Genomic DNA, 288358 nt, shown 5'->3' with positions numbered 1-288358 from the left:
ATGATGCTACACCTCTACAAATTGTTGGTCAGACCACTGAAACTACTGTGGATGCTATAAATCAGAAACAAAAACAGAAGTTGCTGGAAAAGCTCAGCTGGCCTGACAGCGTCTATGCAGAGAAATCAGAGTTAACGTTTCAGGTCTGGTAATCCTAGTTCTGAGGAAGGGTCACTGGACCTGAAAGGTTAACTCTGATTTCTCTGCACAGATGCTGCCACAGCTGCTGAGCTTTCCCAGCAACTTCGGTTTTGTTATTGGTCAAACCACATTGGGAGTATTATGTTCAGTTCTGGGCACCTTATTTAAGGAAGGATGTTAAAGCCCTGGAGAGAATGCAAAGGAGAACTCCTTTGTAGATATTTACTCAATTCCCTTTCAGTCAGAACATACCAGATCACAACAACTCATTGTGTAAACAAAATTCTCCTCATGCCACCTCTCATTTTTTACCAAACAATCGAAATCCATATCCGTCTGGTTGCTGACTCTTCTTCCAGTAGAAACAGTTTCTCCTGATTTACTCAAACAAAACCCATCAATGTTATAATTTTATTGACTTCTGTAGTCTTGGATCCTTTCTGTAAACCATCCTTGCACTCTGGATTTCTATGGTTCATGAGTCAGTTTATTATGGAAATCCCCTTTCCAGTTTTGTGATAATTATTAATCTGCTGTGTGCAAATTTCACCTAAACATACGCTTAACTCCCAAGAAATATTAAATAAACAAGTGAATTATTGAATAGATTCTAGCTCTCGCTGAGGAGTGCTCAGAGTTGTCACGAGTTTTATTGTCTTTGGAATTTATTTGAAATGATTCTGCGATATCATGCCTGAGGTAAAAACAATGACTGCAGATGCTCGAAACCAGATTCTGGATCAGTGGTGCTGGAAGAGCACAGCAGTTCAGGCAGCATCCGACGAGCAGCAAAATCGACGTTTCGGGCAAAAGCCCTTCCTGATGAAGGGCTTTTGTCCGAAATGTCGATATCATGCCTGAGTCTATTTAATCCATTTTCAAAAAAGACTGGGAAAGATTGCTGCCCAAGATGCACCTGTCTCAAAAGCAAACAAATAGACCACTCCAGACTGATGTGAATCAATGCCCTTTCTTGAAACTAATCCAGAATGGCATCATCAAATTAAACAGAGCATTTAAAAGCACAGACACTGACTTTCTCAATCACACATGGTGTTAAATGACAACACAGGATGTTGGAATCAACACAAACACCAGCTTTTTTCTGGAAAATGAATGTGACCTTGTTAAAATCATGTGATGAGGGAGCTACACTGTTCTCATCTTTTAAGATCAGAGAATCATAGAAACCCTATGGCCATTTGTCCCATCGAATCCACGCTGACCCTACAAAGAGCATCCCAGCTAGGCCCCCTACCCAATCCCTGTAACCATGATCAATTCCAGGTAGAAACTATTTGTAAGTAGAGTTCCATAAAAAAAACAACTACAAGCAATCCAAGCAGCTGAGTGACTAACAGCAATCTCTTGAAAAGCAGGAGATTCCAGCAAAAAGAGGGATTACCCAACTTGTTCCAGTTAAAGTTCACCTGCGAACCACCATCCTAGAAATTCAATGACAAGAAGCCTGGCAGTCTGCTGAGAATCCTGTGCTTTACAAGACCCTGACTCTGAGCCTGGGAAAGTGCACAGTATTAATGTAAATGTTTTACTCAGTTACCAATTTGGCCAATTAGATATTTTATCTAGTTTATAATAAAAAGATCCACCAACCAGGTTTCTTTAACAAACAATAAAATTATTGATTTATTGTTCAGAAAAAGACCATAAGAGAAAGCAACAGAATTAGGCCAATCGGCCCATTGGTCTGCTCCGCTGTTCGATCATGGCTGATATGTTTCTCAAACTTGTTCTCCTGCCTTCTCCCTGTAACCCTTGATCCCCTTACTCATCAAGAATCTATCCATTTCTGTCTTAAAGACACTCAATGACTTGGCTCCACACCCCACAGCAGCAATGTGTTCCACAGATTTATCACCCTCTGGCTGAGAAGGGAGGCAGAAAGCAAGAAACAATTGGCGAGTTTGCTTCACATCAGTCTCTGGGAAATTGCTAGAGTGCATTATTATGAAAGAAATAGCAGAGAATTTAGAAAAGCTTAACCTAATCAAACAGAATTGAGAAGGGAAATCAGGTTTGACTTATCGAGAATGACTAAAGAGATTAGCTTTTTGTTCATTAGAGTTTAGAAGGATGAGGGGTGACCTTATTGAAACATGCAATTTTCTGAGGGAGCTTGACAGGGGAGATGTTGAGAAGATATTTCCACTTGTGATGGAATCGTGAACGAGGGGACATAGTTACAGAATAGGGGATACTCATTTAAAACTGAGATACAAAGGAATTTTGTCTGTCAGGGGATAATGAACTTCAGGACTTCTCTACCCCAGAGACCTGTGGAGGCTATATCACTGAGTATTTAATGAGGAGGTAAATACATTTTTGAAAAATCAGGAAGTTGAGGGCTATGAGGAACTGACAGAAAAGAGCCTGGAGCAGATTATCCATAATCTTGTTGAATGGGGAGGAGGAAGGGAGGACTGCAGATGCTGGAGATCAGAGTTGAAAAGTGTGGCGCTGGGAAAGCACAGCCATTCAAGCAGCATCCGAGAAGCAGGAGAGTCGACATTTCGAGCATAAGTCTCACTTTTCAACATTGTTGAAGGGGGAGACAGGCTTGAGGGATGGATTGACCTACTCCTGTTCCTATTTCTTATGTTCTTATGAGTTGTAACTTCAAAACCCAAAGCATACTCTCATATGGTATATTCTCATTTCTGAATTATTTGATTGCAACTCATCATTCATCTTTATACCTGAACAGAACAAAAAGCACCAAATGCTGTGATGCCGAAATGACTTGATCAGTTTACTTATTTAACAGATCTAATATTCAGATGACAACATGCAATCCATTCCATGGGACAACATCACACCTCCTCCCTCACCTCCATCCAAGGCCCCAAAGGAGCCTTCCACATCCATCAAAGTTTTACCTGCACATCCACCAATATCATTTATTGTATCCGTTGCTCCTGATGCGGTCTCCTCTATATTGGGGAGACTGGATGCCTCCTAGCAGAGCGCTTTAGGAAACATCTCCGGGTCACCCGCACCAATCAACCCCACCGCCCAGTGGCCCAACATTTCAACTCCCCCTCCCACTCTGCTGAGGACATGCAGGTCCTGGCCTCCTCCACCACTGCTCCCTCACCACCTGACGCCTGGTGGAAGAATGCCTCATCTTCTGCCTCGGAACACTTCAACCCCAGGGCATCAATGTGGATTTCACCAGTTTTCTCATTTCCCCTTCCCCCATCTCACCCCAGCTCCAATCTTCCAGCTCAGCACTGTCCCCATGACCTGTCCTACCTGTCTATCTTCCTTCCCACCTATCCACTCCACTTTCCACTCTGACCTATCACCTCCATTCCCACCCCCACTCACCTATTGTACTCTATGCTACTTTCTCCCCATCCCCTCTCATTTATCTCTCCACTCTGCAGGCACCCTGCCTCTATTCCTGATGAAAGGCTTTTGCCCGAAACATCGATTTTCCTGTGCCTTGGATGCTGCCTGACCTGCTGTGCTTTTCCAGCACCACTCTAATCTAGATTCTGGTTTCCTGCATCTGCAGTCCTTGTTTTTACCTATCACAATTATAGGGTTTGTTCATATTGAGCAGCCCTTGCAGGCACAACAATGGAGCTTTCCTGGAACAGCATGCCTGTGGCAATGAACTCTGACCTGAGTGTTCACCCACACATTGAATCACAATCCTGGGGGGTGACAGAAGAGCCCATTAATTACAGAATAATCAGTTTTGTGGTCTTGGAACTGAAGGAGATAATTCAAGAATCATTAATTCCAACATAATAAAAATGGCAGTATAGACTCAGGGGGCCAAAGGGCCTCTTCAGTGCTTTATGATTCTATGCCAGAGAGCAGGAAAGAATTTCTGCTGAATATCATTCTCGGAATGTCAGCAAGGTTGGCAATAAGGCTGATCCCTAATTGCCCGAGACCATTTTGGCAATTGAATGTTACAGAGCGTTTTCCCGAGTTATTTCGGAAAACTGTTAAATGTCAGCCACATTGGCATGGGCCTGGAGTTACCTATAGACCCTGACTGGATATGGGCAGTAAGTTTCCTTCTATAAAGTGAACCTTTTTGGGTATTGCAAGAATCTGACAGCTTTGTGACCACTTTTCATGAGATGCATTTTCTAATTTTCATTTTTAATTGAATTCAAATTCTCAAACATGTTCTCAATTATTAAACCAAACCTCTGGAGTACAAGACAGTAACACAGCTACAATATCACTACATCCAATCTGTATTTGGAGCTTAGGAGAAGCAGTTTCACAGGAGGATTAGTTATAGTATGTCAGGGATAGAAGCTGGTCATGGAATGGGGTTGGAGGAGAAAAAGATGAGTGGGATGATCAAACAACAGAGTTCCACCAGCAGTAAAACTTCTTTCTATCTGATTTGGCAAATGTCTTTTACTGTCACAGTGATCTTGCTGACAGCTTTGAACAGAGGTTTATAACTAAAGTGGAATCAATTGTTGTGTAAAGTTTTTCCACATCACAGGGCAGCTGAAATTGAAAGTGCACCAACCGTCAGTGTAGTTAATGATTGAGCTCCTGTTTGTTAAACATTGTAAGAATGGCCAGAAAAATCTTTATTTCTCTGTACCCTAGATGGTATTTGATCTTCAGACTTTGCACACACCACTCCCAACCCCGCTCCCCAGAATATCTTTCAACTGAGCACATCAAATCCCCTGGCCTCTTGTTTTGTGAATTTTGTGTCATGGTGATGGGATGTTGGTGTTGGCAACAGGAACATTTTCACCTGTTACAATGTTCAATGCAATAAATGCAGGGCGCAGTCTTAAGCAACAACATACAAAGGCAGGGCAACACACTTTTAATTGGTTAGTGGGATGTGAGCATCATTAACAAGACCAGTGTTTATTACTTGTCTTTAATTGCCTTTCAAAAGGGAGTGGTGGTCCATATCTTTAAACGACAGCAGTCCTTGTCATGCAAGTACACTCACTGTGCAATGAGGAAGCGAATTCCTTGATTCTGATTCCACAGTAGTGAACAGCAATAAATCTATCAGTCGAGGTAGTGAGTAGCTTGAAGGAGAACTTGCAGGTGGTGCTGTTCCACATATATACTGCCCTTATCCTTCCAGATTGTAGTGATTGTAGATTTGGAAGATGCTGTCAAAGAGGTCTTTGTGAGTTCCTGCAGTGCATCTTGGTACACACTACTGCGTTTGAGCATCAGTGCTGGAGGGAGTGGATAGAGTTGTAGAGTTGGACAACATGGAAACAGACCCTTTAGAGCAACTTGTCCATGCCAACTAAATATCCTAAATTAATCTAGTCCCATTTGCCAGCATTTGGCCCATATCCCTCTAAACCCTTCCAGATGAGTTTTAGGTGTTATAATTCTACCCACCTCCACCACTTCCCCTGGCAGTTCATTCCATAAATACACTGGAACAGTTGCCCCTTAGATTCCTTTGAAATCTTTCTCCTCTCACCTGTGTTTGTACAGACTTTCTCATTCTCCCTTACACCTGTAACTCCAATGCTAGGAGGACATACTCCTGGAGATATTGCTCCATGACCTTTCAGGACCATCTGTCTCACTCTCAAGCCTCCTGCCAATAGTCTCACAGTTTGTTTATTAGCGAGATATCCGAAGCAGAAGGCAAACACCATTTTCTTTACACTATTGTACAGCCTTTGAGTGTTCCCCAAACAGCATTTCCACCCCATTACTAATGTTTCTATAACTAATGAATCAACATATTTAAAAATGGACAAACTGGATATTCTTAAGGTCTTTTTTTACATCTGGGATATGCAGATTGTGGTACTGTAAAGATCAATACCCTAATTCTGGAGATTGATGGCAACTACAGGGACTTAGCAACTCTACAGTGATCACATATTGACAGCAAACCACACCCAGTGGGAGCAGAGATAAGATAAATCAAAGCTCAAATGACTTATAAAGGTTTACAAAATGATGAGGGGCATGGATAGGATAAATAGACAAAGTCTTTTCCCTAGGGTCAGGGAGTCCAGAACTAGAGGGCATAGGTTTAGGGTGAGAGGGGAAAGATATAAAAGAGACCTAAGGGGCAACTTTTTCACGCACAGGGTAGTACGTGTATGGAATAAGCTGCCAGAGGATGTGGTGGAGGCTGGTACAATTGCAATGTTTAAGAGGCTTTTGGATGGGTATGTGAATAGGAAAGATTTGGAGGGATATGGGCCAGGTGCTGGCAGGTGGGACTAGATTGGGTTGGGATATCTGGTCGGCATGAACTGGTTGGACCGAAGGGTCTGTTTCCATGCTGCACATCTCTATGACTCTATGTCAAACTTGATTTTCAAAAGCCTGTTGGAGGGAAGAGTGTGGGGAAAGTCGAAATCTCTGAAGGCTGAGTTCAGAACCACAGGGGCACAAGTATAACTGTAGTTCCATTTGTTACATTATTGTTACATTATGTATAATGTAACCATTTTAACTGAAATCATCAAGAGGGCGACGAAACAGACTACAGACGGCAGGTGGAAGACCTGAAAAATGGTGCACTGAGAACAACCCAGTTCTCAATGCCGGCAAAACCAAGGAACTCAATATTGACTTTTGGCGGGATGTTACTCATGCCCCCCTACAATTAACAGCACAGAGGGGGAATGAGTGGAGAGTTTCAAGCTCCTAGGAGTGGTCATCCGCAACAAGCTTTCTTGGACTCTTCATGTGGATGCACTGGTTACAACAACATCTCTTCTTCCTCAGGCAGCTGATGAAATTTGGCATGACAGGAAATCCCCTTGCCAACTTTTATTGGTGCGCCATCGAGGGCATTCTGTCTGGATGTATCACTACCTGGTATGGCAACTGTACCACTCAAGATCGGAGACGGTTACAGAGAGTGGTGAACTCGGCCCGGACAATCACAAAGGCCAACCTCCCATCTACAGAATCCATCTACCAGGCCCGCTGTTAAGGAAAGGCCCCAGCATTCTCAAAGATCCATCCCACCCTGGCAATGTTTTTCTACAATACCGAATGGACTCACAAACTCTTAACATTCACCTGTACCTGTGTTTTTGTTTTTGCTGCTGTTTATCTATTATTTACTTTTCTATGCTACTTAATTCCACATCGACCCTCCGAAGAGCAACCCACCCAGACCCATTCCCCTACACCTAACACTACAGGCCATTTAGCATGGCCAATTCACCTGACCTGCACATCTTTGGACTATGGGAGGAAACCGGAGCACCCGGAGGAAACCCATGCAGACACAGAGAGAATGTGCAAACTCCACACAGGCAGTTGTCCGAGGCGGGAATTGAACCCGGGTCTCTGGCACTGTGAGGCAGCAGTGCTAACCACTGTGCCACCGTATTTGTACAACTTTCCATATGAAAGTTGTACAAATGTGGAACTCTAACCCCATATAGGACATGGATGCTGAAGAAATTAATGAAATCTGCATCACTGTGATCTTTGTTGGGTATGGGGATTAAGGAACAGTACAATGGCAGCTGTGTAACTAGGACGTTATTTAATCAAATGGAAACAGAAATTGCTGGAGAAATGTCTGGCAGCATCTGTGAAGAGAGAAACAGAGTTAACGTTTCTGTTTTATTTCAGATTTTCAGCAGCCTCAGTTAATTGCTTTTAATTGAGCGCGATTTATTCACTTCACTGAGGCTTGAGGTTGATAACCTCAAGTTTGTAACTTTGATAACATGTAAATCAAATAGTTCTGAATTGTTATTTGGAGAGCTGAGTAATCTCCGACTGGGGCTTGCCTCTCTGTGAGATCATTTGGCCAGGCACAGCCGACCTTATCAGATTCCCTGTGTACAGAAAGTGACTCACTGCCAATTGAAACTCTGACTCTATGTTTAGACCTGATATTGCACATACACACTCCAAACACCTGAGCATATGATTCAGATGGACCTTGCTTTTAGAGAAGCCCAGTGCTCTGCTGTTTGTTTTTCCCACAAACTGACTGGACTCTTACTGCAATCAAAGTCCCACTGAGAAGAAGCTGCATTAATTATGAATCCAGAACTCAGTATGAGCATTACATTTGAAAACAGGGTAATATCTGCCCCCTCAGGGCATTGTATTGAACTGAAACCTGGAACCCGTTCTAAAAGATGAAAGACTTAACATCCATCTAGGTTTGATCATTATAGCGTATCAGTTGCATGACACTGTTATCTTTTGCTATAAATTCTGTGTCGTATGATCCTGTTCCACAGCTACCTGATGAAGGAAGTGCACTCTGAAAGCTAGTACTTCCAAAATAAATCTGTTGGACTATAACGTGGTAATTTTAACTTTGTCCACCCCAGTCCAATGCTGGTACCTCCACATTGAAGAAGAGCAAGTGAGCTCATCCTGATGTATTGTACCTCAGTTAACACAACTAAAAATTGATTTTTATGACATTATCACATTGCTATTTGTGGGATCTTGCTGTGCATGAACTGATTGTCAGATTGCCTACGTTACAACAGTGACTTCATTTCAAATAAAGCACTTAATTGATTGTAATATGGCTGGGGAATGGACTGAGTTTTTTTTTAATGGTGCTATATAGATTCAAGTGTTTGTTTTTGTTACCAATTCCAACAACCTCCCTGGTCCTCGCCTTTCATCCTCTGCCATTTCCGCCACCTATAAACAGATCCCACTACCAGGGATATATTTTCCTTCCCACCCCTATCTGCATTTTGGAGAGATCATTTCCCCCATGACTCCCTTTTCTGGTCCACACCCCCCACCAACCCACCCTATCCTCCTAGCACCTTCCCCACCACTGCAGGAATTGTAAAACCTGCGCCCGCACCTCCCCCCTCACCTCCATCCAAGCCCCAAAGGATCCTTCCACATCCGACTGAGATTTACCTGCACTTCCACACACATCATCTACTGTATCCATTGCACCCCATGTGGTCTCCTATATACTGGGAGACAGGATGCCAACTTGCTGAAGGTTTCAGAGAACATCTCCGGGACACCCCCACTAATCAACCCCACCGCCCCGTGGCTGAATACTTTAACTCCCCCTCCCACTCTGCCAAGGACATGCAGATCCTGGGCCTCCTCCATCGCCACATGCTAACCACCTGTTGCCTGGAGGAAGAACACTTCATTCTCTGTCTTGGGACCTTCCAAACCACGCGGGATCAATGTGGATTTCACCAGTTTCCCCATTTCCCCTCCCCACATCTTATCCCGGTCCCAACCTTCCAACTCACCACCGCCCTCTTGAACGATCCTACCTGTCCATCTTCCTTCCTACCTATGTGCTCCACCCTCCTCTCCGACCTATCACTTTCACCCCCACCTTCATCTACCTATAGCACTCTCAGTTACCTTCCCCGCAGCCCCACCCCCCTCCCATTTATCTCTCCACTCCCCCCCTGGCCTCATAAGCCTCATTCCTCATGAAGGGCTTATGCCCACAACGTTGATTCTCCTCTCCTCGGATGTTGCCTGACCTGCTGTGCTTTTCCAGCACCACAGATTCGACTCTGATCTTCAGCATCTGCAGTCCTCACTTTCTCCTTACCAATTAAGATTTACAAGGATGTTGCCAGGGTTGGAGGATCTGAGCTACAGGGAGAGGCTGAACAGGCTGGGGCTGTTTTCCCTGGAGCGTCGGAGGCTGAGGGGTGACCTTATAGAGGTTTACAAAATTATGAGGGGCATGGATGGGATATATAGACAAAGTCTTTTCCCTGGGGTGAGGGAGTCCAGAACTAGAGGGCATAGGTTTAGGGTGAGAGGGGAAAGATATAAAAGAGACCTAAGGGGCAACTTTTTCACACAGAGGGTGGTGTGTGTATGGGATGAGCTGCCAGAGGATGTGGTGGAGGCTGGTACAATTGCAACATTTAAGAGGCATTTGGATGGGTATATGAATAGGAAGGGTTTGGAGGGATATGGGCTGGGTGCTGGCAGGTGGGACAAGATTGGTTTGGGATACCTGGTTGGCATGGACGGGTTGGACTGAAGGGTCTGTTTCCATGCTGTCCATCTCTATGACTCGATGACTCTAATTATTCTGCTCCGCCAGAAGCATGTGTGAAGATATTGCCTTACATTCTTTAATTAGGAAAAGCAAACTTCAAAAAGATCATTCAAACAAGAATACTAAGCAATTTTCAAACTATGAACCCTCCCAGGGGGTGTGAAACACACTTTGTGTTACTATGCTGTTCTGTTTCCAGCTGATAGTTGTGGAGTGTAACTTTTTTTTAGAATTAGAATCCATGCAGTGTAGAAACTGGCCCTTTGGTCTAACAAATCCATACAGACCCTCCGAAGAGTAACCCACCCAGAACCATTCCCCTACCCTATTACTCTACATTTACCCCTGACTAATGCAACTAACCTGTGCATCCCTGAACACTATGGGCAATTTCGCATTGCCAATTCACCTGACCTGCACATCTTTGGACTGTGGGAGGAAACCGGAGCACCCGGAGGAAACCCACGCAGACACGGGGAGAGTGTGCAAACTCCACACAAACAATCACCCGAGGCAGGAATCAAACCCGGGTGCTGTGAAGCAGCAGTGCTATCCACTGAGCCAGTGGCATCTCTTAGTTTCAATGATTGCTCTGTTGAAGCCAACCATTCTAGAGGAAACAGGCAGCTCGTGTCTTTTTCAGAGCAGAGTTTCACTTTATGGAAGTTATTATTTGCCAATTTCTTTTGGCATTGTGCATTGAGAGTAGTCTAACCTGTCCCATTAGCCATATTTCATCTATAGCTGCTGGAGTCAGTCCAGGATAAAAATAAACACATCCAATTATTGAGGAAGTCTTGTGCCCTTGAGGCACAATCAACCAGACAAGACTTCGGTGTGAGGAGGGTTCGAAATCAGCAAGGGGGCGGATGTTGTGTGTTGAACACCAGCGGGCCCTAAATCTTTAAAGTCATCAATTTGGAGGTTTAATGGTCTTAAGTCAATGAAGGAGAACACAAAGTATATAACATCAGAAATCTCAACCTATCACACGCTGTCGGTATCTTCTGTTATATTTTAATTTTCTATTTTTGTCAGCAGAAGACCAGAATAACAAAGGCCTGAGACTGATACTGGGCGTGAAACTGGTTTGGCACAATCGCTCACAGTCAGTGACAGGTATAAATGCAGGGGGAAAACACAAGCATTTTGTTCATCTCTGCGACTCACCCTGGGGCCACATGTGGGGGGGGGGAAGACATCAAAGTGTCAGTGGCAACCCCGAATGTTTGGGAAACATCCTCGCCCAGCACAGCTGAAGGCAATCCGGGAGGTGGGGTGGGAAAGTTCCCACAGACATACGGTGAGAGGAGAGTTGGTTCGGTTTCGGGGTGGGACCAGCAGAGGGCTCAGTGCACAGTCTCAGGTTACACTGGCGATCAGACACTCTGCTGGTGATGATCACTGGGTGACAAAAGCAGGTAACCAGGCGACTGACACAAACAAACACTGCAGAGACAGAAGATACAAGTATCACCCCGGCAACATGAGAATCAGAATTTAAATGTTCCATTTGTAATAAAATGTATGAAGATCAATCTTAAATTATATGCGATCTGCTCCTCATTATTTCACAGACATGTTTATTTCAAGGTCAGCGATATAAATATTTTGGAAATTTGATAATTTATTTTTGCTTCTTTCTTTCATTCCCAGGACAAGTGCATTCTTTTTAAAATATATTTTCATGAAACAAAGGGTGTTGCTGCACTTGTTGCCCATCCCTAACTGTTATTGAAGTTAAGAGTCAACCATATTGCTGTTGTTTAGCTATAAAGGAAAGCTCCCTTTACATCGTCCCCATCAAATACTCCCAGGACAGGGTTAGGTACAGAGTAAAGCTCCCTCTACATTGTCCCCCACCAAACGCTCCCAGGACAGGGTCAGCACAGGGTTGGATACAGAGTAAAGCTCTTCCTACACTGTCCCCCATCAAACACTCCCAGGACAGGGTCAGCACAGGGTTGGATACAGAGTAAAGCTCTTCCTACACTGTCCCCCATCAAACACTCCCAGGACAGGGACAGCACAGGGTTGGATACAGAGTAAAGATCTCCCTACACTGTCCCCCATCAAACACTCCCAGGACAGGGACAGCACAGGGTTAGATACAGAGTAAAGCCCACTCTACACTGTCCCCCATCAACCACTCCCAGGACAGGAACAGCTCGGGTATGCTACTGAACAAAGCTTCCTTTACCCTATCAAACCCTCTCAGGACAGGTGTAGGACAGTGTTCGATACAGAATAAAGCTTTCTCTACTCTTAAAATGAAAGTAAAACTCACTCAATACTTTTTCCATCAAATACTCCGAGGACAGGGATAGCAGAGGGTTAGATATAGAGTAAATTGTCTGTACATGGTCCCCGTCAAACACTCCAAATGCCAACATGGGTGCAACAGGATGCCCAAGATAGTGAATATAAAGATTATTCTTGGTGTACCCATGGCTGGTTTTACCTCCTGTCTATTTTCTCAGACAGCAAGTTCCCAGGTGCAACAATCAACAAGTGTCAGTGGAGAATGCAGCTTTTATTAACATGACTAACCCTGGAAATATTAGTTTAATTGGCCTCAGGGGACTTGTTTAGCAAAACACCTTCTTGCTGAGTCACCTGGTGAAATGTTACCTTGTTGTGAAGGTCAGTACATGGCTGCACTGATCTGGGTGGTGCCCAGCTCAACTCCCAGTGTCAGAGCTACAACACTCACTCATGATCAGTGATACAGAGTAACTCAAACTCACTACAAAACCTGACTGGGTTTGTTGGGTTCTGAGTAATTGAAGAATAGTATGTAGATATCAAGCTACCTTCCTATCTTCAATCTCTTCCCTTTTCAGAGATATTGAACACATTGCTGACTTCCAGATTTTCTGCAACTCCTTTTTGAATGTCTCTAAACTGTTTTCCACAGCTGCCACCGCATCGAAGCGGCCCTTACCAAAGTCACAAATCACACCCCATGTGACTGTGACAAAGCCAAACCCTTCCTTTTTATCATTGTTTACCTGTGTGCCACCTGTGACATGGCTGAACAAAGCTTTTGCATTTATATAGTGCCCTTCACGATCTCAGTTTGTTCTAAATCACTTTATAGCTATTGTTGTACCTTTGAGGTTTAGCCATGGAGCAATCTACCACCGCACAGCAAGATCCCAAATATAACGCTGGGATGATGGCCAGACAATCGGTGACGTCAGCTGAGGGATAAATGCTAGCCAAGGTACCGTGCAGGATTCCCTTCTCTTCAAAATGGGATTTTTTTTTAGGCTAAGTGGGACCTTAGTGGTGCAAGCAGACACCTTGAGGCTGGCATCTCGCCAAACCAGAGACACCCACATCCCATGAACGAATTAAAACAAAGCATCGACTGACTACGTAAGGAGTGTCAGCCAGGAGAACGGGTCCGAATCTCTCAAGTGGAAATGTAAACACACACAACATTTTGACTGAGAGTTCAGTGTGTTCCCCCCTTGAAGTTTTGTTGACTAACTGAACGATTACCGTCCCTGCCATAGTGGACGCTGCCACTGAAGGTGGGGACAGGTCGGAGACTGGCCTCAGATTTTTGTTTGATTAACCTGTTTGAATGCGTTAGGACAAATTCTCATAGACATCCTGAGGCAGGACTTGAACCTGCACCTTCATGGCCTGGGACAGAACCACTATACCATGGGATCCTCTCAGCCCTTGGAACGTGGTGAGCACAAACGACAGGCAAAAATGCACGTGGAGTCAGTTGCAGAGCCACGTCACAGAATCCCCCACAGCATGGAAACAAGCCATTCGGCCCATTGAGTCCACATCAACTCACCACCTCCTCCCCCCCGCGGGAGAGCATCCCACCCCGGACCCAATCCTCTTCCTGTAACCCTGCATTTCCCGTGGCTAATCCACCTAGTCTGCACATTCCTGGACACTATGGACAATTTATTGGGCCATCTGGCCCATCGTGCTTGCACTTCTCTTCAACTAAGGATCATTACCAATGTCCTACTCTCCCCCCACCTCGCCCGCCCTCCATTAGCCTTGCATATCATTTCTATCCAAATAATTATCCAATGCCGTCTTGAATGCTTCATTTGAACTTGCCTCCACCACATTGCCAGGACTACATTCCATACTCTAACCACCTGCTGGGTGAAAAATTCTTTTCTTGCATCACCCTTGCTTCTTGTGGACGACACTTTAAATCCACAACAGTCCCAAACAGTGAGGCAACCTGAAACCCACAGACACTTGAGAAGCAGTTAATGTAGTCGAGTGGCTTTCTGAAACACCTCAGCAGGAAGCCAGTCTTTGTTCATAAAGCAGACTGATCTCATTAGACTGAATGAGATACGGAACACCACAGATCAATGACGGAGAGTTAAATTGGCAGCTTCTGTGCTCAGTGTCTGTACATTTCATGATGCCAGGAGCTACGGAGGGCTACGCTGGGTCCCTTATCACATAACACCAGGTTATAGGAGAAAGTGAGGTCTGCAGATGCTGGAGATCAGAGCTGAAAATGTGTTGCTGGAACAGCGCAGCAGGTCAGGCAGCATCCAGGGAACAGGAGAATCGACGTTTCGGGCATAAGCCCTTCTTCAGGAACAAGGGCTTATGCCCGAAACGTCGATTCTCCTGTTCCCTGGATGCTGCCTGACCTGCTGCGCTGTTCCAGCAACACACTTTCAGCTAACACCAGGTTATAGTCCAACAGATTTATTTGGAAGCATTAGCTTTCAGAGCACTGCTCCTTCATCAGGTGCTTGTGGAACATGACCAAACGACACAGAATTGAGAGCAAAAGGGTTACAGTATCCCTTATGGTTTATGATCTATCTAAACCATGTAGATGAAAACGTGGGAGGTGATAAGTAGGTTTGTCATGACACACAAAGATTGCCTGGGTGATTGACACTGAGAAAGAAGATTTTAAGAAGGGAGTACTCAATTAATGGCGGGAGACTAGGAAACTCAGAGGGATCTTGGAATGTTTATCAATAATGAAGAGTGACAATTTTAAAGTAAAGGTTTAGAGGGGATTTGAGGAAAAATCTTTTCACCCAGAGGGCGGTAGGGATCTGGAATGCACTGCCACGGAGGGTAGTTCAGGTGGGATTTCCAAGCCTTTAGAAAGTACTTGGATGAACACTTGAAATATCATAACATTCATGACTGTAGGCCTATGATAGGAAGGTGGAACTAGTGTAGATTTATTGTAGATTTGATGGGCCAAAAAGTCTCCTTCCTCTATAATCTTAAGTGGAATTCAGAGTGATCCCCTTGGAAACGCTAAAAGCTGGTCAGATCCCAAAGTTACCTTATGGGATCTTTCTGTGCACAAACTTGCTGCACCGTTTGTCTGAAATGACGATTAGTGTACTTTGAGAAACACCTCCATGGATGCAGGATGTGCAGAAAGAAAGAGAGGCCTTTCGGCCCATTGTTAGAAGAGCTTCCTGCCACAGCTTGCTGGGAGAGAGAAGGCCTCAGAATATTCCGCACAAACTTCACCGCCCACCCGCCATGCACACCCCATGCGCTGCGCCACACACCTGAGCCCCCAACATCCTCCCCCCATGTCCCCAGTCACCTCCCCACAACTACCCCCATAACTCCCCACCCACACCGCCAAACCCTCCTCACCCCCATCCACACTCCCCCATACCCACATGTCCCCATATCCCCATACACCCCCCCCCCGACCTATGTTCCACATTTCCCTCCTCAGTCAGGGACAGAGGGTGGAGTTCAGGAAGTTTCAGTAACTTAGTGACTGAGTCTCGCTTTCCCAAATATGTAAAATACTCCCCATTGGCCAATGAGCCACAGCTCTCTCTCGGCCACGTGACAGAAGGGGTTGAGCTCAGGTGGATTTATACCTGGGCAGGTGAGCTCCTATTTACCTGCCGGAGGTATACAGACACTCACACGGACCTAGACCGAGACACAGAGTGAGACAGTCACTGTCACTGACAAGGGGGACGGGAGATTGGAGCCTGGCCAAGATTGGGGGGAGTTAGTTGAGGTTTTGTGTGTTCACACAGAAAGGCGATGATCTTCGCTGAGGTGGGAGCTCGTAGACCTCTCTAAGACAGTGCAGTCAGCCCGCTGTGTGTGTTTGCCAAGTCAGTGAGAGGGATGGGTGAGTCTGCTCCGCCGAGCTGGTGGAAATTTACTTTCCTGCGCAAGAAGAAGAACAGCGCGAAGGTTCTGTACGAGGTCCCGGGGGAGAGGAGCAACCCCGACAGTAAGGAGGGCGGCGGCAGCCCCGAGAACGGGGAGGACTCGGAGCTGGAAGCGCGTCTGGAGAAAATCGTGGACAAAAGCACTAAAGGCAGACACGTGAGAGTGTCCAACTCTGGCAGGTTCAAGGAGAAAAAGAAAGTACGGACCAGTCTGTCAGAAAGCCCCGGCTTCTACAACGATTCAGGCAACGGCGAGGGAGCGCAGTCCTGAACCTCCCACAGGGACCGATGACCCCCTTCCCGGGGAGGGCTATAGCCCCGGGACCGTGTAGAAACCAGAGGCTTCTCCTGCACAGAATGAAATAAATCGTCCGTCAGTAACCACGGCCGGGTCAAGCCGGACCTTCCGTTTAAAGGGTTAATACCTGCGACCTGTCTAAGGGGTAAATACCGGCAATCTCCTCGCTCACTCCCCCACGCACTTTAAAGATGAACAGGCTTGGAATCCTTTCCAACTTCAGAAGCATCATCGTTTTTGCTCTGAACAGTTTACCTGGAAGAGAGGAGGTTGTGGGTTTTCAGTTTGGTTCTTGGAGTCAGTTATTTGAACTAAGACTCATCTTCGTGGGATGAATATTCCACTCGGGGTTCTTGGAGTGTGGAAACCAGTTGGAGAAAATGGCTGGGGGTTGATGGGGCTCAAGGACAGGAGGACACTCCATCCCACTGGGGTGGGAAGGTTGTAACTGAATGTTTCAACCATTGTACTGTATTGTGTGTGCGTGAGAGTTCCCCGTTTCTTTTTGAGACAATATAAAGGAGGACGATGGGGCTGAATCACAGTAAAAAGGAATTAGGAGAAGCCTTACATGTGCAAAAAAAAACGACACTGGATTGTATTTGGTCACCAGTGAATGCTCGATAAACTGGCTCCCACTTTAGTGTGGAAGCCGATGAGTGTAAAGTGTAACCAGAGGATTTCAAGGAGAATTCAGTGGCAGAGTATAATTGGGGGGGGGGGGGGGGGGAAGGTTCAGAAACGCCTTTTTCAAAGCTGATTTTTTTAAAAATGACCTAACTCGACTATGATTGTGTCAGCTTTTGTTTAACACTCGTGTGATATGCCTCGAGGCAAGCTATTATGTTAAAAGTGCTATCTAAATGCAAGTTATTATTCAGTCATAGACTGCTGGCCTTGAGGGATCTAACAGAAATTCATAGGTTTGCGTGTTTGTAGGTGAGAGAGAGTAAGTATTCAATCATGACCTGAGTGGTGAAGGAGACTGATGGGCTGAATGGCCTACTGCCCGCAGTTCCGCTTCCCACCGCCCCCCCGCCCCCGGCTCCCCAACACACACACTGTAGGGATTTTACGGCTAATACAACCACGTCATCTAGGAAGTTCCAAATGGTTTAGAAACAGATTTTAATAAATAAATAGCAAAATACTGGGTGCGAGAAATCGATGATAAAAACAAAGTGCTGGAGAAACCGAGCAGCTCTGGCAGAATCTATGGAGATAGGGAACTGTTAACGTTTTGAGTCTGGTATGATTCTTCAGAACTAGAAAGTTTTATAAAAAAAACATTCCTGGGTCTGCCTGAACACTAAATGATGTCAAGATTGGACAGATTATCGGAATAAAATGCACAAGAAAACTGACCAGGTTTAGACATTTTGGCAACAGAACTGGAGCAGGTCTGACTCAGACGGTTCAGTTAATATCCACATTTACCTCGACTACATGCAAGGTGTTTCCTACTATAAATATTGCATGTTGTTCATAACGTGTTACAATAACCACACCTGGGTCTCGTCAACAAGTATGGTTGGGCAACACTGGGTTGGCAGATCGGCTCAGAACGCAGCAGCTTAGTCAAGCTGTTTCTTCCGCCTCCTAGCCCCGGCCGTGACCATTTAACACTTACCTGTGTAGTCTCGAAGAGACACACTTCCCATAATTTTGTGAAAACTAACATCCGACATATACGCAAAATTGTGAGGAAACACATTTACTTTATAAATTAAAATGAAAATTCCGAGATGGAAGTGTCAGTTTGTGACTCAGGCCAACATCTCGAAAGGAGGCTCAATATTGGAATCCTACCTTAAGTCAGATGGTATCATTGCATTTCACAGAGTTGATCTTTCTCTACTGCTACCTGAGTGCAAAGGCCAGCCAAGGGCAATAGACAGTTCTGTATTTTGGGTGCAATAGCAATAGGGTAAACTTGCATCTATATAGCACCTTTCATGACCGTGGGACCAAAATGTTTTATAGGCAAAAATGTTCAAAATGTTTTTGAGGTTCCTATTCATTTATTTATGTTTTGAATTGACTATTAAAGTGATAATGGTTTAATGGTCGCACTCAAAGACTAGCTTTATTTTAATTTAAATTGGAGATTCTCTTAATTGAATTTAAATTCCAGTTAGTTGCCATGGTGGAATTTGAACCCATTGAGATTCCATTGAAGTTGGTTGTTGTACTTCTGATTTGAAAAATGAATAATATACACCACTGACCATGTCGATATTAATATTTACCACCATGGTATGTTTGTGAACTATACTAGGTCTCTTGCTTTATCATTTTATGAAATATCAGAGTTTGTGCAATGTCTCTCTCTCTCTATAATAATTGCCATGGCTCTTTTTCCGTCCTCTTGAAAGAGCAGATGGCATCTTTCTAGTACTTCCAGTATCTCTAAACGTTATTTGTGGGGTGAGTATTACTGGCAAAGCCAGAATTTATTGACTGTCCCTAACTGTCCTTCAATTGAGTGACTTCTCAGACTTTGCAGAGGGCAGTTGAGATTCAACCACATTGCTGTGGGTCTGGAGTCACACGTAGGCCAGACCAGGTGAGGACGGCAGATTTCTTTCCCTGAAGTACATTAATGAACCAATTGGGTTTTAACAATAAACAATGATCATTTCTGGGTCACCGTTTCTGAGATTTATTAATTGAATTTAAATTCCACCAAGTGCTGTGATGATTGGGTGGCACAGTGGCTCAGTGATTAGCACTGTTGCCTCACAACACCAGGGTCCCAGGTTCAATTTCAGGCTCGGTTGATTGTCTGTGTGGAGTTTGCACATTCTCCTTGTGTCTGCGTGGGTTTCCTCCGGGTGCTCTGGTTTCCTCCCACAATCCAAAGATGTGCAGGGCAGGTGAATTGGCCGTGCTAAATTGCCCATTGTGTTAGGTACATTAGTCAGAGGGAAATGGGTCTGGGTGGGTTACTCTTTGGAGGGTCGGTGTGGACTGGGTGGGCCGAAGGGCCTGCTTCCACACTGTAGGGAATCTAATCTTTGAACCTATGTTCCCAAATCAATAAGTGGGTCCTCTTGATTCTTGCCAATCCAGTGACAATGCCACCACATCATATTCTTCCAGTTTCTCTTAAGGGCACAGCACAATTCTGCAATGAAACGTCAGCCTACAGAATGTCATAGATGCCTTGTGATCATTTAGAGTCATGGAGATGTACAGCACAGAACCAGACACTTTGATCCAACCCGTCCATGCCGACCAGATATCCCAACACAATCTAGTCCCACCTGCCAGCACCCGGCCCATATCCCTCCAAACCCTTCCTATTCATATACCCATCCAGGTGCCTTTTAAATGTTGCAATTGTACCAGCCTCCACCACTTCCTTTGGCAGCTCATTCCACACACATACCACCCTCTGCGTGAAAAAGTTGCCCCTTAGGTCTCTTTTATATCTTCCTCTCTCATCCTAAACCTATGCCCCACTGGACTCCCCACCACAGGGGAAAGACCTTGTCTATTTACCCTATCCATGCCCCTCATGATTTTATAAACGTCTATAAGGTCACCCCTCAGCCTCCGATGCTCCAGGGAAAACAGCCCCAGCCTATTCAGCCTCTCCCTATAGCTCAAATCGTCCAACCTTGGCAACATTCTTATAAATCTTTTCTGAACCCTTTCAAGTTTCACAACATCCTTCCAATAGGAAGGAGACCAGAATTGCATGCAATATTCCAAAAGAGGCCTAACCAATGTCCTGTACAGCCACAACATGACCTCACAACTCCTGTACTCAATCCTGTGTTTAAATATCTGGAGCAAAACCTTGATCCACCACCTTCTGTCTCTGATGGCTAAGTCAATATCGATAAACCACAGTCATTCAACTCATTGAGCCCCTCCTTCCCCCATTCAATGAGATTACAGCTGGTTTAATAATCCTCATCTCCATTTTCCTGCCTTGTCCCATAATGCTTGATTACTGTTTAAATATGTCTGTTCCAGCCTTGATTTACTTAATAACCCATCCTCAAATTATTGCATGCAAGGTATTTTCTAAGTAGGGCTCTGTAGCACAGTGGTACTGTCTCTATCACTGAGCCAGGGCACCTAGGTTTGAGTCCCACCTGCTCCCGAGGTGTATCATAACAACTCTGAACAGGTTGGTTCAAAAATTTAAATAAAGTGAGTTACTTTCTACTTTAAATATTCATGTTGTTCATAAAGTGTCACAATAACCACACCTGTGTCTAGTCAGCGAGTTCTGTTGGGCAACACTGGGTTAGCAGATCAGCACAAAGCCTAGTGGCATCATCAAGGTATTTCCCCCCCCCCACCCCTTGCCATAATCATTGGACATTTTCACCTGTAGGGTGGTTGTGTGGTCTCTGAAAGACTCATATCCCATAAAAAACTGACATCCAATCTGTATGCAAACTTGAGAGGAAATGTATTCACATTATAAATGAAAATGAAAATTCCTAGATGGAAGTGTCAGTTTGTGACTCACACCAACATCTGGTTTGAATAGATGTTCAATATTGAACTTTTACACAAAGGCGAATGGTACCATGGCCTTTCACAGAGTTGACCTTTTTAGGAGTAATGGTCAGCCAAGGGCAAGCAGCAATTTTGTAATTTGGGTTTAACAGAAACAGGAGCAGCTCTCAAACCACAGGATGAAAGTGTTTTTATAGTAAATGAATCTGAGGCTGTTTATCATTTATATTTTGTGTGAATTATTAAAGTGACGTAAGGAGTCTTCAGAAAGTAGTGTTACACAGGCCACATACGCTCTAATTCATATTTCAGTGTAACCATTCTTAAAGTGGATTATTGACTGCTGAGGTCTGTATATGAAATTCCTTAGATACACAACAGCTTATTTGATTTATGCAAATATAATGGGAGGTAAGATAATGGGGGAGGACTGATTTTGCAAGAGATGTCATGTGATAATACTGTAGTTTTGAGATTCTAACCCATATTACCTGCAAAATACAATAACTCCTCACTGGAAATATGTGGTAATGGAATTATCATTTATATCATTATCAGTTTTTTTAATCACCATGGTCTGCAATGTTTTGTCAGACAATGTAGAACAAGGTTCTGATGTTTGCGGATGTCCACTCAGGCACCACAATAGCTAGTGTTCATCATTCAGATCACTGTCCCTTTTGTCAGTGAGGCTACTTGGGCTGAGGTGAAGTTGATAGCTGGTTTGTTTGTAAGTTTAATTGTTGCCAGGAAACAGCCCATCAACACATTCAAGTTGTTTCCACTGTCCATTGCTGGGTCCTTCATCAATATTGCAACCTCCAAAGTCAATTTCCCTTTTCATTCTGAAGATCCTATAACTTGTCCAAGTTCATTCTAACTGCTCAATTTCTAGCCAGGTCTGTCATTAAACCCTTTTAAGTTGAACTTTATGCCTAACCCATTGCTTTTACTTATCATAGAAAGGGTATTCTTAACCCTTTAATCCTTCTTTCAGACTACAACAGACTCCAGTTTCTTTGTTTAAATTTTATTCAATGCAGATATGGGAAGTGTACGAATCAAAGATGGCTCACAACTCAAACTTTATTAAATGAATCTACGTATTGAATGCCTATCTGATACCTATCCCCTCCTCCCCAGTACCTTGCCCACTTGTCTTAACAGTCTTTCTTATACTGTTTGACTTATCTCCTCAAAACCCTAAATAGTTTAAATATTACTCCACAGCTTAACTAACCCTTTCCACAAAAATACTTTTAGAATATAGATCATTACAGCGCAGTACAAGGCCTTTGCCCCTCGATATTGCGCCGACCTGTGAAATTAATCTGATGTCCATATCAGCTGGGGCTGATCCATATGTATGTCAATGCCCAATTAAATGCCCTTAACGTCAGCGAGTCTACTACTGTTGCAGATAGGCTGTTCCATGCCCCCTACGACTCTGAATGATGAAACTACCCCGATATCTGTGCTAAATCTATCACCTCTCATTTTAAAGCTATGTCCCCTTGTGAGAGCCTTCACTATCTGAGGAAAAAGGCTCTCACTGTCCACCCGATCTAACCCTCTGATTATCTTATATGTCTCAATTAAATCTCCTCTCAACCTCCTTCTCTCCCAACGAAAACAGCCTCAGTTCCCTCAGCCTTTCCTCGTAAGACCTCCCTTTCATACCAGGCAACATCCTAGTAAACCTTTCTGAACCCTGTCAAAGCTTCCACATTCTTCTTGTAATGCAGTGACCAGAACTGCACACAATACTCCAGGTGTAGCCTTACCAGTGTCTCGTACAGCTGAAGCATGACCTCATGGCTCCAAAACTCAATCCCCCTACCAATAAACACTAACACACCATATGCCTTCTTAACAATCCTATCAACCTGAGTGGCAACTTTCAGGGATTTATGCACCTGGACACTGAGATCGCTCTGTTCATCTACACTACCAATAATTTTATCATTAGCTCAGTACTCTGCATTCCTGTTATTTCTGCTAAAGTGAACTACCTCACACTTTTCCACATTAAACTCCATTTGCCATTTCTCCACCCAGTTCTGTACCTTATCCATGTCCCTCTGTAACCCACAACTTCCTTCGGCACAATCTGTCACAACTCTGCCTACCTTAGTGTCATCTACAAATTTACTAACCCATCCTACTATGCCCACATCCAGATCATTTATAAAAATGACAAACAGCAAAACAGATCCTTGCGGCACACCACTAGTAACTGAGCTTCAGGATGAAAATTTCCCATCAAGCACTACCCTCTGTCCTCTTTCAGCGAGCCAATTTCTGATCCGATTCACTAAACCACTTTTAACCCTGAAACTCCGTATTTTGTGCAATAGCCTTACTGAAGTCCATATACACCATATCAACCGCTTTTACCGTCATCACCTGTTTTGTCACCTTCTCAAAGAACTCAATAAGGTTAGTTAGGCATGACCTACCCTTCACAAAACCATTTTGACTATCCATAATCAAATTATTCCTTTCCGGATGATTATAAAACCTATCTCTTATAACCTTTCCCAACACCTTACCCACAATCAAAGTAAGGCTTACTGGCCTATAGTTACCAGGGTTGTCTCAACTCCCCTTCTTGAACAAGGGGACAACATTTGGTATCCTCCAGTCTTCTGGCACTATTCCTGTACACAATGATGACATAAAGATCAAAGTCAAAGATTCTGCAATCTCCTCCCTGGCTTCCCAGAGAATCCAAGGATAAATCCCATCCGGCCCAGGAGGCTTATCTATTTTCAGATCTTCCAAAATTGCTAAAACCTCCTCATTGTCAACCTCAATCCCATCTAATCTAGTTCCAGTTTCTGAAGAAATGGCAATGCATTTCCAAGTCCAGATGCCGTGTGATGTGGAGGGAAGTTTGCAGATGCTGGTGTTTCCAGGTATCTGCTACTCTGGGGTCCTTCATAGTGGTAGAAATTGCAAGTTGAAAAGGTGGTGCTGGAGGATCCTTATGAATTGTTGCAATGCCCTTTTTGAAGGTACACATTGTTGCCAGTGTGCATCAGTAATGGAGGAGGTGAATGGGTTCCAATCAAGTGACTTTGGAACAATGTGTGGCTTCTTGAGTGTTGTTGGGTCTGCACCCATCCAGGTAAGTGGGGAATATTGCATCACACCCCTGACTTGTGCCTTGTCGATGGTGGACAGGCTTTGGGGAGTCAGGAGGTGAGTTACTGACTGCAGGATTCCAAACCTCTGATCTGCTATTGTGGTCACTGCATTTCTATGGCTGATCCATTTCAGTTTCAGTTTATCTGGGAAATTAAACAAAAAGGTTTGAGAAATAGAAGTACAACATTTCAATGTTATCCAGCTTCGCTTTAAGCAAGGTTTCTGTTTATTCTCACAGATAGTGCATTTCTGGAGCAGGAACAGAGACAACAAGTATTTTAATTAATAATTATTCATGAGCGATGAGGCTGTGGATTGGAGACAGATTAACAATATTACTTGAATATTTTTCTGGAAAGGCTGTGCAGGTGGATTGTGTGGAGGTAAATTATCTGAGTAATAGCAGCTCCTGTTTCTTAATTTTCCCATCAACAGCCCCATCAGCTTCATGTTATCCAGATTTACAGGATATTTGTCACTGTTAATTTTACTTTGGCCCTGACCTCTGACATTCTCTCCTTAACTCTCTCCACTTCTCTCTTCCCATTAAAAATGCTCCTTTTAAAACTTATCCTTTTGACCAATACAGTTTTATGTAGCTCAGTGTTATTTGTCATTTAATCTCTCATATGTGTTACCTTAGAAGACTTTCATAACTTAAGCTTTGTAAATGCAAGTTGTTGTTTTATTGTGGAGGGATTTCAGCTTAGAGTTACCTCATTATTGGTAGAAAATTAATTTGCTAAAATCAGATTTCTTTTGTAATATAGAGATTGTGGATTGTTTCTGACCATTCTCTGAAATCACATGGGAAGTGGCAAACATTGAGCAAGAATGGGAGGCAGAAGTAGTTAAAGCAAGGAACAGAGAGTGAATCCCAGAAAGAGAATATACCTTTCAAACTTCTATCTGAACAATGTTACAGAAATTCATTTACTGGTTAATTATCACAATAGAGGTTTATTAAAAACATGGGCATAGATAACATGGATAGCCAAAGTCTTTTCTCCAGGTGGACAAGTCCAAAACTAGACAGCATAGGTTTAAGGTATGGGGGGGGGGAAAAGGTTTAAAAGGGACCTAAGGGCAACCTTTACACAAGGTGGTGCATATTTGGAACAAGCTGCCAGAGGAAGTAGTAGAGGCAGGTACATTAGAGGGATATAGGACAAGTTCAGTTTAGGAAACCTGGTCGGCACAGATGCGTTGGGCCGAAGGTCCTGTTTCTCTGCTGTATGACTCTGATTCTGAGCTGATTGGAAGGTTAATGTTTCACCCATATCATTATGCTATAAAAATTTAAACCTTGTTACATGAGCTTCTTAATGTTCTGGGGAGTAACTGTAGATGGTTCAGTAAAGAGAGTGAATTGATACAATTCATTTATATCAGAGAGCCACATTACCAAAAGGAGGTGGATGCTTTGGAGAGGGTGCAGAGGAGGTTCACCAGGATGTTGCCTGGTATGGAGAGTACTAGCTATGAGGAGAGGTTGAGTAGATTAGGATTATTTTTATTAGAAAGACGGAGATTGTGGGGGGACCTGATTGAGGCTTTTATAAAATCATGAAAGATATAGACAGCGTACATAGCAAGAAGCTTTTTCCCAGAGTGGATGACTCAATTACTTGGGGTCACAAGTCTAAAGTGAGAGGTGAAAAGTTTAGGGGAGATATATGTGGAAAGTTCTTCACGCAGGGGGTAATGGGTGTCTGGAACGCATTGCCAGCAGAGGTGGTAGGGGCAGGAACGATCGCATCATTGAAGATGTATCTAGACAGATACATGACCGGGCAGGGAGCAGAGGGATACAGATCCTGAGAAAATAGGTGACAGAAAATAGGTGCTCAGCACAGGCTTGGAGGGCCGAAGAGCCTGTTCCTGTGCTATAATTTTCTTTGTTCTTTCTTTGTTCTATCATAGCCTAGGCTAAAGCTTCATAAAACCAACACTCATTGGGAATCATTTCTGAGATCTCTGAAACACAGAGATTGGTTTTAAACCACTGAACTATACTATTGTGCTCGTCAAACATTTCAACTCAACATGTTGGAAAGAATTGTTCTGCTGCTTATGAATCTCCTACTTGTTAATTGTTCTGTTAGTCACCTGAGTCCCTTCACTGATCCTTTGCCTTAAGTTTTCCCTTGGACTTGTGGTGATGTTCCTTTGTAATCATAGGGTTGCTCCCAGTCACACCATCATGCCTTAGAGCTATATCATATTTGTCAACTATATGTACATATTTGCTGGGTCAAAATTCTGGAATGACCTCCTTAATGGTATTTTGGGTGTATCTACCCATGAAACTGCAGTGGGTTCAACCATCTGAGCCCTTCAATTAGATTCTGTTCTATAACTTGTGCTTGGGTATATTACTGCTGTGTATACTAACCATCCCTCTCCAATCTGCAGTTTCTAAAGAAATTAATCAATTTACCATTCATTTACATATTATTAAAATACAGAAACATATCAAGCTACATGGGAAGGCAGTTTCCGAGATCTAGGATTAACATGAATTTTGTGTAAATAGGACAGGAGATTTTCAGTTAATAGCGCAGCGATAGCTGCTGTAATGGATGTTATTTCCTCAGCCCAGATCCTGATATTACTGCAGTGAACTTCTGATGCTTCCTTCACAACTGAACAGGGGTCTACTGACTGGTAAGGCACAAACGAATGGGGAATCTCAGGCTATAATAGAATTTAGAAATTCTCAGTGAGCTAGAACTCTACAGATGCTGTAGACAGTGGAAATGTGAAATAAAAACAGAGAATGCTGGAGAATCTGAGCAAGTCTGCTCCTCTATGTTCAGTGGTAAAGCCATCACTGAATACCCAACGAGGAATAACCCTGAGAGTTACCATTGTACTGAAACTGAACTCGATAGACAATATAAACACTGGCTGAGAATCCTGTAGTGAGTAACTCACATCCTATCTTCTAAAGCCTCTCGACCATCTACAAGGCAAATACAAGTGTGATGGAACACTCTCAACACTGACTAACCTCAATACTGTTCACCACCTTCACCCTTAATTCCTTTCCTCACTGATTTACAATAGCAGCAATGTACCATCCACAAGATACGTTGCATTAACTCTCAAAGGTTTATTTAATAACACCTTGCAAATCCATCACCACTAGAAGGTCAAGGACAGTAGATACACTATACTCTGCAAGTTACCCACCAAGCCATTCACTGTCCTGACTTGGAAATGTATCAATGACTCAAAATCTTGAAATTCCTTTTCTCAGGGCATTTTGGGTCTACCCAAGCATACTGACTGCAGTGGTTCAAATGGCAGTTTACAAACATCTTCTTAAGGGCGACTAGGGATGGTTAATAAATATTGGCCAAGTGAGATACACTCACTTCACTTGAAAATATTAAAGAAAAATCTATTAAGGCTGGTTACTGTTGCAACGGAGCAAGATTCAATCTTACTGCTTGTCATGGCTCATAGAGTCATACAGCGTGGAAACAGACCCTTCGGCCCAACCAGTCCATGCTGAACATAATTCCAAACTGAACTAGTCCCACCAGCCTGCTCCTGGCCTATATCCCTCCAAACTATTCCTATTCGTGTACTCACCCAAATGTCTTTTAAATGTTGTAATTGTACCCGCATCCACCACTTCCTCAGGATTTTCATTCCACTCAAGAAGCAACCTCTGTGTAAAAAAAAAGCACTCTTGTTTTTTAAATCTCTTTCCTCACTCACCTTAAAAAATGTCACATTGTCTTGAAATCCCCCATCCTAGGAAAAAGACAATGACCATTTACCCTATGCATACCCCTCATTATTCTAAAAGAAGTTTCAGTCTGGAGGCATGTAATCAGTGGAGTGCCACAAGGATTGGTGCTGGGTCCACTACTTTACATCATTTATATAAATAATTTGGATGTGAGCATAAGAGGTATAGTTAGTAACTTTGCAGATGACACCAAAATTGGAGGTGTTGTGGGCAGCGAAGAAGCTCACCTCAGATTATAACAGGATCTTGATCAGATGAGCCGATGGCAGATAGCGTTTAATTTAGATAAATGCAAGGTGCTGCATTTTGGGAACGTAAATCTTAGCAGAACTTATACACTTAATGGGAAGGTCCTAGGGTGTGTTGCTGAATAAAGGGAACTTGGAGTGCAGGTTCATAGCTCACTGAAAGTAGAGTTGCAGGTAGATAGGATAGTGAAGAAGGCGTTTAGTATGCTTTCCTTTATTGATCAGAGTATTGAGTACAGGACATTGGTTCGGCCACTTTTGGAATATTGCATGCAATTCTGGTCTCCTTCCTATTGGAAGGATGTTTTGAAATCTGAAAGGGTTCAGAAAAGATTTCCAAGAACGTGGCCAGGATTGGAGGATTTGAGCTACGGGGAGAGGCTGAACAGGCTGGGGCTGTTTTCCCTGGAGCGTCGGAGGCTGAGGGGTGACCTTATAGAGGTTTATAAAATCATGAGGGACATGGATAGGGTAAATAGACAAAGTCTTTTCCCTGGGATGGGGGAGTCCAGAACTAGAGAGCTTAGGGTTAGGGTGAGAGGGGAAAGATATAAAAGAAACCTAAGGGGCAACTTTTTCACACAGAGGGTAGTGCACATTTGAAATGAGCTGCCAAAGAAAGTGGTGGAGGCTGGTACAATTGCAACATTTAAAAGGCATCTGGATGGATATATGAATAGGAAGGATTTAGAGGGATATGGGCCGGGTGTTGGCAGGTGGGACTAGATTGGGTTGGGATATTTGGTCGGCATAGATGAGTTGGACTGAAGGGTCTGTTTTCGTGCTGTACATCTCTACGACGCTTAGTGAGCAATGAAGGCCAGTGTGCCAAATGTTTTTTAACCATCGTTTCTATATATGATGCAAACATCAAGAATTATGTCCCTTAGGTGAGCAAGTTCTGTGGAGAAATGCAGAGAGGAGAAGGTAGGAATCACATGTTCCCATCTATCCTGTTCAAATCCTTCCTAATTTTGAATGTTTTCCTCAAGATCTCGGAGCAGGCACTTCACTCAGCCACCTTCAACTGCACTTCCCTGCAGCTTAGGCAGTTCCAATGCCCACCTCTGCTGACCAGGGGAAGAGCGGCCCAGCCCCGCCACCAATAACCAAGCAGCAGCACCAGCCCCATTCCCCTCAATCTGCACATCCTTCTGCAGGACACGGGGGGATAGACCCTGAGGTCCAACTGGAAGCAGGAGAGAGCCCTAACCGAGGGTCTCAAGTCGTGGTGGAGGTCAGCTCTCCCAGTACATCTGAGCCACCAGTACCTCACTTGGCAGATCACTGCTGATCGCTGTAGTCTCCTGAACAAGAACACTTTCCCAGTGAAGTTGGAATGAGCCCATTGCCAGCTGCCTGTCGCCGGAGGGCACACACATGCGAATAAGGAACAAGAATAGGCCACTTGGCCCCTTTAAGCCCTGCTCCACCATTCAATAAGATCATATCCCCCGATAATCTTCCATCTTTTTGTCATCAAGAATCTAGCTATCTCTGCCTTAAAACTGTTTGAAGATTCTACCCACTACCCTCAAGCCTCTGCCTCTGATCTGTGCTGTTCTCTCTTTGAGAGAGTTACATCAAATTCTATACAGAACCACTTACAAACTGAGGCTGCTGCCATTAAATCCCCACATTAAAGCCTCACTCATGTTATTTGACCAAGCCAAAAATCTCACAACACCAGGTTACAGTCCAACAGGTTTATTTGGAAGCACGAGCTTTTGGAGTGCAGCCCCTTCATCAAGTAGCTGTGAGCACTTCCAAATAAAGCTGTTGGACTATAACCTGGCGTCGTGTGATTTTTAACTTTGTCCACCCCAGTCCAACATCAGCACCTCCACATCATGGTTATTTGACAGGGTTGGCTGAGAATTTTGCATTTGCAATCAGATGGTGTTAGCTAGCTGAGTCAGCTGAGAGAGCTGCCTATTTCCTGTACTAGTTTAATTAACAGAACACCTTATAGAATCAGCTTGTGAACCAAACCAGAAATTCAAGACAGACTTGACATGCAGCAAGCAAATCAAACACAAGCCCCTTTCATTCTTTCACCACAAAGGAACTGAATCCCAGTTTCTTTCCAATCTTCTATTTTGGTTTCTGTTGAAACCTTTTCATCACCCAACTGAGTTAAAGGGCATCATTGGGCTGGAGTATAATGATGTTATGGAAATGAGTCTTCCACTCATTAAATGCTGCAGAAAAAAATGCAGATGTGTCGATCAGTGTCGCTCAGTGATTGGTGCCTGTGCATCTGAATCATGTTGGATCAATTCCCTCTCCAGTTTGAAGAACACAGTGTGACTGGATTAATCAAATTAGCAAAGGTAGCCTCGAGGGAGACTTCATTGAATATATTAGAGATAATTTATTTGCGTAGTATGTTGTGGATCTAATCTAGGAACAGGCTATTCTGGATTTGGTAATGTGTAATAAAGTGGAATTAATTCATACACTCCTAGTAAAGAATCCTCTAAGGAACAATGATCACAGCATGCTGGATTATCAAATTCAATTGGAGGATGAGAAACTGGAGTCCCACACTAGTGTTCTGGAGTTGAACAAAGATTCTTACACAGGCATGAGGCCAAATCTGGGGCTAGTGGACGGGGGAGGAAGTCTAAAACACAAGACAGTTGATGAGCAGTGGCAGATGTTTAAGGAGATGCTAAATTTCTCCCAATTAAAGTATATTCTTGAAAGGAAGCAAAATCATAAGAGGGTATAAATACATCCATGACTAAGCAAGGAAGTGAAAGATATTATAAAGACAAAAATTAAGGCATACCATGTTGCAAAGGTGAGTGGCAGACTGGAAGATTGGGAAACTTTTAAAGACCAACAAAAGGGTTACTCAAAATAGTATTAAAAAAGGAAAAGGTAAATTATGAAAGAAAACTAGTGCAAAATATAAAAACAATAACAAAAGCTTCTGTAAGTACACAAAGAGAAGAGAGTAGCTAAAGTGAAAGTGGTCCCTTGGAGGGTCAGACTGGGGAGTTATTAATGGGGAACACAGAAACGGCAGGGTCACTAAACCAATATTTTGCCTCAGTGTTCACAGTGAAGGATACTTGTACTGTCCCAGTAGTAACAGGTAATACAGAGATTATAGAAAGGGCTGAACTTAAAACAATCATCATTACTAAGGAAAAAGTACTGAGCAAACTATTGAGATTGAAGGAAGACAAGTCTCCTGGACCCAATGGCCTACATCCTCCCCTAAAGGAAGTGGCAGCACAGATAGTAGATACATTGGTTGTAATGTACCACAAATTCCCTGGATGCTGGAAAGGTTCCAAACGTTTGGTAACAATCTAATATAACACCTATGTTCAAAAAGGGAGGGAGGCAGAAAACAGGAAACTAGAGACCAGTTAGTTTAGCATGTGTCATTGGGAAACTGTTAGAATTGAATCCATTATTAAGGTAATAATTATGAGATATTTGGAAAGTCAAAACAGAATCCGTTAGACTCAGCATAGTTTTATGAAGTTAAGTCAATTTGACTAATTTTCTGGAGTTCTTGCCAGTTGTCAAGAAAAACCCATCTGGTTCACTAATGCCCTTTGGGGAAGGAAACTGCCATCCTTACCTGGTCTGGTCTACATGTGACTCCAGACCCACAGCAATGTGGCAACTCTTAACTGCACTCTGGACAATTAGAGATAGGCAATAAATACTGACATGGTGACTCAGTGGTTAGCACTGCTGCCTCACAGTGCCAGGGACCCAGGTTCAATTCCAGTCTCAGGCAACTGTCTGTGTGGAGTTTGCACATTCTCCCTGTGTCTGCATGGGTTTCCACTGGGTGCAGTGCTCTGGTTTCCTCCCACAATCCAAAGATGTGCAGGTTAGGTGAATTGGCTGCACTAAATTGCCCATAGTGTTCAGGGATATACAGGTTAGGGGTAAATATAGTGGAATGGGTTTGACTGGGATATTCTTCAGATGATCAGTGTGGACTTGTAGGGCTGTCCACACTGTAGGGATTCTATGATAAAAACAAAACAAAAAAAGTATGTCAATTATGGACTAATTTCTCATTTTCCTTGTTTAAGAAAAAATGTAAATGTGTTAGAAGAAGTACAAGGGCCTGTGCAGCTATCCATCAGGCTTTAGACGGAGGTGATCTTTCGAAGGATTTGACAGGGTGGATGCTGAAAGGATATTCCCTGTCCTTTGAGAGACTGGAGCTGTGGGACACAGTTTAAAAATAATGGGGCAGCAGTAACACACTATTTAATTATCAATGGCCTCCTCCTGGTCAGTGTATTTACTGGGACAATCACACAATCTCTTACAACTAACTGATCTGACTTCTTCATCTGTTGTCTGTTTGGTGTTAAATTGCTCATTGTCCTTCTCGTGTAACAGTTGATGAATAAATGAGTAAAGAACAAATGAAACCAAACAGAAATGTGGGAGAATCTGCTATTGTGGATCAGATGTACGAAGAACACAGGAGGACCTTTTTGTGAGATTAGAGTCTTTATTAACAGCAGGTTTAGAATTAACACAGTTACCAAAAAGTTTGTACTGATTTTCTGAATGACAGAATGACTAGAAACTAAATACAAACATACATTGTAATTTTACAATATCCCCACCACATAAACGATGGTTAAAAGAGCAAGGTCTTATCACAATATCCAGACACTGATCAAAAGCAAATGCCGGAAATCACCATTAAAGACAGAAGGTACAGGGACTACTCAGCAGGTCAGACAGCATCTGTCAGAGAGAGAGAAAAAGTGAATGTTTCAAGTCAATGATCTTTCAATGGAATGTGTCCTGAATGATTACAGAATTTTCTGTTTTATTTGAGAATAATCAGCCACGCCTTTAACTGAATTTCTTTTCTTAAGAATTGGGCGTCCCTCGCAAGACTGGCATTCAATGCACATTCCAAGATGCCCAGTTCCTTCAAACGGCATTTAAGAGTCAACGACATTGCTGTGGGTCTGGAGTCACATGTAGGCCAGGCCAGGTAGGGACAGCAGATTTCCTTCCCTAAAGAACATTAATGAATTAGATGGGTCTATATAACAATCAACATGGTTACATGGTCACCATTAAGCTAACTTTTCTTTCAATTCTTTTAAATCAAATTCAAATTGAATTCATACAGATGGAGTAAGCAGATAGATGGAGATGGATCCCAGAGAGAGAGAAAGAAAATTAGATAGACAAAGGTCTAGTTGATAGTAAGCCAGGGAAAAAGAGGGATCTGGATGTCCTCGTTCATGAGTCACAGAAAACTAGCATGCAGGTGCAGCAGGTAATAAAGAAGGCAAATGGAATGTTAGCTTTTAAAGCTAAAGGAATAGAATATAAAGGTAAGGAAGTATTGTTGCAATTATGCAAGGTATTGGTGAGACCGCATCTGGAGCATTGTGCACAGTTTTGGTCTCCTTATTTGAAGAACAATTAAGTGGCATTGGAGGCAGTTGAGAGGAGGTTCATTTAATTGAACCCAGAGATGTGAGGTTTGTTGTATGAAGAGAGAATGAACAGTTTAGGCCTATACTGTCTGGAATTTCGAAGAATGAGCGGAGATCACATTGAGGTATTCAAGATGATAAAAGGTGTGGATAAAATAGATGTGGAGCAGATGCTTCCTCTTGTTCTAGGATGAAAGGTTCTTAGGATAAGGGGTAGCAAATTTAAAACAGAGTTGAGGAGAAACTACATCTCCTAAAGGGTTGTGAATCTGTGAAATTCGCTATCCCAAAGTACGGTGGATGCTAGGACAGTGATTAAATTTAAAGAGGCGTTGGACAGATTTTGAATTGGTGAAGGGTTGAAGGGTTATGGAGAGAAGGCAGGAAAATGGGGGTGAGAAGCATGTCAGCCATGATTGAATGGTGGAGCAGACTTAATGGGCTGAATGGCCTAATTCTGCTCCTATATCTTCTGAACCTGTAAATGCTAATAATGGAGCTATGATTGACTGTGCTGAAAGCAGCCCTTATCATGACAGGGCCAGGCAAGTGGAGATTGGGGAAAAGGATATGGAAGGAGATGTTCAGGCCTTAAAATCATTGAACTGGATATTGAGTCCCAAAGGCTGCAGGGTCCCCAAGGGGAAAATGAGGTACTGTTCTTCCAGCTTGTGCTGAGCTTCCCTGGAGCACTGCAGCAAGTCTGGGGCAGGTGTGTTGGCTCAGGGTCATTTTTACAGATCGAAGATAGGTGTTCCACAGATCAGCTACCCAGTCTGCATTTCATCTCTCCAGTGTCGTGGACACCTTGTTATGAGTATTGTCTTTTATATAATATGGGTTACCTGTTTGCATCCCATTGATCTATGTAAACAAATACCTATTTCCTTAAAAGTGTTATTGAAGCATTATTTAAAGGCATTTCCAGCAGTTTCATATGATAGTATTCATGAAATAGCATTATAATGTATGTGGAGAACATGATACTAACCCATCTGAATTGGCATCCTTTGAACACAAAAACTTGAGAACCACTACTCTGGGATTTATTAATCCAGAATCACAATTCCAGCAATATACCACAACACTACCCATAGCCGGTTCAAGTGGAATAGCTCACAATAGAGAAACTAATTGGGTCTTGTAAAAGCCCATACAAAGAGCAGAGAATAAGAACAGAGCATTGATCAGGATAATGGGGGTTGACCTAGATCAGAAACTCACTGGTAGAAGCAGACAACACAGGAGTGCATCGTCTTTATCTGACTGATTCAAACACAGATCGTTGTGTCACTCACTCATTGTGATTCTCAGAAATCTTTTGCAATTTCCCAAATTCAACTATTTATTGGAAGTGTGCCAATCCATAGAGAGAAAAAAAATCAATCTTTAAAGAATAGGCCAGGGATAACTGGAATGGACCCTAATACAGCCAGAGGGTGTATACATCTGTATCTCTAGCTTACACGTCACAGCTAATGAGGTGGCACAGGGCAGTAGATGTAATTAACCCAATAGCACTCATATCAGCACCCAGCCCTAACAACAAAGGTAATGCTTCTGTGGGAGTGCAAGTATTAGTTGCATCTTCACCCAAATTGTCTTCTTTCAGGTCCAAACTCCAGGAGTAAGTGCGCCTCCAATCCAACTAAGTCTTTGTTCAATGTCTGCATGTAAGTTCAGGCCAGGAAAAGACTGTGAATGGAGTCCTGCCCAATATTCCCTGTCCTTGATCCAGTGTTACCTTCTTCACCCCTTGAGGTGTCCTACCTCCAACCATCGTCTTTCCCACCTTCCTGCCACTGAGCTGCCCAGATGTTTAGATTAGATTAGATTACATTACATTAGACAATAGACAATAGGTGCAGGAGTAGGCCATTCAGCCCTTCGAGCCTGCACTGCCATTCAATATAATCATGGCTGATCATTCCTAATCAGTATCCTGTTCCTGCCTTATCTCCATAACCCTTGATTCCACTATCTTTGAGAGCTCTATCCAACTCTTTCTTAAATGAATCCAGAGAGTGGGCCTCCACTGCCCTCTGGGAAGTGTGGAAACAGGCCCTTCGGCCCAACAAGTCCACACCGACCCGCCGAAGCACAACCCACCCATACCTCTATATTTACCCCTTACCTAACACTACGGGCAATTTAGCATGGCCAAGTCACCTGACCTGCACATTTTTGGACTGTGGGAGGAAACCGGAGCACCCGGAGGAAACCCACGCAGACACGGGGAGAATGTGCAAACTCCACACAGTCAGTCGCCTGAGGCGGGAATTGAACCCGGGTCTCTGGTGCTGTGAGGCAGCAGTGCTAACCACTGTGCCACCGTGCTGCCCACAATGTTCACGGCACCTTCCTCCCAGTGGCCAATCAGAAAGTGAATAGGTGCTTCATTATCCAATTAGATGATGCTTTGCATTAACATTGCCATTTTGCTGACTCCTATACTTTCACAACTAGCACCTGAGGGATTCAATTTTCCTTTTAATTGTCCCCTCCATGATTAGTATTCCATGCTTTGCAAGCAGCATAGTCCTGGAGATTGTTTTTTATTTCCAAGAGACTGCAGGACAATCCTGGAGAGTAGGCAACCCAAAAGCACTGAGGATGAATGTTGGAGATCCACAGGAACAAATTATAAACCCATCTCTCATTTGTTAGGATATCTGTTTCCTTCCTTCCCTGCCCTGCTTATTGAACAGACCCTCACCCAGCCCCCAAACCCCCCACACAATGAGCTCTTTGAGATTAAAGTTTTAGCCAGAACGATGTCAATGTGAAACCTCACCCTGAGGACATCCTTGCTCACTTCCAATTTTAATTGTTCACATCCAGTGGCCACCCTGTCAGCTGCCAATACCCGAGCCTAAGGATTCCCTCCCTAAATCTCTCCATCTCTCTACCCTTTTTGAAATATACTGTTTTGAAATGTGGTTTAGTGGCAAGTGTTTACCTGAAGATGTTCCAAAAAACTCCTTGTGTTCCTTTAACTCGGATAAAGGTGCCTTATTAAAGCACATTGTTGGAAGAACACCATTCTTTCTTCATTAGTTGTTTCTGATAAATGACTATAAAGTTAATTTTGCACTATGAATCCGAAATGGATAAACACTCTGGGTCTCCTCCACAGTCGATGATGAAAACTGGATTCTACATCAATTGGTCAAATGAATTTAATCTTTCTCGGGCAGAGGTTAATTCTGTCAGCAAATGTAACCAACAGAGTCACAGAGTCAGAGAGATGTACAGCATGGAAACAGAACCTTCAGTCCAACCCGTCCATGCCACCCAGATATCCCAACCCAAACTAGTCCCACCTGCCAGCACCTGGCCTATTCATATACCCATCCAGATGCCTTTTAAATGTTGCAATTGTACCAGCCTCCACCACTTCCTCTGGCAGCTCATTCCATACATGTACATCCCTCTGTGTGACAAATTGCCCCTTAGGTCTCTTTTATATCTTTCCCCTCTCACCCAAAACCTATGCCCTCTAGTTCTAGACTGCCCTGCTGCAGGGTAAAAACTTTGTCTATTTATCCTATCCATGTCCCTCATGATTTTATAAACCTTTATAAGGTCACCCCTTGGCCTCCGACGCTCCAGAAAAATAGCTCAGCCTATCCAACCTCTCCCAAGAGCTCAAATCCTCCAACCCTGGCAGAATCCTTGTAAATCTTTCCTGAACCCTTTAAGTTTCACAACATCTTTCCGATAGGAAGGAGACCAGAATTGCATGCAATATTCCAACAGTGGCCTAACCAATGTCCTGTACAGCTGCAACATGACCTCCCAACTCCTGTACTCAATATTCTGACCAATAAAGGAAAGTATACCAAACGCCTTCTTCACTATCCTATCTATCTGTGACTCTACTTTCAGGGAGCTATGAACCTGCACTCCAAGGTCTCTTTGTTCAGCAACATTCCGTAGGACATTACCATTAAGTGTATAAGTCCACATAAGATTTGCTTTCCCAAAATGCAGCACCTCGTATTTATACAAATTAAACTCCATCTGCCACTTCTCAGCCATTGGCCCATCTGATCAAGATCCCATTGTAATCTGAGGTAACCTTCTTCGCTGTCCACTACACATATAATTTGTGGGCGGCACGGTGGCACAGTGGTTAGCACTGCTGCCTTACAGCGCCTGAGACCCGGGTTCACTTCCCGCCTCAGGCGACTAACTGTGTGGAGTTTGCACGTTCTCCCCGTGTCTGCGTGGGTTTCCTCCGGGTTCTCCGGTTTCCTCCCACAGTCCAAAGATATGCAGGGCCAGGTGAATGGCCATGCTAAATTGCCCGTAGTGTTAGGTAAGGGGTAAATGTAGGGGTATGGGTGGGTTTCGCTTCGGCGGGTCGGTGTGGACTTGTTGGGCCGAAGGGCCTGTTTCCACACTGTAATGTAATCTAATCTAAAAAAAACCTAATTTTGGTGTCATCTGCAAATTTACTAACTATACCTCTTATGCTCCCATCCAAATCATTTGTATAAATAATAAAAAGTAGTGGGCCCATCACCGATCCTTGTGGCACTCTACTGTCCAAGGGGCAGCATGTCAGGGTGAGGAGTAACTGGCCCTTGATCCAACTGCGAAGATTAGAAGTCAAGTTCAACACTTGGGAAAAAAGCAAATTACTGCGGATGCTGGAAACTGAAACCAAAAGAGAAAATGCTGGAAAAGAGTCAGTTAGACTCGAAATGTCAGCTCTTTTCTCTCCTTAGAGATGCTGCCAGACCTGCTGAGATTTTCTAGCATTTTCTCTTTTGGTTTCAACTCTTGGGAAGGTTTGGAGATAATGAGAATGTGTGTAGAGTATACACAGGCAAAGAAAGAGTTAAGTTCTGAGTTTTGTGAATCAAGAGGTTCAGCTGAGCATGACTCAGATCAGATAAAATGTTACAGTTAACAATGGGGTGCTGGAGGCAAGGGTAACGGGTTAACAAGGTGGAAAAGCAGTCATTACATAAAGCTATTTAACATGATGATGTAGCATTCAGTATGCAAGGTGAAAAGTATTCATTATGTGAAGCCAGTTATTCATTGTGTAACAGCAAATGGCTTAATCTTTACTATTGACACTCGCTGATTGTAATGGTCACCCAATCAATATGTATGTTGCCTTATCTGGATGCTCCTCCCTGTAAAATGGCTATGTAGCTCATTGACATACTGCTGTTCCAGAGAAGACTGTGAACTCATATGTCTGTGCACGTTGGGCAATCGTTCTCTCTCCCTCCAGGGCACTGAATAAAGATGAAGAGGTAAAACTATTCTGTGTCTCTGAGCATTTTGCTTCAACTGAGGGGGAAACGGGACGACAATAATCCTAATTGTGTAACCTTTGATTTAAAATAACAATCTGATGTGAAATGTGTCAGGACTCAATTAATTTAAAAGAAATTATTATTATTCTCTGGTTGGATGAGGAATGGTTTGAAGACTGAATTCCAAACATCTTGGCAGTTGTCAGGGTGACAGTCTTTTATACACCCAATCTCCTTCAGCCTTGTGAGTCATGGCAGCATCTGCAATGTTCCCTCCTTTTAATCGCTGGAATTGGATTCGGTCATGTAGACGGTTGGTCTGGCCTTGCCAGAACTCAATGGTGTCGGGCTCCAGAAGATATCCTCCCCTTCAAAACAATAGCACAGATAGAATTACAAGGACAGTTCAGCACAGAAACTGTCCATTTGGCCCATCTAGTCTATGCGGCTGCTTAACCTCCACACTGACCTCCTCCCATGCTCTTCTTCACCTTACTCGGTCACCGTATCCCTCTATCCCTTTCTCCTTCATGTACATGTCTAGCTTCCCCTTACATCCTTCTACACTATTCTCTTCATGTAACCACTAGTTTTACATTCTAACCACTCTTCAGAAATAAGTTACTCTTAAATTCCTTTTTAAATTAAATAGTAACTCTGATATTAATGCAAACTGCAAAAAGGTACTGAGTGACTGGTAGAACCCAGAACTAGAGTCTTGACCCTCCCCACCTCTCTAACATGTAGGTGAAGGATTGCAGAACTCATTCCCTGAAGTGAAACAGTTGGGTTTTTGCTACAAGCTGACAGGCAATATTTTTTAGGATTTTTTTTAGGATTACTGATTCAGTTTTAAACTCACATTACAATGGGAGACGATGGCGTGGTGATGATGTTACTGAACTAATTATTCCAAGGCCCTCAGGGCACACGGGTTGAACGCTGTGAGGATTTATGTTCAATTCATAGCTTGCGATTTTGGCAAAGATTTGTAGCTCAGGTTGAGGTTCTGGTTGTAAGTTTGCTCGCTGAGCTGGGAGGTTTGTTCTCAGATGTTTTGTCACCATCCTCAGTAACATCATCAGTGAGCCTCCGGTGAAGCGCTAGTGTACTGTCTCACTTTCTATTTGTGTGATTTGGTGTGTTACGGTGGGTGATGTCACTACCAGTTCTTTTCCTCAGAGGTTGGTAAATGCGGTCCAAATTGATGCGTTTATTGAAGGAGTCCCAGTTTGAATGCCAGGCCTCCAGGAATTCCCGTGCACAAAAAAGAACAACACAGACAATTCAGAGATTTGGATAAAGAACCTGTTGGACTGACCACTCTCAGACATGGAAAAAGCCGTCCTAGTACAAGTGATGAATTTCAACTACAGGGACGTGGGCAAAAAGGACATCTTAGCAGCACTAGAACCAACCCTTAAAGACAATGGACTCATGGAATAAATCCAGCTGGCCAACAGACAGACAGTAGCACCAACACTAAGCAGAAAGAAAGAAAGGAACACCCTCAACACACTGGAAAAGAAAGCTCTGGAAGGACTCAAAAAAGACAGAAATATTGAATTCCTACTGGCTGAAAAAGGGCACATGACCGTCATCCTAAACAGAACATAGTACATTTAAAAGGCAATCTCTCTTCTCACAGATACCAACACCTACCAACAGGTGGCGATGGACCCAACTCCACCGCTAGAAAACCATCTCACTGCATCACTGAAGAAACTCCATAAATCAGGCCAAATTAACGAGATAGATCTCCAAAAAAATGAAACCTGATGGATCCAACACACCCCGGTTCTACGGATTACCTAAGGTACACAAACCAGGACCCGCCCCACAGACCCATCGTCTGTCTGGCATACCGACATACAGATGAGCAAAGGAACTTCATCGTAAACTGAAATACCCAGTAGAAGACTCATGACACTCTATCCACTCCATCCAAAACTTCCTGAACATCAAAGACATCAAGATAGAAGAGGATGAAGTCGTGTTCTCCTTCGATGTAACGGCCCTATTCACATAATTAACATTAGCCTGACCAAAGAAACACTGGCCTCACTGCTGGATGAACTAAGGACACAAACACCAGACAGCACCAACTCCATCAGCAAGGACAGCATCCTCAAGCTTGTAGACCTGTGCCTCACTAACCACTTCACCTTTGACAACAAGATCTACAAACAAATCAACGGGACACCCATGGGATCAGCACTCTTAGCAGAAACAGTAATGCAGAGACTCAAACAAACAGCCCTCCCCACGATCCAACCCAAACTTTGGGTCCGCTACGCGGATGACATCTTTGTCATCACAGAACAGAGCAAATTAGAGGAAACCTACAATATCATCAACAACGTCCTTTCTGGCATAAATGTTATCAAAGAGGAAAAGAACAACAATAGACCCCCCTTTCCTAGATGTCACAGTGGAGCGAACAGTTAATGGAGGACATCAGACCAACACACACAGACCAGATACTCAACTACAGGAGCAATCATCCCAGTACCCACAAATGGAGCTGCATCAGGACATTATTTAAAAGGGCCACAACAAACCCAAACAAGCAGTCACAACACACCCAGAGACTCTAGCCACATTACCATACATCAAAGACATCCCTGAAATGACGACCAGACTACTCCAACCCCTTGGCAACATGGTAGCACATAAACCGACCAACACACTGAAACAGCTACTGATGAAGCTAAAGGACCCTGTACGAACAACCAGCAAAACAAATGTCATTTACAAAATATCCTGCAAGGACTGTAACAAACACTACATCAGTCAGACAGATAGACAGAAAACTAGCCACCAGGATACACAAACACCAACCAGCCACCAAAAGACATGACCCACTATCATTAGTATCCTTACATACAGATGAAGAAGGACACCACTTCGACTGGGGCAACACAGCCATCCTGGGACAAGCTAAACAGAGACAAGCACAGGAATTCCTAGTGGCCTGGCATTCAGACTGGAACTCCATCAACAAACACATTGATTTGGACCCCATTTACCAATCTCTGAGGAAAAGAACCAGAAATCATCCACCTTAAGAGACCAAGACACATAAATAGAAAGCAGGACAGAACACCAGTACTTCACCGGAGGCTCACTGATGATGTTACCGAGCACGGTGATGGAACATCTGAGAACAAATCTACAAACTCAGTGAGCAAACTTACAACCTCAATTCATTGTTCTGAAAACTAGTCTCAGTTATAATGCGAATGTCACAATGTTTTTTTTGTAAAAATTCATCTAGTTCACTAACATCCTTTAGGGAAAGAAATCTGCCATCTTCACCTGGTCTGACCCACATGTAACTCCAGTCCCACAGTGATGTGGTTGACCCTTAACTGTCCTCTAAAATGGCCCAGCAAGACACTCAGCTCAAGGGTAATTAGGGGTGAATACCAAAATGCTACCTTGTTGACGATGCCCACATCCCATGAAAGAATAAAATAATCCCTGGGATTAACTAATTCAGTTTTATGATCACTACATGAATCATATCCGCAGAAGTGAGGGTTCTGCTCAGTCACATGTAGCCATCACATGTAATTATGTAGTAGAGTCTAGCAGAGTTGTCTGAGACCAAATGAAGCTGGGAAACAGGTGATAGCTGTATGTAAGTAAAGGGATAAATGGGTGAGAACAGGGCGTGTACATGCAGAGTGAATAATCAGGGTGTTGGACTTGATGTGTAAATGGAATAAGACCAGAAAAGTCCATTTCTCAACTTTCTAAGCAAGCTCCCAACCCTGTGGTTTTACACATCACTCACCAGTACTCAGGCACTGGCACCTCCCTGTCTTTGTAGAGTTCCTCCAGCTGTGCATTCTTCTTCCTCAGAAACTGGCAAGAGGAGAGAATGAAACAAATGTCACACTGGAGGAATTATAACATTTTCAAGGACTGCGTTCAGATCCAATAACTACTCGTGAAGATCGATTTCTGAAATTGCAGGTCAGAAGAATGAAGATGATCTCATTGCAATAGGTAAAATTAAAAAAGGATTGATGATGAGAGAGTGGTTCTCTTGCCTCAGGTGTCTCAGAGTAAGGGGACAGCCATTTGACACTGAGATGAAGAGAAGTTTCGGAACTCAAAGAATTGCGAGTGTTTTGAATGCTCTTCTATAGAGCGTTCTGAGTATATTCAAGATAGGGCCAACAGACCTTTTAGTTATTTTGGTCATCAAATGATAGGGGAGATATTGTGGGAAAGTGTAGCCAAGGTGGGAGATCAGCCTTGATCTCGTTGATTGGCAGATCAGGATTGATAGGCCAAATGGCCCACATGCTCCTCCTTGTTTTCTTCCATAGGATTGATCAGCCTTGGATTCGCTAGTATGATACTCTGCCTAAAGCAGTTAAGTTGTAAAGACAAGCTAATAGGATATACAATATTAAAGGTTGTTCTAAACGAGGAGTTAAGGATGGATGAAAAGATTTGACAGGGTAGACACAGAGAATCAAGAACAAGAGGGACATAACAACCTCATACCAGATCATTCAGGGGCGATGTCAGGGAGCGTTGCTTCACAAAAATGTGAGTGATAATCTGTTACTTTCTCTCACAAGAACGATGCTGAGGCTAGGAGGGTGGGTGGGGGGTTAGTGCAAAATCAAAAAATGTGGCGCTGGAAAAGCACAGCCGAACTTTTCGACTCTGATCTCCAGCATCTGCTGTCCTCACTTTCTCCTAGTTAGTGCAAAATGTCAATACTGAAACTGATAGTCACTTGTCAGGCCAGACCAGGATGTGGAGGTGCCGGGGGTGTTGGACTGGGGGTGGACAAAGCCAAAAGTCACACAACACTGGGTTATATGAACAGGTTTATGTGAAATAGGCCAGGTCAGGACATTAACATTTACAGAACTAAGTGAGTAAATAGAATGAAGTTCCAGGTCAGTCATAAACTGTCTGAATGGTGTTGAATTATCTGATTTGCAGCTTTGCTTAGATATGTGATTGGGGAACCTTCTTTAGATTTAGTGAATAAGTTGTTGAATTTATAAATTACTGTTCAGATTGTTTATTCATGAATCTCACATTTTTTTTGCTCAGGATTCTAGACTGGAACAGTATAAAATACAACATTCAGTTGCAGAAAACTGTAAGATGTGAGGGAATAGTGGGAAATGTTTCTACACATTAGCTACGGTCAGTGATCGACGCTGAGGAGGGAGTGGGCTGAAGTTCTGGCGACGGGAGAAGAGGACAACATGGGTTGGAGAAGAAGCAAGCCATTTGTCACAAACTTGGAAAAGGTGAAGTGGGGAGGTGATGGTGTTTTTGCAGTCTAGCAGACCCAGGTCATGTGGTTGAGGTGTGAGGGTGACTGAGTATTCTGGGTTTTTGTACTGAAAACAAAAAATGCTGGAAATCACAGTGGGTCAGGCAGCATCTATGAAGAAAGAGCAAGGTAATGTTTCAAGTCTAGAAGTTTGCTCCTACATTGGGTTTTTGTATTACTCCTTTTGCGCATCAGAACCTCAAACCAGGAAATTAAGTCTGTGGCTAGACTTCATGATGGAACAGATAATGTATGGATTACCAATTACCAGTGTGTGATCTGCTTTTGTGTTTCCTTCTGCTACAAGCCCATAAATGAGACCCATATGGCTTCGTATACACACAAACACACACACACACCTCTCTGTCAGGGATCACTGTGCTCTGCCGGCTAACCACAGCACCGATCTGGCTACTCTTGGGCCGAGAATGGAAGTACTCCTCCGAATCTGCGACTGGCAACTTGGTCACATGACCTTCGATGCGTACCTGAGGAGAGTGAATGTTGGTGATGGTCAGGACCTGTGTTCTTATTCATCTCGTAGCAAGTGGGACAGAAGCAGAATAGAGGCAGCAAATCGATCAATGGATTTGGTAGAGAATGCTATACTGAATTAGTAATAGCAAAGACATTGTTGTAAATACTTGGCAGATCAGGCAGTATCAATACGAGAGAAACACAGTTCACGTTTCATGTTTGTAACCTTTCACCAGAACTAATCTACAGATGCTGCATTTTCTGCTTTATTTAATTAGTGATAAGGGCCACAACTCTTAGCTGATTTTTCTCCCTCTCCTCCTAACTGTGTAGTAATGCATACCAATAGTCAGCACTGGGAGGCATTCTTGCTTTGAATCAGAAAGTCATAGGTTCAAGTCCATCTCTTGCCACTGACACTGAGCTGCAGTGCAGTGCTGAGGGAGTGCTGCACTGTCAGAGGGTTTGTCTTTCACATGAAATGTTAAACTGCTTGCTCTATCAGGTTCCTGCAAAAGATGATTTAATACTTTCCAAAAAGGAATAGGGAATGTTTGCCAGTATCCTGGTCAATATCTATCCCTCACCGAGACAGTATCCCATCAGATTTTCCACTTAATGACAGTAACCATGCATTAAAGTGCTATATGAGCTGAAAGGCATTTGGAGACATCCTGAAATCCATTAAATAAATCCAAGGTCACAGGTACATAAAAAAAGAAAATGCTGGAAATGTTCAGCTAGACCGTAGAGAGCAAAACATAGTTAACTGTTCAGGTCAACAAGCTTTCACTGGAGGTGGAAATGGGAGAAAAAGTAAAGAATGCTTTTAAAAAATAACAAATATGTAAACTGAAGACGTACTTGCCTATTCAGGGCTTCCCAGTAAAATACTATTGCCGCATTTGGATTGGATTCCTAGAAAATAGATATATCAACATGTTGTTCAGTCCTGCCCTTGACTCACAACCAGGAGACTGACAATCAGAATGTTTAACACAGTATTTCTGTGAGGATATTATAAGAAGGGGAGAGGTGGTAATGAGTTGATAATGAAGGTTGGCATTTGTAATTGGTACAAAAGTGACCTGTTAAGCAGTTACTTACGAGCTCTCTCCCTTTTCTGCTCTCATGGTTTGTGTAGAATTTAAATCCCTCAGGTCCAAACCCTTTCAAAAGCAACATTCGAGCAGAGGGCTTTCCATCCCTACAGAAAGTACAGAAATGGAATTTGAGCTAACTGATCCTGCTTTCAAATCCCACCAAGTTATTTGTGAATGCTATCACCCCACGTACAAACACACAAATTCCTCCTCTCTGATCCGGTCCGGTTAGAAAACAATTCCAGTAATTATAAGACAAAGACAGCCATTCTTCTTCTCCCCAACATTCCCAATCCTCTCCCACTAACTTTCTTCCCATTTCCTTCAAGCTGTGATCCCTGCCAGCAGCTGTCCTCTGGTATAGGAAAAAGGGGCCATTTCCCATGTCCATATCATGTGACAGCAGGATATTTGATTGAGCTGGACAGTGGGGCTCAATTCCACTTGAGCCGATTTATCAGATCTCCATCAGGTTTGTGGGAACAAATCTGGACAAGGGAGGTAGATAATTTGCAGGAATTCTCATACACAGCCACAATCACTAGTAGATACTGCATGTCAGTGGAGATGAGGTGAGATTAAAGCATGCCTGTGATACACATTGTGAATGGATAGGCCTATAATTTCTGAAGTGTGGTCTCAGAGGGTAGCAGGCACCAACCCATGGAGTGAACATTGTGAGGACTAGAGGGAATATGATCAGCAGAAGAATTAAACAAATAATTGAGCACACGCAGGAATATATGATTACATCAAATAAACAGCACAGAAAAGCCATTCAGTTCAGAGTCTATGCTGGTGATCCTGTTGCATGTCAACCTCCTCCCTCACTGTTTACGTCAGCTCACTCCATCAGAATAGCCTTCTGTTCCTTTCAAATTTATGTAATTATTCAGCTTCCCGGTATAACACATTGATTCTTCAGTACTCCCTGTGGGATCATGCTGCACATTCTCACCAGTGGGTTACTCCTGAATTCCTGATTGGATTTATTCATCACTATCTTATTTTTATGTTTCCTATGTGGTCTCTCCAACAAGTGGAAAAATCTTTACATTCTTCTTCATTCATGAAGTGTCCTGATCCCCATTAACTCCAGTTTTGGTCAAATGTAGCCTAAATATCAAGGGGAATCATGCTCCCCTACGCTCTGTAGCTCAGCTGTCAGGCCCAAGTTTGGAACATCCCTGCAATGAGCTCAGGAACTGAATGGGCCTGGCCAAACTCAAATTGAGCATCACTGAACTGGCTATTTTTGAGTAATTGCCTCTTCATAGCATTGGAAGAAAGTGAGGACTGCAGATGGTGGAGATCGGAGCTGAAAATGTGTTGCTGGAAAAGTGCAGCAGGTCAGGCAGCATCCAAGGAGCAGGAGAATCGACGTTTCGGGCACGAGCCTGAAGAAGGGCTCATGCCCGAAACGTCGATTCTCCTGCTCCTTGGATTCTGCCTGACCTGCTGCGCTTTTCCAGCAACACATTTTCAGCTCTTCATAGCATTGCTAATGATCTTTTCCATCACTTTGCTGATGACTGAGAGTAGATTGATGGGGTGGTAATTGGACAGGTCAGATTGTCCTGCTCTTTGTAAGCAAGACATACTTTGAAGAAAGAAATTGTCTACGTTGTTAGGTGATGCCAGTGTTCTAACATAAATTGGAACATCTCGGCAAGGGTAACAGTTTGTTCTGGACCTTGTGGGACAGTATCGATTTAGCAGCAGAGAGTAAGCAAACAGTGATAATGAGCAAGAGGTTTCCTTGCCCATTTTTACCCTGATGTCATGAGACTTCATAAAGTCCAGCATCAATTCTGAGTACTCCTTGGGCATCTCCCTCCCAACTGTATAATGCTACCCCATCTCTGGTGATGGTGGTGTCTGGGACATTGTCTGTCAGGTATGATTCCCTAACCATGACGATGTCAGGCTGTTGCTTGATTCACCTCTGGGGCAGCTCTCCCAATTTTGGTATAAGCTTCCAGATGTTTGTAAGGGGACCTCACAGGTGCCCTTGTTGTATCCAGTGCCTTTGTCAAGATTGAGTGGTCTATCCAGTTTCATTCCTCCTATCAAACTTTGTAGCAATTTGTTACAATCACAGGACATTTCATCGTCTGGATTTACACGGCTGCCAGAATGAACAGGGCAGAATTTTCCTGCCTAAAAGAATTAGGGAACCAGATGAGTTTTTATGATAATCAATTAGGGTTTCATGGTAATTACATTAGACTAAGTTAAAAAAAATCACACAACACCAGGTTATAGTCCAACAGGTTTATTTGGAAGCACTAACGTTCAGAGCGCTGCTCCTTCAGAGGTGGTTGTGGAAGCTCCTGATGAAGGAGCAGTGCTCCGAAAGCTAGTGCTTCCAAATAAACCTGTTGGACTATAACCTGGTGTTGTGTGACTTATAATTTTGTCCACCCCAGTCCAACACCGGCTCCTCCACATCATACATTAGATTAACTTTTAATTCCAGATTTATTGACTGAATTCAAATTTCACCACCTGCTATTGAGGGATTCATGTCCCCAGAACATTAACCTGGGTCCCAGTGACAGTACAGTATACCACCACTTACTAAACTATTTCATAATTTTAAACATCCAGTCACCCCTCTTCTTGGTTTTTCCTGAAGTCTTAGGGTCTACACTTTTAATATTTGTCCATGGGATGTGCATTTTGCTGGCTGGGCCCAGTGTTTATTGCCCGTCCCTAGTAGCCCACCCTCACCCTAGGTGGGGGTGAGCTGCCTTCTTGAACCGCTGCAGACCTTGGGGATGTAAGGACATCCACAGTGCAGTCAGTCATAGAGTCATAGAGTCATAGAGATGTACAGCACAGAAACAGACCCTTCGGTCCAACCTGTCCACACCGACCAGATATCCCAACCCAATCTAGTCCCACCTGTCATTGTAAATCTTTTTATAACTTCTCAGTTGTTATGTCTTTTTCATAATGTGGAGACCAAAACTGTGCTCATTAAGTGTAGTCTCACCACGTTTTCCACACAAGTTTAAGATAAATTAAACAAACGCAACAACAGATTGTTCAGCCCAGCTGACTTATACCAGAGCCTATACTGCATAGGAACATGCTTCCATCCTCAGTGCATCTTGACTTGCTCCCACTCCACCCTTAATTGTGTCTGTTAGCATTACACCTCATTACTGAGCAGGTATAAACTTGCTCTTTGGCTTTTATTTTATCAAAGGTGTGAACCTAATTCAGTAAAATAACAGAGAACTTTCATATCAATATTGCAACACAGTTTTCATAAGTCAGTTTCAGTAAGGTCGGGAAACCCATGTAATTTGAAAAGCCAGCTCTAATTCAGGCTTTTTAGTTAACTTTTTGAGATGCCCTCTTAATTTCAGCCAGAAGATTAGCAAAGGTGGTTACTTGGTGCAGGTAGCAAGGCACATGGCATTAGCTTCTTGGATCGATGGGCATTTCGTGGCTGCTTCAAACCAGTCGGCAAACTGCTTCATAGGGTCCAGAGAAACCAGCTGGTTCTCTTCAAAAGCCTGAAGGAGCGAGAGAAACATAAACACATATATCACGGAAATGACAGAACAGCAGCTGGATACAGGGATGTACTTTTAAAGTTCATTTAGCCCTGGGCACCGGGGTCGCTTTGTTGAGGTTTTATCTAAACCCCTCCTCAAGTCTATCCAGATGTTAGTGATAAAGCTGTGTGAAGATGTGCTTCCTGATATCCCCCGGCTTCAGGTCCCACCTGTCCCCTGGACATGTTGATTAAACAAAAGGCGAGCTCCTATTTGAAGGCTATGCCCCTTGATCTGGACTTAAACTTGGAAGTTGCTTTCTCCACTTTGGTCACCTGTCCCGATTATTCCGTTGGCTCAGTGCCAAATTTGGTTTCATAACGCTCCTGCAAACAGCGATGGATGTTGTAATACGTGGAAAACACTATATAAATGCACGTTGTTGTGGTGATTATGCAGGAGGGTTTCTAAATAAACGCAGGGGTTTTGTGGTGCTTACCGTACCGACGGACGGATATAGTAGACAACCCTGAATGTCGTCTTTTGGTGACACAGCGGGGCCTAGATATCGCTGGTTCTCTCAAACTGCAATTCTTAATTTCATCGTAGACATTATCTCTTTAATGCAAAATTAAGCTAATATTTTAATTCTATATTTGTTTCTGAGTGACAAGCGAAAATGGAGCCCGAATTACACTGTTATAAAACCTGCAGGTGAACGAGCTTTCCATGGGGAGGCACTTTATGTTGTTTTAATTTAGTGAAACATGATATAAAAAGCTGAAAATATTGATTTTACTGCAGTGGAGGTCTCTAAGGGAAAGAACAGAACACGCTCCGCCCTCCCCTCGATACATTTCACCGAAACTGGATACATTCGCGGGTCAGAACTGGTTACATCGGATTGTTACATTTTGTTACTCACTTCCTGGTCGCATTTGTAACTCTTTCTCATGGCGGCCACCGCAAGGCTAGGGTCGGAGGACGAAGTGGACATGTTACCGACTGGAGATGGTGGGAATACGCTGTTGTTACCGAACCAAAGTGGGGTGGAGCGTCTGAGCAAACTAACGTTGAAACTGATCTTGCGAATGTCAATTACACGCGGCCACATCGCAGCCTGAGGGACACCATTTGCATGTGTGTGTGTCACACTGCAGTATGAATGCTCTTCGATAAAATAGTTTCCCACACACCCAGAACCAGACACACTTGTTATCTGTTCTATTATCTTTCAGACTTGGTTAATCATTACTTGCAACGTATTTATGAAACTTTAAATGACAGCTGCCTGTACTTGCTGGGTGTCAGAGCACAGGTAAGTGTGTTTTTGGCGAACATCAGTAAATTAAATAATGTGCTTATGTCACTTGGGTGATGCACATTCTCGGACATTTACGAAGAAACGCCAATCAAAGGGCTGGAGGTTTAAACAAACAAAAGTCTTCCACAAGGTAACATAGTCCTCAGGCTCGTCATCATAATTATTAGTAGTTTCTTACTGCCAGTGTTTGTATGTGAAGAGGATGTGTTTTTTTATTCTGCGATTGACCCAATTTAATTAACGAATTAAATAAATAAATACTTCTTATCATATACTTGCTTCCAAGTTTAAAAAATTGCAATATCTCACTGCACTCCCTCCTTCACTCACTATGATGCACCCAATCAAATGCAATTCGAATATACTAATGTATCAATTACTCTTTTAGAAGACCTGCAGTTTCTTAGATGAGCTCCTGCTTTGGATGAAATTAAGGTCTTATAAAGCAGTAAACTGAAGTTTCTTGTAATGAGGAAGTGAGCATGACCAGGACGTGTGGATGACTATATGCTTCAAGTTGTTCCTCCAGGCTACAAACTCTGCAGCAAGAATTAAATGAACTTGAAGTTGGAACTGATTGGGGAGAGTCCTTGTCCATTCTCAAGATGTCCTTGTTTATTACCTTGACAATTAGACGAGAGCCTTTCTGATAGAACTTTGCCTGCTAGCAGCTTCTTGCTGAAATTTAAAAGTAAACACCAACTATGGCTGTGTCACTACATGATGTCCTTTTCCAAAATCATGTGGGTTAGTCGCTTGATCCCATGTTACAATGTTCATATTTCAAGAGTTTGAGACAGCCAGGGTTTTTGTATTTGAATGATCAATTCGATTTGAAATTATTTTGTGAATGCCTGTTAGGAAACGGTATGTAGTCATCATCAGTTGGATGGTTCATTTAGTTCTTTCTGGACACAGGTATATTTCAGTCCACAAAAAAAAGTCAGGTGAACCTTAGATTGTCAGCTTTTTGCCGCTTTCAGTGGTCAGTTTTTAAAATATAAAAATTAGTTTAAAATTCAGAATATACTGGGACATGACAGCAGTTCTGTGATGAATAAACCAGAGAGAGGAGTAGAATTAAATTTCATCTGCAGACTACCAAATATTTATGTATGTGATTCACTCCAGACCTTTCCCATTAATACAAATCTTTGAAAGTGTCTGAGCAAGTTGGGAAGATTGTTTAAAACCACACAGTAAAAGAGATTGAAAGTTCCCTATCCTGTTATTATCACTGCTTAGGTCTCAGCTGGAGGGCAATGTCCAGCCCATTTTTGTAACTCAGTTTCTCCCTCCATAGATGCTGCCAGACCTGCTGAGATTTCCCAGCACTTTCTGTCTTTATGCCATAGATGAGCAACCTTAGTTAATATGGAGAGACAGGAGAAACTGGCATCACAAGACCATAAGACAAAGAAGTGCAAGTAGGCCATTCAGCCCATTGAATCTGCTGCACCATTCAATGGATCTTGGCTGATCTGATAATCCTCAAATGCACTTTCCTGCCTTTTTCCTGCCTTTTCCCCATAGTCTTTGATTTTCCTTACTCATTAAAATTCTATCTCTATCAGACTTGAATATTCTTAATGACACAGTCTGTGGTAAAAATAATTCCACACATTCATTGCCCTCTGAGAAGAAATTCCTCCTCTTCTAAATGGGTCACCCCTTATTGTGAGATTATTCCCTCTAATCCTAGACTCTCCTATAATGGAAGCACCTCTCAAGATCTACCTGTCAGGTCCCCTAATAAACTTCTATGTTTCAATAAGGTCACCTTTCATTCTTCTAAACTCCAATTAGCACAGGCCCAACCTACTCAGTCTCTCCTCATAGGACAGTACCTCCACATCTAGGTTCAACCTGGTGAACATTCCCTGGACTGACTCTAATGCCAGTGTATCTTTCCTTAGATAAGGAGCCCAAAACTGTTCATGGTATTCCAGATGTGGTTTGCCTCATGCTTTGTATAGTTTAAGAAAGAAAGGATTGTTCTGAATGTATTAGAAGTGTCCAAAATAAGGAAGCTTTTGCTGCAATAAATAGGGAGTAATCTCTGAGACAGAAGGGTCAGTAACCAGAGGATTCTGATTAAAGGTGATCACTACAAGACCAAAGGTAAAATGAGGAAACATAGAGTTATAGAGTCATAGAAATGTACAGCATGGAAACAGACCCTTCAGTCTAACTCATCCATGCTGACCAGATATCCTAAATTAATCTAGTCCCATTTGCTTGCATTTAGCCTATATCCCTCTAAACTCTTCCTATTCATACACCCATCCAGATGCCTTTTAAATGTTGTAATTGTACCAGCCTCCACCACTTCCTCTGGCAGCTCATTCCATACACGCATCACCCTTTGCACAAAAATGTTGCCCTTGGGTCCCTTTTACATCTTTCCCCTTACCGTACCTCCTTTACTCATATCCAAATCATTTATTGGATGTGCAGATTAGGTGGATTGGCCATGCTAATTTGCCCATAGTTTCCAGGGATGTGAGGAGTAGGTGGGTTAGCCATGGTAAATGCAGTGTTATGGGGATAGGGTTGGGGGTGATTTGGATGTTGGAGGGTCAGTGTGCACTCGATGGGTTGAATGGCCTGCTTCCACGCTATGATTTGCAGTTCAAAGAGGACACAGCAGGGGATTTCAGCTAATTTAGATTTCACTGACAGAAAGCCAGCACAGGAGTGATGGGCCGAGTGGCCTTTATCTGTTTTGTATGATTCCATAATTATTTAATTTGTACTTTTAAAGTTACAGCCCTCCACCTCTCAGTTTTCTCCTTCCTCTATGAAGATGCTTTCACTAGATCCCTTTCACCATGAAAATGTTGGGACCCATTTTCATAGCAAGAGGGATTGGTGTGAGTTAAACAGGCAAGTCGCTTCTTTTATTCTCATACAGGACTTGGGCAGAAGCTGGTCTTGCTGTTTTGTTGGCCATTGCAAATGGCTTGAGTTGAATGGCTTGCTCACACATTTGGCCAGACCGGATAAGAAGAACATTTGTTCTTAAAGGTCATTTGTGAACAGTGGCTCATCAGTGCAAATAATGTGAGTTTCACTGTCATCGTTACCACCTTTCAATTCCACAGTTTTATTCACTGAATTTAAGTTCCTCTCACTGGTGTTCGGGGCTCCAAAAACTGCCAAATTGGAAAGAACTGATAGTCCCATGGACTGGAGGGTGGAGGGGGGAGTAGATGTGGTGACAGAAAATGCAACAGGTAAAGCTAAAAGAAAGGGAAGGAATGGGAGTGGGTCCACAATCTGAAGGTGCTGCACTCAATATTAAGTCCAGAAGCCTATAAACTGCCTGTCTGTTGTTCCTCCAGTTTACACTGTCATTTGCTGGAGCATTGCGACATGCTGAAGATGGACAAGGAGGCATATGAGCAGGGTGCTGTATTAAAGTGACAAGCTATGGGAAGGGTGAGTGTTAGGCTGTTTTTGTGTGGAAGACAAGCAGGAGGCACAAAAAACACAGCAAGCCAGGCAGCGTCAGAAGGTGGAGAAGTCAACGCTTCAGGTATAACTCTTCTTCAGGACTGAGGTGGATGTAGGGGGAGTTGTAGACAAAGATGAGGGGGGGGTCAGCGGGGTGGTGTGGTAGGGGTAGGTGAACACAGGTAGAGGGTACGACCTGGTTGGTTGATGGGAGGAATGATTCCGTTTGGTAGCTGGGAGGAAGGGTCAGTCAGAGGACTCGAAGGGAGAGGCAGGGGCTGGGAAAGGAGGTTATTTGAAATTGGAGAACTTTTGTCTCTAATCATGTTTATGTATGGAAGCAATACAGTCGTAGAGCCATAGAGGTCTACAGCTCAGAAAAAGGCTTTTCATTCCATCAAGTTACACTGGTCAAAAACAACCACCTAACTACTGTACTCTAATCCTACTTTCCAGCACATGTCCTATAGCCTTGTCCTTGTCCTATAGCCTTATCCTATAGCTTTATCCTATAGCCTTGTCCTATAGCCTTGTCTTATCGCCTTGTTATAGCCTTGTCCTATAGCCTTTTCCTATAGCCTTGTCCTATAGCCTTTTCCTATAGCCTTGTCCTATAGCCTTATCCTATAGCCTTGTCTTATCGCCTTGTTATTGCCTTGTCCTATAGCCTTGTCCTATAGCCTTATCATATAGCCTTGTCCTATAATCTTGTTATAGCCGTATCCTTGTCATATCGCCTTGTTGTAGCCTTATCCTAGCCTTATGTGTCTTGGCACAGCTACACACTGCAATGTGATGAGGGTTTCTGTCTCTACTACCATTACAGACAGTGCAATCACCCTGCTCCCCCCCCCTCACCCCCCCACCCCCACCAATCTTTGTCACACACAACTAAAGGCAGTTATTGAACAGTGCCCCAGTCAGATTCCTCCTCATTTATACAGGACTGAAAACCCTGCATTTATGTAGTGCTTTTGACTGAGTCAAAGCTGGCAGCTCATATGAATCTTATCAAAGCGAAACGTGGAGAACTATTGTATTATGACAAAGCATAGTCAAAAAGATTGGTTTTAAGAGGTGGAGATACTTTGGTCAGGGGGTCTGGAGACTAAAATTCCAGAAACAAATACAAATTACTTAATCTGGTTTCCCCAGCTCTCCCTGCCCTCACCCCCAGTCCTGAAGAAGGGTTACACCTGGAACGTTGACTTCTCCATCTCCTGATGCTGCCGGGCTTGCTGTGTTCTTCTAGCCCCCTGCCTGTCTACCTTAGATTCCAGCAACTGCAGTTTTTTTGTCGCTTTCATTAATTTGAGGCTGACAGACAGACCTTTCGGCCCATTGTTCCCTGTGCTGGCCCTGTGAAAGAGCCAGACAAATAATTCCACTCTCCCCCCTCCACGTTGCTCTATACATTCTTCTCCCTTTGAGGAGTTTATTCGCTCATTTTTGAAAGTTACTGTTGAATCTGTTCCCATCTCCTTCTCAGGCACACATTCTGTATTTTTTTAACATACCTATTAATAATTGCAATTTTTTGGCATTGGATCCCGTTAAAACCTTTACCAAGACATACAGCCTTGCTAGACCGGGATTTAATTTTGATTAATAGCAGAGTGATGCATTAGAGAGGACAAACATTCGCTTCTCCCCCAATGTGTTTCTGTTAGAGGTCATGATTTGGAGATGCCGGTGTTGGACTGGGGTGTACAAAGTTAAAAATCACACAACACCAGGTTATAGTCCAACAGGTTTAATTGGAAGCACACTAGCTTTTGGAGCGACGCTCCTTCACAATCACCTGATGAAGGAGCGTCGCTCCAAAAGCTAGTGCTTCCAATTAAACCTGTTGGACTATAACCTGGTGTTGCGTGATTTTTAACTCTGTTCGAGGTGCAATTTGCTTTGGTGATGATTGTTCTCCCTCTGGGTTTGTGATTGGCAGCTGTCCCTTCCAAAGCAATTGTAGATTGACAAACAAGAGCCCCCTCCCTGCTCCGTGAGCGAATGGGGATGGACAATGTGTTTGACATGTCCTGACCTGTGTGTCAGAATCATGGTGAGCTGCTGGGATGTGCTAGGTGGTGGATTTGACTCTGAATGGCTCACCCTCTGCTGTCTGCGCCAGAGTCAGCTCCTGTGTACACCGAGCAGGTCACAGGCAGAGAGAAACGCCAGCATTGAGGCAGTAGGGGAGAGCAGGATCAGGAGGAAGGGGAAGGAGGAGATATGCACCGGAGAGGAGAGGCCACGTGGGCAATTTGACTTTTCCAAAGCCCCAGTGTCTGTTCCTTCCTGGCAGCAGGACAGTGAGTGCGCTTCCACCTGCAGATTATAGAGCTCAGGAACTCAGCAAGGTACCGACAAGTAAAAAGACAAGACAGGAGCATGAGTTTGTCACTGAATTTACAAACCCAATAGAAGGCAGGTTTTAGCTATGGGTCAGCAGGTTTAATTCAGTGGATTTAGTTGCACAGAGAGTTTCACTGAACTGTATCTGGAGTTAGTGCATTCAGTGTCCAGCACTGGTTCACTAGTTTGTCTGGGGTTAAGTTATAAGGACAGGTCGATAGACTAGACTTGGACTCGCTTGATGGAAAAACTGAGGACTGCAGATGCTGGAGATCAGAGTCGAAAAGTGTGGTCCTGGAAAGCTCAGCAGGTCAGGCAGCATCGGAGGAGCAGGAGAGTCGAAGTTTCGGGAATAAGCCCTTCATCAGGAATGAGAATTAGTGGGTGGAAGGTGAGAACCGAGGGGAGGTTCTATCCTTGTTGCAGTTGGAGGGGTGTGATTCAAGGGTGGAGGTGCAGGAAGTGGAGGAGATGTGCTGGAGAGCATTGTTGATCACATGGGAGGGGAAATTGTCATCCTTGCAGTAGGAGGCCACCTGGGATGTCCTGGAGTGGAATTGCTCCTCCTGGGAGCAGATACGGTGGAGGCGGAGGAATTGCAAGTAAGGGATAGCATTTTTACAGGAGGAGGAATGGGAGGAGATGTAGTCCAGGTGGCTGTGGGAGTTGGTGGGTTTGAAGTAGATGTCTGTTTTGAGTTTGCTGAAAATGAAGTCGGAGAGGTCCAGGAGGGGGTGGGAGGTGTCTAAGATCGTCCAGGTGCACTTGGGACTCAGGAGTATTTCACTGTTAACGGAGGCGCCGCAGGACGGCTTGAGGTTGAAAAAGATGCTGGAAAAATGCAAACTTTTTTTGTTTGTTCAGACACATCCAAGAAATAGCATAAATTGAATTGAATTGATTGTCACGTGTACCGAGGCACAGTGAAAAGCTTTGTCTTGCGAGCAATACAGGCAGATCACAGAGTTAAGTAGCAAAGATAAATAAATAATAGGTAAACAGCAGCAAAAACAAAAACACAGATACAGGCCAATGTTAAGAGTTTGTGAGTCCATTCAATATTCTAACAACAGTAGGGTAGAAGCTGTTACGAAACCGGCTGGTGCGTGTGTTCAGGCTTCTGTACCTTCTCCCCGATGGTAAGGGGTTGTAGAAAAACATTACCAGGCTGAGATGGATCTTTGAGAATGCTGGCGGCCTTTCCTTGACAGTGGGCCTCTTAGATGGATTCTATAGATGGGAGGTTGGCCTTTGTGATTGTCCGGGCCGAGTTCACCACTCTCTGTAACCGTCTCTGATCTTGAATGGTACAGTTGTCACACCAGGTAGTGATACACCCGGACAGAATGCTCTCGATGGCGCACCTATAAACGTTGGCAAGGGTATTCGTCGTCATGCCAAATTTCCGCAGCTGCCTGAGGGAAGAAGAGATGTTGTTGGGCCTTTGTAACCAGTGCGTCCACGTGAAGAGTCCAAGAAAGCTTGTTGTGGATGACCACTCCCAGAAGCTTGACACTCTCCACTCATTCCCCCTCTGTGATGTTAATGTGTAGGGGGAGGCATGAGTAACATCCCGCCGAAAGTCAATAATGAGTTCCTTGGTTTTGCCAGCATTGAGAGCTCGGTTGTTGTCAGTGCACCATTTTTCCAGGTCTTCCACCTGCCGTCTGTAGTCTGTTTTGTTGCAAAGTTCCTGAAGAATCTTGTTGAGCTGCTCGAGTCAAACGGAAACACAGGTAAGGGCCAGTGCTGGAAATGGGTGCAAGGAGGAAAAGGAGGCCAGTGAGATCATTGCTAATTTGGTTCTGAACTCCATGCAACCGGCTTGGATGTAAATCTTTTTACAACGAGTCATTTTTGGTAGAAAACAATGTTAGATTTAACATGATTAATTGGGTCCCCTTTGGGGGTATTTAGTGGTGTTTATCTGTGTCTTGTTTATATGCTCAAGACCGGGCCTGCTGGTTCCAGCCCTCGCTCTGTTTCCCAGTGAGTCTGTGGTGTCTGTGACTTTACAGACAATGCCAGTGTCACCACCTTGTGGAATAGGGTGGAGAAGGGGGTTTCCAATCCCCTCAGATGTCAGGAAGCTCCACCTCTGAGCCATTCCATAAAGGACAAACTACTGGATGGTTCACCAGTCTGGGCATGTGCTGTTGAGGTATGGTCAGTCAGATCCTTTTTGTTTGGTTCAGGACCCACTGTTAATGCCACCTCTTCATTTGCTCAATCAACTTTCTGTTCTTATTGTAACTCGTCCCAAATGCCCATTACCTGTTACCGTCATAGTGCTGATCTACACTCACTCCCAAAACTACAACATTAAAATTCTCATCCTTACTTTCAAATTCTTCCTTCCCTCTCTCTATCAGTGCAATATCCACCAAGGAGAAAGTGAGGACTGCAGATGCTGGAGATCAGAGTCAAGAGTGTGGTGCTGGAAAAGCACAGCAGGTCAGGCAGCATCCGAGGAGCAGGAGAGTCGAACTTTTTGAGCTCTTCCTGATTAAGAGTTTGTGCTCGAAACATTGAATCTCCACCTACCCGAACAGCCCCTGAGATCTCTGCACTCCTCCTTGTACGTGCAATTTTAACCCAAACATCAGAGAGGCTGCAGAGTCTCTGTGCTCTGAAACTCCCTTCCTAAATCTTTCAGCTTCTCCACTGCGCACTCACTTAAAAAGTTACTGAAAACTCACGTCATTACCTGAGCTTTTGGCCAGCTAGGCCTTGTATCTGTTTATATAAGAGCAAATTACTGTAGATACTGAAAACAAGAAGTGCTGGAGATCATAGTGGGTCAGACAACATCCATTGAGAGAGAGCAAGCTAACATTTGACTCTTCAACTGAGCTGACCTGAAATGTGGAGGGGGCAGCATTTATGCAATATTCTGGGGAAGGTGGAGTGCTGGAGGAGAAAGGGTATTAAGTGATCGGAATGTAAGAATGGCAGAACATGGTGTGTCTAACTGCCAAACTGGGAAGAACAGACAGTCTCACTGGGGTGGGGGAAGGGGAGAGAAGACATGGTGACAGAGAATGATCAAGCAAAACTAAAAGAAAGGGAAGGAATGCGAATGGGTTCACAACCTGAAGGTGTTCAACTCAGAAATAAGTCCAGAAGATTGTAAAGTGCCTAGTCTGAAGATGAGGTGTTGTTTCCCAAGTTTGTGCTGTGATTCACTGGAACACTGCAGCATGTTGAGGACAGACACGTGGGCATGTGAGTGGGATTAGCTGTTTATTTGGCAAAATCTCACTGTTTTAAGGGGGAGCAGAGGTCAGAGGTCAAGGCAAGTGTCAAATTTATCCAAAAAGGTTGATTCGAAATATCTATAGTTCGGTCTCACTTTTTGTTTGGTAAAGCTTCCATAAAGAGATGTTTTCCTTTGTGAGGTGTGATATAAATATAAGTTGTTGTAAAGAGGCACAATATAAATGCAAGTTGATTTTCTTGTTGACCAGGAAAATGGAAGACCCAAGTGTGAACTGACCCCTGGCTCAGGTGTGTATCTCACCAACAAACTCTCTCAGCTCCCCAGGGACAAGTCACAGCTGGTGACTCGGAAGCTCCTGGGGTATTTCTTAGTGAAACCGTTAGCTCAGGGAAAACGTCTCACCCGCAACAAGACCACCATGGAGAAACCAAACTGCCTGCCCACTGCAGTCACTTATTCCATCAAAGGTGGGGATCCCAGTGAGGAGGGGCTGAGGGGACAATGCTGCAGTTTCATTGTATTCCTGCTGGTGGGGCTGCTGAGACTCCTGACCAGCTGCTCCCCCCAGTGGGTACTTGTTGCACTGCAGCATTTTGGAGATTCTAAAATATTAAATGTATGGTGAATACACAGGGAATGGCAGCATCAGCAGAGAGGTCTCTGCATTCTTCTCAATTCTGACGACTTGAGCATCTTTGATTTGAGCCACTTGCAGCGGTGCCTTCGGCTGCCCAGGTCTGAAATTCCCTCCAGCACCTTCTCATTATCAATTTAAAGCACAAGTTCAGATGTACCTCCCTGACCAAGCCTTATTCATCTGCCATAGTCTCACCTTATGTGGCTGTGCCTAACTGTGCTTGATGATGTTCCTGTGAAGTGCCTAGTAATGGTTGGGCTCCGCTGATGCCTCAGTAGAAGAGCTGGATAGTAAATGTAGACTTGTATATAGGAAAAATAAATTTCGATGTCTGTTTGTAAAGCAATGTAATGTGTGCACAAGAAAGGCATGATCAATTGTATAGAGAGCAAAATAATTTTATGAATAAAGTATATTTTTGAAATTAAAAAAAGTTTTACATTAAAAAGCCTATTTAAATAGACCCATGGAAAAGTTACAGCACAAAAAGTAGGCCATTCAGCCCATCATGTCTGTGCAACATGAATAGAAACTCAGAGCAGGATGATGCCCTTCAAGCGTGATCATGGCCAATCCTCTATCTCTCTGCCAAATTCTCACTTTCTGTCCATTCCCCATAGATGCTTTTAAACCACACAGGATAAATGTGGATTTCAACAGCTTCTGCATTTCCCCTCCCCCCACATTACCCGGGTCCCAAGCCTCCAACTTGGTACTGCCCTCTGAACCCGTCCATCACTGCCCTGTCTGACCGATCACCCTCTTCCTCACCTTCATCCACCTATTGCATTCCCAGCTGCCTCCCCCCAACCTCACCCCCTTCCCATTTATCTCTCAGCCCTGACACACAAGCCTCATTCCTGATGAAGTGCTTATGCCTGAAACATCGATTCTCTTGCTCCTCAGATGCTGCCTGACCTGCTGTGCTTTTCCAGCACCACTCTCTCGACTCTAATCTCCGGCATCTGCAGTCTTCACATTCTCCTATGCATTTAAACTAGCCTGTTACATTGATGATTCACTCAGAACTTGGAATTATACACAAGGTAGATGAATGGTAAATCTGAACAGGAACACTTTATTAATGATGTTCACACCTCCACAGCCAGTTCTAGGCTAGAGTCATAGAGTCATTGAGATGTACAGCATGGAAACAGACCCTTTGGTCCAACCCATCCATGCTGACCAGATATCCTAACCCAATCTAGTCCCACCTGCCAGCACCCGGCTCACATTCCTCCAAACCCTTCCTATTCATATACCCATCCAGATGCCTTTTAAATGTTGCAATCGTACTAGCCACCACTTCCTCTGGTAGCTCATTCCATACACGTACCACCATCTGCATGAAAACGTTGCCCCCTCAGGTCTCTTTTATATCTTTCCCCTCTCACCCTAAACTCCCAAGCTGCAAACCCTCAGAATATTCTGGCTCGTTCTCTTAAAGGGGTAGCACCCTCAACTACATACATAACATAGCCATTCATTCTAATGCCACAGGCCTTTTAAATGAGTTTACGGTTCCTGCCTCAACCACAAAACTAGGTAGAGACTTCCAGCCAATCTCTGGGTGTTTCTCCTCATGCCCATCTAATGTTTCCACCAATCACCTTAAGCTGTTCCTCTGGTAATTGACTTCTCCACTACTGAAAACAAGGCTTCACTGTTGACTCTATCTCAGATCCTTATCATTAAACTTTTAGACTTCTCGCTGATCTAGACATGATCCCAGATATGTTCAGTGACCTTGATATTTCCCCACTGACCTGGGCTACTATCCCAAGAGTTAGTGTCCCTCTTTGTGCCTGATGGGTTTGTATTGCTGCCATTGACAGTGTTACCCAATGGTGTAATTGACATCATCCTCCAGGGGCAGAGAAAAGGGAGAGAAACTGATGGAAACTCAGTGTGAAACTGCAAAGTCAGTTTTTTTAAAGACTGAGCAACCTTATCAGCAATCAAAGGCAACCTCTGGTGGATTTTTGTTTAGTTGGTGATTTTAGATTGTGACTGAAGACCCTTGTTCATTTTCTCTGAGCCTGGTTCAGAATGGACTGTCCTGGGATAGAACTTGCTCCTTCAGTCGATTGTTGATTTGTAAAAAGAGGATTCATTCTTTTAGAAAATATTGAAATTACTTTGCTGTTGAAAAATCACAACCAGTTTCAATATCTTAGGAAATCAACCAGGATTCCTGTTTCAGATCACTGTTCAGTGATCCCTGGGTTAGAGAGAGAGGAGTGTTGGGGAGTGGGAATCAATCGGGATTCCTGTTCCTGATCACCATCCACTTACATTCTGAGTTGGACAGAGAGAGGGGAAATCAGCCAAGGTTCCTGCTACTGTTCACTGTCCAATGATCCCTGGGTTAGAGCGAGAGAGAATGTCAGTGAGAGTTTCTGATTCTGCTTCTGTCCTTTGTCTGATGTCTCCAAGCAGTGTGTGATTGTGTCTCTGGTTCTGGCCATTGAATCTCCTCTCTAGGTTCATGAGTCATTTGGAGAAGGCAGCGATCTCTTCATCACAGCAGGAGCCAGGAACGTTCAGGGAAGTTGATGGGGATGGTGGTGGAGGTGGATTCTGACATTGAGACATAGATGTTCCAGACTACATTACCTGTGTGTGGAGAAGGGGATGTGACTTTATTGCAATGATTAACAGTAAATGTGCCAGTTCCAGAAGGGCAGTGAGGAAGCTGACAGAAAAGATGGAATGAAACTCTTGCCCTGATACAGTACAACAGAGAGTGGGCAGTAAAGGTGATTTGAGATCATTCTCATCAAGCTGCCTCAAAGAAGACCATCTCCAAGAAGACTTATTCACCAAGGAGCCACTGATTTTGAACTAGCAAGCTTGTTGCTGGAAAGGGAGAGTATGTTAAATCTGCAAAGATTATTACTGACTGCAGAAACGGGGTAACTTATTGGGACTGAAATGGAGAAAGGAATGGGAGAGACTGGAGTCTGCATTCCACATTACACCACTTGAAAAATAAATGGAGAAAGCAAAATTATTGTGAACTTTAATGTTCGTACAATGCTGTTTTTCTGAAAGCTCCATTATACTTAAAATTTTTACGTTAGATACTTTGTATGTTTTGGTTGTTGAGTGAATTCTATTTCAGGGAAAAGACTGTCTTATGAGATGTATTTCAAACTATATTTTAAAATAATACTGAATAATTGTGCTTTATTATTTGTTGATTTTACTATTTCTTATAACATTTATTATTTAACCTCTTCTTATTAATTTTCCCACATAACCCTTCCCCATCCCTCAAGAGACAGTGCTTCATGTTTCACCTCTGTCAGCAACAACAATTTGAATTTACATAGCAGTTTAACAAGAGGAAATATCTGAAATTCTCTGCAATTCTAGTGCACCTGCGTGACCTCAGGATGTCTCAGAGTATTTTTCATCAATGAAGTGAGGTCTTAGAGAATCACAGGCACCATGTAGGAAAAGTGGTAGTCGATGTTCTCACAGTCAACTCTTGCCTCCAGCAGCATCGAGATAATTTTCACTCTCATCTGAACCCACCAATTTTCAAGGTTCTGTGAATTACTTGGCTTTTTATTTATATTCTGAACAGGATGAAAAGTTGGCAGTCACTAGTTTTGGTGCAAAACATTAAGAGGATGTATTAAGTAACAATAAAGCAATACTTGACAACCAAGTGATAACTTACCCAAAGACTTTACTCTCTGAAGCCTCTTGGAAACAGGTCAACACTTCTCCATCTGGTCTGACTTCTGTCTTTGGTTTGTTTGTTTTAGTTATTTAACACTGTGCCATAAGAGGGCCCAGCAGTAATGCTTAATATTTCTATATTTTCCCCCAATCACCTGTGGTTCTATAATTTTTATATAGTGAGACCAAGAAAAGAAGACACCATTGTGAAAACTCTTTATTTTACATATATTTTTATCCCTGCACCACCCATGTAGCCAATTGATACCTTCCTCAGATGCTGCCTGACCGGCTGTGCTTTCCCAGCGCTTCACGTTTTGACTCTGACCCTCCAGCATCTGCAGTCCTCACTTTCTCCTAGTTCCAAGGAAAGTCTGTTAGGAGCAATGCTAGCATCAAAAAGTAAAAAATCACACAACACTAGGTTATAGTCCAACAGGTTTATTTGGAAACACTAGCTTTCAGAGCACTGCTTCTTCATCAGATAGCTGTGGAGCAAGACCATAAGACACAGAATCTATAGCAAAAGATAACAGTGTTGTGCAACTGAAATGATATATTTAACAAACCTAGATTGTTATTAAATCTTTTATCTTTTAGAATGGGTTGCAGGTTTCAGTTCATTAATATGTAAATCTCTGAATTTTTTAAAAGTCACGTTCTTGAGATAACTTAAGGCTTTATAAAAAATGTGACAGTTCAGCTCAATGTATTAAAGGTGTGAGGTTCTGAGTCTGTCTGTATCCAAATCTTGAGTCAGACTGGTTCTATTTCCAAAGTGGAATTTACAAAATATTACATAGATTGACTGCCTGCAGATTGTGTGTGTTTTTTGAGCAAAATAGAATGTGTCTGCAAATATAATTCTGCAAATGCAAATTCACCCCCAAGACTTGTGTGTGTGTGTGTGTGTGTGTGCGCGCGCATGAGAGAGAGAGAGAGAGAGAGAGAGACAGAGAAAGAGTGAGTGTGTGAATGTGAGTGCATGTGTGAGAGTCTGTATTTGCATGTGTGCAAGCTTGGTAAAGTGTGTGTGAATGTGATGGAGTATAAGCCTGTGAGAGAGTATGTGCGTGTAGAGAGTGTGGGGGTTGTATGTGTGTGAGAGAGAGGGTCTGCATGAGTGTGTGTGTGTGTATATGGATAGTATAGAGGGGTCACGTGTAGTGTGACATGAATCCAAGGTCCCAGTTGAGGCCATCCTCATGGGTACCGAACCTGTGCAATAATCACCAGACGGGGTGTTTCCTCCCTGTCGGACAACACTTCAGTGCTCAGGGACATTCGGCTTCGGATCTTTGGTTGGATTATAACCGGTGTTGTGTGCTTTTTAACATTGTCCACCCAGGTCCAACACCGGTGTCTCCACATGGTCAAAAAGTGAGAGCCGGGGGAAGGTTTCTGCTGTGAGCCAGTACAAATTTGTATAAACACCACGTTTTCTTACATGGACAGGATTATTGGTCTGGGCACTGGGTAGACTGCCCCAGGTATTCCTTATGGTGCTGTTAAGTTTTTTTATTTCTGCCTTGGAGGCCGTTCACTGAAGCTCTGAGGTTGAATGTCCCGAACCGCTGAAGTGTTCTCTGACTGGGAGGGAACACTCCTGTCTGTTGATTGTTGTGTGGTGCCCACTCATCCGTTGCTGTAGCCTCAACTTGGTCACGCCAATGTACCATGCCTCAGGATATCATTGCCCATGGTAAATGAGATAGACGGCATTGGCCAAGTCACATGAGTACCTGCCGCGTTCATGGTGGATGGTGTCCCCACGTGTAGTGGTGGTTGAGCATTGTACCCCGTTCTTATGAGGGCATCCTTGAGTGAGGTGCCCATCCTTGCTGGAGATGCATGTGTCCAACAATGAGACAGATACTAAAGAGTAGTACACATGCATCTCCATCAAGGGTGGGTGCCTTAGCATCTCACTCGACTGCAAACCCATGGATAACCTCACAATGCTACACTTCTCCAGCTTCCACCTGAAACTTATTAAAACAGCCATCCCGTATGGACAAGCCCTACACATACACAGGATCTGTTCAGATGAGGAAGATCATGATGGGCACTTGGTACCCAAGGATGCCCTCATAGGAACAGGGTACGATACTCAACTTGTCGACCGCTATCAACCAACAGGGTACCCTTCATTGTTCAGTACTTCTCAGGAGCCGAAAAGCTATACCATGTTCTTCGCGTTCTGCAACACACTATCAATGAGGATGAGCACCTCGCCAAAACCTTCCACCACACCTCCACTTCACACCTTTAAACAACCATGGGCGGCATGGTGGCACAGTGGTTAGCACTGCTGCCTCACAGTGCCAGAGACCCGGGTTCAATTCCTGCCTCAGGCGACTGACTGTATGGAGTTTGCACGTTCTCCCCGTGTCTGCGTGGGTTTCCTCCGGGTGCTCTGGTTTCCTTCCACAGTCCAAAGATGTGCAGCTCAGGTGAATTGGCCATGCTAAATTGCCCGTAGTGTTAGGTAAGGGGTAAATGTAGGGGTATGGGTGGGTTGCGCTTCGGCGGGTCGGTGTGGACTTGTTGGGCCGAAGGGCCTGTTTCCACACTGTAATGTAATCTAATCTAATCTAAAAAAACCCACCAAATCTTAAATAGATCATTGTTCTTAGCAAACTGCTCAGCTTTCAGGACTATACCATACAACCTTGTCATGGCAGATGCTGCAAGATGTGTCACAGTGTCGACACAGATACACCATTATATGTGGGGACACCACCCACCATGTATGCGGCAGGTACTCACGTGACTTGGCCAACTTTATCTATATCATACACTGCAGGGAAGGATGCTCTGAGGCATGGTACATTGGTGAGACTGAGCAGAGGCTACAGCAACGGATGAGTGGGCACCACACAACAATCAACAGGCAGGAGTGTTCCCTCCCAGTTGGAGAGCACTTCAGCGGTCCGGGATATTCAAACTTGGACCTTCAGGTGACCATCCTCCAAGGTGGACTTCGGAACAGGCAACAACACAAAGTGGATCAGTGGTGCTGGAAGAGCACAGCAGTTCAGGCAGCATCCAAGGACAGGCCTGTCCTCGGATGCTGCCTGAATTGCTGTGCTCTTCCAGCACCACTGATCCAGAATCTGGTTTCCAGCATCTGCAGTCATTGTTTTTAACAACACAAAGTGGCTGAGCAGAGGCTGATAACCAAGCTTGGTACCCATGGGGATGGCCTCAACCAGGGCCTTGGGTTCATGTCACACTACAGGTGACTTCACTGCACTAAACACTCTCTCACACCCACACACACTCTTACATACTCACACGCTCACGCAGACCTTTTCTGATACACAAGCTCTCTCTCATGCATTCACACATACACAACCACACTCACACCCATACATGCACCTTCTCACAGACTGCTACCCCTTTACACTCACACATACACACTGTCACAGACACTTACAGCCCCCCACACATACACCCACACGCACACACACACATGAACTTTTCAGCTCAGCGAGCAAACCTACATTCAGAACCTCAACCTGAGCTACAAATCTTCTCAAAACTTGCTAACACACATGTAAGTTTGTGGGATGAATTTGTACTTGCAGAATTACATTTTATTTTGCTCAAAAACTGTATAATCCATGTAAGATTCTGGTAATCCATTTTTTAGAAATAGAATCAGTCTGAACATTGGGACACAGACAGCGCCACACAGGGCACCTCATACCTTCAATGAATTATCTGAGCTGACATGGCACCTATTGTTAAAATTCACTTGAGAATGTAACTTTAAAAAAGATTCTGGGATTTGCATATGAAAGAACTGAAACAAACATGTTAAAAATCACACAACACCAGGTTATAGTCCAACAGGTTTAATTGGAAGTACACTAGCTTTCGGAGCGACGCTCCTTCATCAGGTGATTGTGGAGGGCTCGATCGTAACACAGAATTTATAGCAAACATTTTGCTATATCGAGCCCTCCACAATCACCTGATGAAGGAGCGTCGCTCCGAAAGCTAGTGTACTTCCAATTAAACCTGTTGGACTATAACCTGGTGTTGTGTGATTTTTAACTTTGTACACCCCAGTCCAACACTGGCATCTCCGAAACAAACATGGTCATTCTAAAAGATGAAAGACATAACAAACAATCCAGGTCTTTTTCAATATATAATCTCAGTTGCATCACACTGTAAACTTTTGCTATAAATTCTGTGTCTTACGATCTATTCCTCCACAACCACCTGATGAAGGAGCAGCGCTCCGAAAGCTAGTGCTTCCAAATAAACCTGTTGGACTATAACCTGGTGTTGTGTGAATTTTAATTTTGTCCACCTTAGTCCAACACCAGCACATCCACATCATGACCAGATATCCTAAATTAATCGAGTCCCATTTGCCAGCACTTGGCCCAAACCCTTCCTATTCATATACCCATCCAGATGCCTTTTAAATGTTGTAATTGTACCAGCCTCCATCACTTCCTATGGTAGCGCTTTCCATCCATGCACCACTCTTTGCGTGAAAAAGTTTACCTTTAGATCCTTTTTAAATCTTTCCCCTCTCACCCTAAACCTATACCCTCTAGTTCTGGATTCCCCAACCCAGGGAAAAGATCTTGTCTATTTACCCTATCCATACCCCTTATGATCTTATAAACCACTATAAGGTCACCCCTCACTCCCTGATGCTCCAGGAAAACAGCCCTTGCTTATTCAACCTCTCCCTATGGCTCAAATCCTCCAAACCTGGCAACATCCTTGTAAACCTTTTCTGAACCCTTTCAGGTTTCACAACATCCTTCTTATAGGAGGGAGACCAGAATTGCATACAATATTCCAGAAGTGGCCTATCCAATGTCCTGTACAGCCACAACATGACCTCCCAACTCCTGTACTCAATACTCTGACCAATAAAGGAAAGCATACCAAATGCCGCCTTCACTATCCTATTTACCTGCGACTCTACTTTCAAGGATCTATGAACCTGCACTCCAAGGTCTCTTTGTTCAGCAACACTCAACAAGACAAATGGGCAAGAATGGTGCAACGGTAGATATTTAATCAGTAAAGGGAACCAAACATAATGGGGTTAAAGGAGGAAAGTGGAGTTGAGGATTATCAGCTCAGCCATGATCTCATTGAAAGGCATAGCAGACCTGATGGGCAGAATGGCCTATGTCTGCCTCTTGATTTACAGTCTAACAGTATTTTCTAGACTGACCTCAAGGGTGAGAATCCACCACATTTTATAAGTGGTATGAAGATGTAGATGTCTACTGTACCTTGAAGAGAGACTGGAAGCTGGCATGGACTTAGAGAGGCACGGAGTGTGCTGAAAGAATTTAAAATGTAACATTTGACTGTGAAACCAATAATGCAGCTGAGATGCCATGGTACACAACAAATTTGAATTTGGCCATAAATTATGTCCCAAGATACCAAAATCCAATCGAATTTGAATTTACTGTTTTGATGACATCAATCTAATGGAATGATCTGGTGTTTTGGGGTATAAAACCGGACATTTTGAACAGTTAGGGGGGAGAACTGCCAAGAAAACCAGCAAGTATAGACTAGTAGCCAAATAGCTCTCTGAATGGTACCTGTCCATAAGAAATGTTTAGCAAACTGTTGGGCGGCACGGTGGTTAGCATTGCTGCCTCACAGTGCCAGGGACCCGGGTTCAATTCCCGCCTCAGGCAACTGTCTGTGGAGTTTGCACATTCTCCCTGTGTCTGCGTGGGTTTCCTCTGGGTGCTCCAGTTTCCTCCCACAGTCCAAAAATGTGCAGGTTAGGTGAATTGGCCATGCTAAATTGCCCGTAGTGTTAGATGAAGGGGTAACTGTAGGGGAGTGGGTCTGGGTGGGTTGCTCTTTGGAGGGTCGGTGTGGACTTGTTGGGCCGAAGGGCCTGTTTCCACACTGTAACTAATCTAATCTAATCAAAAGACCGAAGAAGAGACGACCCAGGAAAACCCAGAGGAAAATCTACAAAGCTGACTGGTTTTGAAACGTTTCTTTTTTGGTAAATCTTAATCAGGATTTTATTATCGGACCAGTATTGTAGAGTGTGAGATATAGGTAGGTTTAAGAGAAAGGCGTTGTAAATAGTGGTTTTAATGTTCTCTGTTGGACTTAAAGAATAAAATTGTTAATTTTTACTGTAAATAGTGAAACCTGAGATAGTTCTTTGCCTCTTGAAATGTAACAGATTACGGTATGAGCTGAGCTTCTCTGTGTGTCGGGTCTAATTTAGCAGAGGGGTTAACCAGTGTTGTAACATAAGGGAGTCAAACATTGGTAACACTATCACCACATTAAACTGGCCACGGGCTTAAGAGTTGGTCTTAACTGTGATTCCCACATTCCAAAAAAAATTTAAAGAAGATTGGGCTGGATAATGTTTAAGATTCTGCTTATAGAGTCACAGAATCATACTGCATGAAAATAGACCCTTCAGTCCAACTTCTCCATGCTTACCACGTTTCCAGAAACTAAACTGGTCCCATTCAAGTTCTGAAGAAGGATCACTGGACTCAAAACATTAACTCGGATTCCTCTTCACAAATGCTGCCAGACCTGCTGAGATTTTACAGTAATTTGTGTTTTGGTTTCCCATTTGCTTGTGTTTGGCCCATATCCCTTTAAACATTTCCTACTCATGTACCTGTTTAAATGTCTTGTAAATGTTATAACTGTACCTGCATCTGCTACTTGCTTTGGCAGTTCATTCCATATTGTGGTGTTCATGGTATTTTAATTTTTGGAAGCAGTCCACAAATTTACAAGGTTCACCGAATTCCATTTTTTTACAACAGCTCAACAGTGACTACGCCTCAACAGATAACGTTATTATCTCCTAAATTTGTAGTTGTGGGTTAATAACCTCAGCCAAAAAATATCATAGAGTCATGCAGATGTACAGCATGGAAACAGACCCTTTGGTCCAACTCGTCCATGCCGACCAGATACCCCAACCCAATCGAGACCCATTTACCAGCACTCAGCCCATATTCCTCCAAACGCTTCCTATCCACGTATCCATCCAGCTGCCTTTTAAATGTTGCAATTGTACTCACCTACACCACTTCCTCTGGCAGCTCATTCCATACATGTACCACCCACTGCATGAAAACGTTGTCTCTTAGGTCTCTTTTACATATTTCCCCTCTCACTCTAAACCTATGCCCTCTAGTTCTGGACTCCCCGACCCCAGGGAAAAGACTTTGTCTATTTATCCTATCCTTGCCCCTCATGATTTTATAAACTGCTATAAGGTCACCCCTCAGCCTCTGACACTCCAGGGAAAACAGCCCTATAGCTCAAATCCTTCAACTCTGGCAAAATCCTTGTAAATCTTTTCTGAACCCTTTCAAGTTTCACAACATCCTTCCAATAGGAAGGAGACCAGAATTGCATGCAATATTCCAACAGTGGCCTAACCAATGTCCTGTACAGCTGCAACATGACCTCCCAACTCCTGTACTCAATACACTGAACAATAAAAGCATACCAAACGCCTTCTTCACCATCCTATATACCTGCAACTCTACTTTCAAGGAGCTATGAACCTGCATTCCAAGGTCTCTTTGTTCAGCAACATTCTCTAGGACCTTACCATTAAATGTATAAGTCGTGCTAAGATTTGCTTTCCCAAAATGCAGCACCTCACATTTATCTAAATTAAACTCCATCTGCCACTTCTCAGCCTATTGGCCCATCTGACCAAGATCCCGTTGTAATCTGAGGTAACCTTCTTCGCTGTCCACTACACCTCCAATTTTGATGTCATCTGCAAACTTACTATCTAAACCTCTTGTGCTCACATCCAAATAATTTATATAAATGACGTAAAGTAGTGGACCTATCACCGATCCTTGTGGCAGTCCACTGGTCACAGGCCTCCAGTCTGAAAAACAACCATCCACCACCACCCTCTGTCTTCTACCTTTGAGCCAGTTCTGTATCCAAATGGCTAGTTCTCTCTGTATTCCATGAGATCTAACCTTGCTAACCAGTCTCCCATGGGGAACCTTGTCGAACGCCTTACTGAAGTCCATATAGATCATATCCACCGCTCTGCCCTCATCAATCCTCTTTGTTACGTCTTCAGAAAACTCAATCAAGTTTGTGAGACATAATTTCCCACACATAAAGCCATGCTGACTCTCCCTAATCAGTACCAGATGTAATAACATCTCTGAATGGGTTGATTAGAAAATATGAAGCCAACCATTTCAGCATTACAATGACCTAAATCCTTAAACCATTAAACTAGATTACCTGGTTAGTTAGATCCCACTTGGTGGTGGGACCTACCTTTGTGCAAACTACCTTCGTGCAAACTACCTTCTACACTGACAGGACTCCCTGTAGTTCACCCATTTGTAAGTCTGTGTTCATGAATATTTTACAAAATGGGTAATTAGATTACATTACATTACAGTGTGGAAACAGGCCCTTCGGCCCAACAAGTCCACACCGACCCGCCGAAGCGCAACCCACCCATACCCCTACATTTAACCCTTATCTAACACTACGGGCAATTTAGCATGGCCAATTCACCTGACCTGCACATCTTTTGGACTGTGGGAGGAAACCGGAGCACCCGGAGGAAACCCACGCAGACACAGGGAGAACGTGCAAACTCCACACAGTCAGTCGCCTGAGGCGGGAATTGAACCCGGGTCTCCGGCGCTGTGAGGCAGCAGTGCCACCGTGCCGCCCACTAAAGTAGTGATTGTAACCATTTCAGCTGTGTGGATCTCACAGATTAAGAGTTCCCTGATTGGGGCTGTTAACCTTTGTTGACAGACATAACAGTTGTGTCAAGAGGTTCTGTTCACTCTGAGAGCTGGCTCTGAGGGAGCTGGATTAGAGTGGTGCTGGAAAAGCACAGCAGGTCAGGTAACATCCAAGGAGCAGGAGAATCGACGTTTCTGGCAAAAGCCCTTTATCAGGAATGAAAAGAGGGAGCTGGACCAGTATTGAGGATGGCGCACATATAAATAAAGGGGGTGACAGGATACCAACCACTGTGGAGTTATTTCAAAAGTGATGCTGAAAAGTCCCAACTTTTTATGTAAAAGCTTGCAAATTTTTTTCAAAGTAAAAAAGCAGACAAGCTTGTTCCTTTTTTTAGGTATACATCCTGTCTGTTTCAAACTACGATTGGACTTGCAAACATTGCAACTCATGTCAAGTTAAAAAGTTCATTGCAATTGGATGGTTTCACATTGAGTGCAGGGCGGTGCCTGTTTTGCAGCCTGTTAGAACATTCCTTTCCCCAGGGTGAACAATGGCTGCTAGCCGCCTCTGGTTCATTTGCATCTGCGCCAGCAATCCCCAGATTCCCCCCATCAATCATTCCGACAGTGCACCGCCCACACAGCTGTCGACCAATCAACTCCCATATGCAGATAACGCCCCCCTTCGCATTCCGCATCTCTCGTGGTCCACAGCACCATCAGTCAGAATTATGACCAATCCAACTCCACGCATACGTAGGATACGCCCACACAGTGCTGTCTGTCAAGATTGAGCGCCGGCCAATCAGAAAGCGGGAGAGTGAAAATCTCGCTCACTTGCGGCTTGGCGTCAGACGCGAACGTCGCCAATACGGCGTCCGATTGGTCGGGTCTGGTGCCGGTCTGGGTGTGGGGGGGCGGGACGTAGGAGCCGATTGGACGGCGACGGCGCGCTCCACTTTGACCCTCTTAAAGTGAATAAAACATCATGAGCGGTAGGTTCGCTTTTTAAAAAAAATTAAAATAAATAATTGGGAATTAAATCGTTTTTTTGGGGGGACGACCGGGTCCGCGAGAGGTGAGGGATATCCGGGGGAAGCGGGCTGACAGGCGGCGGCCCGGCCCCGGGGCCCAAGGGGTGGGGGATGGGGCCAGGGCCGGGACCGAGCCGCTCGCTCCCTCCCTCCGGCCGCCACCGCCGCTGCTGCCGCTGTTTTTTTTCCCTCCGACACTTAAAGGCGCACTTTGCGCAGGGGGTGGGAGGAGAAGGAGATTTGCAAAATATAATTAATCGCATGCATCCTGACGGGGAATATTTTCTTGCCAAAGCTGCATTGCAAAACCTTGCATCTGTTGCATTGCAAAATTTTGATAGTTCTTAACATTTTCTCTTTTTTTTTCGAAAAAATTAATAGGAAAATGGATAGTGTTTTGCACTTCGTTTTCCTACTGCTGTTGCAGTTTTGCACTGGCAGTGTCAAGGTGCCCATCAATGGGCAAGCAACGGGTTGGCAATAAAATCTGCAGGTTGCTGCCCTCCCTACTCCCTCCAGATGGTTGGCGGAGGGAAGGTGGTGGGTTTCGAGGGTGATGGGTTCAGAGGCTGGGGGTAGAGGGTCATGTGCCACCGGTTAGGGTCCTGCAGCAATGTCAACATTCGACCGTTGTCCCACTCCCTGTCTTGCATGCTCTTGGTCACGACGGGGCAAGCACATGCTACAAGAAGCATTGACGGGAGATTAACTATCGAGCATTACGAGTCGGCAATTCCGTGGCATAAATGGAGTCTCTAAAAGTTGTAGTTTGTGAGTTGGAGTTTGAAATTAGTGACCTCTAAACTACTATCTGACATAGAGTCTTAGAGATGTAGAGCACGGAAACAGACTCTTCGGTCCAACTCGTCCGTGCCAACCAGATATCCCAAACTAATCTGGTCCCACCTGACAGCACCCAGCCCACATCCCTCCAAACCCTTCCTATGCATATACCCATCCAAGTGCCTTTTAAATGTTGCAATTGTACCAGCCTCCACCACATCCTCTGGCAGCTCATTCCATACACGTGCCACCCTCTGCGTGAAAACGTTGTTCCTTAGGTCTCTTTTATATCTTTCCCTTCTCACCCTAAACCAATGCTGTCTAGTTCTGGATCCCCCCACCCCAGAGAAAAGACTTTGTCTATTTATCCTATCCATCACCCTCATGATTTTATAAACAGCTATAAGTTGTTGTGGTTCTGTTCGCCGAGCTGGGAATTTGTGTTGCAGACGTTTCGTCCCCTGTCTAGGTGACATCCTCAGTGCTTGGGAGCCTCCTGTGAAGTGCTTCTGTGATGTTTCCTCCGACATTTATAGTGATTTGTATCTGCCGCTTCCGGTTGTCAGTTCCAGCTGTCCGCTGCAGTGGCCGGTATATTGGGTCCAGGTGGATGTGCTTATTGATTGAAAAACACAGTAATAGAGAACACACACCGGATCATCAACGCCACACTGACAGGAATCCGATTCACTAGAGAGGAAGAAAAGGACAACCAACTCCCATTCCTAGACGTGACAGTACAGAGAACACCGAATGGAGAATTCACCACAAAGGTACACAGGAAAGCCACACACACAGACCAAGTCCTAAACTACGAAAGCAACCACCCCAACACACACAAACGAAGTTGCATGAAGACACGGTTCAAAAGGGCCACAACACACTGAAGTACACCAGAACTGCAAAAAGAGGAAGAAGAACACTTATACAATGTATTCGCCAAAAATGGATACCCCTGCAATTTCATCAACAGATGCCTAAGGGAAAGACAACGGAATGAGGACATGCCGCAACCCAAAGGACTAGCCACACTACCATACATCAAGAGCATTTCCGAACTGACAGCCAGACTACTGCGACCACTAGGACTCATAACAGCACACAAACCAACAGCCACTCTCCGACAACAACTCACCAGGACGAAGGACCCGATACCCAGCATGAGCAAAACCCATGTCGTGTAAAAAATCCCATGCAAGGACTGCACAAAACACTACATAGGACAAACAGGAAGACAGCTAACGATCCGCATCCATGAACACCAACTAGCCACGAAACGACACGACCAGCTATCCTTAGTAGCCACACACTCGGATGACAAGCAACATGAATTTGACTGGGACAACACTACTATTATAGGACAAGCGAAACAGAGAACAGCCAGGGAATTCCTAGAGGCATGGCACTCATCCACAGATTCAGTCAATAAGCACATCGACCTGGACCCAATATACCGGCCACTGCAGCGGACAGCTGGAACTGATAACCGGAAGCGGCAGAGACAAACTACTATAAATGCCGGAGGAAACATCACAGAAGCGCTTCACAGGAGGCTCCCAAGCACTGAGGATGTCACCTAGACAGGGGATGAAACGTCTGCAACACAAATTCCCAGCTTGGCAAACAGAACCACAACAACGAGCACCCGAGCTACAAATCTTCTCACAAACTTTGAAACAGCTATAAGGTCGCCCATCAGCTCTGACGCTCCAGGGAAAACAACCTAGCCTATTCAACTTCTCCTTATAGCTCAAATCCTCCAACCCTGGCAACCTCCTTGTGAATATTTTCTGATTCCTTTCAAGTTTCACAACATCTTTCTGATAGGAAGGAGACCAGAATTTCACACAATATTCCAACAGTGGCCTAACCAATGTCCTGTACAGCCACAACATGACCTCCTAACTTCTGTACTCAATACTCTGACCAATAAAGGAAAGCATACCAAATGCCTTCTTCACTATCCTATCTACCTGCGACTCCACTTTCAAGGAGCTATGAACCTGCATTCCAAGGTCTCTTTGTTCAGCAATACGCATCATGCCTCACTTTGATCTTCCAGCACCAATTGCTGTGCTCTCAGTACTGTAAAATATTAGACATTTTTGTACAGTCCTATGGGATCACAATGCACACTGCTGCAATATTGTAGAAAGGAGCAAAACTGGATGCCATCAACCTAAGATAGTTGCCAGTAAATCCAATAGGAAATGCAGAAGAAAAGTCTTTACTCAGTGAGTGCTGAGAATTAACAACATATTACCACTAGGAGTGGTTGAAGCAAATAGTCTAGATGAAAGGCAAGATTCAAAAGCACTTTAGGAACAATGACATTGAAGGAAATACAGTTTGTTTGAGATAAAGAGAGTTTAAAGGAGGTTGGCCTGGAATTTAAATGCTGATATGGACTGGATGGATGTGTTATATGCTATTTTAAAGTATGGACTGGTGTAATATGCTGTACTTCAGCACTGATTGTAATATACTATGTTTAGTGTTGGGTTGTAATAAACTTTTTTAAGAGCTATGTATTATGTACTGTATCCAGCAGACGGTGCAGTGTACTGTGTTCAATGATGTAAAATACATAAACATGGCAATTGACATAATATAATGTGTTTAGAGCTGGGTGCAATATACAGTAACCTATACATAATATACTGTATTAAGCTCAGGAAGTAGTATACGGTATCCTGCTGGGTGTAAGATACTGTGTTCAGCACTGATGCAAGATACAGTATCCTGCTGGGTGAAAAATTCTATATCTGGGCATACCTAACAATGGTGTCAACCTGGTGAACTCAATGCACAGGAGTATTAAATGCCAAAGTGTGGAAGCAACATGCAATAGACAGACCAACACCAAACAGATCAGATCTAAGCTCTGTAGCGCTGCATTTCTATATGGTTGTGGATAATTAAATAACTAACAGGAAGATGAGGCTCCACAAGTATCCCCATCCTCATGAATGGGGGAGTCCAGTGCAAAAGACAAGGCTGGAGAACAGCTTGGAAAGAGACTGTGAATGAGAGAGTATGGTTTTAAAGGAATTGACAAAAGATGCAAAAGAAACAAGAGTAAAAATTTTTCACACAGCGATGCTGAGTGTGTGATAAAGGCAGGTTCAAGCGAAGCATTCAAAAAGAAGTTGGAGAGTCATTCTAAAAAGAAGAATGTGTAGGGGTTATAGAGAGAATGCAAAAGAATGGAACTGGGTGAATTGTTCATTTGGAGAGCTGACACAGATACAGTGGGCCATATGGCCTTGTGCACTGTTAAAGTTCTGTGATTTACAACCACCTTCAGCCAGACTGCTGAGTGGATGATCCATCTCAGCCTCCTGAGGTCCCAGCATTACAGATACCAGGTTTCAGACTATTCAATTATTTGTGATATCAGGAATCAGCTGAAGAGCTATGGTCCCGTCAGTATTTTGGTAGTAGTACTGAAAGTTATGCTCCAGAACTAGCGAACCCCTAGCCAAAATGTTCCAGTATACCTACAACACTGGCATTTACACTGCAATGTGGAAAATTGCCCAGGTATATCCTGACCGACAAAAGTAGGACAAACCAGGTCACTTGTGGTTCAATCAGTTTTTTCACAATCATCAGTAAAATGATGGAAGTTGTCATTGACAGTGCTATTAAACAGCACTTGCTTAACAATAACTAGCTCACTGATGCTCAGACCAGGTTTCACCAGAGCTACTCAGTTCCTGATCTCACTACAGCTGTGGTCCAAATGAGGATTAAAGAGCTGAACTCAGGAGATGAGGTAAGAGTAACTACCCTTGACATCAAAATGGCATTTGACCAAGTGTGGTATTGAGCACTAATAGAACTGAAGACAATGGGATAAGAACAACAAATAAGTTTAGAAAAACTCAGCAGGTCAGGCTGAAGAGAAAAACAGTTAACGTTTCACGTCAATGACCCATCAGGTGCCTGAACTGCTGAGCTTTTCCAGCATTTTTAAATTCTTATTTCAGATTTCCAGCATCCACAGTATTTTCATTTGAAGTCAATAGGAATCAGGAGAAAAACTTGTTGCTGGTTGGAATCATACCTGGCACAAAGGAAGATGTCTGGTATTGAACAGTTTCTGCAATTGATTTCAAGAGTCAGGCAGGTGAGAGATGGCTGAGAGCGGTTAGGATCTGCTGAAATCAAACCCTACTGTTCACAGAAGAGGAAAGTAAAGTTTGGCAGGGATAGGGACCGCTGAAGGAAGAGTGAACTAAAATCCAAGAGTGAGGCATGCAGGTTGAAACAAACCCCTGAGGTCTCATGAAGAGATTTCCACATGCTCTTTATAAATGGCACTGTGCTTTCATTTTCAGACCAGCAGGACACTATGGCTGCCACCACCACCATTAGTCACTGTGAATACCTGCAGCCAGCAGCATCAACAATGATTGAGGTAAGGGAGATGTTTCTGCTTTGGAGCACCTACCATCAAACAACATTTCAGCTCCAGGAGTCTGTAACACCAGGAGTCAGCGAGTTGTCAGGACCAGTTTTGTTCTCTTGCAAAGATGTTGTGAAATTGAAAGGGCTCAGAAAAGATTTACAAGAATGTTGCCAGGGTTGGAGGATTTGAGTTATAGGGAGAGGATGAATAGCCTAGGGTTGTTTTCCCTGGAGTGTTGGAGCCTGAGGGGTGGCCTCATAGAGGTTTATAAAATCATGAGGGGCATGGATAGGATAAATAGACAAAGTCTTTTCCCTGGGTTCAGGGGAATCCAGAACTAGAGGGCATAGGTTTAGGGTGAGAGGGGAAAGATATAAAAGAGACCTAAGGGGCAACTTTTTCCATGCAGAGGGTGGTACGTGTATGGAATGAGCTGCTAGACGGAGTGGTGGAGGCTGGTACAATTGCAACATTTAAAAGGCACCTGGATGGGTATATGAATAGGAAGGGTTTGGAGGGAAATGGGCCAAGTGCCGGCAGGTGAGACTAGATTGGTTTGGGATATCTGGTCGGCATGGACGAGTTGGACCAAAGAGTCTGTTTCCGTGCTGTATATCTCTGTTACTCTATCATTGCTTCTGCCCACTTGCTGCGAAGCTGAGTGCCGTGCACCATGTGGGTACCTTCCCGGACACACGTAGCCACTTGATATTTTCAAATTTCCGGCCCTGTGCTGGGACTAAGTTTTGCAAATGCATCTAAATTAATTTTGTTCACCCCACTTTTTATGTTTTTTCCCCTATCGTGGCTGTGTGGGCTTTGGATCTACCTTCCTCAGTATATTGCATAAAAGATGGCACGGAAGAATTCAAAGTCAAACAGGAACGTTCTCTTCATTGTCCTAATCAATATTTATGTCTCAATCAATATTGGGGGTTTGCTGTGAACAAGTCAGCTGCCAGATTTCCTATATTATAAAAGTAGCCACGTGTGGTTGGAAACCTGAAGATTTGAAGGGCGTTATTGAAATACAAGACTCTCTAAGTTGTTTTGTTTCTTCCCCTTTTTCCTTTCTCTGGCTCTTGTTTCAGGATTCACAGCCATCTCCTCTGGCTCTTCTGGCAGCAACATGCAGCAAGATTGGACCCCCAGCCGTGGAATCCAGCTCCACACCCTCTCCAGTGGCTGTACAGATGGTCACCAAGAAACTGCCGCTGTTGAAGCCAGCTCCAGCACCTAATGGGCAAAATGGTGGCAATTTCAGTTTCATTGGAGCTAATGGAAAAGTCTTTCAGATCCAGGGATCACAGGTCACCGGTCCAGCCGTTAGCCCCTCCCTCTCTGGACAGTTAGTGCTGGCCATTCAGAGCCAAGCGATGGTCAACAAAGGCTCACGGCAGAACGTTCAGTATCAGTTAGTCCCCCAGGTCCAGACCCTGGGTGGGCAGTCCCTTCAGATTGCCAATGTTCAGCAAAATATGACAGGTCAGATCCAGATCATTCCAGGTACCAACAAGGCTTTTGTGACCACTGCAGTAGCAGCCAATACGCAGAAAGTCTCCCCTCAGGCAATGCATGTGAAACCCGCTTTATCAGTCCCTGCCCAAGTGCAGAAGACCAGGGGCACAACTGTACAAGGTCAGGGCAATGTCATTAAGCTGGCAAGTGGTGGAAACGTTGCCCTGTCTGTGCCAATTAGTAATTTGGTTGGTGCCGGTGATGGAACAGCCATACAGTTGGCCAGTGATGCTGTGTGTGGAGGAGGTGGCTCTGCGAAGCTCAGCAAAAGGTTGAGAAGGAAATCGACAAATCCTGCAGCGGTGGCGGAAACAGTCACACTTGTGGAGGCTTCATCAGGAAACGTCATCCAGCCAGGTGCCAACATACTCTTGGTGCAGAGTCCAGGCTCCAATGTTCTGCAGCAAGTACAGGTGGTGCAGCAGAAGCAGGAGCAGGCGGTCCAGACCATTCCTCAGCAGGCCATCCGCGTTGTGCAGGCAGCCTCCATGAGTGGTCACAACCTTCCCACCGTACCCCAGAAATCCCCACAGAGCCTGCAGATTCAGACCAGTGAGCACAGCTCCCCACCGGTTATCATCAGGAGTCAACCTATATCCTCCTCGGGACAGGTTAACTGGCAGGCAGTGCAGGTGAAAAGTTCCACGGCACTTCAGCAAGGCTCCAGTCCCTCTGGTAGCTTTCCCCGGATTGCTCCAGCTGCAGGTGGAAAGAGATCCTCTGCGGGCTCTTTGATCCGGAAGGGGACTGCTTTGCCGAGAATTGCACCAGCTGGGGGTGCCATTAACCTGAACAGTGCGCAGTTTGCCACTGGTCAGGCAATTCAGACCATCAGCATCAACGGCTTGCAGGTGCCCGGAGTTCCAGTGACTGTCACCAATGCTGCAGGTGAGAGGCAATTTATACAAGTGTCAATTCACCAAATTTAACATAATGAGTTGTTGCAAGTGGGAATACACTGACTAAGGCTGGTGGATACAGATTCAGTAGTAATTTTCTAAAGGGAATTGGACAGATATTTGAATGGAAACAATTTGTTGATCTGCAGGAAAAGTGCAGGAGTTTGTGGTACAAATTGGGTAGCTTTTTTAAAGAACTAGCACAGACATGGTGGTCGAATGGCCTCTTTTACTGTGCTTTGATTCTTGGACTTTGTGTAAATGAAAGGAATTTATTGGAACGATTGAAATAATGGCAGGAAACAGTAAGATGCCATTCAGCATTTCAAATCTGTTTCTTAATTAAGACAGATAGCGTGTCATTTGTAATGCCCTTGGATTAACAATCCAGAGGTCGAGGCTGATCCTGTGGAGGTATCAATGCAACTTCCACCACAGCAGCTGGTGCAAGTTAAATTCAATTAATAAATCTGGACATGCTTCTTATGCTGTGGTAGTGTCCGTACTTCTGAACCAAGAGTCCTGTGTTCAAGACTCACCTACTGTAAGGATGTATACACTTTGTGCAGAGCCCTGGTCCAGTGTTCTGCAGTGAAAGCAGGTGGTATAGCAGAGCAGGAGCAGGCAGTGCGCATTGATTGGAACAATGTGGTTAGAATAGATGGATGCTTGATGACCCAATGTGGACACGATGGGCAAAAGGGCCTATTTCTGTGCTGGAAAATCTCTTTGACGCTTCAATTTTCAAATGATTATCTTTTTGAAATTCCTTCAGTGTTCTAACCTTTCCCTGTCTGTTTCATCCCCTTCAACACCACTCAGCTCTGAGATCTCTGCACTTCTATAATTCTGGGTTCCTGCGCACCTCCATATATAATTGCTGCATCCTTGTTGGACATGGTTTCAATGCCTGGGCTCAAAACTCTGAAATTACATCCCTAAACCTCTTCATTCTACCTTAAGAACAATCCTTCAAACCTACCACTTTGTAAGGAGGTGATAACATAGTGATGCAGTTACTGGACGAGTAATCCAGATACCCATGTAATGCTGTGGGGACCTTGGTTTGAATCCCACATAGCAGATGATAGAATTTAAATTTAGTAAAAGAAATCTGGAATTAAAAGTCTAATGGTGAGCCAACTACTATCCTTTAGGGAAGAAAATCTGCCATCCTTATGTGGTCATATCCAAAAAGTGACTCCAGACCCACAGCAATGTGTTTTACTCTAAACTGACCTCTGAAGGGCCTAGCAGACCATTCAGTTGTAGTGAGTCTTAAAAAGACTCAAATGAATAAAGCTGGACAGGCCAGTGGATATTGACGGAAGCACTGGAAATGACAGGGGCAGTTTTATCCCTTTGACCTTGCTAAGTCCACTTTCCTAATACCTTTGACAAGGTTCCCCATGAGAGACTGGTTAGCAAGGTTAGATCTCATGGAATACAGGGAGAACTAGCCATTTGGATACAGAACTGGCTCGAACGTAGAAGACAGAGGGTGGTGATGGAGGTTTTGTTTTCAGACTGGAGGTCTGTGACAAGTGGAGTGCCACAAGGATCGGTGCTGGGTCCGCTACGTTTCATCATTTATATAAATTATTTGGATGTGAGCATAAGAGATACAGTTAGTATGTTTGCAGGTGACACCAAAATTGGAGGTGTTGTGGACAGCGAAGAGGGTTACCTCAGTTTACAATGGGATCTTGATCAGATGGGCCAGTGGGCTGAGGAGTGGTAGATGGAGTTTAATTTAGATAACTGTGAGGTGCTGCACTTTGGAAAAGCAAATCTTAACAGGACATACACACTTAATGGTAAGGTCCTAAGAAGTGTTGCTGAACAAAGAGACCTTAGAGTGCAGGTTCATAGCTCCTTGAAAGTGGAGTCGCAGGTAGATAGGATAGTGAAGAAGGCTTTTGGTATGCTTTCTTTTATTGTTCAGTGTATTGAGTACAGGAGTTGGGAGGTCATGTTGCAGCTGTACAGGACATTGGTTATGCCACTTTTGGAATATTGCATGCAATTCTGATCTCCTTCCTATTGGAAAGATTTTGTGAAACTTGAAAGGGTTCAGAAAAGATTCACAAGGATGTTACCAGGGTTGGAGGGCTTGAGCTATAGGGAGAGGCTGAATAGGCTGAGGCTGTTTTCCCTGGACCGTCAGAGGCTGAGGGGTAACCTTATTGGGGTTTATAAAATCAGGAGGGGCATAGATAGGATAAATAAACAAATTATTTCCCTGGGGTGGGGGAGTCCGGAACGAGAGGGCATAGGTTTAGGGTGAGAGGGGAAAGATATAAAAGAGACCTAAGGAGCAAAGCTTTCATGCAGAGGGTGGTACGTGTGTGGAATGAGCTCCCAGAGGAAGTCGCGGAGGCTAGTACAATTGCAACATTTAAAAGACATCTGGATGAATATATGAATAAGATGGGTTTGGAAGGATATGGGACAGGTGCTGGCAAGTGGGACTAGATTGGGTTGGCATGGATGAGTTGGACCGAAGGGTCTGTTTCCATGCTGTACATCTCTATGACTCTATAATGCTATCTGGGGCAAGTGCCAAAATTTGGGGAATTGTCTCGCAGACTAGTCAAGCAACAGTCTGACGTATTCATACTCACAGATTCATCCATTACAGTCAATGTTTGAGACATCACCATTATCATTCCTTGGTTTATCCTGTCCCACTAGCAGGGCAGACCTAGCAGAGGTGGGAGCACAATGGTATACAGTTTGAAGAAGGCTGCCCTAGCAGTTCTCAACATTGACTCTAGCTTCATGGCGACAGGTCAGACATTGGCAAAGAAACCTCCACCAGATTGTCACCTACAGCCTCCTAGCTTGGCTGATGAATTATTCTCCTCCACATTGAATACCTCTTCAAAGAAGCACTGACAATGGCAAAGACACAGAATGTACTTGGAATCATAGAAACAGACCCTTCGGTCCAACTCATCCATACCGACCAGATATCCCAACCCAATCTAGTCCCACCTGCCAGCACCTTGCCATATTCCCTTCAAACCCTTCCTATTCATATACCCATCCAGATGCCTTTTAAATGTTGCAATTGTACCAGCCTCCACCACTTCCTCTGGCAGCTCATTCCACACACGTACCACCCTCTGCGTGAAAACGTTGCCCCTTAGGTCTCTTTTATATCTTTCCCCTCTCACCCTAAACCTATGACTCCCCCACCCCAGGGAAGAGCCTTTGTCTATTTTTCCTGTTCATGTCCCTCATGATTTTATAAACGTCTATAAGGTCATCCCTCAGCCTGCGATACTCCAGGGAAAATAGCCCCAGCCTGTTCAGCCACTCCCTATAGCTCAAATCCTCCAACCCTTGTAAATTTTTTCTAACCTTTTCAAGTTTCACAACATCTTTCCGATAGGAAGGAGACCAGAATTGCACGCAATATTCCAACAGTGGCCTAACCAATGTCCTGTACAGCCGCAACATGACCTCCCAACTCCTGTACTCAATACTCTGACCAATAAAGGAAAGCGTACTTTTGGTGTGAGTCTTCAGTGTTCATACCAAGAGTGGCTCAACTGCTGACCTAAGCTCGTCAAGTCCATGACAGTGCTAGTACAAGCAATCACTGCACCTTCCTTGTCGAGATGAAGTCCTGTTTTCACAATGAGGGTAGACACCATGATGTTCTGTGGCACTACCAAAGTGTTGTGTGGTGCTAAATGAGATAGATTTTGAACTGATTGAGCAACTCAAGACCTGACATAAATAGTTAATCAGCTGCAATAGAATTGTACTCAACCACAATTTGCAGCCTTGTGGCCAAGCATATTCCCTCGTTCCTGATGAAGGGCTTTTGCCTGAAACATTGATTCTCCTGCTCCTGGAATACTGCCTGCACTACACTCTCCTCTCTAATCTCCAGTATCTGCACTCTTGCCTATATTCCCTAATCTACCATTGCCATGAGGATGAACCCTGGTTCAATGAAAAATGCAGGGGGCACGCCAGGGGCTACATCAGGTATACCTTATAAAGAGATATTGACCTGGTGAAGATGTAACACAGGACGGCATCCGTGCCAAACATAAACACCCAGTGATAGACAGAGCTAAATGGTCCCACAGCCAACAAATCAGATCTAAGCTCTGCAGTCCTACTATATTCAATTTTGAATGGTGGTGGACAATTAATTTACTGCAGGAGGAGACTGCACAAATATCCCCATCCTCAATGATGGGAGAGTCCAGCACATCGGGACAAAAGGTAAGGCTGAAGCACTTGCAACAATTTTCAGCCAAAAGTGCCAGCTGGATGAACTATCTCAGCCTCCTGAGGTCCCCAGCATCTGAGATGCCAGTTTTCAGCCAATTCAGTACACTCCACTTGATTTCTAAACACAGCTGTGGCACTGGATACTACATGGGCAATGAAAACTGACATTATTCTGGCAATTGTACCGAAGTCATGTGCACCCGAACTTGCTATGCCCCTAGCCAAGCTGTTCCAATACAGCTACAACACTGACATGGAAACACAGAAAATAGGAGCAGGAGTAGACTATTTGCCCTTTGAGTCTTCTCTGCCATTCAATATGATCATAGCTAATCATCGACTCATTACCCTGATTCCACTTTCTCTATCCCTTTAGTCCGAAGAACTACATATTTCTTGAAAGTCTTCAATGTTTTGGCCACACACTGTGGCAGTGAATTCCACATGATCACCACTCTCTGGATGAAGAAATTTCTCTTCAGCTCTGTCCTACTCCTTCTGCTTCGACTGTGATCCCTGGTTCTGAACTCCCAGTCATTGGGAACATTCTTCTGCAACTACCCTGTCTAATCCTGTCAGAATGTTATAGGTTTCCATGAGACTTCTATCTCTCCTGCCCATTCTCCAGTGAACTAATGAATATAGTTAACGTAGAACAGTACAGGCCCTTCAGCCCACGATGTTGTGCCGAGAATTTTTCTTAATCTAAGATCAACCTACCCTACACACCCTTCAATTTACTGCCATTCATGTGCTTGCCCAGCAGTCGCTTAAATATCCTTAATGTCTTTGACTCTACAACCACCACTGGCAGTGCATTCTGTGCACCCATCACTCTCTGCTTAAAGAACCTACCCCTGACATCTCTCCTATACCTTTCTCCAATTAACTTAAAATTATGACCCCGTGTGACAGCCACTTCCGCCTGGGGAAAACTCTCTAGTTATCTACTCTATCTATGCCTCTCATTACCTTGTACACCTCTGTCAAGTCACTTCTCTTCATTCTTCTCTCCAATGTGAAAAGCCCTAGCTCACTCATAAGACAAGCCCTCCAATCAAGGCTGCATCCTGGTAAATCTCTTCTATGCCCTCTCTAAAGCATCTACATCCGTCCTATAATGAGGTGACCAGAAGTGGACACAATATTCCAAGTGTGGTCTAACCAGGGTTTTATTGAGCTGCAGCAAAACCTCACAGCTTTTAAACTCAATCCCCCTGTTAGCAAAAAGCCAAAATACCCTACGCCTTAACAACTCTATCAACTTGGGTGGCAACTTTGAGGGATCTGTGTACATGGACCCCAAGGTCCCACTGTTCCTCCACACCACCAAGAATCTGTCTTTTACCCTGTAATCAGCATTCAAATTGGACCTTCCAAAATTAATCACTTCGCAATTATCCAAGTTGAACTCCATCTGCCATTTCTCAGCCCAGCTCTGCATCCTGTCAATGTCTTGTAGCCCGCAACAGCCCTCGACGCTGTCTACAACACTACTGACCTTTGTGTCATCGGCAAACTTTCTAACTCAACCTTCCACTTCTTCATCCAAGTCATTTATAAAAACTACAAAGAGCAGAGGCCCAACAAGAGATCCCTGCAGGACACCACTGGTCACCAAGCTCCAGGCAGAATACTTTCCATCCACTTGCTGTCTTCTTTCGGCCAGCCAATTCTGTATCCAGACAGCCAAATCTCCCTGTATCCCATACCTCCTAACTTTCTGAATGAGCCTACCATGTGGAACCTTATCAAATGCCTTACTGAAATCCATATACGCCACATCCAATGCTTGACCTTTGTCAACTTGTCTTGTAAAATCATCAAAGAACTCAATAAGACTTGTGAGGCATGACCTGCTTCTCAGAGAGCCATGCTGACCATCTTTAATCAAACTATATTTTTCCAAATAGTCATAGATCCTATATCTCAGAATCCTTTCCAGTACCTTGCTTACCACACATGTAAGACTGACTGGTCTGTAATTCCCAGGGATTTCCCTATTCCCTTTTTTGAACAGAGGAAAAACATACGCCTCCCTCCAATCATCCGGTACTACTCCCGTGGAGAGTAAGGATGCAAAGATCATTGCCAGAGGCTCAGCAATCTCATTCCTCACTTCCTGTAGTAACCTTGGATATATCTGGTCCTGCCCTGGGGACTTATCTATCTTGCTGTTTCCCAGAATTTTCAGCACATCCACTTTCTTAATATCAATCTGTTCAAACCTATTGACCTGGACCACTGTGTTCTCACTATGAACAAGGTCCCTCTCTCTAGTGAATACTGAAGCAAAAAACTCATTTAGGCCCTCCCTTATCTCTTCAGACTCCAGACACAAGTTCCCTCCACTATCCCTGATTGGCCTTACCCTCTCTCTGATCATTCTCTTATTCCTCACTTAAGTGTGGAACACCTTTGGGTTTTTCATAATCCTTTCTGCCAAGGTATTCTCATGCCCCTCCCAGCTCTCCTCAGTCCATTTTTGAGTTCTTTTCTACCTACCCTGTAATCCTGTAAAGCTGTGCCAGATCCTTGCTTCCTCAACCTTAAGTCAGCTTCCTTCTTCCTGTTGACGAGAAGCTCCTCTTGTCATCCAAGACTTCTTCACCTTCCCATTCCTTGCCTGTCTCAGTGGGACAATGTTATCCAACACTTGCAACAACTGCTCCTTAAACAGCCTCCACATTTCTGTTGTGCATTTCCCATAGAACAATTGTTCCCAATTTATACTTCATAGCTCCCGGCTAATAGCATTATAATTTCCCCTCCCCCAATTAAATACCTTCCCATACTGTCTGCTCCAATCCCTCTCCATGGCTATGGTAAAAGTGAGGCAGTTGTGTTCACTGTCACCAGAACGCTCTTCCATCGAGAGATCTGACACCTGGCCTGGCTCGGTGCCTAGCACCAAGTTCTAACCAATCTTTCCTGAAGAAGGGCTTATGCCCGAAACGTCGATTCTCCTGTTCCCTGGATGCTGCCTGACCTGCTGCGCTTTTCCAGCAACACATTTTCAGCTCTGATCTCCAGCATCTGCAGACTTCACTTTCTCCTCTAACCAATCAAGTAAGGAGACCAAAATGGCACACAATATTGCATTGCCTTGTGTAAGATATCCTTGCTATGAAGGCCAACATACCATTTGCCTACTGCACCTGCATGCTTATAGCAACAGCAGCTTTTAGCATGAGGACACGCAGGCCTCAAAGCAGCACCTTGCTTCAGCAATTTATCACCATTCAGATTCCTGGTTTTGAAACCAAAGTAAATGATTTCACATTTATCCATATTATTCTGCACTTGCCATGCATTTGCCCACTTACTTGTCCAAATTGCACTGAGGCATCTCTGCCTCCTCTTCATAATTAAAAATTTCACAATACCAGTTATAGTCCAACAGGTTTACTTGAAAGTACAAGCTTTCGGAGCGCTGCTCCTTTGTCAGGTAGCAGTGCTCCAAAAGCTTGTACTTCCAAATAAACCTGTTGGAGTATAACCTTGTGTGTGAATTTTAACTTTGTCCACCCCACTCCAACACCTCCGCATCATGGCTCCTATCCTCCTCAGAGCCCATCCTCCCACAAGCTTTGTGTCAGTTGCAAACTTGGAGATATGACATATAGTCTCCTCTAAATCTAAATCATTAATATACATTGTGAATAGCTGGGATCCAAGCACTGATCTCTATACTACCCCACTAGTCACTGTCTAACCCCTCGGAAAAAGAACTCTTTGTTACTTGTCTGCAAACCAGTTCTCCATCCATTTCAACCTCCAATTCCATGCGTTTTAGTTTTGAGTACTAATTTCTCATGTTGGACCTCATCAAAGGCCTTTTAAAACCTAAGTAAACCACATCTACTGACTCCACCCTATCCACTCTACTAGATACATCCACAGAAAATTCCAGCAGATTTGTCAAGCTTGACCTACCCTTTGTAAATCCATGCTGACTCTCTGATCTTGTCACAATCTTCCAAGTGCTCTGCTTTACATCTTTTATAATGATCTTCATCGTTTTTCCCATTAACATTACGAAGCTAACCAGTTTATAATTTGGTGTTTTCTCTCTGTCTCCCTTCTTAAATAGTGGGTTTACATTTGCTACCCTCCAACTCAAAGGAATTGTTCCAGAGTCTATAGAATTTAGAAGACCACCAATGCACCTGCTATTTCCACCGCCACTTCCTTAACTACTCTGGGATAAAGGTTATCAGGCCCTAGGAATTTATCTGCCATTAGTTTCCTCAATACCATTTCCTTACTAATACTAATTTCTTTCATTTCCTCCTTCCCATTATACATCTGTGTTTCCCATATTTTGGGATGTTATTTGTGCCTTCCTCTATGAAGACAGAACTAAAATATGTATTTAATTGTCTCAATGTTCCCCATTATAAATTCCCCTGCTTCTGACTATCAGGGACCTATATTCATCTTTATTAATCTTTTTCTCTTCAGCTATCTATAGAATCTTTTATTATCAGTTTGTATGTTCCTGCAAGCTTACTCTCAAACTCTATTTTCTCCTTCTTAATCATCTGTTTGTATTCCTTTATTGGAATCTAAACTGTTCCCAAAACCTCAGGTCTGTCGCTCTTTCTGGATAATTTGTAAGCCTCTTCCTTGGATTTAATACTGTCTTAATTTCCCTTGATAACCATGGTCTGACCATATTTCTCATCTTATTTTTATGCCAGACTGGAATGAATAATGTTTGCAGTTTGTTCGTACATCCTTTAAATGTTTGCCATTGCCTAGCTACCTTCATCCCTTAAACAACGATCCCCAATTTATCATAGCCAGTTGGCAACTCTATCATCATTTATTTTATTTAAATTCAGAACCCAAGTCACAGAAACCACCATTGACTCCCTTTCTAAAAACTGGAAACGTCTACATATTCAGTAACCATTCCTGGTCACCCTGCATCCATATCTCTGTAATGCCTACCAAATCATACCCATTTAGATCACTTTGTGCAATTAATTAATCCATTTTATTGCAAGTGCTTCACAAATGAGGGTATAAGGCCTTAAGGCTTGTCTTTTCAGCATTCTTAGTCACGTTCAGTGTGCCCCTGCTCGATTCTATCCTTTGAATTCTCTGTCTATCACCTTTCTTATTTACAATTAGTTCTTATTTTCCTGTCATTCATCTCCCTATATAGATTCCCATCCTGCTCTCATTTTAGTTTAAACCCTCTCCAACTGCACTCGCAAATTCGTCCCCAGGACATCGGGGAAGCGGTGGCATAATGGTATTATCACTGGGCTATTAATCCAGAAACTAAGGAATTAAGAATATTATCATGAAACCATTGTTAATCCATCTGGTTCACTAATGTCCTGCAGAGAAGGAAATCTGCCATCCTCATCTGGTCTAGCCCACATGTGACTCCAGACCCACAGCAATGCGGTTGACTCCCAGTTGCCCTCTGAAATGGCCTGGCAAGCTATTCAGTTGTATCAGTCATTACAAAGTCTCAAAGAATGAAACCAAATGGATCACCTGGCATTGACCTAGGCACTGCAAAGACGATGGCAGAACCGCCTTGTCAACCCAGCAAAGTCTTCATCGCTAACATCTGGGGGATAGTGCCAACATTGGGAGAACTGTCTCACAGACCAGTCAGGCAACAGCCTGATGTAGTCAAACTCACAGAATCATAACTTACAGACAATGTTCCAGACACCACTGTCACCATCCCTCCATGTATCCTGTCCCATTGTTTTCTGATCCTAACAGCTTCCCCCACTCACCCCAGATATTTTAGATGAATAGTTGAATAACTGAAGTTAGGGACATTAGTTCATTGGCAGAAAATTTAAAGGGAAGTCAGGGAGAAAGGTTTTCTCCTGAAGGATTGTTAAGATCTGGAATTGTGTTTTATTTGTTCAAGTGATGTGGGGTCTGCCAACTGGGCCACTATTTATTGTGTTGCAGGGCGATAGAAACTGAAGATTCTGGAATTCAGTACCTATCGGATGAGAAAACTTCCTTTAGGATCCCCTGTTTAGACTTCTGTTTTGAGAAGATTGTCAAGGCCATAGATTGAGTGAAGAAGAGCTTCATTAAGATAATACCAGGGATAAGGAGAGTGACAAGAAAAATAAGCCTTGCATTTATATAACACTTGGCACAACTACAGGAAATTGCGAATTATTTTCCAACTATTGAAGTAATTTTGAAGTTTGGTCAAGTTTTTGATTTGGGCATTTGTTAATAGTTCCATTGAAAGGCAGAAGTTGAGGAGATCTAGTAGGAATCCCAAATCATAAGAAATTATGGAAGCTGTCATTTGGTAGTACAGAATGTGAGGGATTGCTGAAAAATGACACATTATGTCAAAGCTTTTCATCCTATACTTACCAGGATAATTTACTAGAATGCCAATTCCAGGGGAAAACTAATGTTTAATACCACATGAGACAGGAACCGATTGGCTGGTAAATAGACATTGACTGGTAGAAGCACTGCCATGGAGAATGCACCTATTAATGATGATCGACTGATAACTGCCAGCCTTTGTTTACATTTTAAACCAAGCAGGTTGAGTTGATTGGTCAGGGCATTGCCTGCAGAATGCACAGTGAATGGCTGTCGACCGTTTTGATGAGTTGAAACAGGCATAGTCCATGTACATGTTCTTTATTTCTGCAAATTAAAGAACAGAACTAAATTTCAGTTCTGGTCTCATGCCAAGTCTGTAGATCATACACCTCAAAGACTGGAAGATAATATCGAAGAGCATGTCCCTTTGGCTGTTCACAATAAGGTACTGACCATGTCGAACCAGCCCACATTTTGAGAACTTGCAAAACCATGTCCACCATTAGATATGATTCTCTAATTGGACAATATTTGCTGTCTAATCCCAAATTTGTGAGGAATTGCACTGACAACTAAATTAGAATTATCAGTTCGGTTCTCAGTGTGGTCCACCTGTGTATAGTGGAAAACACAGCACCATGTTCCTTGCAGACTGACTCCTTTATTACAAAAGATTGCTAAACCATGGATAACCCAATGTAAACAGTAGTGAAAACATTAACAACTTTTATAAGGGAAGTGAATAATCATATGACATAGAAAAAGAATCAGGATAGGAGACTAGAATATGGATAATTGAATATATGGCTCTTTCAGGCAAGTAGCACAGGTCTGATGGTCTGAATGGTCTCCTGTTCAGCTGTAAAGTTCTCTTCCTAATTCATGAAAAATGTTGTTTTAATCCTGACAGGACAGCAACAGTTAAATGTGCAGGCAGGGGTCATGTCCCCAGTTTCTGCCAACAACATCACTATCACTGGACTGAGTTCGAGCCAGCTTAGCCAGCTACACATGGAACCAGCCTTACCAGCTGATGAGATTGCAGAGCAGCAGGTGCAACAGAACAAGAAGATGAAAAGAATGGCCTGCACTTGTCCAAATTGCAAGGATGGTGAGAAAAGGTGTGCTTTCTTTTCATTCCTGTCTTTAATTCTACCTTTGGATTTCCCTTTTCTCCTGTTCATGTATGTGATGTAAACATGAGTGATAAGAGCAACCCTTGTTGTCTCATCCCTTTATCATTCCTTGTGAAGGTGTCGCTGAGCCCACCGCAGGCCATGTAATGGAAGGTGCCTCCTGCAGTGCTGTTAGGTCAGGGTTGACAGCATTTGACCCACTGACGATGAAGGCAAAACTTTCTGTGCACTTGCCATCCTGTTCAGGAAAAGGATAATACCGTAAGCGGTGACCTTTAAGCGGCAATTGGATAGGTACATGGATGGGTGCTTAAGCTAGGACAAATGTTCGGCACAACATCGTGGGCCGAAGGGCCTGTTCTGTGCTGTATTGTTCTATGTTCTATGTAAGCAATAGGAACAGGAGTAAGCCATTCAGCCCCTTGAGCCTGCTTCACCATTCAATAGGATCATGGCTGATATGACATTCCTGACATCCACTTTCCTGTTCTTTCCCTGTAATTATACACATACACACACATGCACTCTGTCACTCACACACACTCACTCACTCACTCACTCACTCTATTAGGCGAGGAATTCTGACCCTCCCACAGTGGACGTTCCTCCTAATCTCAGCCGTAAATCACTGCCCCCATTTATTCTGAGACTCTACCCTGTGGTCTTAGACTGTCCCATGAGGGGAAACATCCTCTCAGCATTTATCCTGTCAAGCCCCTTAAAAATCCAATATGTTTCAATGACATAATTTCTCAGTCTTCTCAGCTGCAGTGGTTGTTTTCCCATCCTGTTTAACCTTTGCTTCTAAGACAATCCCTCCATACCAGAAATCATCTTTGTGAATCAACTTTCTCTGAATTTTCGCCAATGAAATTATATTCTTCTTTCAATAAGGAGACTAAAACTGTTCACAGTACTTCAGATGCGGTCTCACCAGCACCGTGTACAGTTGCAGTAAAACTTCCATACTCTTACACTTTTCTTTAGTTCTCTCTTCCAAATAAACAACTTTGCTTTTTCCCACATTGTACTCCATTTGCCAACTTTTCGCCCACTTAACCTATCAATATCTCCATGTAACCTGTTTGTATCCCTCTCACTGCCTGCCATTCCATCTATTTTTGTGGCTGCAGGACATTCATTTCCTTCCTCCAAGTCCTAAAGGGCAACTTTTTCACACAAAAGATGGTACATGTAAGAAATGAACTACCAGAGGAAGTGGTGGAGGCTGGTACAATTACACCATTTAAAAGGCATCTGGATGGTTTCGAGGGATATGGGCCAAATTCTGGCAAATGAGATTAAATTAATTTAGGATATATGGATGAGTTGGACCGAAGGTTTCCATGCTGTACTTTTCTGTCACTCTCTGGCTCGAAGTCATTATTATATATTAGAAACAGTAGCGGTCCCAGCCTTGATCCCTGTGGAACTTCACTGGTCACAGGTCACCAACCTGAAAAAGAACCCCTTCTCCCCACTCGCTGATTCCTGCCCATGAGCCATTTGACTGTTCCAGTTGGAAATAGCTCATGAATGATATATGCTGAAAATGTGTTGCTGGAAAAGCGCAGCAGGTCAGGCAGCATCCAGGGAACAGGAGAATCGACGTTTCGGGCATAAGCCCGATTCTCCTATTACCTGGATGCTGCCTGACCTGCTGCGCTTTTCCAGCAACACATTTTCAGCTCTGATCTCCAGCATCTGCAGTCCTCACTTTCTCCTCATGACTGATATATGACCCACTGGCATGAAACAGCACCGTGCTCACAGCAGTTGCTTCTGTATTACTCACTCAATTGGAGCTGGCATCAGACAAATGAGGTTGGAGTTGAGTTCCCTGATCTCCCTCAGTCTCCACTGTGTTACAGTACTTCTGAGAATTGTGTAGCGAGGGAAATAAACTAAATGGAAAAATAATTTTTAAACAAATAATGGAATGAGGACGGCAGGTGTGACAAGACAAAATTAAGATTAAAAAGTCCTTGAGGCTGAATCCGGAGTATACCTGAAGTGTAAATCTATTTTCCTGTCTTAGATCCAGCTCACTTTTTCATACATATTCAACATTTTGTACTGTTGCTTAACATAGAGTGAGCAGAAACATTGATGAGGCAGTTTCTATTATTTATTAATGGAATTTTGTTTGGATTTACATTCTACAATTCCATTTATTTATACCTAGAATCATAAATAATAAAATGTGGAAGGGGAAGATCTGACCCAAAGAGCCATTAGTTGCTCCCATCACGCCTGCTGTTCTGCTGGAGTGCTGTAATTCACCTTCCCTTCAAGTACATATCTGATGTCCCTGTGAACATTATTTTTGAAAAGGCTTTCATTCACCTTTCAGGCAGCACATCCAGATCACAACTACTGCTATAAAAGAATACTCCCTCATGTCATTACAGGTTATTTTGCCAATCTGCTTATGTGTTCTGTAGTTACCAACCCTCCTGCCATTAGAAACAGAACTGCTAATACACTCCACTTAAGGTGTTTGTGATTTTGACCATTTCCAGGAAATTGCCTTTTAGTCTTCTTTGTTCTAAGAAGTAAACCCCAGCTTAGAGTCATGGAAATTTTAGAGCGTAGAAAAAGGCCCTTCGGCCCATTGTGTCCACACTGGTTATCAAGCATGTATCTATTTAAATCCTGTTTTTCAGCACATTTTCAACACTCAAGTTTGTATGCTATGGCATTTCAAGTGCTCGTATGAATACTTCTTAAAGGCTTGAGGGTTATAGAGTCATACAGCACGGAAACGGACTCTTCAGTCCAATTCGTCAGTGCAGACCTTATGTGCCAATCTGACCAAGTTCCATTTGCCACAATTTGGCCCATACCCTTCTAATCCCTTCCTATTCATATGCCCATTCAGATGCTTTTTAAATGTTGTAATTGTATCTGTATCCACTGCTTCCTCTGGCAACTAGGTCTATACACTTACCACCCTCTTCATGAAAAAGCTACCCTTCAGGACCTTTTTAAATCTTTCCCCCCCTCATCTTAAACCTGTTCCTTCTGGTTTTGGACTTCTCCATCGTGGCAAAAAGATATTAGCTGTTCACTCTATCCATGCCCGTCATGATTTTATAAACCTCTGTAAGGTTACCCCTCAGCCTCCGATGCTCCAGCCTATTCAGCTTCTCCCCATAACTCAAACCCGTCAATCCCAGCAGTATCCTTGTAAATCTTCTTTGCACCCTCTCAAGTTTAACCACTTTCTTTCTATAGAAGGCTTCTAGCCCCTTTCACCCTTTTAGCCAGTGAGTTCCAGATAACTTTCATTTTCTGGGTGAAAAATATTGTCACCAAATTCCTTCTTAGCCTTCTACTCCCTTTGTATTGATCCATGTACTAAGGACAAACAGGAAGACAGCTAACGATCCGCATCCACGAACATCAACTAGCCACGAAACGACACGACCAGCTATCCCTAGTAGCCACACAGGCAGACGACAAGCAACATGAATTTGACTGGGACAACACTACCATTATAGGGCAAGCCAAACAAAGAACAGCCAGGGAATTCCTAGAAGCATGGCACTCATCCACAAACTCCATCAACAAACACATCGACCTGGACCCAATATACCGGCCACTACAGCGGACAGCTGAAACTGACAACCGGAAGCGGCAGGGACAGGCCACTATAAATGCCGGAGGAAACACCACAGAAGCGCTTCACAGGAGGTTCCCAAGCACTGAGGATGTCACCTAGACAGAAGACGAAACGTTTGCAACAAAAACTTCCAGCTCGGCGAAAAGAACCACAGCAACGAGCACCCGAGCTACAAATCTTCGCACAAACTTTGAACTAAGGGGAAATGTTTCTCTCTATCTACCCTGTCTATACCCCTCAGAACTGTGCACACCTCAATCAGGTGCCCTCTCGGCTTTCTCAGCCTGTCTAGTCTCTCTTCATAGCTGAATTGCTCCAGCCCAAGCAACATACTGGTGAGGCTCCTCCGACCCCTCTCTAATGCAATTGCACCCTTCCTTTAGTGTGATGACCAAAACTGCACACTCTAGTTATGGCAAACTAACGGTATGTACAGTGCCATCATAAACTCCGGTCTGTCCACAGATGAAGAATGAAGTTCTTCATTCTTGGTGCTATTCTAATAAATTCCTTATGTACCTATGTTCAGTGCAAATAGTGGTTTATAAAGATTTACTATAATGTAAACATTTAGTATAACTTGATGGTCCCTTGGTTTTTCAAATCCTACTTTACTGCATGTAATTCTGGAAATTCTTTCTTCAGCATTTCTGTCTCTTGTTGTTCTGCAAAATTTGCATTTCTGGTGAAGATGAACTGAGCTTGTTTATTTGAGTGATTTGTGTTATGAGGATGTGGGCGTACTGTGCCTTTAAGAGAGCTAAAAGCAACAGAACTACCTGACACAGCACCAAGTGTTATGAAGAAAGATATAATGTAACGTTTTTGTCAGCAGTTAGGGTAGCTGGTTGCCTGGAAACAAAAACAAATTTGAATTAGGCTAATCAGTTTAAATTATACCCCAAAAAATACCAAACTCCAATCCAGTTTGAATTGAGTATAATGACAATCTTAAAAGCCAACGACACAATCCGATGCTTTGGGGGAAATTGAACAGTTGGGAGGAGAACTGACAAGTATCAGCATGTAAAGACTGCCTGAAAAATAGCTCTGTTAAAGGTACCTTTATCGATCAATAACCTGTAAAGCAGTATCCCCAACAAGAAGAAAAGAATACAGGAATACAGAAAAAACTGAAAGCTGCCTGGTTTTGAGATAAGAAGTTTTGTTTTGTAAATCTTAATTGGGTGTTATATCTGACTAGTATTGTCAAAGGGGAACGTAAAAGATAGGTTAGAGGAAGGAGTTGTAAATAGTTGTTAGTTAATTATTCTCTGTTATACTTTAAGAAATAAAGTTGTTAGTATTTACTTTAAATAGTTCTTGGCCTCTTGAGTTGCTGCTTTAAATTAAGCAGGAGTGTTTGCCCCGTCTCATAACAGTTTGGGGGCTTGGGTACAGGATTTGAACTGGTTTAGACAGATTTGGGGGTACGAAATATCCCAGCAGATTTAAACACCTGGAGGTTAGTGTCCCAGATCTTTAAATAAAATGTAGATGAGGCAGTTTGTTTATTTTCGATGACTTGTGGTTGATTGAATTAAAAGTGAGAGAAATGGCTCTTAAAATTGCGAAAGAGGTTCTGGAACTTGAAGATGTTTCTCAAATTTGCCAAGAAAGTTTAGAAGGAAAGAAAAAGGCCATACTTTTAGAATTAGCAAGTGAGTTAGAATGGGGTTTGACTAAGGACAAAAGTAAAGCTGGAATTGTCAGGGAATTACTCAAACACATAGGTGGGTCAGAGAAACAGACAAGTGCAGTAGAGGTAGAAAATTTTAAATTTCAATTAAGGAAGATGGAGTTAGAAGATAAAGGAAGAGAGAAAGAAAGAGGAAAAAGAGAGAGAAGATTTTTAGCTGAGCAAAAAAGAGAGAATTTGAACTTGAGAAGTTGTGACTTAGCAAAGTCAAATTAACAGAATGGAGGTTAACGAACAAAGAAATTTACAGCCTAGGAGCTGGCCCTTCGGCCCTCCAAACCTGAGCCAATCCAAATCTACTGTCTAAACCTGTTGCCCAATTCCTAAGCATCTGTATCCCTCTGCTCCCCACCTACTCATGCATCTGTCCAGGTGAATTTTAAATGAGAAGGTAATAATATATATAAATATGTCAAAACTCTGCCATATTTTGATGAGAAAGATGTTGAAGCCTTCTTTATTTCATTTGAAAAATTGGCTAGGCAGGTGGAGTGGTCTGAGGATTTATGGGTAGTGTTAGTTCAGACTAAACTGGTAGGCAGAGCTAGTGAGGTATTTGCAGCACTGTTGGATGAGGTGTCAAGAGATTATGAAGAGGTTAAACAGACTATTTTAAGTACTTATGAATTGGTACCAGAAGCATGTAGATAGCAGTTCAGAAACATAAAGAAGGAACCAGGGCAGACTTATGTTGAGTTCAAAAGAATTAAATATAGTCATTTTGATTGATGGGTGCGTGCTTTGAAAATAGATAAGACCTTTTGAGACTCCAAGCAAGATTATTCTGCTGGAGGAGTTTAAAAACTCACTTCCAGAGATTGTAAGAATTCATGTGGAGGAACAGGAAGTTCAGGAAGTGAGAAAGGCAGCAGAATTAGCAGATGAGTACATGTCAGTGCATAAGACAAGCTGCCAGCCAGAAGTTTGTCCTGTGAGGGATAGAGATTGGGAGAAGGGGCGATCCTACACTACTAAACCAAGAGCAGAGCGCACTGGTAAGAATTTACCACAGGATAAAGAAGCCGAAGAGGGTGGACAGGAGGTGAAAGGCCTCAGGTGTGTTCACTGTAATGGAGTGGGACACAGAAGATTACAAGGTGTTTTCGCTGCCAGAAAGTGGGACATGTAAAGTCACAGTGCTGGTCGTTAAAGAAAAGTGCTGTGGGAAAAGCTGTGGTTAAAGAAGCTAAGCCAGTGGCATTAGTGAAGGGAGTAAAGGAGACCCCCAAGAAGAGCCAAGGAGCTGCAGGAGTGTGCACAGCCTAGGCAGGAGCTGGGTATGGAGTTAGTACCTGATTTCTACAAAGATTTTGCCTCTGTGGGTAAAGTTTATTCAGAAAGAACAGGGAGAGAAGGACAAGAAGTTATAATTTTGAGAGATACAGGATCTAACCAGTCACTAATAAAAAGAGATGAGCGAGCAGGCACTGTTTCTGATCTTTACCCGAGAGTGTGGTAATTTGTGGGATGGATGGACAGAAATTTAGCATTCCCTTATGTAAGATCAGGTTAGACTGCTAACTTAAGACTGGGGAAGTAACAGTGGGAGTGATTGACAGAGTGTCAGTTCCAGGAATTCAATTTGCTCTTGGGAATGATTTGGCAGGATCCGAGTTGGGAGCAACATCCCTTGTTGTGGAGAAGCCCAAGGAAAACGAAGAAACCAAGGAGTTAAAAAGAAATATCCTGGTATTTTCCCAGACTGTGTAGTAGCCAGATCCCACTACCATAAGTCATAGCACAAAGAGAAAAGTAACAAGAAAGATGAAGGAGTTGAGGTTCAGTTAGCAGATACCTGTTTGATGTAATGGTGCAGGAAAAAGCTGAACAGGCAGAGGGTCAGAGAGAAGTGTTTACTTCTGAAAGACTAAGAGACTTGCAACAGAAAGACAGGACAATAAAAGATACACATGTGAATGCACACTCCGAAAAGGAGCCAGAGAATATTCTGGAGGGTTATTAACTGAAAGATAGAATCCTAAGCCAGAAATAGAGACCACGGCAGGTTAGTGCAGAGGAGAAATGGGCCAGAGTGCACCAGATTATGTTGCCGGTAGCATACAGACAGGGAGTATTATGGGTAGCACATGAACTACCTGTAGGAGATCACCTTGGGGTATGAAAGACTCCGGCTAAGGTACAAAAACATTTTTATTGGCCTGGAATGCACAAGGATGTGGTTAACCTTTGCAAAACGTGTCATAGATGCCAAATGGTAGATAAGCGAGAGTGTGGTGCTGGAAAAGCACAGCAGATCAGGCAGCATCTGAGGAGCAGGAAAATCAATGTTTCAGGCAAAAGCCCTTCATCAGGAATGAGGCTGGGACCCTTGTGGGTGGAGAGATGAATGGGAGGGGGTTGGGGCTGGGGGGAAGGTAGCTGAGAATGTGATAGGTGGATGGAGGTGGGGGTAATAGTGATAGTTCGGAAGGGAGGGTGAAGCGGATATGTGGGAGGGAAGATGGACAAGTAGGACAGGTCGTGAGGGCGGTCCTGTGCTGGAAGATTGGAACTGGGATAAGGTAGAGGGGGGGGAAAATGAGGAAACTGGTGAAATCCATACTGATGCCATGGGGGTTGGAGAGTCCCGAGGCAGAAGATGAGGTATTCTTCCTCTGGGCGTCAGGTGGTTAAGGAGTGGTGATGGAGGAGGTCCATGTCCTTGGTGGAGTGGGAGGGAGAGTTGAAGTGTTCGGCTATGGTGCGGTAGGGTTGGTTGGTGCAGGTGTCCCAGAGATGTTCTCTGAAGCGCTATGCGAGTAGTTGTCCTGTCTCCCCAATGTAGAGGAGACTGCATCAGGAGCAACGGATACAATAAATGACTTGTGGAAGTGCAGGTGAAACTTTGATGGATGTGGAAGGCTCCTTTGGGGCCTTGCACAGAGGTGAGGGGAGAGGTGTGGGCGCAGGTTTTGCAATTCCTGTGATGGAGAACACTTGAGAGGACATCTTCAGGAAACCCACCGCCCTGTGGTCAAACACTTCAACTCCCCCTCCCACTCCTCCAAGGACTTTTCGCCTCCCCCCACCTTGTCCCAATTCCAACCTTCCAGCTCAGCACTGCCCTCATGACCTGTCCTACCTGTCCATCTTCCTTCCCACCTACCCGCTGCACCCTCCCCTGACCTATCGCCATTACCCCCACCTCCATCCACCTATCACACTCTCAGCTACCTTCCCCCCAGCCACACCCCCTCCCATTTATTTCTCTACCCCCAAGGCTCCCAGCCTCATTCCTGATTAAGAGCTTTTCCTGAAACATTAATTCTCCTGCTCCTCAGTTGCTGCCTGACCTGCTGTGCTTTTCTAGCACCACACACACGACTCCAATCTCCAGCATCTGCAGTCCTCACTTTTGCCTCAATGGTAGGTAAGCCACAGGTGGTAATAAAATCAGCACCTTTGTTGCCAATTCCCACATTTGGAGAAACTTCCACACGGGTTATAATTGATTGTGTAGGCCCCCTCCCAAGAACTAAAAGTGGGAACCAGTACTTATTAACCATGATGGATGTCCAAAGATGTGCAGGGTCAGGTGAATTGGCCACGCTAAATTGCCCATAGTGTTTGGTTAAAGGGGTAAATGTAGGGGTAGGGGTATGGGTGGGTTGCGCTTCGGCGGGTCAGTGTGGACTTGTTGGGCCGAAGGGCCTGTTTCCACCCTGTAAGTAATCTAATGTGTATCCCAGATGTCTAGAGGCAATTCCATTACAGAGTATCAAGGCAAAAAGGGTGGTAGAGGAGTTAGTAGCTTTCTTCACACGATATGGGCTACCCAGAGAGATTCAGTCAGACCAAGGGTCAAATTTTACTGCTAGGCTGTTTAAGGAGGTTATAGATAGCTTAGGTATACAGCACCTTAAATCCAGTATGTATCATCCTGAATCCCAGGGAGCTTTAGAAAGGTGGCATCAGACCTTGAAGACCATGTTGAGAGCGTATTGTCAGGATTACCCGAATGACTGGGATAAAAGTATCCCATTCGTAGTGTTAGCCATTAGAGATGCCCCAAACGAATCTACTCAGTTCACTCCCTTTGAGTTAATATTTGGGCATGAAGTGAGAGGCCCTTTGAAATTAATTAAAGCAAAATTGACAGAACCGAAGTTGGAGATCTCACACTTAGATTATGTATCAGAGGTGAGGGAGAGATTAAATCGAGTAGGTGGGTTAGCTGGACAGCAGCTGAGGAGGGCACAGTATAGAATGAAGCAAGTGGCAGATAAAAGCTCTGAGACTTGGATGTTTTCCCGAAGGAATGACATGTTAGTACTGTTGCTAGTGATAGGAGATCCCTTCAAAGCCAGGTTTAGTGGTCCCTATCAAATTGAGAAAAACTTGAGTCAGGTGAATTATCTAGTAAAGATGCCAGATAGGAAGAAAATGGTATAGAGTATGTCATTGAGCATATTGAAACCGTATTATACTTGAGAGAAAGAACTGGAGAAACAGGTGTTAGTTACTGCCCCGCAGAGTGAGGAATCAAATTCAGATGATATGGATATTGATGTGCCTCAAAATAGATTAAAAAATGAAGAAGTCCTTGAGGAATGGGATAGGTTAGTAAGCTACCTGTCTCGGAGCACGGAACACAGTTGAAAGATTTGTTGCTGCAGTATTAAGACATATGTAAAAATCAGATGGGGAGGACTAATACAATTGTACATGGAAGTAGACATAGGGAATATTGCTCCAACAAAACAACATCCCTATCGGCTTAATCCTTTCAAAGCCAGACAGATCCAGATGGAGGTGGAGGCCATGCTCGATGAGGACATCATCGAACCAAGCCAGAGCGAGTGGAGTTCACCGATATCTTAGTTCCCAAGCCGGATGAGAGTCAACAATTCAGCGTGGATTATTGGAAGGTTAACGCTGTTACAAAATCGGACTCCTATCCAATTCCAAGATTGGAGGACTGTATCGAGAAAGTCAGACAAGCCAGTTACATCACCAATTTGGACTTAATGCGTGGTTACTGACTGTTACCTTTATTAAAGATGGTGAAGGAAATTTCTGCGTTTGTAACCCCAAGTGGGCTATATCAGTTTAAAGTGATGCCCTTTGGAATGAAGAACGCATACACCACATTCCAAAGACTCATGAACAGAGTTGTGGCTGGGTTAACAAACTGTGCAGGCTATTTGGATCGCATAATCATCTTTAGTAAGTCCTGGAAAGACCACATGGTGCAGTTGGCAGAGCTCTTTGAATGACTATGAGAAGCAAAACTAGCGATAAACTTAAATAAAATGGAATTTCGGAAAGCAGAGGTGATGTTCTTGGTACATAACATTGGTCATGGAAGGTTGCCCCCACAGAATGCAAAGACGAAGGCCACCGAGGAATTCCCACGCCCCTCTCAAAGAAAGAGATGCTTCAATTCTTAGGACTTAGTGGATTCTATCGGAAATTTGTTCCAAACTTCATAGTGTAGTGGCACCGTTCACCGACTTGCTGAAGGACACAAAGTTTCGGTGGCTCGAACAATGCCAGGAGGCATTCGACCATTTGAAATCAATACTAACCACCAAACCAGTTTTAGCCACACCAAACTTTTCAAAACTTTTTAAAGTCGCCATCGATGCTAGTGACATAGGAGTTAGAGCTGTACTCCTACAGGAAGATGAGGATGGGATTGAACTGCCTCTTGGTTACTTTTCGAAGAAGATCAACATCCAGCAGAGGAAATACTACACAACCAAAAAAGAACGATTGAGTTTGGTACTGGCCTTAGAACATTTTAATGTGTATGTCACAAACAATGTGTTGGAGAAGGTTGTATACACAGATCGCAATCCGCTTACATTCTTAGAACACTTTAAAGACAAGAATATGAGACTGTTTCGTTGGAGTCTTATGTTACAGACTTTTAATTTAAAATTCATACATGTTGAGGCTTGTAAGAATGTAATCACAGATGCGTTATCACGGATTTAACTGATAGAGTTTGGATATGATTTGTATTTAATTAATCTTTTATATATAATATAATATGTAAGGTATATGGGAAAAAATTAAGGTGAACGTATAATTAAAGTTATCTGAATGTTCGGGTAATGTGTTTAGAAAAAGGGGAAAAAAAAACCCACCATTCCATTATGATGGTTCATTTTTTTCTTAAGGGGGGAGGTGTTATGAAGATGTGGGTGTACTGTACCTTTTCAGAGAGTTAAAAGCAACAGAACTACCTGACACAGCACCAAGTGTTCTGAAGAAAGAAATAATGTAAGGTTTTGGTCCACGGGTTAGGGTAGCTGGTTGCCTGGAGACAAAACAGATTTGAATTAGGCCAATCAGTTTAAATTATACCCCCAAACTCCAATCCAGTTTGAATTTAGTATATTGACAATCTTAAAAGCCAATGAAACAATCCAATACTTTGGGAATATAAGACCAGGAAAAATCAAACAGTTGGGAGGAGAATGGCCAAACTACCAGCGTGTAAAGACTGCCTGAAACATAAAGGTACCTTTATCGATCAGTAACCTGTGAAGCAGAATCCCCAACAAGAAGAAAACGGGAACACAGAGAAAACTGAAAGCTGTCTTGGTTTGAGATAAGAAGTTTTGTTTTATAAATCTTAATTGGACTATAATTGTCAAAGGCGAAGGTAAAAGATAGGTTAGAGGAAGGAGTTGTAAATAGTTGTTAGTTAATTATTCTCTGTTATACTTTAAGAAATACAGTTGTTAGTTTTTACTTTAATTAGTTCTTGGCCTCTTGAATTTTCACAGATTACTGCACGGGATAAATCTTTTCTGTGTTGCTGCTTTAAATTAAGCGGGAGAGTTTACCCCATGTCGTAACATTTGTTAATCTGCATTTGTTGTTAATCTTGTTAATCCACCTGGTGCTTAAAACTGGAATTAAATATTTTGTCTTAAATCTAGGAGCGGAGAGTTAGGGAAGAAGAAGCATGTTTGCCACATTCAAGGTTGTGAGAAGGTATTCCGGAAAACATCCTTGCTACGAGCCCACGTTCGCTTGCACACAGGGGAGCGCCCGTTTGTCTGTAGTTGGGTCTATTGTGGGAAGAGGTTCACTCGTAGTGATGAGCTACAGAGGCACTCCAGAACTCACACAGGTCAGTGCTGCACCGAGTAATGTTGTTCGTAATGCTTGGTACTCATCTTTAACCCAATGCATGCAACATAGGAACTGTGAAAGTTTCACATGTGGCACTTTCTCAAATGCCTTCTGAAGACCCATCCACAAAATAGCCATTGTTCACTAATATTGTTGCATCCATAATAGTCCTAGTAAATTTGTGCACCATAATCTATTGCTCCCAAGGTACTCAGACTAGCCCCTTAGATTTCTAAACCTGTTAATGCATTGATTTTGATGTTTTACTATATTTTGCAAAAAAGGCAGGTTCAAGTAAACATTTATTTCCCAACTTTGTATTCAAATCTAGCTTTTCAAAAAACTTACAAATGACAAGATGTTCCATGGATTACAAAGAACACTGCTTTCTCCAGTGTCTTTCACGACTTCATGGCATCTTAAAGCACTTCACAGTCAATGAGTGCTTTTGAAGTGTACATGTCATTCTGGTATAACGTGTGTTTTGTTAACTCTAATTGGCTGCAACGCAATTGACAAATTTTTGTCAATTTTGGATAATATGAACATTACACTGAATGGGTGTAGCGATTTTCTGTAGTGATCTTGTACAGTGCGATTTTCTAGAGTACGGGGCTACAGAGGAATGTAACTGTCGCGTTATAATAGAATGACCTGCACCAACCACTTATTGGAGAGGTGACTGCCTATTAGTATTATCGTTGGACGATTAATCCAGAAACCCTGCTCACATTTGGGGGACCCAGATTCAAATCCTGCAATGGCAGATTGTGGAATTTGAATTCAATAAAAATCTGGAATTGAGAGACTAATGATCACCATGAAACTATTATTCATTGTCAGAAAAATCCATCTAGTTCACTATCATCCTTAAGTGAAGGAAACTGCCATTCTTACCTTATCTGGCCTACATGTTACACACACAAACAGCAATGTGGTTGACTGTTAACTGCTGGCCTAGCCAGTGACCCTCTCATGAATGAATTAAATAAACTACCATCATAAAGGAAAGATAGCAGCTAATATGTGCACAATGAGATCACACTAGATCACTTCTTTGATTTTGTGTGATTATTTTTTGTTAAAGAGATGTTGGTAAATGTTTATCAGGGCACTAGGCAGAATCCCCCCCCATTCTTCTTTGCAATAGTGGGTATTTAGTTTCGTCTGTGAGAACGAATGGGCTGTCACCTAAAAGACAGCATCTTGACAATTCAGTACTCCTTCAGTCTGTGGCTGCCTTCCATCTCAGAAAATGATGGTTTGCGCTGTGGGGGTAAAGCTGTGTGTTAAGCATCACTTGGCGTGACTCTGCAGCCCCTTCTGGGACGGCAGTTCTGCGGTGTTTGCTTGTAAGGAACAGAGTGGGCTGAGAATGTACTCCCTCAGATCTGCACTGGGAATGTTACATTATATTTTTGTGTTTAAGTGTCTGATGTAGGGCTATGCAGAAAAAATGTTTTATCTGTTGTGAAAATTTAAAGTTTTGTGCTAACTATGTGTTACAGGTGACAAACGCTTCGAGTGTGGACAGTGCCACAAGCGTTTCATGAGGAGTGACCACCTGACCAAACACTACAAAACACACTTGAACACAAAGAACTTGGTGTAAAGACTGCGGGGCGCATGGGAGATATTGGTCTCCCTAGCAACACAAGTCGAACATTTTCTTCTTTGTTTTCACATTTTTAAAGAAAAGAAATTAACAAAAAATGTTTTTCTGGAGGGAGGGAGGGGTCATGTTTGGTTTATACGCCGCCTTCCCCTCCCAACGCTACAGATGCATTAAGACACATCATTACTGTGGTAACCCATTTACCAGCGATGTGGCACAGCATGAAGAGCGCAGTGGATTGGGTTGGGTTGGAGGCTGCTGGAGCAGAGAGGAAACCAATGTGAAGAGATTAAGCAATCCTGATCCCAATCTGGGTGGTTCTGTCCATTCCTCCTTGTGTAACACAGGTGTAGCTTTGCCGATGTCTTGGTTTCTAATAATATGTTGCCTTAGATTTTGTCACATATGATAATGAGAGTATTGTACTGTGATTGAATGGAGGCTTTTCAATTAGTCAGTTTGCTATTACTTTTATTTTAAAAAAACAATATGTTTTTATTTTCCTAGTGTGATTCTGACACAGGATCATGAGATGATTTATGTCCAAATTAATGTCATCATTGGACAAACAGTAGAAGGAAAAAGAAGATAATTCTTTTTAAAAACAAAGATTTTTAAAAATGAAATCCTGAGGTTGTAGTATCTGCAATGTTTAATAGATCAATAAGCATAGTGTTTACAGTTGCTTCAAAGAAATATTGGTTATATTTTTGAGCTTTGATTGGAAGGAAATCTGACTTTATTTTAGTATATAATTTTTGGATGGTATAAGATGACTGATAATAAATTTCTTAAGTGGAGCTAAATGCAGTGGGGATGGGAGAATACAATCAGTGCCCACTTTCTTCTTTAGAACAGCTGACACTGCTTCTGCCCATTACAGTGAATGGGTTGAAAATCCCAGTCGGTGTGTCCTGTTCTGGTTTCTCCCATACTCTCAGTATCATGGATCTAAACAAGATGGGAAAATTTCTTGTGTATCGCAAGCTCCCTGCAAGCATTCCACAGGAAGTCTTTCCAAGTTAACGTGTAGTACTTCAAAAGAATTAAATACAGATCAGAATGGCTCCATGTTCCTAAATGTGGAAGAATTGGAGACGGGTGTTTGTCCAGTTACCTCCCCTTCGCTTTTCAAAGGTGGCAAATCTCATAAGATCTGTGCTTCTGTAGTTTCCAGCTATCCCTCAGGGCCATCATCCAACTATCCATCCTTTATATTTGAGGGAGTAACAGCACCAAGGCAAATACTGTGCACATTCAAGCATTCACATTTATAGGTTTATCTTCCTTTTAGGACTATGGGGCAGTTCAGTTGATTACAAATGCCCTTTTCAAGGGACAGTCCTCAACCTGGTCGGAGGCTGCCAGCCAGTTAAACCACTTTGCGATGCAATTTGGAAGTGATATCAGACCACTTCCTGCAACATCACAAGGAAGTTTCTACTGTGGAATGTGCACTATTTTCTGACCGTAATGTCATTTCCTGTGTGTTTGTTTTAAAAAAATGCTAAAATAAAATGAATTGTTTTGTGCTTTGGTTTATGTAGAAGGAGAAGCATGAAGTTATTTGTTCTGTAAAGTTTTCTCAAATTTAATGCCATTTATCAAGTATGGTGACCAGAATTTGAGTGAAATGGTTTCAGTTCTGTGTTATATCTGTTTCCACCTCTTAGTTCCTCAGTTTATTATTTGTGTTTTGTTTTTCCACGAGTTTTAGTCTTCTTACCTCAGAAAGGATAGTTGCCTTAGAAAGAGTCCAGCAAAGGTTAACTAGACTATTTCTTGGGATGAGGGGATTTTCCTATGGCTAGTGTTTGAGTAGACTAATCTTGGAGATTAGAATAATGAGAAGTGATCTCATTATGAAATTCTTAAGTAATTTGACAGGGCCAATGTTAAAAGGATGTTTGCTGGGGAATTAAGAACTTCGAGTTACAGTCAGAATAAGAGGTTGGTTTAGAACTGACATGAGAAATTCTTTGCTCAAAACGATTGTCAATCTGTTTGGTTCTCTATCCCAGCGAGTTATTGATGCTCAGTCGTGAAATGATTATATTCAAGACAGAGGGTCCTGGGTACTAAAAAATTAAGGTATGTGGGAATACTGCAGGAAATCAAGTTGAGATATGTCAGTCATGGACTTGGTGAATCACAGAGTCAGCTCAAAGAGTTAGATGCTCTCCTGCTGCTTGTATTATGTTCCATTTCACCTCATAGTATCATAGTATAAAACAATACAGAAGGAGGCCATTCATCCTATGGGATCTGTGCCAGCTCTTCAAAAGGTCTATCTATTTAAAACCATTCACTGCTCTTTCCCCATAGCTTTGCAAAATGTGCCCTTTCAAGTATTTATTTAATATTTTGAAAGTTACCATTGAATCTGCTTTCATCGTCCTTTCAATAAGTGATTTCCAGATCATAGCAACTCTCTGTGTAATGGAATATCTCCTAATGTTGTTTCTGGTTTCTTCTGCCTCTAATCTCTTTCCTCTAGTTACCAAGCCTTCTTCCACAAGGAACAATACCTGCTTGTTTAACATCTCCATCATTTCTGCTGTAAGGAGAACAAACTCAGGTTTTCCACTCTCTCCACATAACTGTGGTCCCTCATTGTAATAAATCTCCTGTACCCTCTCCAAGGACTTTGGGTCTACTTGCACACTGCATGTAATTAGAATATTCAGCTTACATTGAGAACAAAATAAGCATTTCTAATTCCCTCCCAACAACCCAACTATTGTTTTTATACCCATTCAGCTTGAACAATGAGTGGGGAAAGGACGATTTACTGTTGAACCTGTTTCTTATTGCTTTTTGCAGTTACTAACAAATGTTTCAGTCTATACTGTAGGAGATTCCTCGAGTGTTAGAAAGTCCAGAACTTTAAAAGCTGATGTAAAGCACAGCTGATTCTACTTGTTTTTTAAAAATTAATCTTTAACAGTACGGATATGTTTGATTGTCATATTCCACAGATGTAAGCGATTGTTGGCTTGTGAATGTTAAGGGAGGTTTTAACTCTGCCAAATGAGCTCTTTGATAGTTTTGAGCAGTGCCAGATTTGCTTCTGAACCACTCCAATCAGATTGGTTTCCTGGTGTGTGATGTAGCTCAGTCAGCTGTTGAGACTCTCCAGTTGGCCACAATGCCATCAGCCCATGTCGGCCTGGGGAACAGGGAGGAGGAGAGAGGATCAAAGAAAATGGGCCAGGGCTCCTCTTCTTGATCACTGCCACTTTGGCTGAGCACAGGATTGGATTCAGATGTGACTCTTCCTGCCAACTCTCAGCATTCACTGATTGGGTTACACCTGGGGATCCACCAAGTGAATGAGATACCAGTGGCCCCTATCTTTTGAAAGAGGAGAAAAATTTGGGGCTGGGAGCATGGGGAAAAGTTAACTTCACATGGGGTTGAACTGAATTGTTGAATATAAGGTCTCACAGTAATTTACAGGTATGTTGAGGTCAGTTCCAAAATTACTGATAAGGGGTGATGTCAATTATTTAACAGGGAAAGGAATGACTTTTTTATTCAGGTGAGATATATAATCAAATAGTAGGTTTCCCTCCTACCTATTGTTGAAAATAGTTGTTTCACATTTACTGAATTACCACCAATCGATTATTTAATGTGCCGATCACTGGTTTAAGTTGATTGAGTTCAGAACTTCCCTAATTCTTGGTGTCAAGTTACTGTATTCCCCTTACCTTTTTCTGATAAAGCAAGCAGATCCATCACCCAAAGGAGAGTCAGTGTCCAGTAGTTCCTTCTGTCTGGCAGCCTGTATAGTAAAGGGATAGAGCTGGGGCTCAATGGGGATTCTAGGTGCAATGGGTACCACGTTCTGTCTGGTACATTCGCTGCTGCAACAGTGTATTGCTGTTTGTTTTTAAAAGTGCTGTCTTAGCAAATAGCCTTCGTATGATGAAAACTGCTTGGATTTATGAGGTGTTGTAAATGTTCTTTGGTATATTATATAACAAAATAAACAATGGCAGCCCAGGCTGACACTGGTCTTTAATCTACTAATCATCGGAGTAGAGGAGTATTGATCTCCTTCTGTCCAACTGCACCATTAGGTCACAAAGCACTAGGAGCCCCCTAACCTCAGAGTAAGGTCAGATAGAATTTACAACACAAGTATAGACCATTCTGCCCATCTAGCCATGCTGAGATTATGCTCCAGACCTCCTACTTCATCTTACCCTACAATCAGTCCTGTGGGAGATGATGGCACCATGGTAATGTCAAAGAATTGGTAATCCTGAGGCCTTGGCTAAAGCTTTGCAGGCTTAGTTTCAAATCCCATCACAGGAGTTGGTGGAAGTTAAATTCAATGAATATGGAATTGAAAGCTAGTCTCCTAGTGAACATAATACCTATGACCAATTGTTGTAAAAAAACCCATCTGGTTCCCTAATGTCCTTTAGGGAAGGAAATCAGCTATCCTTATTTGATCTGGCCTACACGTGACTCCAGACCCACAGCAATGTAGTTGATTCTTAACTGCCCTTTGAAAGGACTTAGTAAACCTAGCATTTGAAGGGCAGTTAGAGAGAACAAATTCTGGCCATACCAGCAACACCTACATCTGTAAAAGTATTTGTAAAAGAGCTTTTCTATTCCATTTTCCCTCATGCGTTTTCCAGTTCCCCCCTACCAAATGGTACTGTAATTAACTGACCTCATTGATACAATCATTGTGTGGTGTGCTTGGAGTTTACCTGCACATCCTGTGTTGAGTCAGTGGCTGACCTGCTGAAACTTCTGGTTTACCTACCTCATAGATGTGGCATCATAAGACCATAAGGTATAGGAGCAGAAGGAGGCAATTCAGCCCATCGAGACTGCTCTGTCATTCAACAAGGTGATGGCTGATGTCATAATTCTCAACTCCACTTTCCTGCCTTTCTCCCTCAACTTTGAGTATACTTAACACCCAGCAATGGATAATTCCACAGATTCACTGAGAAAGTCCTTTACATCTCTGATCTAACTGGGTGACCCCTTGCTCTGAGATTATGCCCCCTGCTCCTAGACTCCTTTGCAAGAGGAATCAACCTTGGCACCTACCCTGTCAGACCCCTGAAGAATCCTGTATATTTCAATAAGATTGCCTCTCACTCTTCTAAACTCCAGTGAGCACAGGGTCAACCTGCTCAGCCCTTCCTCATAGGAAAATCCCTCCATGCCTGGGACCAACCTAGTGGACCTTTCCTGGTTAGCCTCCAATACACATATAGCTTTCCTTAGCCAAGGGGACCTAAACTTTCACAATGTTCTAGGTGTGGTCTAAGTAGTGTCTTGTATATTTTCAGCCACACTTCCCTATTTTTATGCTTGATTCCCTTTGGAATAGAGGCTAACATTCCATTTGCCTTCCCTATTACCAGCTCATGGTGGTACTCGCTCTGACATGCACTGGCAATGTGGGTGAGCAAAGAAGCTTAGCTGGTAATTTTCACACATTCTGGAAGTGAGATCTATTATGTCCCCATCACTATCCCATCAGAGGTCCTACTTAACACATATTTAAGCTGAAACTTGTGCTGAATATGTCTTACTGTTGCATTATTTACATTTGTTCATCCTTTGATGTTTAAAACAATATTGAAATCTTTTAAAATAATGCTAATTGTCTTACATTAATTTTACACCAATGAGAGGTCAGGACATTGATTTTATATGAAGCCAATATTCTCACATTTGCCTGCAGGTATTGTGGCTTTGTTGTAATATTTAAATGTAAATCTTTTCACATTAAGTATAATTTCAAAATATATGATACACATGGACATATATGTACAGATACAGCACAAGTTTACACATTTATTTCACAATGTGCTGTCACACCATAAATATAATAATTACTAACATAGACACACATATAGTGTATAAGCGCTGGTAGAGACAAACATCACATTCCAATAAACCAAAAACTATCACGTGTACAAATATACTGCATACAAACAGAAAAATGCCAAAAATTAAAACAAGTTGCTTTTACTATCAGTGTTTTTCTCACCTCCCTAGTCACTGCACACAAGTTCTGAGGAAGGGGTTGAACATTCAGTGATGGATATTAAAGACTTAGAAAGTTTGATAAGAAGATAAAATCATTGCATCTTAATCGTTGTGACTCAATTATGTAAGAATAATGATATTTCTGTATTTGTTGTCCAAAGCCTAGTCCGAGAGGTGGTGATTCATGTCTTTGAGAAGTGAATGGATTCTGGACTTGACCATGCGTCATAATAGATGAAACATTATGTGTTTCTTTCAGTCGGAGATGCCACCTCACCTATTAAATGTTGCCAGTATTTTCTGCTTTTATTTTGAATCTCCGCCATCCGCAGTATTTTGTGATTTCTGGAAACCTTTTGTATTTGTTTTTTTTTTACCGAATGAATATCCAAATATTTTCACTCTTCTAAAGTTCTGATTTTCTCACTTGAATCGTTTTTTGGGGTAAGTACCCACTTGTCAACATGATTACCTCTTGTTATTATTTTCTGTTTACCAAGATGTGCACCTATTGCTGTTCCCCAGGTATAAAGCTGACAGAGCAGATTAGCCATCGATGGTAGAACCTGCCTGTTGTTCATTTCCATTGATTTGAATCGAGGGAATGAATGGATTAAAGGAATAAAGTCAAGGCAAATGGATGGAATTAAGATATGGATCAGCCATGAAATCATTGATTAGTATGACAGGTTTGAGGGACTGATTGATTACCTCCTATTCCTCTGATCCCAGCCTTCAGAGTTTCCAAACTGGTACAGAAAACAGTTGAGCTGTGCTCTGATGCGAGTCTGCTAGGAATGGAATTAAAAACAACAAACAGGTGGTTATTTATAATCTGTATTTATAGCAATGTCTTCATGCTTACAAGGGCCGGACTTAAAAATTAAAGGTAATATCATTTATTAATAAAAACAAAGTTAGTTACACAGAGATATGCTTCTAGACATTATCACATCAACAAAGGTGGGCTGAGAAGAATTATTCCCTGACATGTTTCACTCATTCTTTGGCGCTGCAGCTTCCTCTGCAGTCTCTCCTTTATCTGTCTCTTCATCCGCAGCTTCTTCTTTTTCATTTTCAATGTCATCCCCTGTTTCTTCTTTTTCTGTCACTTCTTGTGCTGACTCTTCTTTTTCTGCTTCAACCTCTTCTGCTGTCTCCTTTTCTATTTCACCATCCTCTGCTGTTTCTCCTTGCTCTAATTTAACTTCTCTGGTTGTGTTTTCTGTGTCACCACTTTGTGTCTTTGTCTCTGTGAAGAGAAAGTTGAAATATAAAAGTTCTAATATGCTGGTTTTAGAAAGAGGATGGGGTTCATTTTTTGTTTGCCCTTTTCATTAAACCTATGATCTAGTGGTTTTACAAAGGTAATTATTATGTTCCATCAGTCTCTTTCCTAGTCTGTGTACAAATTGCTGTTTCATTGAACAAATTTTCTTTCTTCATCCTCTCTCCTGTATTCACACGTCTCAACATTGAACTGTATCCACCACCTATTTGTTGTCATCTAAAAGAAGTCATATGTATTCACGAGGATACCTATTTTTACCATTAATTTGTGGAATAGCTCATATTGACTAATCAAATAATGACAAAGGTTTTTATGGGGGGGGGGGGGGGGAGATGTCAAGCACAGGGGATACATAAACTTTATATTTTGCCTCAGCATGCTAGTAATTGTGGATGGAATAAAATAATTTAAGTGTAGTAGCATTTGTACAGAAATAAACCATTCATGTGATATAGATGTTGCAATTTTATCTTGCTTAATAATCAAGGTTCATATTGATGAAAGTAAAGGTCCATTGAATTGAAAGTTTCAAACATACAGTTGCTTAATTATATTGGAAGGGCAGGACCAGCTCACGTTGCTTTATGAGCTGCTGCTGCTCACAATGAAGTTTGCTGCCATCATCCTTTCTAAGGGTCAGAGACTGAAGGTTCTGCTCGGTCTAGAGTGGGAGAGGGAAACCATTTCCTGGTCTCATTAGAAGAGTTTTGTGTAATTAAGAAGATATATTTTGTTGCGTGTTATTAACTAGTTTTAGGTTACATTGATATAATAGAAATTGTTAGAGATACTGTGAGAAGGACCAATGTTGGGTCTTATTCCACGGAAATCCTAAAATGTTCTTCTCACACGTTCATGTGTCATTGTAATGGTACCCCTTAACTCTTCCTGGCCCAAATATAACATCTCCCCTGTACAAGCTTTTTTCCCCATTATTAATGTTATACATTTGTGTAAAAGAGAAAGGTGCCCACTTCCATTACCTCAGGAGTGTCCTGTCAACCGAAGCAGCTATTGATGAAGAGATCCAGCACTGTCTCCCGGGTGCTAGCACAGCCTTCAGCTGTCTGAGGAACAGGGTTTTCGAGGAGGACAACATCAGATCCGACACCAAGCTCAAGATGTACAGAGCTGTATTGGTTTTCCCCCCCCCCTCAATAGGGCTATACCATGTGGACTGTCTACAGCAGATACCTCAAGGTGCTGGAGCAGTCCCACCAATGCTGCCTGTGCAAGATCCTGCAAATCCACCGGGAAGACAGACATACCAATACCAGTGTCCTTGACTAGGCCAACATCACCAGCATCTAGGCACTGACACCCCCTTGATCAGCTGCGATGGGCTGAGCACACCTTCCATATGACCAACATGAGACTTCCCAAGCAGATGCTCTAATCCCAGCTCTGAAATGGCAGGCAAGCCCCAGGGGGACAGAAGACATTATTCAGGGAAGGCCTTAATGGTAATTGCAGCATTCACATAAACATCTGGAAATTGCTGGCCCATGACCGTCTAAAGTGGAGGAGAAGCATTTGGGAAGGCATTGAGCACCTCGAGAATTGCCATCAGGAAAAAGTGGAAGCTAGGCGAAAACAGCGAAAGGAGTGCAAAGCCACACCAATGCCCCGTCTAGCCCTTGCCGTGACCACCTTCTGTCCCAAATGTAAATGAGTCTGCAGTAGCCACATTGGTCTGTATAGCCACCTACTAACTCACCCTGAGAGTGCGAGAGAGTCATCCTCGTCTGTGAGGGACCACCAATGATGATGATAATTGTGTTTACTACCACCCATCTTCCCTTTAGTTTCTGTGTTTACTCATGCCAGCAGTCTGGAGGTTTCAGTATTCCCTGGAACATGTTTTATCCAGACTTGGGAAATTGATAGTTTGTGGGTGGAAGGCCATTGTCTTTGATTGTCCCCTGAACAGTCCGTGGACTGTAACTCCCTTTCAACCAGAAGACCTTTAGACTCTTGGAATTCCTCAATGGAGGATGTCTTCTCTACTGAAACAGATTATTTCTTCTTTGCAGCATCTTGAATTTTTGGATATTGGCCATTCCTTCTCAGTGGTGGCATCTGTGGACTTGTATGTGCAACATCGTCAATCTGTATCGCAAAGTTTTATTCTCAATCTCCCTGTGTATTTGTGCTGAGGCATGTAAATATTTAACATGTCGATTCATTTAGACTCTCTTATTTACCCTCAGTGATTGTATTATCTGTGAAATCAGCATGTTGATACCCTTAATTGTCATGAGAATTGCATCTGCATCTCTGTCACAGTTACTAAGGATCCTTTCTAGGAAGATAAGGACGTTAAATATTCTGCTTGAACCTGTACATTCACCAAGTTGTGTTGCACTCCAAGTTACATCAGTTATAATTTTGTCAATAGGCTCAGCTGGAGCATTACATTGATATGATAAAGTTCAAAATTAAACAAAGCCAGGTTATAGTCCAACAGGTTTATTTGGAGCACTGCTACCTGTTAGACTATGACCTGGTGTGTGATTTTTAACTTTGTTCACCCCAATCCAACACTGGCTCCTATACATAATTGACATGATGGTGTTATGAAAGTGTAGAGGTCCTGTACCTTTAAGAGAGTTGAAAAGCTAGCAAGGCCTGCCTGACACAGCGCAAAGTGTTCTGATCAAGCTAACGATGTTAGCAGCAGTTGGGTTACCATGAGACAAAAACAAATTCAAATTCAGCAAATCAGTTTAAATTATGCCCCAAGATACCAAAACCCATTCCCGTTTGAATTTAGTATTTTGATAACATTAAAACCTCTGACCAATGAAACGATCTGATGTTATGGGGTATAAGACCGGACATTTTTGAACATTTGAGGGAGAACTTCCAAGCTACCAACAAGTACAGACTGCTAGCAGAAGAGTTCTCTGAAAGGTGGCTGGCTGTAAGAAGTTTGCGCAGCAGAACATTGAAAAGATGACAGGAAAATCTGCAGAGGAAGATACAAAGACAAGACTTGACAGCTGACTGGTTTTGAAAATTGAATTTTTTTTGTAACTCTTAATCGAGATGTTTTTATCGGACTAGTATTGTAGAGTGGGAAGTAAAGGATAGATTTAAGAGAAAGGCGTTGTAAATTGCTGTTGGTTTTAATATTCTCTGTTGGACTTAAAGAATAAAGTTGTTAATTTTTACTTTAAATAGTGACCTCTGGGATAAGTCTTTGCCTCTCAAATTTTAACAGATTACAGCACGGGGTGAATCTTTCCTGTGTGTCGGGTTTAAATTATCGAAGTGGTTTACCCTGTGTCATAACAGCTTGGGGGCTTTCGTCCGTGATTTGAACAGGTTTAGACAGATCCAGCCTGAGATCTGGACAGATTTGAATAAATTTGGGGTACGAGAAAGCTCAATTGATTTAAACAGATGCAGGTTAGTGTCCCAGAGGTCAGACAATTTATTTAATTTCGGTGACTTGTGGTTGATTAAATTAAAAGTGAGAGAAATGGCTCTTACAATTGCTAAAGAGGTCCTGGGATTTGAAGATGATTCTCAACTTTCCCAAGAAAGTTTAGAAGGAAAGAAAAAGGCCATACTTTTAGAATTAGCAAAGAAGTTAGATTTGGGTTTAGCAAGGACAAAAGTAAAGCTGAAATTGTAAGGGAATTATTCAAACACTTAGGTGTGCCAGAGAAACAGACAAGAGGTAGAAAAACAAATTACAATTGAGGAAAATGGATTTAGAATATAAGCAAAGGGAGAGAGGAAAAAGAAATAGGAGGTTCTTAGCTGAGCAAAAAGAGAGAATTTGAAGTTGAGAAGTTGAAACTTAATAAATTAAATTAACAGGATGGAGATTAAAAAAGAAGGTAGTGATATATACAAATATGTCAAAACTTTGCCACATTTTGATGAGAAAGATGTTGAAGCCTTCTTTATTTCATTTGAAAAATCGGTTAGACCGATGGAGTGGTCTGAGGATTTATGGGTAGTGTTAGTTCAGACTAAACTGGTAGGCAAAGCAAGTGAGGTATTTGCAGCACTGTTAGATGAGATGTCAAGAGATTATGAAGAGGTCAAACAGATTATTTTAAGTGCTTATGAATTGGTACCAGAAGCGTATAGACAGCGGTTCAGAAACACTACGAAGGAACCAGGTCAGACTTATGTTGAGTACAAAAGAATTAAACATAGTCATTTTGATAGATGGGTGTGTGCTTTAAAAATAGATAGGACCTATGAGGCCTAAGAGAAATTATTCTGCTGGAGGAGTTAAAAAACTCACTTCCAGAAATGGTAAGAATTCACGTGGAGGAACAGGAAGTTCAGGAAGTGAGAAGGGCAGCAGAATTAGCAGATGAGTGTATGTTGGTGCATAAGAAAAGCTTGCGGCCAGAATTTCTTCCTGTGAGGGATAGATGTTGGACGAAGGGGAGATCCTACACTATGAAACCAGGAGTAGAGAACACTGGTAAAAGTTTTCCACAGATTAAAAACGAAGCCCAAGAGGGTGGACAGGAGGTGAAAGGCCTCAGGTGTGTTCACTCTAATGGAGTGGGACACACAAAGTTACAGTGCTGGTGGTTTCAGAAGGACACTGGGAAAAGGGGTTTTCACTGCCAGAAGGTGGGACACATAAAGTCATTCTGCTGGGCGTTAAAGAAAGGTGCTGTGGGAAATGATTTGGTAAAAGAAGCTAAGCCAGTGGCATCAGTGAAAGTAGTAAAGGAAACCCAAGAAGAGCCAAGGAGCTACAGGAGAGTGCACAGCCTAAGCAGGGGCTGGGTATGGAGTTAATACCTGATCTCTACAAAGAATTTGCCTCTGGGGTAAAATTTACTCAGAAAGAACAGGGGGAGAAGGACAAGAAGTTATAATTTTGAGAGACGGATCTAACCAGTCGCTGATAGTGAGATCAGTGGCTCAATGGTTAGCACTGCTGCCTCACAGCACCAGGGACCTGGGTTCAATTCTAGCCTCGGGTGACTGTTTGGAGTTTGCATGTTCTCTCCAGGTTTGTGTGGGTTCCCTCCGGGTGCTCCAGTTTCCTCCCACAGTCCAAAGATGTGCAGGTTAGGTGGACTGGCCAAGCTAAATTACCCATAGTGTTCAGGGATGAGTAGGTTAGGTGCGGTAGCCAAGGGAAATGTAGAGTAATAGGGTAGGGTAATGGATCTGGGTGGGATATTTTTGGGAGGGTCAGTGTGAACTTGTTGGGCCTGTTTCCACACTGTAGTCATTCTAGAAATGAGCATATTTGCACTTTTTCTGATCTGTTACTTGAGAGTGTGATAATTTGTGGGATAGATGGACAGAAATTTAGTGTTTCCCTACATAAGATCAGGTTGGAGTGCCAATTCAACACTGAGGAAGTAACAGTGGGAATGATCAACAGAATGTCAGTTCCAGGAATTCAGTTTGTTCTTGGGAGTGATTTAGCAGGGTCCAAGGTGGGAGTGATATCCCTTGTTGTAGAGAAGACCAAGAAACTGAGGACTTAAAACAGAAATACCCTGGTATTTTCCCAGACAGATTCAACTATCATTAGTCACCGCACAAAGTGAAAACTAAGGAGAAAGATGAAGGAATTGAGGTTCAGTTATATAAGATGATAAAAGATATATATGTGGATACCTACTCTGAAAAGGAGGCAGAGGATATTCCTGAGGGTTATTATCCGAAAGGTAGAATCCTAAGACAGAAATGGAGACCAGGGCAGGTTAGTGCAGAGGAGAAATGGGCCGAAGTGCACCAGATTGTGTTGCTGGTAGCATACAGACAGGAGGTGTTATGGGTAGCACATGAACTATCTGTAGGAGGTGACATAGGGGTATGAAAGACTCAGGCTAAGGTACAAAAACTTTTTATTGGCCAGGAATGCACAAGGATGTGGTTAACTTATGCCAAACGTGTCATACATGCCAAATGGTAGGTAAACCACAGGCGGTAATAAAACCAGCCCCTTTGTTGCCAATTCCCACACTTGAAGAACCTTCCACACGGGTTATAATTGATTGTGTAGGGCCGCTAAAAGTGGGAACCAATACTTGTTAACCATAATGGATGTGTCTACCAGATTTCCGGAGGCAGTGTATCAAGGCAAAAAGGGTGGTAGAGGAGTTAGTAGCTTTCTTCACACGATATGGGCTACCCAGAGAGATTCAGTCAGACCAAGGGTCAAATTTTACTGCTAGGCTGTTTAAGGAGGTTATGGATAGCTTAGGTACACAGCACCTTAAATCCAGTATGTATCATCCTGAATCCCAGGGAGCTTCAGAAAGGTGGCATCAGACCTTGAAGACCATGTTAAGAGCGTATTGTCAGGATTACCCGAATGACTGGGATAAAAGTATCCCATTCGTGTTGTTTTCTATTAGAGATGCACAGATCTACTCAGTTCACTTCCTTTGAGTTAATATTCGGGCATGAAGTGAGAGGCCCTTTGAAATTAAATAAAGAAAACTTAACAGGACCAAAGTCAAAGATCTCACACTTATGTATCGGAGGTGAGGGAGAGATTAAATTGAGTAGGTGAGTTAGCTAAACAGCACCTAAAGAGGGGCATAGCATAGAATGAAGCATGTGGCAGATAAAACCTCTGAGACTCGGATGTTTCCCGGTTGGGGGGCGGGGCGGGGTTTGATGTGTTAGTACTGTTACCAGTGATAGGAGATCCCTTCAAAGCCAGGTTTAGTGGTCCCTAACAAATTGAGTCAGGTGAACTATCTAGTAAAGATGCCAGATAGGAAGAAAATGGTATTGGGTATGTCCTTGAACAAGTTCTGGAGAAAAAGAACTGGAGAAGTAGGTGTTAGTTACTGCCCTGCAGAGTAAGGAATCAAATCCTGATGATGTGGATTTTGATGTGCCTCAAAATAGATTTAAAAAATGAAGAAGTCCTTGAAGAATGGAATAGGTTAGTAAACTATCTGTCTCAGGAGCAGAGAATATAGTTGAAAGATTTGTTACTGCAGTATAAGGACATATGTAAGATGGGGAGGACTAATACAATTGTGCATGGAAGTAAACTTAGGGAATATTGCTCCGATAAAACAACCGCCCTATCAGCTCAATCCTTTCAAAGCCAGACAGGTCCAGATGGAGGTGGAGGCCATGCTTGACAAGGACATCATTGAACCAAGCCAGAGCGAATGGAGTTCACCGAGATCTTAGTTCCCAAACCAGACGGGATTCAATGATTTTGCATGGATTATCGGAAGGTCAACGCCGTTACAAAATCAGACTCATATCCAATTCTGAGATTGGAGGACTGTATCAAGAAAGTCAGACAAGCCAGTTACATCACCAAGTTGGATTTACTGTGTGGTTACTGGCGGGTACCTTTATTAAAAATGGTGAAAGAAATTTCTGCATTTGTAACCCCAATTGGGCTAAATCAGTTTAAAGTGATGCCCTTTCGAATGAAGAACGCATCCGCCACATTCCAAAGACTCATGAACAGAGTTGTGGCTGGGTTAACAAACTGTAAGTCAATTTGGACGATGTACTGATCTTTAGTAAGTCCTGGAAAGATCACATAGTACAGTTGGCAGAGCACTTTGAATGACTATGAGAAGCAAATAAAATGGAATTTGCGAACGCAGAGGCGACATTCTTGAGACATAACATCGGTCATGGAAGGTTAACCCCACAGAACGCAAAGATGAAGGCCGTTGAGGAATTTCCACGACCAATCTCGAAGAAAGAAGTGCTTCGATTCTTTAGACTAAGCAGATTTTAGCGGAAGTTTGTTCCAAACTTCAGCAGTGTAATGGCACCGTTAACTGATTTGCTGAATACAATGTTTTGGTGGCTAGAACAATGCCAGGAGTCATTCAACCATTTGAAAGCAATATTAACCATGGTACAGTTTTAGCTACCCAATCCTTTTCAAAACCTTTTAAAGTTGCCACCGATGCTAGTGACATAGAAGTTGAAGGTATACTTTTACAGGAAGATGATGATAGGATTGAACTGCCAGTTGGTTACTTTTTGAAGAAACTCGACATCCATCAGAGGAAATAGTCCACAATTGATAAAGAACCATTGAGTTTGGCTTTGCCCTTACAACATTTTAATGTGTATGTCACAAACGATGTGTTGGAGACAGTAGTGTACATGGTTCACAATTCTCTTACATTCTTGGAATGCTTTCAAGACAAGAATATGTGATTATTTCATTGGAGTTTTAAGTTACAGACTTTTAATTTAAAATCGTACATGTTGTGGGTCATAAGAATGTAATCATAGATGCGTTATTGTGGATTTAACTGATAAAGTAAAAATAAGATTGGCATGTATTCAATGTTTTATATTTATGCGGGAAGACGTGAATATGAACTTAGGTTAAAGTCATAAGTATGTCCTGATGTTGTGGTTAAGGAACAGAGGAAAAAAAAAGCCATCTTTTCATTATGATGGTCCACTTTTTCTTAAAGGGGGAAGTGTTATGAAGGTGTTGAAGTTCTGTGCCTTTAAGAGAGTTGAAAAGCTAGCAAGGCCTGCCTAACAACAGCATAAAGTGTTCTGATCAAGCTAACAATGTAACATTTGGCTAAAACAGCTAGCAGCAGCTGGGTTACCATGAAACGAAAACATTCAAATTAGGCCAAACAGTTTAAATTATGCCCCAAGATACCAAAATCCAATCAAGTTTGAATTTAATATTTTGATAATATTAAAATCAAAATGATCCAATGTTTTGGGGTACAAAACCGGACATTCTTGAACAGTTGAGGGAGAACTGCCAAGCCACCAACAAGTACAGACTGCCAGCAGAAGAGCTGTCCAATAGGTAGCTGGCTGTAAGAAGTTTGCGTAGCAGAATATCAAAAAGACGACAGAGGAAAATCTGCAGAGGAAGATACAATGAGAAGATTCGACAGCTGACTGGTTTTGAAAGTTGAATATTTTTTTGTAAGTCTTAATTCGGTTTTTTTTATCGGACTAGTATTATAGAGTGGGAGGTAAAAGATAGGCTTAAGAAAAAGGCGTTGTAAATAGTTGTTGGTTTTAATACTCTCTGTTGGACTCAAAGAATAAATTTGTTAATTTTTACTTTAACTCGTTACCTCTGGGATAAGTCTTTGCCTCTCAAATTTTAACAGATTACAGTATGGGGTGAATCTTTTCTATGTGATTGGTTTAAATTAGCAGAAGGCCTTACCCTGTGTCATAACAATAGACATTGTGGCAAAGACGTTGAGGAGGACCAGATGTTCCTTTGAGATTGTTTGAGATCCTGAGCTATTCTGCCCATAAGTCCTATATCACATGGTTGTGATGGTTGGTGCGTATAGCATTCCTCACTATTAGCCCTTTGAGGTCCTTTCCACATACAACAGATGGCCCTGACTAATTATTACTTGTTGCATAATATCTAACAACAGTAAAAAATCCTGCAACAGCGCAGCACAGAATAGCACCAAAAGTTAAGACCCATTCACAGGAATGTACAATTCCTTCTTTATGTCACAGAATGTTTAATTACACCTTATTTGCTATAACAGGTCAATTATTAAATACTATGAACTTATTAATGGAAGAGCAAAGCTCAGGGGCAGTCTTCCAGGTATGGAAACAATTTTCTCTCCAATTATAAAAGATTCACCTCTTTTTCCTTAAAACATTGAGCCAATTATACTTTTCCCCTAGTATTCTGCCATTTTTGGTCTCCAATTGCACCCTTTAAAAAATCAATTTCATTGCCAAGCACCAACAAATTCAGGAGCATTCACACTGAAATCCCAGTACCTGCTGTGCTCTCGGCTAAAAGATTTTTAAGAATTATTACAGAATTGCAATTTATTGATCCCAACTGATCATCATGGATTCAGGTTTCCTCATCAGCTGAGTTTGGCCTGCATGCATCATCAACTCATCCTTTTCACAACTCACCTCTCCTCTCGCATGCTTGGAAGTGAAATATTGAAGTTTGGTGACGACATTTTGCAGGTTGCCCATTAGTGTTCGTCATTTTTTAGATAATATATATAATGCTATGTCTTTATCAATTTAAAGCAATATTACCTGGACATGACAAAAGGGAGTACATGATAAGTACCTAATTGGTTGTGAAATGTGTTGCACCATCCAGAGGATATAAAAGGTATCACTTAAATGTAAATTATTTCTATTTATTCAGCACCTCAATATCTCAGCAACATTCAAAAGCACACTCACAATAAATAATATTTTATATTTAATGCTGTTTTGCTCATAAATATCAAATCCAGTTGCCACAGCACAGTAAAATCCTGCAGAGAGCTGTGAGATGGCGAATCTGTGCCCACTGATGTTGGTTGAGGGAGGAAGCTGATTGGGATGCTGGAGAATTCCTCTACCCTCCCCCCCCCCCCCCACCCCACACACACACACTCTTTTTGTTTGAATGGTGTGACCGGTCTTTATGCTGAGCACCTAATTTTAACATCTTAACTTAAAAAATGAATGTCAAAGAATCTTTTCATCAGAACAAGTGATGCTCAGTAAAAGACACTTTTTTCCTAAATTACTTGTTGGTTGCTGAAATGCCTAAAATACTGAATGAAGGAACTTATGGGAACATTGTGGCCCACATTTTGGAGTCAGCAGTAAGTAGTCTTACACTCACTGCTGACCTTGAATAACATGGCCAATAGGATTTTGGTGGGTACTCTGACATTAATTTCCAATATTATCTTAATACAGGCAGCACCCAGATTGTGAACAGGTTCCATTCTGGAGTCCATTTGCAAGTCAATTTGTATGCAGTGCAGGAGAAAATAAAGTAGCTGTTCCTAAGTACAGGAAATATTTATATGTTGGATTGTTATAATGACGCCCCTGTATGGGATTGTGAGCAAGAATGAGTAAATGTGTAAGTCTGGGACCCTCTAGAACTCGATTACAATCAGTAAGAGAGTTCCAGTGTCCTGCAACAGGGAAATCACCAAACAGACTGAACAGCCAATCACATTGATGAATTCCCACAGAAGTAAACAGCACTGATTATTGTTCACTTATCAAGGATAAAAGCAGGATTTTCATGTTTGTTTGGATGTGAATGGACACCAGAGCCACTGAGCTCTTTTACTTGGTAATAACAGCAAAGCCTGATTATTTTGCGAATTCTAAGCAAACAATACATTACGACCACTTTCGGCTATTTCATCCAGTTATATGAAATATAGAGTCACGGATTCATACAGCATGGAAATAGACCCTTCAGTCCAACTCTTCTGCGCTGACCAGACAACCCAATCTGATCTCGTCCCATTTGCGAGCATTTGGCCCATATCCCGCTAAACACGTCCTATTCATGTTGCCTTTTAAACTTTACAAATGTATGCACCTGCACCACCATCTGCATGAAAAAGTTACCCCTCAAATCATTTTAAAATCTTTCCTCTCTCACTTTAAACCTATTCCCTTTAGTTTTTACTCCCCCACACTAGGAAAAAGACCTTGGCTGTTCACCCTATCCATGCCCTTCATGATTATTCTTCACATGCTAGGCTGACAAGACATCAAACTGCCTGGATATCAAAGTCAAACTAGAAATCCTGCGTGAGAAGAATTCAGGGATTTTCTCTGAAACATTTGTTTCTCGAAAAGTAGCTATTTTACTGCATGTGAACACAAATACATTAAAAGGAAGGGACTTGGATTCTGTAGTGCCTTTCATAACCTCAAGATGTTCTAAAATGCAGTTGCTGATGAATTAAAAAGCAGCGCCCAATTATGAACAACAGTAAGATCTCACAGAGACAGGAATGATAATGATTGGTTAATCTGCTTGAGGGAATGTAGTGGGGGTGGTGCAGGCTGTAGTATTCATGCCTCTGAATCTTCCAAGTTTGAATTGTCAACCAGGACTTGCTGGCAATGGAAGAATCCAGCTATTGGCGTAGGCACGCTGGCACACACTGAGACTGGGTAAATGGGGGACTCAGTGACAGAAAGGACATCTGTTTGTAAAAAAAAAACCCACTAAATCTAAACCGGCTGGAGACCAAGTGGGCCAATCAGCCAGCATTGTGGTAACCCTACATAACAATGGAAAAAGCGAAGGGAAAGAGGGTGATGTTGATTGTGGGATAAATGTGGAGTTAAGACAGCAAGGGAAAATTCCCCTCCAGTTTTTTAATCGTGCCATGGATTCTTTTGTTTCCACCTGAGAAAGAAGACAGGACCTCTTTGGAACATTGAGTTTGAAAAACAGTACTTCTGACAGTGCAGCATTTCCTTTGTACTGCACTGTAAAATGTGGCAGGCTAAATTTTGATTTAGATTTAAATTTTCATTCTATCTCCCAGCTATGGTGGAGTTATTTCAGTTGCCAGGAATGGTGTGCGTGCTGTGGCTGAATGCTTCACTCAAGTGCAGTTAATACTTTAGAGAAAGAATTGTTTTCTGAAATCACAGCCACATTGAAATCTGAGCAGGTGACCTCACCCTCCATCTTAAAACGCACAGGCAAGCAGGTGCCCATTTGTCCAGCTTGTTCTCCATTTTTGGAAACTGCTGACACATAACAACAAAGGAAATAGAAGCAGGAAAAGGTCTTTATTACTGCCCTGCCATTCAACAAGATCATGGCTGATCTACCCAGGTCCAAACTCCTCATTCTCATAGCCCTGATATTTCAAACATCTCTCTACCTCATCTTCAATTACTTTCAGTGATCCAGCCTTCACAACTCTACACCAGCTACACTTAGAACATAGAACATTACAGCGCAGTACAGGCCCTTTGGCCCTCAATGTTGCGCTGCCCTGTGAAACCAACCTAAAGCCCATCTATCCTACATTATTGGATTCTTGTCTACGTGCGGAAGCTTTGGAAAGGGTGCAGAGGAGATTTATTAGGATGTTGCCAGGTATGGAAGGAATGTCTTACGAGGAAGGCTGAGGGCCTTGAGGCTGTTCTCGTTAGAGAGAAGAAGGTTGAGAGGTGACTTAATAGAGGCATACAAGATAATCAGAGGGTTAGATAGGGTGGACAGGGAGGGCCTTTTTCCAAGAATGGGGGCAGCAAACATGAGGAGACACAACTTTAAAGTGAGGGGAGATAGGTATAAGGCAGATGTCAGAGGTAGTTTCTTTACTCAGAGAGTAGTAAGGGTATGGAATGCTTTGCCTGCATCAATAGTAGATTCGCCAAGTTTAAGTGCATTTAAGTCGTCATTGGACAGGCAAATGGACGTACATGGAATAGTGTAGGTGGGATGGGCTTCAGATTAGTATGACAGGGCGACACAACATCGAGGGCCGAAGGGCCTGTACTGCGCTGTAATGTTCTATGTTCTATGCCTATCCAATGACCATTTAAATGCCCTTAAAGTTGACGAGTCTACTACTGTTGCAGGCAGTGCATTGCCCATCCAATACTCTGAGTAAAGAACCTACCTCTCACATCTGTCCTATACCTATCACCCTTCAGTTTAAAGCTATGTCCCTTCATGCTAGCCTTCACCATCCAACGAAAAAAGCTGTCAAGTCCACCCTATCTAACCCTCTGATTATCTTATTTGTCTCATTTAAGTCACCTCTCAACCTTCTTCCCTCTAACGAAAACAGCCTCAAGTCCCTCAGCCTTTCCTCATAAGGCCTTCCCTCCATATCAGGCAACATCCTGGTAAACTCCTCTGAACCTTTTCCAAAGCTTCCATATTCTTCCTATAATGTGGTGACCAGAACTGTATGCAGTACTCCAAATGTGACCGCATCACAGTTTTGTACAGCTGCAGGATGATCTCATGGTTCCAAAACTCAATCCCTCTACCAATAAAAGCTAACACACAGTATGCCTTCTTAAGTTGAAACTTTATTGCTGGAACAGCACAGCAGGTCAGGCAGCATCCAGGGAACAGGAGATTCGACGTTTCGGGCACAGGCCCTTCTTCAGGAATGAGCAGAGAGTGTTCAGCAGGAGAAGATAAAAGGTAGGGAGGAGGGACTTGGAGGAGGGGGGTTGGAAATGTGATAGGTGAAATGTGAGTCGGTTGGTTTGTAGTAGATGTCCGTGTTGGTTTGTAGTAGATGTCCGTGCTCCCACGAGGAGGTTGAACAGTTCATCACCTCGTGCTCCCACGAGGAGGTTGAACAGTTCATCCACTACACTAACACCTTCCACCCCGACCTCAAATTCACCTGGACAGTCTCGGACTCCTCCCTCCCCTTCCTAGACCTTTCTGTTTCTATCTCAGGCGACCGAATCAACACGGACATCTACTACAAACCAACCGACTCCCACAGCTACCTGGACTACACCTCCTCCCACCCCGCCCCCTGTAAAAACGCCATCCCATTCTCCCAATTCCTTCGTCTCCGCCGCATCTGCTCCCAGGAGGACCAGTTCAAAATACGTACAACACAGATGGCCTCTTTCTTCAAGGACCGCAATTTCCCCCCCGACATGGTCGACGGTGCCCTCCACCGCATCTCCTCCACTTCCCGCTCCTCCGCCCTTGAGCCCCGCCCCTCCAACCGCCACCAGGACAGAACCCCACTGGTCCTCACCTACCACCCCACCAATCTCCATGTACAGCGCATCATCCGCCGTCACTTCCGCCACCTCCAAACAGACCCCAGCACCAAGGATATATTTCCCTCCCCTCCCCTATCAGCTTTCTGTAGAGACCACTCCCTCCGCGACTCCCTTGTCAGATCCACACCCCCCACCGACCCAACCTCCACTCCTGGCACCTTCCCTTGCAACCGCAGGAGGTGCAACACTTGCGCCCACACCTCCCCCCTCACTTCTCTCCAAGGCCCCAAAGGAAACTTCCATATCCGCCACAGATTCACCTGCACCTCCACCCACATCATCTACTGCATCCGCTGCAGCCGGTGTGGCCTCCTCTATATTGGGGAGACAGGCCGCCTACTTGCGGAGCGATTCAGAGAGCACCTCTGGGCCACCCGGACGAACCAACCCAACCACCCTGTAGCACAGCATTTCAACTCCCCCTCCCACTCCACCGAGGATATGCAGGTCATTGGACTCATCCACCGCCAAACCACAACAACGCGACGGTCGGAGGAGGAGCGTCTTATCTTCCGACTGGGAACCCTCCAACCACAGGGGATGAACTTGGACTTCACCAGTTTCTTCATCCCCCCTCCCCCCACCTTGTCTCAGCCGAATCCCTCCAGCCTGGCACCGCCTTCCTGACCTGCAGTCTTCTTCTTGACCTCTCCGCCTCCATCCTACTCCGACCTATCACCCTCACCTTGACCTCTTTCCACCTATCACATTTCCAACGCCCCTCCTCCAAGTCCCTCCTCCCTACCTTTTATCTTCTCCTGCTGAACACTCTCTGCTCATTCCTGAAGAAGGGCCTGTGCCCAAAACGTCGAATCTCCTGTTCCCTGGATGCTGCCTGACCTGCTGTGCTGTTCCAGCAATAAAGTTTCAACTTTGATCTCCAGCATCTGCAGACCTCACTTTCTCCTCGTATGCCTTCTTAACCCTATCAGCCTGGTGGCAACTTTCAGGGAACTATGCACATGGACACCGAAATCTCTCTGCTCATCTACACTACCAAGAATCTTACCATTAGCCCAGTACTCTGCATTCCTGTTACTCCTTCCAAAGTGAATCACCTCACACTTTTCCACATTAAACTCCATTTGCCACCTCTCAGCCCAGCACTGCAGCTTATCTATGTCTCTCTGTAACCTACAACATCCTTGGTACTATTCACAACTCTACTGATCTCATCCGCAAATTTACTAACCCATCCTTCTATGCCCTCATCCAGGTCATTTATAAAAATGACAAATAAAAGTGGACCCAAACCAGATCCTTGCGGTACATCACCAATAACTGAACTTCAGGATGAATATTTCCCATCAACCACTACCCTCTGTCTTGTTTCAGCTAGCCAATTTCTGACCCAAACGCTAAATCATCCTCAATCCCATGCCTCCGTATTTTTGCAATAGCCTACTGTGGGGAACCTTATCAAACACCTTACTGAAATCCAAATACACCACATCAACCGCTTTACCCTCATCCACCTGTTTGGTCACCTTCTCAAAGAACTCAATAAGGTTTGTGAGGCATGACCCATCCTTCACAAAATCGTGTTGACTATTCCTAATCAACTTATTCCTTTCTAGATGATTATAAATCCTATCTCTTATAACCCGTTCCAACACTTTACCCACAACCGAAGTAAGGGTCACTAGTCTATAATTTTCAGGGGTGTCTCTACTTCCCTTCTTGAATAAGGGAACAACATTTGCTACAATTTAGACTTCTGGCACTATTCCTGTAGATCATGATGACATAAAGATCAATTTTGGGGTAGAGAATTCCAGACATTCCCTAATTTCTAGGAGAAGAAATTCTTTTTCATTTTAGTTTTAAGTGAGTGTCCCCTAGTTTGAAATTCCTCTAGTAGTGAGGTGCCTTCTCAACATCTGCCCTGTCAAGCCCCCTCAGAACCTTGTAGGGTTCTACTCTTGATCATTAGCAAAGTGTCACGGATGGGAGTTATCTATATGTCTTCAAAGAATTGCCTCACTGTTGGACAAAGTATATATCTGGAAATAATGGACGCAAGTAAGAAGGGCATTAAAATTGTCATGGGTGAATTTAATCTTTGTGAATCATACAGGCAAGGGTGACATGAAAGATGAGTTTGTAGTGTATGATAGAGATTTGTTTCTTAAAGCAGTACTTTCCAGAACCTGTTCAGGATTAGGCTGTCATAATGTGGCATCAAGCAGCAACTGCTCAGCAATAACCTGTTACTGACGCCCAGTGTGGGTTCTGCCAGGGCCACCCAGCAATACCCTCCTGTAACTATACGATCAAAACTGTACACTACTTGAGGTGCGTTCTCACCAACACTCTATACAGTTATATCAAAATGTTCCTATTTTTAAACTCCACCTTCTGAGCAAGAAAGGCTAAAATTCCATTTTACTTCTTAATTACTTGCTGCAATGCATACTACCTTTTGTGTTTGGTGCACAAGAACACCCAGATTCCTTTTCTGTAGTCTCCCTTCATTTAAATAAAAATGTACCTTTTCATTTTTTCTACCAAAGTGCATGACCTCACATTTTCCGATGTTAAACTCCCTCTGCTGAGGTTTTACCCATTCATTCAATCCTCAGCATCACACATCCTCCCACCTATTCTTGTATCATCAGCAAAATTGAATACATCACATTAATATAGACATCAAATAACTTGAGACTGTCGGACTGATTCTTGTGGCGCTGCACTAGTCATGTCTTTCTAGCCTGAAAGAGACCCATTAATCCTGACACACTGTCTTCTGTGTTAACCAATCCTCAATCCATGTTAATACATTACCCGTAATCCATGTTAATACATGATAATACATTACCCGTAATATGCTCAGCTTTTATCTTGTGCAATTTTTTTTTATTTGGCACCCTACTGAATGCCTTCTGGAAATTCAAATACACCACATCTCCCAAATCCCCTTCATCAATTCTGCTTGTTATATCCTCAAAGAACTTTAGCAACTTTGTCACATGTGATTTCCCTTTCACAAAACCATGTTGAACCAGTTTGTCTGAATTCAACTTTCCTAAATGTCCAGCTATTGCTTCCTTAATAATGGTCACAAGTAATTTCCTGTGACAGATGTCAGGCTTACTGGCCCATAGTTTCCTGCTATCTGTCTCTTTCCCTTCCTTATCCAGCAACATCCTGATAGAGGTTTTCCAATCTTCTGGAACTAGAAAATAGCCGTGACCGCACCCAGAGTGGGTGTGACAAAGCATTCTGCAAACCCACTTACATGAGGCTCTTTAAAGAGGAAAAACATTAGATACAGACAAATGTGCTGTATTGGACACAGACCTGCAGGGTCCCTAATCTCAGGCAAGCCGAATACATTAGCTTCCTGGATGTTACACACGTCCCTATCCCAGACTTCCTTCTCAGCAGCATTTTTGGAGACAAAGGGCAGGGAAAGAATAGGAGTATTTTAGGACAAGGGGTGATGGTGTTAAGCAGGATGCATAGCCCAGTGTATGCCTTGTTCATTTTGCTTCTACATACTATAGCAGGCTTTCAACACAGACATGGATCCATGGTATATTTCTGTGTGGACATGAAGTTAGGCATCATTTTGGCATCACTATATTAGGGGATATACAAAGGGTCATTTGCAAATTTGCAGGAGATTTGTAGCTCAGGTTGTAAGTTTGCTCACTGTTCTGGCAGGTTTGTTCTCAGACATTTCGTCACTATGATAGTAATATCATCAGTGAGCCTCCGGTGAAGCGCTGGTGTTATGTCCTGCTTCTATTTATGAGTCTTGGTTTGTTAAGCTGGGTGACATCATTTCCGGTTCTTTTTCTCAAAGGTTAGTAAATGGGTCATACATATGGAGGTGGCATCTGTTTGTCTCGTGCGACCATGGATCTGTGCCTGGGAAGTCCTGCTTCAATCTTTGTTTCTTAGAGCAGTGTCTGCTGTGGCTGTAGAGGCCCACATGGGAGTGGCAGCCTCGGCTGCAGCAACTGCACTTGAAGGCGCTCTCCTCCAGTGTTGTCTTGGTGCTTTGCTTAGGCGAGTGAGCTTTTCTCCAGGAGCAGGCCTCAGCATCTCTTCTCTTTTTAGACCTCTGCGTAATTCCAGCCTCCAGTGAGAGCGATCGCTTGCAATGTCCTTTCACCTCCCGACGTTCACTTTCAGTGACTTCATGTCTCTCTTGCAGACATCTTTGAAATAAAGATGTGGCTGCCCTTGTGCTCTCTTCCCGGAGGCCAGTTCCCCGCACAGCAGGTCTTTCGGGATCCTCCTGTCTGGCATACAGTGTACATGGCCCAGCCAGCGGAGACAGCGTTGTTGGACCAGGGTGTAGAGGCTGGGTATCTGGGTGCAGGCCAGGCCCAGCCAGTGGAGATGGTGTTGTTGGAGCAGGGTGAAGAGGCTGGGTATCTAGGCACGGGCCAGGACCTCATTGTTGGTGACTTGGTCAGTCCCCTTGATGAGCAGGATATGTCTCAGGCTGCAAAGGTGGAAGGCGTTGAGACACCACTCTTGTCTGGGGTAGAGCCTCCACATCTTGCTGCAATAACGCAGTGTGCTGAGGATGCAGGCCCCAGACTGCAACCTTGGTGTGAGTCATCAGCTTTCTGTTCTCCCAGACTCTCTCTGTCAGCCTGAGGAATGTTGAGGCTGCTCGTCTGATCCATCTGTTGATGTCAGAGTCTAGGGAGATACTGTGCGTGATGGTGGAGCCAAGGTGTGTAAACTCGTGGACTACCCCCAGCTCATAGTTGTTGATGGTAGATGGGTGCTCAACACCTTGACCCAACACATTGGACATCTTCAGGCTGATGGTCAAGCTGAAGTCCTGGCAGACTCTTGAGCAGCTGTCCAAGAGGTGTTGCAGTTGCTCTTCTGAGAGTGTTGCCAGTGCCTTGTCATCTGCAAGCAACATGTCTCTGATGAGTACTTCACAAACCTTGGTTTTCGCCCTCAGCTGGGACAGACTGAACAGCCTCCCATCCGATCTGGTGTGGAGGTAGACACCATCAGTTTGATGTTCCAAAGGTGTGCTTCAGCAAGACTGCGAAGAAGTTGCTGAACAGGTGGGGGTGGGCACGTGGTCCTGCTTCACACCGCTGCGAATGTTGAAGGCCTCCAAAGAGCCGCCAAACTGAACGACATCCTTCGTGTCTGTGTGGAATGACTAAACTATTCTGAGGAGCCTCAAGGGGACAGCCAATTCTGGCAAAGATTTTGAACAGGCCGTCTCTGCTCACAAGGTGGGAGGCCTTTGTGAGGTCAATGAAGGCAACGTGGAGTGGTTGTCTTTGCTCTTTGCATTTCTCTTGTAGCTGTCGAAGGGAGAAGGTCTTGTCGATTGTGGAGCGTTCTGACTTGAAACCGCACTGAGACTCAGGATATACCCTTTTGGCAATTTTCTGCAGTCTGTTCAGGACCACGCGAGCGAAGACCTTCCCATTGATGCTCAGCAAAGAGACTGTAGTTGTTACAGTCACTTCTGTCCCCTTTGTTCTGATACAGGGTGACAATGTTGCAGTCTGTCATGTCTTGCAGCACTGCTCCCTGTTTCCAGCACTGGCACCGTAGTTGGTGCAGGTGGTTTAGCAGGATTCTCTTTGCGCACTTGATGGCCTCTGAGATTACCATCCAATCCTGGTGCCTTCCCAGCATGCAGGCTGTCGATTGCTTTTCTCAGCTCTATGGCAGTTGGCAATACAACCAGTTCCTCCATGCCAGGCAGGCATGCACGGTGTCTTGGGTGCTGTCTGAGATACTGTTTTCACTGGGGTAGAGTTTGGAGTAATGCTCCACCCATCTCTCCATCTGCCTGCCTTTGTCTTTGATGGTCTCACCTGTTATGGTTTACAGTGGGGCTGTCTTGCTCTGGGTTGGACCAATGGTTTTCTTGATCACCTCTTACACTCCACAGATGTTGCTTGTGTCAAATGATGACTGAATGCTTTCACATAGTTGTAGCCAGTAATCATTTGCACAGCCCCTGGCTGTTTTCTGGGCCTTGCCTGTTGTTGTCTTTAGCACTTGCAGTGTTGCCGGGGTAGGGTGACGTCTGTGCTCTAGTAGTGCAACACAGTCTGCCTCGATGACAGCAGTGAGCTAACTTGAGCTCACTTCAAACCAGTCCTCTTTCTTCCCAGAGGCCTAGAGTGCGGTGCTGTGAGAGTGTCCCATCTCTGCCGAGCATCTCTTTCTGCTGTGTCTGCAAAGAGCCCACCTTCCAGTGACTTGGTGAACTCCACCATTTTGTCTGGGTGTTGATGCGCTGCTTGCCTGGAGGCTTGGCGCAGTGCATCTTTTTTGGCCAAAGTCTGATCTTGCAGCAAACTAGAGAGTGACTCTGCACTCTGATAGCAGCAAGGCACGAGCATGTTTCTCAGGTGGTGGCAACTGGTGATTATCAGGTCTATCTGGTGCCAGTGTTTGGAGCGGGGATGTTGCCAAAACACTTTGTGCTGAGCTTTGGTCTGGAAGACACACAGTCCGCAGAGCGTGCAAAGCTTGAGCAGTTGTTACCTGTTGTCATTCATCCTGCCAATCCCATACTGCCCCAGGCAGCTTGGCCAGGAGTCGTGGTCAGCGCCCACTCTAGCATTAAAGTCACCAAGTAGCAGCAACTGTTCCTGACCTGGGATCCCCTGTATTATCATTGAGAGCTGGTCATAGAACTTGTCCTTTGCATCTTGTTAGAGTGGAGGGTTGGGGCAGAGACACTGACAAGGTTGACAGGCCCATCAGATGTGTGGAGTCAAATTGAGAAAATCCGCTCCGTCCCAATCTCGCTCGGCTCTACCACCTTCAGCAGCGAATTCTTCACAGCAAAGCCGACACCATGCTCTCTGGTCTCGTCTGGGACTTGCCCCTGCCAGGAGAAAGTATAGTCTCTCTCACGTAGGGTTCCTGATTCTATAAGGTATGTCTCTTCAGGTGTTGCAATGTCCACTTAGAGTCTCAGCAGTTCATTGTTAATCACTGCTGACCTGCGTGTGTCGCTGATCTGAAAATCTGATAGACCAGTGGTCATGGTCCTTATGTTCCAACATCCTAGTCTGAGTTCTTTGTCATCTTGTTGTGCTCGGTGCAATGTTTACAGGCCGCAGTTCATGGTACTTGTATCCCCAAGCCCCATGCACTGAGTGGGGCGGGCAGACTGTGACGGGACAGCACCTAAGTGGCTGGGGGCTTCCCAGATTGAGGTGGGTAGTAGCTGTCCAGTGAGGCACGATGGCCTCTTCCACCGTTGATGGCAGCCCCTGGCATCTTGCTCTACACCAATTGACCAGTCTATCACCGGTAGACTGCTGGTTTCCGTATTGTGCCATCATGGTGAGCTGATGCTGGAGTGTTCTCTCCAGGGCGAAGGCCTGGGTAAGGTTGTATGGAAGGCTGGCAGTTTCCCATGCAGCAGGTCTCCCCTCTCCATGCCACCAATCTTGTCCAAGAGAAGGACAAGGGCCAATACAGTTTGACACTAGTGTCTTCACAGGAATTGCCAGAACAGGATTGAAGACAACGCCGGATTGCCTTACGGACTCCAGCTCCGGATTTGTCCTCAGGGTTTACTCCCGAGTGGATATGGGCGCAAGACAGTGCAGGTTTGAAGTAAGAGTTTTCCCTCTCTTAGACAGACTGCTTTCCCAGGCTGACGAGTTCTATCTACCCAAAGCACTGCTTTTAAGGCACCAAGACCTTCTCCTGTCAGTAGAAACAGTTCCACCGGGCTTCGAGGCGAAGCCACACGGGAAGGCCAGGAGTTGGACTTGGTTGTCAGAGACTATTTGAGATGCATGCCGTGAGGAGCACTTTCTAGGTAGTGGGAGCTTGTCCCTACTACCACTCCTCAGCTTGACAACCTTGAAACCTGTAGAAGGACATCACTGGGTCAGACAGAGGGTCATACAAACCGTGGCATAAAGAAAAGACAGTGAAACATATAAAAACGCAAGAATTGATTGACAATGAATGTCACCATGCCACCCAGCCGCCCTCAATAGATTTTACTTTTCTCTTCCTCCCGCTACACCTCAATGTAGTCCCTGGGTTGGAAGGTGGTTGTTTGGTAGGGGAGGGCATCAGGCCTCCAGGGGGGCTTTTATATCTTGAGGTGGTCAAGGAAGAAATCGCTGGGCCACTGCCACGAGGTGATTGCTAGGCAGCAGACTCCTGCTCAGCCCTCAGCAGCAGAGGGCCCAGTGATGTCCTTCTCACTGAGTCCCCTATTCTCAGAATATATTTTTGCTAAATGGTGTCAAAACTTTGCTTAAATGTCTGCCATTGCTCTTCCATTGATCTTGCCCAATGGTTCTGTTTACAACCGACTTTAGACAACATTCTTTGTACCTCTGTAATTGTCCTTCTTTAAGGTGGGGACACTGGTATGAGGCCCAGGTTGTTTTGACTTTAACTGAGTTTCAAATTTTGTCACAATGTGATTGCTAGCCTCTAGAGGATCTTTGACCATGAGATTTCCCATCAATCCTTCCTCACTACACAATAGTAAATTGAGAACAGCCTGTTCCTGGGTAGGTTCTGCTGTACTGTAATATACTGCTGTAAGAAACAATCCCTGATTCACTCTACAAATTCTGTGATAACCTTGCCCATATGATTTGTTTAGTCAATCTGCAGATTAAAATCACCCATGACAATTTTAATCCCCTTCTTATGTGCCTCCATTATTTCTAGATAGATACTTTTGTCCAACTATGAAGTAACGTTTTGGCGACGTATAGATGACTCGTACCCATGACTTCTTTCTCTTGCTATTCCTCATTTCAACACAAATTAAGCACATCACCATCTATTGCATCTATATCAGTCCTTAGCACGACATTGACATCAACCTTTATTAACAAAGCTATCCCACCTCCTTTTCCTTTTTGCTTATTCTTCTGGAATATCAGAAGCCCTTGAATATTGAGTTCCCAGTTCTGCAACTATGTCTCTGCAATAGCTATCAACTCATTTATTTCTATTTACACATCATTTTGGTTATGTTATTACATTATTATCTAACTGGGACAATTCGAAAGCTGATTATGGTCCAGAGGAGGATTCACCATCAGGCTTGATGGAGGGAGCCAGGGCCTTGCAAATTGGAGCCTAGGTCAGGGACACTGGGGTTACAGCCTCAGTCAGGGAGACTGAGGTTACAGCCTGGGTCAGGGAGACTGGGGTTACAGCCTGGGTCAGGGAGACTGGGGTTACAGCCTGGGTCAGGGGGATTGGGGTTACAGCCTGGGTCAGGGAGATGGGGGTTACAGCCTGGGTCAGGGAGACTGGGGTTACAGCCTGGGTCAGGGAGATGGGGGTTAGTGCCTGGGTCAGGGAGATTGGGGTTACAGCCTGGGTCAGGGAGATTGGGGTTACAGCCTGGGTCAGGGAGATTGGGGTTACAGCCTGGGTCAGGGAGATGGGAGTTACAGCCTGGGTCAGGGAGACGGGAGTTACAGCCTGGGTCAGGGATATGGGAGTTAGAGCCTGGGTCAGGGAGACGGGAGTTACAGCCTGGGTCAGGGAGACTGAGGTTACAGCCTGGGTCAGGGAGATGGGAGTTAGAGCCTGGGTCAGGGAGATGGGAGCTAGAACCTGAGTCAGGGAGACGGGAGTTACAGCCTGGGTCAGAGATATGGGAGTTACAGCCTGGGTCAGGGAGACTGAGGTTACAGCCTGGGTCAGGGAGACGGGAGTTACAGCCTAGGTCAGGGATATGGGAGTTAGAGCCTGGGTCAGGTATATGGGAGTTAGAGACTGGGTCAGGGATATGGGAGTTAGAGCCTGGGTCAGGGAGACTGGGGTTACAGCCTGGGTCAGGGAAATGGGAGTTAGAGCCTGGGTCAGGGAGACAGGAGTTAGAGCCTGGGTCAGGGAAATGGGAGTTAGAGCCTGGGACAGGGAAGCTGGAGTTACAGCCTGGGTCAGGGAGACGGGAGTTAGAGCCTGGGTCAGGGAAATGGGAGTTACAGCCTGGGTCAGGGAAATGGGAGTTACAGCCTGGGTCAGGGAAATGGCAGTTAGAGCCTGGGTCAGGGAGACGGGAGTTAGAGCCTGGGTCAGGGAAATGGCAGTTAGAGCCTGGGCCAGGGAAATGGGAGTTAGAGCCTGGGTCAGGGAGATGGGAGAAAAGGACATGTGGCTGTGACAGGGAGGCAGGAGTCATAAAAATGAAGCAAGTTGTTCTTAGAACATACCTGTACTCATCTGCAAAATGAACAAAGTCTTAAAGATTTGCTGGGTCTTCATATTTTTAGTCAATCGCTATTAAGAAAGGAATTTTGCAAGTGAGGCAACAGCAGCATTTTTAATGAGGATTTGAGGACAGAGAGTAACATTAGTACCAGGAAGGTTAATGTATGAGCTGCTAAAGCTGATCACTATGCACTGGTTACTGGTTACTGGCTACACTGACAACCTACCCTCAGACATGACTTCTTCACTGTCAAATTTTTCGGGCAATTGTTCCTCAGCCTGGTTGGCATCTATTATAGAAAAATACACAGTTATGTAAAATATAGTCAATGGGTAATCTCTAATCATTTCTGGAGACAAATTTATTTCATATAAAGTTTTATCTAATTCAAAAACATCTCTAGTGTTTTCATATACAACAAATCACTTTGAAATGTAGTGATTGTTGTTGGTTATTTGTTAACCAGTTCTGGCACAGCAAGATCCCAGAACCAGATGGAAGAGCTTTTTACTGATGATGATTAACAGTGATACTGCTACAAACTGAGTCAGCTTGCAGTTTTGAGTGAACGTTGAGGACTACCTATTGTGACTAAGAGCTTCCTAGTGATGTCTGATGTCCAATAGAGAACACAGCACAAGAATTGCAAACTAGTTCCAAAGTTCTGAAAAGGGATGCAAAACCTTAACTCTGTTTCTCTTTCCACAGATGCTACCAGACTTGATAAATTTCTCCTGTAATTTCTGCTTTTTATTTAAGATCTTCAGCATCCACAGTGCTTTGTTTGTAATTGAAACTGAGCTGTGTCAGAAGCCACTTGAGGAAATGTACTGATATTCAAGCCCCACTGCTTCTGGGCTGGTCACTAAAGTTAAAGATTTAATCAGAGTCTAGATTAGAGTGGTGCTGGAAAAGCACAGCAGGTCAGGCATCATCCGAGGAGCAGGAAAATCGACGTTTCAGGCAAAAGCCCTTCAGATTTAATCAGTTTACTCAAAATCTTCCTGTCTAATGAATTTATTAACAGAAAACACTGACCAGGTTTCTGTACTTAACAAGAAGCATTATTTATTGCAAAGAAATCAGTTCTAATCACTGGCAAACAAAACTGAATTATCAATATGATTCCCCGAGCTGAACGTCTAACCACTTCTTAAATCCTAGCCCCCACACACCTCCAAAAAGACTGAGAGTAACAAACATGGATGTTATTGGGGAAACACAGTTCAAGAGCACCACTCTACAGGATTCAATAAAGCATCCCTTTAGCTTCTCATATCCTTCTAATTTAGGACTTTCTATACTTTCCACGATCTTTCAATTCTTTAATGCAGACAGGGCAATTGACTCAATAATTGTTCAGTCTTTCAGACACTGGTTAGAGGCACCAGTTTATAGCAACTGTTGGGAGAGAATATCTTCCAGATTTTGGTTACTTTACTGCACAAAGACAGAGAAAGAAAGAGAAATCTTTCCTCTGTTGCTGCCTCAAGGCTTCTTCTGAATATCACCCACACTTGCTTAGGAACCAATCATAAGGAGTTGTCATGCTGATGACTCCTGGTCTCCACCACTGGTCCTGATTGGTGGGTGCAGTCAGCAATCTGTCTCGGGGTGAATCTTGCTTTGTACAGACCCACGGTGAGACAGTAGCTGACATCTACTCCCACTGCTTGAACAAAGCAACAGTGTAAACACAACTCACATTGAGTTCTGGTAATGAGTTTCTAAATGTGCAGCAACTCCTTCCACAGTCCTTGGTTTAAAAGAGTCCTTTATCCATTTTAATCCACAATCCAAAACAAAGAAAACTAAGATGTGATTTTTACAGCTGATTGAATCCCCTTTAAATACAGTTTTAATTTCTGATTTCGGTTGCTGAGTTAACACCGAGACAAGCACAGTTCCAGGCCTTCACAGTCAGAAGGCTATCTCTCAGAAGTCATCATCCTCAGAAAGAATCTCAGACTTCATCTGCTAACCTGGACTAATTTCCTGGCGCAAAAATATTGTTGCATCTTTGACTGAAATTCTAACTCCCAAGAAAGAAAATAGTATAAAATAAACCAATTGACAAACTCCCAATTTGGACACTGACCTACTGGACTCTAAGTCATGTAAATTAATACCAATAGCTTTAACTTTTAACAAATTCATAATTTGTCATTTCCTTCCATAGAAAATAGGAACAGGAGTAGGCTATTCGACCCGAATAATATGTTAATAAGCCCTATCTTTGTTTTCATTTTACTATTTCCAAGTTTATTTCTAAGACCGAAAGACAAAACACCAGAGTTTACAGAATGTCTTGGCTGAATTCAACAAGGTATGGGATAAAAAAAATGTTAAACAAAACACTGTTGCCTTGGGCTTAAGGGGGGACAAGTAATCCTAATTTAAAGTTGCCTGATTCCCCTTTGACTGTAACACAGTGTAACACTGTAACAAAGAGTGGAATTGGCCTTATTGCAAACTGAATCAACAAATAGATACTAATAGTGTGATTGTTGAAGTAGTGGGGCTGGATTATTGGCATACTCCTCCTGTCACTACTGTAATAAATTGGACAAGGTCAGAAGTCACATGACATCTGGTTATAGTCCAATAGGTTTATTTGAAAGTGATTTCAAACCTGGTGTCGTGTGACTTCTGACCTTGCCCACCCCAGTTCCACACCAGCCCATCCACATTGTAACAAATTGGGGAACGGGAGGAGCACTGGGACACTGTCCCCTCTCGGTTCTTAACCATGGAAATGGGATTTGAACTCACCCAGCCTTCAGTCCATTAAACAGATATCTACACACAAATTAAATTGTGATTGTTGTTTTAGTTTAAGAAGTTTCTACCTGTGAACTTATAAACCAAACTTTGTGCCTTATTGTCTCATATGTTGTTTACACTAAGTCCCAGTTTGTTAATGAGAATTTGTGTGAGGGTGCCGTTTGTAACACTGATACTGGCACATGGTCACATCTCTCTAAAACTGGTTCACTGTGCTGGAAATGGTGATGGAAAGAACTATACACTGCTACACCTTCCCCCAGCACCAGCTTCCCCCTCATCATCCTGTAAATTTCTCCTCTTCAAGTATTTATTCAACTTCATTTTGATGTTGTTAATTACTGACCTTTCAAACAGGGAGGTCCAGAAAATATCTTGCTGCATTGAAAAAATTGCTTGTGTCAATGGCATTAAATCCTGTGGTTACTGCCTGTCCTGTTGTTGAAACTGTTTCTCTTTTTTACCTCTGTCAAGTCTTTTTTTAAAAGTGTCGAACATCTCTATTTAACCTTTCCTGAAGTCTCTCTGCTTCAAAGGACATACATCCCAGATTCCCTTAGTTTAACCTCAATCCTGGCATCATTATGAGATGACTTTTCTCTTTACTACAGTGTTACTTTACAATGCTTTAGATAGTGGTTAACCAATGACTTAAAAGGTTTAGCATAACCTTACTGATTTTTCATCCTATGCCTTTATTTATAAAAGCCATGTTTAATTTTTAAATAACCATGTAAAATTAGTCTTATTTATTCATGGAATATGTGCATCACTGACAAGGCTTTTTTTCTCTCATTAATTGCCCTTGAGGAGGTGGGGTAAGCTGCCTTCATGAAACCAATGCTTTGTGACTTAGAAGAACATTTCAGGAAACTGTTACAGATCATTCCCGTAGATATAGGTCTGGAGTCACAAGTAGGCCAGGCCAGGTAAGGATGGCAGATTTCCTTCCCTAAATGACACGAGTGAATGAGGTGGGTTTTATGAGAATCTGGTACTTCCATGGTCCAGATTCATTTCATTCTCCAGCGGCTGAGCTGGGATTGGAACTCTTGACTCTGGGTCATTAGTCCAAGTCTTGGGATAACTAACCCAGTCACACAGCCATGAGAGCAGAGTAACTCCTGACCTTCTGAGATTTGTGTACATGCCTCTGGGGAAAGAGCAAGAGCAGCATTTTTAATAAGGAATTGAGGACAGAGAGTACAACTGGCCAGAGGAAGGTCAATGTGTGAGCTGCTATAACTACCCCCTGGTCACTGGCTATACTGACAACCTACCCTCAGACATGGCTCCTTCACTCTCAACCTTTTCAGGCACTTCTTCCTCAACCTGTTTGTCATCTATTATAGAAAAATGAAAGGTTATGTCAAATAAAGCCAACAGATAACCCGACATTGTTTCTGGAGAAAACTGTCTTTCACATGATGTGTCTTATCCAATTCAGAACCTTATGATTCTCTTAAGAGTAACATAAACACAAATTACTTTGAAACGTGGTGATTGTCGTTGGTTACCTGGTAACCAGTTGACACACAGCAAGACCCCAGATACAGAAAAAACTGTGATGATGAATGGTGAAATCCCGGCTCTAACAGTGTTATAAACTCTCTGCCCTTTTCTGAGAGATGGCCTGGGATCACTAACATGACACAGAGTGGGCTGCTGGGGTGTGGGCTTAATGGCAGTGTAGCACTGCATTGGGGAGCCAGCCAGGATCTGAGGCTGGATTTCCTCAGGGTGTCTCTCATTCTGGGTCAAAGAATGGTTTACAGTGAATGAAATGGTGGTGGAATGAGCTTTTAAATTAGTCTAATTTTTTTTTATCCTTTCAGGGGATATGGGCTGCAGTGGCCAAGCCAGCTTTTATTGCCTATCCCAGGTAAACCCCCTCCAGTAGGTTAGATTAATTCCCTCCGGTATGGAAACAGGCCATTTGGCCCAACAAGTCCACAATGACACTCCGAAGAGTAACCCATCCAGACCCATTCCCCCACCTTATATTTACCCCTGACTAAAGCACCTAACACTGTGGACAAGTTAGCAGTAGGTGCTGTTCTGAAGAACTGCTGCAGTCCATTTGTTACTCCCCTGTTTTACCCCATTGTCCTATAGATTTCTCCTCTTCATGTAATTTTCCTTTGAATGTTGTTATTCAGCACAAACCCAATAATTACCGCAGTAATGGGGTAGGTGGTGATGAGCTGCTTCCGTGAATTAAATGCTGAGTGGCTTGCTAGACCATTTCAGAACACTGTCAGGAGTCAGCCATGTTGCTGTGGGTCTGGAGGCACGTGTAGGCCAGACTGGGTAAGGACAGCAGTTTCTTAAAGGAGATTAGTGAACCAAATGCGTTCTTATGACAATCTCGTTGGTTTTATGGTCTCCAATTTTGATATAAACGTTCTTTCACCCCAGGTTCATTTAATTATCCAGGTTGAAATTCTCCAGTTTCTGAACTGGGATTTGAACTCTTTCCTCTGGGTCACTAGTTTAGGGCTCGGCATTACAAATCCAGTAACACAACCACAATACTAATGTACACCATGCTGCTGCTAGAGATCTGTGTACATAAATATACAGGCAAAGTGACTGCAGTACTTTCAATCAGGATGTTGGACAGAGAACAAAACTAGCCAGAGGAAGGTCAGTATGTGAGCTGCTACAATGGGTCACCACGCATTGGTTACTGACTGTACTGACAACCTACCCTCAGACACAACTCCTTCACTCTCAACATTTTCAGGCAATTGTTCCTCAGCCTGGTTGGCATCTAGTATAGAAAAATACATGGTTATGTAAAATAGGTAATCTGTAATCATTTCTAGTAAAGCTACTTTCCTTTCTACAGCCTGCCTTACAGTACCCCCGATAAGCAGTTTGAAAGATTTAACACAGGCTCTTTGTTTTTGCACTCTGTGCTTTCATTTATAAACATCCAGTTCAATTTTTAAGCTACATCACCAACTTTAGTTTCATTAATTCACAGAATCACTGGCAACACAATCATTTCTTATTAATTCAGAATGTGGTGGTGCTGCTGTGTTTACTCAAGAGGACAAGTAAAGGTTAATCACATTACTGTGGGTCTGGAATCACATGTGGACCAGACTGGGTAAGAATGGCAGATTTCCTTCCCTAAAGGACATTAGTGCCCCAGATAGATTTTATGACAGTTTCACATGATGTCCATTATTGATATAAATGTTTTACTCTGCAATCATTTAATTAAGTGAAATGAATTCCCAGATACTATGTTAGGATTGGAACTCTTGTTTCTGAATAACTAGTCTAAATCTTCGCTTTACTATGAAAGTTGTACAACTATGATACTACATACACCCTAACATCTTCAAACATTTGTGTACATACATCTGCAGGCAAAATCCTTAATCAGCATTCAAGGACATAGAATAGAGTGAAGGTTAGCATGGGAGCTGGTACAATGGTCACTATGCGCTGGTTACAGGTTAATATCTATACTGACAACCTACCCTCAGACACAGCACCTCCTTCACTCTCAACGATTTCAGGTGCTTGTTCCTCAATCTGGCTGGCATCTAGTATTGGAAAAAAATGTGGTAATGTAAAATTAAGTCGATGGGTGAGTTGAAATCATTTCTGGAGAATAATGTTCTTTATGTAATGTTTTATCCAACTCAGAAACATCTTCAAGGGTTTCGTAGACAATGAATTACTTTGAAATGTGGTGATTGTTGTTGGTTACTTGGTAACCAGTTTACACACAGAAAGATCCCAAAAACAGAACCAGGTGAAAGAACAGTTGCTGGTTGTGATAAATGGTGAAATCCTGGCTCTGACACTGCGATAAACTCTCTGCACTTCTCTGAGTGATGGCCTGGGATCTCTAACATGACCCAGGGTGTGCTGATGGGGTGTGAGCTCAAAGGCAGTGCAACAGAGAGAGCAGCACTGCATTGGGGAGCCAGCCGGGATCTGAAGCTGGATTTCCTGAGGGTGTCTCCCACTCTGTGGCTGTAACTGTGACAGGACATCAATGGAAACCCCATTAATACCCTCAGCACACTTCCCCAAAGTGAAGTTGGTGGAGCGTGAAGTAATTTCCCCCTTAACCGTGATGGTAGGGCTTTCTATCCAGTCAATGGATAAAGACTGTGTATAACTACATGCAGATTAAACTGTGACTGTTGGTTTAGTTTATGGAGCTTCTACCCGTGAAGCCACAAATCGAACATTGCACCTTATTAATTCATCTTGGTTACACTCAGTGCCAGCTCCTTAATGAGAACTTAGGTTTGAAGGTCACAAAGTGGCCTGGAGTCACATGTAAGTCCATAAGGCAAAGAAGTAGAAATAGGCCATTCAGCCCATCAGGTTTTCTCTGCCCTTCAATGAGATCATGGCTGATTAATAATCCTCAACCCCACTTTCCTGCCATTTCCCCAAAATCCTTGATCCCGTTTACTGATGAATCCGATGCATGAGTCTTGAATGTTCTTAACAACCCAGCCTCTCCAGCTTTCTGAAGTAAAGAACTCCTTAGATTCACTACTCTCTGAGAGAAGAAGACATTCCTCTTTATCTTATAGAGTTAAATCGGTGACTCCTTACTTTGAGATTATGTTTTCTGATCCTAGACACTCTCACAGGGGGTTAAAAAAAAACCTCTCTGCATTTAGCCAGTCAAAGCTCTTAATTTTGTATATTTCAATAATGTCATCTTTCAATTCTCTGAATTCCAATACAGGCTGGCAGATTTCCTTATCTAAAGTGCATTACTGAGTCAAATCGGTTTTTAAGACAATCTAATACTGTCCTGATCTCAGTTGTTGACACCAACATCATATTTCAGATTAATTTTGTTAACAGAATTTAACTTCCCAGATGCTGCGTTGGGATCATTTGTCTAGGCCTCAGAAGTACAAGTCCAGGTAACACAATCAGAACACTATGATATCCTCCGTCACCTTCAGAGACCTGTGTACAAACAACTTGTGGGAAAAGTGAGACGCATCTTAAATCAGGAATCAAGGACAAAGAGCAATGTATGAGCTGGTATACACTGGCCGTGCAACCTTAGATATGACACTCCTTCACTGTCAACCTTTTCAGGCAATTGTTCCTCAGCCTGGTTGGCATCTATTTTGTAAAATGTGAGCTTATATATTTTATGTATAACAGATCAGTTCTAAACATTTCTGTTTTTTAAACCTTCATATAATTTATTTTTTATGTTTTAGAAATAGTTCTAAGGGTTCCATACTGAATGGATTAGTTTGAAATGCAGTGGCTTGTTGTTGGTTATACTTGGTAAAGCAATTCACACACTGGAAGATCCAAAAAGAAACAGACTTCAATAGAATCTGCAGAAAACCACTCCACAGATTTCACCAGAGTTCAGCTAAGGAACAGGAGGAGTTTTGACAACATTTCCCTTTTTATACTCTCATCACATGATTGGAAATTGCCTTAATTTTGAACACCTCTATTAAAGTTGCAATGCTCTCAGATCCTAATGAAAATAATCCCAGATTTCTTTCACTTTAGCAAAGTCCATCATCGGAAGCACCATTCTGATAAATCTCCTTCGTGCTCTCTCTTCTTCCTGAACCTTTGTGTTTTTATACACCAGTTCGGGTTTATTCTATGAGCTAAAACTTATTTATAAAATGCCGAATCCCATTCACTTTTTTTTTAAACAACATTAGCAACATTTTAAAATTTGTTCACAGAATGTGGCCTTCTCTGCTAAGGCCAGAGTTGTGTTTGATACTTCCCAGGCTACCCCCCAGTGGGACAGAATCCATGGATGGCGTAACATTGATGGAACAGTTACAACTAGCAATTAAATAGATGAAAAACAACAAATTCTTGGCCCTCGTAGTTTTTCAGCTGAGGTCTTCAAAGTTGGTGGGCTTTTGTCAGACCAAGACTTCATTAATGTGTTTTATGGATTTGGAAGGACATCTGGGTGTTCTTGTGCAACAAATACAAAACATTAGCATGCAGTTGCAGCAAGTAATTAAGACGTCAAATGGAATTTTGCCTAGGAAGTTTGAATTCAAAAACAAAAAGCTCTTGTTATAGCTGTACAGGATGTTGGTGAGACCGCACCTGGAGTAGTGTGTCCTGATTTGGTCCTTGATATTTAAGAAAGGATATTGGAGATTGGTCGAAAGTGATTCATTAAGTTGTGTCTGTGCCAAAACAAAACCGATCACTGTAGACATAGCTGATCTACATGTTGTGGATAATGGCAATGCCATTGTCCACTCTTCCAGATTTGCAAGTCCCTCTCAACCTCCTTAACTCTGCAGACACAAGGCTCAGTCTGTCCTTGTATGTTGCCAAAACAAAACTCATTTAGGTGCAGAACAGTGGCTCAGTGGTTAGCAGTGCCAGGGAACCTGGTCCAATTCTGTCTGTTTGGAGTTTGCACATTCTCCCTGTGTCTGTTTGGGTTTCATACTGTAGGGATTCTATGGAAATATCAGCCCAGGGCTGGTCATATATCCTGTCTCTTTTATACACTGATGAAGAGGCTCTGGGATGTGTTGACCACTTCCCGTTCATAGGCAGCCACTTTTCTTGAGAGGTCATTGATTATGAGGATCACTAGACCAGCTCAGCCTTCCATAAAAAACAGCAGTGAATGTTTGACAACAAAGATTTCCACAAGTCAAAAAACGTCATCTCGGATGCTGCCTGACTGGCTGTGCTTTTCCAACATCACCCTTTTGACTGATCTCCAGCATCTACTGTCCTCACTTTCTCAAAAGTCGTAGGTGTGCAGAGCAGTTGGTGTCACCACACCCTGTACTGTGGTGGGGCCTGGACTGTGTAGGAGTGTTAGAGAAATTCCAGCAGCAATGCCTCATGGTCTTCTCTAGGTTTAACAATCAGAATGTCGAATAGATTCTACTGTCCCTCTTGAAGGCAGCTCCACAAGGAGTCAGGCAAGACTCCTGCCAAACCAATTACACTGGACAAGGAGTCAGTGTCCAGTGGCTGGATAACCTCTCCAGCCGGATCCTGTCCTCTCAACTGGACAGTGTACCGGGGAAGATGAAGGAAAGGCTGCAAAGGTACTTTGACGTTTTCCTTGAAGCACAGCAGGATTGCAGTTACTAACTGGGAATGACTGAGAATGATTTCTTAACAATCATTTGAAATGTTGACAATTTGCTCCTTGATACACATCAGACTTTGAGTCCAAATACTTTAAGATTACATAGTAATGGCAACAAAGAGAAGGAAGTAAATTGTGCACTCCAGATCCCACCAGCTCATGACACTTCCTGCCACGTGTCTGAAATCTGTGGGTTGAGAATTGTATTGTTCACTCCAACAAAGAAACTCATGGGTTTCATTCTCAAATCAAGCTGATGATGATAGCTCCAGGCCTCACAATGACCAGTCCCAGATACTGCTGTAGCCCAATACCTTCAACTACTAGTGTACATACACCAGGGGAAAAGCAATTGGAGTAGTTTAAATCAGGATTCGAGGACAGAGAGCAAGATTAACCAGAGGAAGGTCAGTGTGTGAGTGACTAAAACAGGTCACTACACACTGGTCACTATCTATACTGACAACCTACCCTCAGACACGACTCTTTCTTCACTCTCAAGCTTTTCAGGCAACTCATCCTCAACTGATTTGTCAGCTATTATAGGAAAATACAAGATTAGGTTAAATATAGTCAACAGATAAATTCTGATCACTTCTGGAGAAAAATGTCTTTCACATCATGTGACTTATCCAATTTACAACTTTATGATTGTATAAGGGTAACATAGACAATGCATTACTTTGAAATGCAGGGATTATCCTTGGTAATTTGGTAACCAGTTTACACACAGAAAAATCACCAAAACAGAACCAGGTGATCAAACTGCTGCTGGTGATGATGAATGGTGAAATCCCGGCTCTGCAAGAGGGGTGGGGGCTAGGCTGCTGGAAGAGGAGGAAGGGATTAAGGGTGAGTATGTCCCTGAGAACACCATTTACTCACTCACCCACATTCCCAGGTTATAATCAGAATCTCACTCATTCACCATCTACACAGCACAGCATCACTGAAACCCTCCCCCCTGCAGCCAGCACCCCAGTCATCTATTCATACATCATGGATTCCCTGCATTGTGGAAGCAGGCCATTTGGTCCATCAAGTCCATACCAACCCTCTGAAGAACATCCCACCCTGATCTACCCCTACCCTACCCCTGTAACCTTGTATTTCTCATGGCTAATCCACCTAGCCTGCACATCCCCTGGACACTTTAGGCAATCTATCTAACCTGCACATCTCTGGACTGTGGGAGAAAACTGGAGCACCTGGAGGAAATTCAAGCAAACACGAGGAGGACTCCCCACAGACAGTCACCAGAGAGTGGAATCGAACCTGGAGCTCTGGCGCTGTGAGGCAGCTGTGCCAACCACTGAGCTACCGTGTTGTGGCTACTCACCTTCACCCAGCTCCCAGTCATTTACTAATTAATTCCACCAGTTCCTCACCCAAGACCACACTCTCACCAGTCACCACCCTCCCATGCCTCCCCCCCATTCCCACTTCCTCACCCATCTCCCCAACCCCACTGACCTGGTTTGGGATCAGTGTCATTGAGAAACAGCAGCAGGTGGCTGTGAAGGTATTAATATGCGCTTCCCTTGCCCAGTCCACACTCCGGGGGTCCCACAGTTGCTGCAACCACAAAGAGCCCTCAACCCCCCCAAAAGGAAAAAGGCCCTCCCTAGCTGCTGACCAGTCGAACGTTCAATCCCTAACACCCCCCTCCCCACATTAGGCAATCTGCTGTCCTCCACCAGCCCTCCACCCCAACACCAACTGGCTGCCTATCCATGCCCTCCCTTCCTGAATGGTCCCGATTCCCAAAGCCCAAAGTGCCAGGCTTGTTCCATCTCTCCTCATGCATTGCTTACTGCTCCCTGCGGAATCACTCCCACATTTGCTGCTGAGAGGGTCACAGGTCAGGGCTAACCAAGAGAAATAGACCCTGGGGCAGGAGGATCTTTTCCAAAATCACCCAGTTGCCTCCCCCTCGCCCCACCCAGGGAGGGACCAACACTGCAGCCTGCACACACCCACATGGCCTAGTCTGTAAAATCATCTGGAGCTCAGGCCAGCGAAGGAACAACAGATCTCCTTCCTTAAAGAGTATTTCTGAGCCAGATGAGTTTCTAACAAAATCTGGTACTTTCATGGTCTCTGTTATGAACAGAAATGGTTTATTCCAGATTTACCATCCAGGCCTTGGGGTGTCAGTCACTAACACAGTCACATGGCCACGTTACAAACAAACCCCTCCTGCCTTCTGGGGTTTGTGTACGTACACCTGCAGTCAAGGTGACAGCAGCATTTTAATCAGGAATCAAGGCCAGAGAGTAAAACTAGCCGGAGAAAGGTCAATATGTGAGCTGCTGTAACGGGTCACCACCCACTGGTCACTGTCTATACTGACAACCTACCCTCAGACACGACACCTTCACTCTCAACCTTTTCAGGCACTTCTTCCTCAACTTGTTTGGCATCTATTATAGAAAAATAAAACGTTATGTATCATATAGGGATATCAATGTCAACAGATAAATTCTGATCACTCTGGAGAGAACTGTTTTTCACATGATGTGTTTTATCCAACTCAGAAACTTCTCCAAGTGTATCACAAACAATTAATTACTTTGAAATGCAGTGATTGGTTACTTGGTAACCAGTTTACACACAGCAAGATCCCAGAAATAGAACTGGGTGAAAGAACTGTTGCTGGTGATGATGAATGGTGAAATCCCGGCTCTGACACTCTGATAAACTCACTGCTCTTCTCTGAGAGATGGCCTGGGATCACTAACATAAGTTTTTCAGTGGAGGTTGGGGGAGGATGTGATGCTGGAGGAGGAGTAGGACAAAGAGGAGGAATGGACTAAGGGTCTGTCCCTCAGTTACTCACTCACCTATTCATCCGAATTCACAAGTAGTCAGAAACTCACTGAATCACCATCTGCACACTACAGCATCACTGAAACCCTCAACCCGCCACCCAGCACCTTAATCACCCACTCACCCCCACCCACCCACCACCCCAATCACCCACTCACTCCCCACCCAGCTCCCCAATCACCCACTCACTCCCCCACCCGGCTCTCCAATCACCCACTCACCCCCACCCACCCAGCTCCCCAATCACCCACTCACTCCCCCACCCGGCTCTCCAATCACCCACTCACCCCCACCCACCCAGCTCCCCAATCACCCACCCATTCATCCGAATTCGCAAGTAGTCAGAAACTCACTGAATCACCATCTGCACACTACAGCATCACTGAAACCCTCAACCCGCCACCCAGCTCCCCAATCACCCACCCACCCCCCACCCAGCTCCCCAATCACCCACTCACCCCCACCCACCCACCACCCCAACACCCACTCACTCCCCCATCCAGCTCCCCAATCACCCACCCACCCCCTTACCCAGCTCCCCAATCACACACCCACCCCCTACCCAGCTCCCCAATCACCCACTCCCAGTCATTTACCAATTGATCCCCCAAACCCTGAGACAGTCACCACCACCATCCCCCCAGTCCAGATCACTAATACGGTCACACAGCCATATTACTAATAAACCCTCGCCTGTCTTCTGAGGTTTGTATCCATGCACCTGCAGGCAAGGTGACAGCAGCATTTTTCAGCACGAGTCTAGGACAGAGAGTGCAACTAGCTGGAGGAAGGTCAATGTGTGAGCTGCTATAACAGGTCACTACACACAGGTTACTGTCCATACTGGTAACCTACCCTCAGACACGACTCCTTCACTCTCAACCTTTTCAGGCTCTTCTTCCTCAACCTGTTTGGCATCTATCACAAAAATATGAGGTTATGTAAAATATAGTCAACAGATAAACTCCAGTCATTTCTGAAGAAAATGTCCCTCTCATGATGTGTCTGCTCCAATTCAGAAACATCTTTGAGGGTTTCAAAGACAATGAATTACTTTGAGGTTCATTGACCAGTTTACACACAGCAAGATCCCAGAAACAGAACCGGGTGAAAGAACTGTTGCTGGTGATGATGAAGGTGAAATCCTGGCTCTGTCACTGAGATAAACTCTCTGCTCTTCTCTGAGAGATGGCCTGGGATCTCTAATATGACCCAGAGTGGGCTAATGGGGTGTGAGCTCAATGGCAGTGTAGCGGAGAGAGCAGCGCTGTGCTGGGGAGCCAGCTGGGATCTGAGGCTGGATTTCCTCAGGGTGTCTCCCACTCTGTGGCTGTAACTGTGACAGGACATAAATGGAAACCCCATTAATACCCTCAGCACACTTCCCCAAAGTGAAGTTCAGTAGCAGGAAGAGCTTTGAGGATATTTCCTTCTCTACGTTCTCAAACATGAGAATGAGGACTGAACTCCCCAGCCTCAGTTCGATCAATGGATAAAGACTCTGTAACATTACATGCAAATTGAATTATGACTGTTGTTTTAATTTTCGATCTGTGAATCCACAAATCAAATATTGTGCCTCATATCATTTTTACACTAAGTCCCAGTTCCAAAATGAGAACTTGGGTCTGAGTTGCAGATTGTGACATTGACTCTGCCCCACTGTCAGGGGATCTCTCTCTCAGACTGGTTTTATGAGGCTTCATGTGGTGCACTTTCAAGCAAAGGATCCCAGATAATAATAGGTAGTTTCATTGAAATAGCGCCGCTCATATTCCCCCTGAAAGTTGTGTGAATGATGTTAAATCCTGTGGTTACTGACTGTCCTGTTCTGGAAACAGTTTCTCCTGTTCTCTACTATCAAAACTTTTCTTAATGTTGAAAACCTCTATTTAATCTTTCCTGAAATCCCAGGAAAATAATCCCAGATTCTCTTAATTTAACCTCACCCAGGACATCATTCCAGTAAATCTCTTCTACACTCTCTCCTTTCTACCATTTGTTTTACAATACTCTCGCTAAGGTTTAGTGATCTCACATTTTTCACATAACATTTGCTCTCTGTCCTTTCATTTACAAAACCATTTCATTTTTAAACAATCCGATCAAGTTTAATTTGATTTATTTACAGAATATGTACTAGCAAGTCTGGAGTTATTTTTTTCCTCATTAATTCATGGTCTCTGTTATGAACAGAAACTTTTTATTTCAGATTTATTTTATTCACTGAAATTCAATCCTCTGGCAGCTGTGCTGGGAACTGATTTCCTGCCAATGGGTCACCAGTCCAGGCCTTGGGTGTCAGTCACTAACACAGTCACATGGCCACATTACAAACAAACCCCTCCTGCCTTCTGGGGTTTGTGTACGTACACCTGCAGTCAAGGTGACAGCAGCATTTTAATCAGGAATCAAGGCCAGAGAGTAAAACTAGCCGGAGGAAGGTCAATGTGTGAGCTGCTGTAACGGGTCACGACCTCTCCTGAAAACCTACCCTCAGACACGACTCCTTCACTCTCAACCTTTTCAAGCACTTCTTCCTCAACCTGTTTGGTATCTATTATAGAAAAGTAAATGGTTATGTATCATATAGGGATATCAGTGTTAACAAATAAATTCTGATCACCTCTGGAGAAAACTATCTTTCACAGTTTTGCGCCTGGCATGGTGGCTCAGTGTTTAACACTGCTGCCTCACAGCACGAGGGACCCAGGTTCAATTCCAGCCTAGAGCAACTGTCTGTGTGGAGTTTGCAAGTTCTCACTGTCTCTGCTTGGGTTTCCTCCGAGTGCTCTGGTTTCCTCCCACAGTCCAAAGATGTGCCAGTTAAGTGAATAAGTCATGCTAAATAGCGTTCAGGGATGTTTATGTTCGATGCATTAGTTAGGGGAAATGTAAAGGGAATGGGTCTGGGTGGGATACTCCTCGTCGGAGAGTCAGTGTGGGTTGTTGAGAGAAAGGCCTATTTCCACACTGTAGGGATACTATGATTCCATACATTTGAGAAGACGGGGTAATCTGCCTCCATGAAGCCAATGCGCTGTGACTTAGAAGAACATTTCAGGAAATTGTTACAGGTCATTACCGTAGATATAGGTCTGGAGTCACAAGTAGGCCAGACCAGGTAAGGATGGCATATTTCCTTCCCTAAATGACACTAGTGAATGAGGTGGGTTTTATGAGAATCTGGTACTTCCATGGTCCAGATTCATTTCATTGTCCGTATTGAAATTCTCCAGCGGCTGAGCTGGGATTGGAACTCTTGACTCTGGGTCATTAGTCCAAGTCTTGGGATAACTAACCCAGTCACACAGCCATGAGAGCAGAGTACCTCCTGAACTTCTGAGATTTGTGTACATGCCTCTGGGGAAAGAGCAAGAGCAGCATTTTTAATAAGGAATTGAGGACAGAGAGTACAACTAGCCAGAGGAAGGTCAATATGTGAGCTGCTATAACAGGTCACTACCCCCTGGTCACTGTCTATACTGACAACCTACCCTCAGACATGGCTCCTTCACTCTCAACCTTTTCAGGCACTTCTTCCTCAACTTGTTTGTCATCTATTATAGTAAAATGAAAGGTTATGTCAAATAAAGCCAACTGTTAATCCCAAATTGTTTCTGGAGAAAAATGTCTTTCACATATTGCATCTTATCCAATTCAGAACCTTATGATTCTCTTAAGAATAACATAAACAAAAATTACTTTGAAATGCAATGATTGACGTTGGTTACCTGGTAGGAGAAAGTGAGGTCTGCAGATGCTGGAGATCAGAGCTGAAAATGTGTTGCTGGAAAAGCGCAGCAGGTCAGGCAGCATCCAAGGAGCAGGAGAATCAACGTTTCGGGCATGAGCCCTTCACCAGGTTGGTTACCTGGTGACTGGTTTACACATAGCAAGATCCCAGAAACAGAAAGAACTGTTGCTGGTGATGATGAATGGTGAAATCCTGGCTCTGACACTGCGATAAACTCTCTGCTCTTCTCTGAGAGATGGCCTGGGATCTCTAATATGACCCAAAATGGGCTGATGGGGTATGAGCTCAATGGCAGTGTAGCGGAGAGAGCAGCGCTGTGCTGGGGAGCCAGCCGGGATCTGAGGCTGTATTTCCTCAGGGCGTCTCCCACTCTGTGGTTGTAACTGTGACAAGACATCAATGGAAACCCCATTATACCCTCAGCAGAGTTCCCCAAAGTGAAGGGGACTTCATTAAATGAATTGAATACCTGAACTTAAATTCTCCAGCTGATGTATTGGGGTTGAATTCTTGTCACTGGATGAATGGACCAAACCTTGGGATTACTATCCCAGTGACATAACCATGATATTAGTGTACCCCCATCACCTCTAAAGCATTGTCTGAGGGTTCTCTGTTCTACAACCCCATTACTTGTACTATTTAGTTTATATTGTTTTTCCTTATGTTTGACAATTAACTTTCACACACTCTATGTACTGTGTTCCAACTGAGACATTGATGACCATGGATTTCCATTTCTGATTGAATATTAGGCCATGACTAAGATCTGCCAGTGAATTGCTGTTGCCTTCTGGTGTATAGCTAACCCCAGAGATCTCTCCCACTCCTATCACCTGTCATCAAGTTTCTCAGAATAATTTGCAGGTTGGTAATCGACCTGCTAAGCCAACTTATAAATACACCTCCAATAGCCTCAGGTCCTGGAGTCAATCCTAGGGTTTCTGGTTCAGAGACAGGGACGCCACCTACCACCTGACACAACCTCCACTTGCATTGCCTTCTCCAATAGTGAGGTAGCTGCTCAGTGACACATTATGTCATTCATGGAGCTGTAACCAGGGAGGTGAAAAATAAGCACATCTCATCACAGTTGGTCTGTGTCCATATTTTCCAGCAGCCTCAGGTCCATGTGAATGATCAGAATAAATAACAAGGAAGGAAACTGCTGGGGAGATTTCTGATAAGTGACTGGAAAATTACTTCAATTTAAAGCTCAGGGGAAGGAGGATGGTATGGAGCAGGCAAGGACATGCCACAGTGATGATGGTACTGAACTGTTGGTTTTAGTGAGAACTTACCTGGAGAATGCGATTCACCAGCACTGGGTTCTCCCTCTAACATTTTAGTTAACTCTTCAGAGACTAGTGCAGGAGCACAGTTGGTTAAACAATACCTTCTTAGTAACTCAAGCTCAGCCATAATGGTTTATGAAAAGTCTAACTAACTTTAAACACTAAACAATGAGTGAACTGAAGTCAATGCAAGTAGATTCTTACTCATTGCTGCTGATAACAGTCCACACAGCTGCTGTTTCACAATGGAGTATATTGTAATGAGGGATAATACAATCAGGGGAATAGACACCATTCTCTGTGGCCAGGATCTCGAGTCCCAAACGCTATGTTGCCTGCCTGGTGCCCAGGTTCAGGATATTGCATCTGGGCTGCAGAGGAACTGGGAGTGGGAGGAGAAAGGTCCAGTTGTTGTGGTCCATGTAGGTACCAGCGATATTGGAAGTGACAGGAAAGAGTTTCTGCTGAGGGAATATGAGCAGCTCAGAGCTAAATTAGAAAGCAGAACCAAAAAGGTAATAATTTATGGGTTACTAGCTGATCCACAAGATAATTGGCACAGGATCAACAAGATTTAAGAGATCCATAAATGATTCAAAGATTGGTGTGGAAGAAATGGTTCAAATTCATGGGATATTGGCAACAGTACTGGGGGAAGGAGGGAACTGTTCCAATGGGATCAGAGTCCTGGAGATCTCATAATCTTGCTAAAAAAAAATCATTCATGGGACTAGCTGGCCAGTATTTATTGCCCAGAGGGCAGTTAAAGGTCAACCACGTCACTCTGGGTCTGGAGTCACGTGTAGGCTAGACCAGGTAAGGATGGCAGCTTCCTTCCCTGAAGGATATGTTTCTTGGTTTTACTGTGATGTTTGTGGGCAGGAGAAGCAGAAGGCACCTTAATGAGGAGCAGCACACAAAGTGATGGCAGGGGAAGGCAGGTGGGTAAGAAATAGCAGATTCTGGCATGAGAAGGAATAATTCTGCAAATCAGTTTACAGGAAGAGACCATTATATTCAACAAATTCAAATTGGTTCTTTGTTAAAACAATATGAAACTTATTTCCCTGCCTTGCTCTCTCCCCATAGCCATGAACCACCCCTATTTCATATATCTATTTAATTAAAAGCTACAGCAGTCTTTATCTTAATCATCTTTGAGGACTAATAATGCTGTGTAAAGAGATTTCCCCTACCCTCTTGAACATTGTTGCTTTCCTGGACCACTTCAAGCTTTTGAATTGCAGCCAATGTTTCCGATTTGCTGAGATGTACTGTCAGAAAGTAGCAGGTGACATGAGTTTTACATTTCACTTCTTCATTATTCAAAGTAACTAAACTAAAACATCATTTTGCTTTTTGCACTTGCATTTTGTTAATACACTGGATGAAAAGTTACTCCCCGTGCTGGAAACATCCCTCATCTAATTCCGAAATGAAGCCTTGTGCAACTGCTAAGTTGAGAGACATGAGATGATTTTGAGTTCAAGCCAGACTTCCGGGGATCTGAGCACAAAACCGAAGCAGCACTGAGAGGTGCTGTCTTTCAGAGATGGATGGATGCTAAAGATCTCCATCCCAAAGGATAGTGGGGGAATTCTCCCCAGTTTCCTGGGACATTTATGTCTCAAGTAAATGTGTAGGAAATAAGAGCAGGAGTCTACATTTCAACGCTTGGAAACCTGCTCCACCATTCAATACCGCCATTACTGACCTTTAAACACAACTCATTTTCCCACTGACTCCTCATCTCTCTCAGCCTTAAATCGATTTAATGATGGATTCATCCCTGATCATCTGGGGCAGTTGGTTTCAAAGATTCACAACTATTTGAATAAAGAATTTTATCCTCATACCACATGCTCCAGGCTCTTGCTATCTATCAGCAATCCCCTTCAGAATCTTGTGTGAATTTTAATGAGATCACCTCTCAATTGTCAGAACTCCAGAGATTTAGACTCAATTCCCTCCGTCCTGTCATCCCAGGGACCAATCTAGTGAAACTTCACTCTACTACTTCCAATGTGTCTATATCCTTCCTTAGAAACAGAGACCAAAATAACAACAGTATTCTAGGTATTCACCAAAGCCCTGTACAATTGAGCATGCTTTCTTTATTTGTGTTCTCCAAACTTGTTGGCCACTAATTTGTCTTTCTAATGACTCTCAGAACCGATTGCTGAAGCAGGTGATCTGGTCTTTGCCTCACCACTGCTCATTAAAAAGCACTTCATCAGGACTCTCAGAAACATCTCTGGCACTTTCACACAAATTACTTCTGAGGTGTAGCCACTGCTTTTTGAGCAATTAAATCTGGCGGACAATTAAACCGTTAACTGGGAGAGGAGTCTCCATAATCATCCCATCCTCAATGATGGGGGAGCCAGCTCACCAGTGCACAGGACATGACTGAAGCATTAACATCCATCTTCACCCAGAAGTACCAAGAGAATGATCCATCTCGAGTTCCCCCAAAAGTCCCAGAATCACAGATCCCAATCTTCAGGCAATTTGTCTGACTTTTTGTGATATCAAGAGTGGGCTGAGGTTACTGGATATTGCAAAGTCTATGGGCCGTGACAACATTCCAATAATATTATTGAAGGCTCTGGAAGTCATTCATGCCTCCAACCATGCCATTCCAGCACAGTTGCAACACTGATATCTACTGGTAACGTAGCAAAAAGCAGGCCAAAAGCCACCTCGCATCAGCATACATTCAATTATCAGCAAACTGATGGATCAAGTTAGCAAAACTCACTGACATTCCCCAAGGGTCACCCAGCTTCTGACCTCGCTACAGCCTTTAACCAAAAATGGACAAAAAAGCTGAATTCCAGAGACAAGGTGAAAGTGACTGTCTTTGACATCCAGGTCATATTTGACTGAGTGTGGCATCAAGGGGCCCTAGCAAAACTGAAGCTTTTGGGAATCAGATGGAAAACTGTCTACTGATTGGTGTCATACCTGGCACAGTGTAAGATGGTTGTGGTTGTTGGAAGTCAATCATTCAGCTCCAGGATATCTGTGCAGAGTTCCTCAGGATAGTGTCCTAGGCCCAACCATCTTCAGATGCTTTATAAATGTCCTTCCCTCCACCATAAGGTCAGTAGTGGGGATGTTCGTTAATGATCACACAATGTTCAGTACCATTCGCTGCTCCTCAGGTATATGTCCATGTACATAAGGAACAAGACCTGGACAATATCCAGACTTGGGCTGACAAGTGGTAAGTAACATTTCCAGCACCTAAATACCAGGCAATGGCCATCTCAGACAAGAGAGACTCTAACCATCACCAGTAATATTCAATGACAAAACCTTTGCTGAATGCCCCACTATCAACATCCTGCGACTTATTATTGATCACAAACTGAAGAGGGACAGCCATATAAATACTGTGGCTACAAAAGCGAGGAATTCTGTGGCAAGTAACTTGACTGCTGACTATCACTGTTAGGACACTATTCGGGAGTGTGATGGTATACTCCCCACTTATCTGGATGGAGGTGGATTCAACAAAACTCAAGAATCTTGACACCATCCAGTTTAGGGCAGCTGCTTTATTAGTGCGACATCCATAAATATTCAACATTGATTTCCTTCCCACCGATGCTCAGTAGCAGCAGTGTGGACTATCTGCAAGATGCACTGCAGAAATTCACCAAGGCTCCTTAAACAACACCTTCCAAATCCATGACCACTTCCATCCAGAAGGACAAAGGCAAAAGATACATGGGAAAACCATCACCGGCAAGTTCCCCTCCATACCTGCTGACTTGGAAATATGTCACGGTTCCCTCATTGTCTCTGGGTCAAAATCCCTAACAGTATTGGAGATGCTCTTACACAATGAAGTGATTCAAGATGGTACCTCCTAACCACCCATTCAAGGGTAATTATGGAGGGGCAATAAATGTTGGCCCAACCAGCAATACCCATTGCCCATAATCAATACAAAAAGCCCCTGCACTCAGATTTCAGAATAGCAAGACTCCACATGGGAAAGAGTAACAGTAAGAAGAGGTGAAAACCTGTGGATGCGCTTGGCACAAGAGAAACAATGGCAAGAGTATTTCAAACCAGAACTCAGAGGGAAAGCAATAACAAGCGATGAGAATGTGAGACAGTAGACTCAGCATTGGGAATTAATGTTGCCTGCTGCATGCTGAAGAAACCCACCCTGCTCCATCCAGTTTCCATCCGCAAGGCTATTACTGGGAGTGCCAGGAATGATTCGACCGGTGGATGTTCGGGAGCCTATGGGATAAAACAGCAGGTTACACACAATTTGCTGTACATATATTTTGTCTATCGAAGAACTGCTCAGAAGTGTGCTGCATCTTCCAACATCCCTCCCTCACTCTTTTACCTGTGATTCACCACCCCTCTTCCATAGACCATATAGGATCGTACCAGCTAGAGCTTTGGGGAAGAGATCCTTGCAATGAAAATGTCTGTAACCAGAAACTCAGAAGAAGCCAAGATTGAGCAATAAGTGACTTTTCCTTTTGTTCATCCTGAGGTCTCAGTGGGCATTTCCTCCTCAGTCAACTATCACCAGGTCACTCTGCAGCACTGTGTATGACCTGCGTTCCAACCTCTCAGGATCTCTAAGCTCCCCTGCTTCTGTTGCTTAGTCTAGTTCACTCAGCTTCCTAAAACCAGGGACATCACCTTCAAATAAAATTACTGCTGTTACAGAAACTGCAAAGACCAGATTAAAAAAAAGTGTTCAAGATAGTGAAGCAGAAGAGAGTGAAAGGGAAGGAAGGAGTTACTGACTCCACAAACAGAGAGCAAGTGCAGGATAAACGATTAGCTTCTGGGAGTCTCAGTGCTACAAGTGGCACCGTTGTAGAGCATGAATCCTTCGCATAGAATAACACAAGGACCAGGAGCAGGAAGAGCCCATACGCCCCCTTGAGCCTTCTATGCTATATAATACAATCTTGGCTGATTTCATCTCAGCCTCAACTCCACTTTCCTGCTTGCTCCCCATAACCCTTCAAACTGTTACTAATTAAAAATGTGTCTCTCTTTCTCCTAAATTTACTCAATTTCCCAGCATCCACCACACTCTCAGAGAGTGAATTCCACAGATTCATGACCCTTTAACAGAAGTAAGTTCCCCTCAGCTGTTTTAAATCAGCTGTCCCTTATCTTAAAACTATACCTTCTCATTCTAGACTGCCCTACTTGAGGGAATATCCTCTCTACACTTACTTTATCAATCCCATTTAGCATCTTATAGATCTCAATTAGATGTCCTCTCACTCTCCTAAACTCCGTAAACTGCTCAATCTCTCTTCATAAGACAAGACCCCTCATCCCTGGAATCAATCCAATAAACCTCCCCTGGACTGTCTCTACTACAAGTACACCCCTCTTTAAAACTGTACACAATACTCCAGGTGCAATTGTACAATTACAGCCATACTTCCCTACATTTATATTCTACTCCTTTCTCAATAAATAAAATTGGTTACCCTGTTATGTATTATTAAACTGGAGAGGGTTCAGAAAAGATTTACCAGTAATGTGTTGGGAATGGAGAGTTTTAGTTATAAAGATAGACTGGGATTATTTTCACTAGAGCTTTGGAGGTTGAAGGGTTTATAAAATAATGAGGGGTATAGATAAAGTGAACTCCCTCAAGTGAGGGAGTTCAAAACTAGGAGGCATATTTTTAAGGTGAAAGAAGGAAGATTTAAAAAGGACATGAAGGGCAACGTTTTTTACACAGAGTGTGGTTCGAGTTTGGAATGAACTTCCAGAAGAAGTGGTAGATTCAGGTATAATTGCAACATTTAAAAGACATTTGGATATGTTTATGAATATGAAAGATTTGGAAGGATGTGGACTAAATGCTGGCAGGTGGGGCTAGTCTAGTTTGGGAACATGGTTGGTGTGGACTAGTTGGACTGAAGGGTCTGTTTCCATGATGTATGACTCTATAACTCTATAAAATTCCACTTGCCTGCTGTACCTGGATACTAGCTTTCCGTGATTCCTGCACAAGGAGACCCAGATCCCTCTGCACCGAAACACTCTGAAGTTTCTCTCCATTTTGATAATAAGTTGCCTTTCTATTCCTCCAGCCAAAATGAATAACCTCTCAATTATGCACAATAAACTCCATCTGACAAACTCTGGCCCATTCACCTATCCATTTGTAAATTTCTTATTTCTTTATTGCAATTTCCTTTCCCACCTATTTTAGTGTCTTCAGCCAATTTGGCAAAAAGTACTTCCTATCAGTTTCTTGCCATCCAAGTTAATGTGAAATTCCAGCATGCTATGATCACTCTTCCCTCGAGGATCCTTTACTATGAGATCATTAATTAATCTAACCTCATTACACAATACCAAATACAGAATAGCCTGCTGCCTGGTTATTTGCACAACATATTGCTATAAGAAACAATCTTTAATACATTCAATGAAGTCTCCTTTGAAGCTGCCTTTGCAAATTTTATGAATCCAGTCTACATGCAAACTAAAACCACCCATGATTATCGCTGTACTTTCCTTATAAATGCCTAGTATTTTCTGGTTTATACTGTGCCCCACTGTGTGACTACTGTTTGTACTCCTACAGATTACACTTACTTCTTTCCTTATCTCTATGGAGACTGATTCTTCATCTTGATCTCTGTGCTGATATAATTTCTTCCTACATCACTGATCTCTACCTTTACTGACAAACCTACACCAACTCCTTCTCCTTCCTGCCTATCCCACTGAAACAATGAGTACCCTTGGATAATCAATTCCTAAACCTGGTCTCCCTGCAGCCACGTCTCAGTAATCACAACCAAATCATACCCTTCATCTCTATTTTTGCTGTTACCTCATTAATGTTCAATATAAACCTTTTACGCTTGTTCTATTATCAAATGTCCCTGTTTTTGTACGATTCCTCTGTGCAATATGATGGTAACAATTTCTGTCCATCCTTTTTCTTTTCTGGTAACAATCAGAGTCACCACTATCCTGCACTCCCACCTTCTCCTTTCACTTTGATTTTCTAATTCCCCATCAACTGACCCACTACTGTTTCTAAGAAAGGTCACTGGACCCAAAACATTAACTCTGATTTCTCTCCACAGATGCTGCCAGACCTGCTGTGCTTTTCCAGCAATTTGTGTTGCCTCCCCACTATTGTTTAATTTATAGCTCTAACTGTAGCTCTCATTATATGATTTGCCAGGATTCTGGTCCTGGCATGATTCACATAGAATCTGCCCCGTTTCAACAGCTCCCTTCGTCCCCAGCACTAACTGGGTCAACGAATGACACCAATAATGGAGGAGGACCATATCAACCAGATTTCAGAAAGTAATCTATTTGGAGTTGAAAGGCCGGAGAGTAAATTAGAAGTTACGAGCTGAAGTTTAATTCTGTATGTTACTGTTCAGTACACTCTATGCTGGCTACATCAGAAACATCATCAGCTTTCTTACACTAGCAGATCTCAGCCACTGTAGGCATTAAAGAAATTAAATTAGTTTGTCTAATTTATCATTTCAGCAAGAATCAGGATTCTGAGCTGGGACACAGAGGGAAAGCTGACAATTCCACTCCTTTCTGCCAATCCTCCAATCTCACCCTGGACTGTGCTTGTCAGTTCCTGGTGCATACTGAATTTCTCTTTGATAATCAACATTCAATCTTCCAGCCCCATGTAGGTGATGTGCCTTTTCTTACAGTTACAGTTTTTAGGAGACAGATCAATGATGGACACACACCTTCTCTCCCACAATGTCATCTCAGTCTGTCAAAATATCTTTTTCTTTTCCCATTACATACTGAGCTATTGTCTGGCATAATTTATCCCAAAAGTTTGTTTCCATTGCTCTGTGTGGAGAGTTCCATATTCCCATGACTCTGAGTAAAGAGCGTAGGAATTGGAAGACATTGTCCAGCCCCTTGAACCTGTTCTGTCATTCAAAGAGATTCTGACTGATCTACAACTGAATTCCAAACACTCATCCTTGCCCTATATCCCTCAATACCTTTGGCTAACAAAAATTGATAGTATTAAATTTAAAATGAACAATTAATCTTACATCAATTGCCATTTGAGCAAGAAAGTTTCAGACGTTTACCACTATTGGAGTCTGAAAGTGTACATACATTTTACAGAATAAAGTCAGGCTTTAATTTTTACAGCATGTGTAAACTGAGATATGGCTGAGTCGTAGAATCTCCAACCAATAGAAATAATTGTTTCTCTCTATCTACATTGAGAAATTTCTCATGAATGCCTCATTAGGTTTATTAGTAGTAACCCTTACACTTACAATCACCAAATTATGGCTTCCTTGCAAGAGGAACCATTTTCTTTACATTTTATTCTGCCGGAAATAAACTCCAGTGTTTGGCATTTACTTGTTCTGAATTTATTAATCTGCATGACCCTCAATCCCTTTATGCCGGTATTTTATTTAGACTTTTATTTTCCAAGAAATCATTAATCACATTGTTCATCTGATCAAATTTGAATACCTCGTCCTCAGCTTTATTAAAATTCATTTTGTATTTAGAAAAATATGCTGTAAATTTGTTGAAATGTTATTGAGCATTTTCTCAATACATAATTTAATGTCATTTTTAAATTTTGACAGATTTCTGTTTACCAGGTTCAAATGATTTAATCTTTATTTCTCCAATTTATTAATTATCTCTCTCCTATCTGCCTTAAATATTTTGATGTTCTTTTTGAATCTGTCTAAAATCACATTCACTATTCAATAAGGTACATGCAAAGCTGCCATACCACAACCAGGCTAGGGAACTGCGCTCTCACTACACAGAGATGACAGATGCTAGTTTAACCTGACTGTCACCATGCCTCAGGTGAGGGGTGAGAATCCTTCATGGAAATCTCAGCTAGTGTGGGAATTGAACCATGCTGTTGGCATCACTCTGCATTGTGAACTGACTAATCTCCAGTCAATACTATTCAATATTCCTGCCAAAGCTGCCTATCTTAATTTCCCTTTGGTTTTGTGTTGTCTATGCAGGACATATCAAAGAAATAATTACATCTAGTTCCTTATTTGCTTCCTAATTATATTGACATCTTTCTGTACCTCTTTGAATTTCCTTTCATCATTCTCTTCTTGATTGCCAATGTTCTTCATGTATTCTTCTTGCTTTATTACACTTATCTCTTTTCACAATATCCCATTGTTGCCAAGTTTGTTCTTAGCCATGGGTGAACTCAGCACTTGCAGTATTTTGCTTTTATGTCAGGAGCTAATTAATGTATCCAGCACTCACTCTATGCCCTGGACCTCTGTCTCTGATGTGGCCATACTCCAGACTGGAGATTCCCTTGGTATAGAATAGGCCTCATGGCAGTCTGCTTAAAATTCCACGAATGATTAAATAAGAAGGAATGAAAACCAGTGCATGAATTCAAGAAGGTGAAACATATTTCAAAACACTGGGACAGGAAACAAAAAAACCTTAACGCAGACAGGAATCTGGTGCAATATTTGTTTTTCAACAGCTATTACAGCTTTGATCCAGAAGGTAGTAGGGATCTGCAGTTTAGTGTCTGAAGAAATAGGTCACCACATTTAAAAAATACATTTCGACTTACTCTTGAAGTGCTGTGACCTGCAAAACTGAGGACCAAGAGTTGGCAAGCAGGCTGGTGCTGACACAATGGGCCAAATGGCCTCCTTTCCTGTTCGAAGGTTCTACGATTTTACTTTTATGACACTATAACTGTATTCTGAACCTACCTTGCTCAGTTCCCTCTCGAGACGGAACTGTCTGATCAAGAAGTATCTTTAAGTCTATAGAACAAACACAGTAGATTACTTAAACTCTATTCAATAATTTTGAGATATACTTAAATCTCCCCAATAATATTTTCATTTCCTCTTTGAGGTAATGTTGCAGTGAGGTGTCTTGCTGTTGTCCCTTTAACCTTCATCCTTACGCCCACCCCTTAACCTTCTAAACTCATGGGAGTATGAGTCCCCATATTGTAACCCTCTGAAATTATTCCACTGAATCAGCATGAGACACACATTGTGATGCAGCAACTTTAACTGAACAAAACAAACCAGTCACCCAGGTCTGGGCGCAGTTTGATCCAGGTCTGGGTGGAGTTTGATCCGGGTGTGGGTGGAGTTTGATCCGGGTCTGGGTGGAGTTTGATCCGGGTGTTTGTGGAGTTTGATCCGGGTGTGGGTGGAGTTTGATCCGGGTGTGGGTGGAGTTTGATCCGGGTGTAGGTGGAGTTTGATCCGGGTGTGGGTGCAGTTTGATCCGGGTCTGGGTGGAGTTTGATCCGGGTGTGGGTGGAGTTTGATCCAGGTCTGGGTGGAGTTTGATCCAGGTGTGGGTGGAGTTTGATCCAGGTGTGAGTGGAGTTTGATCCGGGGGTGTGTGGAGTTTGATCCGGGGGTGTGTGGAGTTTGATCCAGGTCTGGGTGGAGTTTGATCCGGGTGTGGGTGGAGTTTGATCCGGGTGTTTGTGGAGTTTGATCCAGGTCTGGGTGGAGTTTGATCCAGGTGTGGGTGGAGTTTGATCCGGGTGTGGGTGGAGTTTGATCCGGGTGTTTGTGGAGTTTGATCCAGGTCTGGGTGGAGTTTGATCCAGGTGTGGGTGGAGTTTGATCCGGGTGTTTGTGGAGTTTGATCCAGGTCTGGGTAGAGTTTGATCCGGGTGTGCGTGGAGTTTGATCCAGGTGTGGGTGGAGTTTGATCCGGGTCTGGGTGGAGTATGATCCGGGTCTGGGTGGAGTTAGATCCAGGTGTAGGTGGAGTTTGATCCGGGTGTGGGTGGAGTTTGATCCGGGTGTGTGTGGAGTTTGATCCAGGTCTGGGTGGAGTTTGATCCGGGTGTGGGTGGAGTTTGATCCGGGTGTGTGTGGAGTTTGATCCAGGTCTGGGTGGAGTTTGATCCGGGTGTGGGTGGAGTTTGATCCGGGTGTGTGTGGAGTTTGATCCAGGTATGGGTGGAGTTTGATCCGGGTGTGGGTGGAGTTTGATCCGGGGGTGTGTGGAGTTCGATCCAGGTCTGGGTGGAGTTTGATCCGGGTGTGGGTGGAGTTTGATCCGGGTGTTTGTGGAGTTTGATCCAGGTCTGGGTGGAGTTTGATCCTGGTGTGGGTGGAGTTTGATCCGGGTGTTTGTGGAGTTTGATCCAGGTCTGGGTAGAGTTTGATCCGGGTGTGGGTGGAGTTTGATCCAGGTGTGGGTGGAGTTTGATCTGGGTCTGGGTGGAGTTTGATCCGGGTCTGGGTGGAGTTAGATCCAGGTCTGGGTGGAGTTTGATCCGGGTGTGGGTGGAGTTTGATCCGGGTGTGTGTGGAGTTTGATCCAGGTCTGGGTGGAGTTTGATCCAGGTGTGGGTGGAGTTTGATCCGGGTGTGTGTGGAGTTTGATCCAGGTCTGGGTGGAGTTTGATCCAGGTGTGGGTGGAGTTTGATCCGGGTCTGGGTGGAGTTTGATCCAGGTGTAGGTGGAGTTTGATCCGGGTGTGGGTGCAGTTTGATCCGGGTGTGCGTGGAGTTTGATCCAGGTGTGGGTGGAGTTTGATCCAGGTGTGGGTGGAGTTTGATCCAGGTGTGGGTGGAGTTTGATCCGGGTGTTTGTGGAGTTTGATCCAGGTCTGGGTAGAGTTTGATCCGGGTGAGCGTGGAGTTTGATCCAGGTGTGGGTGGAGTTTGATCCGGGTCTGGGTAGAGTTTGATCCGGGTCTGGGTGGAGTTAGATCCAGGTGTAGGTGGAGTTTGATCCGGGTGTGGGTGGAGTTTGATCCGTGTCTGGGTGGAGTTAGATCCAGGTGTAGGTGGAGTTTGATCCGGGTGTGGGTGGAGTTTGATCCGGGTCTGGGTGGAGTTTGATCCAGGTCTGGGTGGAGTTTGATCCGGGTGTGGGTGGAGTTTGATCCGGGTGTGTGTGGAGTTTGATCCAGGTCTGGGTGGAGTTTGATCCGGGTGTGGGTGGAGTTTGATCCGGGTGTGTGTGGAGTTTGATCCAGGTATGGGTGGAGTTTGATCCGGGTGTGGGTGGAGTTTGATCCGGGGGTGTGTGGAGTTTGATCCAGGTCTGGGTGGAGTTTGATCCGGGTGTGGGTGGAGTTTGATCCGGGTGTTTGTGGAGTTTGATCCAGGTCTGGGTGGAGTTTGATCCGGGTCTGGGTGGAGTTAGATCCAGGTGTAGGTGGAGTTTGATCCGGGTGTGGGTGGAGTTTGATTCGGGTGTGTGTGGAGTTTGATCCAGGTCTGGGTGGAGTTTGATCCAGGTGTGGGTGGAGTTTGATCCGGGTGTGTGTGGAGTTTGATCCAGGTCTGGGTGGAGTTTGATCCAGGTTTGGGTGGAGTTTGATCCGGGTGTGTGTGGAGTTTGATCCAGGTGTGGGTGGAGTTTGATCCGGGTCTGGGTGGAGTTTGATCCGGGTGTGGGTGGAGTTTGATCCGGGTGTGTGTGGAGTTTGATCCGGGTCTGAGTAGAGTTTGATCCAGGTGTGGGTGGAGTTTGATCCGGGTCTGGGTGGAGATAGATCCAGGTGTGGGTGGAGTTTGATCCGGGTGTGGGTGGAGTTTGATCCGGGTGTGGGTGGAGTTTGATCCGGGTCTGGGTGGAGTTTGATCCGGGTGTGGGTGGAGTTTGATCCAGGTCTGGGTGGAGTTTGATCCGGGTGTTTGTGGAGTTTGATCCAGGTCTGGGTGGAGTTTGATCCGGGTGTGGGTGGAGTTTGATCTGGGTGTGTGTGGAGTTTGATCCAGGTCTGGATGGAGTTTGATCCGGGTGTGGGTGGAGTTTGATCCGGGTGAGTGTGGAGTTTGTTCCAGGTGTGGGTGGAGTTTGATCCGGGTGTGGGTGGAGTTTGATCCGGGTGTGGGTGGAGTTTGATCCGGGTCTGGGTGGAGATAGATCCAGGTGTGGGTGGAGTTTGATCTGGGTGTGTGTGGAGTTTGATCCGGGTGTGGGTGGAGTTTGATCCGGGTGTGTGTGGAGTTTGATCCAGGTCTGGGTGGAGTTTGATCCGGGTGTGGGTGGAGTTTGATCCGGGTGTGTGTGGAGTTTGATCCAGGTCTGGGTGGAGTTTGATCCAGGTGTGGATGGAGTTTGATCCGGGTGTAGGTGGAGTTTGATCCAGGTGTGGGTGGAGTTTGATCCGGGTGTGGATGGAGATTGATCCGGGTGTGTGTGGAGTTTGATCCAGGTCTGGGTGGAGTTTGATCCGGGTGTGGGTGGAGTTTGATCCGGGTGTGGGTGGAGTTTGATCCGGGTGTGTGTGGAGTTTGTTCCGGGTCTGGGTGGAGATAGATCCAGGTGTGGGTGGAGTTTGATCTGGGTGTGTGTGGAATGTGTAAAATGCAGGTTTTGGTTGTATGGGGTGGGCAGTCACCGGGTAGGGGACGAGCAGAGGATAAATCCCTCCCTGCTTCTGAGCTTCTCAATCACAGTCACTGAGCTCCTGTCAACCAGGGGAATCCACAGAAACCTGGAAACAAATCCAACTCCGCTCAACTCTCCACTGGCTGAGTATCAGTGATGTTGGGATGAGGAGCTTTAATGGTCATGAAGTGGCCATTATCCAATTGCAAAAGCCAGCAAGACAGTTACAGCATCGGCCTAAGCATTTCACTCATTGTGAAAGGCAGGTGCCTTATTGAAACACATTCTCAAGGGCTATCAGGCACAGCAGACACTCCGTGCCATGATTCCAAGTCCTTTTGCACCCATTGCTCCATCTGGGGTACATGTGGTGTTTCAGGCATGTTGCTGGCTTAGAAGCTCAGAATCCTAGGATCCCTACAGTGCAAAAAAAGGCCATTTGGCCCAGTGAATCTACACCGACTCACCAAAGAGCATCTCAGACCCTATCTCAATAACCCTGCATTTCCCATGGCTTACCCACCTCGCCTGCACATCCTCGGACACTATAGCATGGCCAATCCACCTAACCTGCACATCTTTGGTCTGTATGAGGAAACCCACAGGAGAACATGCAAACTCCATACATGCAGTCACCCAGAGCTGGAATCGAACCCAGGTCCCTGGTGCTGGAAGACAGCAATGTTCACCATCCAGCCAGTATGTTGCCATTGTACTTACTGCTCAGTTCTCCAGGGAGCAGGAACCTAATGTGCTTTACTGTATCAGTCAGCTAACAAGGTGCTATCATCCTAGGATATGACACAGTAAAGAACTGAACAATTAAACACCTCATCACATTTCTCAGAATCAGTTCCAGCTCTGTATATCAGGAGTTAGTACTCAGCTCTGATTTGCACAGAGCAGGAATCAATAACAGTGACAAGTAAATGAGAAGGAATGTAAACATGTGGATGAGGCTGATAACAAGAAACAACAGGAAAATTATTTCATCAGCAACAACTCGGATCGAACACAAAATGAGAAAGATCAGTTGAGAATCTGAGACCATCATTGAATTTTGACATACAGCCTATTCACGATAGCTCCCCTTTGAACCTAACCCGTTTAATTCTCTTACCATCTGAAGATTTAGCAATGGCCGCTGGATCAAGAGAGACCTTGGATTCTGCTGTATAAAAACAGTAGGTCAAAGAAAATCTACTCATCTGTGCAAACTATACTTAACCTTTGTTTTTCTAATTCTTTCATTTTCTCTCCTGAAGCAAGTTGACTCTTGCTCAGGTAGAGTTCCCAGGCATCAGCATCTTGCTACAACCCACCCTGGCTCTCTTACACATGAGCACTGACAGTAAATGTTGTTGATGGCAGAGAAATGAGTGCCCCAGGTAGACTGTACAGAAACCTACGTCTGTGGAGAGAGGGAGGAGGGATTGATATTTCTGGCTGATATTCTCTCTGTCTGAGATGCAAACTACAATCCTCGCTTCACAAATGTGGTATCATCTGCTGAGGCCTTGCGGCAGTTTTTATTATAATACATTTCCACATATCCACTTATTTTAATTTTGGAAATATAATTCCACATTAAGGCCCATTGCTCTTTGATAACACAAAGGGCTTGATGGATACAGGCCTGTAACCAGCAAAACTGAAGGGGAAACACTGCACACTTTTTACGTCAATGTTTTTCAGACTCCAGTAAGAATAAACAATAACAAAAGACTAATAAAAATATAAAAGAGATTGGCTGAGGGTGAGCTGTATAGCTAAACAATACGAGCCTGCCAACAGCTCTCTCTCAGGCATCCCTCCAGCTTGTGGACAATGAGAATTAATTGCGGCGAATGTAATGCTTCACCTAAGGTCACATTCACCTGCTCCCCATGAGCACCTGTGTGTGTGGAGCCATCCTGTATTTATCACAATCCCTTTATTTCATTTGAGCAGCCCAATCATCTGTGCTTTACATTAGGGACTCCAGATTGTATGTCCAATCCAGAGATTAATAATGGATATGGACCACAAGTCAGCAATCCAGGAGAAAGAGCACAGAGAGCAATATTAAAATGATCCTTCTACACTTCTGTGTGGATCTAACTGCAATCTGGCACTGAACACAAACATGCACATACACGCTCTCTCTCTCTCATACATACAGACACACGCGCGTCACACACACAATTAACCAGCAAACCTACCCTGAGGAGACACAACTGAAACGCGATCACTTTCTGATGAATAAAGCCCACAGACAGAATCTGACGAACTGAATTCTGTTGCATCAAAATAAGAAATTACACAAGTTAACTCTGTCAATATACGGCTGATTGTTTCTAATTTTCCTCATTAAACAATTCAATGTGACTCTGATGGGAGTAAAATGGTGATTCACTTCCATGGAGCCTGCACTGGGGTGGCCCCAGGTCAGTGTGGTGTGTCCGGCTCACTGCTTCAGATATCCCTCCTGGGGTACCTCTTTGAAAGCTGCAGCCACTGGCATTGGGATCCAGCAGACAGTCCAAGCTCCTCCAACCTCTGATAACCTGCAGGAGATTTTGGGAGATGAAAAATTTCTAAACCAAGAATATTGTGCTGGGAACTGAAGGTTCTAGGTAACTGAATAAGTGGAATACTCTAAAACAGATACCTCTGCTGGCAATGATATCCCCAGCTTGTGCTTTAACAAAGTGCTGAATGTAGATTAAACAGGGACATCCCGTTTACAATGCAGCACGGTCTGCAACACAGCTGCCAATGATCCTTATGTAATACCCACTCTGAGAACCTGCAGATTAACTGGGTGGCCATTGAGATCAGGCCCCTGTTCACAGATCAGTTATCCCTTGGGATAACTGCAGAATAGTACCAATGCAGAAATGGATACCACAATGGGCCACTCACCTTGCCTTGCCCCAGGGTTGGTATTGTTTGCTGCCCTTCAATGTGTATAACTAATCAACTCTCTTCAATGGACAGGAATGCCCCTGAACCTTTACTGTGGATAATTACCTGGAGTCAGGGCACAGCAACCTGCACACTGGTTCCCTCAGTATGTGGGATGTGGGCACTCAGAAATAAGCAAAACGAGGAGGCTTTCCGATATTTTGGTACCAAAACAGAATAAGACCTTGAAGCCCTAGCCAATTGCGGGATAGGGGCCATAGTTGGTAGTTATGGGTTACTTAAATGTTTGGTTGTGAAAGGAGTGCATTTGTTTGTCCTCCCTAAGGCCAACTACTACCATTCCAATAAATATTCCAAATACAAAGGATTCTCTCCCTCCACCAATAATACAGACAAACTCTGCTCCATGTCTAGTCTGACTGTGTAAGGTAAAGGCCTAGTTTTAACAGGATAACAATGTGGGAGTTCAAGGACAATGGGTTACTTAGTAACTTCCATTTCCCACTCAGACAATTCATGTCTATTCTCCACCACTGTGTGTGTCCAAAGACAAAATCTCCTGGTGACAGTGTGGAGGGAGCTTTATTCTGTCTCTAACCCCATGCTGTCACTGTCCTGGGAGAGTTTGATGGGAATAGTGTAGAGGAAGCTTTACTCTGTATCTAATCTTATGTTGTCCCTATCCTGGGAGTGTTTGATGGTGACAGTGTAGAGGGAGCTTTACTTTGTATCTAGCCCCTGGGAATGTTTCAGAGTGAAATGGAAAGTCTGCATTACTTCAGTGCCTATTCCTGACTAAAAGGTAAAGTCATCATGGTCTTACCAAGGCAGAGACAACTGGTGGTGATTTAACCTGAGGGTCACCATGCCTCAGGCAAGGGGAGAGGTTGAGAATCCTTCATAGCAACCTCAGCTGTTGTGGGAATTTGAACCCATCCAGCCAATTGAGCGAACTCTCCACTCCTGATGATATCAAACACAATTCAAATTACATAAAGTAATGTATTTTCCTATGTTTTCAGATATTTCTCAAAAAGCCTTTGAAAGTTATTTGCGGTCTAATGGAGCACCAAACAGATATGGAACCCCATAGTGTGCTGAGAAATCAGGAACATATTTCAAATCGGAATTCTGATTGAGGATGGGCAGATATCTCAGTGAGGAGAAAGTGAGGACTGCAGATGCTGGAGATCAGAGTCGAGAGTGTGGTGCTGGAAAAGCACAGCAGGTCAGACAGCATCCGAGAAGCAGGAGAATCAATGTTTCAGGCAAATGCCCTTCATCAGGAATTCCTGACCTGATGTGCTTTTTCAGCACCACATTCTCAACACAGATATCTCAGTGATATAGTGTAACCCTGCCATGATGTGGGGGGGGGGGGGGTGAATGATGGTACTGGTGCTGGCTACATTAGAACCTACCCTCAGAGCAGGATTCCTCTGCTTCTATTGCCTCATCAGGCTTCTTGGCATCTAGTGCAGGAAAACATCAGGTTAAACAATTCTGCTCAATCAACAAAGCTTCACCTCAATGGTTTATGAAAATCCTAATCACTGGTTCATCTTGACAAAAATGCCATTTTGACAGCTGCTTTTGTTGGAAATGCTGCTACCTTCTAATCCACAGATGGGATTCTGTATAAGGCCAGCACATACATTTGTGTCCAGCAGTTCCACAGTTTGACAGCCTGTTGTATAATGGACTGGGCTGGCTTCCCCATGCTGGCCTATTGTTCATTTGGACACAGGTATAATTTGACACCCTCACTCCAGGTCAGTCCATGCAGGTGGAGTGCAGTCATTACACTTATCTAGTAGAATCTCTACAGTGTGGAAGCAGGCCATTCAGCCCATCGAATCCACACTGATCCTCCGAACAGCAGGAACGGCAGGGAAAGGAGTGTGACAAGGGCAAAAGAAATGGCTGCATTATGTTGTGCATCTCATTTGAACACATCGATCATGTTTGAATATAATTGTCAAAGAATATCTTTAAAAATATAAATGTTTTGAAGCTTCTTTTGGTCTGGTAAGCTGAAATCCAAACACCACCTCTCCGTTAAAAACGTCCTACTTTAAACCAATATACCCCAAATATAGCTCTAAAAACAATATCTTTCCGGGTCTCTCAGGATTCTTTGTCATACCTTATATCCATATTTACTTTTTGCCCAAATATTAATTTAAAATTAGTTTAGCCAATAATTACCATTTCATCTATGCCTCATTCCAAATATGGAAATTGAGGTTTTGGGATTCAGCAGTGGAAATGACAGGAAAGGAGGAAAGGGAAATGGTCCAAATTTAAAGGGTCAGATAAAGGCATAGCATAGCACACCAATCCTGATGCAGAAGAGACTGTACAAAGGCCTGACTAGACAGGAACTGCACAGAGGTCTGATTACCTACCCTGATGGCGGAGGGTGGAATCAGTGATATCTTCAGCTTCCAGAGAAGAGGGCTCCTCAGTTGAGAAGGCTGCAGTGGGAAGATGGCAGGTTACAGAAATTCCACAGTCACATGAGCCGCATTCATTCTCTCCAGGATATATACTGCCTCGACATCAACCTGTATTGCAGGCTGCAGTCCAGGAACCCATCTCCAGGGACTGTAACAACCAACTGAGGAGCTAGGAAGAAGCAAGGGTGCTATATTTAATCTTTTCTCTAATGGACTGACCACAGCACTTTCCTCATCACAGCCACCTTGATCGGGCTTGACTGTTCTCCAGTCTTCATGATTGAGTTGTTGAGCCAGGGTTGGCTCAGTTGCAAAGCTCCATCGCAGCCCCAGGACTTGATCCAATAGACAGTCAAACCATTGAGTCCAGGGTACTGCTGGGTTTATGCCTGTTCTGTGCTGAGTCAGTGGATCTCAATTAGCGTGATGGGAGGGATCCTATTATTGTTATAGGAGCCTTGAGATACTGAAGGGTTAAACTCACCAAATCTCCTCCTCTTGTTCACCATCCTTACGAGGAATTAAGGGATATGGGGAGAGTGTGGGTAAATGGCGTTGAAATGCCCATCAGCCATTATGAATGAGAATATTACACTCCAGTTTGATATACAGGCAGGTAGTACCTTCACAATAATTGTTAAAGGTAATGTGTATGTACTGGTCCAACGGTTTGGAATGACCAGAGTCCAAGGGATGGAAATGAACATATGAACAAGGAACAAGAGTAGACCACTGAGCCCTCCAAGCCTGCTCCATCATTCAATAAGTTCATGGTTGATCTGATTTTAAGCTCAACTCTACATTGTTGCATATCCCTGATAATCTTTCATCTCCTCGATCATCAAAAATCTATCCAACTCTGCCTCATAAATATTTAAAGAGTCTGCATCCACTGCCTTTTGAGAAAGGGAATTCCAAACATGCACAATTCTCAGAGAGGAAAGTAAATGGGCATCCCACTCTATCTTCAAACTATGACCCCTGGACCTCCAGACTCTCCTATAAGAGGAAACATCCTTTCCACATTCGCCCAGGCATATCCCCTCAATATCTTATGTGTTTATATCATCCATGACTGTTCTAAACTCTGGAGGATACAGGCCCAGACCTGCCTAACATTGCCTGAGAAGGCAATCCACTCATTCCTGGGATTAGATGAATAAACCTTCCCTGAATTGCTTCCAAAGCATTAGCATCACTAGTAGTGACTAGTTCTGCACACAGGACTCCAGATGGAGTCTCACCAATGCTCTGTATAACCACAGCAAAACCTCCCTACTCCTGCATTAATTCCTCTCATAATAAACCATCAAATTCTGTTAGCTTTTCTGATTACTTGCACCACGTGCAGACTAACCTTCTGTGATTCATGCACTAGGACACCCAGATCCCTCTGCTTCTCTGAGCTCTGCAATCTCTCACCATTTAGATGATGTATAATATATATTTCTTTTTTATTCATTGTGCCAAAATGGACTATTTCACACTTTTCCATCTTGCACTCCATTTGCCAAATCTTCGCTCACTCACTGAATCTATTTGCTTCCCTTTGTAGGATGCTTATGTTCTCTTCACAACCCACTTTCCTGCCTATTTTTGTGTTATTAGGAAGAGTTCCTGCATCTTCGATCCCATCATCCATATTGTTTCCATAAATTGTGAAGAGCTGAGGTCCCAGCACTGACCCCTGGGGTACACCATTTGGGACATCCAACAGCCTGAAAATGACCCACTTATTCCTCCTCTCTGCTTCCTGTAATCCAGCCAATCATCTCTCTGTGTCACTATGTTACGCCAAACACTATGAGTGTTTATTATTCGCAACAACTCTGGCTGTGGAACCTTATCAAATGTTCTCTGGAAATCTAAGTACAATACATCCACTGGTTCCCCTTTATCTACAGCACAACTTCCTTCTTCATAGAATTCTGAAAAATTACATGACTTCCCTTTGATGAAACCATTTAGTTCTGCCTGATTACCTTGAACTTATCAAAGTGTCTGTTATAACATTGTTAATAATAGCTTCTAACATTTCCCTATGGCAGAGGTTAAGATAACTGACCTATAGATTCCTGCTTTCTGCTTCCCTCTCCTTTTGAACTAAAGAGTTACATTAAAACTTTTCCAATCTAAAGAAACCTTCGCTGAATCTAATGAACTTTGGAAAATTAAAACCAACGTATCAACTATTTCATTGTCTACTTCTTTTAAGACTCTGGGATGAAATCCATCAGGACCTGGGGACTTGTCAACTCTTGTGTCTAACAATTTGCTCTATTCAATTTCCTTGGTAATTATAATTTTTTTCAGTTCCTCCCTCCCTTTCAACTCCTGACTGACAGCTATTTCTGCAATGCTAGTTGTACCCTCTGCAGTAAGGACTGATGCAAAATATCTGTTTGATTTGTCTGTCATCTCATTTTCCACTGTTGAATGGATTATAATGACAATCATTCCTTGTGAGCCATCTTTCAGCAGGGGGTTAATTAAAATGCATGGGGGGGGGGAGGGGTGGTGGTGATGTAAATGAACAGATGTACTTGTGACAGAGTACAGGTTGTCTACATGAAGAACCTACCGGTATGTTTCTTTTTCTTAGTCCTCACATGATCAACAACCAGCGGTCCAACTACAGTAGTAAAATGCAGAGGTTAAAAAATGTTACTCAATTCGAATAGAGAGTTAATTTTACATTTTCAATCCAGAAACAGGCCATTCGGAATAACTCACCTGTTCCAGTGCTAATCTCACGCTACCTCGTCACATACTATTAACATTTCCTCTATACTTTTATCTGTAAACATCTAGCCGTCCTTTAAATGCACCAATCACAATGCTCCATCCGACAGCAAATTCAACATTCTCATCACGCACTGACCAAAATGTATTTCCAACAAGGTGCAAGTCAGGAGTGATATGCAATACACTTCCCTTGCCTTGGCTGAGTGTAGTTCCAACACTCAAGAAGCTCAAAACCATCAGGAACAGAGCAACCCCCAATTGATCAGCATGCCGTCCAGTTCCTAGGTCAAAATCCCGGAACTATTCACCAAACGTCAGAAGTCACATGACACCAGATTATAATCCAACATGTTTATTTGAGATCACAAGCTTTCAGAGAGCTGCTCCTTTGTCTGTAAATTCTGTGCCTGTGTGCTTCTCTTCACTCCACCTGACAAAGGGCCAGCGCTCTGAAAGTTCGTGATATCAAATGAAACTGTTGGACTATAATCTGTGACTCCTGACTTTGTTCACCCCAGTCCAAAACCGGCATCTCCACATCCTACATACCTAACTGCACTGTTCAAGTAGCTCAAGTAGGCAGCTTGTTATCATCTTCTCAAATACGATTACAGATTGGAAATAAATGCTGTCCTAGCCAGCGATACTCTTACCTCATGTATAAACAAAAAGAAAGTTTGCTCTGAAATCCTTCTTGGATTCATTATCTCCCACTGATGGCTCTTGTTGGTGTTCCCCAGATTGAAATATCTATTCTGCATCCACCTTATTTAACCCCTTCATAATATTCATAACCTCTATTGACACCACTTAGCCTTCCTTCCTGAGAGAAAAGAGCTCCAGCCTGTTCAGTCTTTCTGAAAGTTATAGAACATAGAACAGTACAGCATAGTACAGGCCCTTTAGCCCTTGATGTTATGCCGGCCTTTTATCTTATTCTAAGATCAGACTAAGGACAAACTCTTCATTTTACTAACTTCCATGTGCCTATGCAAGAGTCACTTAGATGTCCCTAATGTACCTGACAACAGCTTATCTGTCTGGTATTATCTTTGTGCATCATCTTTGCATCTTCCCCAGTGTCTCTGCATTGTTTTTTTTTTTTTTTTTATAGATATTTTTATTAGAAATTTAACATTTTTACAAGTTTACAAAAATAAACAAAACTCTCAGATATAAACATTGATATACAATTAGCTCAAATATACAATAGCCAAAATTTGACAACAAAAAAAACAAAACAAAACAAAACAACAAAAAAAAAACCCCAAAAAAAAAAAAAAAACAACAAAAAAAAACAAACAGACAAAACTCAACTATCTACTAATCTAACCTACAACTAATCAGGGTGTATATTTAAGTCTCTTACATGCTCGGGATGTGTTAACATCAGATATGATAAAACCCGTATTCGTGCGGGATTCCTCCCCCGAGGGGCCGCGGACCAGCCAGGTTCGTGGTCTCAATTAAATAAAAGCCCTTGTTAGGATAGCCGAAATATCTGTATTTATGTAATTCAAAAAGGGCTGCCATATTTTATAAAATAATTCGGTCTTTCGGTGCACCATATTTGTAAGGAAGTCAAGGGGAATACATTCCATAATTAGTCTGTGCCAATTTGAAAGTCCAGGGGGGCCCTCCGCCACCCAGTTCATCAAAATATTTTTCCTTGCACAGAAAGAAAGAATAGAAAATAGTCTCTTCCCGTACGTGTCCAGGGAGGGAAAGTTCGAAAAGCCCAAGAGGAGAGATACGGGGTCCACTTTTATTTCCGTTCCTAAAATTTCTGTCAGGGTACTTGCTACTTTAGTCCAATATCCACGGATCTTATGACAGGTCCATAAGCAATGTACAAGAGTGCCCACCTCTATTTTGCATTTAGGACACATTGGAGATGCTCCTGCCTTAAATTTTGCCAATCGGACCGGTGCTATATGGTCTGCATTGTTTTTAATTACTAAGTAAGGAGTAGCAGGAGTAGGTCATGTGGTCTCTCTAAGCAACTCCAATATTCAAAAACAGCAAAGCCAATCTTCAACTTTTACTTTACTTTCTCATATTATCCTCATGTTCCTTGATTCCCTTAAAGGCCAAAGATTGGTCACAATCATTGATGTCAGTTTTGATATGTTTAAGAAAACAAACACCCATAGGTTACTATAATAGAGATTTCTGAAACTCCATAACTCTCTGATGGAAGAAACATCTTTTCATCTCAGTCTTTTATAGCAGCTCCTGCACTTGACACTAATTTCTGCAACACAGAGACAGGAAAAGTGCACAGTAAATGTGGTTGAACTAGGTTTCAAAGGAAGTTTCACATAACTACCCTGTTTTCCAGTTTTGCTCCTAACAAGATCAACCTCAGCATCTTGGTGGCCCTTGTTCATCCTATTACTTTATTTTCATATATTCAACCTTGTTATTCAGAAGCAAGATTCTGAGGAAGGACATTGAAAAAAACAATCAGATTCTTACTTTTGTTTATTACGCTGGTGTCTGCAAATCACAGAAATTAGTCCTGCCCGAGCTGTGATTGCAAATCCCTCATTATTATTTATTTTCTGTTTGCTAATCAATGTTCAGAGTCTTGAGTACAAAAAGAGTCAATATACACAACTGCAGCTGCAGTTATGGAAGAGATGTGATTTAGAGGAGAAGTACTAGAGGTATATTGTGTTACAAAGTCAGAAAAAAGCTTGTGAGCTGACGAGGCTGAATAGAGATTCAATGCACAATGTGGCAAAATACAAGTTGCAGTGGTATGACCATGGCTGCATCACTCTGGGAACATCCTGAGTGGAGACTTGATACATAGTGGAGAGATACATAATTATCAATGGCTTGAGTTTCCTGGTATTCGGTTGCTGAACAGAGAACAGGATGGTTATCTGCTTTCCAGCTAGTCAAACCCATTCTGTAACAATTCATCCCTGCCCTGTCCATCAAGACCACAGTGTTAATATTGAGGTCATAATCCTGACCATCCAAAACGTGGGAGCATTTCACACCCACATTCAGTATATGAGATCAACTGTTACCAGAACTATGTCAAAGAAAAATAGCCCAAAAGTTAGTGCAGACAATGAAGGTCAAAGAAAATAAGTTCATGATTAAAGATACCAAACTCCTGTGGTCATCACTGAAGACAGAACGTCTAGGTTGGTAAGAGATTTGAATCAGATTCTGATCATCCTTTTGTTATACCAACAGAGTTTGCTACATTATGATCCCCATCATATGTTCTCCCAGTCAAGAAGAATCTAATTTGAGTCTGTGACCTTTATTTTCACAACTATCAATAACAGTATCTTGTGTCTTTAAAATGCCACACAAAGGGGCTGCTGTTCTGATGTCAGATTATAGCACCATGCTGGGGACAGTAATCGGGAGCTTGACGTAATCGAACCTGCAGGAATCGAGGATGTTGAATTACACAAAACACTTTGCTTTTTGTTGCTCAGTTTCATGAATAAGAAAATCAGATACAGGAAAATAAAAATTGGTGAGCTCTCAACTGAAACTTCTGAATTTTTAATCTCCGTATGTAATTCTCAGAGAGCAGATATCAAGGTTTTAGGGATCTTTGAAATCTTAGCAGGTGATCTACGGAGAGCTACTTCACCGAGAAGAAGAATAAATAAATAGGAAAGGATATAGTAATCTTCATAAATATCTTCAACGTCCTTGACTTACTCCATGGGATGTGGGCATCATTGGCAAAGATGGCAATTGTTACCCATCCCTAACTGCCCTTGAAATGGGCAGCTTGGCCATTTCAAAGGGCAGTCAAGAGTCAGTCTCCTCAGTGGTGTGGAGTCACACATAGGCCAGCCAGGTAAGGACGGTAGGTTTCACTCCCTAAGGAAATTAGTGAACCAGATGTTAAAGCATCAAATCAATGATAGTTTCATGACCACCATCATTTTCAATTCCAGGTACGTTGATTGAATTTAAAGCCCAGCAGCTACTGGGATGGGATTTGAATCCACCTCTTCAGAGCATCAGCTGGGCCATTGAATAACCACTCCAGTAATATTACCACTATGTTACCATCTCCATACATACTATGCAAACACTGTTATTCTAGTGCAGTTACTGCTGGCTGGAATATAACTGTAGAAATAAATAACTTCAATTTGATCTCAAGGTAAAGCACAAAGTAAAAGCCTTGGTGTAACTTCATCCTGCCAGCGTATAGATAATTGAATGAACCCCCAGGAAATGTGCATTTGGTGTTTTCAAATGAATGCAACAAGGCACATCTAGATTTCTTACGTTTCAGCCGATGGGCTCTCTGTTTCTCTTGTAGCTGCTCAATTTCCTTCTGTTTCAACTGCTCAGCCTGCTCGATCTGCCTTTTATTATCTTTCAGCGCCTGTAATGGAACCAGTGCATTGTTAATGAGACTTACAGACACAAATGTGCAACAGTTTCTCATATGGTCAGATTACAAAACATTAAATAATAATGAAAGAGCAAGTCCTGGCGTTTATGCCCAGCTTGGTACTAGTTGCTTGATCAGAGGTAGGTGGCTGTTGCAGTGGCATAATTAAGCTCAGTACCACTTGGTTGAGGGATAGTGGTATGAAAGAAGACAGACAGCAGTTATTAAAACAAATTCAACATCTTCCTTAAAGATATACACAATAACATGGTCACAAAAGGGGCTGATTAATGACCAAAAAGGGGATCATTGCAGAAGGCAGACAGCATGGCCAGGATACTGAATAAAGACTTTCCACCTGCATTTACCAAGTTCCAATAACATCACAAAGACCTGTATCCTGCCATTAAGTCCACCTTTATTTACACTGTACATGACACTGACCCAGCTCCCTCACAGCCAGCTCTTACAGTGACCAGAACCTCTGACACTCCTGTTTATTTCTGTCAGCCAGGGCTCCCTGATTGGACTGGATTAACAGCCCCAATCAGGGAACTCATATTCTATGAGCTCCACCTGGACAGCCTTGTTCCAATCACTACACAATGGAGAAGAAATTGCCATAAAGGAGACAGTTGAAACACTGGATGGGCTAAAACAGATGAAGAGAGGGTATTAGAAAGGCTGCATATATTTAAAATTGGGCCAGATGAGATGTACCCAATGTTACTGAGAGAGGAAACTGAGAGGATAGGGGAGTGGTGGTGCTGTGTTTGGGAAGGGCACTTTTCAAAGTTTTCCAATTCTCCTCCTAGAACACCCAGAGTGGTACCAGAGTACTGGAGAATTACAAAGGTCACACCTTATTCAAACAAGAACACAAGGATAAAACCAGCAATCACATGCCAGTCAGTTTTACCTCTGTGATGGGAAAGCTTTTAGCAATGATAATTTGGGACAAAATGAACAGTCATCTGGATAAATCAAAAACAAATAAGGAAAAGCAGAACAGAATATTAAAGATAAACCTTATTCAGTTTAGTTGGTTGAATTCTTCATGAAGTGTTGGATTGGTGAGGATAATGCAGTTGCTGTGATGTAAATGGACTTTATAAAGGTGTTCAATAATGTGCAAAAAGACTAGCTTGTCAGCAAATTTAGAACTCATGAAATAAAAGCGACAGTGATAGCTGGATATGAAGTAGTTTGGGTGAGCAGTTCAGTCTAGGCAATGGCCTCGTGATATTATCACTAGACCGATAACCCAGAGACCCAGATAATGTTCTGGGGACCTAGGTTTGAATCCTGCCATGGCAGATGGAAGAATTTGAATTCAATAAAATCTGATTAAGAGTCAAATGATGATACCAACTTTAAGTACATTTAAGTCATCATTGGACAAGCATATGGACGTACATGGAATAGTGTAGGTTAGATGGGCTTCAGATTGGTATGACAGGTCGGTGCAACATCGAGGGCCTGTACTGCACTGTAATGTTCTATGTTCTATGTTCTATCATGAATCGATTGTCAGGAAAAAACCCATCTGATTCAGTAATGTTCTTTAGGGAAGAAAATTGTCATCCTTACCCGGTCTGGCCTACGTGAGACTCCAGACCCACAGCAATGTGGTTGACTTTTAATTGCCCTCTGGCAATAAATGCTGGCCCAGCCAGTGATGCCCACATCCAATGAATGAGTGAAAAAAATACAGGAGAGGTCCCCAGGAGCTGGGGGACCACTGTTTCTTCTGGCATATATTAATGATTTGGACTTAGCTGTACATGGCATCATTTCAAGTCTCAAAATACTAACAGCTCAGAAGTATTGTGAATTGTGAGGAGGATAGTAACATATTTTGACTGAACACAGAACAGGCTGGAGGCATAAATAAATGAATTCTAATGGAGAGAATTGTGAAGTAATAACATCTTCCTTGAAAGAATGAAAGGAGATAATTGATAAAAAGATCTAAATTTCAGAGGGTGCAGTAATTATTTAGAAAAATAGTTACTGAAACAAATTTGTGGCTAGTCCGGAGAAACTGAAGCCCTTCTCATTAGAGAGAAGAAGATTGAGAGGAGATTCAATCAAGTTGTTCAAACCCATGAAGAGTCCAGAGACAGTAGACAGGGAGAAACTGCTTCAGTTAGTGGAAGGGCCGAGAACCAATCAACACTCAGATGAGATCAATGACAAGGGCATCAATGGTGTCATGAGGGGAAACTTTATTTACACAGTGAGTAGTTTACTCTTACATTCTCTTTTATCTTTTCCACTTCTTGAACATCTTTTGCTTAAATCTAAATTCTTTCCAATCTTCAGGCTTACAACTTGTTTTGGTAGCATTACAGGGCTCTTCCTTTAATTTTACACTATTTTCTCTTGTCTTTTGAGTTACATTTGGTCAATGTTTTTGCTGGACATTTTGGTTTATTCTTTAATTGTCTACAGGAATGGTATCAGAAGACTGGAGGATAACAAATGTTGTTCCCTTGTTCAAGAAAGGAAATAGAGTGTGATGGTTGATGGGAAATATTCATCCTGGAGTTCAGTTACTGGTGATGTACCGCAAGGATCTGGTTTGGGTCCACTGTTGTTTGTCACTTTCATAAATAACCTGGATGAGGGTGTGGAAGGATGGGTTAGTAAATTTGCAGATGCCACTAAGGTCGGTAGAGTTGTGGATAGTGACAAAGGATGTTGTAGGTTACAGAGATACATAGATAAGCTGCAGAGCTGGGCTGAAAGGTGGCAAATGGAGTTTAATGCGGAAAAGTGTGAGGTGATTCACTTTGGAAGGAGTAACAGGAATACAGAGTACTGGGCTAATGGTAAGATTCTTGATAGTGTAGATGAGCAGAGAGATCGCGATGTCCAGGTACATAGATCCTTGAAAGTTGCCACCCAGTTTGATATGGTTGTTAAGAAGGCATACGGTGTATTAGGTTTTATTGGTAGAGAGATTGAGTTTTGGAACCATGAGATCATACTGTAGCTGTACAAAACTCTGGTGCGGCCACATTTGGAGTTCTGGTTACCGCATTATGGGAAGGATGTGGAAGCTTTGGAAAGGGTTCAGAGGAGATTTACTAGGATGTTGCCTGGTATGGAGGGAAGGTCTTACGAGGAAAGGTTGAGGGACTTGAGGCTGTTTTGTTAGAGAGAAGAAGGTTGAGAGGTGACTTAATTGACGCATATAAAATAGTCAGAGGGTCAGATAGGGTGGACAGTGAGAGCCTTTTTCCTCTGATGGTGATGGCTAGCACAAGGGACATAGCTTTAAATTGAGGGGTGATAGATTTAGGACAGAGGTAGTTTCTTTACTCTGAGAGTAGTAGGGGTGTGGAACACATTACCTGCAACAGTAGTAGACTTTTCAACCTTAGGGGCATTTAAATGGTCTTTAGTTAGGCATATGGCTGAGAATGGAATAGTGTAGGTTAAATGGGCTTCAGATTGGTTCCACAGGTTGGTGCTACATCGAGGGCCGAAGGGCCTGTACTGCATTGTAATGTTCTATGTTCTATTTAAGAAAATGTCTGTCAGTTTGATGCAGTGGGATTCGAGGAGGAAGCGAATTGGGCAGTGAATTACAGTATCTGGATCATATCATGGGACACACAGGCTGAACGGAGCTGTGATTAAAGTTGGCAGCACTTCAAAAGTTTCAGTGAAACTCAGAGGATGGTGAATCTGCCCTGAATTATCTAGCAGCTGCCAATTTGAACAGAGTCAGTGCCTGGCTCTTTCCCGTTTTTGCTAAATCAGCAGGGACCCTGTACCTCCGAACCACAGGAAAGTAGCAACAATGAAACACCACATGGATTAAACAGGAGTTACTCACATTTGAGATTGCCTCCTGTGCTGGCTCATCATTCAGCAGCCTGGCTTTGCTCAATGCCTGTTCAAAGAATGTGACTGCCGTCTGAAGTTTGCTTTGTTTAACTGGAAGAATAAAAAATAGTGAAAGTTTATGGATTGTGTGAATTTTCTCCCTGTTATTTTCCTCTGCAGTCCTGGGATGAAGCATGTGTCCTTTTTGTCGACTGAGTCAGAACTGCATCACCAAGGACATCAGACAAGCACATTAGGGTGTTTCCTTTTATATTCTTGGTCCTCTGTATGGAAGCTCTTGGATTTAACTCTACTGGCTTTGCACAGCAGAGAGCTGGAACGTCCAATAGCCGGATTTCAATTTTATGGATGTGCAGGGGGCTTGAGTGTGTTAAAAAAAACACTGTTCAAAGGGACACTGACTCCAGCCATCTGTCACATTTGGTCTTCTAGATAGTATTGTATCCAACGCAAAGCTCGGGCAGTGACCAAATATACAAGGTAATCTTGGATAGTGAGCCTGAGGTGATCAATGAACTCTTGTATCAAAACTCTTGAAATCTTGTACATTTCCCACCAGAATTAATGTTAACTTCATAATATAGTCTTCAGTTCTCCGACAGACAAATAAAGTTCTGACAGGACATTCTAGGATGCCTCAGGCAGTGACTTACTCTTTCTATATGTGTGAACTCAGCTAGTTTCTGTTAGAAAGATTTCAAACCAGAAACCTAGGACCAAGCTCCTCAAAATTCTGCAACATCCCAGATGATGAAATTTATAAACATGAAATTTATAAACTCATCATCCCAAATGGAAGTTTATTTTGATTGTAATGGCATGGCTCATTTTTAGTACAAAACTATGGAAAGTGACAATAAAAGAAATTTAAAGCTACATTTATGTCCAAACTGGATGAATATGGAGGATTTGTCATGAGTTTGATTTTGGGAAAGACTTTGCAAAATATTCCATCTTACGTTCAGCCTGCGCCACAAGTACATTGGCGTTCATTTTCCACTCTTCATCTCCCGTCTTTTGCGCCGATGCCAAAGCCTTCAGACCGTAATCTCGAGCTTCCACGTTGTTGCCGAGTTCCAGGTGGCATCGCCCAATCTCATGGAAGAGCCAAGTACGTTCAAGGTGGGTTTTCGTTAGAGGTTCCTTCTCTGACCAACTGTCAAAATCCCAAATAAAATGATGCAGTTTCCCAAAAGCAGGAAGTTTTAAAAGGATAATTTTTAATTTGGTAAAATGAACAACAATCAGCAGCTCAGTTAATGCTGCCTCGCCTGACACGGAAACATAAAGAAACCACACAGAATTTCCCTGTGTGTGTTGGAACTAGCAGATTGTGGTACTCAGCTACAGAGACTAGAAAAGGTTCAAATTTTAGTCTTTAGTCTCCCCTGGGTAGGTGCTCACAGTCAAGGAAACTGGGGCACTCTCCTCATTGGCTCTGGTTCTACATATGAATATATGAACAAGGATTGGCCATTCTTCTGTTTGAGTCTGCTCCACCATTTAATAAAATTATGGCTGATTCAATTACCCCACATTTTCACATGCCTCTGACAACCTTTCAACTCCTCACATAACAAGAACCTATCTCCCTTGGACTGAAAAATATTCAGAGACTTTACTTCTGATGCCCTATCAGGAAGAGAGTATCAAAGATTGTCAGGGATTCTTTTTGCCTAATTTCTTAAATGGGCTGCTCCTAATCTTTCAACAGTGACCTCTAGTCCTCGATTCTTCATAAAATGAAATATCCTTTCCTCATTTACTTCTAAGGATCTTATATCTTTCAATCAAATCATGTCTGTTTTGGACCAGACCAAACCCCCTTTAAATATGTCAACAAGATAGCCGAGATTCTAACTTTTATCTTATTTAAAGGCAAGTGTAAGGTGCTGCGTTCTACATGTAATTTGATTGGTCACACTACTTGTCTTTAAGCAAAACAGACTTTATTCTTCATCTACAGTTATAATATAAACACAAGAAAGAAGGGTTAGTATAACTTAAACTCTAGTGGAAAACTTAACCATAACAGATTACTTAATTACTAAATAGCAACTGTTCCATTATAGTAACATCCCATAAAGACAGCATTGGTAAAGGCAAATTCAGTAAAATAGATTGTCTCACATGCAATGTGTCTCTAATCCAGGAGGAAAGAACATGAAGAAAAAATTCTGGCAGAGAAAGAGAGCTCAAGCCTTTTGCTGTAGCAGGGAGAGATCTATGACAGCTTCATAACCCCAACAACTACTGAAAGTTAAATGAAAACCTAGTTCTGTGGGAGCCTGACTCCACCCATTCATGCTGTTTCTATTTATAAAAAACCCATAGCCTCACAAGCTGTTTACTTTATTGGATTGGAACAGCCCCTCAACACCTCTGTCTCAACCTCTTTTCATAAAAGATCCACGACAAAATATACCACTTAAAGACATTGTATCATCATCTATTTCACTATTTATAGAGATCATGGCTGATCTATAACCTCACTCCATGTACTTGCCTTTGGTTCAGATCCCTTACTACCTTTGCCCTGTCTGATGATCCACACAGATAAATGCTTTTTGGTCAGAATCATTGGGGGATGGAATCCTGATTGATTTTGCCTTTTCATAGCCTAAACTGCTGAGTAATATTTCTACACACCAGCTGAGATCAATTCATGGAGCACAATACTGGGATTTTCCAGTTGCTATGTTAAAGTGCTGCACAAAACCATAGACCACTGTTCTGGCATAATGGTTAATCTACTTAAGTGCACAAACTCAATAGCAAGAGACCTCATGTACTTAGAAGGTTAAGGGGTGATCTGATAGAAGTCTTCAAGATATTAACAGGACAAGACAGAGTGGATAAAGATAAATGATTTCCACTGGCTGGAGATTCTAGAACGAGGATCAAAGTCTGAGAATTAGGGCCAGACTGTTCAGGAGAGATGTCAGGAAGCATTTCTACAGACAAAGGGTGGGAGGGGTTTGGAACGCTTTCCACAAATGGCAGTGGACACTGGATCAGTTGTTAATTTTAAATCTGAGATAGGTAAAGTTTTGTTAAACAAAGGTATTAAGGGACATGAGCCAAAGGCAAGTACATGGAGTGAGGTTACAGATCAGGCAGGCTCTCTGTAAATAGCAAAACAGGCTCGAGGAGCTGAATAATGGTCTACTCCAGTGATAACAATAAGCCCAGCCTTTTCAAGAAAACTAGAATCCCATAGTTATTGGTTTTGTTCTGTTCATTTATTAGATGGCGGGTGTTGCTGGCTGGGCAAACATTTATTGCCCAAAGGGCAGTTAAGAGTCAACCACATTGCTACGTCCCTGGAATCACATGTTGACCAGACCAAGTAAGGATGAGAGATTTCCTTTCCTAAAGGGCAGTAATGATCCAGATGGGTTTTTATAACAATCACTGGGTTGTCATTAGGCTAGTTTTTGAATTTAAGTTCAATCATCTGGGATTTAAACCCTATCCTCAGAGCATTGGTTTACATTACTGGTTCAAGGACATTACCACTAGACCACCGCCAACACCCCAACACATAAAAACAAAGGAAGGCTATTCAACTCCTCAAGCTTGCTCCCCCATTTAATTAGACCTTACCTGATCTGAATCTTAATTTCATTGACCTTTCTTTGGTTTTGAAACACAACACCCTGTCTCAAAAAAATCGATCAATCTCTGTTCTGAAATTTCCAACTGACCACCATCCTCCATCTCAAACAAACTGTCCTTTAACCTCAAAGGGAGAGAGTTACAGATTTCACCCCTCTTTGTATGAAGAATTGTTTAACAACATCACCCCTGAATAACCTGGTTGTAATTTTAATGTTTTGTCCCTCTTTCTGGGCATTCCCTCCCCCATCACCAGGGGAAACATTTTCTCTCTACCAACAACTATTACTTCCTTTCATCATCTACATCACCTCAATTAGATGTCCCCTCAATCTTCTATATTCAAGGAAACACCACCCTAATCAATGCAAACTCATAACCAGAGACCCATGATCATTCTGGTCAATCTGTCCCATTCCTAGACCAGTAATTCTTCCTGAGGTGCAATACTCAAAGGTAAGGTGAAATGGGGTCTCCACAGAGTTTCAAAGAAGTGAAAGCAAATTCCATCCTTACAAACACATGGAGCAAAAGGACACTGCTCAGTCCTTCAAGCCTGCTCCACCATTCACTAAGACCATGGCTCATCTGATTTTAAGCTCAACTCTACATTGTTGCATATCCCTTGATAATCTTTCATCCCCTTGCTCATCAAGAATCTACTTACCTCAGCCTTAGAAATATTTAAAGATTTTGTATCCATTGCCTTTGAGGAAAGAAGTTTCAAAGAATTTTCTCTGAGAGGAAAAGACGTTTCCCCATCTCTGTTTAGCCATCTCTGCTCCCTTTGCAATCCACTGTCCTTAAGGTTTAGGCCAATAATCTTATATTATCCCTTTGACTTGATAACAGTTTTTTAGTAAACTCCACACTTGAAAGAAACCCTGAAATCTCTCTACTTCCCTATTATTCCTGGTTTCTCGCTATTGAGAAAATACTTTGCTCTTTCTTGACATCCAAAAATGGATAACTTCATATTTCCTACACTGCAGCTGCTAGATTGTTTCTCTCTCATGTCATTTATTAATGTTGCTTTCCAACTTTCTGCTATTCACTATTTACTGTGACAGCAAACCTGGACCATGGAAGTCAGTTAGCTCAGTTGGTTGGTTGGATGGTTAGTTGGTGATACAGAGTGATGCCCATGTTGTGGTTTCAATTCCCACCAGCTGCGGTTACTGTGAAGGATTCTCCTTCTCAAACTCTTCCCTTGCCTGAGGTATGGTGACCCTCAGGTTAAACCATCATTAATCAGAAAGCAGGACTGTAGTGATTTCACCTTTTAATCTGGAATCATCAACATAAAAAGGAAAAGGATCTGTTTAAATTTTTTTTTAATCATTTAATGCTGGATGGTTGGATTCCAATGTTTCCCAAACATTTTCCTGTTGTGACCCCAAATCAATGCTTGGAAATTGTCTTAATCCCTCAGTGAGAACTGGCTAGATGGGTGATGAGAGCAAAAACAGGAGGACAGCTACTACTATATTCATAGCTGATATCACAAGACCCTAAAATTCCAACTCATGACCCCATTTGAGGTCCCAACCTCCACTTTGGGAAGCCCTGAACTTGAGAGTGAGAATATCTCTCATTGATATTCTTCATCACATCAGAAACAGGTCACAGCAATTGGCTATCAATATGTGGGTAACTATTCACACAATGAGATTCCAAAAACAAGTGTGTTAGGTGAGAAATCAATGTTGGACTCAGTGCTTTACCCAAAAATGCCAAGGGCACTCATGCTTCAACATAAGCTGGAAATGTGGTGTCACGTCTATACCTTGCTCTCTGGATACTGCAGTACCTTTGCCGTACAGCCTTAAACTCAAGTCAGGGTGCGTAGGATGCTTATAATAATGGACTCTACCCTTCCACCTTCACTAGAGTACAACCTATGATTATATGAAGTCTTGTACCAGGACTAAGCATCAGGTAGGAGTTTGCCCGCCCCCGTACATGATCCTGTTCCCATACAAAATACCTTCAGAATTTGGAACCAGACACACCTGTCGATGGGATTCCAGGTTAATCCTTATAGGCATCTCAACACCAAGCCTTATACTTACACCTCCACAGCCTTTGAAAATTCACCGATCCTTGCGTACACTCTGCCGATGTTGTCGAGGGCTCTTGATTTTGCTTCTAGGTTGTCACTGTTTACAATTATAAAAACAATGATGAGGAAGTACTTCTTTGTAATGCTATTTTTAATTATCTTAATTCTGTCCAATTGTTCAGGTTGAGTTTCTGGATTTGAGCCTCATTACCAGGCTCAGAGTCAGGCAGGTACTTTCAGCCTTTTGGTCAGCCCTGCTCTCAATCCCGAAGCCGGGAACCTCTGGTTTTCTGCCTACCATCGACTTGCATTCAGCTGCTGCACTGGCAGTATAGAGCCGCAAGACATACTGAGCACTGTCAACAGCAACATTTATACAATGCCTTCGCATAATAAAACTACTTTATCAGCACTTCATCAGAAAAAAAGGTTTATCACTGAGTCACACGTCCTGGGACAGAGGGTTGGACACACAGCTACATTCACAAAGGAATCACAAAGGATTGGAGAGATAGGAAGAGGCAAAGCCATTGAAGAATTTGAAAACAGCATGTATTTTATGTTTTTGTCCTCGCTAAAAGGAGCCTTTTTTTTGTTCTATCACTATTGGCATCAGTTTCCCTCTCCCAGCACCATCAACTGATCAACATTTTTTTCTGAGTCTAGACTGTAAGATTCAACCTGCCCTTCCAACTCAATACTTTCTGGCAGGGCTCACAATGGTAATGAAGAAGACTGGATTTTACCTCCCCCTTTCCTCCCTTTCCCATGCCCTCATCCCAATCCCTCAGGAAATGCCCAACAGTGGCTACATCATCCCCTTCGAAATCAGATAAACCATGAGGAAGCGTAGGCCTCTGCTGTGGGACACTGTGTCAGTATCGTTTTTGTGGAAAACTGAACCCAACTCCAGAGTTGGGGTTTCAAGCTTGTTGTTAATTGTGCATTAACCGGGTTTTTCCTTGTATTCAGGAAGATATCATTGACTAAGGATACTCTTGTGCTCCTTTTCCAGGTAGAAACTGCTAGTTGCATTAGGAGTTGCACATTAGTAATGTGTGTCTCTGTAAATAGAATAAGTTTAAATCGCCTCCAGTTCTATCCTTCACTGTTTGGCTATCTGGATGGTTTGGAAGCAGTAACAAGCAATGGATTACACTCACAATTTCCTGGCAATTTGCAGGTCTTTCTGATGACTTGTCAGAGCATCCTCAAATTCTCCCAGCTCAACTTGGGCGAGCCCGATGGTGTTATACAGGTTTCCCAGGAATTCAGCCTTGTTAGGAACCTCTCTCTGTGACCACTCTTTCACAATTTGCACCAATTCCATGGCCTTAGTCTTACATTCCTCAGGATAACCATCAGCCAACACTGAGCAAACACAAGGCAAAAATGAAAGTGAGTGAGCCTCAAGGCACATCATTCTCACACATCAGCCTCACTCATGACTTTTAAAGCAGTAATCATCAGCTTTTGATCACTAACCCTATTGACTCGGCACTGAGCGTGGGTCACCCCTGGGACTTGATGGTTCATACAGTTCAGAACACAGATAAATGATACCTGTCTTGGGAGTTTTTGATGGGGACAATGCAGAGGGAGCTTTACTCTGTACCTAACCCTATGCTGTCCCTGTCATTAGAGTGTTTGATGGGGACAGTGTAGAGGGAGCTTTATGCTGTAGCTAACCCTGGGCTATCCCTGTCCCAGGATGTGGGGACAGTGTAGAGAGAGCTTTACTCTGTATCTAACCCTGTGCTGTCCCTGTCCTAACAGTTTGGCAGAGAGTGAGATTAATATACCTGACCACATTACATGTTACTCAGGTGCCTGTAGTGGGAGATTCATTCTAGTGAAAATTCCTACTGCAACAGTGAAGGATCTTTTTCAGGAGTTGTCATTCTCACATACACATGTCAATCTCCTCCATGCGCTGGAGGATGAAGGTTGTTTGCTCTGTCTCAGCTTGCTTCCTTTGGGTTTTCCAGCTTTGTGCCTTTATTCGCTGCTCACGCTCTCGGGCGAAGATAGGTTTCTGCTGCCTCCAGAACTCAGTGCGTGTATCCAGGAATGTGATCCCGTTCACAATCAGTTCCTGGATGGTGCCTCCACTTTCTGTGTTGGTTTTCATCAGTTCTGAAAAGAAGGATGGGGAACATCTTGGTCTGTCAATCTCACAATAAGGAAAATGCGTCAACAATTCTTACAATAAATTCACCCCCACCACCACCTACCAACCTCCCCCTTCTCAAGCCCTCACTCTCTCTAGTTCTCCCGGAATGTCTCTATTGGAAGGGCAGGACCAGCTCACGTTGCTTTATGAGCTGCTGCTGCTCACCATGAAGGTTGCTACCATCATCCTTTCTAAGGGTCAGAGACTGAAGGGCCTGCTAGGTCTAGTGTGGGAGAGGGTGGCTCAGTGGTTAGCACTGATGCCTCATAGCGCCAGGGACCTGGGTTCAATTCCATCCTCAGACAACTGTCTATATGGAGTTTGCGGATTCTGCCCGTGTATGTGTGGGTTTCCTCCGGGTGCTCTGATTTCCTCCCACAGTCCAAAGATGTGCAGGTTAGGTGAATTAGCCATGCTAAATTATCCATAGTGTTCAGGGATGTGTAGGTTAGGTGCACTAGTCAGGGTAAATGTAGAGTAATAGGGTAGGGGAATAGGTCTGGGTGGGTTACTCTTCGGAAGGTCGGTGTGGACTTGTTGGGCCAAATGGCCTGTTTCCATACTGTAGAGATTCTATGATTCCTGGTCTCACTAGAAGAGGCCTTTGTATTTAATAAGATATTGTTTGTTAGCAACTAGTTACAATTTAATAGAAAAGTCCTGTGGATTCTAGAAACCGGGAGCTAACCAGGAAAATGCTGGAGAACACTCAGCAGTTTTGGCAGCATGTGACAGGACAGTTCTGAAGAAGCGTCATACTGGGCTTGGCGCTTTAACTGTGTTTCTCTCTCTATGGATGGTGCCAGCCCTACTGAGTTTCTCCTGTGTTCTCTGATATAACGGAGATTGTGACAGTGACTTCAAGGAGGAACTGGTTATTGGGTCTCACTCCTTGAAGACCCTAAACTGTTCTGCCTCCAAATTCATTAGAGATTGCCATGGTGGGTGGTACTGCCCAGTATTAACCCTTTCAGACCCATTTGCAACAGAACCATCAGATAGGTCTCAGGAGGACTGATCCCCATATGTCCCACTTTGCACTCATTAATCCCCCTCTCCCTCAGCGCTGGGGTACTGAGGTAAATTGTGCCCCCTCTACTACACCTGTCCGAGGTGAGATCAGGTAACAGCAGAGTTTGCTGCAGGTTGGGGCCTTCCTGAAACCGAGTGGTCCTGAGTCAAGGGAGGCATTTTTAGGATTACCTTTGTTTGGTTGTTTTGATGTGCAGACTCTCTGTCAGATAAGCAGAACAGGAAGGGACTCAACCTTCCATCTAGTCCTCCCCTTCCAAAAGCAGCTGACTGGGTGGTTGGTGTTAGGGGCAGCAGAGAAGGGGATACTTTCCTCAGTCTGTGTGGGGAAGCACTGGACCCTCTCTCCAAGCCTCCTCTCGGTGACAGCCACTTGAATCATTAACACTGATGTTCAGGGCAATGAGCCTTCCAGCCTGCTCCTCCCAGAACCTCTTCATGCTCAACAATCATGTCTCACAAACGTGATTGAGTTTTTTGAAGAAGTAACAATGAGGATTTATGAGGGCAGAGCAGTGGGTGTGATCTATATGGACTTCAGTAAGGCGTTCGACAAGGTTCCCCATGGGAGACTGATTAGCAAGGTTAGATCTCATGGAATACACGGAGAACTAGCCATTTGGATACAGAACTGGCTCAAAGGTAGAAGACAGAGGGTGGTGGTAGAGGGTTGTTTTCAAACTAGAGGCCTGTGACCAGTGGAAGTGTCACAAGAATCAGTGCTAGGCCCACTATTTTTCATCATTTATATGAATGATTTGGATGCGAGCATAAGAGGTACAGTTAGTAAGTTTCAGATGACACCAAAATTGGAGGTGTGGTGGACAGCAAAGAAGGTTACCTCAGATTACAGCGGGATATTAATCAAATGGGCCAATCAGCTGAGGAGTGGCAGATGGAGTTTAATTTAGATAAATGTGAGGTGCTGCATTTTGGGAAAGCAAATCTTAACAGGACTGATACACTTAATGGTAAGGTCCTGAGGAGTGTTGCTGAACAAAGAGACCTTGGAGTGCAGGTTCATAGCTCCTTGAAAGTGGAGTCGTAGGTAGATAGGATAGTGAAGAATAAAATCATGAGGGGCATGGATAGGATAAAGTGACAGTCTTTTCCCTGGGGTGGGGAGTCCAGAGGGCATAGGTTTACGGTGAGAGGGGAAAGAAATAAAAGAGACCTAAGGAGCAACTTTTTCACACAGAGGGTGGTTTGTGTATGGAATGAGCTGCCAGAGGATGTGGTGGAGGCTGGTACAATTGTAACATTTAAAAGGCATCTGGATGGGTATATGAATAGGAAGGGTTTGGAGGGATATGGGCCGGGTGCTGGCAGGTGGGACTAGATTGGGTTGGGATATCTGGTCGGCATGGACAAGTTGGACCCAAGGGTCTGTTTCCGTCCTGTACATCTCTGTGACTCTGTGACAGTTTGAAAGTTTATTTAAAATTGTGAAAGGTTTGTTATTTTTAGATGGGCTGGAGCTCCCACTAGTGGTGTGTGACCGCCTGCAGCAACTTGCATTTATGTGGCACCTTTCACACCTCAGAATATTTCAAAGTGCTTTATAGTCAGCAAAGTACTCTTGGAAGTGCAGTGATTGTTGCGGTGTAGGAAGCGTGGTAGCCAATCAGTGCAGAGCAACATTCCATAAATAGTGATTAAGTAATAACCTGATCATTTGCTCTAGGTGATGATTAGGTGGTTATTGAGGAATAAATGTTGGCTGGGTCACTGAGAATGTAACTGAAAGCAACAAATGCTGGAGATCACAGCAGTTCAGGCAGCATCGATGGACAGAGAGCAAACTAACATTTCGAGTCTAGATGACTTTTCATCAGAGCTGAAATGATGTGTGGAGGGGATGGCATTTATGCTGTAGTTGCGGGAGGAGAGAGCGCGGGGCCTGGTGGTAGTGAGTGTAGAGAGCTGGTGAATAAACAATTCAGATTATGAGATTAGAATGTGTGAGAATGATTCCAATCACTTAATCTGAACTATCAACATCTTTTGTTCTTGGCCATCTACATCTACTACCCCCAGGCCCTGTGTGTGTGCTCCCCCCCCCACAAACTATATCATAAATAGACTCGAAACATTAGCTTACTTTCTATTTCCATGGATGCTGCCTGACCCACTGTGATCTCAGCATTTGTTGTCTTCAGGAGAGATTCCAACATCTGCAGTAATTTGTTCCTATTGAGAATGTAGCCTATTACAGACTATGGATGGGTGGATGATCCTCCTGAGAGTACAAACTGATCTCACTGAAAGTCAGCACAAATGAAGGTGCAGGCCTCCCTCCCAGGGAGAGACAAGTTATTCCCTTGGGAGGAAATTAACTGGGACAAATAATAATTATGGAAAAGTCCTGCTTTAAATGTCAGACATAGAAGTGGGGAGGGTTTGGGTTTATCCTGAGAGACCTCTAGTATCTGGGACCACCACAACAAATGAAAGGGTGAGGCTGGAGGAGGTCCCAGACATAGAGAGGGGTGAGAATGTTGATGCTGGGGCCCAATGACTGTACAGTAAAGGGTGGAGGACATGGGGGTGGTGGAGGGTGAGGGCTGTTGTGGGGTGTGGAAGTTTACCACAAAGAGTAGAGGCCCTTCCAGTTTGACCAGAGGGTGCGCTGAGTTGGTGGATTCAACTCTCAGAGGTTGTTGCAGCACCACAATCAACCTACTTACAAATAACGATTAACTCCAGGCTCCAGCTCCTGGTGCTACATCTGATGGTCGTAAAGTCACTTCAGAATGTTCACACAGGTGGGCAGAGCGAACAGTGAACAACTGAACTGATTAGCTCCTTATTAGTGAATTTATACAGACAGTGAATCTTTACCCTTGTCGAGGAGCAGATTCTCCAGGTACTCCTTGTCTCCATATAGCTCTCCCAGAAGCACTCGCACTGTTTTATTGGTTTTCGGTGCATCCTGTTCAGTTTTCATACTCTGCTGCTTCAGGTTTAATTTCTGCCTTCGCAATTGAGATTTGGTTTTTGGTAGGACTTTCTTAATGAGAGATAGAAATTGTGATCAGTCTGCTCTCACTGTCCTGGAGTGACAATAGAACTAAACAAGATCGCAGTTTAAATCTCAACACAGCATCTGGTTAATATAAATTCAATGTCATAGAGCCTTGGAGTCATACAGCACAGAAACAGACCCTTCAGCCCAACCAGTCTATGCCAACAATGTTCCTCAACTAAACTAGTCCCACTTGCCTGCACTTGGCCCATATCCCTCCAAACATTTCTTAGTCATACACTTATCCAAATGTCTTTTAAAATGTTGTAACTGTACCTGCATCCACCACTTTCTCTGGCACAAACAATTCTGTGTAAAAATGTTGATCCTCATGTCCTTTTTAAATCTTTCTCCTCTCACCTTAAAAACATGTCCCCTAGTTTTGAACTCCCCCATTCTAGGGAAAAGACCCAAGCCATTCACCTTATCCATGCCCCTCATGATTTCATAAACCTCAATAAGGTCACCCCTCAACCTCCGACACTCTAATGAAAAACGTCCTAGCCTTTCCAGATTATTTTTATATCTCAAACACTCCATACCCAGCAACATCCTGGTAAATCTTTTCTGAACCCTCTCCAAATTAATAATATTTTTCCCATAGCAGAGTGACCAGAATTACACATAGCAGTCCAGAAAAGGCCTCACCTTGTACAACTGTAAATTAAATATATCTAGAATGAAAACTTTGTGTCCTTCATGATGACCATGAAACTGTTGGGTCTTCATAAAAATCCGCCTGGTTCACTAATGTCATTTAGGGATGGAAATCTGCTGTCCTTACCTGGTCTGGCTGACATGGGACTCCAGACTCACAACAATGTGATTGACTCTTGACAGCTCTCTGAAATAATCTAGCAAACAACTCAGTTGTATTAAAAACTGCTGGGGAAAGCTATGACTTGCATGGACTGATTATCATGTTTTTAAGGGCAATTAGTGAAGGACAATAAATATTGACCTGACTCTCAGTTCCAAGAAATACGTGACAATCTTATTATCTCTTAACCCCAATTTCTTCCTACATCTCTGAAACCCTAATAGTGACTCCAGCCTGCTACCTTGATCGATGTAGAGAAATTATTTTTATAACCCTTGTGAATTCCAGAGTCAGTCCAGCTATTTTGTCCTGATTAAAGCTGCTCACCTCCTCTCTTCTGTAAAAGAAGGACAGGTCGCCTCTAGTTTCAAGCTTCACTGAGGAAGGGCCTGTAGGAATTAAATGAAATAGAAAATTACTGAGTATTCTTGTTGGGAGGTAACACAGTTAGACAGTGGCTCAGGGCTCTGAGTTAATATTACTTGGTTGCTGGTCCCCAGCTGCTTGCAGTTCAGGTCAAACAGCATAGGGCTGTCTTATGTTAATTCTATGAGATTGAAGTGATGGTCAACTTGGTCCTCCATGTGACCATGTAGAGACTGAACCTTCTGATTTTCAGTCACTCACTGCCTTTGTAAGATTCCCCAAATTCTAGACCCTTTATTTGATCTCCCCTGATCTTAAGAGCAGGAGATCTCTCTTGCCCTTTTCCTAACTCCCTCCATCACACTACAATGTTCTTGATTTCAAAAACAAGTTAACGCATCGACTGCAAAAGAAAAAGACTGCCAGTGCTAGAAACCTGAGATAAATTAGAAAATGGTGAGAAAACTCAGCACATCTGTCAGCATCTATGGGGTGGGGTGGGATGTGACGGGGGAGAGAGAGAAAGACAGAAAGAAGCTGTGGAGGTTTTGGGCACTGGGTCAGGCCTGTACAAATTGGGAGTGTTGTCCTCACTCTCAGGGCTGTTTCCTAGCAGTGACCTGGAGGTTGGTCAAGATGGGAAATGGGCGAGGCTGCTGTGGAGCAGTTTGCACAATGAATCCCCGAAATGTTATTGTTATGTGGGAAAGCTGGTGTTTTGCCAGTAATAGGGTGCCTCCCAGTGGGTGCCAGTTGCATGGAGGCTAACTCCTTGAGGCAGGTGGGGTTTGGGGGGACGGCGGCTGTGTGGGAGGGATGTGTTGTGTTATATTCCATTGTCAGTATTCAGAACACTTTAAAAAGGGTTGTCTGTAATATTATCACCTTGGTTAAACTAATATCATAGCTTGAAACCTGAGGGCATATCAGTATCAAATTTCATCTTAATGGGGGCCTCTTAAAGCATGGTATATTCATTAAAGAATGATACTGTTTGTAAAGGAATAGGTTAATATTAGTGCACACTGTATAGCCTGTGACTATAAAGTATGCATACCTGAGGAGCTGAAACAAACATCTGTTAAACTTTTCAATGCCACATTACCCATGTCTAGATCTGATATTACGGGGCCGTAACAATAGCATTGTCACATTATAAAATACCCGGCTGGTAACATGGTGGCAGTTCAGTGGAGACCATCAAGTGACAGAGGATTCATACCAAAGAGAGGGAGCTGTAAGTGTGAAAGGCAGAACCAAGATCCAGCAATCCCCAATGATCAGTGGGACCCTTTGCCCTCTGCCATCCCAAAGTTACTATTTGTGAACACCTGCCCAAAACTATCTCCAGTTTGAGAGTCTGTCGAAGTACTTGACTGTCTCAGCAGCACCCAGCTTCTACAGTATCATTGCTGAGATTTCTGATTGGACTGGCATCAGAAGGAGCTTTTGTCCTGTCCTTAATCAGATGGAGCGCCCATAGGTGATCAGTTGGGAAGCAAAACCATCAAAGCCATGCCCACTTTCATTCCGCTTTGAAGAAGAGTCAATGTAGGACTTGAAACACTAACTCTGTTTCACTCCACAGATGCTGCCAGACAAGCTAAGGAGTTCCAACACTTTTGATTTTTGTTCTGAAACACCCCTCCTTTTCACCCTCCAGGGGTTTTCTTGCCCCAGCATCTCTTTCCTTGTCTATATTCCCTTTATTTCCCCCATGTCACATGATCTATGTGGCTTCCTCTGTGTGAACAGCTCCATGTGGAGCTCAGTCCTGGCCTTAACATCAGAGAGATGGAGAGAAAGGGAAGGATGGGAACACCAGAACCTATTCCTTCCCAAAACACACACTTACTTCCAACTGAATTGTCGATTGCTTCCCGAGCTTTCTGAATTCCCAGGCGGAAATTCCGGTCATCTGGACGGAGTTTATGTCCTCGATGATAGAACATTAATGCAAGTTCAAACTCACCTTTAGCGTAAAGGCTTTCAGCCTTTCGATAAAGGCCCTGAGAAACAAAATATAAGAATAACTCCCTTTGTGGTTTTAAAACTTGCACATTGGTTTCAATAAAAATTGCATAACTGTGCACGGCATTTGTTATCATCACAAAACCCTTAATTAGAGTCATAGAGATGAACAGCACGGAATCAGACCCGTCGGTCCAACTTGTCCATGCTGACCAGATATCCTAAATTAATCTAGTCCCATTTGCCAGCATCCAGCCCATATCCCTCCAAACCCTTTCTATTCATATACCCATCCAAATACCTTTAAATGCTGCAATTGTACCAGCCTCCACCACTTCTTCTGGCAGCTCATTCCATATATGTACCATCTTCTGTGTGAAAAAGCTGCCCCTCAGGTTTCTCTTCTATCTTTCCCCTCTTACCCTAAACCTATGCCCTCTAGTTCTGGACTCCCCGACCCCAGGGAAAAGACCTTGTCTATTTATCCTATCCATGCCCCTCATGATTTCATAAAATTCTATCAGGTCTCCCCTCAGCCTCTGATGCTCCAGGGAAAACAGCCCCAGCCTATTCAGCATCTCCCTGTAGCTCAAACCCTCCAACCCTGGCAAAATACTTCTAAATCTTTTCTGAACCCTTTCAAGTTTCACAACATCCTTCTGATAGGAAGGAGACCAGAATTGCAAGCAATATTCCAAAAGTGGCCTAACCAATGTCCTGTACAGCCGCAACATGACCTCCCAACTCCTATACTCAATACTCTGACCAATAAAGGAAATCATACCAAACACCTTCTTCACTATCCTATCTGCCTGAGACTGTACTTTCAAGGAACTATGAACCTGCACTCCAAGGTCTCTTTGTTCAGCAACACTCCCTTGGACCTTACCATTAAGCGTATAAGTCCTGCTCTGATTTGCTTTTCTAAACTGCATCACCTCGCATTTATCTGAATTAAACTCCATCTGCCACTTCTCAGCCCATTGGCTCATCTGATCAAGAGCTGAAAATGTATTGCTGGAAAAGCACAGCAGGTAAGGCAACATCCAGGGAACAGGAGAATCGACGTTTCGGACATAAGCCCTTCTTCAGGACGTCGATTCTCCTGTTCCCTGGATGCTGCCTGACCTGCTGCGCTTTTCCAGCAACACATTTTCAGCTCTGATCTCCAGCATCTGCAGACCTCACTTTCTCCTCATCTGATCAAGATCCCATTGTACTCTGAGGTAACCTTTGTCACTGTCCACTACACCTCCAATTTTGGTGTCATCTGCAAAATTACTAACGGTACCTTCTATATTCACATTAATAAAGAATTACAAGCTTTTAAATTCCTATTTGCCAGTACCCAGCACAGTGCATCAATGTCATGCATTCCTAGGACTTTGTCAGGTCTCACAACACTACATGTTCCCCCCTCCACTTACTGAAAAAACCCATTTTACCAAAGAGATTCCAAATTCAAGGACAGCTCCATCACAATGTCCCAAGACTTACAGTATATCCCTATGAGTACTTGAGCCATTCCAGGTACATTACTTGGTACAGCAGTGATGATGCGTTCACTGTCTTGGATACAAAAACTAAGGTGGGAAAATCAGCTGGAATTCCTTCTTCCAATCATTCTCCATTGTGGAAACATGCAACTTATAGAATCACAGAATTGTTCCATTGCAGAAGGAGGCCATTTGCGTATCTCTCTCTTCACATGGTCTGTCAATGTTCTTCCTACTAAAATACATCACATCACACTTCTCAGGAAAAGCAAGGGTGTAATACCAGACCCTGGGAAACTCCAATACAAATCTTCATCCAGCATGAAAATTAGCCATTGATCGCTCCTCTTTGTTCCTATTACTTAGCCAGTTTTGTATCCAGGATCACTTTGTATCTACTGACCCTTTTATTCCATGAGCTCCAACTTTTCTCACATGTCTGTTGTGTGCCACTGTATCACATGTCTTTTGAAAATCCAAGTACATCACATCAATTGCATTACCTTGATTGACTCCTTCAAAAACCCCAGCAAGTTGGTGAAACACAACTTGTCCTTTAGAAGTCCATACTGGCTCTTCATAAACAACACATCATTTCTCATGTGGCTGATGTTTCTTAGCCAAATAATTGTTTTGAGTTTCTCCATCATAAGAGCTAAACTGACAGGTCTGTAATTGTTGGGATTATCCTTGCAGTTTTTGTTTAAGGACATAATATCTGCAATTCTCCAATCTTCAAGTACCTGCCTGAGTCGAGGGAAGACTGAACTAATATGGCTAGTGCCTTGCAATTTCCACTCTCACGTTCTTCAAAATCCTTCCATACACTTTTTAGCACATGGACTGCAGTGGTTCAAGATGGCAGCTCACCACCACCTTCACAAGGGCAAATAGGGATGGGCAAGAAATGCTGGCCAGCCAGTGATGCCCATGTTCCACAGTGAATAAAAAAAAATCTGGTCCCAGTGCCTTGTCAGCGTTAAGTCTATCAAAGACTACTTCCTTAACAACCTTGAAAACTGGCCCAGGTCCAGTTAGTATCTACCTCCTTGGTAAAACCAAATGCAAAGTATTCATTTAATATTTTTTGGGGTTTCTAATCATGCCTACTCCTTTTACCATTGATATGTCCATTGAATACTTTGGCATTCTCCTTTATGTTGACCATCAATCCCTTCTCATAATCCCTCTTCATTTAACCAATTTGTATTAGGTAAATTTTCATCACCACCATTCACCACCCCCCCCTCCCACCCCCCACAATGTCCCAAGCCTTCTGAATTCCTTTTGATTGTAATTTCTATCTCACCCCCATTGTAAGGACACTTTCCTTCATTATTTAAATCTCTATCTCCTTTGTCATCTGGGGAGCTCTGATGTGTATTCCGTTTCTCTTTTGTGGGAATATACCCTTACTGTGCTCAAACAAGCCCCTTTCTGAAGGCAGGCCATTGTTCAGCTACAGCTTGTCCTGTCAACCTTTTGTTCCAGACTATTTGATCCAGCTCTGTTCTTGCTCCATTGCAGGACCATGGGAAATATGTGTGTGTGTGCGCGCATGCGTGAGCACATGCGTGCGCACGTGCGTGTGCACATGTGTGTGGGGTGGGGGGTACTTTTGCAGAGAGCTGGCATAAATCTGCTGGACCAAATGGCCTCCTCCCATGCTCTTCTGTGATTCTAAGATTCTTTAAAGACAAAAAAAGGTGCATTGCCAAAACTGAAGAAACATCAAAGGGATGGAATCCACTTAATGAATTATTGTACCAGGATTACCTTATAGAACTCCTTATTGCCCAACTGGGAGGCCTCTGCATCCTTCAAAGCAAGTGTAGTGTTTCCCATTGCCAGGTAGCATCGGGAACGGGCAACCAGACAGTTCCTGTTCTTTGGTTCTTGTTGAAGAGCCTGTGACAGAATAAAAACCAAAAGGATTGTGATGCTGTAAATCAGGAACAAAAACAGAAATTGCTGGAAAAGCTCAGTAGGTCTGGCAGCATCAATGGACAGAAATCAGAGTTAATGGTTCGGCTCAGAACTGGGAACAATGAATTACAGAAAACTACAATATCCACATGAAAAATGCATTCTTCAAAATTCTCCCTTATGCATTCATTGAGATCAGAAGTAATCCTAAAAGAAACACTTTCCACAATCACCACATAATACCAAAATATTCCAGGGTACTTCAATAAGAACCAAGAGCAGGAGTAGCCCTTTGAGTGTGATGCACCATTCAATAAGATCATGGCTGATCTTTTCATTGACTCAGCTCCACTTATCCACCCGCTCACCATAACCTTTAAGCATTTTACTGTTCAAATAAATCTATCGATCGTTGCCTTAAAAACATTTAACGAGGAAGCCTCAACTGCTGCATTGGGCAGGGAATTCCACAGATTCACAACCCTTTGGCTGAAGAAGTTCCTCCTCAACTCAGTCCGAAATCTGGTCCCCTTTGTTTTGAGACTATGCCCCCTAGTTTTAGCTTCCTCCACTAGAGGAAACAGTCTGCCTGCCTTTATCTTATTTATTACCTTCATAACCTTATATTTTTCAACATTTCCCTCATTCTTCTCAATTCCAATGAGTATGGTACCAGGCTACTCCATCTCTCCTATAAGCCAACACTCTCAACTCCAGAATCAACCTGGTGATCTTCTTTTACACCCCCTCCAGGGCCTTTACACCCTTTCTCAAGTAAGGAGATCAAAACTACACACAGTATTCCAGGTGTGGCTTCACCAGCACCCTATACAGATGCAGCATAACCTCCCTGTTTTTAAACTCAGTCCCTCTAGCAATGAAGGGTAATATTCTATTTGCCTCCTCTGCACACTTTGCTCTCCCACTCAACTTAATGTCATGTGCAAACTTTGACACACAACACTTAGTCTGCAACTCGAAGTTATCTACATACAGCAACAGGTTAAATACAGAGTAAAACTCCTTCTGCAACTGTACTCATCAAACTCTCCCACAACAGGACAGCATGGGGTTAAATACAGAGGAAAGCACCCTCTACATTGTCTCCCATCAAACACTCCCCGGTCAGGGACACCATGGGGTTAGATACAGTGTAAAGCTTCCTCTACACTTTCCACCACCAAATATTCTCAGGACATAACAGCACGGGGTTAGATACCGAGTAAAGCTCTCTTTTCTATTATAAACCAAAACTATAGCTTCCTTGACACTGACCCCATCAAACACACCCAGGACAGGACAGCACTGTGTTAGGTACAGAAGAAAGCCCACTAAAACACACCCAGAAAAAGGTCTGTTACCTTTAAATGATCTTTAGGAAATCAAAGATGCTGCCATCTGACCAAGGCAGTGCAGGGTTATCCAGGCAGTGCCAATGCTGAAGTATCAGTCATGCTCCCCCTAGTTGGTGGGTCATATCTGTCAGCAATGCAGGGGGACATCAACGGTCCTGTATTGACTATTCTGATTCTGAGCAATTTGGACGATTGTGAACTGGTTTTGGGAAATTGTACTGCCCTGAAATTCTCCTCACTGTATCCCCACCTCCGTTTGCAATGGTTAGCGCAGACCCCAGTCCCTGCTCTCTGGCTGCCGATGAAACTTACATGTGTGTAACTGTTGATGGCCTTCTCATACTCCCCCAGCATGTACAGCCGGTCCCCCTCGGACTTGTACGTGAGGTATGAGCAAACTGGACCCGACACAACCTCCTCCTCATCGTCAGCCATCGCTGTGTCTCTGTCTGATTCTCTCCCTGTCTCACTGTGAACTCTCGTTTCTCTCTCTTTCTTTCTCTCTCTCTCTGTTTCTGTTTTTATTTTCTCCCTCCCTGTCCCTGCTGCACTCTCTCCTTCGCTGCTGTTGCTAATGGATTCAATGCCTGAGCTTCTCGCGGTTACAATCTGTTTGGAATGTAACCAGTCAGTCTCCTAGCAACCCCCTAACAACCAGACGCAGGGACACGACTTTAAAGGAAATATTTTGCTTTCGAGACAACGTGGTTTCTACTTTATTATCATTTATCTGATGCCAATATTTCAGAATGATACCCTTCCCTACCCACGGCTAAGGACATAGGAAATAGCAACAGGAGCCGGCCATTCAGCCCTTCCATTCAAGCCTGCCCCTCCATTCAATGACAAGAGCAACTGCAGATACTAGAAATCTGAAATAAAAATAGAAATTGCTGGAGAAACTCAGCAGAGCAGGCAGCATGTGTGGAAAGAGAAACAGGGTTAACAAAATCCGATGAGATCATGGCTGATTTGCTCCAGGCCTCAACTCCACTTTCATGCCAGCTTCTCATTGTCCTCAACTCTCTTACATTTCAAAAAAAATTCTACCTCCTCTTTAAACGCTTTCTTGATCTAGCCACCACAATTGTCTGAGGTACCGAATTCCAGGCAATAATTATCCTCTGGGAGAAGAAATCTCTTCACATGTCCGCTTTAAATGAGTGTCCTCTTATTCTGTAACTATATCCCCAGTTTGAGATTCCTTCACTAATGGAAACATCTTCTCAATATCTACATTGTCAAGTCCCCTCAGTATCCTGTATGTTTCAGTAAGATCACTCCCCATTCTTCTAAACTCATATGAATAAAGACCTAACCTGTTTACCCATTCTTGACCAGTCATCTCCCCCATCTCAGGAATCAGCTGAGTGAATCTCTCTTGAACTGCCTCTTGGCTTGGATATCATTTTGTAAATATGGGGACCAAAACAGTACACAGTACTCCAGGTGCAGTCTCACCAATGCCTTGTACAGTTAAAACAAGAGTTCCCTATTTTAAAACTCCAACCCACTAGCAATAAAGGGCGAAATTCCATTTGACTTCTCAACTACTTGCTGCACCTGGGTGCAAGCTTTGTGAACAAAAACACCCAGATCCCTCTGTGCTGCACTTTATTTTGAAGTGTCTCCATTTAAACAGTAATCTGCCTTTGATTTTTCCAACTGAAATGCGCAACCTCAAACTTTCCTACATTAAACTCCATCTGCCAGGGTTTTATTCATTCACTCACCCTATCTATATCTGTGGGGTGCACGGTGGCTCAGTGGTAAGCACTGCTGCCTCACAGTGCCAGCATCCCAGGTTCAATTCCAGCCTTGGGCAACTGTCTGTGTGGAGTTTGCACATTCACCCTGTTTGAGATGGGTGTGCTCTGGTCTCCTCCCACAGTCCACAGATGTGCAGGTCAGGTGAATTGACCATGCTAAATTGCCCATAGTGTTAGGTGCATTAGTCAGAGGGAAAGGGGTCTGGGTGAGTTACTCTTCAGAGGGTCAGTATGGACTGGTTGGGCCAAAGGGCCTGTTTCCACACTGTAGGGAATTTAATCTAATCCTCTTGCAGATTCCTTATATTCTCAGCACATTATGCCCTCTCACCTATTTTTGTATCACCAGCAAATTTGGATACATTATACTGATCCCTATCCCCTCAATGAGGTTAACATAGATAGTAAACAATTAAGGTCCTAGGTCTGACTGTTTTCACTGGCATGTAGGCGATTGAGAGGTGACTTATATATAAAATAATGAAGGGCGTAGATAAGGTGAATGGCAGGTGTCTTTTCCATAGGATGGGGAAGTTCAAGACGAGGGGGCATATTTTTAAGGTGAGAGGAGAAAGATTTAAAATAACATGATGGGCAATTTTTTTTTGCACAGTAAGTGGTTTGTGTGTGGAATGAACTTCCAGAGGAACTGTTGAGTGCAGGTTGAGTTACAACATTTTAAAAGATATTTAGATAAGTACATGAGTAAGAAATGTTTGGAGGGCCAAGCTTTCTTTATTTTCTACTTACAACTAAGACGGAGAAAGTGAGGACTGCAGATGCTGGAGGTTAGAGTCGAAGAGTATGCTGCTGGAAAAGTACAGCCAGTCAGACAGCATCCGAGGAGCAGGAGAATCGATGTTTTGGGCATAAGCCCTTCATCAGGAATGAGGCTTGTGTGCCAAGGGGGCTGAGAGATAAATGGGAGAGGGCTGATTCACTAATGTCCCGTAGGGAAGGAAATCTGTCACCCTTATCTGGTCTGGCCTATACCAAGCCCACAGTAATGTGGTTGACTCTTAAGTGGCCTCTGCCACTAAATACTAATGCATGAATAAATAAAACAGGTGAAATTTAACGGAAGTCTGAAGAGAAACGCAATGGTTCTTGTCAAGATTTGTCCTGAGTAGCTCCGTGATGCAGGACTCTATGCTATGTGGGCTGTTCCCCAGGACACGCACTGAGACAAACATCGATTCTGCCTGGAGGACCATCAGCTTGGTGAAAGATGCTCTTTGCTGCCTGAAATTTGTTGGTCTTCCAGAGGAAAGAGTTGATCTCGACCAAGTGTTGTAGACTGGAAAATTACCAATGTTGAGGAAACATCACAGGAAACGGAGGAAACATCACAGAAGCGCTTCACAGGAGGCTCCCTAGCACTGAGGATGTCACCTAGACAGGGGACGAAATGTCTGCAACACAAATTCCCAGCTCGACGAACAGAACCACAACAATGTTGAGGACCTCTTGCTGAGGGACACACTAAAGCTTGGGGCAGCTGTTGCCAACCCACAATGGGGAAAGACTACAATGTAAAGTCTTTCTGCAGAAGTTAAATAGGTGTCCGTTCAGTCACCAGACCCTCCAGGTGCCTCAAAAATATGTACATATTATATTGTACAAGTAAGAAATGCCTTTGGTTTCTTTGGATAGAGTCAAACTCCAATGTATGTTTGTTTCTTCATATGCTACTGTAGAACCTAACTCTTTAGTGACTATGTATCTACATAGAGGTATTTTAATGAATAAAATATATTTTTTAAATAATGAAAGAAAAAGGGCAAAATTTGATACAAAGGAATGCATTTGCACCATAGAGACCCTTTGATCTCTAAATGGAGGCAGAGAGTAATACATTAAGGAAGTTTTGTTGAACTTTTAAATGTTATTTGTTTTATTCTTGGAATACTATGGCCAATTCCATGCACCATACTTTATTATCTTTTAAGCAAGATGTCAAAGACCTTGTAGAGTTACTAGAACAGTACCAAGGATAAGACTACAATTACAGAGAGAGGATTGAAAGACTGGGGTTATTTCTCTTACAGAAGAAGGATTAAGGAGAGATTTATAGATCTTCTCAAAATCACGAAGTTTTGATAAAGCAAATGAGGAGCAGAAACAAATATACACACCGAGTTTTTGTGATGTGGAATACATTGCCCGAAATTCAATTATAATTTTCAAAATATTAAAGAAATATTTAAGTATTTTAAAAAGAGAGAGCATAATGAATTTATTGGTTGTCTATATTTCCGAGTCAACATGTTCAGGGATGTGATTACATTACTGTGGACCAGGTGAAACTTGAACACCTTGCATCATTGTGGGCTGATTTGTAACTATGCCCTGCGTGGGTTTCGCAACGCATAGTGGGGGTTGTAGTTTAAAAAGGGCTCTGTACTTTGGCTCAATCTGATATAGAGACTACAACCTCCAGCATGCAGCGAGACCAGTTACGTCGGCACATCCTGGAGGAATGGGGCGGTGCAGGGAGGTCAGGCGGTGGAGGTGGATCTTCACGTGATGCGGCATGAACCAATGGGCGAGCTGGGATGGCCGATCAGGAGATGGTGAGGCGAGAGGCGGAGAGTGGAGGCCGAGACCGAGAGCCGCCTGAAGGAGCTGGGTGAGTGAGTGAGTGAGTGAGCGAGCGAGAGCCCCCTGACGGAGCTTGGCTCAGACAGACAGACAGACAGACAGACAGAGCGAGCGAGCCCCCTGACGGAGCCGGGGGAGTGAGTGAGCGAGAGCCCCCTGACGGAGCTGGGAGAGAGCGCGAGCGAGTCCCCCTGACGGAGCTGGGAGAGTGAGTGAGCGAGTCCCCCTGACGGAGCCGGGAGAGAGCGCGAGCGAGTCCCCCTGACGGAGCCGGGAGAGGAGGCCGCAGGTGAGGCTCAGGGTGAGGGATGGCGTGTTGGGCCGACGATCCAGGGTTCTGCGGGTCGCTGAGTCAGTCAGTCAGGGTGAGGGAGAGTGAGCGGGTGTGCTCCATAGCATCATCACCGAGCAGTCTGAATAGAAACCGGCTGCTGGTTTATGATGCAGCTCTGGTCAGTGCACTGTCCCCTTTCCCTGGTCTTTTACAGCTGCTTCCAGCCTCTCCCAGCCCTCACTTCATGGTAATGGGCAAAAGAACCAGGGGACAGGGCAAGTGGACAGAATAATTGTCACACCTGAGCTGTTGTGATTTGAAATGTGCTGCTCGAAAGGGATAGAAGTCAATTCCAGAATAACTAGCAAAGGGAATTGAATGAAAAATTTGCAGGTCCATAAGGTAAGAGACACTGGTTGTCTTTGAAGAGCTGGTATAGCCACTGTGAGGGTTTTTAATTGCAATGTTTAATTGTAATTGACTCAATCTTCTCTTGACAATCATTTGTTTTATCATGATTTGGAGACGCCGGTGTTGGACTAGGGTGGACAAAGTTAAAAATCACGCATCAGGTTATAGTCCAACAGGTTTATTTGGAAGCACTAGCTTTCGGAGTGCTGCTCCTTTATCAGGTGGTTGTGATGAGGGAGCAGTGCTCTGAAACCTACTGCTTCCAAATAAACCTGTTTGACCATAACCTGGGGTTGTGTGATTTTTAACTTTGTGTTTTATCCCTAGGACTGTTTGATGTCCTGAAGAAGGGCTTATGCCCAAAACGTCGATTCTCCTGCTCCTCGGATGCTGCCTGGCCAGCTGTGTTTTTCCAGCACCACACTTTTCAACTCTGGTCTCCAGCATCTGCAGTCCTCACTTTCTCCTGCTTGATGTTTGGTAGAAGCTGAATGCATTCACATCCTTAATGTAGTTTTACATTTTTTTCCCAAGAGAATCTGCCCTTTTTTCACTTTGGCTTAAATCTTATATCTAAGCTACATGTTAAATGGCGATGTAACCATTTAAAGTTATTTTGTTTAACATTTGGCCAACGGTTTATCCTTCATTCTGCTTGTGAATTTTTATACCTGTGTCTCAATGGGAGCATCTCTTGTTTAACATTCAGTAAGGGTGCTATTCCACTTTAGAGACTCCAAATTCCTTGCTGCCTCTGATTAAAGTGGTGAGTTCTGTGCAGCATTATTGGAAAGGCCATCTTTTTGGGTGAGATTTGATAATATACCTTCTCTTGCCTTTTAGACTGCTTTAGAAACCACATCCACCTTTCTGCCTGTTGTTCTTGCAATATTTATTTTTCATCCAAATCACTGAAACAGACTATGTAGCCATTATTGTTGTCATTTATGGGAGCTTTTGTGCAAGTTGCCTGCTGTGCTTCATATATTGCAAAATTGACCACTTCTAAAGCAGGATACTTTGACATCCCTGAATTGTAGAAATAGTCCAACAATGATTAAACTGACAGTTAAGTAATGCCAAGCAAACAAATTAACATTTTATATTCTAGTTGAATGTTTTTGATAAGATGCCCACTGAAATATTTAATTCGCATTGGATCCAACTACCAGAAATTGTGTGCAGCTAAAGTTGAGCAAAGGAACAGTCATAAATGTTTCACCCAATGCAGGATGTTGGGTGAAATAAGTGCTTTTGTGAGGGGTTTCCTTTGTTTGAAAGCAGGCACATAAGTTATGCAGCACAGCACACATTAAAGAGAGAAGTTTTATTCTTTTTAGTTTAGTATGTGTCCGAGCTGCCAAATTATGATTAACTTTGTTAGAGGGAAATAAGTGGTGCGCTGTGCAGGCTGAAAGCACTTGTTATTTTTAGAATTATAATGTGTGCATAATTAGATAACCTAGTGCTCTGGAATTAATAACTGAGCGGGTTACACTCTGAAGCCCAGGGAAGTTCATGGATCTACTGGAATGATTCTGTACTTGCAATGTATAGATAACCCTTTACATGAAAAGAGCACATTTCCTTTCATTTTTTTATAATTGTTTCCTGGTTGCATTAACATCTAATCATAGCTGAAATGAGGAGCTGTGTACATTGTAAATATAAAACATAGAATTGTCTCTGAGAGGAATTCCAAAATCAGCATGGAATCAATACTGGTGTTTGTTTTGGAATTGTTTCCTGCCTGAAGGTTCTTTTTCCCTGCCAATGTTCAGTATTTCATGAAGTCATGTGGCAGAAAGCTAGTGCAGCTGCTGGCTGCTTTGATAACCTTTTTGGAATGAAATATGCCCCAGTCTATTTCTATATTTAGACATTTATTAGCTAGCAAACTATACAACTTAATTTAATATTCGAGCTGCATGTGACCCAGAAGTCATTGTTGACTTGGCTTTGTAAGAATTCCTCCTTTTATTGACAAGTGTTTATTCATGTGGATGTTGTGGTATAAAAGGGCTATATATAATAAGGCTGCAAATATCCTGCTGTACATAATGGTACAAATGCTGGTTCTTCCCATTAATGCTTATTTCCCAGAGCAGAATTCACAATACAAAATAAGTTGTTTCGATACTTCAGATTACTTTGAGAACATCTGATTCTTTGTTTAATTTATATAGTTTCATCCCTCACTTGTAACCAGGAGAAGCCATACTTCACACAGCCACAGCATTTGTATGTCAGAGGATGTGTTGTACAGCTTATGACTTCCTAAAGCTCTCCATCATTTACGAGCCACAAGTCTAGAGTATGATCAAATACTTTCCATTTGTTGAGTTGGGCGTAGCTTCTTTAGCACTTGCAAAGGGGAGGTAGTGGCTTTATGGTCACATCACAGGGCCAGAGCCCCAGACTAATGTGCAAGAGACAGGAGTTCAAATCTCACCATGACAGATGATGGAATTTGTGGGAAAACAGTTATTTAAATGGTGACCCTATAACTGCGAATCACCATAAAAACCTATCTCGGTCACTAAATCCCTTAGTGAGGGACATCTGCCATTGTTTCCTGGTCTGGTTTGGCCTGCATGTGACTCCAGATCCACAGCAATGTGGTTGGCTCTTAAAAATGCCCTCTGGGCAATTAAGAATAGGACATAAATGCTGGCCTGATGACCCAATAAAAGATGCCTTCTCACATCTGCGAATGAATAAACAAATATTTCAGGCCAAGGCAATCTGCTTGGGCAGCATAAACATCTCCCTTCAGTACTGGCACACAATGAGCTCGATGCCAGTGCTTCTTTGACAGTACCTCCTAACCCTTGATTCCTGCCACCTGGAAGGACAAGGCAGTGGGTGCATGGGCACATCATGTTCTGTGAAATACCATACCGACTTGGACAGATGTTGTAATTTCTTCATGTTGGCTGCATTAAAATTTGGAGAAAGTGTGGACTGCAGATGCTGGAAAAGCACAGTGGTCAGGCAGCATCTGAGGAGTAGGAGAATCGATGTTTCGGGCATAAGCCCTTCATCAGGATTCCTGATGAGCTTATGGCTGAAACATTGATTCTCCTACTCCTCGGATGCTGCCTGACCTGCTTTGCTTTTCCAGCATCACACCCTTGACTGCATTAAAATTTGTCAGATGAACCATGATTTTACTAAGTGGTAAAATGGCTGCAAATGGCTTAATGGTCGAATCCTGCTCCATGTTTGTATGTATCTAACTACATCTTATCAGCTGCAGCATTTCAGAAAGGTGGCCTGTCATCACCTTTTCCAAGGGCAGCTAGGAATCAAAAGTATTACTAGACTTGTCAGTGATGCTCACATCCTGAGGAATGATTGCACAGTGAAGCAGCTGAGTCCTTTTTATTTTAAAATTTTCTTTTCGAAATTTTGTTCCTCACCTTTCAACTTCTTATCTACTCTCTACTCCTCTGAGATGTACAGCATGCTTGGCTTCATTGATTCAGGGAGAAAGTGAGGTCTGCAGATGCTGGAGATCAAAGTTGAAACTTTATTGCTGGAACAGCACAGCAGGTCAGGCAGCATCCAGGGAACAGGATCTGCCATCTTCTCCTGCTGAACACTCTCTGCTCATTCCTGAAGAAGGGCCTGTGCCCGAAACGTCGAATCTCCTGTTCCCTGGATGCTGCCTGACCTGCTGTGCTGTTCCAGCAATAAAGTTTCAACTTCATTGATTCAGGCATTGAGTATAAAAATTGGCAAGTCATGTTGCAGTTGTATAAAACTTTAGGCCACGTTTAAAATATTCTGTGCAGTTTGGACACTACGCTATAACAAGGATGTTTTTGAGAAGATGCAAAAGATATTTACCAGGATGTTGCCTGGATTGGAGTGCAATAGTTATAAGGAAAGTTGCACAAACATGGGTTGTTTTTGCGAGAGTGTCTGAGGCTGAGGAACAACCTGACAAAAGTGAATAAAATTTGGAAGGTGTGGATAGTCAGTCTTTTTCCCAGGGTGGGACTGTCAAATACTCGAGGGCATTGGTTTAAGGTGAGAAGGTGCAAGTTTAAAGGAGATGTCCAAGACAAGTGTTTTGTTTTAAGTGATAGGTGCTTGGAATGCATTGCTGATGGAGATGGCAGAAACAGATTGGATAGGAATGTTTAAAGAGGCATTTAGATAAGACACAAGAACAGGCAGGGAATAGAGGGATATGGGCCACGTGCAGGCAGATGGCATTAGTTTGGAATGGCATCATGATCAGTGCAAACGTGGTGTTCTACGTTCTAATTACTGAAAACATTCACTTCTGTGACGTTTTCTCGATGCTAGCTAGTTCAAGAATTCTGAGAAGGTTGTGTTCAGGACTTGGATTTATGCTTGATGCTGTGTCTTTGGATCTATGATTTTTTTCTCCTGTGAATTTTGCATATCCCTGACCAATATTTTCTGTACAAAGTGCTTCTGTCTGAGAATTGGCAGTTCAGAGGATTCTTATTCTGTTACTGTACAACATTTAAAATTTGTCAATTTGAAATCCACTTTGCAAGTAGGTTTGCATTGCATTTTTTAAACTCCTTACGAGTACTTAAAAAATGGCTGTAGGACAGAGGATGTATTGGTAGACATCTTTTAAGATAGAATCCAACGGGTCCATAGCAACCAAAATGTCCATCTTCGCTAACCCCATTTCCCTGCACTTGGCCCATAACCTTCTAATTCTTTTCTATCTATGTATTTGTCCAAATGCCTTTTAAATATTGCTAACGTACCCACCTCCACCACCTCTGCTGCTGGCTCATTCTATATGCGTACCACTTTCTGTAAAAACGTTGCCCTCAGTTTCCCTTTTATTCTTTCCCCTCTAACCTTAAACTGATGCCCTCATGTCCTCGATTACCCAACACTGGGAAAAAGACTGAGACCCTATCCATGCCTCTTATGATCTTATACACTTCTGTACGATGCCCTCTCAGTCTCCTACAAAAAAAATTCCTAGCTTGTCCAACCTCTCCCTGTAACTCAGACAATTGAGTCCTGGCAACTAGCTTGTAAATTTCTTCTGCACTCTTTCCAGTTTAATACCATCCTTCCTATAACAAGGTGACCAATATTGAACACAATACTCCAAGGGTGACCAATGTCCTGTATAATTGCAACATAACTTCCCAACTCCTATACTCAGTGACCTGAATGACAAAGGCCAGTGTGCCAAAAGCCACCTTCATTGCCATGTCTACTTGTGACTCCATTTCAGAGAACTGGGAACCTGAACTCCAAGGTCCCTCTGTTTCACTACACTCAAGGCCCTACCATTCCTACCTTGATTTGACGTTTCAAAATGCAAGACCTCATACTTATCTATATTAATCTCCATTTGCTATTTTTTGGCCCACTTCCCCAGCTGCTCAAGGTCCTGCTGCAATTTCTGAAAACCTTCCTCACTGTCCACGATATTGCCTGTTTTAATGTGACCTGCAAATTTACTAATCATGGCTTGTACATTCTCACCCAAATCATGGACCCCTGAGGCACTTCACTAGTCACAGACCTCAGTCCAACAAGCATCTTTGCACTATTACACTCTGGCTTGATGGTAGAAAGCAATTTTGCATCCAATTTGCCAGCTCCCCCTGGATTCCATGCGATCTAACCTTCTAGCGCGCAGCCTACCATGTGGAACCTTATCAAAGGCCTTACTGAAATCCATACAGACTGTCTGTCTGCTGCCCTGTCCTCATTAATCTTACTGGTCACTTCATCGATGAACTCTTAACAAGTTTGTGAAGCATGATCTCCCGCTCAGAAAGATATGCTGACTAGTCCTTATCAAACCCTACCATTTCAAATGAAGTATATCTTATTACTCAGATTCTTCTTTAGTAACTTACCTACCACAGATGTTAAGTTTACTGGTCTATAGTTCCCAGGCTTTTCTCTGCAGCCCTTCTTGAGTAATGGCACAACATTCTCCACCATCCAGTCTTCTGGGACCCCTCTGTGGCTAATGATGATGCTAAAATATCAGCCAGGGCCCCCGCAGTTTCTTCTTCAGCCTCTTGCAGTGATCTTGGATATATCTGGTCAGGACCAGGAGATTTATCCACCTTCATACATTCTAATACATCCAACACCAAGGCGACATCGCTAAGTTCCCCAAGTTCCCATGTCATCTTATCTTCATGGTAAACCCAGAGGCAAAATATTCATTAAGAACCTTGTCCATCCCCTATGATTCTGCACATACATGTCCACTTTGGTCCTTGAGGTGCCCTGTTCTTTTGCTCGTTATTTTGAATATGCTGAATCATTAAAATTGAATTTTGTTATTCATTTTTTAAAATTTGGAGTCTAGGTTTTGAAAGCCTTACTTATGGTGTCTTGCCTGCCATCCATTCCACTTGCTGGTTTGGTGGATCTTATTAGTAAAAATGGACAGCTTATGGAGTCCACCAAAGATGATATTTTGTGTACCTCTTAATCGATGTTTATCACATTTAATTGAGACATTGAATGTGAAAGAATAAGAAATAGGCATATTTCCTGTATACAAACACACAATTCTGCAGAATTCTGGCCTGGCTGCATCTGTGAAGGGAAGAACAGGTTAACTTTTCGAGTTTAGTATGAATGCCCTTCAGAACTCAGATGGGAGTGGAGAAAGCATCTTTTACTGGGCCACCACCTTATGGAATACCAAAGGTTTAACTTAATTTTCAAAAGAGAAACAAAAATTAGATGTCCTGTTGCATTGTTTTCCTCCGCACTGACATATGCTAGAAGAGTTGCACGAATGGCAGTCATCTTTTCCAATACTCCATCATGTTAGTCTTTCAAAACTATTGGAGTTTACTTTTTGTTTAGTTTTGTTGAACCTCATAATTCACTGAAGGACTGAGCAATCATTTAGATGGTTCAGGGAATAACTTAGTGTGCAGCAACTAGCATTATGATTGTAAAATTACATCAAGATCATTTAACTATGAAGGGTTCATTGCTTCCTGTTTTTAGTCCATTCCCTTTGCCTGAAGCATTCTTTGCATAATTGATTTTCAAGATTGAGTAATAGCAAACATATGCTCTTTAATGAAACATATGTATTGGAGATGATGGCTAAAGAGTGAGGGAGAAAATGAAACTTGACAGGTTCTAATAATAGACTGATCAAAGGACAATTTTGTCTTTTAATTTTCGCTGAGATTGAGATTTTTTGGTGTTTTTTTGTTTATGTTCACTTTGATCCAAAAATTACCAATTTGCCCACTTTTTAGGAATAAAACAAGGTGAGCGAAGATCTGTGCAGCAGTTTGATAGCTCGGTTAGGTACGTCTGGCCCTTACCTAAGCGATTCTATCTGTGGTCAATGCAATTTACTAATGTAAACCAATGGAATGCATCTGTTAACCTCAGTGTTCTTGGCTGTAGGGTAATGAAAATTGGCTCTGGGTGTCACAGTGGCTTAATAAGGACTGCTTCATCTCTGACTTAGGCCAAATCAGAATGGGAGTATCCTCTGTTCCTGTATGAAATGGGTTTGAGCAGACTTTCAGTTCTTGCAGCATAAATCTAGCCCTCATATATCACTGAAAAGGAGTGTCTAAACTTGAGGGAAAGTCAGACAAAATTGTGATTTTTTTTTTTTTTGAGAAAGGGGTTGAACCTACTGGTGGTATTGAGGGAGACCTATCCTGCTATGCCAGACCTGGGCTTGCTTAATGTTAACACCAGGTGCTGATAGTGGAAATTCTCATTTGCTGGCATGAGTTCCGCCCCTTTGCTGTAAATACGCCCTCCCCAAGTCATTCTCACACTGATGCTGTACTGCTTCCAATTGTTGATAAATGCTGAAGAATTCTTATAAAGCTATCAGTTCTTTTTCTGCTCTAAATTGTGTAAGTGCTGTTCTTTATCTAAAATCAAAACTTCAATTTTAAAATGGTCACTGACTGAATGCCTTTGCCTTTTGATTTTGACTGATTTTGTTTGCTAGTTGTGATCAAGTTTGTGCTATTTGATATTGTGCATCCTTTATGCAAAATGCTAAACCATTTTCTAGATTTTCCTTAAATCTCCAAGTATTTAATACGACACAACTGTTGCTGTTTGAAGTGATACTGTTGGTGATTGTGTTTTCAGTAACTTGACTGATAATTTGAGCAGGCGAGCAGAATCGTTTATCAGCTGCTTGGAACAGGAGAGTGTCATTCTTCTTATGTTTTCAAGGTTAACAGTTATGGCTGCGTGCTCCCAGCTATATAATATTGATACTACAAGGACAGATGCAAAATGCAGTGCAACATTTATCTCTCTCTGGGTTAAAAATATTTATTAGATATTTTGGATGTGATTTTTATTTAGAATTTTGTGCAAGCTACTGGCATCAGCAACAACCAAGAGATTCTTCAAGATACTTTTTTAAAGTCAGCAGTTCAGGTTTTGGTTTCAGTTTATGACAAATATAACATTTGCATTTCAAAAGTGCCTCTTGGAAATGTCTTAAAATGCTCCTTAAGATGAACTTAGTTGAAGTTAATTCTTTGGGAAAATGCTCTATATTGTATTGTCCATTAGAGTTCATGTTTTGAAGCTTGGTTAGCTACCTCTGATTCAGCAGCAGTCAGACATGTATTGATATTAGGAGAAAGTGAGGACAGCAGATGCTGGAGATCAGAGCTGAAAATGTGTTGCTGGAAAAGCGCAGCAGGTCAGACAGCATCCAAGGAGCAGGAGAATCGACGTTTCGGGCATGAGCCCTTCAAGACTCATGAAGATGGGCTCATGCCCGAAACGTCGATTCTCTTGCTCCTTGGATGCTGCCTGACCTGCTGCGCTTTTCCAGCAACACATTTTCAGCTCTGATCTCCAGCATCTGCTGTCCTCACTTTCTCCTAGAAGATTTTAACCTACTGCAAATCCTCTTACAAGGATGCCTTCCTTGAAGAAGCTCTCTTCCTCCCTCGACAGATTCCTGAAGAAGGGCTCATTCCCGAAACGTCGATTCTCCTGCTCCTTGGATGCTGCCTGACCTGCTGTGCTTTTCCAGTAACACATTTTCAGCATATATTGATATTAACCTGTTAGAATAAATATAACTCTGGTTTAAAATTGTTTATTTTAGTTTTAGTTTGTTCATTTTGCCTGTCCAGCTCTGAATTACATTTTAAGCTACCTTTGCCTCTGCTTCAAGGTTACCAAAGCATATTTGACATCAATTAGTGGATTGTGTAGTGTGTGTACTACGCAATGTATATCAGTCTCTTGTGACAGCAAATGTTATTTTCTTTCTCGACTGACTATTCCCCCAGCGCTTAGTGCCACCAAGTGCTAAAATTATTAATGCCCAGTCTAACTGCTTAAACTTTCACTGTAATAACTAGCAGAGGGAGAAGTAATTGAATTGAATTGGAAACGTCATGGCGATTATCTGTATTGACTGGGTACAAGTATCTTGCTAGAGGCCAACCTAAAATTGGATCCGAGCTCTGCCCCACTCACTGGGGTTGTCTAAAGCGACGCTTGAACCCTGTGTCTGTTTAATAGGGATGTGGAGGAGAAAATCACCTCCATTTAATTCAGTTTCCAACACTGAAAATTTTGCAGGGCAATGTTAAGCTGAAACGATGGGGGCTACAGAATTAGAGTGGTGCTGGAAAAGCACATCGGGTCAAGCAGCATCCGAGGGGCAGGAAAATCGACGTTTTGGGCAAAAGCTCTTTATCAGAAATGAGTGCATTCCTGATGAAGGGCTTTTGCCCGAAACATCGATTTTCCTGCTCCTTGGGTGCTGCCTGACCTGTGATTTTCCAGCAGCACTGTAATGTAGATTCTAATCTCCAGCATCTGCAGTCTTCACTTCTGTCCTGATGGGGGCTACAAGTCTGTTCCTGGATTTTTAAAAATACACAGTAGTGCATGGAATGTTGACATCACTGGCTAGATCGGCATTATTGCTCTTCCCTAATTGCCCTTCAACTGTGGATTCCTACGCTATGTAAGGGGCAGTTAAGAATCAATTTCGTTGTTATAGTTTTGGAGTCATGTGTAGACCAGTCTGGGAAGGAGTGGCACGTACCTTTCCATCAAGGGCCTTAGTAAACCAAATTGATAGTCTGATGGTCCTCATCACTGAGTTTTTAAATCAAAGGTTTATTTATTGAGCTTAAATTCCAGATGCCAAGATTGGAGTTGAACCCATGCTCCCACAGCATCAGCCTGGACTTCTGGGTCACCAGTCCAGTGACAAAACCACAACTACATCATCTCCCACACAAAGCAAAGGACTGCAGATCCTGGAAATCGGAAACAAAAGCAGAAATTGCAGGGAAAACTGAGCAGGCCTGGCAGCATCTGTGGAGGGAAAGCAGAATTAATGTTCAGGTCCAGTGACCTTTCCTCAGGCTCTCCTTCCAAACTGAATGGATAAATTGAGTATCGTGCAACAATAATTTATAAATTCACTGGCATCAATGTGTCGCTGATTGCACGATGTAATCTTCAGACCAAACTCTGAATCGTACTGCAGTAATTGGGGAATTTTGCTTGAAAAAGCTGCATCGCTGATTTACTGTTTAAGTTATGAAATTTGCAGTTCTTTCTTTTGTTTCTTTTTCCTTCTTTCTCCTCCGCCTTTCTCCCACCCTCTCCCCCTTCCTTCTCTCTCTCTCTCTCTCTCTCTCTCTCTCTCTCTCTCCATAAAGTTCACGATATGTTCCCCTGATCTGATACATGCTGTCCTAAACCCTGGTCACTTATGCTTTCATGGCATATTGTAAAGAGCAGAACTTTATTTGGTCTGCATGGGACTTTTCAAGTCTCTGTCTCTTTTTTTAGTTTAAGATTGATTTTGCTTTTAATTTTTTTTACAGTAAAAATCTGATCAGCCATGTCTGCTAAAGCCATATCAGAGCAGACAGGTAAAGAATTTCTTTATAAATATATCTCCACAAAGAGTGCAGTCCAGAACAAGTTCAGATATGCCAGATTGCGACCTGATACCGACTGGGACCTCCTCATCCAAGAGCACCCTTGGCTGCTAACAGAGGTAAGTCTCTATGTATTGATAGTGATGTGTCTCAAAGAACCACTTAAGATAGAGTTTATCAAAATTTCTTCCAATGAGAAGTTCTCTTGCTCAGGGAAGACAGTTCTAGGTTTTCTGTATTTCCATATTTTGTACACACCACCTGATATACCATTGAAAGCAGGTATTGCTGGCACAGACATCACTTACTGAGATGAAAACCTTGTACAAAATGTCTGCTCATTCCCACTGGGTAGCAGTACCGAACAGATCGTACCAAATCACAAGATCAGGGCCATCCCATGTTTGCTCCCCTCTTCCACAGTGAATTCGGTGCAGTCTGACAAAATACCAGTGTTGTTTAAATATCCTTGGCCTCGTTGTGCTTTGGAGGATGTCAAGGGCTGGTCAAGGGGTGCTGCACTTCTTGAAATAGCCAGTAACTTCTGCACTTTGTGCAGTGTGTGCTGAGATTTTGTTTTTATCCTGGGAGCCAGGTATTTAATCTCTCTCCTGATTTCACCAGTTTTCTTTAACTTTTGGTACCATATTGTCTCTCTTTAGCATGTTTAGTATTGGTCCACTACTCCTTCCTTATGTCTCTGCAGAACTAAGACCCGAAAATCTGTGGATATAGGAGTGCTTGTGTGGAAAGCCATTCTGTAAATTGAACTCCAGATTGTTCCCCACTGTAACCACTGTCTATTGTGGTCTTACATTTTTAGCTCCAATGATCATGTAACAGTAACTTATAAAAGCTTCTAAACATTTTGCATCACGCACCAGCCAGCTAGAGATTTGGAAATCAGTGGTAGGCTAATTAAATTTTCTCTTTCAACTCAGTACAGCTAGTAACATCATTTTACATAAATCTCTAGATAAACTTGGCTTTCATGATTAAGTGGCTCCCCAAATGACGAATTTGGCAGAAGTATCATATTGCATGTTGTACTCTGAAAGTATAATTCAATTTATGTTGGCATTTTTTTTAAGTAACAACCTTCTCAAGGTTAGTTTTCTACATCAATTTCTGCAAGTTGTAATCTAAAGGACATGGTCTTTCATCCAACTAACCAAGCAGCAAAGCTGCCTAGACTCTGTCCCAAGAAAAAAATCTGATTTTGCTGGAGTTGAAGGGAACTCTGAAAAGACTTGCAGTGGATGCAGCTCTTGTTGGGTATTGTGTAGTAAGTTAGCGCTAACATGTTTAGTGCCAACATATAATTTACCTGTAAAACACTTGAATCAAAATTTTGTAAAATTCTATTTTAACATTGAATTTCTCTTGGCCTCCTTCATATGCAATAACAGATGACTCTTTTGCCTGTATGAAGTTCTACTCCGATCAAGACCTTTCTGAATAGATTGGGCGTACTCTTTCTTATGAATTCAAATCTATTTGATAAAGGTTTTAAAATAATTGTAGTGCTTTGGAATCTTGGGACATCCCGAAGCATGTTACAGCTCTGGAAGTATTCTTGAAATATAGTCACTGTTGTGTCTGTTATGGAGCAGACCAAACCCCCTTTTAAATATATCATGGAGATAGCCTAAACCTTAACATTTATCTTAGTTAAAGACAAGTTGAAGCAGCTGTAATTTGATTAGTCACACTACTTGGCTTTAAGCAAAATATGCTTTATTTTTACATCTAGTTAAAATACAAACCAAAGAGAATTAATACAACTTTAACTCTATTGGAAAACCTAACAGTATAACAAATTATTTAACTACTAAACAGCAACTGTTTCAATAATAGTAACGTCCCATAAAGACACCATTAGCAGAGACAGATTCAGTAAAATAGATTGTCTCTCATGCAATGTTTCTGTTGTCCAGGAGAAAACACCACCAAGAGAAAATTCTGGCAACGAGACAGAACTCCAGTTCTTCATGGCTGAGAGATGTGTGTCGATGTGTAGCAGCTTCCGCAGCCAACTTCAAAACCCTAGCAACTGAAAGCTAAACTAAAACCCTGGTTCTGGGGGAGTTTGATTCCACCCATTCACGTTGCTTCTATTAGAGTCATACAATTATAGAGATGTACAATACGGAAACAGACCCTTTCATCCAGATCGTTTGTGCTGACCAGATATCCTCAATAAATCTACTCTCATTTGCCAGCATTTGGTCCATGTCCCTCTAAACCCCTTCCTATTCGTATACCCATCCAGATGCTGCCTTTGTTGTTACTGTATCAGCCTATATCGTTCTGGCCCTTTTTTAAAAAAAAAACCCCAGACAGGGCTTCATGAGCTGTTTCCTTTATTGGCTTAGAAGAGACCTCTTGGCACCTCTGTCTCAACACCTCTCTTCCGAAAAGAATACAGGATAGTACACACATCTTAAAGCTGTTGTATCACGTTACATTGGAAGCATGGTAACTAATTTGTGCAAAATAAGCTCTCAAACAAAAATATAACAACGAGTCAATCTGTTTGTGATGATGGTTGGGAGGTAAATATTAGCCCAAAACTACAGGGGTAGGTATTCTCCAGTCAGTTTGTGGTAGGGAGTCATTATCAGTTGTGAGAGTTCAGTTGACTCGGAAACACCTTTCAGCTATCCTGATGTTTGGAAGAAATATCTGTCCTGATTGGGAAATCTAAAATCAAGAATACAGTTCTTAAATTAGGAGGCCACTTAGGATTGAGATAAAGAGGGCTGTGGAAGCTCAATCATTGAGTGCATTTAAAGTAGAGATGAACAGATTTCCAAATATCAAGAGATATTTGGAAGAGATATAAGAAATGTAGAAACTAGGAGCATGAAATGGCCATTTGGCCCTTTTTACCTGCTTCATCCAACATGATCATGGCTCATCTTACACTGTAGTTGTTTCCCCTTTCACCCCATACTCTTCAATTTCTTTAGCCCTAACAGTTATATTTATGGGATATATTATGGAAGAAATGGCCATTGAAATGGATAATCATAGAGAGTAGGATCATAGAGAGGTACAGCATGGAAACAAACCCTTCAGTCCAACTTGTCCATGCCAACTAGATATCCCAACCCATTCTAGTCCCATTTGCCAGCATTTGGTCCATCTCCCTCCTAACCCCTTCCTACTCATATACCCGTGTGATGCCTTCCACTTCCCTAGGCAGCTCATTCCATACATGCACCACCCTCTGTGTGAATTCAAACAGCACAGGCAGTAACTGCGCAGATTCTCTGCTGTCCGTTAGTAGTGTAGGTTTCTTTCTCTCCTCCCCTCGCTGACCATGTGCTAGCTTCTTTGTCTATCTTTGTTCCTTTTAAAAGTGTTGTTGTTATGACTTTTTTTCTCCAAAGTTCCAAAATAATGTAGCAGCATATAAAACAGTAATTGTTGCTCCTGGAATACGAGGAAATCACCTCCAACACCTAAAATACTTCAAAGGAGCAGCTCTTACAGCCAAACGTTTTTCCCATCCTCCATCTTGAATTACCCAGAATTCTTATCTTTGAATTGTGGGAGGAAACTGGAGCACCTGGAGGAAACCCACACAGACACAGGGAAAATGTGCAGACTCCACAGAGTCAGTCACCCGAGGCTGATATCAAACCTGGGTTTCAGATGCTGAGAGGCAACAGTGCTAACCACTGAACCATCTCTTGTCCTGTAAACTCCATTTGTATCCAGTATCTATCTTTTTCTCAGATAACGCTAGATAAAGAGGTATGGCATCACCAGAATATGTCCTTTATTTTGTGCCTAAATTGAAGCATTACAGCTGCATGAACCCACACGGCAGAAAGTGTAATGGCGTTGGACACTACAGGGTTACCCAACAGCACTTTACACTGTGTGAGGAAAGGTTGCTGAATGGTTGGCAGTTTGACACTGGTTGAGGCTTTGACATGTAATTCACCAGGATTTGGTGACCCCTCCCAAATGCGCTCAGTTGTATTACTTTAAGAAAGGGAAATAAAGCAATAGTACTCACCAGTCAATCAACTCATGGCCTTCCAGTGTGGTCACAGTTTGATTTTTTTTTCTCTCTCACTTTGTCAAACCAGACCATGTTAAGGCCATTTGCAGTTGCTGACTCTCTTCCCAGGTAACTGGTTCTGAAACTGGGCCTCAATCTATCCTTTTCCTTCCAAGTGTCCACCAACCTTTAGCTGTGCTGCTGAATAAATATTCCACCGTTACTGTTTTCCACCTGCAGAGTCCGATCCTGTCCTTACTAACACATTGTGCATCATTCCCTTAGAAGTGTCCAAGTTTACCTCTTCAAAGATTGTTTTTATCTGATTAATATTTCCCCATTAATAGAAATAATGGGCTATTGGGTACCAGGGCAACTGGGATAATGGCAGTTTCGAGGTCATTACAGAACACGGCAGACAATGAATGGAAGCTTGTCTTGCTGGCAGGCATGAGTAGCTCCTTTATGGGGGTCTGATCCGAATCATTTTCTCTCAGACAGAAGAAAAGGCTATGGTTAAACAAAGCTTTTCACTGTATCTTGGTACACGTGACAATAAATCAATCAATGAGAAAATCAGTCAGAATTGGTCAATTTCTGGCCAGTCTCTAGAAAATGAAGTGGGAATGATCAAAAATTCCTCCACCTTATGGGACAGTAGATTCCAGTAACCATACATTATGGTAGACTTGATAGTTTCAGCGTCATAAACTGGACTGGTTGCATTCTTGATAAAGTCGCGAATAATATTTGGACAAAAGGAAGTGACCAGGATTGAGAAGCTATTCATAGGGTGCGATGTTTCTCAGCATTACTGATCGAGTGGGCGGAGGAGTGGCAGATGGAATTAAATTTAGATAAATTCGAGGTGCTGCATTTTGGGAAAGCAAATCTTAGCAGGACTTATACACTTAATGGTAAGGTCCTTGGGAATGTTGCTGAACAAAGAGACCTTGGCGTGCAGGTTCATAGCTCCTTGAAAGTGGAGTCACAGGTAGATAGGATAGTGAAGAAGGCGTTTGGCATGCTTTCCTTTATTGGTCAGAGTATTGAGTACAGGAGTTGAGAGATCATGTTGCGGCAGTACAGGACATCGGTTAGGCCATTGTTGGAATATTGTCTGCCATTCTGGTCTCCTTCCTATCGGAAGGATATTGTGAAATTTGAAAGGGTTCAGAAAGGATGTTGCCAGGGTTAGAGGGTTTAAGCGATAGGCTGGAGTGGTTTTCCCTGGAGTGTCAGAGGCTAAGGGGTGACCTTATAGAGGTTTATAAAATCATGAGGGGCGTGGATAGGATAAATAGACAAAGCCTTTTCCCTAGGGTAGGGGAACTAGAGGGCATAGGTTTAGGGTGAGAGGGGAAAGATATAAAAGAGACCTAAGGGGCAATCTTTTCACGCAGAGGGTGGTATGTGTATGGAATGAGCTGCCAGAGGAAGTGGTGGAGGCTGGTACAATTGCAACATTTAAAAGGCACCTGGATGGGTATATGAATAGGAAGGTTTTGGAAGGATATGGGCCGGGTGCTGGCAGGTGGGACTAGATTGGGTTGGGATATCTGATCGGCATGGACAAGTTGGACCTCTCTGACTCTGTGACTCTATGATCGACAAGAGTCTTTCTGCAATACATGGTTTACGCAGTGTTCATGCAGCAAACACTAAGCAGCTAATGCTGAAATGTAAGCATCATAGGTTGCCATATATACTCTATGTAAAGTAAGAACATAAAGTCACCATAGTCCTATAGGGCTGTTCTCCCATTAGAGAGAGAGAGAGACAGAGAGATGACTGGTGATGGTTTAACCTGAGAGTCACTGTGCCTCCGGCGAGGGGAGAGGTTGTGAAGGAGACACTTTCGTGATAACCTCAGTGGGTTCAATTTCTGCACTCTTTACATCACTGTATTGCAAAGCAACCACCAGCCAAATGAGCTAATGGATCCTGAAATGTTACCTCTCGGTACAGGCTGAATGGCCTAACTCTGCTCCTACATCTTATGAATTTCTGAACTTATGCAGACTTCTAATCCAAATGTATTAAAATGATATCTTCTGTTCTTACAGATGTTGAAGATGCTGAATTTTGGTACAATGGCCATTTCTTCAAATAATTGCACTTCAACCCGTAGATGGTTGAGTTGTTAATATGATGTGTCAATAAAAGCAAGTGCGATTTGAGAAAAGAAATTTTCTAAACAGTGAATAGTTAGGGTATGGAATGCGCTGCCTGGGAATGTGTTGGAGGCATTCAAGAGGGCATTGGCTGTTCTTTTTTGGATAATAATGCTGTGCAGGACTATGGGAAAACAAAACAGGCGATTGGCACGAGATGGTAAAGCAGAACTGACTCTATTGTCTAGTAGATCCTGGGCTGAACAGTCTCCTTCCGCACTGTAATGATTGTGTGATTTAGTGAGCAGGGCCACTAGGATCTCATCTCTTCTGCTAAGCCCAACTGTGGCTCCATTGGTAACGCCCCTGAAACCGGAATAGAGGCTTATAAAGTTGAGGGACATGGATAGGATAAACAGACAAGGTCTCTTTCCTGAGGTGAGGAAGTCCAAAACTAGAGGGCATAGGTTTAAGATGAGAGGGGGAGGATTTAAAAGGGACTTAAGGGGCAACTTTTTCACACAGAGGGTGGTGTATGTATGGAATGGTCTGCCAGAGGAAGTGGTGGAGGCTGGTACTGTTACAGAATTTAAAAAGTATCTGGATGGGTACATGAATAGGAAGGGTTTAGAAGGATATTGACCAAATGGGACTAGATTAGTTTAGAATATCTGGGCAGCATGGACAAGTTGGACTGAAGGGACTGTTTCCGAGCTGTACAGCTGTATGACTCTAAAGCTACTGGATTCAAGCCCAATCCAGGGTTTTTTTATTTATTATTCACTCATGGGATCTGGGCGTCACTGGCTGGCCAGCATTTATTTGATTCAATTTGATTGGTTTATTGTCAAGTGTACTTAAGTACAGTGAAAAGCTTTGTTTACAAGCAGTACAGGCAGATCATAGTGAGCAAGGACACGTGGATCATAGAGTGAAAACAAACTAGACAGAGGCATAAGGTTATTCTGCACAGGGCATGCACTAGGCAAGATCAATGTTAGCAAGGTCAGTATTATTTGAGGCTGGACAGTCCATTCAAGAGTCGAATAGTGGTGGGGAAGAAGCTGTTCCTGAACCTTTTGGTGCATGTGTTCAGGCTTCTGTATCTTCTGCCTGACGGAAGGGATTGTAGGAGAGCATTACTGGGTTGGGAGGAATCTTTGATGTTGGCAGCATTTCCGCAGCAAGAAGTGTAAATGGAGTCCATGAATGGGAGGTTGGCTTCTGTGATGGTCTGGGCTATGCACACCACATTCTGTAGTTTCTTACAGTCCTTTGCAAAGCAGTTGCTGTACCAGGCCGTTATGCAGCCGGACAGCATGCTCTGTGGGTACCTCTGTACAAGTTGGTGAGGATCCTTATGGACATGCCAAATATCCTGAGCCATCTGAGGAAGAAGAGGCATTGATGTGCCTTCCTGACCACGAGGGATTGTTGATTATTGGCGCTCTAGGAAGTTGACTCTCTCCACCTCCGCTCCCTTGATGTAGATGGGTGTGTGTTCTCGTCCTTTCTTTCTGAAGTCAATCAGTTCTTTAGTCTTGTTGATGTTGAGAGAGAGGTTGCTCCCATTGCACCACATCACCAAGCCCTCTATCGCCTTCCTGTATTCTGACTTATCACTGTAGTGTAGAGTAGAGTAGATTAGATTTGTCATTACTACCATATACAACTGTTTGATATCCTTCCCACTACAGTGATGTCGTCAGCAAACTTGTGGATGGTGTTCAGTCGGAATTTGGCAAATGAGTCATGGGTGTACAGGGAATCCAGTAGGGGGCTGAGTATGCATCCTTAGGGTACTCCAGTGCTGGGTGTTATTGTGGAAGAGGTACAATTCCCTATCTTCACTGATTGCGGTCTGTGGGTCAGGAAGCTGAAGATCCAGTTGGAGAGGGCAGAGTCGAGACATAGGTTCTGAGACCGAGTCGAGTTCTGAGATCACTCTGGAGGGGATGATGGTGCTGAAGGCAGAGCTGTAGTTGATGATCAGGAGTCTGATGTAGGTGTCCTTGTTATACAGATGTTCTAAGGTTGAGTGCAGGGCTATGGGCATGGCATCCACTGTGGACCTGTTAAGTCAGTAGGAAATTGTAGGGATTGAGGCGGGCTGGAAGACAAGTTGATGTGGACAATGATCAGCCTCTCAAAGCACTTCATGATGGAGGTCAGAGCCATTGGGCAGTAGTCATTAGGGCACATTGAACGTGCTTTCTTAGGTACAGGGATGATGGTGTCCTTCTTGGAGCAGGTGGGGACTTCGGCTTGTAGGAGGGAGAGGTTGAAGGTGTCAGTGAATACCTCCACCAGTTTGAAATTGCCTGTCCCCAGCTGCCTTTGAACTGAGTTTCTGCTGGGCTATTAGAGGGCAGTTGAAAGTCAACCACATTGTGTGGAGTCACATGTAGGCCAGACCAGGTGAAGATGGCAGATTTCAGCCTTTGAAGGACATTAGTGAGCCACATGGGCTTCTCTGGCAATCGTCAATGGATTCATGGTCATCTGTAGATTCTCAATTCAGAGGCTGATTCAGACCTCCAACAGTAATGATGTGTCGACAATATGACCATGATTGCATTAAATAACTGAGCAGGCTTGATGGGTTGAATGGCCTGTTCCTGTGTTCCTAAGTACAAATTCTGATTTTAAAAGAATCCGTTTAACCTTGAAGTTATATTCCCTTGAAAGAAGGGTTATTTCTGTTCTTTTGGACATAATTTCTTGGCTGTTTTGATTTCATTGTATTAACCTTTCATGTTTTGTTTTCTCTTGCTGTTTAGCGTTTGGTGGTGAAGCCAGACCAACTGATTAAACGTCGTGGGAAACTGGGCTTGATTGGAGTTAATCTAGATTTGAATGGGGTAAAGGAATGGTTAAAGCCGCGTTTGGGATTGGAAGCAATGGTGAGTGATGTAACTATGATTGGTATGGTGTGCGAAAATGAAGCGGTGCACGAATGACTCTTCCAAGTGGAGAAACATCCTGGCAACAGTTTTCTTTGTCAAGCCCATTTAAGAATCCTGTATGTTTCAATGAGATCACCTCTCATTCTTCTAAACTCCAATACATTGAGTCTCAACTTGTTTAGCCTTTACTCTCAATCAATCCTTCCATACAATGGATCATCCTAGCCTTCCTGATTACTTGCTGCACCTGTGTGCTATCTTTGTGTTTCATGCACAGATGTCCCCCAAGTCCCTTTTGTGTTGCAGCTTTTCTCCATTTAAATAATACTTTTTTGTTCTTTTGTTCTGCTTTCCGAAATGAGCAGCATGACTGCAGTGAAAAGTGTGTTGCTTGACAGATCCCACTTTGATGAGATTTGACTTTTCTATTACTATTACGGTGCTGATGATTCAGTACGATGATTCATCTTCTCTGATAGCTAGATTGCTGCAGCAGACTGGCAGCAAGGATATCTGCCAGGTGGGGTAATCATGTCCTTGAGGGTTGGACTGACACGTCCTTCAGCTGGAGGAATCTTGAATGTACTCGTGCTGCAGGTTGCAGCACTTCACTGATTCCGCTTCAAGCAGATGGGTTACTTAAATCCACTAATTCTTACAGTATTGAAAACTATTAAGATTCCTCAAGGGCAACTGAGGATCAGCTTTACATGCTGTCCCAGCCAGTAAATCCCCTTATGAGTAAAAACATTAAATATATTGGGAAGCTGCATCCTTTTCTACCTTGTGGTTCCAATCCTACATCTATTGTAGCCAGTACTGGATGCAAGATTAAAGGTGCATTCTTCACTGGCTGTCTTGTAATAAATAGTGCAGCGATTCAAACAAAATGATTATACCATGTTAATCTTGCATTCCAGACTCAGCACAAACAAAGCACACCGTTAGCTTAGTTCGCATGTATACTTGGTAAGGTATTGAAAAGGCTGACTGAAGCCTTTAAGTTTCAAGCCTGGTTTTGGAAGCTGTCACTGCTCTGCAGACTTTGAGACTGGAATGTGAAAGCAGTGTGAAAGTTCAACTTCACAACACGTCTCTTGTAGACAGCTTGCTGTTTGGTGAGCTGCCCTGGAGCAGCCCTTCCTCGCCAATACCATCACAGCTGTCTGTTAAATGTCAAATTGAGGGGACAATCCATTAGGGAATGTAAGGAAATTCACTGCTTCAAACATTCAGTCGTAATGAAGTTGTCTGCTTCTATTTTGTCTGATGTATTTGACATATGAAATGTAATTTACGAAAATGTCAACCACAGCAGCAGCTTCCAAATATATTCAAATTATATTGCTCAGATCTAAACATAGAAAAAAGGTTCAACGTCTGGCTCGCTTATTAGTTGCAGTGTATAAAATCAACATATTGGAACAGCTATATGATCCCATGACAGCAGGTATTATTGACTTAGCCACTGCATTTCTCTATCAACCTGCACATGTATGGCACAGAGCTGGTGTAACTAAATGGGGTAATACATAAAGTTTATATCAGAGGAATGGGTTATGCGGGTAGCGAAAGCTAGTTCAAATCAAAGTACGTTAAATGTGACAGGGTGTATGGCCACAGATTTGGTGTTGCAAAGGTAAAAATTTAGGATAGACATTGCTAAATGTTTCCTCCAGATGATGAGCAGCAGCCAGAGGGGACCAAAGTGTTGTTGAGAGCTGTTGTATTGTAAGCAGCAGTATTTACTGTATTGTACAACAAATCTATAGGTTTAGACATATGTACATACTAAGATTATTTTAACTGTGAGAAAGTGAGGACTGCAGATGCTAGATATCAGAGTCGAGAGTGCAGTCTAGAAAAGCACAGGTTAGGCAGCATCCGACGAGCAGGAGAATTGATGTTTCAAGCACAAGATCTTCGTATGGTATGAGGCCTCATTCCTGGCGAAGGGCTTGTGCCTGAAACGTTGATTCCCCTGCTCGTTGGATGCTGTCTGACCTGCACTTTTCAAGCACCACATTCTTGACTAAGATTATTTTAAGATAAGTTTCAATGAGTATCTATGCTCCACATGATCTTGAAGAGTTAGCAAAAATGATTTGATTTTCCCAAATAAAAATCAAAACTCTTGGAAATGTGCAGCAGATCTGCCAGAAAGTAAGTGTTCTCCTTTTGAATGAAATGCTGCAAAGTCTGAGAGTGGAGTCTGTCTCTTTTCTGATCCTGTCCTTTTTTTTTCTTAATGGTCTAAATGGTGAGCTAGTGCTGTTCCTGTGACAGGTTTGCTAAGGCATAAATAATAAGTGATTCTTACAGCCTGCTGTGTGGACTATGGTAGAATCTGCTTGGCTGAGATACAAGATTACCTGATCCTTAGCTGCTTTGTCACCCAACTCTGGGAAGTGCTACTTCATTGCTGTAATACAACTTTAAATGATGAGCCCTCTTGCAATTGAAGTAGTGCAGTAGAAGAGAATTTGGCTGTAGAGTTCCTTGGTTAAACACGTACAATAATATTTCCATAGCATTCAGCATCTCATTAGTATTTGTAGAATCTTTCTCGTCCCCAAATGTTGGTCTCATTAAATGACCATTAATGCATATAAAGCATTTCTGAGCAATAGGTGATGTTTATTTGCTTATAAATATTTATATAAATGTTTGTTCCAGGCAGAAAGCAATAGGTTTTTGATGTTTCCTCATTGAGTTATTTTTAATTTAACCAGGTTGGACGGGCAAAAGGTGTACTGAAGCATTTTCTGATTGAGCCATTTGTACCTCATCAGCAGGTTGGTCAAACTACAGATTTTAAACTGAAGAAATTTGCCTCTGGTTTTTTGACTAATATTGAGAATTATGGCGTTTACTCACTGCTGCGGGATTAATTTCCATTGTGTGTTCCTTAATTTGCACATGGATAGATTTAAACAAAAATATTCCCAATCTTGATTCTCAATTCTGATTCTCAATTCTGTTCACAGTTCATTAGTTCTTGTTTCATTTAAAACTTCTGACAGTCTCAATGGGGCAAAGCTTAGGATCCTTAGCAAGGAGCTGTCAGGAGCTCTGAATATGAATGATGGTTAACATAGCATCTGGACAAAATTCTCCTATTAGATTTGCAGATGCACATTATTGGTATCTGACTGGAATTGAGATTAGGCATTCTCATATTTCTCAATTCATTCTAAGGCATACAAAGCTGAAAGGAAAAGTGAAAGGCAGAATAGTTTTAAAAAGTAGTAAGTTTTGGTGTTCAGAGGAATTTGGCTATCAACGTATGAAAGGCAATTAACATGTTAGTGTGGTCAGCAATTGGGAAGACAAACTAATCTTGAGGCATTTGAAATAAGGAAGTGTAAAGAAGCTGCAATTGTCCAGAGCTGTGGTTAGATTGCATCTGAAGTAACCTGTACAATTTTGGTTTCCTTAGCTAAGGAAGTGTATGCTTTTCTTTAAAGGATGAGAGAGGCTGGGATGGGCAAAGGAAAGGTACAGGGTTGCAATGAAGATTAACAGTTAATTCCAAGCGTGAGAGGGCTGTCTTGTGAGGAGGGCTTAAGCGGAGTGTGCCAGTATTTTCTGCACTTTAGACAAATGCATTGTTCTCATGGAAACTAAGAAAATTCTCAGAGGGCTTAACAGATGCTGACACAGTTTGTTTTTCCTGATGGCTCGGTCTAGAGCTAGGAGTACAGTCTTGGGATAAGGGATTGGTCTTTGCCATGAGCGTGTATCAGAGCCCTGAAGTTCTGTCGATGTTTTTAACTTTTAATTCCAAAATATCTTTAAAAAGGTTGATGTAGCCAAAATGGCTGCAGATTTAAATGAAGTGGCTGTTTGGAGAGAAACCCACAGATTGCCACACCTGTAGATACAGAAGGAACGTCAAACAACAACCCTTCAAAGGACATTGGTGATTGTGGGGTGGAGAGAGGCAAACCGAAACTGACTGGATTCTGTTCTGTGATGAGAGCTGATGGCCCTCTGCTCAACAGCCATTTATCCCCCTGCAGATTATGTCCCAAATTGCCAATGTGTTTTTATACAATGATAGGATTTAAAAAGCCAGTTTCAAGTGGAATGGAATGCTCCCGTATGTTCCAGTCTGGGTTTGAATGTCAGCTTGCTGTGAAGATCACAGTTGAAGAGTCATCTAGACCGAACGTTAGCTTGCTCTCTCTCCATGGATGCAGTCTGACCCGCTGTGATCTGCAGCATTTTTTTTGTTTTCAGTGTCCCCCACTTAACCCTGTTACAAACAAATACCCCCTGTCACTCTAGTGCTAGAAGTAAGCTAGACAAAAGGAGAATAGGAATTCGCTTACTATTGAAAGGAATCCGAACAGAATCTCAGCCAATCTGCAAAATGAGGGATTGTGAAACTGTTCAAGTAACATCAGCGCTACTGGTAACCATCACGGCAACAGCTGTAGCTTTCAATTATTTGCTGATCAGAAACAATTCAGAAAATGATTTTTAAATTTTTTTTTAAACTGCTTATTTTGGACTTGCAATTTGTGTGCACATGTTGCATTTTTATTTCTTGCGTTTGTGAATTAGCAAATTCATACTTTGGTAACCACGCACCATCCTGTTCCCTGTCCAATATCCCTGTCTCCGGCTGGCTGCATTGCTCCAGCAAAGCTCAGCACCAGCTGGGAGGACAGCATCTCCTTTTCTGCTTAGGAACTCTACAGCTTTCTGCATTCATTATCCAGTTCAATAACTTCAGGGTTTGAGGCACCTTCTCCCATGTCCTTACCCCAATCCCCATACACCAGGCCTTGTCATCACATGGTCTGCTGTTACACTCTTTCCAGTAACGTGTAATGGTCTGCTATTACACTCTACCCATTGTTAGCCAGTAAATGTATCCATTAGTAGCCATCCATTCTCCTCGACTGACTCTGTTCTCCAATTCTTTGTCCAACTGTGTTCTCTCTTCAGGCTGTACCTCCACCTATCGTTTACTCCTTACCCCTTTCCACCTCCCTATCTTCTGCATAAAAAAGATGACTTTTCCTAGCTACCATCAGTTCTGAAAGAAGGGTCACTGGACCCAAAACATTAACTCTATTTTCTCTCCAATGATGCTGACACACCTGAGCTTTTCCAGCAATTTGTGTTTTTGTTTCTGGTTTGCAGCATCTGTAATTCTTTCACTTTTTTAAATTTACTGTTTGTTAACTTGAACCTGGTTAAACTGACTTTTTAAAGCACATGTTTATTTGGGTCTGGGAGTGAGACATCCACAAGAGGCAGTCAATTTTTAAATTAAAATAGTTGCAATCAACTGAAGGGGTCAGTGAATAAAGACAAGGGAGCTGGTTCATGTCTCCACTTAAGAGACAAGGTGAAATTTTTTCACTTGAGTTCTGAATCAAGGAATTGAATGCTTGATGACTGAGTATAGTGAAGGTTGGGATTAATTTACTTTTTAGGAAGCCAGGTAATCAAAAAGTTGGGGTTACTTACGTGAAAATGGAGTGGCGCGGAAGTTCAGCCATAATGCTATTCAGTAGCAAAACTGGTTTGAGTTGTAGGGCCTTATATTCTTCCACTTTCAAGATTTTCTAAGGTGAAGGTCGCAATTCCAAATGGGGCAATGAGCTGATCTTTGGAGTGGTGAGCTCTGAGGCAGCAATGGCCATTACTTCTGCAGTTCTCAATAAGTTCTTAACAATTTTCAATCTTCAAAATGGGCTCATTTTCGGAAAAAGGTTGGGAAGCATGAAAATGCAGGAATTTTGCTTTTCACATCTGTCTTTCGGTGGCCAAGCTTCATGAATCACTTCATGTTTCCATCCCCCTTCTTATAGTACTTCGTTAGGAAAGGAAGATCCCGTGGCTATAAATTGCTCTGTGACTCAGCAAGTTTTTAAATATGTATTCCCAACTGGCTTCTAAATAACAGTACAGGAGACATTTTGTTGCACAGAAGCTGGCTACAGTGTGTGTTTTTTGTAACGGCTGCTTAAGTTTTTTTAAAAAGTTGCTTGTAAAGAGGAGAGTTGAAGATGTTGGGTAGCATCTTGTAGAGATGTCCCTTGTGAAGAAAAAGCACTGGTACAAACTGGATAGGTAAGTGACCACAGAATTTTAGGAAGGGAAGTGGGTCAGTCAGCTGGAGTCTGTCCTGTTAATCGATTACAGCATGACTGATCTACACCTCCAGTTTCCTGCCTTGTATTCGTATTCATTTATAACTTTGCCTAACAAAAATCTGTAAGTCTGATCTTAACCACCAAGTGACCCTGTGGCATCTGCAAATTTAAGGGAGTGTCCCAGTTTTCTGCCAGCATTTGTATACAAAGTTTATCAGATATCACCCTTGAATGATAGAACCTTAGATTTAAGATTGGGTCTCTATGTTCCTGATTTCTCACGAGAGAGAAGTTTCTCATTATTGACTCCTTTTAACATTTTAAGTATCTTGATCAGGGTATCCCTTTATCTTATAACCGTGAGGAATTCAAGACAAAATTATGTTGCTTTTTTGTGAGCTGTTAACATTTTTGTGGTTCTTGCTCAGGATGAAGAATTCTACGTCTGCATTTATGCTGCTCGGGAAGGCGACATTGTCCTGTTCCATCACGAGGGTGGGGTGGATGTTGGTGATGTTGACTCGAAAGCCCACAGATTCATGGTGGAAGTTGACGGAAATCTGACTGAGCAGGATGTTATTACGCAATTGCTCCAGCATGTGCCTGAAAACAGGAAAAGGTAACTTTAAACAAAGTTCTTTTTCTGTTGCATTATTGGCTGTTTGCCTCCTACGCTGCTGCTAGGTTTTCCATTGGATGCCTCTATTTAAATGTGGATGGGTAGTTTACAGCTTCAGTTGTTAGCTTGTACTGGTCCCACCTCTGGTGATACGACATTGCAGTTGATTAGTGCTGGGTCACTTGAGTCAGAGATTGCATATAGTGTACAGATTATAAACAGGAATCTGATCCTCTTTTGGATAAGATGATAGGTATCTGATTGTGGCCTCAACTTCCTTTTCTTGTGTACTTCTGATACCCATAGATTTGAATCATATAGAAAAAGTAGTCCTTTCAGTGCATTGAACCTGTTCTGCCATTTGTTTAGGTCATGGCAGATCTACCTTGTTACCATTTTCCCATGCTAGCTCCCTATCTCAATGTCATTAGCCTGCTGAAATCTAGCAACTTCTGTCTTGAACCTGTTCAGGGAGTGAGTTTTCACAGCTCTTTTAGACAAAGAAATCCAAAGTTTGTGACTTAGTGAAGAAATTTCTCATCTCAAGCTCGAGTGACCTATCTGTTAATTCAGGACCAAAGGGACAATAGTTGGCCATTCATCCGTAGGGATTTTGCAATGCTCTTTAGCTTGCTACACTCCAATAGTGACCAGTTCGGCACTACTTTGGTTGTAAAGCATTGAGGGGTATCTCGAGGTTTTGACACATGTTATATAAATGCAAGTTCTTTATCCTATTTTTCCTCTCCTGAATGCTCTGTGCTACAGGTCACATGTGAATACCTCTGAGGGCAGTACCAGGCAGATTGTTATTCCAGAGGGTCAAGTAGCTTTCCAATGCACTCATTCTGTTTGCAGTTACTGGCTGCTGCTTAGACACATCTCGATGGTTCAAGGAACAATTAGCCCCTCTTCACTAAGTGGTCTCTCGAGGGGGAAATAGTGCAGAATATTTTAATATAAACTTCAGACCAAAAGGAACGTTTCATTTAGTAAATTAATTATGGCCCAGAGTACAATATATAACCAAAACATTTAAAGAAAAATGGTTGAGAAAGTGGCAGACAGGAGCTGCCTCAGCTGCAGTAAATCTTCATATTAAATGTGCACAGCTGCTACTTTATGTCCATTTCAGTGCCATTTGAACTAAACTATTAGAAACAAGAGTAAGCCAGTCAACTTCTCAAACCTATGCTATCTTTCACCTCATTTTGATCTGTGAAATTGTCCATTTTGTCATTTTAACTTTTGGTTTTCTTGAATTTTCAGCACTTTGGCCTCTTTTATTGTTGGACTCTTCAAACTGTATGAAGAACTGTTCTTCACCTACCTCGAGATTAATCCATTAGGTAAAAATGAAATTTGGTGACCAGTATCCATAGGATGTTTTTAAGCCAAGTTGATTAAAATAAACAGCAACTTGTAAAGGACAACCTTTTAGTGGGTTGGCTGCTAGTCCTGCCATAATTTTTTATTTTCATAATAGGCCCAGTGCAATTCATGTTTCCAGATTAGCAGAGCTCTTAAGTTGAGGCCTTAAAATCCTGGTGTCATCTTCAGCATTGGACTAGAATATGACTTGGGCTCTGCGTAAAAATTAATAGCATGCACATCAGAACTTGCATCATATAGCTAGAAGCCACATCCTGAGCAACAGTTTAGGGTTTCTCAGAGCAGAAATGGACAAAAATTGTGTGAAGTAACATCTCAAAGTATGAGTAAAATCTTGAAGCGAAAATTGGAATTTTTTTCACGAGCTGTAAGGGTATAGTCGAGGTCTTGTTCTGTCCCCTGTTATCCTTTATTAATTAGATTTACCTACTTCATGCCTTTTCGGTTGCAAGTTTTAATTCTATTTCCTTGCATATCTATACTTCTGCCTGTCAAAAATCTAGGGTTCCTTAAATAAAGGTTACGGAGTGAAGATGAACACTGCTGCAAAAATAATGCCAAGATCTCAAAACCAAACTGCATAGAACAGACTTTTACAATAACGCTGTGTTGGTTTCTGGTATTTTCAGTGATTATTTATTGCATACCCTTTACCCTCTGGATTCTCTGCAGTTGTTACTGGCTCTGGAATATTTGTCCTTGATATGGCAGCAAAGATAGATGCCACAGCAGATTACATCTGCAAGAGTAAATGGGGAGACGTGGAATTCCCACCACCGTTTGGGAGAGAAGCTTACCCTGAGGTAAGTAGTGCTGTATGATGACACATTTCGTGTTCTTTTCCAAATCGATTACCTTTGGCTAGGCATCAAGGTTGCAGGACTAAATGTGTCCTCCTTTTAAATGTCCTCCTGTTTTTCTTATTTGGGGATTATTTTTCTCCTCTGCAAATTTGAATCCATCGTCTCATACAGATATGGAAAGCTGTTCAACTCAACCCAGTTCATACATCCTGAAAGATCCATCTGTTTGTTAAATGATGATCAGACTTTGCTTACAATGTTACAATCAGAGGTTGATTCCACACATTAATAATGTGCTCACGTTAAGCTTAAAATAGGATTTAACTATATTTGAATCGAAGTCTAATCTTGTCTGTTTAGTTTTGTTAGCTTTAGTAATGGGAACCTTAGATTATGGTCCTCATAATTATGCTCACAGCAACAAATTACTTTAAGTGGCTCTAAAACTTTAGTGTATCAACATAAAATCAAACAAACTGCTTTAGCTCCCACTTGGGCTTCACAGCACAAGTGTCTCGAGTCTGTTCCAACAAATTGGTGCCTATGTGCACCCATATGAAGGTGGCAATTGTATGATGGTCTTCAAGTAATTTAGTCATAAGTCAAATAAACAAACCTCAAATGCAATTTCCGACTCTTCCTCTTGTCAGTAAGACTACCAGGGCTGCTCAGCCACATGTTCTTGATAAGGATCAAGTGGTGAGATAGCATTTGCAATCCGATGTCACAACAGCTATTGCTCAAGTGTACTGCTTTAATGTTATAGATTTAAGGTAATGCAGATTAGCATTTTTGTTTTGCATCCAAGCCTTGAGGGGTGCTGACAAGTTATTTATAAAAGCTACAAAGAGCAGAGGCCTAAAAACAGATCTCCGCGGGACACCACTGGTCACCTGGCTTCAGGCGGAATACTTTCCATCCACTACCACTTCTCTTCTTTCGGCCAACCAATTCTGTATCCAGAGAGCCAAATTTCCCTGTATCCCATACTTCCTAACTTTCTGAATGAGCCGACCGTGGGGAACCTTATCAAATGCCTTATTGAAATCCATATACATCACATCCACTGCTCGACTTTCATCAACTTGTCTCGTCATATCCTCAAAGAACACAATAAGGCTTGTGAGGCAAGACCTGCCCCTTACAAAGCCACGCAATGAAAGCCATGCTGACTATGTTTAGTGTTAATTTTTTTTTTGCCCACCAGCTTATTGAGTATGAACTGATACAGCATGGTGAGGCAATGAGATGCCATGTATCCTTAACGAATAAAATGAAATGAATGAGAAATAAAGTGGAGTAGGAGGAAGGAGAGTGAAGTAGAGCACAATAATTCAGTGCAGTTCAGGGAAGGAAAGTAAAGTGACTTGGGAGAAGTAAAATAACAAATATTTTTGAAATCTCATAAAGCAGTTAGCAAATTGAAGAGATCAGTCTCTATGCTTTTAATTGTGGACCAGAAAGGTTATTGACACTTATTGTGTCAGTGAAATTGCTCTGTTCATTGGGTCTTGATATTCTGTGGCAAGTTTCAAGATAGTTAATGTGCAAATGTACCTGTTCCATAGAGTTTATGTGAAGGCGTTGAGGTTGAAATTCTGTTTTTAAAAAACTAATGATGGAATTGGGCAAATGTGCCACCAAATTGTGGGGATTGACAATTTAGTATTTCTTCACAACAAATTGCTAGCTGTTTAGCACATCAGTAACTCTGCATCAGGTATCATTATTAGTTCTGATGTAGCTGGCCCAGTCATGTTGCATTTGTCTTCTGTATCTGTTATTGTGAAGACTTCAATGGATTAATTGATGTGATGATCCTGTTGTTTCATTTGATAAACTGAGGGGAGGAACGTAGAAAATAGGGGCAGGCATAGATCTTCAGACCCTTTGAGCCTGCTGTGCTATTCAGTATGATTATGGCTGATCACTGGTTAAATTATTTAAAATGCCTGTATTGTAATTACTGTTACAGGAAGCTTATATTGCCGATCTTGACGCAAAGAGTGGAGCCAGTCTGAAGCTGACTATCCTGAACCCTAAGGGTAGGATTTGGACAATGGTGGCTGGAGGAGGTGCCTCTGTTGTGTACAGGTATTGCTTACTCTTCATTAAATCTGGGTGCAGAATTTTAAACCTTAACTTTAAAGTGCAAATCAAAATCATTTGTACCCGCTATTGAACATTGATGTACTTGGTTCCTGTCATAAACAGATTCAGGAAATGGAACTAAATTTCGAACTTGTAACAGATCAATGAGGGGGAACAAAGAAAGCTTTGGGAAATGATTTGGGTTTTGCTTTTATTTGAACATTTTATTAACTTTGTCAAAATAAACGTTAGCCAATGAATGGTGGAGATGTTTTGAATGCTTATTGGTTCAAATGATTCTATTTTCAAGGCATACCAATGCAGTTTATGGAAGATTAATTGTGGATTTGGGAGGGAAAAATGAGGAGGGGGTAGAAGTTGAGGGCTATTATTAGATTACATTAGTGTGGAAACAGGCCCTTTGGCCCAACAAGTCCACACCGACCTGCCGAAGTGCAACCCACCCATATCCCTACATTTACCCCTTACCTAATACTACGGGCAATTTAGCATGGCCAATTCACCTGGCCTGCACATCTTTGGACTGTGGGAGGAAACCGGAGCACCCGGAGCACCCGGAGGAAACCCACGGGGAGAATGTGCAAACTCCACACAGTCAGTCGCCTGAGGCGGGAATTGAACCCGGGTCTCTGGCACTGAGAGGCAGCAGTGCTAACCACTGTGCCACTGTGGTAATTAATAAAGAGGTCTTTAAGTAAGCGCAGACCTTCATTATTTTTTATTGTAGGCAATTTTATTTTGGCTGTAAACTGTTTTCCTGATTACCTCTTCACAGTGACACCATCTGTGATCTTGGAGGAGTGGATGAGTTGGCAAACTATGGAGAGTATTCTGGTGCACCCAGTGAGCAGCAGACCTATGATTATGCAAAGACCATTTTGTCTCTAATGACCAGAGAGCAACATCCAGAAGGTGAGAACACACAGGTTTGCAGCAGTCTTGAAATTGAGTGAGCTCATTATGGAGCATTTAAGGGGAGTTCATTTCCAGTCACTTCGCTTTCCTGTTTCTACTCACTACATTGTATATATTAAATTTCCAGTGGTTCCCTAACCCATATATCTGATTCTGTCCCTAAAATGTATTAAAACACATATCTTCTGGAATATAATCATTTTCTACATGTGCTGATGGCAAGCAACTCTTCATCTTCTGGATTGATCCTCAGTTAAAAATCTCAACACCAGGTTTATTTGGTAGTACAGTAGTAGCTTTTGGAGCCCTGCTCCTCCTCCAGGTAGCTAGTGGGGCAGGATCAAATAACACAGAATTTATAGCACAAGATGATAATGTTGTGCAACTGGTACGATATATTGAACAAACCTAGATTGCTGTTAGGTCTCTCCTCCTTTTAGAATGTTTGTTCAATATATCATACCAGTTGCATGATAATATCATCTTGTGCTATAAATTGTGTCTTATGATCCTGTCCCATTAGCTACCTGACTCCTGAAAGGGCGAGCAGCTAGTACTTCCCAATAAACCTGTTGGACTATGACCTGGTGTTGTGATTTTAACTTTGTCCACACCAGTCCTACACTGGCATCTCCTTGTCATTGACCCACAGAACATTGCTGCTCTCTGTGGAATGATCAAAAGTTGGCCAGAACTGTCCCCTTGCTCCTCTAGGCACTGATGTAGCTCTGGTCTCTGTTCTGCCAATATTTTCTGCCTTTAGCAAATTGTATAAACTTCATTTTGATTGCCATCTTCCTCCCAAATCTTGGACTACTTTCACTTTTTTGCTCTTTGCAAATATCGCTGGCTTTATGCAACACATTGTGCAAATCTTAGTAATCTCTCTTAAGCTCTCTTTAACTGCTGCTACAACAGATGTCAGTGATTTATTTTAATAATCAATTCACACTCATGAAATGGAGGCGTTGACTTCAGTCCTGAGGCTACCACTTAGGTCTGAGCTGAGAACATCCTTCACCTAAAGTGTTGTAAATATCTGGAATTCTTAACCCTAGAGGGTTGTGGAAATTCCATTGTTGAATATATTTAAGGCTCAGCTAGATTTTTGATCTCTCAGGCATTTGCAGAGCAGGTGGGCAAGAGTGGAAGTCCAAGATCAGACATCATGGCATCGAATGGTGGCCCAGGTTTGATCAGCAGTATTTTCTACTGCTGCTCCTATCTTTGTGCTTGGGGTCATCCTTGGTGCTTCGACTATTGGTATATTCCTCCAGGTCTTTCTGTCGTCTTTTTGTTTCCTTGACTTCATTTGCTGCACGCCAAAGTTCTCAAACTGTTTATCTTTTGTTTTTTAAAAAAAATCTCTGGTTTTTTTACCTCTCTTTCCTCCACTCCTCCATTTACTTCTGCATTGTCTATGCTCTTGCCTGATGTCTATTGGTTGTGCTGCAAATACTCAAAAACATTTTGACGCCAGGAACAATATAAGATACTATAGGTAGCCATTTACTGTTTTTGCTAACTCTTCAACTTGCCTGAGTAAACTTGTTCTATTCTATTCAGGAAAAATTCTCATTATTGGAGGTAGCATCGCTAATTTCACAAACGTGGCAGCAACATTTAAGGTAATGCATTGTTCCTCAGAATATTTGAATCTATATTAAACTGCATTTTTCTCTGTCTGCGCTTTCCAATTTGGCGAGTGAGTTGATTTAGTGGGTGGAGCCTGGTATAAGTGGAGGATTAGAGTACATGTCACATGTATGTCTGGTGTGGGTAATAAGGACACTTTAATTACCTTAGTTAAAAATCTCACAACACAGGTTATAGTCCAACAGGTTTAATTGGAAGCACTAGCTTTCGGAGCATCGCTCCTTCATCAGGTGGTCCTAACACACAGAATTTATAGCAAAAATTTACAGTGTGATGTAACTGAAATTATACATTGAAAAATTGATTCTGTTAAGCCTTTCATCTGTTAGAATACCATGATAGTTTCACTTCTTTCATGTGTAAATCACAAAACCTTTTTTTAAAAAGTTGGATTCTCAGGTTAGCTGTTAACAATGGTGATAGCTATACAATATGTTGAAGGTGTTAGCCCCCTGTGTTCTGTCTATGCCATGATGGTTAGATTGATTCTAATCTAAAAAGTAAGATAAGGGTTTTACATATATTCATGCAGTTTTTGAGCAAAGTACAATGTAACCCTGCAAGTACACGTGTCTGTGTGTGTCTGAAGTCCGTGAGGGTGTGTGTGTGTGTGTATGTATATATGGCACTCCGGTGGTCACCTGTCATGCGACATGGACCTACGGTCGCAGCGGAGGTCCTCCCTACGGGTACCGGACTTAGCTGTCAGCCGCCGCTCGGCCACGTTTCACAGCTGCCTGTCCTGACGTCCACCTTGTAGATGGTCACCTGAAGGTCCGCGGCTGAATGTCCTGGACCACTGACGTGTTCCCCATCTGGGAGGGAACCCTCCTGTCTGTTGTTTGTTGTGCGATGCCCGTTCATCCATTGTCGTAGCCTTTGCTCGGTTTCCCCAATGTACCATGCCTCTGGGTATCCTTGCCTGCACTGTATAAGGTAGACAGCGTTGGCTGAGTTATATGTTGCAGGTAAGGATGCCCAGAGGAATGGTACATTGGGGAAACCGAGCAAAGGCTACGACAATGGATGAATGGGCAGCGCACAACAATCAACAGACAGGAGGGTTCCCTCCCAGTTGGGGGACACTTCAGTGGTCCAGGACATTCGACATCGGACCTTCGGGTGACCATCTACAAGGCGGACTTCGGGGCAGGCAGCAGTGAAAAGTGGCCGAGCAGAGACTGACAGCTAAGTTCGGTACCCATAGGGAGGACCTCAACTGTGACCTTGGATTCATGTCACATTACAGGTGACCACCATTGCACTATATATACACGCACACGCACCCCCTCGCAGACTTCAGGCACACGCACCCCCTCGCAGACTTCAGGCACACGCACCCCCTCGCAGACTTCAGGCACACGCACCCCCTCGCAGACTTCAGGCACACGCACCCCCTCGCAGACTTCAGGCACACGCACCCCCTCGCAGACTTCAGGCACACGCACCCCCTCGCAGACTTCAGGCACACGCGCGTGTGCACACACACGTGTACTTGCAGGGTTACATTGTACTTTGCTCAAAAGCTGCATGAATTCATGTAAAACTTAGTTATCTCACTTTTTAGATTAGAATCAATCGAAACATCATGGCATAGACAGAACACGGGGTTAACACCTTCAACATATTGTCTAGCTATCACCATTGTTAACAGCTAACCTGAGAATGCAACCTTTTTTTAAAATAAAAAAGGTTTTGTGATTACACATGAAAGAAGTGAAACTATCATGGTATTCTAACAGATGAAAGGCTTAACAGAATCAATTTTTCAATGTATAATTTCAGTTACATCACACTAAATTTTTGGTATAAATTCTGTGTTAGGATTGAGCCCTCCACTACCACCTGATGAAGGAGTGACGCTCTGAAAACTAGTGTGCTTCCAATTAAACCTGTTGGACTATAACCTGGTGTTGTGATTTTTAACTTTGTCCAACACCGGCATCTCTAAATCTTAATTACCTTATTTGGAGAAATTGAGGGGAACTATGAGAGGAGTGAGAATAGCATAGGATTGGGATGCCAATAGAGAGGATGGGGAAAGAGAAAAGGATTGGGGAGAGGGAATTTGGGAGGGGATGGATGGATTGGAGGGAGTGTCATAAAAGGAATGGATGTGATATTGGAGAGAGTAATTGTCAGAATTGTTGCAGGATTAACCAAGGTACGCATCCTTTTCCTCAAGTGGAGTTCCAGTTCAACTGAGAGTCAGCGCTGCCTTGGAGGCTACTTCAGGCATAACAGATTCAGTTGGATCGTGATTAAATAAATTTCAGTATGTCAGCCAAGGAGCTATTCCTTTCAGGAGATAGGGTTAGTGAGTCAGGGTCCAAATGGGAATATGATGGAATTGGGAAATCAGGGGAAAGGATGGAGGCTATGGCATCAAAAGTGGAAGGTTGGAGATGGCATTCGAATAGTAAGAATGGTGTGGAGAGTGAACGAGACATTGGAATTGGTTAAGTATGCTTAATGTCTCTGAGAGAGATGAATGGGAGTGGCATGGCGAGGGGTGGAAATAAGTGCAGCACGGTGGCACAGTGGTTAGCACTGCTGCCTCACAGCGCCAGAGACCCGGGTTCAATTCCCACCTCAGGCGACTGACTGTGTGGAGTTTGCACATTCTCCCCATGTCCGTGTGGGTTTTCTCCCACAGTCCAAAAATGTGCAGGTTAGGTGAATTGGCCATGCTAAGTTTCTCCGTAGTGTTAGGTGAAGGGGTAAATGCAGGGGCAGGGGAATGGGTCTGGGTGGGTTGCTCTTCGGAGGGTCGGTGTGGACTTGTTGGGCCAAAGGGTCTGTTTCCACACTAAGTAATCTAATCTAATCTAATGATGAAATTGGTTGAGTTACCTAATTGGACTGCAAATATTTTGCAATTCTGATTATTTTTGGCGTAAAGTAATTCTGTCCAGTGATCTAGTTGGTCATTAATTCATATGATAATTACAGGCTTAAAGGTATCTGACTTGACTTAGTTCATCCAGAAAAGTAAAATTTGCTCCATTATCATATCTTATATGTAAACGTTTTAGATAATTTCAGGTTATTTGCTGTAACTACTCTGCACGATCCTTTTATGCTTCACACAAAACCCAATGGAACCAAATTCATTTTATTTCTTCATATAATATCAAGTCTGGCAGACTTGACTCAGCCTTACATAGTTGCTTATTCATTCCACTCGTGTTGGTGCAGCTATTAATTAATAGGCTGATGCTGTTTTGGCTGTTGGCATTCTCTGTTTTTTCCCTAGGTTACGACCCTCTTAAACTGACTTCAAACAGTCAGAGTAAAATACATTTTGAAGACAGTGATTAAACTAATGGATTTATACATGACGTGGGTGACTTTTATGAGCAAAGAAAAATGCTCTTTCAATGTGAAGGACATTAGGACATTTCTGAACCTTTACTAAGGATTGCTGTCTCTGCTTATGTCACTTTAAGTAGGTCTAAAATTTTCCTTGGTGAGTCAGCAGACTGGCTCCCTGAAGGGAGGGTGGTCTGTTGCCATCCTCAGATGATCCATCTCTGACTGGTCAACATTCCTATGAATCATTGATATCCATCCTGCTTTTAAATAACCATCCTACAGTGGAGGGAGAGTAACCCAGGGTGGTCACCCTAAACCCCAGGCTAATGTCCTGGCAGATGGCAAAATTTTAATTCGGTAAAACAATCTGGAATTTTTAAAAAAGCTAGCCTGAGGATGATCGTGGAACCACTTTTTATTGTTTTTTTTTAAAACAAAGATTATCTGTTTCATAAATATCCTTTTGGGAAAGAAATCTGTTCTTTCTTGGACTGTGACTCCAACTCCACAGCAATATGGTTGACTCTTAACTACCATCTGGGCAATTAGAGATGGGCAGTAAATGCTGGCTGAGCCAATGCCACCCATATCCCGTGAACAAGTAAAAAATACTGATCCTAATACTTCAACATAAATCACTGGAAAGATTGGACTCATTAGTCAAAATAATATGGCAGGAAACCCTGTGATCTTGGGGGCAAAAAGATGAATGTTCTTGAATTGGAGGAATCGAGGTCAGTAGCTAAACAGAGATCTTTTCTGGTAAAGCTTCCTTGATTAAATTAATTTTTGTATGAAAGATGAAACATCTTGATGTCTATTAATTTTCTTATTTCCAATCCTAGGGCATAGTACGTGCAATCAAGGACTACCAAACTCCGCTGCAGAATCATAATGTCTCCATTTTCGTTAGGCGAGGTGGACCCAATTATCAAGAGGGTCTCCGTGTCATGGGTGAAGTTGGTGAGGTTTGACAACTTGTTTTTTAAAAAAAAAAATCCCAAGAGACAAGGTATTTTCCCTGGGGTGAGGGATCCAGAACTGGAGGGCATAGGTTTAGGGTGAGGGGGGAAACATTTAAAAGGGACCTAAGGGGCAACTCTTTCTTGCAGAGGGTGGTGCATGTATGGACTGTGCTATCAGAGGAAACTGGTACAATTACAACATTTTAAAAGGCATCTGGATGGTATATGAATAGGAAGGGTCTAGAGGAATAAGGGCCAGGTGCTGGCAAATGGGGCTAGATTAGGTTAGGATATCTGGTTGGCAAGAACGAGTTGGACCGAAGGGTCTGTTTCTGTGCTGCACACCTCTGACTCTATGTAGCTAAATACTGCCAACGGTATATCTGGTAAAAAATGCAGAGCTGGCAAACTATTAGCTATCTGTCAAACCTGTGCTGCATACTGGACACTTGCCTTTTATCAGTCAAGGCATTGATTGTAAGAACAGGAAGGTTCTGATGGAACTGGAGTGGAGAGTGGGGTGTAGAAGAGATTTATCAGGGTCTTGCCTGGAATGGAGCAGTTTCTGTATGAGGAGAGGCTGGATAAGCTAGAGTCCTCTTTGGAGCAGAGAAAGTTGAGAGGGGACCTGATCGAGGTGTATAAGATTGAGGGACATGGACAGGGTGGATAGAAAGCATTGTTCCCCTTAATTGAATTAGTGTCGATGGAGGGCACTCTTAAGGTGAAAGGCAGTTTAGAGGGGCATTGAGGAAAATATATTTCACCCAGAAAGTGTAGAAGTCTGAAAAAACTGCCTGGGAAGGTGGTTGAAGTAGGTAACCGCTTAGTTTTACAAAGTACTTGAAATATCATGACATTCAAGGTTATGGGCCAAGTACTGGAAAGTGGAACTAGTTAGGTTTACGCAGTTTTGGCACAGACTTGGTGGGCACAAGGACCTCTTCCATAGTGTACATGTCATATATTAAAGTTTCAGCATGTTAGTTCATAGCTATGATTCCTTTAGCATATCTTCAAATAAACCTGGGTGACTTCACTTGAGGCACCTTTTGCAAAGTTATGTTGCTATAGGATCCAGAAGGGATGTGAATAGGCCTCCTGTCCACTTTGAGAATGATAAGACCATCAACCCAGGATGGGAACACCAATCTAGAGAGAGAGGGGGTGAAGGAGAAACTACAATAACAGCTTGTTTTCCTCAACCGTAACAGTGTTGCATGCAACACTGAATGGCCAATGGAGTATGCAGAGGATCCATTTTGCCCACTAATTAAATGTGTCCACATTGGCTGTGTCACTGTTTGATCAGTGCAGTTTATAAGATAAATGAAGGCATATTGGCTTTCTCCTCCAAAATATTGCTTTGACTTCAAAAAAGCAATGTTTTCCTATTAACTCTTATTTATGCCCTTACCTGCTTCCCACTCTAGAATACTGGATTAGTTTATTCACGTTATAGTTTAAAGTGATCAAGTTCCAATTGTTCTAGTCCTAACCAATTAACCTCTGTCTACAGGGAAGACAACTGGAATTCCAATTTATGTTTTTGGAACAGAAACCCACATGACTGCAATTGTGGGAATGGCACTGGGTCACCGAACCATTCCTGACCAGCCACCCATGGCTGCCCACACTGCCAACTTCCTGCTAAATGCCAGCGGCAGTCCGTCAGTAAGTGCAGCAGCTTAAAATAAAGATGTATTTTAAATAATTAGTGTGTCTTTTTATCTGCTAGCTTGCTTTGATTTTAAAATTGATGAACGATAGTGCTGTAATCAGGAGGTTGCGACTGCTCATTTATTGGTATTTGTGGAGCAATGAATAAGGGATGAGCATGAGGTCATGATGGACAAGGTTTGTATATATTTTCTAATCTACCTATTCAGAGATTATATTCCACACCATTGCAGCATGTTGAACCTGGATATCCTGGTTTAAAAGGTAGGGACTCTACTATTGTATCAAAAGAGCCATTGGCCGAGGCTTATATTCTCTTAAGTGCAAAAGCTTTGAGAGTAATCTAATTGATTAAGCTGTTTAAGCAATTTGGGGTCATAGAGAACAGGTGTGAAAATTCTGAATTGGGGAGGTGTGGGGTTGTACTGTTTTTAGTTGATCTGAAATCTGGAAAATATACCAATCTGAAAAGTGGCCTGGCGAATTGAATAACTCTGCTTTTAAACTAATTAGGAGTGGTGAGGAAGGATTAGTGAGAGGAACTATAGGCTAGCAAAGCAAAAGGGTTTACAGGACAGCTATATCTAGAGTAAGACAGGAAAGGACGGTGTACATAAATATCGAAAAACAACAATAAATTGAGTTAAAGGAGAAAATTGGGAAAAAGGCAAAATTAATAGCTCTATTTGAATGCATGTAGCATTTGGAAGGAAAAAAGTAAATGTATGCTATAAGTAGTGGTTAATGGGTGTGATTTATGGGTTACAAAGAGATCCAAGCTGGGAATTAAATAATCAAGGGTATGAGACATTTTGAAAGAGTGATGAGGTAGCTTGGGTTATACGGCATAGAAAAAGTACGATAGCAAGTGATGATCTTTCTCTGGGCCATGTACAATCCATATGGATGGAGATAAATAATGAGGGGAAGACAATACTGGTAGGAGTAATCAATAATCCACTAGCATTAGCTGTCCTGTAACATCGAATAAATCAGGTGATAATGAGGGCATGGTAAAAGGCTGCACATTAATTCTAGATAACTTAAATCATGTAGGTTAATAAAGTCAGATTGGCAGAGGTAGCTGTGTGGAAGAGGTCATACTATATTTTGAGGCAGTTTCCTACAATAATGTAATGATTTTGGCGGAGGCAAAGACTATTAATCCACAAACTCGGTTAATTTTCTGGAGACCCAGGTCATGGCAGGATTGAATTTAATAAAAAAAAATCTAGAATTCAGAACCTACCAATGTCCATGAAACCATTTCCTATTTTCAGAACTACCCATTTGGTTCACTAATGTCTTTTAAGAAGGAAATCTGCTGTCCTTACCCAGTCTGACCTACATGTAACTGCAGACCCACAGCAATGTGGCTGACTCTCAGCTGCCTTCTGAAAGGGCCTAGCAGGCCACTCTGTTCAAATGCAGCCAGGGATGGGCAATAAACGCTGTCAAGCCAGCAAAACCATGTTCAATGAGTGAATTTTTTAAAAAAAAAAAGTGGATCCAACCAGAAATCAGGTTATTTTGCATCCAGTGATGTGTAATGAGATGGGATAAATAAATGACCTTGGAATAAAAGATTTCTTGAGGGACTAGTGACCGTAACATGGTAGAATTTAGCATTTGATTTGAGAAGGAATAACTTGGGTTGGAAACAACTGTGCTCCACTTAACTAAGGGTATTTGTAAAGGAATAAGAACAGATCTAGGTGGAGTAGACTGGGAAAGGAATTGAGCAGGAAAGATGATTAAGGATCGGTTGCAGAAGTTTATGAAGAGAGTTATGGCTCACAACAAAGATCTATCCCAGTGGGGAAGTAAGACTCTAGGAAGGGGAAATCTTCAGTTTAAATTCTACTACTCTCCATGTCAGCAGTGATAGCATGCAGCAGTCAAGTGTGCCACTACTGGTGTTTTCTGAATCATAGAAACCTCACAGTGTGGAAACAGTCCATTTTGCCCAACACCGAGCCTCTGAAGGGTAACCCACCCAGTCCCATTACCCTACCCTATTACTCTACATTTTCCTGGCGAATGCACCTAACCTACACATCCCTGAACACTATGGGCAATTTAGCATGGGCAATTCACCTGACCTGCACATCTTTGGACTGTGGGAGCAGCCGGAGGAAACCCATACAGATACGGGGAGAATGTACAAACTCCATACAGACAGTTGCCCGAGGGCGAAATTGAATCCGGGTCCCTGGCGCTGTGAGGCAGCAGTGCTAACCACTGAGCCAATGTGCTGTCCACAAAAACTGGCACAAGTATTTATTCAACTCCTCCTCTTCCATTTTCTAGCTCCCCATTTTTATTTCCCCAGTTTTATTCTCTAAGGGCCATTGCTCACTTTGGACTCTCCATTTTGTGCTGAAAGATACTCCTGTCCATCTTACTATTTGCAAGTTTACTCATAATCTTTTTTTTGTTTTGCTCATTTTTGTTGACTTTGAAATGCTCCTAATCCACTACCTTAACACTAATCTTTGCTACATATGTTTTTACAATTAATTTGATGGGATCCTTTACTACTAAGTGGTAGATGGAAAGTATTCAACCTGGAGCTTGGTGACCACTGGTGGTCCGTAGGGCTTGGTTCTGGGATCTCTGCTCTTTATTATAATTTTTATAAATGACTTGGATGAGAAAGTGAAAGGGTGAGTTAGTAAGTTTGCTGATGACACGAAGGTTGGTGGAGTTGTGGATAGTATGGAGGGCTGTTGTAGGTTGCTTCGGGACATTGACAAGATGTAGAGCTGGGCTGAAGTGGCAGATGGAGTTCAACCTGGAAAAATGTGAAGTGATTCACTTTGGAAGGTCGAATTTAAATGCAAAATACATGGTTAAAGGCAGGATTCATGGCAGTGTGAAGGAAGAGGGATCTTGGGGTTCATGTCCATAGATTCCCTCAAGGTTGTCACCTAGGTTGATAGGGTTGTTAAGAAGGCATATGTATGTTGGGGATTGAGTTTAAAGGCTGTGAGGTTATGCTGCAGCTCTGTAGAGCCCTGGTTAGACCACACTTGGAATATTGTGTTCATTTCTGGTCACCTCATTATAGGAAGGATGTAGAAGTTTTAGAGAGGGTGCAGAGGAGATTTACCAGGATGCTGCCTGGATTGGAGGGCATGTCTTAACAAGAAAGGTTGAGGGAGCTCAGGCTTTTCTTGTTGGAGCGAAGGAGGATTGGAGGTGTGCAAGATGTTGAGAAGCATAGAGTGGGTAGCCAGAGACTTTTTCCCATGGCAGAAATGTCTATCACGAGGGGGCATAATTATAAGATAATTGGAGGAAGGTTTAGGGGAGATGTCAGAGGTAGGTTCTTTACACTTAGTGGTGGGTGTGTGGAATGCACTGCCAGCAGTGATGATAGAGTCAGATACATTAAGGACATTTAAGCGACTCTTGGATAGGCACATGGAAGATGGAAGATAGTACTATGAAGGGTATGTAGGTTAGTCTGATCGTAGAGTAGGATAAAAGGCCGGCACAACGTCGAGAGCCGAAGTACGTGTACTGTTCTGTTCTTTTGGTTAACTATGGTTGGCTTCATCCCATTCTAAAGCCTTGCTTTCAAATATCATTCATAAAATACTAAATGATCAAGGGATAAAAATGGTAGGAAATAATTACACTAATTTATCATTAGAGCAAAATACTAGGGAAATTTAATGGAGCTAAAGACGAATGCAACTCCTGGAATGGATGAGATGCATCCAAGAATGTTAAAAGGACTACCTACAAAGACAGTGGCTGCACTGGTAGTAATCTTCCAAGAATCGTTAGATTATTTTCCCTACAGTAAGGAAACAGGCCCTTCAGCCCAACAAGTCCACACCACCCTCCGAAGAGCGACCCACCCAGACCATTCCCTGTATTTACCCCAGACTAATGCCTCTAACACTATGGGCAATTTAGCATGGCCAATTCACTTGACCTGCACATCTTTGGATTATGGGAGGAAACCCATGCAGACATGGGGAGAATGTGCAAACTCCACACAGACAGTTGCCCGAGGCAAGAATTGAACCCAGGTCCCTGGCACTGAGGCAACAGTGCTAACCACTGAGCCACCGTGCTGCCCTGCACTCCTCTTTTGGAGTAGTGTTGGAACTGCTAATGTAACACTGATTTTCAAAAAGGGAATAAGATGCATAAAAGGCAACTATAGGCTAGTTATCTTAACACTTTGGGAAAATGCTTGAGTTTATGCTAGGTTGTAATGGCATGTTCAGAAATCTATACGCTCAAGCAGAGTCAGCATGACTTCATGAAGGGTAAATTATGTCTCAAATTTATTTGAATTCTTTGAGGGAACATGCATAAAAGCATCATAATGAGGATGCTGGAAAACTCAGTTCTCGGAGCATCTGTGACGAGAGAATTAATTTGAGTCCAGTATGACCTCTTTACAACATTTGAATCACAGTTGTTAATGGACAGATTGGCTGGCAATTTTTGCATCCGTAAGTAGAATGTACATTTTTTTTGTTTGCTTTCAGACTCCAGCCCCCAGCAGAACTGCTTCTTTCTCTGATTCCAAATCTGACGACACTAACAGAACATCGATGAGCCTGAAGCAGACCATCTCGCACGGTAAATCAATAAATGCCGGGCTGTAACCACATCGTAGCTTGTTATATAGGAGGCAAGCTTCTAATATATGGGAAATGTTAGACTCCAAATTATGGAATTTAACAGATTCATTGCTCCAAAGCTTGGGCAGTTTTCTTTTTAAGATTGCTGTTAATTAGTTGAAGTCAGTCTTTGATTGTTTTGCATAAACCTATTGCAACATTTAGTCATAGAGATGTACAGCACGGAAACAGACCCTGCAGTCGAACCCATCCATGCCGACCAGATCTCCCAACCCTTCTAGTCCCACCTGCCAGCACCCGGCCCATATCCTTCCAAACCCTTCCTATTCATATATCCATCCAGATGCCTTTTAAATGTTGCAATTGTGTACTAGCCTCCACCACTTCCTCTGACAGCTCATTCCATACACGTACCACCCTCTGTGTGGAAAATGTTGCCCCTTAAGTGTGTTTTAAATTTCCCCCCCCTACCCTAAACCAATGCCTTCTAGTTCTGAACTCTCCCCCACCCTAGGGAAAAGACCTTGTCTACTTACCCCATCCATACCCCTCATAATTTTATAAATCTCTGCCTCCGATGATCTAGGGAAAACAACCTCAGCCTATTCAGCCTTCCCTATAACTCAAATCCTGCAACCCTGGCATGGCCACCATTGGTGCAAGGGTAATCCCTAGTAAACTTTCATCCCTTTCACAGAGCAGTTAGTTATTTATGTCAAACACCTCTGTTCTAAGTGTGTTGCTGATCTGTTATTTGCCTCATCGATTTCCTGAACTCATCCTACTCCGGCCCCTTTCTTTTTTTTCCAACTCTTTGCTATTTCATCGGAGAAAATCATCATGGAGCCGCATTGTATTCTCTGCAAGTCTTTAGCCTTATCATTGACTTGCATGCTCAAGCTTTGTTTTCTCTAGCAAGGGTTGCTGACATTTCTAAAGGCCTAGGGAGGGGAATGAATATGTTGCTGTTTGTGGGGAGAATCCCTCAGTTTAAATGTCAGGGTGATCAGTACTCTTGATATTCACTACCTTTACCTTCTACAGGCTCAATGCAGTCAATTCAGCTTTACTACTACGTTGCTTCGCATTCTATATCTTTGATTCCCTCTCACTGAAGCTCTTTGCAATACCGTGTGTCTTGTGTCACTTTTGTCCAATGTTAATTGTGTCTTGTGCTGATCACTTAAAGTATTTAACTTATTTATTTTCCCTTTAAATCTTTACAGATTGAGTTTATTTTCCTGTGTTTTTCTTTCCATTTTCTTTCAATGCTGTTCCAGTTTTAACAAATGATCCATACTACAAAATCTCCACATGTATTAATTCTATTGCCTAATTTTTATTTGATTTTTTTTTTTGCAACTGTTTTATTTTTATTTTTCATTTGCCAGTGTTTCAACGATGTACATGGCTCATAATTACCTGGTAATCTGTGACATTCAATGCAATATATCATTCCCTTGGTTTACACACACGTTAAACTTGTTATACTGGAAATATTGAGCTAAATGTTCAGAACGCATCAATGTTAGACAGAAATAGTGTGGAGCCTGGTGCCGCCTTCAAAAAGCACAGTGCATTATATAACAATTATATATCATTATATAACAATTTACACAATGAAGACAACTATTTTGAGTGTTTTAATTTCCTCACAGTTCTGTTCTTGCACATAACCTGCATTGTTACAAATTAGCACGTTAAAATGAAGGCAAATACTTGTTTGGCTTTTGCTCCAGGTCCAGTGCAAATAAGACAAATGATGTGAATTGTCTTATTCCTCTTGGGAGGGAGCAAGATTTGAAGGGAGCTGTTTTAAGCCAGTTAATGAGGGTTCACTTCTCACATTTACTGCAGTCGAAAGCACTTGAGCTTGGGTAGATTGGAGGTCCTGTTGTTTCAATCTGCTCCTGAAACCAGACTCTCAAAAGCAGATAGCAGATATCAACCTTGCTCACTTTGGTGCAGCTGAAGGTGATAGACGTCTTTGTATGACGTGCACTTCACCCTCTGTCACTGGGCATGCAGATACATTAGGTTGGCTCAGTGGCTCATGGTGCTTCTTTAGCAAAACGAGACCTAAGAGCTTGCAGAAGCACCTCTGTCAGCAACTCATTTTAGTTATAAATTATATTTTTTTCACATTTCTTTGGTCTCTTTTAAACTGAAAGAAGCCAACTTGGAAAAAGAGAATGTTGGTTCCTTACTTAAAATGTAATGTGAATGGCATAGTTGATGTTTATTCTTAAAAGCTAGTTCAAATGTAATACTGAATAAATTTTGGCTGCTTGGTTGTGATTTCTGTATGATCCTGGTACCACTTAGATTTTTATTTGAGATAAGAGGAGGTGATTTGTCATTGAGCCCTTTATGCTTTGCATTTAGCTGAATAAATTCTGGACTTTTATTTAACGTTGTTCTGTAACCCTTGCATCAAGGCTCAAGTTTTTTTAAATTGAATTCAGTTTCTTTCTGGGGAAAGAAATTGCAGATTTCCATTATTGCATGTGAAGTAATAGTTCCTGCCATTGCACTTGAATGGCTTGGCTCCAATTTTATGGTTATACCCTCTTCATCTGGTATTTGGGTAAATTTCAGATGTTTAATTTCAACCCAAGGTGTAACATCATTTATGCAATGTGGATAATGCCCCAATTAATTTCTTTGAGGGAAGACCCTCAAATGATTGGTAATTGGATGACTAACTACTTCTAAAGTGGCATGAAGGACTGAACAGTCCCTTTTTATGCCATTTACTATTCTTAAACTTGTCTCTTATAACTTGCCCAGTGTCCCATCAGAGCATAGTCCTCTACCCGATGTACAACATTTCCAAGTTGTGTTGTTTAGTTCAGGTTGCTTTGGAAGCTGAGGTTAAACTGCCTTGCATTGCTGTGTTGGAATGGCCCTCATTTCATTCGCTTGTAATGATGGCCATGGGGGGGGGAATGTGTATTCCTGGTCAAAAGGGAGATGATGTGCCACTGGGAAGGGTGTGTCAGCTAGTGATGTTTTTTTTAACAAATCTTACTATGTGTTGCATTTCTTTTGTTGGTAATCTCTTTGACAGAAGGAAAGGCAAGGCAAGAAAAGAAAAGAGGTAGGAGGGCAACAGACGGATAAATGTATGTTCATGAAAGGTGTATGGTTGCTATTTATTATGCTGCTTTTCCAGCAGACAGCTGTAATGTTTTTGCTTCATTTGATTTCAGAGATAAAATTAACCTGTGGGAAAATCTCAGGTGTGTTTATTTACCTGAGGGGAGCTGGGAATCAAATGCATTAAACCCTCCTTGACACACTCCTTTTAAACATTTTGTATGGAGTATATCTTTTTGTTTCTGAATTTATAATATAATGAAGCATTAACTCTTTGCAGCTTGCTGTTTGTAGGGTAGAATCACGAGAGCCATGTATAGCAAGATAACTCCAGCATGATTCAATATTTTGGTTCTAAGCTCTGTCCATTTAATGGGGCACAGCTGGGAACCAGAGTAGTCAAAATAGCTTGTGTGTGAGCTTAGCCTTCCTGCAGCAATTGCTGATGAATTCTTGACTGCCTTTATAGCTACATGTCCACAACCACCCCTGCTTTCATAGTCTGAGTCCTGTGGAATCCTCTCACAGCAAACCTTTCTAGAAGGCTTTGTTTTCTCAAGTCAAGTTTTGAAGAGTTTTGTTAGCACCATGTGTACACTGTTAATCCAACCTTTCTGGAATATCTCCTTACTGATGCTAATGAACAGTTCTGTGAACTGCTGGTTTCATTCTTTGTTTAAAATTAAAAGTTGCCATCATAATACAAGACTTGATTTAATTTGATAAACTTTGTCTTCCCTCAGCCCTTCATGGAAGGAGACAGGGGAACTATGACCAGGATGGAATTTCTGAATTATTGTGAAGTGTTCATATGATGAAATTCCCCCTTTTTTTTTAATGTCTCCCTTTTCTCCCAGTGTTACCTGATTTGGACCATTAGCTCTCCATCACTGCTGACACTGGCCCTACTATCTGCTAGTTTAAAGCCACGTTATGCAGTGCCAAATCCTCTACAGTTCCTCATTCTTTTGGGTGCCCTCCATCCACGCTCCCTTCGCAGGAAAATTGGTGAATGGCAATCAAGAAATAGATTGAAAAAGCTGGAAATCTGAAAATAAAACACAAGTCTAGTGGAGTCTGTGAAGTGTTGCAATCCCAGCTGATGTCATTACTGGACAAGTCCGATCTATCGTTGAAATCTAGCTCGATGGATCATCTTTCATTTTTTAAATTTTAAGCCTGTTTTTCATTGACAAACAAAATTGCAATGCTGCAGATTCTGGCTTAACAGTAAAACAAAGTTTATTATGCAAATGAAATGAAGATAAAGAATAAAGCAAGCATTTAGATATTTATATCCAACCAAGTGAATGATTTAAGTATTTAAAGAACACCAGTACAACGCTGTTAATCCCAACAACACCCTTCTATAGTGCTCCCACTAGAGAGAATTGCCTTCTCTTTCACACCTGAGACTTAATTTCGATGTGGCTTCAAGGTCCTGATCTGAGAATGTGATAGCCTCCTCCTGAAGCCTTCATATGACTGATCTTAGATTTTTTTAGCTTCAAATAACTTCAGGGTTTGAACTAAACACTTAATGATCCAAACCTTTTAAACTCCTTACATTGAGGTAACTTCTTTCTGTCAGTCCCAAATTACCTCACTCACTCACGAGCGACAGTTCTACACATCTAATTTCAGATAAGACTTCATTAACTGCCCAAAACTGAGGCTAAAAACTCCTTTTTTCTGTTAATTTATGGGTGCTTTCCCAAAGTCCATAAAAAACACTTTCTATATGAAAGTCTAATGAACTAATCATTTACCTTGGAAACTCATAAACTCTCCCACTATAAATCCCCCATTGCACTTCAGGAGTTCTCTAATACTACAGAAATACTTGCAGGTTAATCATTGAAACCCTTCAGACACAATCCAAAATTCAAAAATCCAAAAGAGACAAGTTTAATGTTTTGGAAGTAAGGCCACTAAATAGTCTGAACAATAAGTGAGCTCTAGTGTAAGACAGAGACTTGATCTCTCTCCCTTCTAGCTTCCACTTCAGGCATTTCTATTTTATGCATAGACAGAGTCATAGAGCTGTACGTTTGGAAACAGGTCCTTCGGTCCAACCTGCCCATGCTGACCAGATATCCCAACCTAATCTAGTCCCATTTGCCAGCACTTGATCCATATTCCTCTAAATCCTTCCTATTTATGTATCCATCCAGGTGCATTTTTAAATGCTATAATTGTACCAGCCTCCTTTAAACTTAGTCAATGAATGAGTATTTCAAAGAGACTTTTGAATCTTTTCTGTCCTCTTTCCCAAGTGCTCTGTGCCGTTAATCTGGGGATGTTTGAGTGATGTAAAAATTAGTTCCTGATCAGTACTACTTTTAACAAATGGGAACTGTCCCTCATAGTTGTGGTGCATTTTCTTTGGAGCTTGAAACTAGCTCAGGGCATGCCTGTGCCCAGTTAAGTCTTTGCAAATGATTGAAGGTGACACCATGTGACCAAATCTGTCTTGAGACCAATGATGAAAAGATAAAGTGACTTTTAATACTCATACTTTTTTCAACTGAATTGAGAACGAACACCATGACTAACGCAAGCACTTAAAATAAATACACAGGTTTACAGCAAAATAGCATCTGCACCCTCCCCTCGACAAATCAATTTTAAGATAGAAGAAAATACATTTGAACCAAGGTTCCATGTACTCCTAAAGATTACTGAATGGGTAAATTATCTCTCATATTGATGTAGTGATTCACATGATTTGATGTAAGCATCCATATTTACAGTTTAAAACTGAGCATAACATTGTTACAGCTCATATCCCTCAATCATTTCTTTTATTCACTCATAGGATTTGAGGTTGCTGGCTGGTCCAGCTTTATTGTCCATCCCTAATTGCCTTAAAGAAGGTGGTAATGAGCTGCTGCCTTGAGCCCCTGCAGTCTGTTTGCTGTAGTTACTCCTTTCCTCCTCCACCCCACACCCCCACCAAAACCACCACCCACCACCACTCCATGCTGTTAGGGAGGGGAACTTGCAGATGTTTCCTTTTATCCATTGCCTTTGTCCTTCTAGGTGGTAGTGACATTACAGCCAAAATATGACAAAATTGTAAGTAAGATTTCTGTTTTATTAAGCTAAGCAAAGAAGATTGAATATGCTTTGAGGAGAGGTGAGATACTTGGTAACAGCTGGTCAGTGCAGTGGAACATTTTCAGGCCAAGAAGCCATTGAGTTAGAGTTAATGTATAGATCATCAGCTTTCCTGATAAGGTAGAATTTTGATATCCCTTCTCCAGCCCCCTCTCTTGTTCTTCAGTCCTTCTGCTTTGCTTGTTGTAGATCCTTTTTTTTTCCCCTATCTCCTTGTTGCAAACCTCATTCAAGATACCATATGTCACTGAAATTGTGCTGCTGGTTTTCAGGTAAAGCCACCACACTCTTTAGCTGCCACACCAAGTCCATTATTTGGGGAATGCAGACTCGAGCTGTACAAGGAATGCTGGACTTTGACTATGTCTGTTCACGGGATGAACCATCAGTTGCCGCCATGGTCTACCCATTCACGTAAGTGTGCTTTCCTGCTTCCCCCTCTTTTGTTATTGGTTTGGTGAACTCTGTTGAACTGTGATGTTTTATTGCAAATATGCTGTAACCTTTCCAATCCAAGACTCTGAAATTACAAAAAAAAAGTTATCTGGAATTTCTGGAATACACCTGCATCTCATGACTGCTGCTTGTGGTACTGCAACAGAGTTAACGTCATGTCCTTAATGGATGTTGATGGTAAATCTTGAATTTTCCTGGCATTACTTTAAAGCCACATTTATTTGTGACAGCACAAGAGCATTTTTTGCATATGCACAGATGCTGTGTCAAAGGTTATGACATCGCAGAGTGTGGCATTCTGGGCAGTTGCCTGCATTAGCACTAATTCTGGATAATCCTAGGAAGTTTCCCAATACAAGCACTGTTCCAGCTTAATACAATTTAAGAACTGGCAATGGGAACATGATTGAAGAGGTTACCTCAGATTACAACAGGATCTTGACCAGATGGGTAAATGCGCTGAGAAGTGGCAGATGAAGTTTAATTCAGATAAATGCAAGGTGCGGCATTTTGGGAAAGCAAATCTTAGCAGGACTTATACACTTAATGGTAAGGTCCTAGGGAGTGTTGCTGAACAAAGAGACCTTGGAGTGCAAGTTCATAGCTCCTTGAAACTGGAGTCGCAGGTAGATAGGATAGTGAAGAAGGCGTTTGGTATGCTTGCTTTTATTGGTCAGAGTATTGAGTACAGGAGTTGGGAGGTCATGTTGCGGCTGTACAGGACATTGGTTAGGCCACTGTTGGAATATTGCGTGCAATTCTGGTCCCCTTCCTATCGGAAAAATGTTGTGAAACTTGAAAGGGCTCAGAAAAGATTTACAAGGATGTTGCCAGGGTTGGAGGATTTGAGCTATAGCGAGAGGCTGAACAGGCTGGGGCTGTTTTCCCTGTAGTGTCGGAGACTGAGGGGTGACCTTATAGAGGTTTACAAAATTATGAGGGGGATGGATAGGATAAATAGACACAGTCTTTTCCCTGGAGTCAGGGAGTCCAGAACTAGAGGGCATAGGTTTAGGGTGAGAGGGGAAAGATATAAAAGAGACCTAAGGGGCAACTTTTTCAGTGGTATGTGTGTGGAATGAGCTGCCAGAGGAAGTGGTGGAGGCTGGTACAATTGCAACATTTAAGAGGCATTTGCATGGGTATATGAATAGGAAGGGTTTGGAGGGATATGGGCCGGGTGCTGGCAGGTGGGACTAGATTGGTTTGGGATATCTAATTGGCATGAACAGGTTGGACCGGAGGGTCTCTTTCCATGCTGTACATCTGACTCTAAAACATTTGAGTGGTTTAATCATGGCCCTTCACCACTTCTCCTGCTCTAATCATATCCTAGCTTCCCTTCTCCCACATCTGGACCGCTTACAGCTGGCATTGCTTCCAGAATGCATGCAGGGAGTTGAAAGGACAAGAATGGAGGGAAGGGTGTTGGGGTGACTGTGCAGTTGAAACGAGAGAACGAGGGTTGCTGGAAGACGTCTATAGAGTGGTGGGTGTAAACAAGAAGGAAAAGCAGCAGGTGGGTATTTAGGTTTGAACAATGACTCCGTGACTGAAATGAGTTGACTACTTGACTTCCATAAGAAACAGGAACAGGAGTGGGCTGTTTAGCCCCTTGAGCCTGCTCCAACGTGGAGTAGGATCATGGCTGGTTTGACACTTTGCACTTCACTTCCCTGCTCTTACCCTGTAACCATTGATACCCTTATTGATCAAGAATCTATCTATATAAGGACGCTACCCCCACAGCTCTGTATGGAAAGGAGTTCCAAAGACACTCAATCCTTTCAAAGAAGATCTTCCTCCTTCTCTCATTAAATTGGTGCCTCTTTATTCTGAGACTGTGTCCTCTGCTCCTAGACTCTCCCATGAGGGGAAACATCCCTTCAGTATTTACCCTGTCGAGCTTCTTAAGAATCCCATATATTTCAATGAAGTTATCTCTCCTTCTGAACTCCAAAACAGTTCTAGCCCGTTTTCCTCCTCTTTAATGCATTTTATGCCAGTAAGGGTATTATTGAAAGCCTTTGCTCATAAGACAATCTTCCTGTCAGAGATCAGAGACCTAGTGAACCTTTGCGAATTGCCTCTAATGAATGATATCTTCCCTTCAATAAGGAGACCAAAACTGCTCTCTCTACTCCAAATGTGGTCTCACCAGAATCTGATATAGTTTCCAGTACCAATCTGCAGACCAGAAGATCAAACCTTCAAGACCATTAATAATACCCTTACTGGCATAAAATGCATTAAAGAGGAGGAAAACAACAACAAACTGTCATTCCGAGATGTCACAGTAGAGCAAACAGCCAATGGGCAACTTCAAACCAGCGTCTACAAGAAATCAACACATACGGACCAAATACTGAACTACAGAAGCAATCATTCCAACATCCACAAACGAAATTGTATTAGAACATTATTTCAATGAGCCAGCACAGAGGAACTACGCAGAGCCGAGGAAAATTACCTATACCGCATATTCAAATAGAACGGGTACTCAATGAACACAGTCCGCCGATTTTCAGTGACAAACCCAAACAAGCAGACAAAACACATCCAGAAATCCTAACATTCTCCTCTACATCAAAGACATCTCGGAAATGACTGCCAGACTCAGACCCCTTGGCATCATAGCCCACAAACCCACCATCGCACTAAAACAACAGCTAATGAAATTGAAACACCCTATACAGACAACAAGCAAAGCTAATGTCATTTACAAAATACCATGCAATGACTGTGACAAACAGGCAGAAAACTAGTCACCAGGATACATGAACTTCAACTAGCCACAAAACGACATGACCCTCAGTCACTAGTATCCTTACTTACAGATGAGGAAGGACACCACTTCGACTGGGACAACACATCCATCCTAGGACAAGCCAAACAGACACGCATTAGAGTTCCTATCAACAAACACATTGACTTGGACTTGATTTACCACCCCTGAGAAAATGAACAGGAAATGGACATTCCATAGGAAATGGACATTCCATAGGAAATGGACATTCCATAGGAAATGGACATTCCATAGGAAATGGACATTACCAACCCAAAGAAACCCAAACATATAAATAGAAAGCAAGAATCATCATCAATGCTTTGTCCGGAGGCTCACTGAAGATGTTACCTAGTAGGGTGACAAAACATCTAAAAATGAACCTTCCAGCTCAGCCAGCAAACCTATATCCAGAACCTCAACTGAACTACAAATCTTCTCAAAACGCTCTAACCTACTCTATATTCCAACTTCCTTGAACTAATTTCAATTTCCTGTTTGTTAGGTGGTAGGAATTAGCATTCTAATATTTTGAAGTCCCAAAGATTCAGCACTCCAAAGATGTCTTTATCCAAAATTTGAGATTAGAGTGACAGTGGGATAAATTGCATCCGATGAATAGAGCAAGTCGCTTAGTAACTTGGAGTCACAAGTCTTGGCTCTCATTTGAATGCAGTCATTAGATCCTTGGTACCACTCCAAACCATTCACTATTTAGCTGACTGGCCATACTTATTCCCTGTCAACAGACCTCTGCTGGCCAAGCAGTAATTTCTGCCAGGTTCATGGATGGGTTGGCCTGGATGTGCAAATATTTCTGGGCCTGACTGAGTTTGTTGCTCACCCTAGCCACTTGCACAGAAGCATCTTTCTTTGAATTATAATACCTTGCATAACATGTTAAAATTAAATACACTTGCTTGCGGTTTTGAATTCGAGTTGAGAACTTTATAAAAGGTTGACATTGCTGGAGTGCCATTTGTGTTGACCGTTCCTAATCCTGTTCCCCTCCTGTAGTGGTGATCACAAGCAGAAATTCTACTGGGGTCACAAGGAAATCCTTATTCCTGTTTACAAGAACATGGCTGATGCCCTGAAGAAACACCCTGAGGTGGATGTTCTTATCAACTTTGCCTCATTGCGTTCCGCCTATGATAGCACTGTGGAAACTATGAGCTTCTCCCAGGTTTGTTGTTTCGCTCATGTTCAAATGTCACAACTGCTTGCAAGTTGAGTTGATTAATGTTTTAATGTTCTGCATTTGTCTGCCTTTAATAGATGTTTAAATGAACTTTAAGATAAATTCTTAGAACAACACAGAAGGCAAAGCTACCCTTAAGTATATGCTGAATTATTGAAAGAGCTAGCTTATTTATGTGGCTGAGTATCCTATGAGCACCACCTTTGGGAGAGTGAAAGGAAAGTTGACTTTATTCTCAAGTGACAGGAAGCATTTGTCTGTCAAAAGATGGTGCTGCGGGATGCAAACTGAAACACTGTGACAGCGTTTATTATGACGTTATCTCTTCTTTACAGTCATCCCCACCCTTCCTACCAACCTCAGGTCTTGGTGCTGGCTTCACCCTACCCTGCTCCAGGCTCAGGCAATTGTCCTTGCTGTTAGGGCACCAGCCTCTGCCCCACCACCTAGACCCTTCATCAGTAGTATCTGCACATGATATAGAGGTGTCATCAGCACAGATGTTTATCAGCGCAAAAGCCTTTTTATCATTATGGATCATAGTTTCATATTTTTATTAAGCCCATTAGGTATTCATACAGGGGAGACAATCTGATAAATGTATTGAGGATAATTTTATTAATTAGCATGCTAATCCATGATAAACTGTAAGCTTTGCAAAGAGAGACCATTTTGATTCATTATTTCATTTTTGTTGAGCTTCTTGTTGATCAACTAAGAGCTACTCAAATAGCCAAGAGACTTAGAGCTGAACGACCCCTTACTGCTTCTGTCTCTCCCTCCCCTCCCAGATTCACAGGCTGTAGTTAACGGTTCCACAGCCAACTGTAGTCCTAGGCAATGAGTGGCATCTGCATAGTCAAGAAGACGTTATAAATGACGATCATTGGATAGTGACTGCAGGACCCTATTTTTCTTGTCTTCTCTCTTGTAAAGCCTCTCTTGCCACCTTTGTTTGAGATAACTGAGTATAGTAATCACAGTTATCCTGTGCAGCTGGAACCTTGTATGCCTCGGATGCTGCCTGACCTGCTGTGCTTTTGCAGTACCACATTCTCGACCTTGTATACTTTGTTTTGTCTAAACACCCTATGATCTGTATGTCCTTGTATGTTATGATCTGTCTGTACTGCTCGCAAAACAAAACTTTTCACGCTACTAAGAGACATGACAACAATAAACCAATTTAATGAGATCACAAACTGAATCGAATAATTCCAGTTTATATGGTTAAGTGATACAAGCATTTACTAACTTGGAAAGCTAATTACCATTGTGAATCCTTTTCTTCCTCCCTGTTCTTACTGGTTTCCAAGTTGGATTACTCTCAATGACTGTATTTCAGTCAACCTGTGTTTATTCTGTGCTTTAGATCCGGGCAATAGCTATAATTGCTGAAGGAATCCCTGAAGCATTGACCCGGAGATTAATCAAGATGGCAGATGAGAAAGGTGTGACCATCATTGGGCCGGCTACGGTAAGAAAACGCTATGCACCCTGAACGTATGTTTGCAACTAAGTGTGTAGATTATTGATATTACAGTTTCTTTAAGCAAGTACATTTTCCTGTGCTATATTTAAAATGTTTCCTGATGATCAGTGTTGCTTTGCTCAGGATGGTGAGATGTCTCACTTGTTAATAGTTTATAGAATTTTATAGTAAAGAAAGAAACCATTCAGTGAATCATGTCTGTGCTAGCTCTTCAGTAGAGATAGACAACTTTCTCTTTTCCCTTTAGCATTGCAAATAGTTTCCCTTCAAATATACCCCGTTCTCGTTTTTTCCTGTAGTACATGTTTTGGTTTCTGCACATGCTTTGAGTGATTTATTATTTTGCTTCCAGAGGAAATTGTAACATTATTTTAACTATGTCCCATTGAACAGGGGAACCCCCTTTTATTTAAGGGTTTTTTCTATTGACTCTTAGTTCTGTCTGTTGGAGGCTCATTATATGTGTTCTCGCAACATTTATGTGGAGTGGAAGCATTTGGAAGAGAACGTGCATGACGTTATTGTGAAGTTTGTGCCCCCTCATGACCAGTTTATTTTGTAAACCTTTGTACTTTTCTGCCTGTGAAGATGAAAGAAACAGTTTGTCACGGGTGATTGAAAATCCTCTCACTGACAGTTATGTCAGTTCATTTGTGACATTGACTTTGACTCACATGGGAAAGTATTTCTCTGGTAGTATCTGGCAGTAACTACTTGAAACTGACTGACTGTCATTCTTCTTCTCAGCCCCCTCCCCCCAGTTTCCTGCTGTCTGAGTTCCTTATTGGTCAGGCTGTGGAATGGATAAAACCAACCACTTGCCAAGATTGGGAACCTGAGGCTAAGACACTTAGGGCTTCTCTGATCTCTGCTTCAACCTCTTGCCATTGTCTTGATTATTCAGAGTTGTCAATAATGTTGAGAGATTGCTGACAGTCTTTCTCCAGACAGCTACAAGCCTCCTTGGAGCAATAGTCAAAAGATTAATCAAAAGCAAAATAGTGTGGAATCTCAAATAAAAATAGAAAATCTGGGAAATATTCACTGGATTGTGCAATATATGTGAAAAGAGCTAACCTTTCAGGTCACTGACTTTCATCAAGAAGTTAAAGATGTAACAATTTTTGCGGAACTACAAAAGGAGGGGGAGGGGAGTAAAACAAAAGTTTGTGACACTGGAATGTAGTTAATTATGTCATAAGGGATGATGTGCAAGGTAAAGGGAGTGGTAATGGACAAGTATGGGGAGACTGACCAGATGGCATGCGTACAAACACAACAGTGTGAATGCTGGAAATCTGAAACAAACACAATGCTGGAGAAACTCAGTAGGTTTGGAAGCATCTGTGGAGAGAGAAGTTATTGTATTGTGTCCAGTATGATGACTCTTGAACTGCAAAAATATGTTTCTGCATCACTAGGTGGCTATGCCAGGAAGATGTATCTAGGCTTTTGAGTTCAGTACCTTTTAATCCAGCTGTGATTTTATCCTCCACTTCAACAATGTTCCATGGACATTGATCCAACAGCAGAAAACTGCTTCTGAGCTGAATAATGTGACCATGCCAGTTTAAGGTCACTTATATTTAAGTAACCTGTTTAGCTTTTTATCACAGGTGTTTTGGTCACTTTTCAAATATTTTAAACTTGGATTTATATTCTAAAATGCTATTTTCCTTGATTGATGGATCCTAACTTAAGTACTCGAGAAAACAACCAATTATTTAGTGTTTCAAATAACTTATAACCTGTGGCTATCCCACATCTTCGCCCAGCTAACTGATTTCAGTGAAGGAAGCATTCAAGGTTCCAGAGTTGACCTCAGTCCCTCTCCTTGGACAGGATGAAATATTTTTCCAGGGTTCCTGCTCCTGATCACATCCAGAGACTCTTACTGAAGTCTGCACTGGTGATCGTTGGGTGAAGATTTGATTGTGATGGTCCCCTCAGTCGTGTTGCTTGCCTGCATTTGCTGTCTTGGCTCATGCAAGGAAATGTCAAGTGCTGACGAGTACCCATGAGTCAACCCCTTTTGTGCTGGGGTGGCGTGGGGCAGTGAGGAAGTTGAAGATGAAGTGTTGCTTTCTTTTAAAACAGACTCCAACTTGTGTTTCATTGTTTATGTTGTCTTTTTTCAGGTGGGTGGCATAAAGCCAGGCTGCTACAAGATAGGGAACACAGGCGGTATGCTGGATAACATCCTGGCCTCCAAGCTGTACCGCCCTGGCAGTGTAGCATATGTCTCTCGCTCCGGAGGAATGTCTAATGAGCTCAACAATATCATCTCCAGAACCACTGATGGTGTCTATGAGGGGGTTGCTATCGGTGGAGATCGGTAAGAACTGTGAACAGGAAGAGCTGTCTTCCCTCATTAAAGGTCCTGGATAACCAGTTAGGTGAAGGAACTGAATGTATGCTTGCTAACTTTGCTGAAGAGACAAAGACAGGCAGCCTAGGAAGTTGTGAAGAGGACAAGAGTCTACAATTGGATATAGATCGGTTAGGTGAGTGGGTAAAAAACTTGGCAGATGAAATATAATGCAAGAAAATGTGAACTTGTCCACCTTGGCAGGCTGAATACAAAAGCTGTATATTACTTAAATGGGGAGAGATTGCTGGATTCAGGCACGGAGGTTTTAATATCCTGGTACAATATTAGTGCAGTTATGCAGGTACAGTATGTAATTCAGCAAATGAATGATATTGTCAGGGGAGTGGAATTTAAAAGCGGGGATGTTTTCTCCAGTTGTCAAAGATGTTGGTGAGACCACGTTTGGAATACGATGTACAGTTTTGGTCTCCTTGTTTAAGAAGGGGTATAAATGTGTTGGAAGTGATTCAGAAAAGATTGCCATGACTTGATTTCCATGCCATTCCCAGGAAAAATTGGACAGGCTAGGAGTGTCGGAGGCTGAGGTGTGACCTTATAAAGGTTTACAAAATTATGAGTGGCATGGATAGGATAAATAGACAAAGTCTTTTCCCTGTGGTCGGGGAGTCCAGAACTAGAGGGCATAGGTTTAGGGTGAGAGGGGAAAGATATGAAAGAGACCTAAGGGGCAACTTTTTCATGCAGAGGGTGGTACGTGTATGGAATGAGCTGCCAGAGGATGTGGAGGCTGGTACAATTGCAATATTTAAGAGGCATTTAGGAGGGATATGGGCCTGGTGCTGGCAGGTGGGACTAGATTGGGTTGGGATATCTGGTCGGCATGGACGGGTTGGACCGAAGGGTCTGTTTCCGTGCTGTACATCTCTCTGACTCTAGTGTTTAGAAGAATAAGGGATCGAGACATCGGATCCCGAGGGGATTTGACAGGATGAACGCTGTGAAGATTTTTACCTTGGTGGTAGAAACTATATAGAGTTTACCATTTAAAATGAGTGGTCTTCCATTTAAGAAACGTTTTTTTTCTGAGGTGGTGATTCTTTGTAGCTCTTTCCCAGAAGGTGGTGGAGGCAGGTCCTTTGAATATTTTTAAGGCAGAGTTAGATCCTTGACTAATAAGGGAGTCACCAGTTATCAGGAGAAGATAGGAAAGTGAAGTTGAGACCACAGTTTGATCAGCTTACTGAATGGCTGAGCAGGTGCAAACAGCCCAATGGCTGCTGCCTCCTCTTCATTCAGATATTTGGATACATGGCTTCCAGCTGAGGCAACAGTCAGAATTTGAAATAGAAATTGAGCTTAATACCAGCCTGGCTGGTAGTTGTACTGCTGCTACAAAATAGGCATTAAAGTAATCTAAAAGGAAGTAATTTTAGCAAATAAAGTAGTTTAACTGGCAAAATGAATGAGTGGTTTGTTTTAGATTTTAACTGGATGGTGTCCTACAGCAGCAGAGTCTGACTTTGACTTGTCAATATACTAAATGTTCTTTCACTACTTTTTGTGGATATTGCTTCACTCCTTTACTTAGCCTCCAGGTGCCCCTGCACATCCCCTTGACCCACGTGCACATGTGCGCCATTGATTTTCTTCATTGAATTTACCCATAAATTCTGCATGTTAAGTTTTATGCAAAAATTCCTCAAACTGTCATCAAATGACAATAAATTACTCACTGTTGTTAATAAAAAAAAAATAAATCTTTGTGCAGAATCTAGAATCCCCCCATGGCTGTTTGAATGTGGTATTCAGATCACCATTCTGGGTATCACCATTTTTATCGTTGCCAAAGCTGTTCCTTAAACTGCATTTCACCAAAAACTATATCATATTATTTTTAAAAGTAACACTTGATTACTAATCTTTCAAAGATATTTATCAATGAAAAAACTCTTGGTGAGTAAATACTAACTTGGAAAAATGACAGTGTTACTTCTCCCTTACACCAGGTACCCAGGATCTACATTCATGGACCATGTTTTGCGTTACCAGGACACACCAGGAGTTAAGATGATTGTTGTCCTTGGAGAGGTGTGTAGCTCTAGCAGGCATTGGATTAAGTCCCTGAATTGTGGTCCAGTTCTTCACTGACTATCTAAACTTTGTTGCTAGGAAGGGAACTGAAGTCTTGCTGCTAACCACAATTTGATTGCTATTAGGTAATGGGCTATAAAATGTGATGCTTTATTACAGGAGGTATTTTACTCTGAAGCAATATTTTTATCTATCTGCCAAAAACTTTTATAGTTCTTTAACTTCACATTTACAGAAAATTTGCACATTTTAAAAATGTGATCCTCGCTTATAATTTTGTTATTGGGAAGGAGAGATTGGTGAAGGTTAGAGGGTTTGCAACATGGACTGAAACCATAATTATAATCCACCAAAATTTTGAAATTTCTATTAGAGTAATCTTTGAATTAAGAGCTTTGGGAATTCTGACTAAATGGAAGACTAAAGGTGTGTTCATTAATGAAATACTTTTCACCTCTTCAGGCCATCCTGTGTAGCTTCACTGTTCAGTTATTTCTGAAGTGCAGTTGCTACTATTTTAGGCAAGCCTGACAACTGTGTTGTGTGCAGCAGGAATCTACAAACAGGATTATGACAAATTCATTTCTTTATTGGCGTTTGTGGAGGAATGGATAGTAACTGTTGACCAGAAAAGGCAGATTAGCCTTAATTTAACATCTCCAGTAGATGGGGAAAAAAGCAAGGGCTGCAGATTCCTGATGTAGGGCTTATACCTGAAACATAATTCTCCTCCTCTGGTTCTTGACCTGTGCTTTTCCAGCACCACACTCTTGACACTCCTCTCCAGTAGATCCCTACTCCTGATAAAGTACCACTTCTAAGTGCTCCATTCACTAAAGCTTTGATTGGCATCGTTTGACTTGGAATTGACATTTTTCTTTAAGTATATATACCTTGGTTTTGGACATCCAGCTCCACCTGTGCACTGTCTGGTGCCAGTGTCACTGGGAGTTCGGCATCTAAGACTTTTATTTTGCTTAAAACTTTCAAGAGTTTTAATACTACGTGTGTAAACTGGAGAATTAACGGAGGCAAATGAGAACAATATAACCTCAAACTTTCTGTAGATTGGTGGAACTGAGGAATACAAGATCTGCATGGGGATTAAGGAAGGACGAATCTCAAAACCTGTGGTCATCTGGTGCATTGGGACCTGCGCAACTATGTTTGCCTCTGAGGTAAGGGTATATTCATTCCACACACTGTAAAGCATATCTTCAATAAGAAAAAGACTTGAGGACCCATGTTCAAAGGCATCCAGAGCAATGAAATAAAAGCTGTTTTATGGTGTCTGATGTGATAGGACCTTTTCAACTTAGATCCTTATGGTATTGGCCCAGAGTCCAACATTAACACCATGTTGAGAATTTCACACTCTGGCTAGAGATGATGGATGTTGTTTTGGTTGTTCATTGTGTTTGTGTGGTAGAGTGAGATTTGGTCCCTGCTCATTATGTACCTGACCTCCTGGGATGTATAGTAGAAGCAGCTTTACTCCTTTGAGCTTTGACCTGTGAATATTGGTGGCTGGCACTGGGATCCTAAGTTTGGAAGATGCACTAATTTCTCAACAATAATACTTGCCTTCCCTTAGTGTAAAAATTCACAGATTTTAACAAAAAAAGCTTTCTGTAGCAAGCTGCAAATATATGCTAGTAAATAAGTTTTGTAAAACATGTCAATGCCATAAATATTGTGGTTAGAGACAGTGATTTGACAGGATTTAATTTTTGCATGTGGTAGAAATTAATGTCTCATTTCTTGATCAGGTAACAAGTATTTTGTTATCTCCCCTGATACAGGTGCAGTTTGGCCATGCTGGTGCCTGTGCTAATGAGAATTCTGAAACAGCGGTAGCCAAGAACCAGGCCCTGAGAGAGTGTGGAGCTATTGTGCCAAGGAACTTTGATGAACTCGGAGAGGTCATCAAGTAAGAGCATACTACAGACACTTGGGAATAAAGGGATGGTGGTGAAGGGCAAACTTAGGTCACATCTTGAAAGTATTTATTTTACTTGGTGATTCAGATAAACGTAGTTTACTGGTGTGGGAATGTGTGGCAGAAAAGCAGACTGAACTGGTGCTGTAACAAGGAAAGGGTAGGTTGGTGCTCTGAACAAAAGAGATTGAATGGGCAGAGCTCTTTATAAGCACCTGTCAATCTAGCGATTGAACAGTCGCTGGCCGATCGTGAGCTGACCTATTTAAACCAATTATATACTGCCATAGTGTTGTCAAGAATACTACAGATTAAGAAATCTTTTTAATTTGACAGAAATGTTTATGATGACCTGGTTGCTCAGGGTGTGATCGTACCTGCACAAGAAGTTCCTCCTCCGACCGTGCCAATGGACTATTCCTGGGCCAGAGTAAGTTGTCGATGCAGCTAGCAACTCTAGCTGGGAGGCTTGTTCCACTGCTCTCTCAATGTGATAATTGTATATGGCCTTAAGGCAATGATTTGTTTTGCAACTTTGATGTAGATATTGCACCCCCTTCCCCCTACTACCGTGGCCAATAATGGAGCAGTAAATTACAGTGGGAGCTGCAGAAAGCAAGTTCCTGAGACTATCCGCTGTAGTCTCCTTTCTGTGTTTCTTTTGATGTCTGGTGTTTAATGTTGCTGCTGATAAATTCCTTGTGACATATCCAGCCTGAGATGCACAGAAATGCATTGGTTTATCAATCCCCTTAGGCACCACATTGGTCAATTTGAAAGATTTTCTTCACAAGTCGTGATACACAGAAAATGGGGGAGATACTAAATGAATATTTTGCATCAGTATTTACTCTGGAAAAAGATATAGATGATGTAGACTGTAGGGAAATAGATGGTGACATCTTGCAAAATATCTATATTACAGAGGAGGAAGTGCTGGATGTCTTGAAACGGTTAAAAGTGGATAAATCTCCAGGACCTGATCAGGTGTACCCGAGAACTCTGTGGGAAGCTAGAGAAGTGGTTGCTGGGCCTCTTGCTGAGATATTTGTATCATCGATAGTCACAGGTGAAGTGCCGAAAGACTGGAGGTTGGCAAACTGTTGGTGCCACTGTTTAAGAAGGGTGGTAAGGACAAGCCAGGGAACTATAGACCAGTGAGCCTGACCTCGGTGGTGGGCACGTTGTTGGAGGGAATCCTGAGGGACAGGGTGTACATGTATTTGGAAAGGCAAGGACTGATTCGGGATAGTCAACATGGCTTTGTGTGTGGGAAATCATGTCTCACAAACTTGATTGAGTTTTTTGAGGAAGTAACAAAGAGGATTGATGAGGGCAGAGCAGTAGATGTGATCTATATGGACTAAGGTGTTCGACAAGGTTCCCCATGGGAGACTGATTAGCAAGATTAGATCTCATGGAATACAGGGAGAACTAGCCATTTGGATACAGAACTGGCTCAAAGGTAGAAGACAGAGGCTGGTGGTGGAGGGTTGTTTTTCAGACTGGAGGCCTGTGACCAGTGGCGTGCCACAAGGATCTGTGCTGGGCCCTCTACTGTTTGTCATTTACAAAAATGATTTGGATGCGAGCATAAGAGGTACAGTTAGTAAGTTTGCAGATGACAGCGAAGAGGGTTACCTCAGATTACAACAGGATCTTGACCAGATGGGCCAATGGGTTGAGAAGTGGCAGATGGATGTTTAATTCAGCTAAATGCGAGGTGCTGCATTTTGGGAAAGCAAATCTTAGCAGGACTTATACATTTAATGGTAAGGTCCGAGGGAGTGTTGCTGAACAAAGAGACCTTGGAGTGCAGGTTCATAGCTCCTTGAAAGTGGAGTCACAGGTAGATAGGATAGTGAAGAAGGCGTTTGGTATGCTTTCCTTTATTGGTCAGAGTACTGAGTACAGGAGTTGGGAGGTCATGTTGCGGCTGTACAGGACATTGGTTAGGCCACTGTTGGAATATTGTGTGCAATTCTGGTCTCCTTCCCATCAGAAAGATGTTGTGAAACTTGAAAGGGTTCAGAAAAGATTGACAAGGATGTTGCCAGGGTTGGAGGATCTGAGCTACAGGGAGAGGCTGAACAGGCTGGGGCTTTTTTCCCTGGAACGATGGAGGCTGAGGGGTGACCTTATAGAAGTTTACAAAATTGAGGGGCATGGATAGGATAAATAGACAGTCTTTTCCCTGGGGTCGGGGAGTCCAGAGCTAGAGGGCATAGGTTTAGGGTGAGGGGGGAAAGATATAAAAGAGACCTAAGGGGCAACTTTTTCACACAGAGGGTGGTATGTGTATGGAATGAGCTGCCAGAGGATGTGGTGGAGGCTGGTACAATTGCAACATTTGGATGGGTATATGAATAGGAAGGGTTTGGAGGGATATGGGCTGGGTGCTGGCAGGTGGGACGAGATTGGGTTGGGATATCTGGTCGGCATGGACGGGTTGGACCCAAGGGTCTGTTTCCATACTGTACATCTCTATGACTCTATATGAAATGTCACTTTAAAGTTTTGGCACTGCCTTTGTTCACTCATATCTGGGAACCCAGCCTACAATGCAAGCTTAAATTGACTGGGAATGTTTTGATCCCAGTACTTATTCGTTCATTCAAAGAAATGATCTCTGGCAGCCGTGTGAGAGATCTGTTTTAAACTATCCTGATCTAAATAATTATATTTTTCATCATGTAAACCTATTCTGATTTTTAAAAAATATGTGCTTTGAACATATATTGCAGGAGTTGGGTCTAATCCGTAAACCAGCTTCCTTCATGACCAGCATCTGTGATGAGCGGGGTCAGGAGCTCATCTATGCAGGGATGCCCATCACTGAAATCTTCAAGGAGGAAATGGGTCTGGGAGGTGTCTTAGGCTTGCTGTGGTTCCAGAGAAGGTGAGATCTGTGCCTAATCCAGCAGCAGTATTCTTTGGCACTGACTAAACCATTTTAACTCCAGGTGTTTGATGTTGATTGGCTAGAATGGGGGGAAGAAAGTGTTAGAATAATTTTCAAACAACAGTGATAAATGTAGCTCTCTGCACTGATAAACCGGGAAATACTGGGCCACCTGAAAAATCTCATTGGATCCCTGTAATCCTTGTGAACATTTTGCTGGTTCTATGAAACAAAGCATTGCAATGAGTGTGAATCATTTTGGATGAACATTAATCTTTGGTAATCCAGAAATCCAGTCCATGGTAATGCTCTGAATGCCTCCTGAGATTTCAGTCCCAAATGTTTCTTCTGTGCATTGTTGTATCTCCCTGCAGAGCAGTGTGTGCTAACAAGATGGTGGCATGGAGCAGAAAGTGGAGTAACATGGGAATTTTTCTTCAAAGTAAAATGACAAGTATTAATCTGCAAACTGTCACTGGTAAAGAAGCTAATAAAGTGTTGCAGTTTAGAGTTAGTGTTTTCAATCTAATAGTTGAAGGTGGGTTTGGTAAATGTTTGTCTCTTTGTTCCACAATGTGACATTATTCTATCTCTGTGTCTTTTCTTCAAGATTGCCAAAGCATGCCTGCCATTTTATTGAGATGTGCCTGATGGTAACAGCAGACCATGGCCCTGCTGTCTCTGGAGCTCACAACACCATTGTCTGTGCACGAGCAGGGAAGGATCTTATATCCAGCCTCACCTCTGGCCTCCTTACCATTGTGAGCCTCAGTATTGTATTTATCTTGATGCAAATCAATAGAATGTGGATTATACATTTTAATCTGCATATCCTGTTTGTTTTTTTGATTTTAAACCTACTCATTCATTATTTTTAAATTGAGGCAAGTCTCTGCTTTGTGAGGTAGGTACTGACTGTGCACCTGAATTGTTGAGGTCCAAGCAAACAGCACCTGTTTATCAGCTCCCTCATTGACTCTCATATTGATTCCATACCAGTGATGTATCATTGTCGGTTTGTAAGAATGTGCTAAATGGCTGAGCAAGATAATGATTGATCAGCCTCTAAACTGGTAACTAATCTGGAGGAAGCAGTCTTCGAGGCTGGTTAGTTATTGTTTCTCCTATTGTATCAGGAAGAAATAATTATATTAAATTACCCAAATGACCAGCAATATCACTGTAATAATGTACCACTTAGACCCACTCTTCCTGACTGCACTCCCTGTGCTTTACAATCCGTGCATACTATTTCAGCTGCTATAGTGAGTGAGCTGGGATCATAGGAAGCTGTGAATGTTTCAGTCAGTATTAATAAGCAATTCGGGCTTCCCAGAATTTTGAATATACTCCCAATGATCACAGGTCAGCAATTGCACGTTAGAGGGCATCTGTTATTGCTTCAAGCTTTCAAGTTATGCTGATGTGAATTTGTAATTATCGTGCACTGTTTTGGAATCAGTGACTAGAAATCCTTCATGAGCAACTGAAGGCTAACCACTTCTGTTACCACTGTTTAGGCAGGGGAGCATGGTGCCAGGGACCTAGATACATGTTCCAGCCCCAATCAACTGTCTGGGTGGAGTTTGCAAGTTTCTCCCATGTCTGCATGGGCTCTCTCTGGATGTAGTGGTTTCCTCACACAGTCCAGAGATGTGCAGATTAGGTGGACTAGCCATGGGATATGTCAGGTTATGGAATAGGGTGGAGGTCTGTGTGGGATGCTGTTTTGGGGTGTTGGTGTGGGCCGAATGGCCTATTTCCACACTGTAGGGATTCTATGGTTACTGTTTAGTACAGTTTAACTTTGGCAGTTTGCTGCACTCATACTGTTTCTGGTGTGAAGACAAGACAACTGGTTGGTTCTAAGGGCTCAGTGCCAATGAAGACAATCAAGGAGGGACTGCATATGGCCCCACTGAGCATCATATGCTTCTTGCTTGTTGCCTTTGGAATATTACCATCGGAAGGCTCAAATTCAAATCTGTTTGAGTGTTTGCTGTAAATATATTTTCATTGAGTTGATTGTTTGTATTATGGATACAGAAATCAGTATTCCCAAATCACTAATATATTTTTGCTGTATGCATGCACATGTTCATAGGGTGATCGATTTGGAGGGGCTTTAGATGCAGCTGCTAAGCAATTCAGCAAAGCCTTCGACAGCAGCCTCATCCCAATGGACTTTGTCAATAAGATGAAAAAAGAAGGGAAGCTGATTATGGGAATTGGACATCGAGTCAAGTCGGTGGGTTCTCTCACAGCTTTGCATGCCATGTGCTAGTCTGGCTTCCAGTATCAAAGGCAGAATGACATGATTACACCTTTGATGCTAACTTTAAAAAGAAAAAATTGCATTTCTTGTGAGATCTGGTGAGAGTACAATTCGGGTATCCTTGAACTCTCATCCAAAAACTGAAATGACCTAAAAACCAATGTTTGTTTAAATGCATCCTCACGTCATGGGAAATCTGTGACCAAACTCACCTGAACCACATCACCTGGCCCTGGTCTGTATCTGCTGGCTGTTTTCCTTTGAGCAGAATCTCTGTCTTCATCCCCTTTTGAAAAAAACCTGTCATATTTGCATGAGTACATGCGCACACATTCTGGAATCATTGGTACTTGGCTGTTTGGTGTCATAAGAATCGGCAGATGGGAGGATGGGGCATTGATCATTTTGTGGAATGAACGAGGGAGGAGAATGCAGGTGGGGTTGGTGATTAAAGCTGGAGTAAGGTAGTTCGTTCATCGTTATTGTGATGAGGTGATTGATCACTGTCAGGCGTTGGGAGCAAAGAACTGTACAGAACAGGCTTTTCAGCTCTCCAAGACAGTGCTGACACATGAGGCCTTTCTAAACTAAAAACCTTTTGCCTGTACAAGCTCTGGATCCCCCTATTCCCTGCCTTCTCATGTCTGTCAAGATGCCTCTTTAAAGTTGCTATTGTATCTGCTACCACTACCACTGGCAGCACATTCCGGGCACTTGCTACCCTCTTTTTAAAAAAAACAAACAAAAACAAGCTTGCCGCTCACATCGACTTTAAACTTCCCCCTTTTAACTTAAACCCACGTCCCCTAGAAATTGTCATTTCTACCCTGGGAAAAGACACCAACTGAACTCCAGTCTCGATAGAGGTGTAGGTTCATATCTTACTGCTGCCTATTATGTAGTTGGGGGGAGAGAGTGAGAATGATATAATTATCAGATGATACAAAGATTGGTAGAGCAGTTAATAGCGAAGAAGGTGGTTGTATGTTACAGGAAGATAGAAATGGCTTGGTCAAATGGGCCAGTCAGTAGCCAATGATATTTAACCCTGATAACTGTTAGTGATGCACTTTAGAAGAAGCAGCAAGATGAGGCAGTGTTTAATGAATGGCAGGACACTGGGTAGCTTAGAGGAACAGCAGGATCTTGGGGTAATTATTCACAGATCCCTGAAGTTGGCTGAGCACATGAATAGTGTAGTTAAGGCACAGGACACTTGCTTTCATCAGCCATGCCATAGAGTGTAAGAGCAAGGAGGTAATGTTGGAGTTTGTACAGAGTGTTGGTCAGGTCACAGCTGGAGTATCGAGTGCAGTTCTGGTCACCTGACTACAGGAAGGATGTGATAGCATTAGAGGGGGTACAGAGGAGGTTCACCAGGATGTTGCCTGAGATGGAGAAATTGAACTAGGGTAGACATGGATTGTCATCTTTAGAATAGAGAAGTTTAGGGGGGTGGTTGAGGTGTAGAGGATTGAGGGGTATGGGCGGATAGAGAACAGATGTTCCCCTTGGGTTGAAGGGTCAGTCATGAGAAGGCATACATTTAGGCTAAGGGGCAGGAGATTCAGCAGGTGGTGGAAATTTGGAATGCACTGCCTGGGAACGTGGTAGAGGGCAATGCTGATAATGCAAACCTGAGAAATGCATTCTTAAAAGATGATTCAGTCCTTCTTCTTATAAAGAACTTTTATATAAAAAGAAATGGAATGCACCTTCCCCACCTGAAAGTGACTCATTTAGTGATACTGGCTGTAGCTGCAGTTCTGTAACTAGCCACCAGATGTCAGAAGAGGACCATGAAATGTGTTGCTTTGGTCAGAAACTCTGCTACTCAGGCCCTTAGCTGTGCTTAAGTGTTGGATACACTATTATCTTGCCAACAATGAATTTTGCATTGTTTGGAAGTACTAAAGGGTAATTAATAAGCTTCCACTTATTGATAACCTGCCTCATGCAAGTGCTGATCTGTCCTGTTCTCATGAGTATCTGAAGTGTTTTTGACTTGGGTTTACAAGGGTTTATCATTGAAGGTGACACTTCTAAATTAAATACAAATAAATGTCATACATCTCATATTATCTCATGGTTGTGGTGAATTGATTTAAGATTTTAAGGAATAGCTTTTTACAAATTAAAACAGGAAAACCAGAGTTTGGAACACAAGTATAAGTTGTCTTGAGTTGCTGGGGAGTACAGTGGCTGTAATCTGCCAATTGTGTTGATGTTCAGTGTTTTGGAAGCACTCTGATTTATTCCGTGTTGAAGATTGGGGTAACTGCATCTAGAGGTGACAACGTTTCAGCTGTCACAAATATATAGTCTGGGAATGATGATCAGTCACTTTGGAAATACCATGATCTGATAGAGATCCTGGTATGTACTGCACATTTAAATCGCCATTGTGGTATTTGATGAATTAAACTTTCCTGATCACAGATTAACAATCCAGACATGAGGGTACAGATCCTAAAGGATTTTGTGAAGCAGCATTTCCCAGCCACACCTCTCCTCGACTATGCGCTAGAAGTGGAGAAGATTACTACCTCCAAGGTATGGAACCTACACAGGAACCTGAAAACTGGTCAGCAAATAACCTATCTTCCACAGACTTCAGTTCTATCGGGGATTGAGTGATGAATATTAATTCAGCTGTAGAAATTTCAAAACTGATTTTGGTAACTCTGATCAAGGCCTTCAGAGTTTTGGTAGGGAAGGAAGCAGCGCCTTCATTGGAATTACCTGGAACAATCCTTTCAGAATAGCTCAAATTTTATTTTAGACTTTGATTAACTTCAGTTTGAGTAGCTTTGTGCTGTACACTGTGGAATGTGCTTCATTGTCAGATGGCAAGTTGGTTAAATGCAGAATCTGGGCAAGCAGTCACTGAGCTGCATTTTGAGGAATGGTCACTGGACCCAAAAAATTGATTCTATTTTCTCTTCACAGATGCTGCAGAACCTGTTGATCTTTTCCAGCAACTTCTGATTTTCTGACTTACAGCATCTGCAGTACTTTCCGTTTTTTGTCACTGAATTAGCTTGTTTCCAAATTATTTGCCAACAGCATATCAATAAAATGTGGTTCTCTTTTTAAAGGAAAACTTTTCCTTAAGCAAAATCTGCAGCACAAAATGTGGTTGGATGAGCTTTCACGAGACATGCTTACGTTTTATTTTTAATAATGCAAATTCTGAAGAATTAACCATTTCTGAATTGTTGCAGTTATTAAAATCTTGCCCCATCTGTTTTTATTATTGATGTATAAATATTGTTTGAGAATTGAATGGTTACATTTTTTTTCTTTCAGAAACCAAATCTTATCCTGAATGTTGACGGTTTTATTGGTGTTGCCATGGTTGACTTGCTAAGAAACTGTGGTGCATTTACAAGGTATGTTCTCTCGGTGTAGGAAAAGTTGCACATTTTGATGTGGAACTATCTGAGGCTGTTATTGAATTCAGTGACAGAAAAAGTATTTCTATAACATTTCACAACCTTTGGGTGCTTCATAGCAATTTTTATTCAATTGAGTATAATCGCAGTTGTTGGAGTTGTAAAGCAGTGAAATGATCCCTTGTCCATCGAGAGTACAAGTGCAGCCACAGGATGCACTGTCCCTGAGCTCATATGGGCAACTTCCTTGTTTCCAGTTTCACTGCTTTCTAAGTTGAATTGTAGAATCCTTAGCGTGGAAGCAGGCCATTTGGCCTATCAAGTCCATACTGGCCATCCAAAGAGATTCCTATTCAGAACACCACCCAACTCTATCACTGTAACCCTGCATTTCCCATGGCCAATCCACCAAGCCTGCACATTTTTGGACATGGGGAGAATGTGCAAACTCTCACAGTCACCCGACAGTGAAAGGCCTGTTCCAGTACTGTGCAGTTCTGTGTTGTAACCTGAGCAGGAGTAGGCAATTCAGCACCTTAAACCTGCGCTACTGTTTAATAGGATTATGGCTGATTGCACCTACATCTTCCTGCTCACTATGCATAATCCTTCAAATCATTAATGATTAAAAGTCCATCTATCTCCTCCTGAAGGTTCAATATCTGATAACTGCTGCACTCTGGGGTAGTTGAGGACTTTTTTCATTGGTTGAGAGCGATAATAAGGGGTGGAAGTTGCATAACAGATTTCAAAGCAAAAATAGATTTGTAATGTTCACTGGAATAAAGGGAAGATTCTAGAAGGAAATGCAATTACTTGCCATAGTTTTGTACTGTGCATTGCTGACAATTCTACATGAACAGCAAGTGCTGGCTCTATGCCAGTGTCTGAGTACAGAGTAGTTAATGTTGACCTATCTTTCTCAATTTGAAAGTAGTGCTAATTTGCCTAAATTTTGTACAGGGAGGAAGCTGATGAGTATGTGGAGATTGGTGCCCTGAATGGAATCTTTGTGCTTGGACGAAGTATGGGCTTTATTGGTAAGTTCATTATTAGTTTCCTTTTAGATGATCCTTTTAGAAGGCATAAGATAGCTGGAGTTACATTTGCTATGCTCCCTCCCCACTATTATCTTGGATTTAGACTGCTCGAGCGAAGTAAGGAAGCACTTGTGTACAAAGGATTGTGGAAATCTAGACTGTGTTCTGGGTTCATTTAAATTTTCAAGACTGAACTGGATAGATTAGAAGAGAATCTGAAGGAATATGGAGCCAAATTAGATAGTAAATAGCTGATTCTGACTCGGTTTACCTACTTTAGTTCCAGAGCCCTTGCAAAAACTGCCCCATCTCGGTCCCAAATTTTTAATTAATTTGAAATTCATAGATTTAGCAGAGTTCCTGTTTTGACCAGGAAGTGCTTCCTTAATTCATGTTCTTAGACCTCCGCTTCCTATGCACTTGGGAATAGGAAGTTTGTCGGTTGCCCCTGTGAGCCCTGGTGTCATTCTGGGGAATCTGTGTACCCCTCCACAAGGTCCAAGACTAAATGCACCCACTCCAGAAAATTTAAGATTTTCTACAATGAAAGCATTGTAATCATCATGAGTTTAACAACCAATATTTGTGATTATTTTGGAGTAGTGAAATCCAGCTTTCTTCTGTAAACCCATCAATCCCTTTGTTCTTGCACTGCTCTTCTGTTTCCTTTGGAGAAACTATTCTGATTTATTGTCTTTGGGTCCAATGTACTGACGTCTCACTTTCCCATGGTTAGCTGCATCTGTCCGATATTTGTCCATCTTGGAGAATCTATTGGCATTCTTTGATAACTTTGCATACCTTTTTACATAACTTTTGCAAGATGTTGCAAAACTTACCCTGCTTTTTAATTTTGCCAGCAGATGTGAAATAATCATCTGGTCTGCTTTGTACTGTGGGTGGGTGGCTGGGTGGGTGGGTGGGTGGCAGACATGCTCCAAAATTGCATGTGTGAATTTCTCATTTCACACTAATGGACCATGTGGCTGAGGATAGAGACTGTCAGTCCAAGGAAACATGCAGTGTTGGCAGCAGTGATTCACCTTTCCATTACTGCTTTTGTCCCAGCGAAGTGAAGGCCCCTGATGAGATGCAAGTCACTGTATTCTCAGTGGCTGGATTGTGAAAATCGCTGCTGTATGAAGTGATTGAAATGAATGCAATTGATGTATGTAAGGAAAAGATTGATAAGTACACGTGGGACAAAGGAACAGTCTGGAGTCTCGGTTCTCAAAGGATCATAGGCATCTCCTTTCTATTGGAGAGAAACCATTATATAGTTTGAAGGTAACTGCTGCAGGAGCATGGGATAAATTGACGAGGCAGTGCCTCATGAATGATCATAACTTAGATTGAAACCAAAACTGTTGGTTTTACTCTACACTCTATTCATCTAGCCAACTGAACTAACCAGCCCCTTGAGAAAGGGATAGAGGAATTATTAATAGGGTAAGGTAAAGGTAGCATTGGAGGGGGCAGAAATATTAGTCAACATTTGTGGGACAGAATGGCTTATTTTAATTTAAATTCTGAACAATTCTTTGGATACCTTTTTATCTTGGGATGGATGTTTACATTACTTTTTAGCTAAAGGAATGCAGGCTATCCTAACTAGTTTATGCCAAAAGATTCTCAAAAATACCTACTTTTAAACTGAAACCTGAAGTCTTTTGTTTGCATTACTTCCTGTGGATACTAATGTACTTTAACTTTCCAGGACACTATCTGGATCAGAAACGTTTGAAGCAAGGACTATACCGTCACCCATGGGATGACATCTCTTATGTTTTACCAGAACATATGACCATGTGAACGTTGTTCCCTTGGAAGGGGGCCTCAGTGCAGAAACATCTCCCTGATCCCACTCATGTCAAAAGGTGTTTACATCGCTTTTCTTCTGTGCACTGAAGTTCTTGAAGGAGGGAAAGGAAATCTTACGTCTTGACTAATTGTACAAACAAGAGCTTCATGAAATGATGCAGCTGTTTTTAATTAAAACCAAACCAAATACATGCCATTACAAGTCCATTAGGAAGTAGCTGAAACCCAGTGTTAAACCGGGTGTGGGTGTGTACGTGCATAAGTCGCACATTATTTGGGAATCTAGTGTAAGCTATAAAGAGAAAGCAAGGAATCGGTGTTGTCAGGAGTTCTTTGTCTGCATTGCCATTACGGAATACAGCAGAACCCAAAGTAGAATTGTTCTTTCATTTGAATTATTTTCAGGAAAATTATCCAAAAATATTTTTGCTGTATTACTATAGAAACATTTCCATTCAGTGAAGCTTATTCTCAGTTCAAGTAGGATTTTTTTTTTGTTTCCAAAATCAGTAAGCTGGGAACTCAGAGTGGGGTTTGATAATTGTTAACTGACTGAAATAAGCAGTGAGAAAGTTGAACAAGCAAAAGCCGTAGGCAACTTGCAAATTATAGCTATCCACCTGGAGATGTACTGGCAACTCCATTCACTTGCACTTTTTTCTCTGCTGATTCAACCTAATTCTGCAGGGCCGGAGATTTGGAAAGGACTGATCTAGGTGCTATTGCATCTCTGATCAGTCTTAACTTTGCAGACTGTGATCTATTGTAAGCAGCTTGATGTTTACAAGTTAATGGGATTTTAACTTTGTAGCCTAGAAATTTGTCATTATTAGCCAACGAATGCTCAGCATCTTTGTATGATGCTCTTTTGTTCACTATGTTGTTGCTTATGTTACATTTTTTTTTTAAGCTTCTGATGTCTCCACTTGAAATAGTGGACATTGGAACGTTATGCAGCTGTTTGTCTTGTGATGTCAGCAGTGGCTCTCAGGTTTGTACATTGCACAAGCGTGCACCAAAGGCAACATGTTTGACGTTAATTGGAACAACGCAATCAGTCTGAGGTGATTACTTTCTCTTGCTGGGGTCTGCTGTACAGCTTCAATGGCATTTCACCCAACCACGTTGCTGTGTGTAAGTCCTATGTCGTAACTGTGCTCATATAAACTTAAGGGACCATTTGTACTAAATCTTTGACTGCTCTGTGTGGTTTCAGAATTTTAATTTTAATTAGGAGATTGGGAATGAGATGTGACATCCTGTTGAGGGATTGAAGGGAAATAGGGTCTTTAATCATTAGAAATTCAGTCTTCAAACGTAAGCTGTAATCATATGCACTGTTTGACTGTGTTTTCTGCATTGTCAAGGTACCCAAGCCTGAACCTATAACCACAAAATCTACCTGGTATCTTAGTATAAATTAAAGTATGTAATTTATTGGGTATTTTGTTGTCTGTGTTTTTTTGTCTGTGTTTTGTTTTGGGGAGTTAAAATAATCTGAATCAAGGATGGTCAGATTCTTGGGCTGGGAGAGTTGAGATTGTTCCTTCCACCTAGGTGCCTGTAGACCTTTAAGATACTAATTCTGGAATGTGAGTCGGTGTGATTTGTAGTTGAATGTGATTTCTGCAGAGCAGCATCTGGGCTCTTATGCTGTGCCTGTCGACATTATTGAACTACAGGCTGAAATATCATTGGGTCTTCCAAAAATGTATGTTCACCTAACATGTCCTAACCACTTCACTGGCAAATTAAAGATTATGATCTGCCTGAAGTTGAACTCGAAAGAACTGATTTAGTTTGAGAGTGAGTATGGTTCTAAGCACGTCCAGGTCCTGAGACAAATGATTAGACTTTCTCCCATTGGTCTCTGCTCCCATCTGAGAGAGACTAGAGTCGTAATGGCAATGACTGATTTCTTTTTCCTTTACTTTGAAGCAATATACATCCCACTCAATGTGCTGTCAAGACATATAAATCATTTTTGATATGTCATGCCTGTTACCTGTAATAGCACCATACAGCTCCATTTTCCATAAGTATTTGGGAGAAGATTTGTGTTCATGTATTCATTGGCTACTACTTTCATCTCCAAGGAATTTTTTCACTCAGTGAAAATTCTTTCATAAGTGTTCACCGTGTGGGCTTTGTGATCCCAAACCTTGACCAAATATTCTCAAAACCCAGCCAACTGTTTGTACTTATTTCTTACAGCCTGCTTGAATGCCATTTTGAATTAGAGAAGTTCAAATTAGGCGGCATAGATTTGAGGTGAGAGGGGAATGATTTAAAAAGGACTGTTGGGAAAGCAAATCTTAGCAGGATTTATACACTTAATGGTAAAGTCCTAGGGAGTGTTGCTGAACAAAGAGACCTTGGAGTGCAGGTTCATAGCTCCTTGAAAGTGGAGTCGCAGGTGGATAGGATAGTGAAGGCGGCGTTTGGTATGCTTTCCTTTATTAGTCCGTATTGAGTACAGGAGTTAGGAGGTCATGTTGCGGCTGTACAGGACATTGGTTAGGCCACTGTTGGAATATTGCGTGCAATTCTATTCTCCTTCCTATTGGAAAGATGTTGTGAAACTTGAAAGGGTTCAGAAAAGATTTACAAGGATGTTGCCAGGGTTGGAGGATTTGAGCTGCAGGGAGAGGCTGAACAGGCTGGGGCTGTTTTCCCTGGAGTGTTG

At 42.7% G+C, this 288358-nt stretch overlaps 5 protein-coding genes and 1 long non-coding RNA gene across 18 annotated transcripts; 4 read left to right on the top strand and 2 right to left on the bottom strand.

The window, feature by feature from the left end:
- Positions 1 to 16043: 16043 nt before the first annotated feature.
- On the top strand, positions 16044 to 18682 carry LOC122539660 (proline-rich protein 15-like protein). The gene has a single exon (XM_043674656.2). The coding sequence runs from the start codon at positions 16274 to 16276 to the stop codon at positions 16589 to 16591; it is 318 nt and encodes a 105-aa protein (XP_043530591.1). The 5' UTR covers positions 16044 to 16273; the 3' UTR covers positions 16592 to 18682.
- Positions 18683 to 32736: 14054 nt separating this feature from the next.
- Positions 32737 to 50660, bottom strand: pnpo (pyridoxamine 5'-phosphate oxidase). Of its 2 annotated transcripts, XM_043674748.2 has the most exons (7): positions 50313 to 50655; positions 49281 to 49405; positions 45883 to 45982; positions 45640 to 45693; positions 44658 to 44786; positions 42784 to 42854; positions 32737 to 39352 (listed from the first exon to the last, which is right to left on the bottom strand). In XM_043674748.2, the coding sequence occupies exons 1-7, from the start codon at positions 50499 to 50501 to the stop codon at positions 39187 to 39189; spliced, it is 834 nt and encodes a 277-aa protein (XP_043530683.1). In that variant the 5' UTR covers positions 50502 to 50655; the 3' UTR covers positions 32737 to 39186. The 2 variants fall into 2 exon arrangements, with proteins under 2 accessions (XP_043530683.1, XP_087833847.1); XM_087977721.1 differs by lacking the exon at positions 44658 to 44786 and having other exon boundaries at positions 50313 to 50660.
- On the top strand, positions 49858 to 50983 carry LOC148141533 (uncharacterized). The gene is made up of 2 exons (XR_015752468.1): positions 49858 to 50101; positions 50192 to 50983. It is a non-coding gene; the product is annotated as an uncharacterized LOC148141533 (long non-coding RNA).
- Positions 50984 to 73722: 22739 nt separating this feature from the next.
- Positions 73723 to 111217, top strand: sp2 (sp2 transcription factor). 2 transcript variants are annotated; one of them, XM_043674746.2, is made up of 6 exons: positions 73723 to 73799; positions 78965 to 79044; positions 80127 to 81441; positions 92953 to 93163; positions 105396 to 105589; positions 107100 to 111217. In XM_043674746.2, exons 1-6 carry the CDS (start codon positions 73793 to 73795, stop codon positions 107201 to 107203), a joined length of 1911 nt encoding a protein of 636 aa, XP_043530681.1. In that variant the 5' UTR covers positions 73723 to 73792; the 3' UTR covers positions 107204 to 111217. The 2 variants fall into 2 exon arrangements, with proteins under 2 accessions (XP_043530681.1, XP_087833846.1); XM_087977720.1 differs by lacking the exon at positions 73723 to 73799 and adding an exon at positions 74591 to 74609.
- A 1804-nt stretch (positions 111218 to 113021) lies between these two features.
- On the bottom strand, positions 113022 to 207054 carry odad4 (outer dynein arm docking complex subunit 4). 6 transcript variants are annotated; one of them, XM_087977716.1, is made up of 17 exons: positions 206863 to 207054; positions 205046 to 205177; positions 201658 to 201811; positions 199764 to 199825; positions 198433 to 198601; positions 194298 to 194522; positions 193550 to 193757; positions 192397 to 192483; positions 187666 to 187862; positions 186696 to 186796; positions 182740 to 182839; positions 178298 to 178348; positions 175666 to 175734; positions 174679 to 174729; positions 161159 to 161236; positions 139427 to 139489; positions 113022 to 114488 (listed from the first exon to the last, which is right to left on the bottom strand). In XM_087977716.1, exons 1-17 carry the CDS (start codon positions 206983 to 206985, stop codon positions 114232 to 114234), a joined length of 2127 nt encoding a protein of 708 aa, XP_087833842.1. In that variant the 5' UTR covers positions 206986 to 207054; the 3' UTR covers positions 113022 to 114231. The 6 variants fall into 6 exon arrangements, with proteins under 6 accessions (XP_087833842.1, XP_087833845.1, XP_087833844.1 ...); XM_087977719.1 differs by lacking the exon at positions 206863 to 207054 and adding an exon at positions 206557 to 206840; XM_087977718.1 differs by lacking the exons at positions 139427 to 139489; positions 161159 to 161236 and having other exon boundaries at positions 206863 to 207053.
- A 3813-nt stretch (positions 207055 to 210867) lies between these two features.
- Positions 210868 to 287114, top strand: aclya (ATP citrate lyase a). Of its 6 annotated transcripts, XM_087977712.1 has the most exons (30): positions 211029 to 211121; positions 211157 to 211209; positions 222456 to 222631; positions 231422 to 231544; positions 234280 to 234342; positions 238089 to 238279; positions 239549 to 239628; positions 240344 to 240474; positions 242450 to 242568; positions 243362 to 243498; positions 245068 to 245129; positions 249318 to 249435; positions 250957 to 251111; positions 255629 to 255722; positions 258795 to 258824; positions 262216 to 262357; positions 266202 to 266370; positions 267758 to 267862; positions 270016 to 270212; positions 272216 to 272297; positions 273368 to 273478; positions 274103 to 274230; positions 274576 to 274669; positions 276984 to 277138; positions 277752 to 277902; positions 279246 to 279389; positions 281856 to 281969; positions 282726 to 282808; positions 283775 to 283851; positions 285569 to 287114. In XM_087977712.1, the coding sequence occupies exons 3-30, from the start codon at positions 222473 to 222475 to the stop codon at positions 285661 to 285663; spliced, it is 3309 nt and encodes a 1102-aa protein (XP_087833838.1). In that variant the 5' UTR covers positions 211029 to 211121; positions 211157 to 211209; positions 222456 to 222472; the 3' UTR covers positions 285664 to 287114. The 6 variants fall into 6 exon arrangements, with proteins under 6 accessions (XP_043530659.1, XP_043530661.1, XP_043530658.1 ...); XM_043674724.2 differs by lacking the exons at positions 211029 to 211121; positions 211157 to 211209 and adding an exon at positions 210868 to 210948; XM_043674726.2 differs by having other exon boundaries at positions 211024 to 211209; positions 258798 to 258824.
- Positions 287115 to 288358: the final 1244 nt, after the last annotated feature.

Source organism: Chiloscyllium plagiosum, unplaced genomic scaffold (assembly GCF_037043375.1).
Source record: "Chiloscyllium plagiosum isolate Xiang-an unplaced genomic scaffold, Cpla_swu_hap1 HiC_scaffold_32, whole genome shotgun sequence".
NCBI lineage: Eukaryota > Metazoa > Chordata > Chondrichthyes > Orectolobiformes > Hemiscylliidae > Chiloscyllium > Chiloscyllium plagiosum.
Note: the sequence above shows the minus strand (reverse complement) of the source record. Positions and strands in the feature narration are given on the sequence as shown.

Excerpts from the sequence above, each read along its gene's own strand:
- LOC122539660 (XM_043674656.2), top strand. The coding sequence starts at position 16,274 with ATGGGTGAGTCTGCTCCGCCGAGCTGGTGGAAATTTACTTTCCTGCGC.
- pnpo (XM_043674748.2), bottom strand. The coding sequence starts at position 50,501 with ATGTGGCCGCGTGTAATTGACATTCGCAAGATCAGTTTCAACGTTAGT. Across the intron at positions 45,694-45,882 it reads GCAGAAAAGGGAGAGAGCTC|GAATCCAATCCAAATGCGGC; the intron begins GTAAGTAACTGC and ends TCTATTTTCTAG. Across the intron at positions 42,855-44,657 it reads CAGTGATCCCTGACAGAGAG|TTTCTGAGGAAGAAGAATGC; the intron begins GTGTGTGTGTGT and ends TCCTCTTGCCAG.
- sp2 (XM_043674746.2), top strand. Across the intron at positions 79,045-80,126 it reads CAGCATCAACAATGATTGAG|GATTCACAGCCATCTCCTCT; the intron begins GTAAGGGAGATG and ends CTCTTGTTTCAG. Across the intron at positions 105,590-107,099 it reads GCACTCCAGAACTCACACAG|GTGACAAACGCTTCGAGTGT; the intron begins GTCAGTGCTGCA and ends TATGTGTTACAG.
- odad4 (XM_087977716.1), bottom strand. The coding sequence starts at position 206,985 with ATGGCTGACGATGAGGAGGAGGTTGTGTCGGGTCCAGTTTGCTCATAC. Across the intron at positions 194,523-198,432 it reads GAATCTGCTCCTCGACAAGG|AACTGATGAAAACCAACACA; the intron begins GTAAAGATTCAC and ends CCTTCTTTTCAG. Across the intron at positions 186,797-187,665 it reads ACTTGTGGCGCAGGCTGAAC|TTAAACAAAGCAAACTTCAG; the intron begins GTAAGATGGAAT and ends TTATTCTTCCAG.
- aclya (XM_043674724.2), top strand. The coding sequence starts at position 222,473 with ATGTCTGCTAAAGCCATATCAGAGCAGACAGGTAAAGAATTTCTTTAT. Across the intron at positions 258,825-262,215 it reads AAGGCAAGAAAAGAAAAGAG|GTAAAGCCACCACACTCTTT; the intron begins GTAGGAGGGCAA and ends GCTGGTTTTCAG. Across the intron at positions 272,298-273,367 it reads TGATTGTTGTCCTTGGAGAG|ATTGGTGGAACTGAGGAATA; the intron begins GTGTGTAGCTCT and ends AACTTTCTGTAG.